The sequence below is a fragment of the Aspergillus tubingensis genome, assembly GCF_013340325.1.
Source record: "Aspergillus tubingensis WU-2223L DNA, scaffold_8, whole genome shotgun sequence".
Classification (NCBI taxonomy): Eukaryota; Fungi; Ascomycota; class Eurotiomycetes; order Eurotiales; family Aspergillaceae; genus Aspergillus; species Aspergillus tubingensis.
The window spans coordinates 3,482,376-3,727,703 of NW_023336282.1; the positions used below are offsets into that span (position 1 = coordinate 3,482,376).

Below are 245,328 nucleotides of genomic sequence, written 5' to 3' on the forward strand. Positions count from 1 at the left end.
GACGCTTAGAATAGTTAGTCTAGGTAGCCACTTCAGTTAAGGATGGGGTTACGAAAGCAACGCATTCTGGATCATCTCTACATGCATGATGATATCTCCATAGTATCATTATCATGTACCCCATGCGGCGATTGTCCATACATTGAAGGAGGAAATAAATTGTTCCTCCAGCTAGGGTCTTGTGTCCATACTCCCGGCGGGATGGGGGATGGTAAGCGGATGTAGTGGACGGGAAGAAGGCGGATAGGCTCCAGCGGCTACCGTGCATTACTCCAGAAGCCTCATAAGGGTCCCTGAAGCGAATAAGTACCAATAATGTAAGCCTCACTTATATTTGGTGGTTTTGTAGTGGAATAGAAAAGATCCCAGTGGTCGAAATTTGCCCGGTCAGTTGCTATTACCTAGGCAACTTGATAGTTACCGAGATTCTGTGCACTTCTTACCAATTGATGATTCCTTACAGAATGTATTGAGTCCACGATCTGCAAAGAACATGTTCAGATAGCTAAGCCTCACTTCGATCGCTCGCCACAAGTCATGTACAAGCTAGACATTCATTACACGAGTGCTATAGAGGGTAATCTACTAATCGCGATCGGCTGGCAGCTTGGCGCCTGGAGGCAATGAAGCAAACATCCTTGTCCGCACTAAAGTGCCCCTTTTACCCCTTATTGTTCATCACGATTGAATGTGCTGACGAGAGCGACCAAATCTGAATGTTTTGGTCATGTAATAATGGATGAATGAAGGAAGTATCTTCGCCAGATACCCCGGTCCCGCAGGTTGCTCCTTTCTCCCGGCATAGTGAGAATGTTCCCTATCCAGCATTCCATCATGATAAGAAAACACCTAGATGCATCGTATCTTGTCCACAGGACCAGGGCGCGTGCATTCCGGAATCGGCAGCATGACCTACTAGGGTAAGAGTTAAAGATTGGAAGAGATCAGTCTGAAGCAAGGACAGCCTGCAATTGTGACCAGAGTTAGCCACCTCAATTATACACCAAGACCAGATGCAAGACACATGAAGCTCGGTGGAGAACGGACAAATGACAAGTGACAATGTCAGCCCGTCTCAGCCACTCCCGTCTTCTGAATAGGCATGGCTTTGGAGGACCAGGGTTCGTAGGAGGATACGGGAATTCGAGGCTCGGGGATTAGAAGCTATCCCTGCGCCGAGTATCGAGAGCGTTCTAGCCACCAGCTCAACCTTGAGTTTCCAACAAAGCTCAGTGTGGATGTATTCAGAGCTTCGTGATGCTTCACTCTTTCATGAAACTAGCTTTTTGGCCGTTGAAGTCTTTTCAGCCAGCCTTGTGATTTAGACTTCCCTTACTCCCTTGAGGGTCTACCATGGGTCATATCTTTAGTTCTCAGTCACAGGTCAAACTTTGAGTAGCTCATAAATCGATACCACAATATCTTCAATTAGCATATTTGCATTCTTTATCGGTGTAGATGATTGAAAGGTACGCTTTCAGGGTTACGTCCCGTTACCTCTCTGTTAGATTTCGACAGGTACGAGGTTGCATGTCACTGATTGCCGGTTCGACCACATGTGCAATGTCCACGGGTCAATTCTGCTCGCCGTAGAATTCGCACCAAATCGCGTCCTTTATCAATCGTCGTGATTCTATACGTAGCATTCATGACACCATCTTAGATCCGCGAACCGCCTACTCCGAGCCATTGGATGAACAGTAAGTTGCGGGAGGTCACCCCCGCAAGGATACCTGCGTCACAGGAACTCAAAGAAAAGCGTTCGTCGGTATGGATTACTCGGGCCATCTCGCGCCAGTGCAGCTGCACTGCATCAATGGCATCCCAGTGTCTAGTAAAGTAATAATGTGTTCTATATGCCGGGGAATCGGAATCGCCAATATTAACGGGTGATGAACATTGGTATATGGCCATCTTCCTACTGTAATACTGAAGGTTGCCTTACTGCGCAGAGACCGTGTAGTACCCGGATAGATACACACTACGGCAGGCCTCATCCAATTTCTCTCACCGTTTCTTTTGTGTTCAGCGATATGTGTGAATCGGGCAACACTACAAGATGCAGTACGAAGCAAATGTGTGTCCGGTTCAGTCAAAGAGCTCTGAAAAAAGGCGAATTGAAACAGTAGAGTCAAGTTGAACTGCGTACCGTGGGCCTGGGCTCTGGCTACCCCTCTCCCGCGGATCATCTTGCATATGATCCAACAGCACAACCTCTCGTCTGATTTTGGTTCGAGGCGAAGAGAGAAAAACCCTTGTTGTGTGCGAAACAAAGAGACCAACGGACTACGAGGAGGGGGTTTTTTCTCTTTCGGAGGAGAGGCCAAAGTCGATGGATCACGAGCTGTACAACAACAAGCCTCAGACGAGGGGCGTAAGAGCAATCATGGTAGCGACTGGTTGTGAATGGTCGCAGAAGGATACGCGATGTACCGTAGCCCAGTGCGGGTCGGGCCAGTCAGCAGTCGATGACGGCTATAGGGAGAGAAGGAGAGAGACGCGACCGCTCTCCCACTACGTACTATGGAACTAACTAGATACTACTTATTATGTAGTAGTAAGGTACGGGGATGTGAGTTCTGGTTTTCTAATACCTACTTACTTACTGTATGTATGAAGACAACTTACATACTTTAGTTACTATACTTACTTACGTACATCTACCTAACAAAGTAAAATGAATGCGAACCATTCGATCGAGCATGATTACGGGCAGTCACCAGCTGAAAAAAAAAAAAAGTCCCAGTCGGCTACTCCGCATTTGTGGGTAGTCCGAGCGAGTCGTCAAATAGCATTTCGTCCTTATGTTATGCTGAAGGATAGGTAAAGTTGCCCGACCCTAGTCGACCTGACGAGTTAAGAGGATAGGATGGATAGATCGAGGGTTTCAGTGAAATGGGAGGGTCAATTGTGTCCATGGAGAGAATGTGTCCAGCATTGTCGCATTAGGGATCACATATTATTATTTCAACTACGACAGATAGATTAAAATTCCTTGATAACGACGAGTTTGGTAGGCTCTCCGTACTAGTTAAGTTAATCGTCACATTGCAGCAGACCGCAGCCCACAATTGAAGTCGGTTTGTCTACAGACTAACTAACTAATTGACTAGAGCGCAACTGACACACTGTTCACCCTAACTAGATAGGTAGTGTGAATTTAGTTACGGAGTAGCAGGGAAAGGCCTAATGCAAGAGAGAATCGCAGCTCCAATAATGATACATACACGGTACGCTACTCTGTCGCATCCTAAGGGCCCAGAGAGACCAGAGGAGAAGAGAAAGAAAAAGAAAGGTCACAGAGCCAAGGACCGGAGGTGTTCCTGGCCTGAATCAGGGAGGCAATGGCTGGTGAGGACTGGCCGGTGACGAGGGAGATCACCCCACCCCGAAGCCCACCGAAGGAGCGCTGGTGCTGGGACTTTGCAGGTTTAGAGGGTCGAGAGGCCGCCATCGAAAAACAGGTGTCTCCCCTACGGGTGAACCGAGACCAGTCGTCTGGTACAGCCCGGAAGCAAAGAAAGTCAATCTCCAGCTAGCATTGCAACTTGCAACGTCAAAAGAAAAAACCCCTCTCTCTCCAGACTTATCGATTCCCTGGTTTGAGAGGGGATCTACCACCTGGAGAGAACAAAAAAGTAGTGGATAATGTTGAAAGGTATGAGAAGAAGTGATGATGCCTGTGCCCCTCCTGGATGAAAGTTGGTCCCAAATGAAGAAAGAATGAATAGGTAACCAAAGGACGAAGGCATACGGCCGACCGTAACTATACGGTGGTATACTAAACTCCTACTAGTAGGTACCCGCCCCAGCCCAGTACCTCCCAGTATCTCCCGTCTCTACCGCTGTACCGCATCCATACCCTTACGTACTTGCCTGTATGTATGTACCTCTAGGGTAATAGACTTTCCCTTTTCACAGTAAGGGCCGCTCCTCCGGGGCTCAGGCCGCGTTAGGTTGAGGGTGTATCCGATGCGAGGTTCTGCAAAAGGAGTTGTCTATTGCTCGATGTGATTTTGGTCTGTGAGGGCTCAGTTTCTACCCATTCTCCTGGTATCTTCCAGTAAGTAAGATACACCAAAGCGCCCCGGCTTTCCTCATGCGCTTCCGCTTGTTCCACAACACAAGTAGAATGGTATTTCTGGCCATGGAGGACATGCTTGAGTTGTAGACCTTTTTAGCATGTTTCACAAGCATCTTATCCGTACCTTTGAACACGAGTTTGATGGATCTGTAGGGCCTAATTATCAAACGTATGGAAGTGGAAGTAAAAGAAAGAAGAGACACCAGCCAGCCAACCGCCCATTTTGGTTGGTCAGATACCGTTGGAAACCGAGATGAAACTAAAACAAAACCATACGCTTACCTTCCAGCCTCGGTACGCGATACCCAATACCACCATTCATACGGGAAAAGCGTCATGGGTTACGATACAGCGTGGGCGAGCTAACCTGCAGCGATCCTCTCGAGACTTCTATCTCCGGCCCTCGTCCCATCTCTTTAATCCTCTTTTTCTCTTCTTTCTACTACACCCGTCTGGAGAGAGAGCAGCTCCTCCTCACTTTCCTCTCCTCCTCATTCTTCTTATCTTCACCTCCTCTCCCTTCCTTCTCTTCCCCTCCTCCCCCTTTCCTTACCACCCGCCAATTCCTTAGGAGAGAACTGAGACTGGTCTACGAGGCAGAAAAGACCGTTGACTGTCCTATAACAGTCGACCACTTCTTCAGCCAGTTGCACCAGCTCTCCAGTCGAGCCGTGTCCGTCAGCTCTCGCTTCGACGTCCTCCCCTTTCGACGTTTGTTAACTCAAACGGCGAATTCCCCCCTATCCGACTACCGGTGCCCTATCCGTGACATCGACGGATAGACTCCCCTGACTTCAGCTCCTGCCGGTTAGAAGAGCGAAAGAGAAGGGTTCTTTTTTTCAACGCTTTCTGTACATTTCTATATCTTGGTTGTGATCCTTTGGGAGGTGAGAACACTTTTTTCTTTGTCCTTCAACCCCCCTTTTTTCCCCCTGCTTGGATGGTCGGGGTTTGAGTGGTGGGTGGGTGGGTGAATGGGTGGAAGTGGAAGACACTCTGGATGATAGTTCGACCTGCCTGGCACCGATGTCAGTGGATGCCAGTGAAGCTTTCTGCCAGCTGAGCGAGTTCCCCATGAGCCCAATTCGAATGAAGTCAGCAATTCCTTATTTCGAACTCCGAGACCTGCCACATTTCCTTCGAGGCGTGGAAACCTGAAGTCTGAGATGACCGCAATTATACGTCGGCAATGTCACAATGGAAGTGCTGGATAAAGGATATTCGGACAGTGGCTGCGTATAGGTCGGGGGTTATGGACAATGGCTCATTGAGTTGGGTGTGGGCAGGGAATGCAGATGTTGCAGGTCGGATGTCCTCTCCCTCAGCCTTGGCCTGTCTCCATTCGACAGTACATGTTGCCAGAGGGAGAGGATCGTCCTTATCTTAAGCAACGAGGTGGATCGGAAGGAGGAGATCCTCATGTGCCCTGAAGAAAGAATGCGTAGCACGGCTCGTGCATATTTGACGGGGTCGACCCGGGCCCTCATACATGGGCAGACCACCAAGAAGCTTTTACCTTTTAGTCACAATTGGCGATTGAAGGAAAGAAGAGTGATGGTTAGATGATGATGGCTAACCTTTCTTTTTGCTCCTTCAACAGACAGGTTTTTCTTGATTAATATCTCAATTTGGCCTCGATTTAGCCTCCCTCCCTTTAATGTGGATTTTGGCTCTCTAAGCGCTTATCCCCTGTCGCAACACCATTCCAGTCCTGTACAGGGACGTTCGAAAGACACTGGATTGCAAACTGTATGTGGTGGTCATTCTTTTCTTTGCACTTTAATCCTTTCCCCCCCTGACGATTTCCCCACCCCTTCATAGGGTTCGTGCCTGTGCTCCTGTTTCCACATTCCGGAGCACACCCAGGCTTGCCAGTTCAAGCATCGGTTCCTAGGGCGAAGGCGTTTACTCGTGCTTCGTCTTTCGGACTGGTATCCTACAGAGTACCATCTCAACGGATCATTCCTGCCTGTTCCTAGCCAGCCTAGATGCCAGACACGCCGTCACGGTAAGGGTTGCATCGTGCCCTCTGCCCGAAGGCTTTCAATCTGGGTTAGTATACTTTATCCCCAGGGAATCCCCTTTTCCGCCCTCGATCTTTGGGCCTTCCTTTCTCACCTTTCAATCCTTCCCTTCACCTCTATATCTACATTACCATCCTTTGGCACTTCACACTCGTTTACAAATTTCCTTAATCTTCTAATTTTAATATTACGATTTACTAATAATTACCTTCCTTTAGCTCCGGCCATCACAAGGCTCCGCTCCAGCTGTCTACCCATCCTTCCCCTTTTCAATACCAGGCTATCGTCTTTTGTGGCCTTTGATTTTAATATTTCCCAACTAATTCCACTCATTAATCCCCTAATCCGACGACTGTCACTCTCTCACCTCCGTCGTTTCCTGATCGACACAGTTATCAGGTCCACTCTTTGAATACTCTTTGGGTCGACGTTATTACCAGACCGACATCATGGCCTACCACAAGCGCCCCACATCGAGCTACCAGCCCTGCGATACTTTCTTCGTCGAGTCCTACGACGAGTTCCCCGCCCCCCGTATGGATCCGAAAGAACACGCCAAGTTGATGGCTCGCGAGCGTCAGTACGCCATGGCGGAAGAGCTGTCAAAGATTACCAGCGAGGAATTCCGTGATGACGTTCTGGCGCACATGCTGGACATGGATGCTGCCACCCTTCCGGACGTCGAGTCAATCGATATCCAGACTGAGATTCAGTGGTTCATGCGTCCATACCTGCTCGACTTCTTGATTGAAGCCCACACAGCATTCCAGCTCTTGCCATCGACCCTCTTCCTCACCATCAACCTTCTTGACCGTTACTGCTCCAAGCGTGTTGTTTACAAGAGACACTATCAACTCGTTGGATGTGCTGCCTTGCTCATCGCAGCCAAGTATGGCGACAAGAAGGACCGCGTGCCTACCATCAAGGAACTCAAGTCCATGTGCTGCTCGCTATACGACGACGACATGTTCATCCAAATGGAGTGGCATGTGCTGCAAACACTGGGGTGGACCATTGGACACCCGACTGTCGATAGCTTCTTGCAGATGGCCGTGATGGATTGCCCGTATGATGCCGAGGTCGAGCATCTAGCATTGTACATCTCGGAGATCTCGCTGTTCCATCGGGAATTCGTGTCCAAGCCATCGTCGGATCTCGCCCGGGCCTCGTTGGCTCTAGCGCGCTGCATCCTCAACCGGACTCAGCCTCGTCACACAGAATGGGCGTCCCAGTACGACTCGATGACGCTCGTGGGTTTGTCGCAGCAGCTTCACCAACCCTCCCAGGTACTTTCCAGGAAGTATTCCTCGGCTCACTACTCCCGTGTGTCCAAGGTGCTGGAACAATTCCTTGCCCGTCAAGCTTCGATCGCAAGCTACACGCCCCCCAGCCCGCAAACGGACGTTGTCCAACCCGAGCCCAAGCCATACGAAGGCGAGATTGGGCTTGCTACACCGCAGAAGGCGACCCAATCATCGGCCATGGCGCACGGTTATATCACACCGCCAATCACGCCGGAGAACGAGGCTTTTGCCAATGGTGGTAATCCCACCTTTGCCAAAGGCACAGCAGGAGCTAGTGCTTGCTCGCCATCGCCGACACCTCCGCCCAGTATGCAGTACGTGAGCTCTCACACGTATTCGCAGGACACCACGTACCAACAACAGTTCCTCCAGCCCAACATGTCATTCAGCACTGGTTACTGAACTCGACACGAGGGTTGAAGAAGCTGCTCATCAATAATATACCAACATATTGCTTGATACCTGAATACGATGTATTTTTGCATCTTGTGCCATAACTGCCGATCTGGTTGGAGCCAGAACCTATACAGACCTGGTTCTACTTCGACACCAATTTCGTTCTTCTCCGTCTTTGTTTCTTTGTCTAAAAATTGCATACCCCATCTCCTTGTCTTCCGCATATCATCTCTCGGGACTACCCCCCGTTGCATTCAGCTTGTTATTTCTCTTCTTCTACAACTAGCATTGCAAGCGCGAGCCGTTCGAGTACATTTGCATTTATGTTTTCGTTTTCCATCGCAGCCCATGGGTAGCGTCACACATTCCTGCGCTTCCTTTAGTGGATTGCGATGACCAAGCTGGGTGTTTCGTTTTAACTTTCCGTTTCTAGTTCTCCCCTTTTGTCCCTATCTACCCCTTTCACAACATTCATCAACCTTGTCCCCTTCACAACACCCCTACGTAAAGAACATTAATGTGGCTTAACCTCTGACCCCATGTTTCCTTCTATACACGCAGGTCGCATACAAGACCCTGCACCGTGTTTTTATCTGAGCACGGCATCTGTTTTCTTCCTGGTGGAATGAGGTCCCCCAAAAAAAGCAGAAAAGAACATTGTCAAAACCGACCAAAAAAATCTGTGTGGTCCGGGGAGGAAAATGCAAATGAGAAAATACCAAACAGATATGAATTTTTGTTATTTAATAGTTGGAGAGAGAGATGCAGATGCAGATGAAGGATCTGTCATCACAACAATTATGGACCGGTGGATGAAAATTGACCATTCCATTTACCTTTACTACTACTATACCTACTTCTTTTCCATCTTCAATTACCTCGTTCATCCGGATGATACCTTGATCGATCGATCTATCTCCTTAGTTTTCATTTTCCCTTATGGTTCAATCTCGCATTTGCTTTCCTTTTCTTATTTATCTCGTGGAAAGTCAGATCTTGAGCGACTACATACACATACCCATACACATACACATACCCCGATTATACCACTACTTTTAGTATCATACCCTTCCAAAGTAAGCTACATGCATAGACTACCCTCTAGACAATCCCACATACCCTGTACACCCCATCCATGAATCAATCATTCAATCAATCAATCGTGCATACGCACGCGCGAGAGTGAGTGCCCGACATGCCCGACTCGGGCCAGTCCGTCTTGGCTACAGCTGCCTGCCACAATGGGATACTTTCCACTTTCCAGATGTGAATAGACAGATAAAATATTCTTTCAGTGGGTATGTAGTTATGACATACTTCTGAGATAATCATCCCTACATTGAAGAGATAAGTTACTAGTATAGTGATCTTTGACATGGTAGAGTATTCTTCATTAGATAGATAGTATGTATACTTAAATCATGTTAGTAGTAAAGACATGCACAGTCAACAATAAGTGCTAAGACGAGACGGAAAGAACTTGGCAGCATATTCGAAACGGAAATGTGTGTTTGCTTGCTTGCTTGCTTGCTTGCCTGCTATTGTTCTGTACTGTATGGTAGACAGGGTGGATGTTGTTTGTCTATTTGTTTGCTTGCTTGCTTGTCTGTCACTTTCCGATCTTGGCTGGCCGTTGATGCCGCTGCTGTGCATGCAGTGCTTCATAGCAGGTAATCAGTCACTACTATTACTACTACCACTCTCGTCTACATACTGTAACCTGTCAACCTGCCTGTCAACCTACCTACCTTCTTAAGTTCCCTAGTTAGGTAAATGCCAGTGAAAGTAGGTAGGTAGTAGGTAGCTCGTCTGCCTATCTGCCTGAGCATCATGCATGGACGATGTCGTGTGCGGTGCAGTGCGTGTGGTCAGGTGATGTGCTGGCTGGTATTACTTCCATTACTAGTCATGGCAATTCATTCAGTTCTAGACTTTGCTCTTCTGTGTCATTTTCTGTGGTATCTGCAGAGGCGGAGAGAATTGAGAGATTCGGGTTGTATGTCTTTCTGTTCATCTGTGTGTGCATGTGGGTATGTGTGTATCTGTGTACGTATGTATGTATGGATAACGACATGCCAGCACATTAACACGGAGCATATGTCAAATGTCAATTGTCGATAGTGTGGGGAGTGTATGGTGTCTGTTGGGATGTGAGTAGAACAATTGGATCAGGACAAGACAAGTGTACAGTACAGTACGTCAAATGTGGGAGGTTATCATGCCACGGGGTAGAAAGTGGGTAATGAATGCAATGGAATTGCGGGGAAGAAAGTGTTGTCAGTGTTGTCAGTGTTACTTTCTTGGTTTACTGTTTTCTGTTTTCTGGTGTATGCAGTAGGTATGCGGTGGGGGATGGATTGGGTTTAGTCGGGTTGGTGCAAAGTCAATGGGAGATAGTAGCTACTGTGTATGGATGCACTTGTAGTGGTAGTAATCATGACAATTAGATTATCTGGTACAACCTCACTTAGAATGTATCCAAGTAAGTTCTGTGAAATAGTATGTGTGACATCAAAATAACGACAACAACAATCCAAACCAGTCAACAGCAGATGGATAGTAATTGGTAACAATAGAGCATCAGTCATGTCGAGCAATAATGATGGTACATCAGGGTGTGTGTTAGTGTGAGTGTGAGTGTATGTAGGAGGCAGGTAGCCCGCGACCAGCGCAGCACCTGCCCACCCGCCCAGACTGGGCCGGTCGGCAACTGTCATGGCCTGAGTATAGGCGATGCAGATGACTCCGCGTCCAAGTCGGACGAGAGAGCGAACGAGCGAATGAAGGAATGACATGACATGACCGTGATATGACATGAAGCACATAATTAGGACAGGAGCCGAAAAAAAAGGTAGTCCTGCAAGATCAAACCCACGCTATGCGGAATGACAAAAGCAGAAAAGGGAGGGCAGAGAAAAAGCATCAGCACGATATGGTACAGCCAGAAAAGAAGAAATAATTAAAAAAAGGGATAGGAGGATGGTGTCGCGGTTGCTGCTGACAAGGGACGGCAGAAGCAAGGGCTGGCCCGGAACTATGCCGTCGCTGTCTCGAGCGTAGATAGACACAACCGGGTTAGAGTTCGTGTCCGTCCTCACTCAGTCTTGCCAGTGGATGGATGGAGGGATGTAACACGTGTGCCTCGTCACAGTGTGAGGGGACACGGAGCAACAGGAACACGAAATCTCCGAAAGGGTGAAAGAAACCAAATAATACAAGGGCATGGCGTCGGAAATCCGAAAAAGGGCGTCAAAAAACAAAAAGAGGCACAATAGTGTACAATGATTGGGAAAGGAAATCAAGTCCAGAAGGTAATCTCGACGGAAGGGCAAGACAAGAATCCGGGGCAACGATTCGCAAGGGAACCGACGGCAACGGAGAGAGTGAGAGACAGACAAGAGACAGCAAAGGATAGCAGCGCTGCAATGCAGCATTGTCAGGGGGGCGGTGACGAGAGTCCAGAGCATGCCATCCCATCCGTCGGTTGCCGGTCGAGAACGAGAGAGACGCCGAAAAGATAGTTGACCAGACCAGCTGTCGATCCGTCGCCTCACTTTTGGACGAAGCCGCGCGGATAATCGGCCCTTCCGGCGACAAATAGTCCCCAGCAACTGCCCAGCAGCGCTTCCGGAAGGGAACTCCCCCCGACTGGAGGGTTGAGGGAACCAGGATGGGTTTACTTCCACCGTTGCTTGTCCCAATCAGAGGGTCTCGTTTCATCGTAGATCTGCCCTCCCCGGTTGTGGACAATCACCGGGGGTTGTGTACGGCGTGGGACAGCATTGGGCCCTAAGGAGAGACAGACGCCGGATTAGCTTCCGTGATCCAGCAAGATGTAGATAGTAGATATGAAGTTGCAGATGGGGAAAAGACATACCTCGTAGATCTGAGACCACAACACGGTCACCACTGCTGCCACTGCTGGACAGGGTAGAATTGGAGTCGTTGACTTTGTGAGGCATATTGATGGTTTGAGAAAAAGAGATGTGAGAGAGTTGAATAGATTGTTTTGTAGTAGTGGTGGTGGTAGCTTGGTAGAAGATAGGAGGTGAGATGATATAGTAATAGACGGTAGGAGATAGAGAGGAAAGTAGTAGATTTATAGTAGTAAGTATAAGGATGGCAGTCGGTGGCGGAGCAAGGCTCAGTACGAGGCCAAAATCCGAAGTGTAAGAGAAGAGGGTGAGAGAAGACGATGGGAGAAGAAGGATAGATGAAGGTAGAGTAGAAGTAGTCAAAGACTAAGTACTAAGTAGTCTTGGGTTGAAGATGTTGTTGATAGTAGAGTTGTAATAGTAGTTAGTAGTCTGTGGTAGATGGAAAAGAAGCGATTTCCAGACGGACGGCAGGAGGCTTTTGTATGTTTTCCCCGGAGGAGGGAAGTATAACGGTATCCAAACGGAAATAGAATAGAAAGCAAAGCAAAGCCAGAATAATGCTCCAATCCAGAAAAGGATCAAGTCGAATCAGATCCCGTTCAGTTTAGCTTCCCCCCCAGGGACTTGGATCTAGACGGTAAACTCACACACTTCACTAAGCCAGCCATGACGGAGAAGCAGATCGATCATCTTGCAGGACTGACTAGTCGGTGGGCTCTGCTGCCTTCCATTCTTTCCCCCCCATTTGCATTACCAGCCTGCGGCGGCCTGCTACATGCTATGCTACAGGCTACATACTAGTTACATGCTACGAAAGCATCGTCGATCCAAAAGTCCGCGACACAGACGTCATGGGGGCCACCTCCAGGCAAAAGGAAATCGAATGTCTGGAATCCTCGTCGAAGCCTCGAACTTCGCCCGGGGTGGTGGTATCCACTGCCCCTGCCAGGGGCGAAATTCAAGGACAAAAAGACGAGGCAGCAAACCAGGTGATTCGTCATTCTAGTGACACTCTCACGATGGGGGATGAGTAAGTGTTTCAATTGGGTTTGGGGGGATGACTCTGATAGGAGAGTCGCTATGCTGATAGCCTGAGCCTGAGCCCTGGAGCCTGAAGGGGAATGAATGGGAGTCAGAGAGCCTGGGAGACAAAGTGCCTGGGAGCAACAGACAGGCAGGCAGGCAGGCTTCCCTCGGCACCGCCCGTCAGTCATCAGGCAATGCCCTCAGGAGACTGTGGCTGGAGAGTTGGACAGACAGGCTGAATCCACTCTCCTTTCTCGTCTGGCCGAAGAGCCTGGGTGATGTGGCGGTACGAGGCTGAGGCAGTCATTTCACCAACTGGCCTTGCCTTTGGGTAACTACTAATTAGTTGGACTAGTTGTCGACAACTCAACTTTTGCCAGTTGCTGATGCTGGCCAAGCTGGAAATCAATGCTGGTAAGCCCCAATACCTTACCGACTCGCCTTGGGTCACGGGAAGCCAGCTCCCCCTGGGAATGTTACACCCTAAAACCAGGGATGCGCCTGATGATTGGGTCAGATCTGTCACAATAATGGTAATTTACAGCCTTATACTACCCCCACAGGTCACCTGACAGTCGCCCAACTATTAATAACGAGCCAATATTACACTTCCCATACCATCCCATAAATAACACACCTAACCCAATTGGTGCTGGCCCCATCCATCCCGAAACAGTAAGAGTGGAAGGGAATCTGAACCTCAGGCACACTTACTCATAGTCTCGACCGATCCGAACATCTCCTCTCTTCCAAGTGGATCAACATCCTCCACACCTAATTGACTTCCTTACTATCTACGGAAACTTCCTGTGTTAGCTGGCAGCAAAGTAAGCTCCAGTTTATTAGAACGACCCGCGAAAAAGTCCAAAATAGCAGTCGTCGTCGTCGTCGTCCTACCCAACTGGTTTACTACTATTCCTGTCACACGGACAAAGTACGGTTTTACCCTACCTTAGCTAGGTAAGGTAATTTGAACATCGCAACCCATCCCCATCACCGACTCGACTAATCACTACAGTATCTACTGTATGCTGTGTATTGTACTCGAGACAGACCTGCCTCTCAGGAGAAGGGGGATGGATCAACCACCCACCCACCCACACTACTCACTCATCACTCACCCCCTTATCTTGGGACTTAGCTTTTCTCTAGTCGCAATAAGAACCATACTTTGATGAAGCCCGATTATTAGGCAAGAAGCGAAGCAGTAAAAAAATAAACAGCTCATTCTCCCAATAATAGTCTTGATGATGACGCTGACGATGAGGAAAATAGCTCAAACGTTTCAGTAAATGATAGATGGATAGATAGCTCCAAGCTTATTATCAGGGTGATTATCATTCCCCAGACTATTACTACCATCAGCAACTATCTACTTCCGGATCTAGTCAGTAAGCTACCTACCCTAGCAGAGTAAGCAAGCTACACTAGAGCTAAATCCAGTAGAACCATACTTGGATCCTTTACCGACTCAAGTCAACTCGCTTCACCTCCCTCCTTTTTCCCATCAAGTAGATTAGATTATTGAGACATACTAAGGCAATATGGAGTAAATAATTTAATCCCCCACCCCCATCACATTATTATTATTATTATTATCCTCGGGTAATCACATCCATCCCATTCCATACCTACTAATAGTATCCGTAACGGAATAATAAATCAGACCATGCACATGGAAGAGAGAAAACTAACTCTACTTACTACCACTTACTCACCGCTACAATCATATAATCCGGAGTAAGAAACAGAGAAATCACTCACCTAGATACTATATTCCCTCTGTCTAGGGAAATAACCTAACTCATCCCAACAATACACCTAACACATGCCTTAGTAAGCACACCGCTACATCCTTCCATCCCACTCAACCGACCGTGCCCATTCAGCCCGTCCGTCCGTCTGTCTGTCAGGTACAAAAGCAAAAGCAAAAGCAACTACTGACGTGACGTGACCCCTTGTGACCCTCCTATGAACTATCGCCAGCTGTGCCTGCATCACCACTTATGTAATATCTTAGTAAGTAATTAATGGGCAGCAGTCCAGTTAACTAGTTAGTAGTGTACTTACTAGACACAATAGGGGTTAGTGCCATACTGCCAGGTCAGCAGGCATTCAAAGAAAGAACTAGACCCTAATCCGGGTTAGTTAGTCCCCCGTAAGTTCGAGACAAGAATAATAATAATAATCACCACAATGACGGAAAGGAACGAAGGCGAAGGAAGGGAAAAGTGAGGCGGTATTGGATTATTGTGGCTGGCTTGCTTGCGTGGGTAATGGAAGGTTCCTGAATGGATGGTTGGTGTTGTTTTATTCATTCAATAATGTTTGCATGTTATTATAGTAGTTAGGTGCATACATACATACAACACTGGTAGGTCATATTGGGTGAATTACTTTACTTTACTGAGGATGGATGGATGGACGGACGGTCGAAGTGATGCTGAGACTGAGGACTGGCTGGTAAGGTGGCTGGCTAGTACGGATGGGGGTTAGTGGGCTGTGCTCTGCTGAGCTGAGTTCGAGTTGGAGTTGGGCTTGGTCGGTGTGAATACTTCCCATACTCATAGATGGCATAGGTATGGTATTCTACGAAGATGGAAGACATGGGGCTGTACTTTGCTAAATGTAAAGATGCTATACTACCATGTAGTTTGATGGTTTGATCATGACTTCGTAATGCGCCCATATTATAACTGACCAGTATATACCCTTGTCTTCGCCTGACGCCACACACCATTCTTCGTACGGCTACGAAGATGGTCCATTGTTCTCCCTCTTCATGCGATCCGCCCATCCATTCATGCTTCGTCGAATCCCTAGCGTCCGTCGCATCGTCGTCGCTGGCCCCGTCTGCACCATCGACATGGTAGTCGTGTGATACGTGGCCACCGGTCTGGCTCCCCCGACGGTTCCTGAAAGACTCTTAATCTCGCTTGTCCGCAAATCTTTCCCTGCTTCGCCTCTTCCTTCGTCAGTCGACTTCGGTCCCTGAGTGGCGCGCGAGAACGGCTTCTGTCCCTCCGAGGGCTTCGAGGATGCTGCCAACCAGGTGTATTGATTCGGGTCGGAAGGTTCGAGAACCGGTCGAGGCGGTTGCAACTTTGGCCCTTGCGGGCGATACGTCCGGAGATTCGATGGGATCACACTTTTAAACTCAGAGTTCGACGATCCACTATGACGCGTTTGCCCTACCGCGTCTCTTCGGTTGCCCTGAGGCTGGTAGCGCCCAGCCGCGCCTGAACCGCTCTTCGGGCCTGACGACGAAGGCTGCCCGAAGAATCCGGAGATTGTTTTCTGTGATAGTCCGTCCGCTTTGCGACCGACGATGCTGGCAGCTACGGCGTTCGATTTGGTCTCGGCTTTGGTGGGGGGTTGTTCTGGGGCTGAGTCGCTGGTCGCTATGTATTCGCGGGCTGTCGAGAAACCTAGGGATAATGTTGTGGGAACAGAAAAGTTGGAGCCATTCATGGTTGGCGTCGTCCACGACATGTACGTTGTCGTCGATGCGCCCGGTTGCTCCTGGTTGAGTCGTTGTCTCTTAGGATTGGGCTCCCCGCCCATGGCTCTTGTGCCATCCCAGCGAATGATCGCATCAGGTGCCTCGAAGCCACCTTCTGTCCACTGATCATCATATGGAATATTACAGGTAGATCGTCCTTCCGATATAGCAGCTGAGTCCGGCATTGGTCGACGTAGGATATCTGCGATATCTTGGATAATCCTGTCGTTGATTTTCGGTCCGAGGAAACGAAAACGCTCCTCTACTAGCTTTGACGGGAGGAAGCTTGACAATGTTGCCTCTTCGCCATCGCGGGACTGTCGGAGAGGATAACTTAGATATAGCAATGCCTGTGCCCTGGTCATGGCTACATAAAGCAGTCTTCGCTCTTCATCCGAGTCCTCGGCGCGTGAATGTGGAATTATACCGTTGAGCACGGCAGGCACAAATACCACAGGCCATTCAAGGCCTTTTGCTGCATGAATCGTGGAGACGGTAACCTTCTCATTGGATTGCTCGCCCTCTTCACCTTCTTGCGGAAGAATCTCTGTGGACAGAGCCACATTCGCCAAAAAGCGAGACAGCGCCTCTTCGCCCGGATGAGCTTGTTGTTGTTCGATGCCCTGTATTTCCGGAAGATTTTCCTCATTTTCAGCCTCATTCTCTGGCCCAGGTGTGTCATCAGCTTGGGTCAAGAGCTCCTCCACGTTGGCCCACCGGTTCTCCTCATTCGAGCCATGCAACGCCTTGAGGTATTCTCGGAACGATAGCTTCTTGATCAAAAAGTCGAGGAGCTTCCTCGGCGACGACCCGTCGGTACATTCACGGAGCTTCTGTCGAGCAGACTCGATGAGGCCAACCAGGGTGCAGAGTCCGTTGTCGGCAGGCTTTGATAGAGACTTCTCTGTAGAACTGCGGCCTTGCGCAACATCCTTCATGAAGTCCCAGAGCGGCTTCTTCGCCTTCTCCGCGCCCTTTGTCAATATATTGACCGATTCATCACCGAGTTTTCTAGATGGCACATTAATAATGCGCAGGAGAGCATCGGTATTACCCGGCTGGCTAATGACTCGAAGATAGTCCAAGAGCAACTTGATCTCCACTCGGTCAAAGAACCTCAAGCCACCAACCATCCGGTACGGAATCCCATGCTTTCCCATTTGGGCTTCTATCTGTCGCGAGAGAGCAGCCGACCTGAGCAGAATCGCAAAGTCCGAATAATTTACAAGCCTCCCCGTCAAGGCGATGCACCTCTTGATCTCTAGAACAATCCAGAGGGCCTCCGACTCCGAGTCAGGCAGCTTGCGCAGGACGGGCATAGTACCCAAGCTATGCGTCGGCTGCAGCTTCTTCGCCGGCCGTGATGAATCTTGTTCGATGACATCTTGAGCCGAACTCAGAATGCACCCAGACGACCGGTAATTGTCCTCCAGCAAGACGACCGACGTATCCTTATATAGCTGCTGCATACGCCCCAAGTTCTTGATCTCAGCAGATCGGAAACCGTAGATACTCTGATCCGGATCTCCAACAACAGTGATCCGCTGATTCTGAGACGCAAACAAATTCATCAACTCATACTGAATATGGTTCGTATCTTGAAACTCATCAACAAGAACAGCTTGCACGTTCGACACACACTGCGGATGCTTCCTGAGCAGTTCCACACACCGCACAAGTAGATCATCGTAGTCCAGCAAACTCGAAGCTGCCAAATTTGCCTCGTACTCACGATATACCTGAACAAATTCTCTCTGCTCCAGAACCTTCGAATTCTTATTCAACTTCGCCGCCAGCTCATCCGGACTAACTCCATGAGCTTTCTGGTGTGAAATCCTTGCCCTCGCTGCATTAGGCTGGATTCCGACCTGCAATCGCTTGATGATCCTCTGTAGGAGTCAGCAACGGACACAGAAACATACACATAGACCATGTAACCTAGACCACCTACCTTGATAATCGCCAAACTGTCTCCTGAATCCGCAATACCAAAACCCTTCTTCAGCCCGATCAAATACCCATACGTTACCAGATATCTCCGACAAATTGAATGGAATGTTCCCAGAATCAGCTTCCTCTGCAATTCGTCACCGATCAGCTTTGCCAGTCGTTCCCTCATCTCCCGACTAGCTTTGATTGTAAACGTGCAGCAGATGACATCTTGTGGTCGGTAGCCATGGTGCGCGAGCAGGTACGCGACGCGCGCGGTCAGGGTCTTGGTCTTTCCTGAGCCGGGTGGAGCGAGGACTTGGAGGATAGGGGATGGAGACGCTACGGCGGCTGTTTGGGCGGAATTGAGCCCATCTAGGATAGGATCCATTGCGGAGTAGCCATGGGGCTTGTGTTGTTGATGCTGAGGGGTCTAGAAGTTGCAGATCGTCGATTCGGGGAGACGCGAGCGAGACGCGGTGTCATGTGACGTCTATACATTCTGCACCCCGGCTGTCGATTTCGGTGTATACTTTGAGATAGAGTTGATGATGATATTTGATTGTTAATTTCATGATATATATAGTTGCAGAGCTTGTTGAGCGTTCAGCAGGTGGGTAATTCAGACATGGTGGGTGGGAATTTGCTGAACTATATATTAGATCCAGATAGACTCTACTTTTTGTATTCACTGCGCTACCTACTTACTACAATCGAGTTTCGAATACCACATTTTGATCAAGTATCTTAGCCACCCAGAAAAACTAGATACCCTGCTTTTTTTATTCCGACTTACACATGATGGTTGGAATTACCATATATCCCAGTCAGCCACCGAAACGTTCTACTTCACACCACATCATACATACTTGGAGCCACTCTACACCAGCACACAATTAGACTACCATGATAGTGTAATTGGCTTTTTCATTCCTTGCTTATATGAGTTAATCAAAACGCAGGTATCCCACTCAATACTTACGACATTAGGCTTTTAAATATAACGAGTGCCAAATAACACCATCCTATGGAAGAATGAATTTAAGTAGACACGCATTCATCACCCTCTTAGCAGAGAGACCTTGTGGATATCATTCTACACCAGAATGAAAGCAAGCTAACGCGGTCTTGGATCTAGACTAGCAATATACAACTCAAATCTGCGCTGACTCTACCTACCATAAAGACACAACCCAGCTAGAATATTGTTAAATCCTTGTCACGATGCTTACCCCTACTTGAGAGCAAAGCAAAACTAGCTGGACATATAGTTTGACACCATAATGGCCAGAATTAAGGTGACTACTTCGCTGCATTGGTTCACCCCCTCTACAATGCCCTCCATCGGCTACGCAGCTTCCACCAGGGAAAAGCACGGAATATCACAAGAGACTGCTATCCCAGTGACCAGCATCGAACCAGAGAAGGCTGAGGACAAAATAAAAAGCCCAGCCACAGCCCCAGAGAGAGAAGTGAGAGAGTTATTACCAATGCATGGACATCCCCTAAATGGGGTATAGGAAAAGACATACAACACCACGCCATAAGTGCTTCCACTTCCATGCTATACATCCAGGTATATGTATGTTCGGACTGAACTATAACTCATCTTGCATGTGTGCTTTGATGTCATTCCCTGGATAACTCCAAAGACATCATCTATCAAATTATTTACAAACAGCCAGAACTTCTTGATGGAGTAGACGAAAGCCAGATATTAATAAAAGCCACCGCAAATAACAATACCAACCACAATAACTATCCATACTCCCATACAAATGTAGTGTAGTAAACGCCATGCAAATATCACCAGATACTTACCCAGCCAATACAACAATCAACCGAATGGCTTTTCGGCCGAAACCTGCGTGTACTTCATCTACTTTATCCACCAGTTGTATAGTAAACTGAGGGATAAATCAACCGAACCAGGTCCAAAGAAATCGTATGATCTCTCATAGAGGTTTGAAGGAACAATTTAATAAAATCAATCTTAATACCCTCAGCACCCCTGCAAGTAGCACAAACCAGCCAAGCCACATCCCTAGATACAAACCGACCAGTGTTGTTCGGAGGCTGCCCATAGTAATTCCGCACCGCACCGCAGCTAACCTAAGCTTGGCGGTCACTGCCCGCAGCGGTAACGTCACTGATTTACACTCACTCACTTACATCCTCCAACATCACAACCACAACAACCACCAAACAAGCCCAACATCAGACCACACCTACTACTTACCATCCCCGCATCCATCACCATCAACAAACCACCACCTCCCCGCTCGATTCCCAACCCAACCACTCACCCACCCGCGCGCACATTCAAGCATGGCGCCCATCCGCCGCTACCTCCGAATCAGCAAATACACGGTCCTCGAAAGTCGAATCTACCTCGAGAACCCCTCCGATATCCGATGGCTCCTGAACGCGCGTGACGCCGTACTCCCACGCGTATTCGCAGCGATCCGACCACTCGTGCTGCCCAAGTTACGCGAGGAGAATGAGCGGTTATTTGCGAAGAAGAAGGGGAAGCCGGTGAAGGATGTTATTTTTGAGGGTGAGTAATCTCTTATTGAAATATACAGGAGATGTATATATATATTTGGATGGACTATGTATGGTGCTTGGAAGGGATGGCTGGCTGATCATGCATGCCTTTCGTGTAGAGGAATTCGAGGTTGCGTTGTTTTTGCGCGAGTCGAGGACGCGCCATTCGCTTCTTACGAGGCATAAGGAGTTTGGTGAGGAGGAGGGAGGTTACGCTGTGGGGAGAGGGGTAGGAGGAGGGTCTGGTTCTGGGGCAGCTGAGGGTGGGATCTTGATTGAGAGTGATGAGGAGGAAGAGGGGTTGGAATTGAGGAATATTCCACAGGCGAGTGGTGATGATGATAATGGTGTGGGAGGGAAGCGTCAGCGGGATGATGCTGATTGGCAGTCTGATGATTCGCCGGAGCGGCGGCGTACATTGAAGAGGAGGAAGGATGACGGTACGCTATCGCGAGATGCTGATGATGGTGATGACAAGAAGATGCGCTTCAGGACCAATTACGAGGGATTTAATATCTACGGCTGGGTGCTGTGTCTGCTTGTCACGCGGAAAGGTGACAAAACAGGGACAAGAGCTGCACCGGCAGAACCTGGTCGTCAGGTCTTGATGGAGGAATGGATATCAAGCCAGGCCCAGGGCGATCTGCCTGAAGAATGATTTCGAAGCTGCCTGCAATACGTTACAGCATTGCAAGACTTGCAAACGCCGCGTGGGACGGGGATGGCGCCTCGTCGTAAGATGCGACCTGATCGTTTGATTTCTGCATAACGCATGGTATGGTCCAACGGTCGCATATCATGAATTGCAGAATGCTCGTGCGCGTGATGCAGATTGAATGTCATCCGGCTGAAAAGGATCGAACAATTGTACTGCGACGTGTTCGCAAATTGCTGTACCACCTGGTGCGATGGCGGCCCGTCTGGACAACATTAGCTGGAGTCGAGACCAGTCCGGCCGAGAATCATCTTTGAGTTCGAGTTTCCAGTGAGGCGACGAAACAGTGGTGTGCGACAGCCTGACTCGGATGCTGGCCGTTATCTGGATTAAGTTCTGTGTAACACCGGTCCCAAGGAACCTGACCGTCTCGCCCCTTTTGCGCCGAAGACCACGTCTACAGTGTCAGGACGCGTCGCAATCGGCCTAGACTGTCATAACTCAGTCGGTCCCTGGGAGCCTCTTGCGGGGCACTCGCCGTTGGAATAGAACACCATGCCGCATGGATGTGCACTGCAGCACATACATATGTGAGGGTCATTTAGACTTTCGGCTTGCTGCATAAGCCATGATCCTGGCGCATAACATACTGATGTACAGGGGTTGTTTCACGTTGACATGCCGATTGACAGCTTGCGACTCCGTGATATATCTGAAAACAGGAGACAGAATGGCGTTTGAGATTGAGCAGACGCGTCCCGAATGGCTTCTGCTTCAGTATCTTGCCAAGAGTCAAAGTACCGAGATATTGCCGTGTCGTCTAATTTTACCCCAACACCAGAGTAAACGAGGACCGGGATTTGGTTCACCGTTTTCTTTCAGAAGCGCCCTGTCCGCCCTTTTGCGGAGATGCCTTCCGAAGCAATTGAACAATGGCCCAGTAATTGGCGTGCAAACATTAATAATCTTGCAAGGCTAAGCAGAACCCTGCACTGGATCCAATGGAGAGTAGCCGAATCTTGACGTCAATCGAGGAAGAAAAGGGCAGGTCCAAACAAAATTTTCTCCGACTAAGGTAGTGGGCGGAGTTCTCCGTACTGTGGAGTAGGATTGACCGACATTGATAAAATTGGGATCCATGTTCCACGGTAAGGACGACTTTTCCATGCGGAAGACGTAGACGAGACCCTCTAGTTAGATACAGCCCTTTTAGGCTTTTAGCCGCTTGAGATGTGCCTAAAGAGGCAAGACACCGCGAGGAAGATGGCCGAAAGAATTGTAACTGAGGTTGAACCTCTGTTGCCTATGTTATTGCCTTGCTTGAGGATTCGAGAAAAACCGTAGCCAGCCGCCCGTGAGATCCGATCCCGCTGCGGGGTTCAACAGGGAGTAGTCGAACCATAAGGGTGCTATTGAAAATCGTGATCAACATGGGTCCTAAGACACGGTATTCAGAGCACCAAGAACTCCGTAGACTCCTACGCCACTACTCAGGACGGCAGTAATTTCCAGTGCTTATCCTGAAGGAGCAAAGGTAATATCATTCAGCCAACCGATAACCAACGAGGTCTGTGTGGTGAAAAAGAGGCTGGGATAGAATTCGATGAGCAGTGGTTTCCCGCAACAGAGTTAGTGGGAGCAAGTGGACCAGCCGTTGTAGTGAAACCGGCGGCGCCAAAGGCGGTGCTGAGACCGGCTGCTCACTAGAACAAAGTAGCAAGTTCGTATCATAATTAGTGGCCTTTTAGTCCGAATTTAGCGACAAAGCGGGAGCGATTGTTGAGAGTTTGAACCGCAACATGTGTGGGACGGACAGTGGACGAGCACTGTGCGACAAGAGGAGCGGTGAACCATGGATTGCGACGGTTTCTGGAAGAGTCAGTACCATTCCACAGAGCGGAGAAATTCCCTGATGTTGATCTTCACTAGATATGTACGCCGCACGGAGTCCTGCCTGGGAAATTCCGATCTTGCCTACATCGGCGTGGGCAACCCCTCCTGCAGTCGGACTATTGAATATTGCAGACTGGGAGGCGTCACGGTGATTGTGATAGTCGAGGATGCAGTCAGATGCATAGTACCTGCATTAACGCAATTGCTGCGTTACATCCAATCCACTAACCCGCAGGGAACCAAAACTTGAGGCGGGAAACTGTCCGGGATATACGACAACATTAGTTGGGGTGAACAAGAGAGAGAGAAGGGCGCGTAAGTATGACAAAGGCTCAATGAGTGTGGTGTATCATGTGTACCCATTCTCCACTTTGTGCACTATTATAGCAATCTGTTCAGGACTGCAGTGGGAGTTTGCCGAGGAGTTTGACGAAATTGGCGTGAATCACCCTGCCTCCGCACTGAGACCGGCCATTGATTGCTGCGATCCAGTTTTCACCACACCAACGGCGCGGAATGAACACCCCCAACAGTGGGGATCTCATTTCGTTCTCTTGGAACTGGGATCCACTCTGTCAACATCCTTCTCCTTCTTGCCATGTGTTTTTCTTTTTGGCCCTCTCTGTCCCCGTCGTCCCAAATGGATAAGAGCCATGTGACCTGACGGGAAATCAGGAAGTGGCAAAGATGATGATATGACCGATCCGGATCATTCAGGGAACCTATACCTACTATGTAATAAGAAAAGGGAAAATGAACCATTCATCCACCGGAAGCGCGCGGGATCTCTTTTGCGTCAGGCGGCCATCACCATTAACCGGATAAAATTAGTAGATACAGTAGGACGCCGTAGCTCACGATACTACTGCTAGGACTGGCAAAAAAACCTGCCTTGTCCGTTCTCAAGTCTCAATCAGTGGTCATGCATGCAGCGGCGCTAACAGCTGCACACTACGCCAAAGAAGTCAATCGTTGAGGACGACTTGACGCAGGCCGGGGTTGTTAGTAACTTAGTATCCTGTTAGGCGCCGGCCTATCTCTCTAGCGGCCGTGGGTAACGAAAATTGTCGGCGGAGAGACCAGCGACCGGGTCAAATCATCGACGCGAGAACGCAACCCGCATCTCGATGGATCGACCGATGAGTCGATGCAGCAATCGATTGACGTGCAGGATCATCGTTTCTCCCTTCCTGTTTACCGTGTCCTTCGCATCCCGGGCCACGTCCTATCTGCAGATGATCCGGCGTGACGCCGCGCATCCTCATTAGATACTTACTCATGAAGCGGGTGGTGCTAGTCCGGTTGCACGCCAGGGCTCCATTGGGCCAAGGGGGGTGAGATTGGTGGATGTCTACTGGTTCAATTAATGAACTCATTCAGAATCAAATCAAATCAAACCGGATTGGACCTGATGAGCGTTGCATTGCATAAGAGAGTACACCCCCAAGTCAGCTGGCGTGGGAGATTAGTTTCAATTAGTTCTCTCAAGCTGCAGGGACGGACGGGAAGCTGGCGAGCCAGTCAGTGACCATTAATTGGGCGTTTGGTACATGTACGGAGCCATAGGATATGTGTAATAAGTAATAAGTAATTATGAAATTGTGAAGTCTAATAGTTATTGATCAGGGATGATAGGAGGGCAGCCTTACAGCAAGCAACAATAGCAAACCGCAACCTAACAGCCAAGACTAGGCAAGGGACATCAGCCACAATGGATGGAATGGATGGTTGTCAGCCGAGATGTCCGTCAAATGGAGGAGCCCGGAATTACCAGATTCCAATCGCTTCCCGAGGCTCCCGTTCCTTGGGAAAAGGATAGATGGATGACAGACAGTTCCTTGAACTCAAACCGTTCAGGGCAGCACCCAAGAGTCTGAGAGCTCGGACAATACGAATGCAGGTACTTTTCCTTTTCCTGACTTTCCTGCAAGGAGAAACGGGGTTTTCGTTGGCGGACGTAAACCCCGAAGATGCGATCCAATTGTGGGTGAGAGCGATGATGATCAACCCCTGAAACATCGCTCCGGCGGCGGCCTGAGGACACGCCATCAAAGCTCTTCTCTTCTCAGTCTGTGTCTGTGTGGGTGTGTAGTATCTTTAGGTTGCGGCTACCCCGTTGGCTGCGACAAACTTGCCGCCCTGTACAGATGAAACGACCTGTCATTCTTCCGTTATGATCGGATCACCACTGCCCTCCTTCCCTCCCTCCTTCTCCCCTGAACAAGGCTGTAAGGGAAGGAAAGAGAAGAATGTTTCTTCCAAACCCAATCATGGATCATGGCTCCTCAGCTGTCTACTGCCTGTCTCACCACTCTCAGCTATCCATGCTCGCAAAAAAGGACCGACTCACGGCTGAAACGGGAAGGCTGAAGGATGCAGGCGTCACTTGGGCTTGAGAACTACGGGATGTGTGGTGGCTTGGACTGGATGGATACAGGAAGAGGATAGGCCCGCAGGTCCCGACAATCTGGCTGGAGCTAGGATCTTCCCTCTTTTGGAGGGTGGGAAGGAAGTAAGTACATACAGGAGAAGGGTGTCTGTGTGGTGGTCGTGAGGAATCAAATCACACGCATCCGAGTTTCAGACGGGCAGCGCAACAGCCGCGCATTTGACTTCGGATCATCCTGGAGGGTTCCTTATCGAACTTGCTAGACCTTGTCCCCTCTGGTGCTCTTCTCACGCTCTTAGCTCTCTTTCCCCCCTCAAAGGATCTACGAACTGGCACGTGTAGGCATGGCTGGACTAGCCCCCAAAGCTCGTAAGCCTATCAAACGCAGCTGCACATACTCAGGGATGAGGTTGCCTGGACACCATCCTGGTCGGGATGCGGAGTAAGCGCATCCTCTAACGGTGGCATTGATCCCTTCGATTGAGTCATAGATAGCAATGTTAACTCACTCACCATTACAAAGTGGTTAACTCATGCTTCTTCGTCAGTGTCCTCGTCCTCCCCCATGGTAATTTACGTAACCAAGCGAAATGGCACTAGCGTTTAGCTACAGTTGTAGTCACATGGGCGGCGTCTCGCCCAGAGGATTTTCCGTTTGCTTTTCTTTGCTGAAAAAGATGGACTGTCTTGCCCAGAAAGCAAAATCGGGAATGGTGAGAAAAGAAGCCGCCAGAACGGGGTGTGTAGAGACGACTCCGTCGAGAGTCAAGATAGAGAGAGCGAAAGAGAGAGAACGATAAACGCTGGAGTGGGTCAGGAATGCTTGCTTGCCTTGTTCAATTTCGTGTTCACTTGTTCCCTCCCATTTTTCGCTTTGTGTCTTTGGTTTGTTCTTGTTCTTTTCTTGTTCTTCTTCTTTCCTTCGATCCTGTTTCTCCTTCACTGCTAACTTAGTAGACTAACTTTTTTTCCCTCCCATTTTCTTCCCGTCCATTTGCTCGGCTGTGACATTTTATCGCCCTTACAGACAACCCTTTGTTTCTGATTGAGACGCCCACCTAGCACCACCATCAGTCCACACCCCATCAAATAAGCTCCGATAATGCGCATGTTAATTAGACCTGCGGAACCCAAGAAAAAAAAAGGGGGAGGCAAAAAGTCTCAGCGGTGAAGGTCAGTCCCCGGCCGGAGTGGGACAACAGGAGCTTCTAGAAAATTTCCCTGGGATTTCCCATTGGGGCCTCAGCAGCAAAGGCATCCATCGAGAATCCATCTGGCAGCCCACCCGTACCGCACTAGTGTAAGGACGCGGTCAGATTCTGACGTAGTTCGTTTCCTCCTGTCCGGCCGGTGGAGCTCAGCTGTTTCCCGACAGGGGAAAGGGAAGTGGGAAAAAAAAAATAATTATGATTTTATAATTTATGATTTAATTTTAATTTTTTCTTTTTCCTTCTGATTATTCTGTCCCCATTATTATTTTTCATTATTATTATTCTACTTCTGGTTCAGCGCCAATCACCCCGGTTGGTCTTTTCTTCAAAAAATAAAAATAAAAATAAGGGCACAGAAAATTGAGGGAAGCTCTCAAGTATATATTAGACGCCCATCTGACCTCGTCTTCTTCAATCCTCTTGGTTTCATTCAACTTCAATCCTCTCAAACAACTCGCGTGCTACACTACACTACACTACATCAACCACCACACTACTATTACTACTACTACTTCCTTCACACAACTACTACCATCACCACGCACACCACCCATTACCATCATCCACAACTACATCATCATGCCTTCCATCGGTGGCTCTACCTCTCAGTTCCCTCCTTGCCCTGGTCCCCCGCCAAAGGGTCCTCTTCCTCCGCTCCCCAAGTAAACACAACGGGCAATTCACTTGATATGAACTTGACGACCGACAGACTCAGCCGGTTCAACCACAGCTCTTCCCACCAACTCCGCCAGGAACAGTGACAATGTGGGCCGGTTCGAGTCTCTCATGACATGGGAGTTGCACCTTTCGGCATATGGTTATCACGATTTCGTTTTTGGGACATCACACTATGGCTCTGCTCCTTTCCACTTATACCTTTTATTCGCATTCCTCAACAACCTTCGATTCGCCATCTTTCGGACTTTTCGACTACCACCGCCACACGGAAGCCTCTCCTGGGCCGGTCTTTAATTCTCCATACTATTCTCCGGGACCACGCGCAGGCGCTCTCTGCTCCCAATCTACAATGACGTTTTGACATTGCGACATCGAATCGTTGCACTGCATCAGCTCACGCGGCTGTCGAGTGATCGGCAGATCCTATCGCACTGCAGGGGGGCCCGATTCGACAAGAGGGACCATGATGCTGTGACTCGCTATTGGTTCCCCACTCTCGGGCCATTTATCTCCAACCAGCCTTGTCAGCAACCGGACCCTGCAACACCAAGTGATGACGACAAGACTCGCGAGCATACGAGTTTCATGTGCAAGTTCGGGTATTGCTCATCGACCAACCCAATTGCAGCATGGATCGCACGATCCCCACCGATGTCAATGCGTTGTTCGGAAACCTTGGATTCCATTCGCACATGGGGTTCAACAATTACTTAATTCCTTTTATTTCCTTTTCCAGTCATGTGTACCATCTTGATTGTTATCATCCACATTTGGGATTTGAGCTTTATCTGAAATCGACGGCATGTATAATAGACTTAATATACCCAGCGGCATTTCGCATTCTTGGCTGCGCTTTGACATTGCTAATGAGACTATCAAATTCTTTGACCATTTACTTCCTATCTTGCAATCTTAAACAACGCATACTGTAGTACTGTAAGCATCTCATGATAACTGCATTGCAGCATTGCAGCATTGCATGGTGCATTGCTTGAGTAACCTGTGTGACCGCGGGGAACTCCCCCTCCCTAAAGAAGATCGACAGGAAGCACACACAGACACACAGGGCAACGTTCAGCAGCGGAGTAACAACAGCGCAGCCCAGCAGGGATTCTGAATCAATAGCGCTGCGATCACCCCTCCCCCTCTTGTAGTACGGAGAACCTCCATTCACCTTTAGCGTCAGTCCCAGTCCCTCTTTTGGCGCATGTACCGCACTGAATTGAGTAATCAGATAGCGGCATTTGACAAGATTATGACTCGATCATACGGTGATCCAAGCGAGGGAAAAAAAGAAACACAAGTCTTCCGCCTCTCCCGCAATTCCTTATCAGTTGTACTGCAATATTGCTTTTTTTCTTACTTGATGCAATAGTTTCTGCGAGGTACGCACCCTGGCCTGCGCGGCCCGGGTGGCGCACCTGATACGACGGGCTCTACCGCAGGACTTAGTACTACTAAACAGGAACCGACTCGACTATCTATCTATGCCAATAAGTGGTTATTGGTTGGATAGTTTGTGTGTCAAAGACCGGGTTCTAAGGACCCCTCTTCCTCCTCTTCACCCTCCCACCCAACTTGTGGAATCTAATCTCGTAACCGCCAAGCAAACCACATGCCACCTGCATTGCATATGTAGGAAGCCAAGCGCATGCCATGGATGAATGGATAAATGGATGCGGGTAGCCTGACGATAAACAGAATGCTGATCAATGATAAGCTGATAATTTATACCCTCTCTCTATAGGTAGATTACTGTGTGTATGTATGTATGAGGTACTTACTATCTACATACCTCATCCAATTCAAGGACCGGCCCACCTGTGTGTGTGTCTGCCTAGTAGGACCGAGGAACCCGTGCCTTGATTGCCCGCTTTTCGATATAACGGGTATACGTGGCGGGGTGGAGGGTAGAGGTACGACCTAAGCTCCATAATCCTGCCCTGTTTCTGTTATTGTCTTCCACGTTCTCTGAACCTTAGATGGGTTTAGCACGAATGTCCGATCGCAGGTCAACTGACCCCGGATGTACCTGGAGCCCGTTATTACTATTTAGTTATTTTTATTTATTTTGCTCACCATTAACCCGTATTGTAAGCAGGGACTGAGCGTTAGTTCATTAGGCCGATGTCAAATCCCGGAATTGAGCATGTCATGCCATGTGCTGGATTGGATGGCAGAGATGGATGTTGGTAAAATTAAATCTTACTTTCTTGTTGTAGTTATGGCGCTAAGTGGGTGTCATTCAACTTCTGCAGACATCTCTTGATTAATTCTGCGGGAGCCGGTAGATACTACTACACCACTAACTACTAACTTAATTGTTGACTACCTCTACTAGTAACGGAGTAAGTAGGTGTGGCTTGAGTATCGCATACACTCCTGTCAGTCAGTTTATTTGGCCGAATAGCTACCAACTAGCTAGCAAGTTAGTTATCTGACTACTTCCCTAGCTTCAAACTCCCAGGCCCTTCTCCTATCATCAATTACGATCGGGACGCGGATGCGAAGAAAATCACTCATACTTAGACCGATTAGTAGACTGATTCCCTCGCCTAAAAGGAGGGGTTTGATGACACAAAGTGAAACCAAAAACCCCATGGATTTAATTTACTCAATGCCATCTCAACATACCCGATGACCCTACTTTGCTGCTTGTACTGTATCTGTTGCACTGGCCAGTCGCACCAACCACTTACTAGATCAGGCAGGATGGTATCTACGTCCTGACATACGTGGGATCGATCCACATCATGCTTCTTTCTTCCCCGCTCCATATCGTGTATACTCCGTAGCAAGTAGATACTCCAAAAGATACGGAGTAGTTAGTTGATGCTGGAATGGTTGCCTGTCAGCCTCAGGCGACCAGTCTCGCCGCCCGGCGACGGAATCTCCACGTGATAGCACCGGTCCAACAACGCAACCTCCATCTGTCTGGCCATCGCCGCAACGACCGAAAAAGATGGTTCTGGAACTTCATATTTGGGGTCCGGCATTTTCATTGCCGTCTATTGATGCGCAATGTCTCGCCGCTATTACGTATCTGTCCCTGACCGTGCCCAAGGATGCCTGGGTGCTCGTCGCAAGCAGTGATCCTTCCGTGTCGCCGACTTGTATGTTTATCTGAGTGGTTTATTCTCTGAATGCTAGTTTCTGGAGGGCCCCTGCTCTACGCTTGTGGGATTAATGACGCATTTGACTAATCTTATACAATTCCATAGGCGAACTACCTGCCCTCAAAAATGGCTCAACATGGGTGAGCCGGTTCCGCAATATCGTCGATTACCTCCGTCAGTATTCGAACGGCGACTGGGACCTGGATCAGGGTCTCGATGGGCTCGAAAAAGCAGATAACATTGCGTATGCTTTGCCACGTCCCAGTACTTTGATATTATAATCGATCAGGAGAAGAGATAATTCTAACTGATCATCAACAGCTTCTCCGCCTTCCTTGAATCCCGCGCTCAATCCCTCCTCGACCTCTCCCTCTACGTCACCAGCCAAAACTACTACAACTGCACCTCTCCCTCCTACGGCGCCATCCTCCAATGGCCCAACCAATGGATCCTCCCTCCGAAACTTCACAGCGCCGCCAAATCTCGCACCGAACATCTCGGCCTCTCCTCCCTGGACATACAAGCCATCGAAGACCAACGGAAACGTGACCACTCCGCCGCCGTCGCAGCAGGCCAGATCCCCAAGAACCTCATTCCTCAGCCGCGCGACACCGTCTCATCCCTAATCGGCAAAACGGCGCAGCAGAACCAGTTCAAGCTGGAGGCGTTGACCGCGGAACTGTTCGAGCCGCTCGAGGAAATCCTCAGCGGGAAGGGATACTTCCTGCACACTCGCGAGGACGGACCTACAAGCCTGGACTGTCTGGCGCTGGGATACCTGAGTCTGGCGCTTGTGCCGGAGCTGCCTAACCCCTGGCTGAGGGATGCGATGCGCAGCAAGGCACCCCAGGTGACGGCGTATACGGAACGAATGGTAAAGGAGATCTTCGGTGTTGTCGAGCTCGAACATGCTCTTCCTTCGGATGATACTAAGAGATCACGAACATCAATCCTGCCATGGCAGGCACCGCAACGGGCCCGGTTGGCTACGATTGGAAGCACCCTTTACAATACCCTTGCGGATGCGACGCCTATCTGGAAGGACATCCGCTTGAATAACCGGATGAAGGAGGCGATCGATGACAACGGGGAGCTGAGTGGGATTGAGCGTAGGACGATGTCGGCGTTTGCCGCCGCACAGTCGAAGGATGTGTGGTTGTCAGTTGGGTATGCGGTTGTGAGTGTCGCGGCTTTTGTTGGGTATCTTACGTTCCAACCGTCGATTCGGAAGGGTTGGACACAGACTGTTCAGCCTGTACACGAGGAGGGTGAGTTCGAGGTGGTAGATGACGAGGAAGGTGAAGGGGAAGGGAAAAAGGAGGAGGAATTAGATCTTGAGATGGACGCGATGAAGGTTTTGCGTGATCTTGATCTATAGTGTATATTAGATATATTGTTTATTAAGTATTTCCCTCCACGGTGGTGTAAGAGTAGCCAACCAGTTTCTATTGAATCTTCAGATCTCAACATTCCCAGCGAGGCGTAGAGTATATTGTGTTAGTAGAAGCTCAATCATTCCTAGTCCTACTCCTGCTCATATATATGATACCTATTCTAATCCTGGTAGTACTAATCTCGATTGAAACAGACCCACAACAGGATCATTGAAAGACAGATTAAGTTCTTGAGTAAGAAGTTGGTATTGATATAGACTATTGCCTCGACTTCGTTAGTACTATAAGGTTACAGAAAGTAGCTCTGCTACTGTTAGGTAATGTAAGGTGTGTGTGTTGTGATCTCTCTCTTCGTTTGATGGGGATGTCGATGTGAGGTTCAATGGCGATAAGCGTATCTATGTGGTGGTGCTGGTGGTGGTGATAGTAGTGGTGATAGTAGTAGGGTGTAGATATATCCACTTACTGCCACTTTGACTTCTCAAGAATATAGACAGTATAAGCTGTACACTTAGCGTTGTTCTCTTATACAACGTGACACTGCGAGCATCTCTTGGATCTATCTCCGTTTTCTAATTCCTGATCATCATATGTAAGATTCGAAGCCCTGCCCGTCTCAAGCGGAATATGTATAAGCGGAGTGCTCCAAACCCACAATCCACGCTACTGCAGAGGAGTGCTTTCTTCTGAGACAGAGATACTGCACTCTTTTGGCTAGAAAAGGAGCCCCCACGAGAGTGGAATATTGAAATGAATAGTTCCTCTTTGGGTACATTCATATCAACATTGGACAGCGCCAATACACACCGAGAGCCTCCTGGTACAAAGCAGACATTTGAAAGAGTCGCCTAGTATAAGACTTAACCATCCCACCCTAGTCTCAACCTTGGAATTTTTGGACTCCTCCACCAGTATATGCCAGACTATCAACTCCAACACCGACACCCACACGCCCTCGGAAGAACGTTAGTATCCACCCATACCACAAGTATCGGCATCGGAAAGACAGCATAAAGAAAGAGAAGGGCTTTGATCTTCCTCAATCGGAGCTGGAATGGCTGATTCAGGATGACGCATTGCATCCGCACAATGAGAGCTGCGACCATCGCCTGGAGAGCGAGGACATACGCCTGGCCAAAGGGAAGGCAGTGGACAGTTTGAGGGATCCGAGTGAGGTGCATTATTATGAGGTATATATTCGAGACGACCACCCCGCTGAACAGGTAGGTGATGGCTTCTGCTGGGGAGATCATGGTGATGGAGGATGATAGAGGAGATTGGGAGGGACTGACTCTTAAGAAATGAGAGAAAAATACCTGTGGGGTCCCTGTTATCCAAATATCTCGACTATCTAACTAGCGCTTGCTCGGGCCTCCAGCCTTACAGGGAATATGTTCCGGGTGCGAGCAGGGTGCATACTCGCGCCACTTGTCAGATGGTGGTATTTGGATGGTGAACATCAAGGTAGACATGTAATATCTACTAATCTATTGGGTGTTGGTTAGTGTCCCATTTCTACTGACAGTTGGATATATTGCGATGGTGAGATATATGCCTTCTTCCACATACGTTACTGAATGTAGTCAAGGATGAAGGATAGATCTGCTGAAGGCTTAAGTTACCGAACCATCCATAAGGCACCATCGCACTGGGATGAAAGCGTTAGACTATTTGAGTTCCAGCTTGCTTCGACAAAGATTTTCTCCTGGTTGCACGCGCAGGCCTCTCAGCCTGCCTGCCTCATGTGAGCCCTGACTAGCGCTTCGGCGAACGGCTTTAGTGTGCAATGCAATACTACGCAGGTGAGACACTGACAGGGTTAGACTCCCTCTGGCATGGATTATAGCCTAAACGACTTGGCTAGTGGGTAGGTGAGGGGCACAGTATCGCTACAGCAGTTTGATGATTGCAATTCATCGTCTCCTCACTAAGAAGTATAATACCCTGTAGGCAGGTCAAGCATCTGTCAAATCTGACTCTACCATTGTGCCTAGTGGTATGGCCCAGTCACAGGCGCAGGGTAAAGGAAAGCACTTCCACAGTTCTCGTATAAGTAAGAGACAAGCAAGCACCATAACCATCTCCAGTCATTCCATCGACTAACCTACAGTGCCAACCCAGCTATAAACACCCTACTTCCTCAACCAGCACTCGTCCGCCGAAATAAAACCCTCGGCACCCATCCCACTCCTCTTGACCATCATATCTTCATACTCATTGAGTGTGAACTCCTATCGAATCTCCGAATACCCGGAGGACCAATATAATAGCCCACAGCTCGATGCGCACCGACTACTAAACGCCGGGACGAACTTCACCGATAATGTGATAAAGTTCTGCTCCCACGACCAGGAATGCTTTGCTGTCGCAGCGTATCTCTATACTCAACGTGAAATGCGCGAAAAAGGGAGTCGCTTGGATCTTTGACTCTGTCATTCGCAACTTGATCTTCAGATGGTTCAATTGCTGGCCGCTGAGTATAGTTACAATCCCTGCTGCGATGTTCAACACATGCAGTATATCTGTGTCGTCTTTTTGTTCCTTGGGTTGTAATACAGTTTATATGTTATTTTGCTCAACTCTGCACATGTTATTCTTCAGCTATGACAAGCTGGTAGAAATGGAGTCATGCCATCTTCCCTGTGAAGGAGATTCGTATGAAGAAAAAATAGTAGTAGATTCGACTCACCGGGAACACCCCAACCCAAAGAGCGTATCAGTCCTAATATTCTTATGCTAGGCTTCCACGCCATACATACGATACTGACGTTAGAATGAAGGAAGTAACTAACCAACCAACCAGTAATCTCAACACCATACCTTGACCTTAAGCTAACCGGCGTTGAACCTGACAAATCGGCAATAACCTCCAAAACGTTGCAACGATTTTATTTGGTAGTCAGTCATTTCAAGTAGTTAGTTGGGTTGTATACTTACTTAGCCAAGGTCAGCGAACTAGCTTATAGCTACTCCAGCTCCTATCGTTTAATGCCAAGGGGTCTTCTATATCCATTGTGGAGTGTTACAATGCAGATTTAGCGCGGTTTAACCTTATACATGAAGAGAGAAGAATGGATATGCTTATCAATCTAGAGAATGGATTTCTTAAGCTGATGAGCGGGTAGAACTACTTAATAGATTGGAAATAACTAGATGCTAGGTGGTTATGTCTCATGTTTAGAGTCCATGTTCGTTAGCTGTGCGGTGAACTCATTGGCTTTGGTTATTGCCATGTTTCCATCTGATTGCAAGCCGGGTCTGAAATACTAGATAGATAGGCATGGGGAAAGGTGTACAGATAAGGGAGATGGCTATTGTTAGCAAGATGCAGCTTACCAATCAGAGTAACAGTTGAGAGAATATGCAGAACTGAGGATACTATGCAAGTTTAGATATAAAGTAAAAATACTAATCATATGGTCACTTATGTAAAAACATGATTAAAGGATTGAAACTTAGAGTATAAAGTTACTCATAACTCAATAATCACGGTGGTATATGGATGTATGTACAATCGAACGTATCAAGCAAGCAGATCCTGGCAGCACGGCAAGGGTCGGACGTGCAATGTAACCCTCACTTCCAGCTGCGAGGGTCAGACCCCGAAGGACCCGGTGCAGGCCTGCACACACACAAAAACACCCTAACCCCAAGCCAAGTTTACCGAAGGGAATATTTGAAAAGAAATAAAGAAATCTGAACAAATCAATGACAAGACACATCTACTCGAAGTCGATGGTGACCTGGAGACGGACGGGGCCGGAGGCCAGGGAGCCACCGATGCCATCGGCAGCAGCAAGGGCAGCCGTGTAGGCATTGATGACGCTGCTGGCCGACTTGGAGATACTGGAGCATCCACTGCCCTGGTGGTCGCAGATCTTCATACCCTGCACCTCCTGCTTGGCGTTCTGGGCCTGGATGGCAGACACGTCCCAGCCGGACCAGCCTTCGTTGCTAGTGTTACCGAAGTCGAATTCACCCCAGGTGCAGGAGTAACCGCCATACTCGTCGGTGGGGAGCTTGTCACCCTTGGCAGCACCCCAGCCACCCTGAGAGTCATCGTCGAAGGCGACGTAGCGAGAGGTACCGGGCTTGATGGTCAGGGTCAGAGCAGAGTTGCCGTACCAGCCGTTCAGACCTCCATCGGGTCCGATCTTGTTCCAGAAGACGACGGTCCAGTCGTCAGTCTCACTGCCGTCAATGCGGACGACGTGCTTGTACTGGCAGGCGTTCGAGGCGTCGACTTCGATGATGTTGCTACCCCAAGGGCTGCCGACATTGCCGGTGTAGTAGATGGCGTTGGTGGTGCGCTTGCTGACTGTGGACTTGCCAAAGCCGGCACGAGAGTAATCGCCGGACGAGAGGGTGTCGGTCCAGCTCGAGCAGGATCCACTAGCAGTGGCTGCGCCGGAAGAGCTGGAAGCAGAAGGAACCGCCGAGACGGAAGCAACGACGGAGGCGGCCACGGAGACAGTAGCGGCAGCTTCGACAGACACCTGAGTAGTGGCAGCCTCAGAGACAGTGGTAGCGGCGACACCGGACCACTCGTTGATCCAGGAGACCTTTTGACCGTCGATAGTAGCGACGACGACATCGCCGACGTCACGCTTGTCGTTGTGGTGGTGACGGCGTTCATGGCCGTGCAGGCGAGCAGTAGCGGAGCCAGCCGTCAGAGCGGCCAGCAGGAGCATGGAGTTCTTGAGCTGCATGATGTTGGGTTGATGAACAATGAACTGAATGGGTATCACAGGTGTTGTATTGGAACAAAGCAACCGGGTTCAGGGTACACGATTGATGAAAGAGAGTGAGTAGATTGGAAGTAATGAATGACGCGAGCAACACCAATAGGGACGCTCAGCCTTGAAACAAACACACACAAAGGAGTGAGATGTGTACCCGAGAAGGAGAGCAAAGCAGTTGCAGAGCAGAGAGGGAGAGAGAGAGGAAGAGGAAGGGAAGAGCCGGGGGGAAAGAGGAGATAATAATAAGAAAAGCCAGAGGGGGGGAGGAGATGGAAAGGCCAGGCCCAGATCGTGGAAGGGGAGTTTCCCATTCAGTTCGTTACCATCGTTCCTTTCTTTCACTCTGCATGGTTTTTTCACTTTTTCCCGCATCAAACGGTCCTCTTCGTATCAAGTTGGACCTGTAATTGGATTTCATTAAATTAAAAGGGGGTCGATCAGGGGAGTCACTTGGCTTTGGGGGCGACTGATTGGTTGAAGACGAGCATCGGTTCCTGAGCTTGCCGTTCGGATGCTGCAAAATGGCGTGTCATTGGTGGGATGGCCCCCACTTGGGGTCTAAACCCAAATCCTTCTTTCGTCTGCAAATACAGAGTACAGCATGGATACCTCGATATAGCATGGTTGAAACTCGATTTATTGACCCAGTAAACACAATAATTACCCACTTATATTCTACGTTCGGATAAGGCCCGACTGTTAGCATACCCATTTAGCAGGTAGTATAATGAATAACATCACCAGTCAATGGTAGATAGGATATGCTTTGTAGGTCGAGACTCGCAATCCCTGGAACCGCCCCGCCGATCGCGCCTGCCGTTGTACAATACCGTACGGTGCCTGGTACCTTACAGATGCACTCAGCACTTTGTGCTGCATCGTGTTCAGGTACACACTCCAACAAGTCTACACCGTCTCTTGACTTACTAGTGATGCTGAGAATCCCAGCATGTCAACAATCCAGAGGAAGTGAATTCCGTGGATCTCATCGCCTAACGATCGATCAGTGGACGCCTCACGATAGGGCGGGGTTTGATTAGATGCATGGAATCCAGCTGGAATGCTGCCCGATCGCAAGAATCCGACAGAGTAAATCGCACTGCTTATTGATACGTCATTTCGAACCAATATTCTACTGTTCAATTTAATTTCACTCATGAACAAGTCACTTCAACTTCAGTCATTGTTGCTTGGTCGAATCCCGGCCTCCCTGCCGGTTACCCAGGAACGAGCCAGCCCATCGCCACGTCAAGACCCACGTTGGACAGTGATTTGATCCGATGGACTGACAGTGGATGAATACAGGCCAGACCGTGAGATTGCACACCGTAAGACTGGAGCCTGCGTTCGGGTGGAAAGGCAAGGCAGGCAGTGACTTTTGCTCTCACTGCATCCACCTTGAATCGTTACGGTAATTTTGGTATTTTGGTATAGCTTCAGGTAAAAAAGGGCTTGCAGGACCCTTAGGGGTCCTGCTGTTTTGCCCACCAAGTGACCCTGAATGCCACGGCTTAAGCCCAATTTGGCCCTGCCGCGGACCCTGATCAGGACCCCCAAAATCCAGGGACGGCGGCAAGCGGAATTCCAAACATCCTGCGCAGCCATGGTCAGCATCCCCAAACAACAACACCAACAATCGAGTTTTGCTGTCTGTATCGAAATCACTGGTCATCCCATGGACCATCTGGTCAGCGGGCCACTAGAGTTTAGCACAGCGACAACTCGGTAATCTTCAGCCCGTGTCCGAGTCCACCCCAAATGTCATTGCCTGTTGTTGGCCCGTGACCGGCAAGTCTGGGTAACGATAGCCGCTTAATCCACCGAGGGGGTGCGACCTGCCAGGTTCTGGCCACCGAAAACTGGCTGGACTATCGAACGTTGTCTTGGATTTTATGGGAACTAGCTCTTGCACTCATAGGAGAGCGTTGTTCTATACCTCTCTATCTATACTACTTTTTTCACATGTAAATAAATAGTGTTTCCCTGGGTCTCTGTCCCATGGATGCCGACGGAACCCTCTTCTCGGTTGGCAGGAATTGCTGACTTTCCAACAGTAAGCCACGTTCGGCCCTCAATATCAGCCGACCACTTCCTGGATGGGCTGAGAATCTCCTTTTCGGTCTGGGGGCCCTCTAAAATTAGAGGCCAGCTGCCCTGTTCGAAACGAGGAGCGGATACTATTCCTGTCGCGGAGAGCGACTCGTCAGCTTCAATTTGGGGCCCGATGATCCGGCGTGACTAAGCGCCTCCTTTCGGATCCCGTGTTGTTGACCTGATTAGGGTTAGACGATTGCCTATTTGGTGCTCAGTCAGCATCATTCAATCAGTGGCAACAGTTAGTACTGAGCTATCTACAATCTCATTTTATCGCTATATCCTCGAGACGAACAGCCTCCATGTCTTACTGCTCTCCGGGATCAGATCAAATGAAACATATTTACATCTATACAATTATGTTCTAAGCCTCAAGTAGGCTCCAAGGTATGTACTGCGCAAATAAATCATCCAACTACTTCAGGTCCACCCCACCGTCGAAAGCAGCACCCCCCGCCTGCGCATCCACCTTCATGCTCTCATCCAATCCACACACACGGAAGAGCATCTGTGGTGTCATCTCCTTGTCCAACCCCGGGATGCCATCCCTCTTCAACTTCTCCATCGCCTCGCGCATCGCTGCAACGGCAGGTCCCAAAGCCGCGAATGGGAAGATGATAATGCGGAAGCCCATCTCCTTGGCCTCGGCCGCTGAGATCGACGGCGTGGCCCCGTGCTCCACCATGTTCAATAGCAACGGCCACCCCGCCAGGTCCTGAATCACTTGCCGGGCCATCTCCCTGGACGTAATCCCCTCGAGGAATCCTACATCCGCGCCTGCATCGCGCGCGGCCCGCAGTCTTGCGACGCTCTCCTCATAACCGTGGGTTTGAAGGGAATCCGTCCGGGCGATCACAACAATATCGCTACCGATCCGCTGGCGAGCCTGCACTGCTGCCCGAATCCGCGTCACGTATGTCTCCCTGTCCACGAGTATCTTGCCAGCAAGATGTCCGCAGCGCTTCGTCTGAACCTGGTCCTCAAGGTGGAAGGCGGCGACTCCAGACCGCGAGTATTGCTCGGTCGTGCGCGCGACCATGATGGGGCCGCCGTAGCCGGTATCTGCGTCGGCAATTACGGGAGTGCTAGGGGAGATGTTGGAGATCATTTCGGCGTTGGCGCGCATGTCGTTGAGAGTGCAGATGCCCAAGTCTGCTTGGCCGTGAACCGAGGCAGCGGTACCAGCACCGGTCTGTAAGGATTGATGAGCCGGTTGACCAGCATTTAAAGATGGTGACATTCGCCACTTACCATGTACAGAGCGTCGAAGCCCGCGGAAAGGGCGACACGAGCCGACAGTCCATCGTAGACTCCGGGGGCGACAATGAAGGAGTCAGGGTTCTCCAAAGCCCGTCGCAGGGTGGTAGCTGCAGTTACCATAGGCATGATGGCGGTTTGTAGAAGAAATGTCGGTCAAAAATGACAACGTTCTATGAAGTTGTAAAGGATGTGCCGATGACGTCGAGACTTGTTGCTGTTGAGACTTGAGAGGACGGCGCTGGTGGCTTTATAAATGTGAACTCGCGTGGGCTGACAGTTATCGCCTCCCGCAATCGCTGCAAGTAGTGATTTATCTGTGATCTAGACGCCTTCTTTCGCCTCCGAGTCTGCGATGGAAGAAGAATTTAAAGGTGAAGCCATGGGAGCCCACCCGACATCGGCGGAGGTTAGGTAATCCCTCGGGGATGATTCGGGATTTGAGCATGACTCGGTAGTAGCCGATCCTGTCAAGTTTGCTGCAGATCGTCGAATCATCTATGCTACATAGTATGCGAATAGTTAATTATCACGAATTGGTGCTATCCTTCTAGATAGCTAATAGTATTCTTCCGAGCCCTGTTACTATATTATATTTTCCCGTACTCCGTAGTGCTGAGCTTATATCGCGGGCTGCAGGGATTCCAATTCGCGGCCAACCAGCGCAGGTGATCGTCGGCTTTTTCTGCCGCGAACTCGAACTCCAAACTGCACTTCCGTTTCTCTTCGGCTCTTCTTCTCCCCGCCACGTCCATTTCGCCTCCACATCCGCTCTCCGCGCATGCCAGCATGATCTGAACTCTGACGCGCCTATTCTTCGTCTCCGATCGGTCCCCCTCGACTCTATTTCCTCACACAGCCCTCCGATATCGATCCTCATGGCCCGCTCCGCCATTGTCCAAGAATACGCCCCTCCGTCCTCCGCACCCACCTTCTCCGTCGACCGCAAAGTCACCCACGAACGCCAACAAAATGGCATCTCTCGCCCCAATGGATATCGCGTCTCCTGGCACGCCAATCCCGCCGTCGAACCACACCACTTCGGCCAGTCTCATCCCATGAAGCCATGGCGTCTGACCCTCACCAAGCAGCTGGTCATGGCCTACGGCATGCACCATGCGATGGACCTCTACCTGGCGCGCGCAGCCACCTACGAAGAGCTGGCCGACTTCCACAAATCAGATTATCTTGATTTCCTCAAGCAAGTTGTCCCCGGCGACATGGAGAACCCTGAACAAAGCGAGAACATCGCGCGCTTCAACTTCGGTGACGACTGCCCCATCTTCGACGGCCTCTACAACTACTGCTCCCTCTACGCCGGCGGCACCATCGACGCAGCCCGCAAGCTCTGCAACAACCAGTCGGAGATCGCAGTCAACTGGTCCGGTGGCCTACATCACGCCAAAAAAGCCGAAGCCAGCGGTTTCTGCTACATCAACGACATCGTCCTCGGTATCCTGCAGCTCCTCCGCCTGCACCCGCGCGTCATGTACATCGACATCGACGTCCACCACGGCGACGGCGTCGAACAAGCCTTTTGGTCCACCGACCGCGTCCTCACCGTTTCCTTCCACAAATACGACAAGGATAACTTCTTCCCCGGCACCGGTGGCCTCGACAGCACGGGGCCCACGCATCCCCTCAACCCAGGCGCCCACCACTCCGTCAACGTCCCCCTCCACGACGGCATCGACGACGAATCCTACATCCAACTCTTCCGCGACGTCGTCGGCTCCTGCGTCGAAGTCTACCGCCCCGGCGCCATCGTCCTTCAATGCGGTGCCGACTCCCTCGGCTGCGACCGTCTCGGCTGCTTCAACCTGAACGTCGCCGCCCACGGCGCCTGCGTCGCCTTCGTCAAAACCTTCAACCTCCCACTCCTCGTCGTTGGCGGTGGCGGTTACACCCCGCGCAACGTCTCCCGCGCCTGGGCCCACGAAACCTCCATCCTCATCGACGCCCAAGATACCATCGACCCTCACATCCCCGAAACCGTCACCTTCCGCAACCACTTCGGCCCCGACTTCTCCCTCTTCCCACCCCTCTCGGAAATGCGCAAGCTCGAGAACAAGAACCCTCGCACTTACCTCGCCGGCTTGCTCCAATCCATCCGCGAACAACTCCGATATATCCAAGGTGCTCCGAGCGTGCAAATGAGCTTCATTCCTCCGGATATCCTCGGTCTTCGCGAAGATACAGAGAAGGAAATCGAAGAAGAAACGGCCATGATGGATGAGGAACGCGAAGAACGATCTGGTGGTGGTAGCTTAGGGAAGTCGAGTCGACGGAGAGATTTGGAGAGAGGTGCTGGACAGCGGGGGGAGCTTTTCTGATACCTACCCTATTCATACCCTCTTTCCTTGCTTCGGGTGTCTGTCTCGCATTTACTTATCTGGTTCGTTTTGGGAGTTGGTGGTTGGAATCTATCGGGCTGGATGATGGCGTTTTATTCTCTTTTAACTCTTGTCTAAAATTCATCTAATCACGTTGTTTATACGTTTCTTTTTTGTGGATGATGGGCTTGGGTTGTGTGCTGCTTATAGAAATCATACTTCTGTATTAGAGGGTAGGAGGAGGGGGTGGTGGTATAATACCGGGCGTGTCTTGTACGCTACAGGTGCTAGAAAGTGTCTTTAAAAGAAAATAAGAAACATCAAGACATATATAATTGACAGTGTTGTGTAGCTAGCTGTTTTTGGATCCTTAGTAGGAAAGAATATTATGGAAGTTTCCTGGGTGGGAGAGATTCAGGGTATTTTCATTGTCTTTGGGACCTCACACCATACATTCGTCGTAGGAAGTAGCAGGGAGGTAGCTATAGGAAGAATGATAATACAAGGTTCATGAGTGGATGAATAAGAGAATGAATAATGATTAGAGGTCATTGATAGTATTCAATTACTTAAAGATGATGAAACATTATCTGCATCTGATATAGATCTAACAGATCTAGGATTCAATCAGATCAAAGCCGACGCCAACTGGATGCATACGTATTGCTTAATCGTAAGCTTAAGCTAAGCTGACTATAGCCAAGCGAGCGTCCACAAAGCCGGCAGATGAGGCCATTTCTCCTGCCACTCAGCAAGAATATCAGGCACGCGAGCATCGAAATTCCGTCTCGCCTCGCCGACTCCATTCTCCCATCCATCGGCACCACTGGCCTTTCTCTCCTGCGAAGCAGCCTCATTTAACCGATTCGCTAGATCCAAGATAGCCTTGCCTCCTACTAACGCCTCTTCGTGATTATCTTTGATATCCACGTTAAAGACATGCACGGGGCGGTTCAAAGGGGACCCCTTATTCATGAGATCGTCTACCACGGCATCCCAGCACCGCTCTTCACAGGTGATGATTACATCGACAACGCCGCCTTCGGTACCTAGGGCGCCCTTATCGCCCTTCGAGACGTGCTCGACGCGCGGCTGTCCCGGCACCCAGTCCTGGAAGCGCTCCGGGCCCCATTTCAGGTTACGGTTGCGCTCGAGCATGTTCAGGAGACCGTTGTTGCGGTACAGACGCTCGTCTTTGGAGAGCAGCTCGTCGTACATTTGAGAGTAGGAGGTTGTGTTGAAGTTGTAGACGTTGGGTTGGGTGATTGAGGGCCCGGGCAGGCGGACTAGAGAGCCCGTCCCGAAGGAGATTACAGGGAAGGGGCTCGACGCTGTGGAGAGCCGGAGGTGGGCTTCCATGGAGCGGTTCTGGTTAGAGGCACATACGGTGCAGAATCGGAGTTTATATGAGGATGATGATAAGGACTCCGATTCTGCGACCGCGTTGTTGTTGGCCTCGTTCGGCGTGGAGGTGGGTTGAGGTTGGGTTGTTGGTGTTGTTGTTCCGCCAATGGCTTCTGGGGGTGGTGGGGGTGGTGGTGGAGGGGAGGGAGCGGTCGCAGTGCCTGCACTGGACAGTCGGGGGTCGTAGGCCATGATGATGAGTGTTATAGCCGCGTTTGGTGTGACCGTAGGTTAGGTTTAGGTGGTGTGTGATGAATTCGGTAAGTGATCGTTGGGGGGTATCAAGGAGGCTGGAAGGTGTGTTGTTCACTAGTTAGGCCCTGTAATGACTACTGACAATTAGAATCCGCGGCAGAAACAAATTCAATGGCAGTGACAAAGAAGTAGAGTGTAAGGGGTGCAGGATTCAGTAAAAAGTTGCGTAATTAAGTTTGTCCGCATAATGTGCTAAGACAGCTCCAATATATAAAAGATTTCATCATGCTGCGGGAGGAATTGGGATTGGACTAGATGGATGCATTGCATATACATACCTTAGAAAAGCCTCGCATCATCTGCAATTCATTTACGCTGGTTCTACTGGGTGTGGGATGGATGTTGTTGATGAAGGGCCGCAGCCCTGAGTTGACAAGGTGAAGAAGTTTGCGTCGGCGGATTTCGCGCGCCTTTTGTGGTCATGTGCGCTGACTAAGCCGCGTGCTGCTCACTATGCCCGATTGGGACAGCTCGAGCATGGATGGCGATGGAGGCTGGGCATTTCTCTTGACTGAGAGTCGGGCTTGGCTTTTGTTACTGCGGAGTAAATTGCATCCTATCTGAATTCTGAGGTTTGCTAGGCTGTTCGAGATGAGTACCAACATGGTATCTATCGACATGATCCTTCCCAGATGAATACTTCGTACCATCGAGCGGGGTCTAAGAACTAGTCCGGCCGTATGATACGATAATAGCTGCCTACAGTTCCTCTCGCTTCCCTTAAAGCGACACTACCCACCTGTCTGCATACATATCGAACAAGACAGACCTAACCATTTCAAACGGTGCTCGAAACTGACAAAGACCACGTTAGCGTTAACAACCACCATCCAAGATGAAAGCAGCCTTGATAGTTGTCGACATGCAAGAGGACTTCTGCCCTCCGGTCCGTACCCTCCCCATCCCTCAACTACACCACTCTATACTAACAACCTCAACCAGAACGGTTCCCTCGCCGTCAACGAAGCCCGCACCCTCGCCCCGACAATCAACACCCTCCTCTCGAACCCAGGCTTCACCCTCCGCATCGCATCCCAAGACAGCCACCCACCGAACCACATCTCCTTCGCCCCGAACCACCCCCCGCCGAACAACCTCCCCTTCGAGCACTTCATCGAGATGAGCAATCCCGCAACAGGCAAAGAAACCGAGACCAAGCCCCAACGGCTCTGGCCCGTCCACTGCGTAGAGGGCACCAAAGGCGCGGAAATCATCCCGGAAATCGACACCAAGAACATCGACCTCTACGTGCGCAAGGGCATGGATGCGCGGGTGGAGATGTACTCGGCGTTTGCGGATGCGTTTGGGAACCTCGATGCGGAGGTGAATCGGTCGTCGGTGGATGTGCATTTGAAGGGGGCGTTGGAGGAAAAGGGCATTACGGATGTGTTTTGTGTGGGTGTCGCTGGGGATTATTGTGTTAAGTGTACGGCGATTGATGCTGCGAGGGCTGGGTTGAGGAGTTATCTTGTTGAGGATGCGGTTAGGTGTGTTGATCCGGGGGTGGGGTGGGAGGAGGCCAAGAGGGAGTTGAGGGAGGCTGGGGTGCTGGTTGTTAGGTCGGATGGGCCGGAGGTTAGGGGGTTGTTAAGTGGGATGGTGTAGGGGTTGTTGTGAGTTGAGGATTATGTGTATATGTGTGTATGGATGTGTTGGTAGTTGTGAGATGGGTGGGATGCTTGACGTGCATAGTGTATGTATGTGGTGTGCTTGTGCAGGTGTATACCTGGTGTGAGCATCGCAGCTCTGTACGGGGTAGGGACTGAGCTATAGATAGATCAAGATATGCCAAGTCGTACTACTATCAATGATCTAGTGGATATAGATACATGGCCTATAATAGTGACTCTAAGACATGTTTCATCTGTAGCTATACGAGACAAGGAATAAGAAAGGACCGTGGATAGCGACAAGTTCAACCCTGGCAGAACAATCTGACAGGTCTCCACAGTGGAGTTGGGGCGGACGTTTGCAACGGCTTCCAAGAGATCACCGGCTGCTCAGAACGCAGAAAAGTGAAAGGGAGTTGATAGATAGCTACGATGAATGGGACATCTGACGATACTCGCGTTGGCTTATATTATTCCATCGCGTTCGATTTGATTAGCTAGATATCCTTCTCCCCCTCTCCTTAATAACATGACCGTCAATCCCTTCTGGAATGGGCAGCGGGGCGTCGCGGCATCCCCATACTTTCAATAATCAATAACTCATCGCCACCGCATCCGGAACCGGTCACCGTTTATAATATCAGCTCTTACAGCTCGATCCGGTCGGTGCTGTTTCTGTTCTTTCTTGCTTGCTTCTTTCTTCCTTTTCACCGATTCGTTTTGTCTTACCTGCTGTCTGCCTTATACATTAGATGCTGTTCGCTTTATAGACTCTCGGACGTTCTTCCTCCTGCCACCGCTCGTCTATCGATAGAGTCAGACCGTCGCTATGTCGTCCGCTGCAACCTACACAACCTTTCACGAGGGAATCCACTCTCCGGATGTGAAAGCCTCGACCAAGATACTCAGTCCGACAGCCAGCCTTGCTCCAAAGACCTTACCGTACTGGCTTGTCAATGTACCCCGCTCACAATGGACAGCAGAATGTCCCAGCTATCTACGCGACATGTCGCAGAAAAACATCGAGGTGCTTTCGACCCCTGACGAGCAGTACCGGAGGCAGGGGTGGGAGCTAGTCAAGGAGATCGTTCGTATGTTTCACCGACCAAATGAAACCGTGCGTCAGGGGGGAAGGACGTGGTCCGTGAGTGAGTGGTCCGCTAATAGATGATGGACAGGGTCCAACCAGATCGATCGGTTTCAGCGTCTTCCTAGCGATTTGAGACGGTATCTTGAGTTCAAGGAGCAGATTGTCGCGGAGTATGGATCGGTCATGCGGTTTGTCGTGAAGGAACGGCTTCGCTGGGGAGAAGGGACGGCGGATGATTTGAAGCCGAAGGGGCGGCCGTTTGAATATGATGGTTCGTATTCAATGTCCTCTTCCTTTTCGTTCCTCGAATGAGTCTTGGGCTGTCTGCGAGATGAGATGAGTGCTAAGCATGGTTGTGGTGGTTAGAGGATATTCGAATTCTTTACAATGACTGGCCATATGGAGTCGAGGAAGGCATTGTTCACTTGGTGGTGTGGACAAAGTTCGAGCTGGAGGATGATCCGGTCACGGATGACCTGACGCCACGCGCACGACAGGAGATTGAGGAGTATGTGCAACGGACGTTTCTCTCACGGATGCCAGCCGATCAGGTATGTATTGGTTAGAATGTTGGAAGGAATGCGCCAGGGGGCGGTGGTGGTGATGGGTGATGCTTCTTTTCAAGATACTAATACGAAGGGTAGGTCATCTGGTTCAAGAACTGGAAGTCACTAAAGTCAGTGCATGCCGTGGAGCACTTCCATGTCATGCTGCACCATCCCGATGCGGAATTCCTACGGGAGATCACAGGAGGGGATGCTCCGCTGAAACGACAGTCGGCATGAGTCGATACTAGATAGAGAGATGGATTGATTGATGGTTAAGGGATAATCCGGTATAGAGATAGACGCGATGGGTAGATGGGTCCCTCAGACTAGGATCTGAAGGAAATTGTAATAATCACCAACTATTATAGGAGGCCAAGGAAGTGATCATCGGCATTGCTTGATGCTTGAAACATGAGAAGAAAAGAAAAAGCAAAGCAAAGCGATGGGCTGTCAACCGTCATCCCCACTGCCAAGCCTGTGTGCCCCTCTTGATCGCGAGTCCAGTGGGAAATTTTGACGGCGATCGGGAGTTGGAAGATGGTTGCGGTCTGTAGCATAAGAACCGGCGAGGAAAGAGTAGATATCATATACTTATAAGCCTTCAGGAAGATGCCGTGTCACCAACCAAGAGTATATTACATATACAATTATACACTGGAGGCGAAAAGAGCCACCGTGGAAAGAAAAGCCCTCAGGAAAATCCGAATCAAGGCAGTTTCCCATCAACGTCATTCAGCTCCAGTTTCAGTAGCAATCATCCATCCGGATTCCCTCACACTCACCGTCTCTTGTGTCCCCTAGAGTTAGAGTTAGTAGTATTTATTAATAGAGAGAACTTCCCGACACTACGGCTTTCCCTCCTAATTTTCTGCAGAATTGATTGTTGGTTTCAGGAACTTGATCCCGACGCTGTCCGTCCATCCCGACATTGAAAGGCATTCTTTGGAGTGATTGATTGTCTCTTCTGCCACTTATCCACATCCATTGTTTTAATTAATTAATTTAAGAACCCCCAAGTGACACCACAATTCAAATTCCTGCCCAAATCCCCTCGAGAATCGAGTCACTTTATTTTGTACGCCGCAGTCTGGTTGCATCGGTGTCTCCTCTTCATCCCCCCGTGTTGTACTTTCTCACACCAGCAAAGTTAAAAGGAAAAACAAGAAGTACAAGAGTCAACCACAATTACCACCACCATCACCACCAGAGAATCATTATTAGATCAAATCAGTACAACAGTACCACGGAACGCCATGCCCATCTCCGTCCCGCACATCCGCCGACGGTCATCGCTTGCCAGTGAGTGAAGTTTGTTGCCGTCATCCGGTCGAGACTCTCCCCTCTTTTTTTTTCTGTTGCTGCTGCTGCTGCTCCTCCCACGTCATTCCTGTCTGGCTGCCTCAGTCACTCTCTAACTACTGCTGCTGGCTGCCTCAACATCCCCCTCTCCGCCGCCCTTTTCTCTCTCTTCCCCTCCTTGGCTCTTTCTCTCTCCTCCGACCGGCTGTCTTTTCACCACTTCCTTTCCACTTCGCGCATTTCTGCTGCCCACCATCATGTCTGCTGACTGGGGCTCTTTTTTCCATGTTTCAGGTAATCGTTCACACGATGAGCCCAAAGCTGAGCCCGTGAGCGGGGACGACGAGATCGTCGAGCCCGACCAGGGAAATGGTACGTAGCTATCCCCCTCACTATGACCAAAAAGAAGAAAAGACAAACAACAAAAGAAAATACCACTGCAAATACCTAGTCTTTTCCCTTTTCCACTGACCTGTTTGTAGTTCTTTCCCACATTATCTCGCAGCTCCGACCGGGAGCTGACCTGAGTCGGGTCGTCCTGCCCACTTTCATTCTCGAACCCCGATCTATGCTGGAGCGCATCACCAAGTATGTCGGAGTATCCGCATCGCATGTGAAGAAGTAGCAGCTAACTGATTTCCTCTGCATCCAGCTTCATGGCGCATCCCGAAACACTGCTTCCTATGCCAACCATAGATGACCCCCTAGAACGATTCGTTTCCGTCGTCAAGTTCTATCTCAGCGGATGGCACATCAAACCTCCGTATGTTGTCGCTCTCCTTGAGATGGTTTTATTCCACCAGTTCCGGTCTTGCTGACACCCGTCCCAGAGGAGTAAAGAAGCCGCTGAATCCGATCCTCGGAGAGACTTACACCTGTTATTGGGACTACCCCGACGGTACCCGTGGGTACTATATCGCCGAGCAGACCTCTCACCACCCGCCCAAATCGAGCTACTTCTTCATGGCACCCGAGCACAACATCCGGATAGATGGCACCTTGAAACCCCGCAGTAAATTCCTCGGAAACTCGGCCGCTAGTATGATGGAGGGTATCGCGATCCTGCGGTTCTTGAACCGCGGACAGGACAAGGAGAAGGGCGAACGATAGTAGGTGGACCTGCCATCCGCGCATAAGGACAGCTCTAATCTGGCCTAGCATCTTGACGCAACCGAACATGTACGCCCGCGGCATTCTTTTCGGGAAGATGAAATACGAGTTGGGCGACCACAGCTACGTGCGGTGCCCCGAGAACAACCTCGTTGCCGACATTGAATTCAAGACCAAGGGCTACTTCTCTGGTACTTACAACGCTATCGGTGGGACAATCAAGAACGAAAAGACCGGCGAGGTATACTATGAACTGTCCGGTCTCTGGAACGGCGAGATGCACATCAAAGATGTTCACGTAAGTTCTCCTCCCTTACACGGAGGACTGTCAATCTAACTCGAACAGACCCACAAGAAGGACTTGCTCTTCAACGCTACGCATGCGAAGCACACCCCTCCCTTGACCAGACCTATTGAACAGCAGGGCGAGCGCGAGTCGCAGCGACTGTGGCAACCCACCGTGAAGGCGATCATTGCTAGGAATCATGAGGCAGCTACGGATGAGAAAACCAAGATTGAGGACCGCCAAAGAGAAGAGGCGGCGAAGCGTGCCGATGATGGCGTCGAATGGCACCCCCGGCTGTTCCGACGGGTGCAGGGCGGGCCCCACGGCCCCGATGAGGGAGAAGAGGACCTAGACTGGATCATCAATGCACACGTGTAAGTTTCTGTGTTTACATCGGAAGTATAACAGGACTAACGACCCCAGCGACTCGCACAACCCCGAGCTCGCTGCCAAACAGATTCTGGCCATTGCCCCGATCCTCGAAGGTCAGACAGAACCCACCCAGTTCCAGATTCCCGCACACAAGGGTAAGGAGTCTGCTGCGACAGCCGATCCAGCCGATGGCGCTGACTCCGCTCAGAGCGAGCCTAAGAAAGAAGCAGAAGAAGCCGTCGAACGCAAGGACTCACGGACATCGGATGTCGATGCCTACGTCGATGCCAAGGAGACATAGGTGTAACTGACTTCCTGGATGGCTCCAGTTGACGATGACAAGTCGTTGAACGAGCTGAATATCCGGAGGGCAAGTGACCTATAAGTGAGGCACAATTCAGAAGAGCGAAAACCATGAAACTTCAAAGAACCGAAAAGCAAGGAAATGGTAGGTCGAGCCGTCATTCAGATCAACATAATTGACCTGCTCGAGGATTCCAACGCGAGAAACAAGGGAAAGAGTCCGGCCAACCACAAACATTCAACACACATCACTCAACACACCCACCATTTCCATCAGAATACTATACTGGATACCCGATTGATTTAATATGCAGAGACTGCGACAAAAGTTGAAAAAAGAACGGACAGGGGAAGGCCTCCAGGACGGACCGGAGCACGGGTGATGGGCAAATTCTTGCTTACTATATGTGGATATACATATCATCATCTGGGACACCATGACGTGGGATGGGCATTGATACAGCTAGCGTTTAGGTGATTGATTTTTAGCATTAATATAGACTATGGTTGTGGATAATGCATAATTTTGACTTTAGTAACTATATCTCTATGCCCAGTTGGCCAGCCTTAAGTTGGGAATCTCCAGTATTCCACACACAATACATGACACGATAGTTCAACAAGCCATACTGTATGCAATCCAAAACCATTACGCACGCCCTAGTCATGGTAAGTAAGTATAATGAACACGAACCTTAAATAACTAATAAACAAATCTCCCCCCAGAACGAGCAGAGCTCCTGAATCCACATGCAACTCCCAACCCGGAGTTTCACCTCCTACCCAGTCAGATCTATCCATCATGAAGAAAGAAGCAAATGAGAGAAAAAAAAAAAAAAAAAAAGGGAAAACTCAAAATTGTAGACATTTAAGCCTTGATGTAACGGTGAAAGGTGGATTGGTTACGTAGTAGTTATGTATGTATGCATGCATGTGATGCTTGTTTGTTTACATTTTCATTGTATTCTAGTCATGGTTATCTTTACATTGACTTTCTTCTTCTTCTTGCTTTTAGGGTATAGAGTAAAGTATGTGTGGGAGGATGGATGGATGGTATCATTATAAAGTATGGTGTAGGTAGAGTGGGGAAGGAATCTAGATCGATTTGTAGGTTGGTCTGTAGGTGAGTGTTATGTACTAGGGGGAGACTTATTACAAGGTAAACAGATAGATACTCGTAGTAATACTGTATATGGTATTAATCGTCACTCATTGCTGATTTTAAACTAACGGATTAGTAGTTAACTTGGGTATATAGGTAGTAGAACTAGACAAAAACCAATCCAGAACCCCGTGTCTCTAGCGACCTTGTAACCAATACTCCAAAAAAAGATAGATAATAATACTGATTATACCAACTGGAAAGTTAAGATGATTGAGTCAGTTTCTCCCGTCGCTCGGTATACCAACGCTCCAAGCATGCGCGTCTCTGCGCCTGTGTCATGCCCTCGACGACAAGGGCGAACTCGGTTGCGTTTGGGAAGCCGTATCGTCTCGCCATGCTGCAGAATTGGCGTTTCATGACACGCTTTGGCGGATGGAATTTGTATTTGATTGGTTGGTTGGTTGTAGATGATGATGTCTTTTTATGAGACTGCGATTGCGACTGCGATCCTGCAAATACTTGCATGTCTAGGTTCTTGGTATTCTCGTCGGCTAGTTCGGCGCGACGGCTGAGTCGTTCCTCGACTTTGGATGACCCGATGACTTCGTTGTTGAGGTGGGTGTATTCGACCCCTGCGCCGGCGAGGATGGCTTGGATGGGGTCATGTTTGGTGTTAATGGGGGTTTTGGGGTCGGTGGATTCTTCGTCGTCCTCGCCACGAATCATGGCTGCTAGCTGGCTCATGACTTCGTTGGTGTCGTCAGACTTGCCGGTGAAGGTTGTGTCGGAGACGTTGGGGTCAAAGTCTACGTCGATGTCCATAACCTGGACGCCGGCTTTGCTTTCAGCGACGTTTGTTTTGTTGACAATGTCGCGGAGAAGGATGTTCTGGTTCTTGTATTCGAATAGATTGTCGAGACCGAAAAGCTCGCCCTTTTGATCTTTCTTCTCCTGAACACCCTTGAAGTAGCGTCGTTCCGAGCTCGCGTTGTAGCCGATGTTGGCTTGCTGTTGTTTGTAGATCTGCCGGGCATAGACGATCTCTTCGATGGTTCCGGCGCTGATGAGCCGGAAGACTTCGACATCGCGAGATTGGCCGATACGGTAAGCGCGATCTTGCGCTTGAAGGTCATGCGAGGGATTCCAGTTAGGATCGACGATAACGACTTTGTTGGCTGAAGTTATGTTGAGTCCGACACCGCCAGAGCGAGTGGAGATGAGAAAGACGAATTGGCGTGGGTTGGAGTTGAAGTCGTCAACAACTTTAGTGCGCTCTTCATAGCTCATAGATCCATCGAGGTAGCTGACGTTGTAGCTGGTGTAGTGAAAGAGCATCTGGAGCATCTTGAGGAGGCGCACACTGTGGCTGAAGACAAGCACTTTGTCGCCATTGGCGTGCCACCACTTCAGCAGTCGGCGAAGGACCTTCCATTTACCGCAAAACTCAGGGTTTGCGTAGTTGACAATTGAGTCCCGGGAACGGTAAAGCTTTTCCCATTGCTCGGGCACAGCCAGTTCCAGCATCTCTTTGTCCTTTTCTTGTTTCTCGTTAGAGTCGACTCCCTGCGGGATGAGGATTGCTAGGTGGTTGCTGAGTTTCTGCAGCACTGCTATCGCGGGAAAGACATAGCTTCGCCAGGTGAGCCCGGATGGTAGAAACTGACGACAGCACCAGCCGGCTTTCTGCCGGGAACCACAGTCACAAGGGTCGCTGGAGTGTTTAATATAGCTGACCATGTCGCTTCCCAGAATGTTCACGTAAGCGTCAGCCTGAGTATCAGTGAGCGGACAGAAGACGACCCGGTCAACCTTCTTGGGGAGCTGGTCTGCAATCAGTGTCTTCATCCGGCGGAGGAAGAACTGCGGCAGGAGGTTCTCCACCAATTTCTTCGCCGTCTTTCGCGCTCTACGCAGCTGATGGACGGTAGCGTCGTGTGACTGACCAATCTTCAAGGGCTCAGAAATGGTCTTCTTCCAGACCGTTACCGGGCCGAGCATCCCTGGATTAGTCCAATTCAAAAGGGTCCAAAGCTCCTCGTATTTGTTCTGGATGGCAGTTCCGGTCAAGCCGATGCGGCAAAGAGCGTTGATCATGTTCATGGCTTTAGTCGTTTCCGACTTGCGCTCCTTGATAACATGACATTCATCCGCTATCACACAATCCCAGTCGACCATGTTGATAGCATCCTTGTTGTGGAGATAGGTACTATAGGTGGTGATCAAGATTTCCAGTCTTCCGGACCGCGCAGCTTGGAGCGCAAGCTCCTTATTCTCTCCATGGTAGGTGTCGAAATGCCACCAGCCCCAACGCGAAAATTCGGCCATCCAGTTCTTGAGAAGTGTCCCAGGGCAGACAATCAGCGTTCGGGGATACCACTGATCATGGCCGCTTCTCCGCATCTTTCTCATTCGCTTGGCGTCTCTCTCATCGCCTGTCTTCCCATACGCCGCTGTGAGGAAAGCAATAACCTGCACCGTCTTTCCCAGACCCATGTCGTCTCCGAGAATCCCACCCTTCTGGTAAACGAATAGCTCATGGAGGAAAGCAGCTCCATCGACCTGATACTGGCGCAACCACTGTGCGATCGGGGCGGGTATGAGTCCCAACGAATAAGGAAGAGTGATGTCCTTGTACTGATTGCATGGCTTCATATTCTCAAAAGTAGGCTTCTCTGCCAAAGATTCCAACCTCTCATCGTCGGAGAATTCAACATCGTCGTAACCTGGAGGCAGTTTCAGTCCGGATTGCTTCAAATACTCTGTCCTCCGGTCAAACTGCGATCGTCGTTTCTGGAGATAATCCGGTAAAGTATATTCCATCAGTTCATCCTCCGATGACACTTCCTCTCCGTAGACTCGTAATGGCCGTCTCGGTCGGGCTTTCCCCTCGGAAGTTGGGAGTCGGCCGACGATGGAATTTGAGCTTGCGACTCTCGTCACCTTAGCAGCTCTATTCTTCAGATTTGCGGTGCTCCGTTTCCGTTTCCTGGCCTTTCGATTCTTGAACTCCTTGTAAGCGGCCTCGCCCTCATTGAAGGAGTCATCTCCGCTGTCGGTGTCGAACACCTCCACGACTGCGTGGCTCTTCTTGTCGAGTGGCGAAGAGGATTGCTTGACCGTAGTTGGGATAGTATTTGTTGGCCGGCGTGGAGTCGTCACTTCAGACTTTGGGGCATTGCCTTTATCTATGATCATCGAGGAGTCAGATATGTCTTGTTACTAGGTATAGATAAGGTGCGGGGACAAACCAGCGACAGAAAGCGAAGTAGGCTGTAAGACCAACGGGCGTGTCCCGTCGAGATCATCGTCATCTGATCCGACCGTAGTCGCATCAGTATCCTCGATCTCCACGTGTGAGCCCATGTCTGCCTGAGCTCCGGCAGAGGCGATCTGGACCGACCGTTGAGGGGAAGGCTGAAGCAAGTGTAAGAGAGATGGAGATGCGGAGACGCGATGGAGTCAAACGGGCTTCCCGATTGGGCAAGCAGCTGACTGAAGAATTCCGCGCCGAAAAGTCAAACTCCGCAACCAATTCCCCTCTTCTCCGCCCATTGCTCGCCCTCGACTTGAAACTGAGCCTGCATACTACGTCGCTTTGTACCTGTGCTCGAACTGAATCCTCCGATCCGGCTTTCTTATTCCTTCGACAAATTTTGACAGCGCATGGTGCGGGGAACCACGCCAAAACTTCCTCCATCTTGATTTCGGCATACCGATTGAAGCACCTCCCAGTTCACAATGCCTCTCGACACATCCACAACATATCCCCTCACCAAGCTTCGCCTTGATGGCCGTCGCTGGAATGAGCTTCGACTGCTCCAGGCCCAGATCTCCACGAACCCCGCCAGTTCGGGCTCATCCTACTTGGCTATGGGCAACACCGCGATCCTGTGCTCCGTCCACGGTCCCGCAGAGGGACGTCGCGGTGATGCCACAGGTGGTGCTGCGGGATCAGCAGGTGCGGTAGTAGAGGTGGATGTCAATGTTGCAGGATTTGCTGGAGTGGATCGCAAGCGCAGAGCCGGCGGAAGTGACAAGTACGTTTCCCACTGTCGTCATGTCCATTGTGTCTGCTCTAACGGGTACTGACTAAATTCTTAAACAGACAATCTTCGCGCGTCGCAACGATACTACGCTCTGCTTTCCAGTCGCATCTTCATACCCACCTCTACCCTCACAGTACGATTAGCATCCACGTCTCGGTTTTGTCGTCAGACGGTTCGCTCCTCGCCGCGGCGGTCAATGCCTGTACGCTGGCGCTTGTGGATGCCGGTATTCCCATGCCAGGTCTCCTCTGTGGGTGTACGTCAGGAATGAGCGGCAGTGCGTCTACGCCGCGGGATCCGAATAATGACACATTGGATCCGCTGCTGGACTTGTCTCTGCCGGAGGAGCAGGAGCTTCCGTTCCTTACGGTGGGAACGACGACGGCTGTACCGGTGGGAGAGGCGGCTATGATTAACGAAGACGAGGACGAGATGAAGGTAGCAATGCTGACGATGGATTCCAAGGTGCATTGCACATACGTTGAGACAATGCTGGCGGTGGGAATTGACGGGTGCAAGCAGATCCGGGAGATCTTGGAAGGCGTGATCAAGAAGTCGGCACGCCGGTGATGACTTGGATTTGAATTCTGTTTCTTTATATCTGCTATCTGGGATCTTCTACAGGGCAGCGCGATAGGGCGAGTTCTGTTTATACCCAGTGATTGCCATGAGGTGTTGGGCGCGGCGGGATGGATCGTTTCAATGTGATATTTGAATATTCCAGCGAATACAGCCAAGTTGCTAATCATGATGTCTGTAGATGCTACCTTAGATGCTACCGTAGATGTCTGCTGTAGATGTCTGCAGTTCACTTGATTCACTGCATCTTCTGGGCCCACTGGTCAGGAGCTCCCTGCATAATGTGCTCAAATTTAGAGACCGTCTCCCTTGACGCGGCAGGGACTCTTCCTACTGATGAGCGCGTTATTACTGATTCATACTGAAATAGATGAGGGAGATTGATGTTTGTACAAGAACACGCTCCTGACATACACGTATCCAAAATCAGAAACCTAGTCCCTAACCTCTGCTATCTCTTCCTCACTGCTGATTCTTCTCTTCTTTAGTTAGTTAATCTGTCTCTATAGTCCTTACCATCTACCCTTCCATCCTTCCATTCATCCACCTCACTCATCAACCCTCAAACATCATAGACAACATGAACATGACCACAGAAACCACCACATCAGCCATAACGAACACCAGCACCACTACCACCATGGCCATGGCCATGACCTCTACCAACTGCAAGATCTCAGTACACCCCCCTCCCCACCACCTCCATCCCAAACCTGTACCTCCCTACTAACCACACGCAGATGCTCTGGAACTGGAACACCATGGACGCTTGTAAGTCATCCAACACTGCCCAAAGCCAAACCACCCACCCAGAACACTAACCCCAAGCAAAAGGCTTCATCTCCTCATCCTGGCACATCACCTCCCCAAACATGTTCGCCGGCTCCTGCATCGGAGTCATCCTCCTCGTCATATGTCTAGAACTTCTCCGTCGAGTTGCCAGCGAATACGATGCGTTTATTATCAACCGCGCCAGACTCAAAGCACAATCTTTAGATACTGATCAACCCAGCATCGCAGTCCCTAATGACCTTTCCACAGACAGACCCGTCAAAAGACCCTTCCCATGGACGCGATCAGGCTCACTTTCAGCTCTACCTCCTGTTCCGGAGTTAGTAGAGGAGGATGAACCAATGCCTAATGCGCCAGTAACTACATCACATCCTAGTATACACCCCGAGAACCAGTCAAGATTCATCTTCAGACCAAGCCACACCGAGCAACTCATCCGAGCCACATTGCATGTGTTGCAATTTGCTGTGGCGTACTTTGTGATGCTGCTGGGGATGTACTACAATGGGTATTTTGTAATTTGTATCTTTGTTGGGGCGTTTGTGGGGTTTTTGCTCTTTTCGTGGGGGGATCTTGGTACTAGGGAGTGAGGGATTACCTTATTACTGGATTGTGCTGTGCTGTCTGCTGGTATTGGTAGCTGACGATGAGTGTGTATGTATGTTCAGGATCAGGAACGACGCCACATCCGTGACTAGATGCTGCGGCTAGGTGGGTGGGTGTTGGAGCTTAGTTTGACGTGATGCTTTGTGGTGATATTGAGATGTTGCGGTGGGTATGTTGGAGGGGTGTGTGGTTTGAGATGTGTTGGGAGAGTGGATGGTAGGGTTAGGAGATGTTGTATGTGTAGGTATGTTGAATTCTTTCTTTCGGGGTGAACTACTTCTCAAGTGTGAGTACTATCAAGGGATAGCACCGGTGGTGATAGATCAATACACCTATCATGCATAAGACACAATGTTACTTAGAGTCTGGATACAATATGCCTGTTATAAAGACTACACGTTTTGACTATTCTCTCATTAGAATGGAGAAAGAAATACTACTGGATAATATGATGATATCATAAACTATCTCTAGATAAGATAATGCCTGAGAATCACCCATATCACAACTTATAGATAGAATACTACATAAACATCATGAGAAGTGTGTTTCTCACTGAATGATTCAAATAAATGGGACTCTTGAAACTAACACCACTACGCCATACTCCCTCCCCGATCACATCATACTTTAGCTCACTTAGCCCAGCTGAGCCCCCAGCCTTGGCCAGCTCTCAACCCCTCACTTTCACCTTACTAACCTCTCTTCCAAGGTAGTTAGTTAACTTACGTATACATACCCATCCATCTAACTATGGAAACACTATGCAGACAGACAAAATACTATATTTAAGTCCCAGTCATATGGCCAGAAAAGAAGGAACAGGATAAATGAATGAACAAAACACAGACCTGCTCACAACTGCCCTATGGTAAAGATAGTAGTCTCATTAAAGCCACCTGCATGCAACACAGCAGCAAGCAGCAGCAAGCAGCAAGCAAGCAAGGAATAGGAATGGGAATGCGAGCCGGCCGTATTCGGAACCGGGAAACCAATCCGAGGTTCGAATTGCACTGCTTTGCCCCCCTCCCCTCCCCACCGGAGAAAAAAGAGGGTTGAAGTGTGTTGGAGCGGGGTTGAGTTGTTAGTAGGACGGGTTTAGTGCTAGTCTAGGTTGCCACGTTCGGTGGGATGTTTGGCTGATTTTAGAGGTAGGTTATGTAGGGATTTCGTCACTGTGTGGTTATTTACGAGGTGGATAACTCTGATCTTTCTATCAATACTGTAAGATGTAGAGAAGTGCATATAGTTACTGCAATACGATGGTACAAGCTTGAAAGGAAACTTATTGACAATTGGTATGGACACTCTAGATTACACCGGGTAGGGAGAAAAAGAATTGTCCACCATTAATCCTCACAATGCTGGGTTTACACCAGCTCGTGGGATGATATCCCAATTTTGCCATCTGTTATCCTTTGAAAACCGCTTACAACTCACCGCAGTTGACGATGGTGGGCTTGACGTTGGAGCGGATGGAGCCGGAGGAGGAGCCGAGAGCCTCGATCTCCTTCACGACCTTCATGGACTCGTCATCGGCAACCTCACCGAAGACAACGTGCTTGCCATCGAGCCAAGAGGTGACAACGGTGGTGATGAAGAACTGGGAGCCGTTGCTGCAGATGCTGTTAGCTGTCTGAAACGTAATTTTTACGAGTGACAGTAGAACTTACGTGTTGGGACCAGCGTTGGCCATGGAGAGGAGACCGGGTTTGTTGTGCTTGTAGATGAAGTTCTCATCGGCGAACTTCTCACCGTAGATGGAGCGACCACCGGTACCCTGGATGATGATATCAGTCAAATCGTTCTCTCCCACACAGCCGCCCACGGAGGCGGATCAAAAAAAGCGGGATTACTCACGTTGTGGCGGGTGAAGTCACCACCCTGGAGCATGAACTGGGGGATGACACGGTGGAAGGTAGAGCCCTTGTAACCCTCACCCTGGGGCTTGGTGCAGAGCTCACGGAAGTTGCGGGCGGTCTTGGGGACGTCCTTCTCGAAGAGGTTGAAGATGATACGGCCCGTCTTGGCTAGAGAGCAGGAAATAGCGCAAAGTCAGCCAAAGGATCCAGCAAGCATTGAGATAAATGCATTCAATCCAAGATGAAAAGAAAATCGCGATTGTGGGAGAGTCCTCGATGGAACGCATCCCAGCATTCCCATTTTCTTCACAAAGAGGGGTAAAACCATCCACGCAGGAAAAAGGGTGACAACAGCAGCGAAGGACGACGAAAAGAAAAAGAGGACAACCTACAGGCACTGGAGCCCACGGGGGCGTACTGAACGTCAAAGAAGGCTTGAGTGTTTGTAGACATGGCTGCGGATGATTGATGGAAAGGACGAAGAGAGAGGAAGGAAGATTGCTTGCAATTGGGGATGGAGAAGAGGGGACGAGAAGCGAAGGGCGAGCAAGGTGGGGTTATTGTTGACCTCAGGCTTCGGGAGAACATTGTTGCTGGAGGGGCACTGGCTGGCTAACCGCTTCCGTCCTGTGCGTCAGCCCATGCGCGCCAATCATGCAACTTGCCAGGCCATCCGCCGTGGGCCTCAGGCCGCTCCGTGGAAGAACATGGAAGTCCTCCGACCGTCCAGTAGTGAAGTGAGTAGCTACCAGCTACTCTAGTAGTAACTTAAGTAGCTTGCTCACTCCAAAGCAACCGGACCAGGGGGGGGGATAACTGCCATTGGTCCCCTTATATCATCGGGGACGGCCAATGGAATCGGGATGCATCACTTACAGTACTATCTAAAGAAAAGAATTGAGGTAGAAAAGAATAATATCTCGTCTCACGAATTGCGGTAGCTGGTTGCTTGCTGCTTTGCTGGCGTGGAGAGCAAAAAGAACTGGAGAAACCGCGTCGGACAGCGGAGGAAAATATTCCTGCTACTGCCCCAACCGGGGATAGCTTATGATTAGCTAAGACCCGGTTCGGTCGGAAGCTTTCCAGAACCAGAAATGGTTCTCACCTCTACAACAGCGCTAAGACAGCTGGTCGGACACGTGATTGACCACTCACCACCTGTTTACTATGTAGTAAGGCGATTCTTATAGTTTCTCTGATATCTACCAGGGAAGCTGTCAACATTTACTACTCCATTCATCGCGGAAAGCTATGGCCGCAGCCAATCGTATACCACCATCACCAAATCTATCTATCGAGCCATCTAAAAGGACTCCAGGAAAACAATAACCACGGCACACAAGAGAAAGAAAGACCCCCGTATGGTCAATATCAGAAATCAGAAAAGAAGAAGTAATTCCGGGGGAGGTTGAACGTGTAAAGAAAATGCCGCAGTATAAATTCTGAAAGAAACACGAAATCAGTCCAGTCCTACAAGGACCATCATGCAGAAAGGAAGAAAAAAGCGCTAATCAAATAGAAGCAGAGAAAAATATCAACCGCAAATCCAAAATAAATCAACAGAAGATAAAGAAAGGGAGAAGCTGAATAAAAGTACATCGCTCCTGAAATCAGGGTGCGTCTGGGAGAAAACAAAATCTGTCGTAAAGCTCCACCAGATTACAACACGTCGTTCCACATGGTTGCTCGTTGTCATGCGTGATAACTGCAAAAGTAAGGAAAGCGAGATTGCAAGGTCCAGCAGTTCGGTTGGTATCATGGTGCCAAATCAGCATGCTAGAAAGAGATAGAAGTGAAAAGAGAATAACGCCACTGCGATTCTCGGGCTGAAGAAGCCTAGAAAGAAACAATATCATGATGACCCTCAGGCGGATAGACTATCGAAAATCGTCCTCCTCCTCAAGGCTCGCGGGGTCCAATTGATGAGCAAGCTCCTTGGTTACCCGGGGAATCTCAAACGCAATGGGTGGAAGCTTGTTGGTTACTTCTCGGAGCCCCTCAGGACTGCTAGAAGCCTCACCCTCGGCCGCGGCGCCTACAAGGCGGTGCTTGTGGTATTCCAGCATCTCGAGGACAGGATCAATGCGTTGCCGAAGAGCCGGGCTAGCCTCTGGTCTCTTGACGAAGTGTTGAACCGACGAGGTAACATTCGTCACCACAGAAGAGATAGCAGAGACATGGGTGCTGATCGTGGTCAAATCACGATCGGCTCGAATGCTGTCGATGAGGGCTTGGATTGACTGAACCAGGCCATTTGTCTGATCCTCAACGTAAAGCTGTCGCCTCAGTTAGCACACATTACCAGTATCTAGAGATATTATAACTTACCTTCATCTCCTGAAGTTCGTGGTTCTCGGCTTGCGCGCTGTAGTCTTGCACTGCCACCGAAATTCCGTGGGGAGCGTCAGGCGGGGGGCTCATGGCACTGTAGACGGAATCATTGCGACTGTGTCGGCTTTGACTAGGAGCCACGCTGAAGTAGTCCGGGGACTTCATCTGACTAAACTGAACCTCGTCGTCGTCCTCATGGGACTCATCAGGTGGAGTGGATCGGATCTTGACGAGGCGTATGAGTTCAATAACAGCAGCCGACAGATGAGAAGCAGCGGCATCCAAAAGGGAGACAGGTGAAAGCCCGTTGGACTTGACGAAATTCTTGGCTGCCGTGATCAGATTGTTCGCGGTGGTAGAAAGCTTGCTTATAGCCTTCGAACGCAGTGCCGATGACCCATCGCTTGGATCTTGGCTTTCTTGCACGTCCTGCAGCATATGCCGTACCGCCATAACAACAGCATTGATCTGGCGTGTCACGACATGGTAATCTTCATGGCGTGCATTATGTAGCAGCTCGTCAATAGATATCTGGAACTTCGCGACATGAACATCCTTGACCAAGCCATTTTCATGGAAGATATCACGATCCCTCGTAAGAGTTGCGGCATCGGAACGGATTTCTGTCCCGATAGATGATGTGCGAAGGTGTCCTGCCTGCGCCTTTGCCTTCTCATAGCGGGTCTTCCATTGTTTGACTTGTTCCTCCAATCTGTGAACCTCGGTCGTAAGTTGCTCCTCGTGTTCCCACCGAGACTGGCTTTGCTCGGACAACTCCCTCATCTCCCTCAGGAAGCCAGCTGCCTCCCGTCTGACCTCTTCTGTCACTGACCGCTGCTCTTGCAGCTCAGTCTGCAGGCTTTGATGCTTGATCTCAAGATCAGCAAAACGGGCCTGCAGCTCTGGATCACCAGTGCTTTGGCGTGATGCTTCTTCCAACTGGCTCCGGAGGTCCTTTTCGATGGCCTCATGCTCGGCCCGAACCTTGTCCAATTCCAGCTGCAGATTGCTGTTCAGATCCTCAGCCTGGGAGATTTTGCTCTCCAGATCCGACTTCAGATCCTCCCATTCTTGCCGTTCGCTGCTAGTGACCTGTGAATCCGGTTAGCAAGCGCAATCAATGGGAGTCGAGAAAAATCGTCTGCCTACATCTGACGTTGTTTGACTCTCTCGGTATTTAATGAGCTCCTCATCCTTGGACTTGACCAAGTCCTCCAAGGTCTCAACCTTGCTCTGATCTTCCTGGTACTTGGATATCTCCTCATCCTTAGACTTCAGCAGATCCTCGAGCTTGTTCACCTTATCCTGCAAAGCAGAAACCTGGGATTGAGTTTCCGCCAAAGCCTTTCTGTCGGCGTCTGCTAGAGTAGCCCCTGTCCCCCGCCGACTTTGCAGAACCACATCTAGAGCAAATGCATCGCTCCGCGCATCATAATCGTCCTCCGTACCTGCTCCATCATCATCGTCCTCGACCATAGTACTCTTGTTCGGGACAATAGTGTTGCTTTGGAATGATTTAGCCATTGGACCATCACCGTTCATGCCTGGCGGCGGCCCACCAAGTGACCCTTGGCGTGGGGGATACATCGGACTTGCTGGAGGTCCACCAGAGGGATAGCCCATTCGAGACGGAGGGCCACGAGACTGCGAACGCGGCCCTCCCGGCGTCGGGGGGTATCCGTTCGGTGGATAGCCATTGGATGGCCGTCCGCGGTAGCTGGGAGCCGGACTCAACCGACGAGATTCCCTAGAAGGGAATTGAGGAAACCGTCGCTCTAACTCGGTATAGACATCCGTCGCGAGATCTCGGAAACGCTGGTGCTGAAGCGAAGCAAGCTTTTGGCGCGCCTGATTGCGCTTTTCATGGAAGTCCTTGCGCGGTGGCAGGAACGGGGGAATATCAGGGCGAGGGGGTCGGTTCGGAGCCGGCATGGCTGCTTGTCGCCGGAGCAGTTCATCATAAACATCGGTACTTAGTTCGTGAAATTGAGTGGCGGAGAGTCGTAGCAGCTTGTCGCGGGCTTTGCTTGACTTGTTTGCTCGATCATCACGATGGGACGCATGAAGGAACCTCCTGAGGGCAACGTAGTGCTGGCCTAGGACCTCCTCCATCCGCTTGTGTCGCTTGCTGCGTTGATCCGACAAAGTACCATCGCTCGATCGCGCTGCCACCGAGCTCGGGGGAGAGGGATTCCCGGCATCGCTGACCGGGCCCGATGAACCGTTTGTCAGTCCTGCGCCATTTGAACCGCTGGGTACGCCGGAGGTAGGGGGTGTGGCAAGGGCGCTGCGAGTCGAGAAGGTCGGGGAGAAAGGCGGATCCGATTTCTGATACTGATTGATGCCGGACCAGTCACTCCCGTCCACGGAGACAGGCGACATAGTCCCGGAGGGAGCGTTCATAGGGGGGTTTGCTGTCGGTAGGCCCGGGGGCTCCGTGCTCGCTAACAGGAAGGGGAGATATGGGTCGGTCCAAAGCCAATATGCTTATGCTTATCACTATGCATCCGAGGTAGGGTGAGGTTGCGACTCCAAGGCCATTGATGAGGACTGAGTATAGGTATCTGAAAATCGGAGGATTTCGCTCGTGGCGGGTGATAAGGAATGGACGGCCGCTGCGACTGGGAGGGGGCTAATGCTTCCTCCGAACAGAATGAAAACAAAGGAAGGAGGAATCCGATGCGGAATGTAGAATAGAACGTGCCGGAGGCACCTGTGTCAACAGAAGTCGGCACGGAGATACGACCGGTCACCAACAGGCATACCAAATTAAATAAATTAAATTGTAGCGACCACGAAAAAAAGACCTAAAGCGGCGGCCTTTGGGGAAGGGGAAAGGAAAATAGATCAGTAGGGATTGGACCCAGGCAGAAACAAGCAGCGGGAGAAGCAGCAGCCACCGCCGAAGTTGACCTGGGTTTGGCGACGCCCCAAGGAGTGGAGTTTGGAAAAAGGGCCGGACTAGGGAGTGGCCGAACTTCTTTGGGGGGAGAAGGACTTGGAACCCAAGGGGGAAAAGGTTGAATGAATGACTGAATGACTGACTGACTGAATGAATGGAGATGGATGAGAGATGGGCTAGGCTAGAAAGATGGAGCCGGGGGGGGGGGAGACGGGCGGACACGATGGTGAGTGAGTGAGCAAGTGAGAGAGCCAACGACCACTTCTTTCTCTTGGAACGGGAAATTATTTGGCGGCTGATGGAAGATACATCCACAATACCTACTCAGGTACCTTACTAGAAACCTTGGAAAGAACTCCGTTCATACCATACATACCTGGAAGGTATGGTACGGTATGTTCGTACGACCTCAACCTCCATGCCAGAAGCGCCTGTCGCGGACAAGTTCTTTTTCAACTTACCTTTACTTTTTCTCCACGGATCTTTGCGATCTTGGATTCGCGATCAGCTGGAGTTATCATTCTTATCCAGGATCCATCCTTACTTATCGCGAGTAAACCTGAGACATTTTCCATCATGACATCGGGCACTAGAACTTTGAGTGGGTTGCTACAACTACATTCTGAGACACAAACAACCACCTTCTTCAACCCTACCTACCAGTAGCCAAAGATCGCCTGGGATAAAGACAGTACCGTGACTGGCTCATCCTGCCCTCAATCTTTGGGTGCTAAAGTAGGTTGTGTATGGTACGGGACCAGACAAGACAAGTTGCAAAATAATACTCCACCGCCCATCCGCCAGGAACCGATCGAGCCTCGCCCGGTGTGGCGGTGATGCTTTGTGCCCCATTTCTCTTTAGTGAGTTGAGTTAGTACCAACTCTCCCTTTTCCCCGACCGCGGAACCGACAGAACTGACACAGACACTCACTCTCCCCTTCCTCCATTCTTCAGCAGCATGCTTCTCCTTCCTTCCCACATGGATTGTGATTCGCTAGAGGGTGTATAAATAAAGTAACATGCAAGTAAAATGAAGTCATCAAGCATGTTTCGATGCTGCATATTACATGCACACAATCGCTGAAATGGCTTTGCTGGATGTACTCTTGAGTCGAATGAGTTTCCCATTCTGGCCCAGCCCCCAACGCTCGCTCCATTTCCTCACCCAGTGCGCGCCTCCACATAGTTCGAGGCTAGTTCAGGAGGTGCTCAAATTACTGCCTGCTTCGGCCATCCTCCAATCCTCTGATCTTTGGGGTCCAGACCTTCCCTTCATCTTCCTTGTCGCTTCTTCTCTGCTTTCTTTCCCGTGCGTTCGAGCTAGATTCGCTCATCTCGTTGCCTGGGCTATAATTATACTTTTTACTTACCCCAGCACTGCCCGGCATCCCGGAGACTAGATGTATTAAGTGTATTGCATGTCTATCAGGGGCAAGGAAGCAATTGAAGCAGCCCAGTCCGGCCAGAAGTGAGTATGTTGGTTACTTTCAGCGGAGATCCCGTGCCTCCGACTCCACATTTCTGGGAAGGTCACGGTCACGCCTTTCTCTCTCTCTCCCCGTCTAGATACTTTTCCTCGCACGGTGGACAAGACAAGAAACATGTAATGTCTGCCGCGGAGGACATTGCTCAATGTTATGGAATGGCTCAGAGTCTAAGAGCGTAGACAATCCCAAGAAGAGAATGAACCCCAAATCGAAAAGAATAAAAGAAAAGAATAGAAGGAAAAGAAAAATAATGAACAGAAAAAATAACTTGAAACAAAACCCCTGGATATCTTACTCCATACATAATCCGATTAACATCATGACCGAATCTTTCAAACAGCGAATCTTCCTGCTCTTGAAGAACTCGGTTTTGATAATCTCCCGGTCTTTTGCGATTTCCCGCCGCCAATCGATCCGCAGTCTGGTCGATTCATATCAAGCACATCAGAGGTTCCATGCTCCACCCACGGTCCAGCATGAGATGCGCAGGCCACATGACAAGCCAAACCACGAAATATGTATATGCTATAAAATGTACAATACAGGTTGCCGCACTGCTAAGACAAACGGCAGATGCCATCCCAAGTAGCGACGGGCCAAAAAATGCCAGAAAAGGTATCTTGGAGGTCAGGAAGAAGTGGGCGGAGAGAGGTTCGGGGAAGGGAATCTGCTAGTAGCAGTATTATCGGTGTACATAATCTCATCACGTAGCGGGTCGGCGAGGCGATTGCAAATGCATTAATCGCCCCGTTCATTTCGAGGAGGTCATAGCAAGGCCACGAGCTGCGCCGACAGCGGCAGACACAGGCGTTGCTGAGCGCGTAGGAGCAGCGCTGCGGTTGTGGGCCATGTGTGCCCGGACAAGGTGGCCTGCCGCAAGAGCAGAGCACAGACTCAGCTCACCTGCAAGGACTGCAGCAGCCACGATCCGTGCAAGCTGACGGGCATTGTCACCAGGGTTGGTGGGGTGAGAGCCGCGCACCCCCAGGAATTCAAGCATGGCAGATTGTCCTTCCAGGATCGTGCCACCGCCGATGGTTCCGACTTCGATGGACGGCATCGACACAGCGATCTGGAGATTGCCGTTAAGGCTAGAAGTAATCGCAATCAGTATATACTTCCCCTGTCATAAGCTTTGTAATGGACAGGAATGACTTACTTTCTCATAGTAGTAATACAACTGCTGCTTTCCACGTTCTGGGCAGGATCTTGACCAGTGGCAAGGAAAACAGCAGTGACAATATTGGACGCATGTGCATTGAAACCACCCAAGCTTCCTGCCATGGCACTACCAATCAGGTTCTTACTGGTGTTCAGCTCAACGAGGGCATTGACATCACTCTTGAGGACGTTGCGAACGATCTCTCCAGGAATGATAGCTTCCGCCACAACTGACTTGCCACGTCCGTCAATCCAGTTCACTGCGGCAGACTTCTTATCAGTACAGAAGTTACCGGAAACCGAGATGGTGGCCATGTCATCAAAGCCGCACTCAGTAGCCATCACGTTGAGCGCCTTTTCGACACCCTTGGAGATCATGTTCATGCCCATAGCATCACCAGTGGTGGTCTTGAATCGGATGTACAAGTAGGTACCAGCAAGTGCGGTCTTCATGTGTTGAAGTCGGGCGAAGCGGCTGGTAGAGTTGAATGCAGCCATCATGATGCTTTGGCCCTCTTCCGAGTCAAGCCAAACCTTGGCAGCAGCAGCTCGTGCAAGCGTAGGGAAGCCGACACAAGGACCACGCGTCATGCCGTCACCAGTCAGAACTGTAATCGCACCACCACCGGCATTGATGGCTTTAGCACCACGGCTGGTACTAGCCACCAAGACACCTTCAGTAGTAGCCATAGGGATGAAATAGCTTTGACCGTCAATCGTGAGGGGACCGGCAACACCAACAGGCAGAGGCAGATAACCAATGACATTCTCGCAGCAGGCACCGTGGACCAGAGTGTAGTTGTAATCCTTGTAAGGAAGCTTGGAAGTTTCCAGGGAGCTCGTGAACTCAGAAGTGGCCGGAGTCCGAGCCACGACAGATCGGCGGATCTTGACGGCGCGCGTGAATGCATCGAGACGGCTCATTAGGTCCTCATTTTCCATGGTCTTCTCGAGAGCATATCCCGGGATCTTGCCTCGCAATGACAGGTCAACCAATTCCTCGTCTGACAAGTAGGCAGCCCGCTTCTCCTTCAAGAACAGTTCGCATTCACCAGCAGACCGCTTGGGGCCATCTTGGTTGTTCAGATCAATTGTGGGATAAACCTTGGGCTCCGGAGGTTCCACCTTAGGGGCGGCGGCCTCAGGCTCCTTGATGCTCCACCTGGCTGCGTTGAAAAGATAACCGTTCAAGACGATGCTCAGGGTCAGAGCTGCGATAATCCATTTGCTGATAATCGGGTCTTCAATACTCTTCAGTAAGCTTTCGATGACACGGCCACCAACAGCGTCCAAGAATTGGTCGCTGTACTCGATGTCAAAGGACTGACCCTCCCCAAAGGCAGCGTAGTGCACAGAGGGGTACTCGAGTTTATACTTGATCGGGGGAATGACGGTCACAATCGTCTCCATCATCTGGCTCTTCGCGGAAACATAGATCGAGTCGAGTCCATTCTCGGCCACCTTAAAAGGATCAATCGGCGTGGGAGCGAGTAGATTAGAGACGCGCGACAACAGGGGAAGACCAGTTGATTTGCGGAAAGGAATCGCGGAGAGATTCACAACGTTGACCAGGATAAAGCCTCCAACCATGAGGATCTTGAAGCGGCGGACATTGCTAGACTTGATCTTCTTTCCGAAAAGGCTGGCGTCGCTTGTTCCATCATTCTCCGAGCCTGCTTGGGGCCAATCATTGTTCGCGGCGACGTTCTCCGCAACACGCTGGGTAATCCCATCCTCCTCGAGGGCTTTGCGAAGTGCGACATGGCGTTTGATGCGAGTAATTTCGAGCTTGATACAGAGGATAGTGGTGTAGAAAGTGAACAGCAAGAGGCAGTCGAAAAACAGAATCCATGCTGCAAGGAAGCAGAACTGCCTCAAACCGCCTTGAACTCCAGAAGCTGCACCGGCCACAAGAATGGCGATCTCGATACAATAGTCCCGAACGATCTCAAAACCTTGCTTCTTGATGGCAGTCTGAATGGAATCCTGGATGGACCGGGGAGTGCTGGGAGCCACCGGGCCACCAGTCTTACCAGCCCGGGGACCTTGGCGCTTATCAACTGAAGCGCTCAGGACAGCTCTGGTGAGAATGATCGGCTTCTCGAACCCAATGGTTACGACCAGGAACGGAAGACCTTCCGACAGAAGCAGCATATTGATGGGAACGCCAAGCTTGGTGGTCACCAGAAGACCAAAGAGGAAGGCAAAGCATCCAGAGAAAAGAACCGTGGTAGCAAGCCAGAAGTTCGAGCCCAAACGCCGCATCGAGAAGAAGAGCGAGACAAAGCTGAGATGCATCGAAAGGTATCCCAGAGTCATGATGACGATGTCGATCGTTTCAGCGTGCTGCATCGGGTTAGCATGGACTAGGCCATATAAGATTTAAAACTAAAGGGCATAAGTACCTTGACCAAATCCACGAAGGAACCCCATGCGTCTGCCAGCCAAAGCTTGAGAGCTCCGCTGGATCCGTAAGCCGGACCGCGAGCAGCCCGCATAATCCATTTCTTCTGCTCTCCTTCATCCTCGTCGACAGAGGGTTCGGGGATCTCCTGAACTGCCTTCAAAAACTGAGGGACCTGTTCGAAAGGAAGTGTGAACACGAGAGACGCGTCATGGGAGAAAGGCGAGAAGAGATTGGGCGTGTGAGGCACCCGTTGTGCGGAGGTATTGGCAGGAATCGGGACACCATCGGCAAGAGGACCGGTGGAAGCTGACTTCGACAGGGAATCCGGGAAAATAAAGGTCGTCAATGCCATATGTTGAGCAGTCTGCTTGAACGGCGTTGTTAGAAAAAGAACATTGATCTGATGTTTAACATTAATAGACCAGTTATTGACTTACATCATAGTCTTGGGCAGTCAGAGTGTCTTCCACCTGCCATTTCCAGGAGGTACTCTCCCCGAGACGCAGGTTTCTGCTACCCTGAAGAAGGGTGTCCACATCCACTTGGCCGGCAACATCTTTAGGATTTCTAAAAGAGTCGAATAAACTACCTTCAAGGAGACCGACGTAGGTAGTGCTGGCAAGAAGAGCGAATACGACGATCGTGTGAATGGGATGAAGACAGGCACGGCGAGAGAGGAATTGCAAGCCACTGGTGACTTGACGCTTGAGCCATCCAGGCTCAGCATCTTCCTCCGCGTCCGTAGACCGGAACTTCCTTGGGATCAAAGTCGCGGCCATGATTGTTGTCGACAGACGAGAAATTCGAAGGAAAGGAGCGGTGTAGACCACGTCTTGGAGGGGGAAAGCGCTCTGGAAGAACGGTGGGTGAACGCGGTGAAACCCTGCGAGGAAAAAAAAAGACTGGCGTGCACCGTCCCACGCTTCACACGGAAGACTCTCCTAGGTATCAGAACCTTATGGGTACCTCCTCCAATGTCAATGGCATGAGGCGAAAGCGATAAACCAGCTGTTGCTTATCGGGACTGTAGGGATGATAGCAGGCGTGCGATCAGTACATCAGACCGTTGGAATGCCGACGGGGGCGAAAGAGGAGGGAAGCGCGGGAAGAAACCTACCTGGCAGCGGAGAAGATGTCGCACGTCTTCTTGCTATGCCTTGGAGCCAAGTTCCCAGCAACGGCTTCTGACTGAATACACCCCTTTAAGGATTTCCAGGTCGATTCCTGCCCCTGAGGAACGAAATGTGGAAGCACTTCCACGGCGTGGCACACAGGCGGTGGGATTATCGTAAATCCGTGAATTTCGCCGCTTGAACCACAAGACCGCCCAAAGAGCGCGACCAATTACAGGCAAGCGCGGATATGCGGTCCGCTGATAGTCCGTGGGTAGTGTCGGTAGCAGGTTCCCAACAATCCTGGTAAGTAAGGCAGATGTTATGCAGGACCCTAGGATCGACTCTTCAAGCCGTCGATCAGACCTTTGGGTGTGAAATAATGGGAGAAGAAAAAGAAGAGGAAGAAGGAAGGAAATGAGTGGAGAGAGAGGAGGGGGGAGCGGCCGACAATAAAGAATTCAAATAGGAAGCAGAGTCGAGGTAGCGAGGACCGGACCAGCCCAAACGGGAATTACTTGGGATGGTTCTAGTAGCCTGGAAACGGTACCATTGTTCTTTTGCCTGGTGGGTATTATTCCCTTACCAGCCAATCCGTACTTTTACCAACCTGACCGTACTCCGCTTATCGGGAAGCTGCCAGCCTCAGGCCACCCATCCACCCACTCCAAATAACCACCTTCATACCACTTGGGATGATGTGAGCTGTATTGAAACCACCGCCGCCACCCTCAGCTCAAACGCAATCAAGTGACACAAAAGTCCGTCGAACCAGATCGCAGATTACGTTGTACACAGGATTCCAAAGGTGTCTAGTGTCACCATTTGCATAATTCCCGGCCCTACCCCCTGAAGCCCGGGCAAACCAAGACGGGCAAACAGAAACTTCAGCCTCCCGGCAAGCAGCGCGATTGGTACATCTACTACATCGTGACAGGGTCTGCCTTACTAGCGTCCCAGGTCATCTAGATGGTTTGCGGACTAACTTAAACGGAGTTTTTCTTCGATGACATGCCAGAGCGTTATCAAAGCACTCTTTCATCTGTCATCGACCTTGCTTCAAATGGATTGGACTGACTCGGCAGTATCATCCAAGTCTTCAGTAGACCGCTTCTTTTGAATAATTGCCCAGGAGTCTGCTCAAAAGCAAGGGATTTGCAGGAAAACCGGCTCTTTAATAGGGTCTCGAAACATGTACTATCCGTCGTAGCATCGTCATTACATCCAAGTTGATGGCATATTTCAGTCATAGTATAGACACATTTAGTCACGCTCCTCGGTGAAGAAGACTGTCTCGTATGGCTGCAGGTCGCAAACAAATCATCAACCAATGACTTTCTATAATCAAAAGAAGATGACCATCAGCGCCCGGAGAGCTGTGAAGAAAGCACATCTTTCGACTTCGTACGCAGCTTGTATTTGACATGCAAGGCGTAATGGCTTTGAATGCGTTAGGTAATCTAAAGTAAGTTACCATCGCCAGTTCTATCGTAGTGTCCAATCTGGGTTGAAGCTGCATCCACATCGGACTCCAACCTGCAGCCCAAGGTCCTGAATATTCCCTCATCCTTTCGGGGATGGGTGGGACGGTGGACACCGGGACAAGGAGACCATGGCCACTGAAGAGTCGTGATTCATCGGAGATAACGCACGATACCCACCTATTTTCATCTAATCAATCTTTTCATCTCTGCCACAAAAGGGCTCCATCCGGGTCGTTGCTGTTTCGCTTCGAAATATGTTTCTGAAATCAGTGTGTATACCGACGGATGAGCGGAAGCTCTGGTGTCCAAACCTTGACAAGTTGCTGGCCCATGAGACCTGAACGTACTTTGTTAACCAGCATCCCTACCGAGCGACCAGCAGATCTCGGAAACCCAAAAGAAAAACCAGATTTCGCTTGCGGGCCAAAGCGCGTACGCAATCCAGTGCGATCAGAGTGATATCACAGAGAGCACACGAAGGTTAACTGCCTCGAATGTGTAAATCGCATTACGGCATCGAATTTGCCTGTCTTATTTTGTTCGATGGCTTCTGCGTAGTCGGACAACGCTCGCGGGATCAGAGGTTGCCAGAGTCTGGATATGATTGGTACTGATGGGACCGTCGACGGTCGGAGACGCTGGATTTTACTTGATTCAGCAATGGGGACGGTGGGGATCGCGTAGTTGCCAAGGAAGTGCAAAATGAGCGTGGAAGAAACATTCAGGTGCGACAGGTTCAGCTCTTTGCTTTGGCTGAGTCTGCTAACGGACAAGGTCGCTGAGAAGCTGCAGTGGCCATTGTGGATGTGTCCCTGGATAATGTGGTTATAATGTGGTACCCGAGAAGACCTGTCACCCATCTCATGCATGGTATGCGACAGGCACTAGAACGACTGACGGAAAGCTTGATAGCTGAGAGATCACATTATAAGTTTCTGCTTTATTCAGATGCAGCTTCATTATTCCAGGACCATCTGAATTACTACTGACCGACCACCTATTTAGCTTGTCTGGGAATTCAGTCTTGTCAGCGCGCTTTGTTTGCTCAGGCTAGAGAGAGCGGGGCGCCCGTGTTTCAGCGATCCCCATCACGGCGCCTCTACACCCAATATCAACAGAAGTCTGCGCGGTAGGCGACAGAGAATTCTGAAGCCTTGATGCAAGTCATAGAGCAAATTTAGACACACATGTCTCTCGTGTGTCACCTGTATTAGTTCTGCACGACGGAGCGCTGCTACTGAGGACACCCAAGCCAATTAGCGCCCTCGATGGTCTTCAACGTCTTCACATCTGCAACACGGGAGATCGTCTATAACACACTTTCTGTCATGAGATCTTGCTTCCAACCAGATTAAGCGCTGTTGCTAATTTCAGATTCTGATGCCCAGGATATCTTGCTATGCACGTTTGACTCAATCAGCTTTGTCGTACGGCTCAATCCAGCAGCTACTACCAATGACTCAAGATCTCTATCTGTGACATATCGGGAACCAGAAAAGCTTGGTAGGACGAGAATGGCGATCGATTGGCTATGAATAGACCATGACGGTGAGTTCCAATCGTTTCTGGCATCATCCTTAGCGCCTGCAAAGAATAATCTCTCTTGGCGCTGGTTTATTCACTTGCCAGGATGGGCGTGTTTCAAATGACCTGATCACATTGGGCATTGTGGTCGATCCCCATATGTTTTCTTTCGGGCTGCGAGCAAACACGGGCTGTAGAAGAGAAGATAAAGATGGAGAGCGGGACATTCAGATGAATACTTATTGTGGGTTGGTCCTATTGTCAACTTGCTGAGTCTACTGCCTTTTGTGACCAGACAATCGCTTTGTTTGCCAAAAACTTCTTTGTCCCTCCTATTGTTGTCGTTCCACCTATTGAGGTATTTCGATAACACAGAGGATCGAATAGGAAAGCTCAGAAGTGTTCTTGGGCATGAGTATATAGTTTGTGCGTATCCTTGCTCACTCAATATATTGCCCCGGTCAACCTTCTTCTAAACACTAATTAATACAAACAGACTGCCACCTTTATAGACACCACTGGCTGGTGCACTATCCGAGTAAAGATACTGTGTATCTTGAATTGCGATTTGATTAAAACATACAGTGGCTATATAAGATGGGGCTCACAAGCCAACCTTGCAGCAGCGCTCTGAGGTTGCTCTTGCTGGTCCTCCTCTTCTCGACGGCAAACGCACATTCGTGGATCGAACAGCTGCTTGCCATCGCAGCGAATGGAACTTTCATCGGATCTCCAGGCTACGCTCGAGGCAACGTTCATCGCACTACTCCCGGGTTCAGCGACACGACCATGACTTACCTGATTCCACCAAATGATCGAGCCAACCAGAGTCTAATTCTTCCCACCGACAAGATGTGCAAAAGCACGCAGCGAACACGAAACCAAACCGAGGGTAGCCCGCGGCTGCAGGCATCTGCCGGCTCCCCCATCGCTCTTCGTTACCAAGAGAACGGCCATGTGACTCTACCTTGGAATCAACCGGGAAAGCCGAAGAATCGAGGGACAATCTACGTTTACGGAACCACCGAGCCGAAGGAGGAGGAGAACTTCCTAGACGTCTTCAATTCCTGGAATCGCGACGGTACGGGAGGGGATCGACGCGGCGTTCTCTTGTCGAAGCAAAACTTTGATGACGGCCGTTGCTATCAGATCAACAATGGCAATATCTCCGAACATCGTCAAGCCGTGTACCCCCACGTGGCGGACCAATTGATGGGCGCAGATTTGTGGTGTCAACAGGACATCGCGCTACCATCGAATGCACCTACAGGCAAGCCGTATACGCTCTACTGGGTCTGGAATTGGCCCACGGCTCCTGGCGTGGACCCGTCACTCCCCAACGGCAAGCAGGAAATCTATACCACTTGCATTGATGTAGATGTGGTCGATAGCCCTACAACTCATACGCACGTCCAGGAGGGATATGTGGAGGGCCAGTCCCTCGACAGCGCAGCCATTCCGTCTGAGTTTGCCGAGGTAATGGGATCTAGCACTGATAGTGGTGCGGAGGCTGGAGGTAGTTCTGCGCCAAGTTCGACGACGCCGGCTCCGACGCCAACACCAACCTCAGTGGCGCCTTTTAGAGTTCTCACATTGACGACAGTCATCACGACACACATACCCTGGACTAGCAGTGCTGCCTTGGCTGGGAGCACTTGATTGAAAAGACCTTGCTTTGGATGTGGATCCCTTGCGTTCCCAATAGCTGGGGATTTGGAATGCATTGTATACCCTCCGAAGAGAGCGGGTTAGCTTTTACATTCTCTTCTACCGCTCGAGCTAGGCGGGCCTAGCCGGGATTGATAACAGTCACACTTTTGACCTTTGTTTGACTAGACCCTTCTGATCAATAGACAATTGAAATGCCGGATCTCATCCCATTGTGCTTTTCCTAGGGTAATACATAGTAGATAGGTTCGTGGAAAATAGACTGAATAGAAATAGATCCACCGCAGGACCACGAGGAGTAGATGCGGATCCTATATCCGGAACAAAAAGATATAATTAGAGTGGCTGGTTATTGTCTAGTGGCTGGGGCGTGGTGGGTAAATAGTAGCTACTATGAGCCATGCAAGGCAGAAAGGCATGTGGAGAGACAGCAGCAGAGCAGGAGCATTGTTATGCCTGACTGCTGAGGCATCAAGTGGCCCGTTCGGCGATGGCCCGAGGCATCCACACCTGAAACACGCTAAGCCACGCGTGGGCAGTCACGTGGAGAGGGTGAATCTTCAAACTTCCCAGACAAAAAAGAAAACGAGCTTGAAGGAGTGGAAGATGTCGGTTTAGAGTCAAGAAAGACCCCCGGATTATTCACCCCGTTCGACTGCGTCTACTCCCCTCCCTTTTTCTGCCCTGGAGAAACCCTCAATTGCCTGAGTGTCCGGCCTCGAAAGACAGTGACCCTGCATGCCAGCGGGTTTCTGAATCCTTGAACTCCACCGCATCGGTGACTGCGCCTCGTTGATCCTTAACGCTTCAGTCGGAGCCTTCACGGCAGGTAAGTTAGCAGTAATCTCCGGCACTGGCAAGCCTCTTGTCGCACCCTCTCGCCCCTACCATTCATTCATTCCCTCTCGCTCTCGCTCTTTCGCTCTCTCTGCCTTTCTCGCTCCACCGTCCCTTATCCTGTGTGTCATCTTTCTCCTGCTTCCTGCAGCTGAGTGTCTTGTCCTCTCCTCTCCTGGCGCTCATCCCCTCTTCCTTATTTCCCCCCCTCAATATTCAATCAATCAATCAATTAATCAATCAATCTTCTCCCTTCCTGCCTCCCCTCTTTTTATCTCCCGTTTGTCATTGGGTTCGGTAGTCGCCGTCCTCTCAGAGTGGCGCTTTTTTGGCCCTGCCCTCGTTGCTAATTTTAGCATCCCCAGTTTTGCCTTCGACCATCCCGAACTCCCAAGCGCGGGACCAAAACGCTCTCGAAACAACCTCCTCTTGTTTTTTCCACCTGCTTCGCTGCAAACCTCTTCTCCCCCGGGCATTGGCTGTCGCTCATCAAATCTTGTCTGCCACCCCTGCAGCCGCCTGGTCGGTGCAGTCAACGTCGTTGTGTTTAATATTTCTTGGCCCGAGAAAGAGAGAGGGGAACAGCTGCCCGTCATCGAAGATCCCCGCGGTGCTTGCTCTTGAGGTCGATAGCCGCGCTGTACCTGTCCGTTCGCTGTCGATTATACCCGGACCTGTCAGACATCCCATTGCGGCCACCTCGCTTCCTTTGGCGTCTAGCCGCAGTCCATTAACTTGTCGCCGGTCGTCTAGTGCCCTCTCCGGTTGATTCAGACTTGTTTCGGCGCGCAGCGTCCTCCCAGTCCCAGATCTGCATCGTGCTGTACGCAAGGAGCTCACGAGACATCCCTCCGATTTGAGTCGCATGCTTTCGCATACATATTCTTGGTGCGAGAGTTTCCTTGAAATAACCTTCGGGCGGGATCTGGCAGTAGAGTTTCGTGGAAGAACGATCGCGATGCGAAACTAGGGCGGACCGGTTCTCCAGCTTTTCTATCCCCTCTCAAGCGACAAACATCCGACCTGACATTACCTCACACGACATCGTCGACACGTAATCATTCTTTCTTCCGCTCTGATCATTACCTTTGAGGACTCATGACCATCATCATGGCTTCCACAACCTCGGCCCCCTCATCGCAGCCCACGGCTTCCTCGAACCTAACGGTTTTGCCTCCTATAATCACAGACTCCCCAGTTAAGCGGCAGGGCCGTCAGCGATCCTCCTCGTACGCAAAGGATCGTCTCTCCACGCACTCTAATGTTTCCTTGGCTTCCCAGAATCGGTCGCGGCCGGGATCCCACGTCTTTCCTGTCTTTCATTCCAGCTTACCGTATGCGCTGGTTCGCGACTTTGCGTATCCTCCTATTCATCCTCTTCACTACGGCCCATTGCCGCCTCGTGCATCAGTGGTGTCCACCCCGGCAAGTGAGCAACGGCGCCTGTCCGATCCTCCGGCCCCGTGGGATAGTTCTCGTGGCCAATGGTCCGTGGGACCGTGGACTACCGATCACAGCTATGGGCACCAGCAACTTCCCGCCATGTCCTTTGGCGATGGACCGCCGTATAGCGAGGATGAAGACTTGCACAGCCCAGTCTTTTCCGCCCCGCGTCACCGGAAAAACAAGTCCACCGGAACTGACCTTAATGGACGGAAAGCCAGGGGCCCTGGCGGCCGCGAGCATCAAGGCATGGGCTATGAGGCAGATACCGATCGGGGTACGCTTGTCAGTATGAACGCGGACGGCAGTGAGACGTACTATGTGAACGATGACGACGCTTTGGAGGATGGACCGGGCGGCGAGTATGTCACGTATCCGGCGAACGAAAGCCGGTATTCTCATGTGGGCTCATATGACTATCAAGCCTATGGACATGAGGCGGACTTTGATTCTGAAGACGACTATGCCGGGGATCATCGGTACTCGCGTGACTTCCAGTTTGCTGTGGGGTGCCCTGATGAGGAGATGCACGGAAAAGCAGTTGCGCTGTTCGATTTCACAAGAGAGCATGAGAATGAGCTGCCCCTTACTGAAGGGCAGGTGATCTTCGTCTCGTACCGGCACGGTCAGGGCTGGCTTGTTGCGGAGGATCCCAAGACTGGAGAGAGCGGGCTGGTACCAGAGGAGTTTGTGCGTCTGCTTCGAGATATCGAGGGAGGGCTGACGTCGTTGAACGGCGAGCCTGATGCGGACGAAGAGAACAACACGTACCTGAGCCCGGAGTCGACAGATTCCCAGCAAGCTATCACACCCACGCAAGACGAACAGCTCCCACTGGAGTCGACCTACGTTAACGTCGAGCATGTCTCCAACGGGGCAAAGAGGGAGTCTTCGCAGCTGGCTAGCGGTGGCAAGACGGCTTCGAACATGTCACATTTCCCGGCAGAAGATCAGGGGCTCGAAGCCCCGCAAGACCTTCCTGAAAAGAAGGCGGCCTAGTTTCATACCTGCAATACTGGGACATTATGTCCTGCTACGGAGGTACATATGATCTCAGCTTCTGATGAATCTGTGACCCAGTATAATAGCTGCTGGCCATGTTACTCTCCTGAGGGCCGATGAACCTCGACCCAAACATGATTGCATCATCCTATTTCTTTTCATTTCTTCTTTTTATATTTCCTTACTGTTCTTGTTGTTCCCCGGCTGGAACTGCTATTGTTGGAATACCACCATTTGAACGGGACGGCTGTTTGTGAATGCATGCATGCATGATATGATCATTTCATGACGAGGGAGAGAGGTAGCAGAGATGTGGAGAGACTGAGTGAGGGTGGGGGTGAGAATGAGGGTGACTGTTTCAAATGTGGGAAAGGGGAGGGCAAATGTGCCTGTATATATGTTTCTGTACTTGAGCGATGGCGTCAATGCATTAGATTATGGTTGTAGGCTGGCTTGCTTGCTTTTCTGTGAAAACAAAAGCATTCCCTAGCATACAGCGTGTGATCGAAGTATTCATATACCTCCAACAGCGTTAGTTATGTTTTATCTATATCATATGTGATTTATGAGCAATGTTGACTACTATTTATTTTCCTGTCTTAAGATATTTCGTAGTATTAATTAGTACAGTACGACCACAGTCAAACTCATCTCAACCAATGTCAGTAATACGTTAGTTGGTAGTAGTGGTATGTCCTCGACACAACTCCACAAATGTGACTAATAGTCCTGGTTGATGAACCAAAAGAGAGGAGGAATACCCTTCAGGTCAAGGATTTAGTTACATATTCCGAAGACTATATTACCATGACAGGGATCTGGAGCCTCTAAGCCGAGCTTTCTTTAGTTCAAACCGGGGTTCTAGTTGATGCCTAGCATTCAAAGAAGGGCTAGATGCTTACTATCAGATCGATCCGGACATCCGTCGGACAAGGATTGGATGATGCCATCTTGCTATGGTGAGATTGACATATAAATACTACTACTACTACTACTACTACTACTACTATTACTACTACTACTACTACTACTACTATTACTACTACTACTACTACTACCACTGTCCAATCTAACGAAACCTGACCCTACAACACCCAATACCCAACACCACAATGACAAGCCCAGTAGTATTCACACCAACAACACCACCAAGAATCCAAAACACAAAGGTAACCCCCTACCCAACCCTTCACCCTACTCTCCCTCAATACACCATCCTCACAACTCCTATAAAAATAGGGCCTCCACCTCCTAACAACCAGCACCCCCAACGGCAAAAAAGTCCAAATCCTCCTCGAAGAACTCTCCGCAAAATACGGCTTACAATGGACCACAAGCCTAATCGACCTCGACACGGACGAGCAGAAGCAGCCGTGGTTTCTGGCGCTGAATCCTAACGGTCAGACCCCAACCCTTCTTTTCTTTGACTTTTGGAACCCACCTGGGCAGGAAAATATGTTACTGAAGTTAAAGGGATTGTAGGCAAAATCCCCCTCCTCATCGACACCAACAACAACAACAACTCCTCCACCCCAATAACGGTAATGGAATCCTCCGCTATACTCCTCTACCTCGTCGAAACATACGATCCAGATCACCACTTCCACTTCCACTTCTCCTCCTCACCGGTGCACAGATTCAAGCTTCTTCAATGGTTATTCTTCTGGTCTGCGTCGGGGCAGCCACAGCAGGCGGGGTTGAATCATTTTAAGAGGTTCGCGGGGGTGGTGGATTCTTGTAAGCTACCCTTTTCCCATTCCCATTCTATAGGAGATATCATATAGGTGAAATGTGCTTATGGTTCTGGGTGACAGATGCCATCGAGAAATTCAGAGCCGAAACGCTTCGGATTTATAACGTGCTGGAATTGCATCTATCTAATAGCTTGGCTGGTGATGGTGAAGCGAGGGAGTACTTGGTGGGCGAGGGACGAGGGAAGTATAGTATTGCTGATATCAATGCGTATGCGTGGATAAGGGCGTGGAAGAGGATGACGATTACGGAGGAGGAGATGGGTAGGTTTCCGCTGCTGAGGAGGTGGATTGAGAGGATTGAGGAGAGGCCGGCGGTGGGGAGGGGGGTGGGGGAGGGGTATGATGAGGAGGTTCATCCGGAGTTGTTGCTTAGTAGTACTGGAAGGGATTGAAGGGACTTAGTTGGGTCTGCGTTAGTATTCGAGGGTATATCATGATTAGGGTAGGATTGCATAGGAGATAGTTATTTAATTGGATCCTACATATATCAAGTTGATAAGTCAATTCTAGATTAAATTGCATCCTATAGAACTTTTCTGCTTTTCGATAGAGAAAGGAGTACAGTATAGGTTCAAGGGTACCCTTGAGGAATCAAGTAACGTGCCATACCATGTCATACCAGGGAATAGGGGAGCCGAGCTATTATGCCACGGGAGAACGAGAATATATCTGGAGTAGTCACACGAAGAATCGGCTAGAGGCAATAGGTAGATAGCAGAATAGATGAAAGAAGAAAAAAGTGAGTTAGGGTAGGCCTGCTATTTTAGATCTTGCACGCAAGCAAATAAAATAAAAGGAAGAAGAAATATTCGTACTACGGTATAGACACACAGTCACTCGAACAGTGCCAAAAAGGAAAAGAGAACATTCAGCTAAGCGGGGTAAAAGAAGGAGACAACGATATAAAGGTCGAGCTGAGATAGTCATCAACCTAACCAAGTAGGTCGTCTAGGCCAGAGCTTCCCGTTGTCTTCGGCGCCCCGCTGCTGCTGCTCTGGTTGAATGCAGGACTGCCTGAAGCAGCGGGAGCGCCCCAGATGCCGGCGCTGGCCTTTTGCTTGGCCATGCTGGCTAGGTTAGGGCCCTTGTTTCCGCCCGTATTGTTCTTCTGAATACCGGCGCTGGCGCTGGCGGTGGACCAGAGAGATCCAAAGACGTCACCGGATGCCTTGGGGGCAGCGGGCTTGTTGGCGGCAGAGGGGGTAGAGGGCGTGGTGGAAGTGAAAGAGGAGGTGGAAGGCATGTTGGGGCGGTGACCCATAGCAGGTTGCTGAGTCGTGTTGGAGAGGGTGGAAACAGAGGTGAAGTAGTTGGGAGTGGCGGCCTGGAAGCCACTAGGCTTGGGCTGCGCGGGTTTCTGGGCCTGTGCCAGGGAGCTCTGAGAGAGTGTGGGAGACGCCATCGTGCTCGAGGTCGGGGTAGGGGTCATCGAGGTGAAGCCTACAATGCCGTTCAGGTTCGAGCCCTGGGTGGCCGAGACTGGCTTGGGGGCAGCGAACTGCGTGCTGGAGGTCGTGCTGACGGTGGAGGCCGGCGGGGGAATGGCAAACTGGGCTGACGATGCCGGCGCAGGCGCAGGCGTGGCGGATTGGAAATCATCAAAGTCGTCGTCGTCAGCAGGCTGGGTGTCGAGGATATCTAGGCCATTGCCTGTGGCAGGCTTCTTGGAAGCGCTGACAGATGTCGCGACAGTCTCCTCCTCTCCAAAGTCGAACAAGTCTTGCTCGGGTTCCTTAGGAGCAGGAGCGGCCGGCTGTTTGGCCTGGCGAGTAGCACTAGCACGGGGAGGACTGGGCCCGCGCCGGCGCGGGGGACTAGCATCACCCTCATCATACTCGTCATATTCCTCGAAGCGATTGGAACGTCTCCCGGAGTCCCCGAAATCGCCTGTGTTGCCTCCGAATCCACCACCGTCACCGTAGACACCTCCACTGTATCCACCAAACGAGAGGCTGTCACTGCCAAAGCCGCCATACCTGCCGGAGCTAGAGCTGGACATGCCACCGCCAATGTGCGAGCCACCCTCGAATCCACCAAACTTGTTGCGGTTGGCCCTGGCCTTCTTCCTCTCCGAGCGGATCAAGTCGACGTCACCGAGCAGCTTAACCAACTCCGATGACCTGTTGCGCACGTTGATACCCTGGTCTTTTCCGTTCTGGTCGATGTAGTGAAATTGGCGAAGCATCCGAATCAAGGACATGTGAGAGCGGGCATCGTCGACAACTCGTTCGGATCCGTTCTTGACAAGGAACTCTAGAAGTTGGAGCGCCTGTCGCGCATCGTAAGCCGTGGTCCACATGTGTCGCGGAGAGAATAGGAGAAAACAGGACTCACCTTGTAGATCTGTCGCCATTCCTCCGATGTCTTGTCTGTGAAGCGCTTGTAAATCATAGGCATGATCTCGTTGAGCAATTGACTGTATGTTGCGACACGTCATTAGTACTCCAGGGGAGTCCTCGCTAGGCCATGCGACGGGGGCGGAAACACTGACTAGCTGTGGGTTCCACTGGCAATCTCATGCATAAGTGTGTTCGAAGCACCCCAAGGTTCATTGTTTGTAGCTTCTCGGACCTGTCTAACGTGAGTGTTGTGCTTCAAGGGATACAACCACACGGGTTGCGGAGGCCCGGGGCTCGTGGCGGGACGGAACTGGCGGGATAGTAGGAACGGACCTTGGCCTCCATCTCGGTATAGTTCATGACCGCTATAAGAGTCAGTTAATCGCCTATAGTAAATAAACAGAATCCGAGGCCATCCAGATTGACAGAAAAGCGTTCTGGGGTCACCGCGGGGACGTACCATTCTGGACCTTGCGGACTCCCGCCTTGAGATCATACAAGGTCAGGTTGCTGACCTGTTCTTTGAGGTTGGAGAAATCCATGGCGCACACAGCACAGATGGAGAATCTAGCACAGAATCAATTGAAACCGTAACAGGAAATACCTGCGGGAACAAGGACAGGAGGGCAAGCAGCAGTGGAGGAAGAGGCGGAAGTTGAGATGCCATCGCCTCCAGCTGGCATCGATCGCCGTTGGGCCCCAAGCCGTCACGTGGCGACCCCTGACCCGACCATGGCTCGGCCTCCCTCCATTGAAACAACTTATTCACAGATGACACTCAATCATGACAGATTGAAGATTATTATTTTCTCTTACTACTGGCTACTACAAAGGCTCTCACTTTAAGGATACGTACACTTATGGTATTCATTCAATCATCGTCGAGGCAGGCTTAGGCCATACATACATAACATGCGGGCGGTTGCGCTCAAGCATCCATAAGACACCTTGCATAGCAAACCAGAGGGGTACAGGAAAACATATTCAGTAGGTATAAGAGTTCGAAGGCTCATCTCCACCATGCCCACTCCAGGCATCTTTCCAGATGAGCTCTTTTTCATCGTCAACATGATAGCAAGAGGAAGGGATATCTCAAAGAAATGCAGACAACAAAAACATAAACAGAAGAAAACATCAACACATGAAACGTAATAGACGGAATAAGATCATGATCCAGCATCAAACCGCTCCATCACTCATTATAGAACTTTCTCATTATCAGGTGCAAGAAAAGATTGACGTTGACTCGTAAGTGCCCATCGAAGAAGTCCAGGAACTGCATGTTATTGAACTGGGCTTGTAGTAGGTCGTCCAACGGAACCTGCGCGTTGGCTCCCGGGATCATCATCGGTCCACTGCTTCCATCAATGGTGAAAACTCCGACTTCGTTACTCGAGATGGTAAGGTCGACCCGATCCCACTGTCGTTCAGTGTATCCCTTCCAGTGAACGAGAACACCCCGGTCCGCCAGATTGCGGGCCGAGTACTTGTAGGATCCAAACTTGAAGACCTTGCCGGACTTCTGTAGTTCTCGTTGGTGATCCCACTGCTTGGTGAAGGGCATAAGGAACCGCTTCTTTCCCTTCTTGTTCTGCAAGGTCACCATGGCCTGCTCGATGTAGTCGTTGTAAGTCTTGAGTTGTTGATCCAGCCAGATAGCTTGGTCGTTGAGGCGAGCAAGCGTCATCCGAGCGCTGTCCAATTCCCGCTCTCGCTGGATTCTCCGGCGATGCTTTGTGCGGATATCGATGGCAATCGCATTCAGAAGATCCTGGTAGTAATTATCGCGCCGGATCTTACCGGTTTGTTCGAGTTGAAGAATGTTTTCCAGAGCCGTTTGCTTCAATTCCGTGTAACTCATAGAGGCAAGGTCTACCATGGTGGTGGCTTCCGAGTAAGGGCTCCGTCGTGTGTTGTTTGCACTCAACTCGTCACGAACCAGCGTCATCCATTTGGCTTCGTCCTCTTCGGTGGGTGGTTTAACCATGATGTCCATCAGATTGGCGCCTGTTTGGACGCGAATAATATAGAGGATGCATCTTTTGGTTTCCATGAACAAAGCCTTCACATCCGCTTCTGGGTCTAGTTCGAAATGTCAGTCTCCAGGCATATTTGTGAGTGGTGAAAGTGCTCGGGCTTACCTTCAACTTGTGCCAGCTTGGGGTTCAAGGTGAGATTGATCTCAGAGGAGTTGACGCTCATTAGCTCACTCTCGTTGGACTTGACGTTACCCAGGTCGCGAATGACCTCCTTCAGGATATCATCCGGGTTCTGGCAGATGTAATGAATTTCGCTGGCGATAAGCTGATGGATAGAGAAGATATCAGACATTTTGATATACAAAGTAGGCTTTGTCTTAGCATAAAGGTCGTTGAATTCATCGATGTCGAAATAGCTTTCAGCGTCCTGAACGGAGACCACTACGAAAAGGTCAGCATCGTCCCAAAGATTACAACTTATGAAATACTCACTGTCACCCCAGATCTGACCAAGCCGCTGGATAGAATCTCCGATATAGCTATTTAGTGGCTGGAGATAGACATTCTCTGCGCCGAAAAGTCGACCGGATGCTACCTGCGCGATCACCTTCGAGATCTCTGAAAGATTGCGCTTTTGCTCCTGGGTCAAGCCACGGTCTATCACACCATACTTCTCGGGCTCGACCATTGCAGGCTGGAAGTAGTTTCTCCACACCCAATGGCCCGCTGTCTGGAGGATGAAGCCGGGGTTCTCCTTGGGGAATCGAGCGAGAAGGCTCTCGTACATCTGTTTCGCGATGTACCGAATACCGAAGGGCATCCTGTACAGTAGTTCCTCAAAAGCAGAAAAGAATTGGTCAGCAATATCGCGGAGGTCTTGAAGATGCTGAATAAACGTCGCTCTCGTCTCTGGATCTCTGATTGCCTCTTCTCTTGGGATATCCAGTCGGCGTCGGCTCCGCTTGCCGGTCCGGAGCTCTTCGTTGTTGATGGCCGAGCGATAGATCTGTATGGGATCGCTCTCCAAGTCCAACTCTGGGTTCTCAACCACATTCTCCCTCACAACAGTTCCAAGAATATCACGCATAAACTTTCGATCCCGTGGGGACTTGATGTAGGATGCGAAAAGTTTACTCCAGAAAGAATTGCACCGCAGATATTCATGGAGCGAGTCGAAGCTTTCGATTTCTTCCCTGGCGGAACGTGCAAGAAGCTTGATGAGGTAGTACTCTTCACGTCTCTTCTGCGAGTATCCAAAGAGACCCATCATCAGATGCCTTATCCGATCATACTCCTTCTCGGGCGTGTTGAGCTCACGCAGGCGTCGGAACAACCGCGCCAAATATTGCGACTGGGTTTGAAGAAGGAAGAACAAAACCTGGTACTGCTCTAGCTTTCTTCTAGATGTCTTATTCAGAGCTTTCAGGTCAAAAGGATCCTTGGAAGAAATCTCCCGGTTTGGAAGAAGGCTTCCAACGTGGCCACCAAAATGCTTCTGGTGTTTTACGACTTCATCAAGCGTGATCTTGTTCCTGACCAGGAGCGCAATCTTGATATCGAGCTGGCCGATGTATTGCTCTGCCAGTTCGTTCTGTCGGACCTGTTGGACAACCAATTTCCGTGTTCGCTCAAACTCAATTTCCTCGTCGAAATCAAACTCGCTATCATTCAACAGATGCACAAAGCCCTTGACAGTCCCTACAGGCGGGTTCTTTCCACTTGTGAGGCTCTTGTAGGCTTGACCCTGAATTCGACCGCGGATGTAGCTTTGCGCCTTAATCACCTTATCCATGTTTTCACGGTAATGGCGGCGTTTCTCTTCGAATCTGGAACGAACAAGATGTCCACGGATGTGTGACTGAAGGTCCATAACGACGTCTTCGGCAGCTGCCAGATCTGCAAGAGTCTGGCCAACGTCAACCCGAACAAGCATGGCTCTTATCTGTGCTTGGAACTGGCTAATTTCATACTCGCAGTCATCGAGCTCCTCCAAGATGCCGCCCACGTCGATGCGGAGAATTGCGGCGCGAATAAGAGCTTGAAGATTGGTTATGACCGGTGCTTCCTGCTGTAGAGCTTGCGCATCTGCTTCGAGCCTTCTCCTGAGTATGACTGCCCGAGCCATAGACTGCAGGGCCAAAATGGACGTCTCCTCTTCCTCAAGAGACTCGCGTTGAGAGTTCAGGAAGGATCGTACAGCATTTGCTCGAGAGATGCTTTGGATGTCGATGACGGATGGCACATGCTCGCTCAGATCTTGTCGAAGACGGTCAAGCTCGGCTCGAAGAGCGTTACCGCGAACAATTGACTGGAGAGAGGAGCACTCATTTGCTGTCTTTGCGAGCGCTTCTGCTTGCTGCGATAGGAATTTTCTGGCTGCAAGGGCCCGCGCGCCTGCTTGAACGGAGGTAATTGAAGGTACTTCCTGCAAGAGCAACGATTTTGTCTCTTCGATACCTTTCCGGGTCAGCATTCCTCGAATGATTCCTTGCAGAGACGTGCTGCTTGCTGTCGTCGCATTCATGGCCTCGTTCTGTGTGCTCATCTGCTGACGGACAGAGGCACCCCGGATCAAAGCTTGAAGCACTGTCACATCTTCCTCTCTCGCTCGTGTTGCTTCATATTGTTCTGCAAGCCGATTGCGCTGAAGGACACCGCGGATTTGGGCCTGGAGCTCGACCACGTCAGGTTCCGCAGACTGCACTGCATCGTACTGCTTTGCCAGCTGACTGCGTTGAAGCGCACCTCGGATAAGGGCTTGGAGCTCAGTTACGTCTGTCTCAGCCGACTGAGTTTCTTCGTATTGCGCTGCGAGTTGCTTGCGCTGCAGAGCACCCCGGATAGCAGCCTGCAGCAGTTGAACATCCTCCTCCGCACCTCTTGTGCCCTCGCAAAGATCGTACACTTTCTGTCGTTGCAATGCGCCTCGTAGTGCTGCCTGAATCAATTTGATGCCCGATTCCTCTTTCCGCATACAACTTCGAACACGGTCCACTTGAGCCCTTGCCTTGGCTCCCCGGATCAGGGTCTGCAGCCGCAGTACATCAATTTCCTGGGCCTGGTAATTTTCCTTATCACCTCTCTGCCGCTGTCGGACCAGAAAAGCTCGGCAGATCGCTTGTAATTGAACAGCGAATTTTCGCATATCCAGTCGGTATTGAACAATTTGGCGAGCCCAGTCTCCGCGTATCCTGGACTGCAGTTCTACCAAAAACGGTTCGAAATCCCATAGATCGTTCATCAAGTTGCCAAGCTTCAGTCGCAGCATCGCTCCTTTAAGCTGAGCTTGGAAATCAACGATCGAGGCTTCGCTTTCATGTAATTCACGGTGAATGCGATCTTCCTCGGATTCCGGCTCAGGCTCCGGTTCTGGCTCTGGTTCCGCTCCAAAGTTGGCAGCCATCCCTGAGAAACTAGGCATGCTGACGCCCGCCTTATCGAGGCCTTTCTGTGTTTGCTCGAGTTCATGGTGTTCGAACTCCAATTGGCCCACCAAATTACCCATCCGGAAATCGACGAGGCCTTTCTTGAACATCAGCCATGACAAGGCGTGGACGCAGTGAATGACCTTCGGGAGGTTTTTCTTTTCGTAAAGATCAATAAGCTCGAACCGGAACAGCTCTGGCAACTCGACTTCATCTAAGAACCGGAAAAACAGTGCGATGTTGTCAGAGTGACGGTACTGAAGTCGCGGGTGTCTGAAGATTCGAAAGGTTCGGTTTGGGTACATAGCTTGTACCACCTCAGCCAGCGTTACTCCGTCACGCAGGCCTTCTTCCAACTGAACAATCGGCGGGATTTGTTTCTGAATAACTTCTTCGATCCATTCCTTTGCTTCTCCGATATGGCAAAGGTACTCGTAAGCCTGGAGGAACTGACGCTGCTTGTCCATCCAGCTCCCAGCCGTCCATGCTGATGCTGCCGGTTTCTTTCGTGCTATGGGGCTATTGTTTCCGGTCACCGTATCAGCGCGCTTTAGGCGTCGTCGTCCCTGTAATCCCACCACAGATGCCCCATAACTGTCAAGCGCAAATTCTTCGGTCTCACCCGATTTCGCAAACTTTGAGAGGGTCCGCAGGTGGCCGGTTGACGATTTTTGGAACGTCTCTAGCTCGGGGGCCGACAAGGTATGGGTGAACGGCGGTGGGTTGGACAAACTATGTGCATGGTGCGCTTTTACTTGTGACTTGGCATGAGGTGAGACAGCATGCGGCGAACCGGTTTTCGTGGGGCTTTGATCGATGTATGAGGGCTTCTCCTTTAATGTGTCAACATCCTGAGGCTGCGCAGGACGTGATTCGGGGGTCTGTGGGCGATTTTCCTTCCAGTATTGGGGATTGTCGACAGTCTGGCTTCGAGAATGACGAAATGCTGCTTGCTTGGCAGCTACAGGAGACGAGTTGGGGGCTTGGGAAAGTGGTCGCAATGAGCGGCGGATGTTCTCATAGGTCGCGCCCGCATTGGCCCAGCTTTTCCCCTCGGAAGCGCCTCCAGCCATTGCTTCGGAGATTGGTGTGTTTACCTCACTCTTGCCCCGTCTATGGCCGGGCAGGGACCCAGATGACGCGGTGGAGGAGACGGTGCTCGTGCGACTGGGAGCAAACGAACTTGATGAGACGGTGTATATCGACGAGCTCGTGGAAGCGGTTGATCCATGGCGCAGTGGATTGGATGTTTGGTCTGGCAAATCCGTCTGTGTGCGTCGGGACGATGCTAAATTGCTTGACATCACGGGTGCCGATTTGAGAGAAAGAATGCGATAACCAATGGAGATGGAAGAGACTCTACTTCAATTGGCCGCATACCTGCCTCCCGGACCGAAGCAGCAAACCGACCAGAGTCGTGCGGTTGCGTGGGATATCACTGGGATGGAATGTTCATCCAAGGGAGAGGCGGCATAACCCTGTGGTAACGGAAAGAATTGGGCCGGGAAGAATCGGTTGATGTAGAAACGGCAGGGCTTGTGCCTGAAATGGCCTGATAAGGCAAGGATCAGAAATGGGAGAGATAAGACAAGACGGGCACGAGGAACACCGAGATTGTCGGAAGAGTCGAGTGAATTGAGGGATCGCAAGCGGCGGGCAGGTTTTCGATAGCCCGAATTGCGTGCAGATGGATTGAAACTTGAACACAGACGATGGATGCTGCAGCAACAGAAATAAACAAGAGAGGGAGAGTGAAAGAGGGCCGTCAGCGCTAAAGCGGGGGGTTCAGCTACCAAGTAAATCGGAGGCAGGAACGATCCCCAGCCCCCCAGCAAGGGCAAAAACAAATCTCCCGATTTGGTATGGCGTGCACGGGCATGTGACTGTTACTCTCCGATACCTGGTTCAGTGACGTCGATCCCTATCTCAGCCACAGATCTCTGTGGCTTGAGTACTGTGGTTACTAACTTGAGAGTGTCTGATCGATCGAGATTGGAGACAGACAAGTTCCTCGTTGCAGAAACATGGCAGAGAATATATATAATCAACTCCGCTGAGTAAGTACATAGAAGATGTCGCAAGTCCACGGAACTAGTACTCTGGAGGCTGCATGTACACCTGAAGATTGTTTAATCTTGTGGAGATTATGTGCGCCCACGATCAGCTTCAATTCTTCATTAGTCTATTCCATGTATGAAGTATGATATCAAGTTATCCATGTGGATATTGAACCAATTTCTTTCTCTCAGACGTAGCCGAACCCCTCAGTCCCGCTAGTACTAACGTTAATATATATTGACCAACATATAGTCCGTCGTACTACTATCTTATCGGAAACGCATGCGGGGACTTGGTCAAAACTCCAGGATCAAAAATATTCTTTTACTCCTTCAGTAAATTTGCAGCAGATGACAAACCATCTACATATTAACACACCAATCATCAAAGAAAAGTAGGCACATTCCGTGTGGTTGAAGAAAGCTCGGATACTACTTACTCACACCCCCGGTCACGGGAGTCTTGGAGGACAAAGAGTCCGACGCGATCGACGAACAACTCATGGAGGGGTCAAGGATGACCAGTCCCACCACCCACTCACTAGCGTCGATATATCGCCTACCTATATGACTAGGATACAGACCTACAACACAAGCAACTACCACTAAATCCTTTATAACCCCTTCTACAAGTCCCAACGGGAAATTACATCATCGAACAAAAGAGAAAATGGCAGACGCCGAGCCCCTCTACGTCTACAAGCTGATTCCCTCGACGTCTCCGGTACGGGAACCCCTCCCCGATCGGCTGCCGGTTAGCGAGCTGGATGAGAAATCGGGATTCGTACACCTCTCGACAGCATTTCAAGTACCGAATACCCTCAAAATGTTCTTTAAAGACGAGCCGCTGGTCTACGTGCTCCGGATTCCCTTTGAGGGCATAGCCGGCCAGGTCCGGTGGGAGAATCCTGACGGGACAGTCTGCGGACCGCGACCGAAAGAGGGCTTGTTTCCGGTATGTTGTCTCAGCCCCATGTATGGTTACAGAGAAGAGGATTTCGAACTAATCGGAACCTCTGGATAGCATCTGTACAATGATCTCAAGTTGGGCAAGGATGAGGTAGAGACTGTTGCTATCTGGAAGAATGATGAGGGCTGGGATAAAGCCCTCCTGCAGGCGAAACCATGGCTGTTGTATTGATCGCATTACAAATTACTCAACTCCTATGAACTATCATAAATGTACATATTTTCACATCAAATGGTTTTAGAGGCACGGGGACGCCCTAGAGCTAACTTTAGAACTGTAACGATTGCCAAGTTGCATTCGTTCATGGAGCTTAACACTGTACTTTTTCCCTCGTGTGGCTTCATAGACACTTCGTCCTCGGCTTCAAACTTGTTTAATCCCCTAGAGGATAGCAGTGCAAAACCTGGCCATCTTTTTCAAAGTCAGAAAACGTCAGAGGTTGGTTGGCAGCCTTTGTCGCCAGGGGTCGAAGATTTACTCACAGAACAGTGCAGCATCTGCACTAGCCAGGAAAATGAAGCTTGTTGCGACTTCGCTTGGTTGACCAGGTCGACCGATGGAAGATTCAGCGCCGAAGTTCTCCATCTGCTCGGGCGCTCGAGTATCGACCTGAATAGGAGTATAAACCGGACCAGGACTACCGAAATAATAGTGAGCATTTGTCTTGACAGTCAACATGAACCCTCGAACTTACGCCACTGCATTAACGCGGATACCCTTCGTCTTCAGCTGTGCTGCCAATGATCTTGTAAAGCTAACAATAGCACCTTTAGTCGCACTATAGTCCACCATACCGCTTGTACCTCGGAATGCCACGGTAGATGTGGTATTGATAATGCTGCAGATCAAATTAGCCAAAGGCAGCTGGTTCCAAAGGAAAATAGAGAAACTGACGAGTCGCCCTTGGATAGATGTGGAAGGGCAAATTTCGTGATAGCAAACATCTGAATGATATTGCTCTCGAAGGTGCTGGTAACATTGTCGAGATCTATTTGCGCGAAATCCTTGCACATGAACTGCTTGGAGGCGTTGTTGACGAGAATGTTCAGTTTTTTATACCTGGGCTTAGTATGAGATAGAGCTTCGTAAGTAGACTGATCATAATAAGGCCACGCACGTGTTCATATGCTCTTCAACAGCCTTGCGACACGTTTCGCGACTTCTCAAATCTCCGCTGAAGAGGTGGCATGATTTGCCCTCGGCTTCAACCATCTTCTTGGTATCCTGAGCATCCTCTTCTTCTTCGGGTAGGTAGACAATGGTGACGTCGGCCCCTTCGCGAGCCATCAAGACCGCGACCGATCGGCCGATTCCGGAACTACAAGGATGTGAGCTTTTTGGTTTTGGCCTTCCTATATCATGCCAGTATAGGAGACATACTCGCCGCCCGTGATGAGAGCTTTCTTGTCCTTCAGTTTTCCAGAACCGACATACTCCACGAAAGTGCCGCTGGATTCCAGCTTGGTCGGTTCACTTGCTGGTGCCATTTTCTTCTCTAACCTGAGATTGTCTCTTAGCTTCGCTGGCTTCTTCTAAGAATACTCAGAGAGAGAGAAAGCTAATTGAAGTAACGAGGAGAAAGACCGCGAAGGGGAACTTACCCTGGCGTATTCTGGGATTGAGCTGCCTGTGGCGGCTGGAAAACGCCTTCTTTCCCCATTGCGGATGCCATTGTGACTATGAGTCGTGCGCTATGATTGCTATGAGAAGATATTGTTCAAACAGTAAGAAATCCATGGCTCTGGCGCTACCTATATAGGTCGGGCGGCTTTCTTTGCCTTCTGTCACCCTGGCGTCATAGTTGTACTACGTAACCAAGTCCGCGAACCACATCTCCGCAGTTCACCCCTCGATCTACTATATCGTAGCACACCAAAGAATTCGCCAAATCGATTCAATTGAAATCTTAATTGTCTTTAGTATATCGCTAAAGCAGTATTTAATATCGCTATCTTGAAGTTAATTCTAAGCTTATGCTCGCCGCTTGGCTGGACTAGTGCTACAGTTCATATACTATGCTCAATCAGAATGCAGGGAGTACTGAGTAGTCTGATAAGCCTTTGCATTCGCATGTTTAATGAAGCCTAATTCAACAGGAAAAGCTAATGCCAACGGAGGATTGGTTAGACATAGAAAGAAGATACCGATCAGCCACATGGGGAGGCGGCAGTGTAACCCTCTCCATAAGTTATATGGAACAGTCACACTGCGCCCTGCAACAACCTCAGAATTATCAGGTGGAAAAATGACATAGCCGTAACACTCCTGGCAACATAAATCAGCACTATCATTTGGACCACCTGGCTATACACATCTGTAATTATTCCTTGCTTCTGAATTGAACCTCATCTGCCCTACAGTATATGTGTTCCGTCTCTAGAGCTCCATGGGCCCGCGGAGGACATCACAAGGAGCAAAGGACAAGTTTAAGATCGTTATTTGAATCCAAGAATGAAAGAGACAGTACTCCTTGCATATCAACTGATTATTTAAGTACACTTGCTAGTACACCTTAAGATGCCTTGACCAGTGCACCTAGATGGTGATTCATATAAATCCGGGGTCCTTGGACTACACTGCGGGGAGAGAATTAATTTGGTCCGAGCATATAGCTATGCAGCACCACTTAAACCAATACGTTAATGTTGAGAAGTACAATGGTGTCTAGACCAAAGAGTCACCATGCAATAACCCAGTTGAATTCAACAACGTCCCCAGCAAGCTCAATGTATCGTTACATGCATTCAAGACAAGACCGTGGGCATCTTAGTTATCTTATCAACGAGACTAGTAGCCGCTAACCCCATCTTGGCGTATGCGCGAAGTGGAAAATAGAAAAAAGACGAAGTTGATAGAGGAGAGAACTTCATATAAAATGTATCGTGAAAAGCAACCCCTCACATGACCAGTCAGTAACAGTGCTGCTAAGTATCTAAGTCATTGCAATTGCCGCAAGCAGCGATCAGGCATCACTCCATGGGAAGTTTAACCCCGAACCCCGCGACGGTTCCTTAAAAAATTGATAAGCGGGACTGCAAAAATTTTCAGAACTATTATTAACCATCAGTCAGGATGGAATAATTTGGTTCTTTCAATGTCACCCCCTCCTCACTCACCGCCTGGCCTGATTTCGTTTAGCAGCCAATCACAGCCTCCAACAGCCAGCGGGAAGGCAAACCATACCCGTTGCGGCATGAATTCTGCAGGGATCGCTAGCGTGTGCGGCAGAAGTCAAAAGCCAATTTTTTTCTCCTCCAATTTTTCTTCCTTTTTCTTTCTTTCTTTTCTTTGGGAAAGGAAGACTTTCTCCATCAACAGAACGTTTCTATCGTCGATCTGTTGATTATTTTTTCTATTCTTGACTCTTATCATTCTTTTTGACGAGTTACGATAGAACCGGTAGAGTCTTCACCATGCCTATCTCCAACGGTGACTCTCTTGGCCGCGCCATGCAGGCTGAGATCCAGGACCACACCAAGGCCCTGGAGGTCCTGAAGACCTACACTACTCAGGATGGTCTGGACGTTGACACTCTGCTTGACTCGGACAAGCACGGAGCGTTGACCTACAACGACTTCCTGATCTTGCCCGGATACATCGGTAAGACGAACACCTTGAGTTTCTGGTGATTCTTGTTCGTGCTCGGTTGCTTATACGCCCCATCACAGGCTTCCCTGCCTCCGATGTCACTCTGGACACTCCCGTCACCAAGCGTGTCTCTCTGAAGGTTCCCCTTCTGTCCTCTCCCATGGATACCGTTACCGAGCACAACATGGCCATCCACATGGCTCTGCTGGGAGGTCTGGGTGTTATCCACCACAACTGCGCTCCTGAGGATCAGGCCGAGATGGTCCGCAAGGTCAAGAGATACGAGAACGGTTTCATCTCCGACCCCGTCGTCCTTTCTCCCAAGGCCACTGTCCGCGAGGCCAAGGAGCTGAAGGCCAAGTGGGGCTTCGGTGGTTTCCCTGTTACTGGTAAGTCTTTACTGTTCTTTTCTTCCAGTTTTCCCATTCACAGTGATGATTATCCTCTTTTCTATTATAACTTTCGTTCCACTGGAGCAGCGAGAGCAGCACTGTAGAGAAACAGATTTTATCTGACCCTTGTGTTTCATCATAACATGTTCTTCTTTTCTGGTTCGAGTCGGACTTGATTCTAACAGCATTTGTTTGAACAGAGAACGGAACCCTCCGCTCCAAGCTTGTTGGTATTGTCACTTCCCGTGACATCCAGTTCCACGGCGACCTTGATGACTCCGTCACCGCCATCATGTCCACTGACCTCATCACTGCCCCCGCTGGCACCACCCTGGCCGAGGCTAACGAGGTCCTCCGTTCCTCCAAGAAGGGCAAGCTCCCCATTGTCGATGAGAACGGCAACCTCGTCTCCCTGCTGTCCCGCAGCGATTTGATGAAGAACCTCCACTACCCCCTCGCCTCCAAGCTCCCCCAGTCCAAGCAGCTCATCGCCGCTGCTGCCATTGGTACCCGTGAGCAGGACAAGACCAGACTCAAGCTCCTTGTTGATGCTGGTCTCGACATTGTTATCCTGGACAGCAGCCAGGGTAACAGCATGTACCAGATTGAGATGATCAAGTGGATCAAGCAGAACTTCCCCGAGATCGACGTTATCGGTGGTAACGTTGTTACTCGTGAGCAAGCCGCAGCCCTGATTGCTGCTGGTGTCGATGGCCTGAGAATTGGCATGGGCAGCGGTAGTGCTTGCATCACCCAGGAGGTCATGGCTGTTGGCCGTCCCCAGGCCATTGCTGTCCGCAGCGTCACCGCTTTCGCCGCTCGCTTCGGTGTTCCTTGCATTGCTGACGGTGGTGTCCAGAACGTTGGTCACATCGTCAAGGGTCTGGCTATGGGTGCCTCCACTGTCATGATGGGAGGTCTCCTTGCCGGTACCACCGAGTCTCCTGGCGAGTACTTCATGAGCAAGGAGGGTCAGCTCGTCAAGTCCTACCGTGGTATGGGCAGTATCGCCGCCATGGAGGACAAGAAGGCTGGCGCTGGCTCCAAGGACAGCAAGGCCAGCAACGCTGGTACTGCCCGTTACTTCTCTGAGAAGGACGGTGTCCTGGTTGCTCAGGGTGTCGCTGGTTCCGTTCTCGACCGTGGCTCCGTCACCAAGTTCGTTCCCTACCTCGTTGCTGGTGTCCAGCACTCCCTGCAGGATATCGGTGTTCCCAGCCTTAAGGCTCTGCACGAGGGTGTGAACAACGGAACTGTCCGCTTCGAGATGAGAAGTGCCAGCGCCATGGCCGAGGGTAACGTCCACGGTCTCCACAGCTACGACAAGAAGCTCTACTCTTAAGCGGTAAAAGCTTGAGTGCCAAAGTTTCTTTGCTTATTTCCTTCTCGTTTAATTGATATCAAGAGCCTTTCTGTTGATACGTTTTGTTACATGATGATATGTGGCTGTTACGAAAACAAAAGCTCGGGCATGGGGAACAGGAGTTCGACTTGCGGTGACGCACCGACTTGGTTAGGGTTATTCAATGCATTATGCCTTTTTCAATGATTCTATACATGATCCTAGACTTCCAATGACAGTCATCAATACCAATCTATCTGTCACAAACATTTTTTTGTTTCCAAAGTTGTAATTCCGTCAACCGTAGATACTGTCAGTAATTAGTGAGAGGCGGTCTGTTGCCGAAAACGCGGGGTCGCAGTAAGCCTTGCCGCAGAACTGCTGCAGCTCGGCTTCCCATCTGCGGCCTGTCCATTCCGTGTACCCTGGGCTCCAATAATCTTTCTCTATCATTGCAATCCCTCACCTATCTCATTAGCACAGGGATCTGCTGACACTAATGTCTGCGCTCCTTTGAAAGGACTATGATGATAGCCTGTGAATTCCTCCTACCCCGGCTGCAAGTTGCCCGAGGTAGCCGGCTGTTAGTTTCAGACCTGCCATATAGACCTACGCAGCCCCGGATACCACTTAGAACCTTCAGTCATCCTATACAACGATTCAATCATTCTGTCTCCATGTCCCAGCAGACATCTACAGATCAGACTATGGCGTCTCGAAAGACCACAAAATCCAAGTCTACGCCCGCCGAGCCTCGGCCCAGTTCCAGGTTCGTCATATGCCAAGCTTCGTCGTCTTTCCCGACATACATCCCTACCATTCTCACTCACTTGCTTTCACTTCTTATATAACGTCAGAACCTAGTAGACTCAATGCTAATTATATCCCAGCGTAATCATCATCTCTCCACATAATGAGGTCCTTCTCCTCCACCGTGTCAAGACATCAACGTCATACCCATCAGCACATGTCTTTCCGGGAGGGAACCTCTCCAGCCAGGACGGGCCATGTCCACCGGTAGATGATATCGCCCGACACGATGACGGACCTTGGTATCGTAATGCCGCCATCCGAGAACTATTCGAGGAAAGCGGCATTCTCCTGGCCAAGGACCGTGACTCAGGCAAGATGATCGCTGTGCCACAGGAGCAGCGCGAAGCCGGTCGTCGCGCGATTCATCAGAATAAGATGACATTCGCAGAATGGTTAAAGGAACAGCATCCCGCAGCTGTGCCAGATATGGAAGGACTGATACCATTTACGCGCTGGCTCACGCCCATCAGACTCCCGAGACGGTATACGACCCAGATGTACCTGTACTTCTTGCCCTTGCCGATGGAGATTGACAAGCCCGTTCTGAATGAGATTCCCCATGAAGGAGAGAAGGAAGAGATTCAGGTGCCGACGAGTGATGGCGGAGTGGAGATTTCCGAGGCGAGGTTCTTGCCTGCATCAGAGTGGGTTCGCATGGCGCAGAAGGGCGAGGCTATTTTGTTTCCGCCTCAGTTCATGCTGCTTCATTTGATGGCGGAGTTTCTGAACCAGGGAACACCAGGTATGGAGTCTGTTGAGGAGTTGAAGAAGCAGCGAGAGGAATTGCTGCAGTTCATTCATTCGGGACAGCCGCCATGGACGGACAAGTGTATTTGTCCGAAGGCGCTGCAGATTGGGTCTGATGGTCTGACTGTGATGAAGTTGGATCATCCTGGACCGGAGCTGGAGGGTACTGATCGGAAGGGAGAAGCAGAGCGGGTTGTACAGCTAAAGTTCGTCAAGGGGGTTCCTCGAGAGGTGGTGGTGAGGTGGAAGAAGGATGTATTTGAGGAGAGTCGTTTATAGCTGAATGTGGGTAGATCAGCTAGTAACCGGCTTATAATGCAGTCGGATATACAGCATCTAGATGCCATACTAAACCACTTCATTTATCAAAAGCCTTCAATAAATCATATCCCTCGTACTCTATCAACACTGGTCTGATCTACTGACGTCGGAGGATGCTTATTATATACGAAAACGCATATGTAAAGACATACACTTTGAGTAAGAGTTATCGTCCAACTAAGCCATCACTCACAATCTTCTCTTCTAGAGCATCACTCTACCTTCCCTACAACCATACTACAACATTCACCTACCATCTCACCAGCCACACCCCATCTACACGGCCACACCGCCACAGGCACACACCCTCACCGCCTACAAAACCAGCCAAGCCCAACCCACCCGGCAAAAAACCTTAGTCATCAGCCCTCGACAAACAATCACATGACCCACAACCCGCGTTCGCCAGAAAGATTCAAGTGGAATTTCACACGCACCGTCCGCCGCCAGTTTAACCCGCCAGCGCAAAACCTCTCACCGTCGTCAACCTCAACCACCCCCCCAAACAACCGTCAAAATGGAGAACGAGAAGGGAGAGATCGTCGATCTGTATGTATCCATTCATTCCCAATTTATTGCTTCGAGTTGTGATGGTTGCGTGAGATGGATATGGAGATATGGATGCGATTCGGTGCTCGATATACGATGATATGATATGGATTGGGCGATCACTATCGCGGATGTGTGCAATGGAGGGGGGACATTATTGTCGATCGACGAGGAAGGACATGATTCAATGGATCTACGATATGGAAAGAGACGGGTCTGAAATTGAAATATACGGAGAAGGGCAAACAAGAGAAAGAGGAGGAAATACCGAACACCGATCGCATCGCATATCTCCATGACCATCACCATCACCTACCAAGCAACACACGCGTAATCGCCAAAAAGACAGAAATGCTAATAATGCAATTACAGCTACGTCCCCCGCAAGTGCAGCGCCACCAACCGCATCATCAAGGCCAACGACCACGCCTCCGTCCAGATCTCCATCGCCAAGGTTGACGAGAACGGCCGCTACACCGGTGAGAACCACACCTACGCTCTGTGCGGTTTCATCCGTGCCCGTGGTGAGAGCGATGACTCCCTGAACCGTCTTGCCCAGCGTGACGGCTACGTCCGCAACGTCTGGACCGCTGCCCGTCAGCGCTAAGCTCTTTTCTCCTCTTGTTTGAGAGAGTGACGTGCGGTGTTGGGATGAATTTGGAAGTGGGTGGTTATTGATGATGGTACGTTCACCACCAATTTATCCCATGTCTTCCACTATGTGGGAGTCTTAAGGGCGCAAGACTAATGATAATGGTGGTATAGGATGAAGATATTTAACTATATCTCCAAACAACAAAAAGGGAATCCTTTTCACAAATGAAATGAAAAAACTTTTCTTAACTTTTCCATCAACAATTCAATTTCCATCCTGCTTTCATTTATTTCCTACACTTGTTTCGGATGGAACATACTTTTTTCCCTTGGTCCCTCTTCTCCCACTTGACGGTCGGGGTACCCTTTTCCTTTCTCGTTTGTAGCAAGCACACACTAGATATCATCCCTTATCATCGGCACATCAAGGCTTCCTCACTCCCCCCAATAAACCCCCGGAGAAGAGAAAGCAGAAGAAGGAAACCGTCATCTGGATTCCTCTTTTGTTCTCTTCTCTAGGTCAGGGGACATCCCATGAGTCAGGAGGTAGACAAGTAAACACGCACATCCACCGCCGAATATTACGCTTTACCGCCTGCTGAAGAGCCACTTTGCTGAGACTTGCATCGGGGCACAGATACGGGTGGGACATATCATCTATCTAGTTAAATCTCCTTAGGTAGTTAGTAGAAGAAGAGAAAAGAAAATGAAGTTTCAAAACTGAATGCTTTTCATTTCTACTCGTAACCGTGGTCCTTCGTTTCGTAGTTCTCTCTTTCTTTTTTTTTTTTTTTCTCTGTTTCGGGGTTCCTGTTTTGTGTGGTTTATATCACGTAGATCTATGTGGGAGTCATGATATCAATAGCGTGGTGGTCTCAACACGAAATAAGTAAAAAGAAAAGGTTCTGCCCATTTTTTCTTCTAGTCATTCATTGCCTTCTAAATCTAGTCCTTCTCAAGTCTGACGGCAGGGTTGGACTCGATGAAGCCGAGATCGACCTTGTGGCCCAGGAGTTCTCGGATGTTGCTGACGCCGTATCTGGTACATTATTAGTATCGAAGATCCATTCTGTATCGTGTTTGTTTCTGACTTACTTGATCATGGTAGGTCTCTCCAGACTCAATCCCCATCCGTAGACCTGCATGCCCTTGGGGATACCCATGGGTTCTAACATCTCCGGACGGAACATACCACTGTTTCCGATCTCCACCCACTTACCAAGGCCAGCGTGGTAACCGAAGATCTCCATACTGGGCTCGGTGTAGGGGTTGTAGGCCGGCTTGAAGCGGAGCTGGTGGATGCCCATCTTGGCGAAGAAGACCTCCATGAAGCCAATCAGACCACCAAGGGTGAGACCAAAGTCGGCAATGACACCCTCGATCTGGTGGAACTCGGCCAAGTGGGTGGCGTCGACCGCCTCGTTACGGAACACTCGGTCGATACTGAAGTATCTCGCCGGACGGGGGTTGGCCGCCAGCTTGTGCAGAACATATGTCGAAACCGAGGTGGTGTGTGTGCGGAGAACCAGCCGCAGCGCCTCGTCGGCATCCCAGGGGTAGCGGTAGCCAATGGATCCGTACTTGCCATTCTCGTGTACCTGGCGGACGTCCTCCCAGTACTGCTTGTAGTCGAGGGGCTTCTCCTGGGCGGCGTTCGAGGCCGGCTGGATGGACTTGATACGGTGAGGGTCGTTCTCTGGGTCCTCGCGGGGCGGGTCGGCCTTGACCGGGTCGGCGATGTAGAAGGTATCTTGAAGGTCACGGGCGGGGTGTTGCTGAGGGACGAAGAGGGCGTCGAAGTTCCAGAAACCCGTCTCGACGAAACGGTTGGTAGGCATCTCCTCGAAACCCATTTCGAAGAAGATGTTGCGGAATTCCTGGCGCACCTTGTTCAGGGGGTGGAAAGCACCAGCGGGCGTGGGGGCACCCTTGGCCTTGAAGTTGTAGGGCTTCAGCTGGGCCGTCTTCCAGGAGCCATTCATGAGCATCTCCGCGGTCAAATCGGTCTCCTCCTTGACGAATTCGCGCGCGAACTTGGGACCCTTGGAGATCTTGAAGGAGATGACCTTCTGCAGGGCGACCAGCTTGCGCCGCTTCAGATCTGTGAGGGCCTTCTGGTCGTTCAGAGTCTGAGTGTTCTTGACCGTCAGCAACAACTCGCGGGTCTCATCCACGATGGAATCGGTCGTCGCCCGCAGAAGATCCTTGTCCTTCTTGATCCAGCCCTTCTTGAAAGCATTGCCCTGACCGATCTTGGCGTTGTCCTTTCCAACGACTCCGGGCAATTCGGCGATCTTCAATCCGTCCATGGCAGCCAACACGGCTTGGAACACTTTGGCTTCGTGACTGCCATTTGTGGCGATTTCATCACCTTCGGGGGTCAAGACAGCGACCTCTTTATCGAAGGTCTCATACTCGACCATCTGTCGGGAGGCTAGACGGTCGAGGGCGGCCTTGACGTTTAGTGAGGGGGTGGAGGGGAAGGCTTCGCTGGAGAGGATGGAGGCGTCGGACGCGGACAGGGCGTCCAGGATGGGGCTCGTCATATCGGTCGCCATGATTGCGAGTCGTGAACCCCGAGGCACGGATCTAAGGGGCGTAAAAGGGTGCTGAGAAGACCGACTGTGCGATTGGGGACTTCAATCAGATACTTGCCCACTTTCCGAAATTGTGACTCTTTCGGGCACCTCGTCGATTACGGCGAACGTCAATGACCAGCTGTGCCGTCCCGTGACCAGCCGGTGGTTTTTACCCCGCCATCCGTTTGGCTGCTTTTCTCTTACTGATAGTTTAGTTGGAATCTAGAATTAAAACACTAATTATCGACATGTCATGACTCTTCAGATCGATCCCTCCGCAGTTTGTATACATGCAGATGTGTATGTATCCTGGACGATCTCAGAATGAGGGGTCACCAGTCTGTCTCTCTTGTGCCAATGCAATACCCCATGGTCTTTGCTGCTTAATTCCTGGCCACACACACCCCGGGGACCGGTTCCGCAGCTGAGCAGAAGATGTTCGCATGATCTTGCTTGAAGATCAAGCGATCAGATCAACTGCAACTACTGAGGTGGTGGTGTCGCTAGTAACACTCGGTTGCCCCCGACTTGCATTGGGAGGAGGGGGGTACTCAGAACCAAGAAGTGCGTGACAGAAACTGGAAAATGCAGCAGTCTGTGCAATGTAAATATAGCACGGGAGGAATTGATGATGCCGCTGGTGGAATAATTAGTACACATCACAGGCCGAAGCCTGAAGAATATATACTACTACCACCAGCGACTTATTCATTTCCTGCCATACTCACGCTGAACATCAGGGCGAGCACTGCATTTATCCTTAATTATTACTCCCAGCCATGCCAATGAGTGCGGATGGTTTCAATACGTGCACACTGCCCAGTAGTGATTGTGTAGTGACTATGCCTCTGCCGTTCGACGAGCTGCAGCCTGCCACAATCCGAGATAGTAGCAAGTCCTAGAGGCTATCTCATGCAGCCACACTACCCAATATGGAGGAGTGTACTCCGCATCGACTATAACTCACCACGAAACACGAGCAAGAGCAAGGTTTTGAGAATATTTACCTGGCTGACGGAGATTGCATCAGCGCTAGTGACCTTTTTTGTCTCCCGTGAGTCCCCAAGCGCAACGGCTCCGACCATAATCCGGGGACTCCGTAACTAAGTGACCTGAACGAAGGTTTGTCTAACCCATGCAGCTTCATTGCTTTCAGTCGTGGTTGTTGGCAGATGGGTTAGATACCGCGCCTTTTAGTCCGATAGCCTTGGCCAATTTAGCTCCCCATCCGACAGTTAGGCGAGGCTTAAGGAGAGTTAGTCGCCCATTTTTAATTGCAGTAATTGGTGGCCAGGGCTATTCCACGTACTCATTAAGCACATCGATGTCACCGGATCATGACTGGCTCGCGTTTCTGGGAAATCTTGCTTTACAGATTTTGAGCGGATCTCGAACAGTCGGTTTTTCCATGAAGTCATTTTTCAAAGCAAGCTTCAGCGATTTGGTACTTTGATGGTCCAGACGTGGCCCGAGACTGCTAATAGGTAGACCAGAATCCTAAGGATGTACTATGTATGTATGTATGCATGGTAGGGCGCAACCCACCTCCGTCACCCGGGGAAGAAATTGTTAGCAACCCCATGATGGATCAAAGTCTGATACATCTCGCATGTCGCTGGACAAGAACAGCAGCACCTCCTCGATGAGTAGAAAAGACGATACACACATACATACAGATAACCTGTATGTATGTATCGGGGCTCCTTACAGTAACAACCTTGAAGCTCGCATGAGAGTCCCAGACGGGCCTAGCTCGTGGGACTAAAGAAGGCCCTCCGAATTTGACTGGGTCTGATTGGCCGTTCCGTGGAACAGATGGGTCTCGCACGCGACCGTTGGGTCTGGACTGGGCGCCGTCGACGCCTCGGGGATCTTGTCGATACACATTCCCCGTATGAAGATTACCTCAGTCTCTCATTCTCGGCCATTCTTCCTGGAAACTCGCTGGCACTGCCCTCTACCATGTGTATTCTCCCATACTTGGAACCTCTCTTGCTTCGCTTTCACCATTCTTCCCCCCCACCATGACGCTGAGGACAGACGCCTCCGGTTCGGAGCGAGAGCCCGACTCAGGTCTCAAACCCGGATGGGAAGTCTAAAATTCAGAGTTGACCGACGAACCTTGGTCTTGGGACCTTGCTACTTCGCATACTAGCATTTAGGGGATCCGTAAGGTATCCGACGACCCGGGAAATTTCCAGACTGAACTTATCCGATGAACGCGAGGGCTGATTCATGCAGTCAAATAGGCAGCAGCTCGGTAGTTAAAAAGCCAAATCCACAGAGGATCTTCACGCAAGGTCAACTATCCGGTTAGGCATTACCACTACTGACTTGCCTATACCGTGTGCCCTTGTCGTTCCTGAATAGACTTGGGTTGGTTGATCTACTCCCTGATCATCCCCGATCAACGGTTAACGAGATTGATGGACCACTTCCCGTGGTATGGAAAGCGGCAGGTTTGTTTCCTGTTCCTGCACCTCCTTGTTCAGTAGTGTTTAGACCAGGGGGGGCTGTGGAATTTTGCTCGCCCTGTCATCCTGTCATGGCCTCTCCCGCGGGCATTTCCCTTCCCAAACCCAGCAAGCCATGAAATTGTCGGGCGTGTGATAGGTAATCTTAACCGGGGCCGACTCAAGCCAGCTAACTTGCTGGAGCCACGGAAAATCGATCGCCACTAGTCTTGGAGCCGATCAGCTGCGTTCCAATCATGACACGCTGGGTATGGAGCATAGCGAAAAGGTCAACCATCAACACGCGCGCATGGCGGACTGACCGTAAAATTGGCGTATTGGGGATGTCTCTTCGATGAATTTTAGCAGGGCGTGTGAGTGAGTGTGGCTTTGCTGATTCTGGCGGAGCCAAATCCCTTTTTATCTTTCCACCCCCAAAAGAACTATCGACTAGCGTTGATTGCCCCGGAAGGTATAAAGTGACTTTGGGCCTTTGATGAAGAGGAAGACGCAGCAAAAGTACATCCGTACCTGCCTGACTTCTTCGAGCCAAAAGCAGGAATGCCCGTGCGTTACAGGGCACCAAGCCTGCAGAGGGTTGTGGAATTTGTGGAGGTAGAACACGGTGTCGACGGGTTCTTTCCCGGAGGTTTCTTATGCCCACGCACCCACGTTTCAAAGGCGCACACACACCCAGGGCACACAGGATATTGAGGTGAGACACCCAAGGGACCACTTGCTATAATTATTCTCTTGAGACATGGTAGTCGCTTTAGTTACTTCCTTTCCTGGTGATAGTGGCAGTTCGATAGGTTCAAAAAAAGCAAAGAAAAGTTGTGGTCAATATCCACCTTGAATAGGCGCCTGTTGAACTTGAGACCGGATCCCAAGGGTCCTATCATATCTCGCTGCGTACCTGCTAGTGCTTCTGTAGTGAGAAGGGAGAGAGATGAGACCCAAGGTCGCACATACAGGCGAAAATTGCAGGCGAAAGAAATCATCAAAGAGAAGGAGAAAAAAAAAAGAAAAAAGTAAGCAAGAATCTGGAATTCTGTGACAGATAGATAAATAGATAGATAGAGCCGATCATCGATCACCGACCAGATAGATTCTTATTATTTTTCTTTTCTTTTCCTAACTTAACTTGCCGTATACATACAGTAGTAGGAATTCTGCGGGGAAATAAACATCACACATTTAAGGCGGCAGGCAGACAGAGGACGTGGCGGATTAGACGGCATCGGGGGACGGTTTCGGAGGGGGGACCCAGGCACGCCTCGCTGAAGGCCGCTAAACTCTACCCAACTAGTGGTCCCTGGTGCCTGCCTGACCAGTCAGTACATAGTATGGTGTCTATGAGTTTAGTACAGTACTCCTAGTAGTTGGTTTGAAATCATGTATTTACCCAAGCAGGAAAAGTTCCGGTCCTGTTCGCTAATAATGATGTTTTTAAGAAAAAAAAAAAAATAAGAAAAAGTTCCTCAGGCATCTATCTTCTGGGTTGGGTTTGCTGCCAGCTTTGCCAGGCCAGTTACTCAAGTAAAAGTAGATTCTTTCCCGACTGAGCGATTCGCCATCGGCTTCTCCTTGGGAATCGCCGCCTTAGGGCGGTATTTCTTTCTGTTATGTGGGTTATTTTATTTGATTTTACTTAGCTCTTTTGTTGATTGATATTTTATTATATTTCAGATTTAATTAATCCTTTCTGTCTAATTGTATTGAATACTCCGTAAATGCGAACGATATGTACTACTACCACTGCTGTGAATTTCTAGTGGAAGTGACAGAAGATCTTAAACTGAGAATTAATTCCTGGGGGGGAAGACAAGAATTAGCGATAGTGGGAAATAAGAACTACTAAATGGCTTAGAAGGTTTAAAATTAAATAAAAAAGTAAAATAGGGGAAAAAGGCCCCAAGAAAAGGTAAGGAAAAAGGGAAGACAGAGCCACCGATGGCAGAGGTTTAACTAGTGTACCTTGAAGTGTAAGTAGCAGCTACCAGCTTCGCAAGTAGCGACCAGCAGCCAGCCAGAAGGCCACAAACCGACTCTTGACTTTAACCAACAAAACCAGACCCAAACCAAAGCGAAGCCAAACCAAACCAGACCAGACCAAACCCCATCCGCGCCATCCATTCATTCCTATTCCTTATTCTCCATCCATCCATCCATCCATCCATTTCATCCCATCCCATCAAATCGGTCCAACCCCTCTCCTCCCCCCATCTCGTTACTGCTGCTGCTGCTACTGCTGCTTGCTTTGCTCTCTTCCCTTTCTCGCCCACATCTCTTCCCGTCCACTGAAAGTTCGCTTTCTGCTTCATGCGAACATAATTATCCTCCCTTATCCTTAACACCCATTATTATTATTTTATTATTTTATTATTATTTTTTATTTATCCTCGCTGTTATTATTATTATTTGCTGCAGTTTAGACTTTCCTGGCTTTTCGCCTCTTTTCCCACCTTTCTCTCTCTCTCTCACCCTCACCCCCCCCTTCTTCCTCAGCAGCAGAGGAAAGAAGCAGCATCGACACAAACAACCAAATCCTGCTTGCTTCTTCATTTTTCCTTTCCTCACACTTTCGTCTTCCTCTTACTCACAACTCCCACTCTTTTCCATTCTCACGCTCTCCCTTCGCCTTCTCGCTGACTGATCGAATCCCTCACTCCGCTTCAGTCCAAACCGAACTTTGCCCCCTTTCGGTGCTCTTTTCGTGTCTTCTCTCTCTCTCTCTCCCTCTCCCTCCTCCCCGCCCGACCTTTCAGCTGCTCACGCACTCTTCCCTCTTTGTCTGCAACTGTCCTGCCCGCTTGAATCTCATCCGTCCGTCTGGTTTCTTGGTCCTGTTCCCAAGGCCTTTCCCGACCACCACCAACAACCACACTTCCCTCCCCCCCCTTGCCCACACCACAAACCCACCGATCTTGAACCTCTTCGACCTCTCGCCCTCTCCACAAGACACCCCATGTCGTCCTAGCAGTGTCGCCCGATCATTCGTGTGTCAGTAACACGGCTTCCCGTCAGGTAAGCTAACTCATAGCCTGCCCGTTCGAATACCATCTTTGCTGCTTTCCCACTTTACTTCCGTTTTCCCTCCCTCTCTCCTCTTCCCCCCCCCCCATCCTCATCCATCCATTTCGATTTTCATCGCCTTTCCCTTCCTCCTCCCCTGCCGTCCTTTTCCCTCCTCTTTCTTCCCTCCTCCCCCCTTCAGCGTTCGACTCCTCCGAACCTCTCTCTTTTTTTCTATCTCCCTTTTCTTTCTTTCCTTTTATTACCCGTCCAATCATTGTCCAACATCCACATTTTTCCTCTTTTCCTTTTTCTCATTCCCATTTATTCTCCATTGATGGCTTTCCCCTCATTCCCCTTCTTCGCCCTTTTTTGACCTCCGCTTCTCGATAATTCTGTTTTACCTTTTGGATTTTTCCCAAAAATCTTTTTTCTTGGATTTTTCCTGGGGGTTTACCGTTTTCCCTTTTCTTACATCTCTCCCCTCTTTTGAGGTGTCTCCAAATCTTATTATTTTCGGAGTCCACTCCCGTCACCTCTCGATAGACTTTCGCCCTTCCTCCTATCTCCCCTCCCATCTCCATCTCCATCTCATGTCCTTCATCCTACGCGCTTTCTGAATTTTTTTTATCTTCCATTTTTTTTGCCACCATTTTTATTATCACCTCTCTATCACCTTGAATATTTCTCACATGCGGTGTGGCAATTTTTAGACGCATCGGGGATCGAACAGAAATTTCTTCACGACCTGCATATGTACTTATGTCCGTTATTTACTGAGACGTCCTAGGGCACAATGGCTGGCGCGGACGAAACGCTCGCGGCCGCTGCTGCCATCCTGAGAGGTCTTGCGAAAGAAACTCCTTCCTCCAGCGCTCCTCCCTTCGACTTCGAATTCTCCCACCCTCCCGCCAATGGCTACGACACAAAACTCGCAAAACTCCCGGGGGAATCGAGTTCGGCAAAGGCAGCTTTTGAACAGGAGTTGGAAGCTTTGGTCCGACGAGTCCGTCATCTGGAATTCCAAAATGTCAGTCACCACCAGTCAACCCCCAAATCCTCCCAGTCCTGTCTCACTCCCGGCGAGGAGGACGCTGATTTCCTCTGGTCCTTTGGTCTCTCTCGTGTTTCGTCCCGTGACGGTTCTGACTCTTGCCTCTCACAGCATCAAAAAACACAACAACCACCCCATGGATCCAGGCGATCGGCCATCGAACCGGAAGACCACGAAGTGGAGGAAGACATCGATGATGAGGAGAGTGATGAAGATGAGGAACTGAACTCAAGGACACGTTTGGTACGCGAGGAGGATATCAGCTACCTACGGAATCATGTCCAGAAACAAGCGGAGGAAATAAGTTTTCAGAAGGATATCATTGCTCAGGTCCGTGACGAATTACAACAACAGGAGGAGCAAACACGACGGGCTTTGACCAAGGTCGAAAACGAAGATGTGGTCTTGCTGGAGCGGGAGCTACGCAAGCACCAGCAGGCCAACGAAGCGTTCCAAAAGGCCCTCCGGGAAATCGGCGGCATCATTACCCAGGTCGCAAATGGTGACCTCTCCATGAAGGTGCAGATTCACCCGTTGGAGATGGACCCCGAAATTGCCACTTTCAAGCGTACAATCAACACCATGATGGACCAACTACAAGTCTTCGGTAGCGAGGTGTCGCGAGTCGCACGAGAGGTCGGAACAGAGGGCATACTCGGTGGTCAGGCTCAGATCACTGGGGTGCATGGTATCTGGAAAGAGTTGACGGAGAACGTCAACATAATGGCCAAGAATCTCACCGATCAGGTCCGTGAAATCGCTGCGGTCACGACAGCGGTCGCCCACGGTGACCTGAGCCAGAAGATCGAAAGCCGGGCCCAGGGTGAAATTTTGGAACTGCAGCAGACGATCAACACCATGGTGGACCAACTAAGAACATTTGCAACGGAGGTCACCCGCGTCGCGCGTGACGTCGGTACGGAAGGTGTGCTTGGTGGACAGGCCCAAATCGAAGGGGTACAAGGCATGTGGAACGAACTCACGGTGAATGTCAACGCCATGGCGAACAATCTTACGACACAAGTGCGAGATATCGCCACGGTTACCAAGGCTGTGGCGAAGGGTGACTTGACGCAGAAGGTTCAGGCGAACTGCAAGGGGGAGATCGCAGAGTTGAAGAATATCATCAATTCCATGGTTGACCAACTACGGCAGTTCGCACAAGAAGTCACCAAGATCGCCAAGGAGGTCGGTACGGATGGTGTCCTGGGTGGTCAAGCCACCGTCAACGATGTGGAGGGCACATGGAAGGATCTAACCGAAAATGTCAACCGTATGGCCAACAACCTGACCACCCAGGTCAGGGAGATCGCCGACGTGACCACCGCCGTCGCCAAGGGTGATTTGACAAAGAAGGTGACGGCGAATGTCCAAGGTGAAATCCTGGATTTGAAGAGCACGATCAACGGCATGGTGGACCGGCTAAATACCTTTGCCTTCGAAGTCAGCAAGGTCGCACGTGAAGTCGGCACGGATGGTACACTGGGCGGTCAAGCCAAGGTTGATAATGTGGAAGGCAAATGGAAGGATCTAACCGACAACGTGAACACCATGGCCCAGAATCTGACCTCCCAAGTGCGGAGTATATCAGACGTTACGCAAGCCATTGCAAAGGGTGACCTTAGCAAGAAGATCGAGGTCCACGCACAAGGAGAAATACTTACGTTGAAGGTCACCATCAACCACATGGTTGACCGACTGGCCAAATTCGCAACTGAACTGAAGAAGGTGGCCCGCGATGTCGGCGTGGATGGCAAGATGGGTGGTCAAGCTAACGTCGAAGGAATCGCTGGAACATGGAAGGAGATTACAGAAGACGTCAATACCATGGCCGAAAACTTGACGTCGCAGGTGCGTGCATTCGGTGAGATTACGGATGCCGCCACGGACGGCGATTTCACCAAGCTCATTACGGTCAACGCATCCGGCGAAATGGATGAGTTGAAGCGGAAGATCAACAAGATGGTTTCCAACCTCCGAGACAGTATTCAACGTAACACGGCTGCCAGGGAAGCTGCAGAATTGGCCAACCGCACCAAATCCGAGTTCCTTGCGAACATGAGTCACGAGATTCGGACGCCCATGAACGGTATCATCGGGATGACGCAGTTGACCTTGGACACTGATGATCTCAAGCCGTATACTCGAGAGATGTTGAATGTCGTGCACAACCTGGCAAACAGCTTGCTCACCATTATTGATGACATACTCGATATCTCCAAGATCGAAGCGAACCGTATGGTGATCGAGAGCATCCCGTTCACCGTGAGGGGAACCGTCTTCAACGCCCTGAAGACGTTAGCCGTCAAGGCCAACGAGAAGTTCCTGAGTTTGACGTACCAGGTGGACAACACCGTTCCTGACTATGTCATCGGTGATCCCTTCCGTCTGCGGCAGATCATCCTTAATCTTGTCGGCAACGCCATCAAGTTCACCGAGCACGGCGAGGTCAAGCTCACCATCTGCAAATCTGATCGAGAGCAGTGCGCTGCAGATGAGTATGCGTTCGAATTCTCCGTCTCCGACACAGGTATCGGTATTGAGGAGGACAAGCTAGACCTCATCTTCGACACCTTCCAGCAGGCCGACGGATCGACTACCAGGAGGTTTGGTGGAACAGGTCTTGGTCTGTCCATCTCCAAGCGCCTAGTGAACCTGATGGGTGGTGATGTTTGGGTCACTTCGGAATATGGCCATGGCAGTACCTTCCACTTCACCTGCGTTGTCAAACTGGCGGACCAGTCTTTGAGCGTCATCGCCTCGCAGCTGATGCCGTACAAGAACCACCGTGTCCTTTTCATCGACAAGGGCGAGAATGGTGGCCAAGCCGAGAATGTGATGAAGATGCTCAAACAGATCGACCTGGAGCCGTTAGTGGTGCGGAACGAGGATCATGTCCCGCCGCCTGAGATCCAGGACCCGTCCGGCAAAGAATCCGGCCATGCCTATGATGTGATAATCGTGGACTCGGTGGCCACTGCTCGGCTGCTGCGGACGTTCGATGACTTCAAGTACGTTCCTATTGTCTTGGTATGCCCGCTGGTCTGCGTCAGTTTGAAGTCTGCCCTCGACCTCGGTATCAGCTCCTATATGACCACGCCCTGTCAGCCGATTGATCTCGGTAATGGTATGCTGCCTGCTCTTGAGGGACGGTCTACACCCATCACTACGGACCACTCCCGGTCGTTCGACATCCTTCTGGCGGAGGACAACGACGTCAATCAGAAGTTGGCTGTGAAGATACTCGAGAAACACAACCACAACGTTTCTGTCGTCAGCAACGGTCTCGAGGCTGTAGAAGCCGTAAAGCAACGGCGCTACGATGTTATTTTGATGGATGTCCAGATGCCAGTCATGGGTGGCTTCGAAGCCACTGGCAAGATCCGGGAGTATGAGAGGGAAAGTGGTCTTAGCCGGACACCGATCATCGCGCTAACTGCACACGCCATGTTGGGTGATCGAGAGAAGTGTATCCAGGCCCAGATGGATGAGTACCTGTCGAAACCTCTGAAGCAGAACCAGATGATGCAGACCATCCTCAAATGTGCTACGTTAGGTGGTTCCCTTTTGGAGAAGAGCAAGGAGTCGCGCATCTCAAGTAGTGGTGAAATGCACCCGGTCCATCACAGTGGGCCTGATGGCAAGAGCCAACAGCGCCCGGGTTTGGAACCTCGATCCGTGACCGCAACCAGTACCATTAATCGTGGTGGTGGCCTCGCAAGCCCAAATGACCGAGTGGATGAGCTTGCCGTCGAAAGGGTGAGTCTTGCACCTGCACAGTTGCGAAAAGGACCTTTGTCATACTAACGGGTTCTACCAGGCACTGCTGCGGTCCAACAGCTCGTGAGACGCTCTCAAGATATCCTTTCGCTTGTTTTCCTTTCATCTTTCCGAATGGCTTCGATGCAAACCTTATACCCTATCTCTTTATGCTGCGCCTGTAAGAAATGTTCTTTGGCCTGGTGACCTATTCTTGGCACCCCATCTCGTTTTATTCCTCTCAGTTTCCCTTCGGGAAAACTTACATCTTATGTCCCACCGCATACGCCTTCCGCTTTCGCTTCGTTTCCCCAGCTTCTCGGTCGATTTTCCTGCTTTTGCATACGTTTGTCGCTGGTAACATTGTCGACAGCCGAGCCATGGCATTTCTCATTTTGCCTCTCTTCTTCCCTTTCTCATCTGCCTATACTATAGTGTGTTTTGATTTCGGTTGTTACTGTTTATGCCAGTAAACCTCTGGTGTAAGGTGTTTGGCGCAAGGAACCACAGGCGGGGTTTCTCCATATAAACCTGCGGCATGGAATGAAGACAAATACGGGCGAGTCAAGCAATGGTCAAGGGAGCCAGCATCCTTCTGCTTTTGCTTGCGGAAATTCTCTTGCACATGTTCCAGTTATTTGCCCGGCAGCTCTTTTTTCTCTTCTCATCTAAACTCGTTCCCCCTTCTAACGCATGCTTTTTGCGACCCGAGTCATCTTCTCCTTCCTATTTGTATTGTATTTAATCTTTTCACACTAGCAGATGAGCCCCTTGGTTGGGGATCAGGAAGACCTGAATCAGCCATAACTTTTCCTTTTCTTCTACATTTTCATTTTCACACTGTCGGCGTATGCCGACACTTTTCCCTTGTAGTAGGGACGTTGGTTTAAGGAAGTTATATCTTATCGTGGTATATATTAGAGCAAAAGCAATGAGGTAGCTAGGTAGCTAAGTAGGTAGAATCAGGCGCAATTCGAGTCATTTCATCTGAAGTAAAACAGCATACATTTTATCTACTCTCTTCACCACCAATTAAATCACACACACACACACACACACACACACACACACACACACACATACTGATAGACAGAGAGAGAGAGAGAGTGTGTGTGTGTGTCTATGTGTATATGTGAGACTCCTACTATTTACCCACCACGAAACCTTCTAAGAACGACTGCCTACGTACCTACCTTCTATACCCACCATGCCTCCCCCAAAAGAACGAAAGAATGAATGAAGTCGAACCAACAAAAGAAAACTAAGATCATTAAGATACAGCTAGTCAGACATAGAAAAGTACGAGAGAGATATCCCAAGCAACCAACAAACAATTTTCGATTTTATCCCCTACTCTCCAAACCTTCAAAAGATGTTACCTAAACTACTAACTTAGCAAAAACTTCACCCCCTTTTCGTCGTCCCCATCTCCCTTCAACTAATTCAAATACCCATTTTCGTCCGCCGCTCAACGCCCACCAGTAGGCTTCGGCTTCAACGGCGGAACCTCAATAATCCCCGTAGCGTTTGCCGCGAATCCGCGCTTGATCTTGGATTTCTTGGTAGTGGTGGTGGGGGTGGGGGTAGTCTTGGATTCGGTTGTGGATGTAGATGTAGAAGTGATGCTTGGGTCCTGAGAAGACTTTGTGGTGGCTTGTTTCTTGGTTTTGGTTTCAGAGGCGGATGTGGAGTCACTAGCTGTAGCTGTAGCTGTAGCTGTAGCTGTAGCTGTAGTTGATGGGTCTTGGGATGGGTTCTCTGTGGTGCTGCTGCTGGTCTTGTCTGCTGCTGAAGAGGAAGACGAAGATGAAGGGGAAGGCAGGGTGAGAAATGTGGATGATGATGGATCAGTGTCGGTCTTTGTCTTGGATGTAGCTTCTGTGGTGGTGGTAGTGCTATCGCTTCCCTTTGAAGAGGTCTCAGTTGGAGAGGGGAGGAGGATGGCAGGGGTAGAAGTAGCAGTTGCAGTTGCAGATGCAGATGGGTCCGCGGAGTCAGTCGTCTTCTGGGTTGTCGTCGAAGTAGCAGTAGGGACTGAAGTCACGGATGTCTTAGTGGAAGTAGTGGTTTGAATGGGCTTTCGGATGAACGAGGGACCATTTCCATTCCCATTGTCAGTATCATCATCGTCGTCGTCGTCATCATCATCATCGTCATCGTCGTCGTCATCAGCACAACCAGACACTACAGCGCCAGTGGAAGAAGGAGAGGCCACGCAGGTAGACAGGGCTCTGATGCTGCTGCTGGTAGGCCTAATCACAGAGGCAGAGGCACTAGAGCTAGGAACTGCGTCTGTGGCGCGAGCCTCGAGGCCCTTGTCGGCGGGGCCGATGGTTGCGGTGACACCGGCGCAGGGCAGCGAGATGGTGATGGTCACGGTGGCTGTGATGCCGGGGAAGCCGGGGATGCTGGCGGCGCTGACGTCCCCGGGTTGCCCAGGGGCTGCGGTGGGAGCGGGCACGCTGGCTGGGGCGTTGCCATTGTCGACGGTATCGACAGGGGCGGAGAGGGCGGCGGACGCGAGGGCCAGGGCTAGGATGGTGGTGCGGAGGTACATGATGGATTGCTTTCTTTTGTATATGGAGCAAATATAGAAGAAAGAAATGAGAGATAGAGAGGCGACTTTGGAAGGGAGAGGATGCAATTGACCTGGCTTGAAGCGTCGCAGCTGAAAGGGAGAGAAAGAGGGTTTATATAGTCATGTGAAAGGTAACGGCATGATGCTCGATAGATGTCATGGGGGTTCTAGACGATGATGTCGCTATCATGGTGACGCCGCACACCAGAGATTTAGGGTCTATGGTCACCTCACAATTGGGTCTTGGTGGTTGTTCTAGTCGGCTTATTTTCTGGGCTAGAAGGTAATATGCTACTCGATTTGATGGGTCCATTGAGTGATTTTGTAAGGATTAGACATTGATGTGCGGCAGATAGCCACAGGCCAGGGCTTAAGCTAAGAGTTTTGACGGTACCATGTTTGGACCGCTCTAGATTCCATGTCTTGAAATGTCATGGGGATCGTTAGGTTCGTGAGTCTATTAGACAATAGTGGGTAAGTTTTTGTTGTTTCTTCCGTCAGTAGCGGCAGGTAAATTGCTCATTTTGTCGCATAGATAGTCATGGATGCCCGAATCGGATGCTATTCCCTCAGTATATCGCTAGTGGGTGACGCCAGCCAACGTGAATTACCTTGACCAAGGTGACGCAGACGAGGCCAAGAGCGTAGCAGCAAGTCGTGAAGGTAATCAAGCCCCAATACTCGCCATTGCATCGCGACAGGATCTCTCCGGCGATTGGAATGCCCGTAAGGGTGCTGTAGAAGGTTAGCTCATACTTGTGGAACCCTGACAGGTACATGATAACCTACCCGAAACTCACAATCGTGTACGCGGTAGCATAGTACCTGCCGTAATTCTCGATCTTACACAGCTGAGAAATGCAAACAGGGGTCAGACTGATGTTGCTGCCGCTTGCAAAGCCAAAAATAACGCAGTACACAACCATGACAGGTACACTGTTGCCGGCCGGAAGCCAGAGACACGCGTTGCAGACGAGACATAACGCAACCGTGGCGATGAGCGTATTGAACCGTCCCAGATAATCGGCCACAAACCCAGGGATCCCTCTACCGAAGAATGAACCCGCATTGAGGATCGCCAGGATCTGGTACGAGAATTTGGAGGAAACGCCATGAGCCAAGGCATAGGAGGAGATGTAACTGATCGGAATGAAGAGGCCCCATTCGATGAAGAAGACACCAGCTGTGGTAAGAGCGAATTTTGGTTCCCGGAAAATACGAAAATCGGGCAGCATGTTCTCCTTTACAGCGGGCTTTTTGGGCAACCGGGACTTGATCAACAAACACGCAATGGCCACTGAGATAAGGCAAAGAAGCGCAACCACCCGGGTTGCCCATGCGAAACCTATCTTGGGGAACAAGGCCTCCAAGGTAAGAGGGAAGACAACCCCTCCTACAGAGCCACCTGTGGCAGCAATGCCAGTTGCAACGCCACGTTTCTCGTTGAAGAAATGGCCGATCGCGGCTATTGCGGGAGTGAATATGAGCGAGGCTCCAATACCTCCAGCGACACCGATGACCAGCATGAAATGCCAATACTGGGTGCAGAAACCCAGAGCTACCATCATGACGATGACCAGTATAGCACCCGACAAGACCAAGAATCGAGGACCTTTGGCGTCGAAGACTGGCCCTATCTGTACACCGCAGAAAAAGGTCAAAAAGGCGTACATGCCAAAAATCCAGCCCGTGGTTCCAGAGCTGTATTCTTTAAGCTGGTGATCCTCAATGTAGGCCTGGAAAGTTCCGATGGTGTTCACCAAGCCAAGGGAGCCAAAGAGGCCCATGAAACTACCAAAGACAACCAGCCAGGCCTCTAATCCGCCTTCAGGATAAGTGTTTCCATCTGCATCCGTGGTGACTCGAGTCATCGGGGCGCTGTGTGTGGAGCTGTCCGAGCCAGACGCTCCAGACGAGGGTCTCTGGAGGCCATCTTCAAGCGTTGTCTCTGCTTGCGGTAGGCTGCAATCGGTTTGGTCCCCTGTATGAGACTGTTCCTCCGTCACGTTGATGGCTGGACTTTCATCATGAGATTCACGATACTCACGAGTGTCGGTTGTACCATCCAGGGCCTTTTCTCCAAACTGGGGAGAATCTGTACCATGAGAACCAGGCAAGGTTGGAATGTTGTTGCTTTCACGGTTTCCGTCCGTCTTTTCTATGTCTAAATCGGCGGAAGACCTCATTTTATCGCCCTTCCGACGATAGAAAAGGTATCGAGCTACCGCAGACCGTTCGGCTATAAGGGGCCTAACCGTATGTGCGTGATATCACCCCTCTATTTGCAATGCAGGATGAGCGGGGTTTTGCCGGCTAATGAGAAACACACAGAAAGAATTTTGGGCCCAAGGTGCCCACAACCAGGATATAATGTAGAGGTCAGACGAGGAAGGAGGAACTAATTTGAGCATACGGCTACCCCCATGAGCCCAAGTCTGACTGGATGCCAAAGTGGCGATGAGGAAGTGCTCTGATATGATCGGGGAAAAAGGTTGAAAAAGCACAATTGGAACCACAGGGTCTTTAGCAGCCCTGTTAGCTCCGCAGTGGAGGCTTTTCCCTTCCGGTGCGTTTCCCTCGGCTGCTCCCAGTAGCGGGAATCTTTCCCATTGGCGAACCGTCGGCCGGCGGGTGGACACTCTGAACAGATTGTATTTAGGGCTGGTGTTTGTTCGTGTAAACCTTGATGAACGTGAAATGTTGCGTAGTCACTGAAAGTCTGGAAAGCCATTTCATAAATATGAACACTTTCATAGACATTATTGCGGCGTCGACAAGTCAGCGTTCGGATGTAAAGGGGAAGTTGCTCTGTGAACCATTTATTCTCTTGCTCACAGCCACTTTGCAAACATGTCCAGGTATGTATCCTTTACAATAGAATCATATAGGGAGTCAGTGCAGGTCAGCCAGAGAATGTCTGTAGGCATTGTTCAATTGAGGGAAAGAGAAATCAACTCGGCAGAGCAATCCGAGGTCGTTTCCTTCAATATCCACTTTTGGAACCCTAACAATTTGCTGCCGTGGGAGAAGACCTGACAGATTCAGTTGCCGTAGGGCACAGGACATCAAAAGCCTGTGGGAAGCGTCAGTTCCTTGTCTAATTGAATGGCCGGTACTATGTGAATAGTCTTTTGTTTCTTTTAATACACTCCATGGCTGCAGACAGACTTTTACGGCATGAGTAGTGTGAAAAGTTTTGCTGAGTGTTCATTTATCTTAGGTTTATCCAATTCGAAATCCCATCATTATTCACTCCTTTTTGGTACTCGAAGCCCTGCATTGTCACTTTATAAATAGATTAAAGTAGAATATCCTATCAGTAACTATGTCGCTGTAGACTTCACGTGTCCGGCTCGGTAGCTCACGAAAATCAGTTAAGCATCCACAACGTGATAAAATTATTGATTGATTAATTTCTTTTTCTTGGTTTTTACATATAAGGCTATAGATGGTCGGCTGATGTCCAGCTATAGAGGGTACTATGTTAAAATAGGTATGCCTTGCGCTGTATCACGTGCGACAACACCTTGCACATCCAGCCTTGTCGCATACCGCTTATACATGTGCCCTGCCTAGACAAAGGTCGGAGCGTTCGGTGATACGGCCCACACTAGGATCCATTGTTTGAATCTAGAATATCTTCATCCGGATACGAGGTATGTGATTGTTGTACAAATTGAAGCTAAAATATTTGTATTCCAGATAAATTCACTGAGTCAAATTCTCCTACTCAGAGGTTTCTCCGCTGTTTTCTTCCAATCTATAGGGAGGCCCTAAGGGTGCACCCCACTTATAGGAATCGCCAATCTCAGCATTATTCCAGCACGCACGTTCCTTGAGATAACAAGGGTCGAGATTCGCAATTTCGGCTGCGTGCATCGCTTTTTCACGATAGTAACGGATTGCTCGTCCACACTCGTCGTACCAGATGATGAGGACAGTCCCTGCGTCAGGGCCTTCGGAGGCCAACGTTTTTTCATCAACAATGTAGATGTGTCCCGCCGCTAAACGGAAGAGGTACTCCGAATAAAAGCAAATCCAAGGGTTGCCATCCTCCTCAGGGTCATAGCCGCTTTCCTCGGCACGCTGGGAATCCGTCTCGTCGGATTCAATTCCCTCTTCTAGGGCCTCCTGGACATTCTCTTCATATTCTTCGAACAAACAAGTATTATCCAGTAGCTGTGGGGCACGAAGAAAAATCTTCTCCCAGTTGGAACCAAAGTTATACAAAGATGAGTCGTTGAAAACTGTAACTGAGCCGCCGACCTTAGTATCGATGTAATCTTGAATCCGGGCCCACGAGCCTTCTGTAGAAGGGTCGTAGCAGGTGCGGAGCCAGCATGGATCGTCGTTCAAGTCACGCTCAGCAGGTTGGCGGATACGATCTAGTAGCTCTTGACTAGGTACTGGAAGGTCTCGAACAGACCTCTTCCCTAGTCTTCGCTGCTGGTTTCGATACGGCTAATCCGATAGGTTAGTCTTCTGGTTGGAGTAATGAGAGGTCAAAATAGAATTACCTCGCGACCGCAGACTCCGAGTGCCACATATTTGGCGAATAGTTCCTCGCGTTGGGCATCATCGCATAGCGGCGAGTCTTCTTGCCAATGCTCCTAGAATATTGTCAAAACATGCATATAGTCGCTGAGTAATAAGTCTTACCAGAAGGAACAGGTCAGCCTGCCAGGCCGTAAAGGTTGACATCTCGCAGACTATTCTGAAGGATGCTGGTGGGACAGTTCGAGAGATTTGTTCAAAATCATCTCGGTACTTAAGCCCTGGAGATGAGATGGCTTTCTTGGCAAGGGCTTATCCAAGGTGAAGTTGGGAATACCTTAGAATTGATAAAGGACTCAGGAAAGCAAAGCGGGGTTTGATATAAATTGGGAAATCGGATATGAGTGGAAAGAAGAGAAAAGAAGTGAGGGTGTGCAAAAAAAAGGAGCTGAAGATGGGATAAGCTTAACCCATAATAAGGGTCCGCCCCATTATAAAATGCGGTCCGCTAACATTAGCTTCATTAGTAACCTACTCCAAGCTTGGTTATGTAGTTAGTATCTAGACTGCCATAACAATTATCTTGTTTATTCATTTTACTGTATACTCTAGATAGCCAATAAAATATACTTTTACTGTATTCTATCACTTTATTTTGCTGTTTTGCTTGCTTTCACTATAGAGCGCGCCTCAACATAATACATTATTCTCTGTGAATAGTTATCGAGAACTGAATTGATCTTCATTGGTTTAGAATGTGATTTCCCTGCAGCGGTTTGAAGACTATCCTTGCTCCCAAGTTACATAGAAATAAATCTTGGCCGGAAATTAAATCCAGTTTGATCTACCTGATGGATCGTGTTTCCTCTGAATCGCTAGCAAATAAGATAAGTCTATCAAACGAACTCTTTAACATCCACACACAAAGTACTACTATATGTGTAAAAACCCTTCTAGGCGCTCTATGTATCGGGACCTGCAGTTCGAACCACCAAGACCTGCCATTGACAAGACTGCATGGCGGAAATGCGGTGTGACATACGGACGCATAAAAGCATGGCACAGGTCGTATTGAGAGCTAAAGTTCGAGAGACACAATCGATCTCTTGTATAAGAAGGGGCGTTTCCCTGCCGGTTTGATCCTCTAGACAATCGTTCTACACCTATATCCGTCTCGCTGACTTGCTTGTTCGCCTACTCATTTCTACACTTGAATTGATTTTGTCTTACAATATGTCGAACCCGTATTATACTTCGAGCTCTGCGAGAAACAACTCGGGCAACACAAATCCATGGGCTTGGACCAACGCGCCTTGGGCCCCGAGCAGTAACGGGAACAGCTTCTCTTGGAGCAATAACTGTGGCAACACGACGTCGAACAATTGTGGAAACACCACCAACACAAACTGCGGAAACACAGTGACCTACAATAATAACGGCACCAAGACCTTTCATACCGGAGACATCACAAGCAACGGCACCGGTGGGAGCGCTACCTCAACAACCACAACTACGGCGGGTCGGAATGATTCATCGACTGTGTCGGGAGGAAATGGGTCGGGAGGATCCATATCTTTGAGCTGAGAGTTTTTGGGGGGATCAGTCGACTGATCGGCCTCTCTGCTGAGGGGATGGGGCGGGAATACGACAGCAGCGCTTGTGCTTAGGGTGGTGCGGCTGAGTTGCTGTTGATTCCCGCAGTGAGACTGGTCCAAAATATGTGATTCTGTAGCCAAATCTGAATATACAATTCCTACTCAGACTTCGGATATTGCCTGTTGTTCATTGGCTGCACGACAGGTCGGCCTGTGAGATAGTGCCTACTAATGTGCCTTATCAGCCAGCTCTGTAAATCATTTCCTAATCATATATAGAGTATACACAAGAGCTGAAGGTACTGCGGGGGTGAATGTGAGAAGGAGGCCATCGCATTGCACATAAATGAGACTGTAGATCACTTGGATTGCATCGGACGTCTATCTCTCCTTTGAGTAATCCGGAAAAGAAATAACGGTTTAAAATTGCCTGGCAACCACCGACAGGTCGGCCTCTGAGACGGTGCCTAGTATGATGCACCTTATTCGCCAGCTCAGCAAATCATTACTGATCACATATACTACACACGAGTCAGGTACTGCTGCGGGGTCGAATCATCTACATAAGCCAAAAAAAAATTGACGGCAGGACGTCGGGATTTCATCGGTCAATTGGATTGTACTTTGCAGTTGATCTTTCTAGCCTGAGATATGGTGATGGTGGGTTGCCATGCGACACATCACCTACAGTAGGGTTAATTTTAGACCCTAATTTCTTTCTTCTTCGGGATTACCGAAAGAGGAAATAGACTCCCAGTGCAGGAGAGCTTTTGTATGCATGATGTATATAAAGTCAGTAATAACAGTGTCACCATGTAGTTTACAGACATGTACCATGTCTATGCAATGTGAAGTCCTTCTTAGGCATCTGCACTCTAACATGTCACACGGGTCAGACTGTTATTGGTGTTTACGCCACCCTCCAACTGCACGTCAGAGACTACTGGAGAGGCATTTCAGGCCGAAATCCAGCCTTAGATGGGGCGCAGATCGCAGATACCGACACGGTGGCTATGGAAAGAGTAAGTATAGTATGTACGTTCTTGGAGGATATGTTGAGCTCCGATAGTAGTTTAGGATAGGGTAGGTAAGGCAATGGAACCATTCTTGGCTATAAAAGCTTACTCTCTCCCCAGCTATGTCCGTGTAATGAAGAAGCAACCCTACCTCAAAGAAAGCAATCGCAACACAACACATCTCACTCATTTCTTCTCTAGATCTGAACCGAGACTCACGGACGCCATTCAACGCTACCTCAGCCAAAATGGGGAAGTACGACGAAGCCAATGAGATCGAATTCAACTGCGTCATCAAAGGCGGCAAGTGCAGATTCCCTATCTAGTTACTCAAGTTCAAATAATAATGGCCCAACAGCCGACGATACCGACAGACACGTTAAGGTGGAGCAAGAGGATGACATGACACTCCGACAGTTGCAGGCCTATATACAGACCACTCAAAAACTCATGGGAGAACTGACTCTTTACTACGGCAACAAAAAGCTCACCAACCTGTTCGTCCCCATTGGAGAGGTTCTGCGACCCGGAGACACTCTGGTCATCCAAAACAACACCAAGGCGATCGTCGCCACTGGCGGCTTTGGTATGGGAGGCGAGGCGACTTCCAACAGCAGAAAGCAGGCCATCGCCCAGGGGGGCCACGCCACCGGCGGCATGTTCTACCCGTCGGGGAGATCCAAGGGAGGCAGTGGAACTGGAGGAGATGCCTGGGGGGATTATGGGGCGGGCGGGGATGGCTTTGGGGGAGGTGCGAACAACGTAGATGGAAAAGCGAGGGCGGGCCTAGCGGTATCGGGCAATTTTCATAAACATGAGGAGAGCCGATCGATGAAGGAGAGGCTCTTTAGGCGTTAGATAGGGCAAGATTTAAGATTTAGTCAAACTCAATTGAGGCTTGGCTTCTATTTAGCCAGTGTAGCCTTTCCTCCCCTTGCATTTCCTCCCCGAGCATTCTTTCCACACGCTGAACCTCCCTCAGCGCCCCCTGCAATGGCGTGGTGGTATCCTTTGGCACTTCCACCGAATCCGTGGCCCCCGAGAGACTCTTCCAGGCTGACCGAAGCCTCCGTAATCTTGCCACCCGTGCTATCCCCGTAGTCTGCGTAGCCTCCGTCTCCAGATCCCGCATTGGCCTCGTAGGCCGAGGGGTCTGGGCCTGGCAAATCACCAGGAACTATATCTATGGAAGAGTTAATTACACATCAGCGTCCACCGCACGGGCATCTCTGGGGGCAAAACATACTCGGTTTTTCGACTGAGATGATTTCAACCAACGCAGCCCATACCTCTCCGTACCGTACATCGTCGTCTCCGCGGAATTTGCAAATCGTACGGTGGTCGGATCCTTGTAGCATCGTTGCAACCTCACTTAGCTGATTCATTTGCGCAGAATATGGCTGAACCACCTGAATGGCGAGTCAGCTACCAGTGGTTTCATCTGACCGGGGGAGGGCGTCTCACAAGTAAACCGTTCAGCCGCCGGTCTTCGTAAAATGTCCTAATCTTCAAGTCTTTGGACGTTTGAACAAAGTCCTCACTGATTTCCTGGCAGGCCGGAGAGTCTTTACGAAGGTCCTCTACGTAACTGGACCTCTTGAGGGGACCCAGAAGCCTGGACCCCCAGCCTGCCACGGATGCTAGACCCGCGCCATGGTGCGGTACGCCTAGGAAGAGGCATCCTCGTACGCTGCTGGAAAGATGCTCATACCGCTTATTGTGAATGGAAGAGGCGATGTTCAATGCCTATGTAGGAGCCGGCATCCAAGTCAGAATATCCATACAGGCCTTTCGTGGATTAATGGGGATTCGGGGGGATTGAAACAAGGAGAGAATACCTTCTTTACAACCAGGCCTCCCAAACTATGAGCGATGAAAACTATACCGATGGATTTGTGCTTCATTTCGTTCAATTTCACGTACAGTCCTTCCAACAAGACCTTTGCCACTTGTCTGATATTCTCGGTCGACTCGGTGGACATCAATTTCGCGGCATACGAAAATGATAGGACTCGTGATTTGATGCCCTTTTCTCGTTGGAGCCTCGGCTCGATCGACGATCGAACCCAGTTCCATCCGTTCGTCTCACACTCCCATGTTTTGAGATAGTCCCCGCCAAGTCCATGTACAGCAACGATGCTTCGACTCTATTAGCCTGATCGGGATGGAGTGGAAATCGAGTGTTTCTCGCAAACCTACACAGTCTCTGCCTCCTTATCTCCACTCATATCATAAAGTCCAGGTGACGACATCTTGCAAATCCCGTCGATTCTCCGGCTAGCTTGTGAGTATGGGCTTGATCAGCGACGCGGCTGAGTTTAAAACGAGAGACATTTTCAAGAGAGAAATTCATCAACCCCGCGAGGTACATAGCATCGGGCAGCCTTGCGTTGAGGTCGACATTTCCGTCGTTGAAAAAAGATACACTTGATCGGAGTCCCCGAGCCAATGATCCCCCGCAGAATACCTTGTCCAACCGGAATATCGCCATGAACAAGGCGCAATATGACCCCCTCCTCCTGAAGCAGACGCTGCGTAAGATTGCATATGAGAAGCATATTTGCTTTTTTTTTCTCTTTTTTCTCTTCTTTTTCTGCACCTACGCTAGGTACGAGGTGCAGATAACGTAGATTAGATGTTGATCAAGCGAGGTATTTTTTTTCCCTCCTACCAAACATGCCTACGATAGCTGGAACCGATAATGGCCCCGAAGCAACATAAATACTCCTTCTTTCCCTGCCTTTACAGAGGCTCTTAAATTCAGACCAACTATCTACTGCTACGCGAACAATCTTAGCTACCATGGCCGCTCCCAACCGCAGACCCATCTACGACACTTCTGGCACCGGTGGTAATGCTGATGCACATTATGGACGCTGGAGAGGAAGCGACGGCCAAACTGTCACTGGCGGTAACGGCACCGGTGGTAACATTCAGATGCCGGCATGCTGTGCGGATGCCAACATCAAGATGACAGGTATAGGGGGCAATGCCAGAGCGAATGCCGGGGGCGCCGCAAGAGGCGGCGATGCAAGGGGTGGCAATCTCACGATTACTTGATTTGTTTTGAAGATGACCGCAGGTAATAGGATATTGTCTGTCTGTCCCTTGGGAGACGCTTATATTAATGACATATAGGGCTATCTCATTTCCACTATTTGAGCCGAACTTCTTGCTTTGTCGCGGCACAAGAGTACACAGGATCATGGGTTTGATTCTATAATCATGTAGGGACAGTGCGCGAGGGAAAAAGTATCGAGATGCTGCGACAATCTCCTTTATTCGAGTAGCATGAAATAAGAAAACCGAAACATTACCTTTGCGCCACTCTGCCTACACAGTACCTGCCTTATTATCTCTACTCTACCGTAAAGTCCAGCTGACGACATTATGAAAATCTGGTCGGTTATTATACCTGTGCCTAAAGATAGGCTTGGTCAGAGATATGACTAAGGCTAAGATGAGACAAATTCACAGCTTCATGCGGGTGTCATCAAGCCCCGCTATATTCTTCGCAATATGTCACATCTCATGCGTCGGGCAGCCTTGCGTTCGGGGACGACTTCCCCCCATTGAAAAGAGATACACGCGGGCAGTTTTCCTAAGTTGATGATATCCCATGAATACCTTGACTCTATGGTAATCTATCTCTGAGCCATGAAGCACCCTGCGGGGCCATGATTGGGATGTAAGACAAAAAGAAAGAAAGGATTTCTCTACCAAAGAAACGTGTTCATGGTTGGATGTAATTGCGCTCTCAATGATATGCGTCAGATGCAACACGCCGCCGCCAGTGCGAGGCAGCCAGCTAGTGCACGCTAGGTAGCTCCGTCACACGCAGTGCAGGATACCCCACTTGATACAGTTGAGTTGGCACGACCTTTAGCCTCTGAATCAAATCCCTAGGAGTGACGGGTGTCTAAATGGGGTATTCCGCGTCCGCCTCTTTAAACCGAATACAATGCAAAAAGCTATTCTTACATGCTATTTGCTATTCATGACACCTTGTGTGGAGAATATCCACGCTTATTTGCGCCAGTACGTATGCATGATCAACAAGTCACTCCTGCATGGCGCTAGATAGGCTAGATACCCACGGGTATTGCCCTCGGGGAATACCCTCAGGGTACAGAGTAGTATTAACAGTGAGTAAGTCTGTACTACGGCCAGAAAGTTTCCTGAGAGGTTGTCTCCATGTCGCCTTTGGGCTTCCCGGAATTCAAGAGCTATCAATTCCAACTGTTGGCGTAGACGCGTTTAATTCACCCATGTAAAATAGTTAGTTATACCCTTGTTTTCATTTACTTTGTAGAGTCTCATTACTTTGTCCATGATGGCGGGCACGTCAGCTGTTAAGTCGGTTTACAGTAAACGCTTCCGCTGGTTCTAGGGTCTATAAGACTGCGATGACTGAAAACATACAATGAATGTTGATGGCGCTAGTGCTTGCTCCAGGGTAAGCTAAAGCGCCAGTCTTCAACCCTCAATCACCGCAAAGACACCTTCTATAAGCCATTTGATCGATGAAAATAGAGATGGCACGCTTAATTACTAAACTGATATTGCTCAAGAGTGTACAAGATAAGAGGTGACGCCTTTGACAAAAGACTTTCGTCGCTGGTACTTTGGGCTTAGTTGTATTACTGGAGCCGCTGAAGCCCTGAAGTCGGGATTGACTGTCGGCCTACAGATGTTAGTTTTGAGATTTTAGGGTGGTGGCATGAAGGCGCTAGTGTTTCGGGCATTCCAAGACGTCAGCGGACAAAATCGCCCCAGCTAGAGCGGCTGATTGTTTTGTTCTTCGCTCGAGTCTAAAGTTCTAACCTAGAATTTCCAGGAAGTCCGAGTAATATTCCGAGCCAATCAGCAGGGTTAGAATGAAGAACACTCGCCTAAACTGCTCTAGCATTGAGTGGTTTACTTATAGAGCTTCGTGGTTCATTGCTTTGCTTTCTCTCTACTGGATCAGTGTACAGAGTGTAGATAGCTACTACCCTCTGCCGCAAATGTGAGTAGGGGTTGACCCACAGGTCTGTGCAATATTGCTTGGGACGAATAAAGGGGCTCTGCCTCCATCAACCCTAATTCCATTGGAGGCTCCTACAAGTTAGATTGTGTTTGATATGTGCGATATGGATACAAAAGAAAGGACCAAATACCCCTGGCTACATCCACTGATCTATCTCGAGAGGCTCTGTGTCGTCCTCGCTGTTTGTAATATCGGCTTCAATTTAGCCGGCGTTAACGGCAGCCTTAAGGGCCTCGCTGTATCCATCAGTGAAAAGCCATACCTTCATTATGCGCGGCTGGGGGGTTTTGTCGTTCCTAGAACTTCCGTGAAGGACTTCAAACAACCTTGGTACCACTGGGACTGTTCCGAACAATCTAAGATTTGGAATCCATCAATGCAGCAGGCCAAGGTCGGTGGTCCCAAGGGAATAAAGTCCGTCAAGAAAACGATTGCGTCGGGCAGCGAGTTAGGATCCGTAGTAAGGCGACGAATTCGAGCGGGCGAGAAATCCGGCAAATCTTCAGAATCATAGACAGACCATAGATTATCTGGAATGAAAGCTAACATTTGAGGTGTCAACGAGTATACCATCTTCAATAGCTCTTCTGGACCGGAGAATGTGTTGTACTGTCTCGAGTCATATTCACAGAAAAATGAAATGATAGGGACGTGAAGCCTTCGGAATGTTTCGACAATGCGCGCTGTTATCAGTATGCTTGGAGTATATTAAGAAGAGACTTATAGTTGTCAATTTATGATCTAGCTAGTTTACTGAATCATCACCTTATCCTCCCTACATCTGTACACGTACTTGCCTCTAATTTGTATTTTTGCTGTGCGCACAATTGCCTCAAACCTCTGAAGTAAAATTATCAATGATTGTAATGAGTTATCACTATCATCCCCACACATTAGAATAGATCTTCGATCATCTTCTTCTACGTCCCTTTTAGCTCTTTCATTAGAACAGTGATCTATCCTGATATGAATAGTAAAGTATCCGGTTACGGAATTCATTAAACAGCCTTCTTTTCTCACTCTCTTCCTTAAGCTCCTACCTGATATATTTATTAAGGCTTTTACCTGTCAGGCCTAGTACTACTATATGACAATAGACTAATCATCATAACTACCTATTCTAATATCCTCGAAGCAACCCACATAAGAGTATCATTTTTGAACACAGATTTTACACTACCAGCCTCTCTCAATCAACCCTTTTTACCCTTTCAATTACCGCAAATTTCACAATCTCGCAACAAGTACAGCCATAGTGGAAAGATTTACCGCAAGAGCTATGGATACCAGCTTATCTTAATACCCGCGTTCTGGCATCTCGCACGGACCATTCCCGTCTAATGTCTAACTACTCCCTAGCTCTCTGCAGTCTGCAACTCCAGCCGGAGTATTTGCACACAGCTTGAGCTTAATGGACAGGCAATCAGTGCTCATAAAAAGCAATCCCGTCCTAATGACAACGGCGCCTCGGTTTATCGGCTAGCTGCGCGCGCTACCATTCTGCAGGACTGCAGTTCTGCCCTCGGGCCCATTGCCGTTCGGACGCCCGACGGCCTCCCGCGAGACCTTGAGACATGGCGGGACCATCCACCGTATCACAGCCATCCAGCAAGACCGAGTGGAGGTGTTCAGGGCTCTGTTCATCACAATATCGGCTGATTAATGCCTCTTATCACTAGCGAATGCCGAAGCTTAGCCTGGTACCCCATCGAGATATCGTCACCGACAATCGTTATCATCACACTACAGGCCCGCAGTTTCCGCCTGTATTCCCGCATTAGGAAATGAGCATCGCATTCATCTTCCCACGAGGCCTCTTCCGAGGACAGCCGCTCCAACTTCCTTGCGATCACGCTTGTTTCTCCTCTCGCATAGCTGTCGCGAGCTTCTTATTGGTACCTTCGTGATCCCTCGTTGCATCCTATTCGTGCAACGCCCCGCAAGAGATGTTTCTGCAAGGTCCCATCACCTTGTTGCGTTGCCTATGCCCCGCCCTCCAGTTTCCGACAAGCTACTTTGTACCAGTGGTTGCGAATCCTGAATCTGTGAGCGTGCTCCGACAATCAGATGGTTTCCTACGTAGGCATTGTCGTCTTAGCGTCGCTGCACTACATCATCGTTAGGCAGCATGGAACTGGCACCCGCATATAAATGCCCCGGCACCCCCATCGACAGGCTCGGTGTTCGTGCACGCCTGTCCCCTGGCCCGTCCCCCAAAGACCTTTCAGTATGCTGTTTCGCAGTCTGCTGTCGACGGCTGTTCTAGCCGTTTCGTTGTGCACGGATAATGCTTTCGCTGCTAAGCATGGTCGATTTGGCCAAAAAGCTCGCGACGCCATGAACATCGGGAAGCGTTCCGCTAACGCTGTGAAACACTCTTTGAAGATTCCCGTCGAGGACTATCAGTTCCTGAATAACAAGACTAAGCGTATGTATCTCAGTTTGACAATGGACGACAGCTGGCTTACTTTTGTCGTTTAGCTTACCGCGTGGAAAGCCTGCCTGATGTTCACTTCGATCTGGGCGAGATGTACTCCGGCTTGGTCCCTATTGAGAAGGGCAACCTGTCACGGTCCCTTTTCTTCGTCTTTCAGCCCACTATTGGCGAGCCTGTGGATGAGATCACCATCTGGCTGAATGGTGGCCCTGGTTGCAGTTCCCTTGAAGCCTTCCTTCAGGAGAATGGTAGATTCGTGTGGCAGCCCGGAACCTACCAGCCTGTAGAGAACCCATACTCGTGGGTGAACCTCACTAACGTTCTGTGGTAAGTTTGTGATATCATTGTATTGCTGGTTGAGTTTGTATGAGGAGCGTCGACCTAATTTGTTTTTATAGGGTTGACCAACCCGTGGGAACGGGATTCTCTCTGGGTGTCCCAACCGCCACGTCCGAGGAGGAGATTGCTGAAGACTTTGTGAAGTTTTTCAAGAACTGGCAACAGATCTTTGGGATCAAGAACTTCAAAATATATGTTACTGGAGAAAGTTATGCGGGCCGCTATGTTCCTTACATCTCCGCGGCCTTCCTGGATCAGAACGATACAGAACACTTCAACCTGAAAGGTGAGTTATCATCTACCTGCCTAAACTTCCAATTCGAGCCCTCGACTGACCATACTACCCAGGTGCACTGGCCTATGATCCCTGCATTGGTCAATTCGACTACGTGCAGGAGGAAGCACCAGTTGTCCCCTTTGTCCAGAAGAACAACGCTCTCTTCAACTTCAACGCAAGCTTCCTAGCAGAGCTAGAAACCCTCCACGAGCAATGCGGATACAAAGATTTCATCGACCAGTATCTAGTCTTCCCCGCATCCGGAGTCCAACCGCCGAAGGCTATGAACTGGAGCGATCCGACCTGCGATGTATACGACATCGTCAACGACGCCGTCCTGGACCCCAACCCCTGCTTCAACCCCTACGGAATCAACGAAATGTGCCCCCTCCTCTGGGACGTTCTCGGCTTCCCCACCGAACTCGACTACCTCCCCGCAGGCGCCACCATCTACTTCGACCGCGCAGACGTCAAGCGTGCCATGCACGCCCCTAACATCACCTGGTCCGAGTGCTCCATGGAGAGCGTCTTCGTCGGAGGTGATGGCGGGCCCGAGCAGGAGGGTGATTTCTCAGCCAACCCTATCGAACACGTCTTGCCGCAGGTCATCGAAGGCACTAACCGGGTTTTGATCGGTAACGGTGACTATGACATGGTGATTCTCACCAATGGAACTCTTCTCTCGATCCAGAACATGACGTGGAATGGAAAGCTTGGGTTTGATACTGCCCCGAGTACCCCTATCAACATCGACATCCCGGACCTCATGTACAATGAAGTATTTGTTGAGAACGGCTATGACCCGCAAGGTGGTCAGGGCGTTATGGGCATCCAGCACTATGAGCGTGGTCTTATGTGGGCTGAGACCTTCCAGAGTGGTCACATGCAGCCTCAGTTTCAGCCGAGAGTGTCCTACCGTCACCTTGAGTGGCTGCTTGGACGGCGGGATACCCTGTAAGGCCGGGTAGGATATGAAGGGGGGATGATGTTGTGATGATAGTAGAGACTTTAAGTTATGATCTGTAGATACGTTGCGCGAATGTACATGAGCAGCTTTAACTGGCATTTACATAAGCAAAAATAGCAGTAGAGTACCGACCTACTTATGCTTTCAACTAGAAGATTGGAAAAGGATAGGGTCTGAAAACACTATGTACCCAAACGATGCGGAATCTACACACTTCTTTCTATTCATGATATTACTTGACAACTGCCTCGAGGTAATCCTGAAGCTGCAGTCCAGTCATACATCGTACTCAATGTGCCTTGCCCTAGAAACGAGACTTGACACAGATGATCTGAAGATGATTCATTGTCAGAAGGAGTGAGTGGTACGTGTCACACAGCATCTCCCACTAATGCCGTAGCACAGGAAGGGGACATGAGTAGTATATCAGATGCACCTTTATGCCAATAATGTTTGTATGTGTGTATGTAAATAAGCAATTGGCACTAAAGCTAGCTAGAAGAGAAGCTATTTACAGTCAAGATAGTAGTAAGTATGATGGCCAAACAAACAGAAAAGCCGCAGAGTCTCTCTAAGTAGTCTAGACCGTGCGCCTTTGTTGCGAAGAGAAATACCCCGTTCCACGAAATGCTTCCTGCAAGGAGAGGAACGGACGCCTTGATGGAACCGGCTCTCTTGAGTCGAATGAAAGATGAAGGGGGAAAAAGGTCAAATACAGCAAGGGATGTGGGTGCCCTGCTCAATAGATGGGGTATGCAAAAATAGAATAATCGACAGGGATGATGCGATGCGTGAAGAAATTGCTCGTCTCCATCTCTGTCTGGGTGGTGGTGGGATAAGGTCGCACTGCGTTGTGCTTTTTGCTTCGCAAGCGCTGCATGTCTGGAATCTGATCCCGACATGACTCTGTGGTGTGTGTGTGTGTGTGTGTGTGTGTGTAACAGGTTCCCTCTCTTAAGACCTCTCCTTCTCCTACTTCAGACATCGTCATGTTATTTCTAGACAACCAACGTGTGTGTATCAGATTCAGCTTCAGTCATAATCTCATTCATCATTTCATCAATCAATTCTTCCTGGTCGGGGGCCGTCATAAGCAGCAGTGTGTTTGTGTTTGTTTGTGTACAGGAAAAAAGGGTTCTGCGGCTGGAGACATCGACCTTGACCTCGATCTCGGAATGTCGGGCCTTGTTTGTTTCTCCTGGGATTGCATTTACATGGATGTGTGTATGTGTCTTGCGGATGGGAGGAGGGAGCTTCATGATCTGAGTCTTCGTATTGGTATTAGTCTTTGAAAAGGTTAGGATATATGCAATCATTTACCTCTGAAACTACGTGAAAATCCGTACACTTGAATCGGCGCTCCCTGTTGCAATGACGCATTGAAACCCAGGCTTGACAGAGTCCGTCTTGGAACTTTTAGTCGATTCAGAAGTCTCCACTGGAACATCGCTCACAGGTACTGGGCCCCAACGAATGCAACTAACAAAATGCCCGTGGGCGTTGATCGTCTTCACCAATCTTCCCCCTTGAGACAGATCCCAGCAACGTATTGTTTTGTCGTCCGCAACACTGATTAAGTACTTTCCGCCAGGATGGAACAATAGGCCTCGTACCCAGTTGTCGTGTCCAACTAAAGTCTTGATCAGGCGGCCCCGGGATTCCCAGAGCTTGATCGTCTTGTCACGGGCTCCCGTCGCAATAAATTCGGAGGAGCTACTTGCAGGTGGTGCTGTCTTTAGTCCCGCAATAGCAGCCAAGTGCTTATAGCTTGAGGGAGGCGCAAAGACGCAGCACTCGATGAAATTCTCGTGACCTATTAATGACGCAACCGATTTGGCTGATGCGACTTCCCAAACCATCGCGGCTTGATCACGGCCTCCCGTCACCAACCACTTTCCATCGAAGGAAGGAGACACGTCGTTGATCCAGGAGCCCTGCGAGTCGATCACCTTAACACAGTATCCGGTCGACACATCCCATATCCGTATCGTTGCATCCCGACTGGCCGAGATAAGGATGTTATCTGTCTGTCGCAAAAAGCGCACAGCCGAAACTGAATGGTCGTGTCCAGAAAGTGTCCGAACATTGGCATAATCCTTATTCGGATCCCACAGTTTGATCTGGAGATCACTCGAACACGATGCTAGTATTGTATGTCCCTTCTGACCGCCAAAATCGAGATCGGAGACCGGCCTCATGTGGCCCTTGAGTGTCCGCTCTAGTTCGCCGAGTTCCCAATCCCATATTTTGATTGTGCAGTCCTCGGATCCGGAGGCGAGAGAGGTGAAGACAGGATGGAATGCGACGCAAGTGACAGCATCTCGGTGCGATTCGAATGTATGTCGGGAAGAAGTGGGAAGCCAGTTTATCGGATCTTTCCCGGTGGAGCGGGCTGTAGGTGATATAGTGTCAAGCTCGGTTTGGAGGCCAGCGAGTTTAGATTCTAAGTCCAAGATCTACACAGTGATTAGTTACCGAGCTCCTCCAGCGACGATGAAAGAAGAACAACTCCAAGCGACCAACCCTGTCAAACACATGCACCTACCTTTTTCTGCAGCCGAGCAATTCCGGTCCATTTCTTCTCTAATAGCCCCTCGTATTTCCGGCACAGCGCATCGTCGAAACTACTGTCCACTTGGAGTTCCTCCCGCAGCACTTCACAACTCCGCGAGGCATTTATTGATGAAAGGTATGCGATAATCGACTTATGCCTGGGTTGCGTATAAGCGCGCAAGCAAGGTACGGCAGGCCATGGCATAAATATACTCACAGTTCCTCAGCTTGGCTGGAGGTCAAGATCTTGGTCATGGTGGTGGTGTATGAACTGTGAGAACCGACACGAGCGACTCTGGTGCCGGACGAGGACCTGAAAGATTGCCAGAGAGACAGAGAAATTCAAAATAAGTGATATCTACCCCCCACATTGGCATGTGGCGCAGTACATAGCCAGGAGGTGATCAGAGTTATGATGCGGAGTATTGTTTTGGCATATTGGCCTTAAAGGGAGCGCGCACCAAAGGCTCAGGCGCGCACTGCGCAGCCCCTCGATGCTCGGTCGCCGATCACGTGTCGCTGGCCGCCGGGGCTATCCATTCTCCGGTTCCGAAGGCCATTCATTACCTCCTCTATCTGTGGCGGTGTCAAAGAGTATCTATCTCCCCAACTACAACACCAGTCGGCTAGAGGGAGCGTTTACCCAGAAGTTGGAGCTGGCCAAAACGACTGCGGACATGCCATCCTTTGTGACAAAATGAGATAATGTACTCTCATGCTCCAAGACCCGGCTAGTGTTCGACTGACGTCAACTAATTCTCCTTTAAGTCCAGAAGCTCATGGCTCTGCGGAGAACGCGCAGCTGCTCGGGGTCATTGTTCTAATCAGTACCTGATTGCTCCAAGTCCGCTAAACTCGTGACAGAACACTAGTCTTCAAAGAAATGGCTCACGGGAGTCCCAACGTTTTGCGTCCGAGTGAAGAAGCGGAGGGGATAAGTCCACGAACAACCATTCGAAGAGCACGTCCTCGCTCGTCTCCTTCCGGATTGCGTTGGAAGTGGCGCCGAGAGATTTCGATATGAAGCTGGATAATATGTCCCGATAGAGAAAAACTGTCCCGACACCGTCTCCGCATTTTGATAGTCTTTCCATAAGCTACTGATACATGAGATTTCTACGAACTGGATCTTCATTAGCGACTCAACTCGTCTGCAGTCCGCTTAGTTTGGAAACTTTCCCGTCTAGTTTTGTCGAACGCAGTGCTCAAGCCATCGTCTGTCGCCGCCGCGTGTGTTGGAGATACATTCATAAGCCGGAGATGGAGGGAAATGAGGGGTTCGATCTCGGCGGCTATCTGTTTAGTGGATATCCTGGTGCAGTCGATATGATTTCATGGTCCAGCCCAGCCATGAAGTGAGGCAACCAGGACTGAAGCATAAGCATGAACTTGGCCTACGGCCTCTCTCTAGTCCTCCAGCTTATGGCGCGAGCGTACCACCGGCGTACCTTCCCGCGGAAAACAAGATGGCCCGAAAACTGACCATGACCAAAAGGGCAATAGTGAGCGGACTTTGACGGCAGAGAAATCGCTTGTAAGTGGACAGCCGTAGGTTGTATTTTACGACATGCTGGTCTTGGCCCCCATTTAGCAGGTCACCCTTTTGTTGAGAGGGAACTGCCTGTGGTTGGCCCGGTAGGTAAATTAGGGAGCCATTTGCATGACTACAAGTACGTACTTAGTAGTATTACAACCACTCTGCCTCTGAGCCAAAGCCATTGGTGGCCCGTGGCCCCATTAGGGATGCCCGTCTGTAGGAAATTAGGACTTGCTTGCTGGGTGATGATTGGACGACCAGGGAAACGGGTACTATCTGAGAAACGGTTGCGGAAGTGGTGACGGACCAGTGTAACGATGATCCCTGCTGGGATTGGACTGGCGACCTCAGGCTCAGGCCTCTGCCGTGCCATTCCCGTCTGGGAAAGGCCGGTCGTCTTGGGACTCTAACCCTACTTCATCATGGTGTCTCGTGTCGGCGACTCCTAGTACGTTCCTACATGCATGCTGGACGGGTAAGTTTTCAGGTGCGGCTGCGCTCGTGGCTTACGGTTACCATCTTCAGGGTGCAGATCGGATGTAAGATACTCGTGTCTGTTGAACATGAACTTCAGGCCTCTATCCTTATGGTACGATGAAGTCCACCAGTCCCTAGTAGTTTCGAATTAGGGAGACCAGGAAGGCGGATTCTCACATACCAAATCAGGTTTCAACTGCGCCAACGGAGTGCCTTCAGGTTAGTGGCCATGGCATCCTAAATTGTAAGATCTCTTTGCCCGGTACCGATGTTGTCAGGTAACTTTGACTAGTCCCAGTTGGTATTAGCGCCATACAGAACTATGGCGATGACGTAGAAGAATATCGGGCAAATCTGGCACGTGGACCGAGTCGTTTGTGCTCATGTGAGGATATTCTAGTGCCGGAAAGACTTGTTCTATTGTGTACACACAGTCCTGAGCCGTTCGAAGGACATGTTTACTGATGACGCCGAGTTAAGCTTCTTCGGATGGCATCATTACCCCAAATGCTGACCATGCGCCTCGGCCGGCACCATGGAGAGCCTCCCTTGCGTTGGGATGAACCAACGCACGTTGCGGAGATGAATGCCAGCCGAGCTGTCTTATTGCTCGGAAGATCTGGCACCTCCCGAGGAATCCTCGATTCTAGCATCCAGTCAACGTTGCTGGCAACCGCCGAGAAGTGGGTTAAGGTAAAAGTGGCTTTCCTAGTGCACCCTTTCCCGGTGGTGAAGAGAAAAAAATGTGCTGTGCAGCATTTATTGCATACCAAGAAGTCAGAGCTATGGGTTTGCCGCTTCAAAACATCCTTTTTCCCGCTCTTCTTTGTGGCAACCGAGTACTCCTATCTCTATGAGTTCTTCGAAAGATAAGCCCTACATATTCCCTATCATATCATCTCTTTTGGTAAGACGTTGCTCCAATCGTCAAGTCGATTGTCGCCGGGGTATCGCTGCAGTCTGCATCTGCCAAGGGCCATGGCGTCCGCCGTCAATGCCAAGACGCCCTACCAAGGTATAGACAGTCCAATCAGCATTGTTGAGATTGGACTTCGGTTTCGGCCGGTGTGGTTCCATCGCCCCGCGCTAGCCTGAGTCCGGCCAAAGTATGGGGCGCCATACGGCATCAGTACGCGTATCACGGTATTTGCATCCTGAGAGTCATGCGAAAGCCTATCTACGCCCCTCCGAAATAATTTTATGCCAGCGTTTCGATATACTCGGAGGAGGGGTGAAGAGAAAATATGCATTGATCTTACAGCTGCCAAGGTATTGAACAAAGTTTTGCCGACCAGTTGCATTACATCTCTTCTAGGAGACTAAGTCGTGGGCACTTGCCACTTCCCGGCGTTTGCAAAAAGCACTAATTTATTTTACAGGGACGGACCCATACCACCCCATGTATCGTAGTAGCAGACAGAAAAAGTAAAAAAGAAAAATAGGAAAGAGGGAAGAAACAGTGATTTGCGATGGGAATTTCTGCGATGCAGTCTTTTTTTCCTTTTTCATGTTAGCTTTCAGTCCAAAGCTGGATGCGTATATAGACCTCAGCTTCCCTCTCCTCATCCCCCAAATCTTGGTTCTTTCCTGTGCTTACCCTCACTCTTCTCTACCACCTCATATACTACCCACCCCCTCCCCGCATCTCTTTCCCCCCTCTACCGTTGCATTTCTTAAAAGAGTCGGCTTGAAGACGACAGCGAGTGCAGTCGATTGATCCTCTACTCCGTGCGCCATCTCATCGCTCTGGGAAGAAGGTTCGATCCATTCGACCTGTCAGTCGGAACCATCACTGTTCCTTGCCCTCTTATACCTCTTCATTCTCCGTCCCTGTCGTCTATAGGTCGACTGAGCTGCAGTTCTCAGCGTCCCTAGCTTTTTACCCCTGGCATTACTTTATATACCATTGACTCCTTTTGGATATATTTCAAACCTGCTCCAGCAAAGGCGAAAACCGTCTGCTCGATTTCAGCTGTACGACGTGCGCTCAATAGCCTCGACATAAGACCCACGAGTATCCGGCCACTGAAATCCCTGAGCACCTTTTATTCGGCCCCCGAGTATCGGTTCCTGTTCAGCCTGTCCCTAGCACCAACCTGTCACGGTTATACAGCCATTGCGCCTACTGTATCTGACCCTAGCGACAATTGCGAAGCCATCGGTGGCCCCTAGCTTTCTGAGCATCCCGGATATCGATAGAGAAATACCCTTGCAGACCATAGCGACAAGTAGTTCGACTCACGTTGAAGCCCGCCAAAGCAGACCATCGATCCTATTCCCCCAATTTGCCCCCGGTGCCACAGCCCATATCGAAAGTTGCCCTCGCATGCGACATCGTCACTAAAGTCCAACAACCATGCCTTTCGGAGTCAACCCTTTCCGGAAAAATGACCACGACTTCCCTGGGGTCGTGGTCCCCCTGTCCGAAGCCCCTCCGCATCACAAGCCGAACCCTGAACTAGAAAAAACCGACCGCCCTGATGAGAAGACTGACAATAGGAGCTTGGATAGGGCTCCCTCCTCGGAAGCCGGCGTAGGGTCTGTCCACAATTACAACACCCTGACCATCGAGGCCCTTCGCGCTGAAGTTGAGGCGGATGTTGCGACATCAGGCAAAGACACTGCGTATGACCGTATGTTCTGATGTTGCCCCATGGGGCGGCTACTGTCCTTTTTCCCTGCTCTGCTTCCTTGCTTTCTTGAAACTTCCAAAGAATGATTAGCCTCGTGCCTGGGCACCTTCGAAAGTCCGAGATCTGATTGTGATTTTCTATATAGGCAAGGCAAAACTCATCAATAGAGCCATCCAGGATATTGGCATGGGCCGTTACCAGTGGCAACTTTTTGCGCTCTGTGGTTTTGGTTGGCTAGCAGACAAGTAAGTGGTTCCCTCGTGCGCATTACTTACACATCAGCTAACGTTGGTCTACTCCAGTCTCTGGTTGCAGGTGAGATAGATACATTTGATTTCGGCGAAGGTATCGTCTTTGGTGGCTGTTTTACTAACCGCTAAAAGGGTGTTGCATTGACACTAACCCCGATTGCCTCGGAGTTTGGGGTTTCTACCACATGGGTCCGATTCACAACATGCTCCTTGTTCTTGGGTCTTTGCATTGGTGCATCGTTCTGGGGTATCGCGTCCGACATCATCGGCCGTCGCCCGGCTTTCAATATGACCCTATTCATTTGCGGTGTCTTTGGCATCGCCGCCGGTGGTGCCCCAACTTGGATCGGGTGCGTCCCCTTGGTAGTCTGCGAAGTCGACGCTTGCTAATGTCTCGTGCTAGAGCCTGTGCCCTGTATGCTTGTTTGGGTCTTGGTGTAGGCGGTAACCTGCCTGTCGACGGGGCTCTATTTTTGGAATTCCTGCCTTTTGCTTCGGGAAATCTTCTGACAATGCTGAGTGTCTGGTGGCCTCTCGGCCAATTAATCTCCAGGTATGTCATCCTCATCTAGCGTCTTGAGTCTGTGGTTAACAAGTAATCAATTAGTCTACTCGCATGGGCGTTTATTCCGAACTACAGCTGCAGCAGCGATCTGCCTGCTTGTGGTAACGTTGCTAGCGGAGAGGCGTGCTGCACTAAGCAAAGCAACATGGGGTGGCGCTACTTGTGCTTCACGCTGGGTGCCCTTACTTTCGTCATGTTCATTTGCCGCTTCTTCCTCTTCCATCTATACGAGTCGCCCAAGTATTTGCTTGCACGCGGCCGTCAGAGCGATGCTGTTGCTTCCGTTCACGGCATTGCCCACAAGAACCGAACCAAGACGTGGCTGACTGAGGAAATTCTTAACGAAATTGGTGGTTATCCTGAGGAGGTGGCAGACGAAAAGCTCAGCTTTGCTGAAATTGTGCGGAGGAATCTGTCCAAATTTTCCTTGGAGCGCATTGGACCCCTCTTTTCCTCCAAAAAGCTTGGTTTCTCCAGTATGTGTTCAACACAACACTCCATTTTCCTGAACCTAGGCTAACTAGTCAACTTTTCAGCCGTTCTCCTCTGGTTCTGCTGGGCCACGATTGGAATGGGATATCCCTTGTTCAATGCCTTCCTCCCCCAGTACCTCGAGCGTGCAGGTGGCTCCAGCTCCAGCTCTACTTACATTGCCTACCGGAACTATGCCATCACTTCGATTGTCGGTGTCCCTGGATCGATCCTGGCCTGCTACACTGTTGAGATCAAGTATGTTGGCCGTAAGGGTACGATGGTTATCTCCACCTTGATTACCGGAGTGCTGCTCTTCTGCTTCACGGCCTCGACCAACTCCAACATCCAACTGCTTTGCTCCTGCCTCGAGGCTTTCTTCCAGAACATCATGTACGGCGTCTTGTACGCCTACACTCCCGAGGTCTTCCCGGCTCCGAACCGTGGCACAGCCACTGGCATTTCCAGCTGCCTTAACCGCATTGCGGGACTGTGCGCGCCTCTCGTGGCCATCTACGGCGGAAGTTCCAACCCAGATGCTCCTATCTACGCATCTGGTGGATTGATCCTGGCCGCATTCGTGGCCATGTGTCTTCTCCCTATTGAAACCCGGGGAAAGCAGACGCTGTAAATGATAACAAAACAAAAGAGGAAAAAGGGAGGCACATATTTATATACTCTTTTCATTATTATCTTCACCATCACGGCTGGTTATGTTTATACGCTCATGTCTCAACTTCTTGGGTAAGCGAGCATATTGGAATGATGCATGATACCCATGTTTTGAATGGCTTGCATGGACGACGGGATTGCACATAGTGCCTGGTGGATATATGTATACATGCCCGCTCGATTGATTAGTTCCGTCTACTGACTTGTTCGGTTGTACTTACTCTTCGTGTGTTGATATACTTATGTTGTATGACGTGGATGCATGACGTTTTTCTTTTGGTTAGCCGTATATAGGATCAAAAGAGACAAAAAAAAAGGAGTACGATAGCATAGGAAGTGAAATAAAAATGCATATGAATTTCATTATTAACCACATATTTATAGTAATCTTGTATTCCTTCCAATCAACCATAAGGAACACTCTTACACAGTATAGCCATCCTCATTCAGCGTAGCACACACTTCAAGCAGTGATCAATAGTACTAAGTATACTACTAATCTTCGTCCCCGACCACTCCTCTCCACTCACTCTCATCATCACACTCATTCCTCATACAAACTATATACTACATACGATATCCATAGACAACATATCAACTAGATAAACTAAATGTCCTTTCCCTCTCCCCAATCGGTAATACAAGTCCTGAGTAAGGGACTAGATAGATAGATAGATAGATAGATAGATAGACAGATACTTGCTAGTTAGTTCAGACTGGAGGTAAGAAATATCCACGCTACATAGATAAGAGTCTTGCTTATATAGATGGTAGGTATGGATGGGGGATATATACCAGATGAGTGGGTGGGTTACAAGAGTGGTGATATTAAATGGGGGGGATATGTAATTTCTTTTTAAAATCTTTTCTCTTTAGACAAAAGGGTGATACTGCATACTGTATGAAAATAAGTTGTATTATCTAGGGCATAGGCAGTCAAGTCTGTATGGATATACATACAGACACCTTGGTTCTTCGGGGTCTTCCAAGGCAGTATGCACTACTATACTTCTGTAAAAGAGCTACGCGGAATGCACCAATCAGGCTCAAGGCATAATTCTACAGACATGAACTATGATCATGTTCATCCGTTTCGGCCATCTAGAGATACTAACATAGATCGACCAGGATTCGCTTTTAGTTACGAAAGAAAGAGAGCAAAACGTACATACGCCGGACTACCCCGAGAAGAAAAAGGAAGCAGTTGCAGTGATATCCATAGATATAGCCCACCACGCATCGTGAAAAATCCATGCCACGAATGTGCTCCTTTCGCAAATGTGTATGTATGTGCATCTGAAGCATCAAAGCATGTAAATGTATAGCCCCGGAGGAAAATGGCACGCGCGTAATGACATTCATCGAACAAAACAGCCCAGCAACAATCAGTACAAATGTGAGAAGAAAAGGGACCATACCATATGCTGTGCCCAGAACCCGAATTCAGCTAAAACATGAGTAGAAAAAAAAATTACCAGCCATGAAAGGAAGAGGTGAAAGAAGAAGAAAATAGCAACGATAAAAAGAAACACCCAGAATAAATGCGACCGATCGAGTTCGTGTGTAGCCACCCGGGATCCTGTCCAACTTTCGAATAAGGGGAAGGGGGAATAAGGGTTAGGTCATCAGATCAAGAAACTCATAAGCAAGGGGAGTTCGTAGCCTGTGGCTCTCGAGTTGTCAAGTAGTGTTGTGGATCTTGGGAGATGGAGAGAGAGAGTTTGGGAAAGGGAGAGGCTTAAGCAACCTGGCCCTGTTGTCGTCGACCTCTCTTTTCTAATAAGGTGGCGTTGTCGAGACTCAGCTCGAAGGGCTCCCGCGCACCCCGCGCAATGCTCTGCTTCGCAGCGGCTGCCACCTTGGCGCTGTGCTGGCCGTATCCTTGCTGCTGTCGGGGCTGGTGCGCTTGGCGCGCTTGCGCGGCGTGGCTGGGCGCGCCCAGGTTCGTCGATCGAAGTTTTGCCTCCATGGCCGCTACGTCACTGGCTTGCTGGGAGGCTTTGGGAATCTTAGCCGGAGGGAAATCTTCCCGAGGAAGAGGTTGGTAGGTGATCTCTTCAGCCTCGTCGTAGTCTTCGTTCAACGGATTAAGCGCAGACTGGAATGCTGTAGACGGGTTCGCACCACGATACCCTTGGCGGAAGTTCTTGCGCCGCTTGCCTTCTTCTTCCTGCCGGTGAACGGCATAACCCACGTCGAAGACCTCGCGCAAGTTGATCGCACCAGGAGAGCGGAAGTCCATGGGACGCTCGAGGCCGGCAGAAGCTGGGTCCAAGAGACGGGCGCTGGCCGGGGCATAGGGCGCTTGATCGGCCGCGAAGGCGTCCAGTTGTTGTGTCTTGCGGGTGGTTAGCGGGGTTGCCAGAGGCGGAGCATCTGCAGCTGCTTCGGTTGCTTCGTCGGTCTGACGAATCCACGGATGCTCCAAAAATTGCTTGATCGTGTACCGCTTCTCCGGGTCGACCGTCAACAGATGGGAGATCAAATCCTGCGCCGACTTGGAGATATCGTCCCACCACGGCGACAAGAAAGTATATTGGCCACGCGCGACCTTCTCGGTGAGAACTTGGATGCTCTCGTCATAGAAAGGCGGGAAGCCACAGAGGAGGGTGTAGAGAACGCAGCCCAGAGCCCACATATCAACACTCTTCGAGTATCTCTCATCCTTGACAATCTCGGGCGCGGTGTAGCCGACAGTTCCACAGGGCGTCATAGTTTGGCTGTCCCAGATGACCTTGGACAGACCAAAATCGGCGATCTTAATCACACCAATGCCGCCGGCGCCTTTTCCGGGAATGAATTCGCCTTCATCGACCTTGTCCTCGTCCCCAGGTTGACGAGGTTTGGGGTTTTTGCTCGGGATGAAGTCGATGGGGTAGAAGAGAAGATTTTCGGGTTTAATGTCACTGTCGCAAAAGTCAGCAAAGCCAGGGGGCGGACAAGAGCACGTAGGAGGTTAGGCCTTACCGATGCACGACACCGGATGTCTCATGAAGATACTCAATGGCCTTGGCAACTTGAAGAATGACGTGGCGACTAAGGTCTTCGCTGAAGTAGGTCAATCGCACGATCTGATGGAACAACTCGCCACCAGGGCAGAGTTCCAGCACGATGTAGTAATATTGGCGCGACTCGGAAAACTGGACCAGTTTGACGATATTCGGGTGATCTAGCTGGCGCATAATCTGGACTTCTTTCAGGATATTGGCACGCTAAGAAAGAAATGAGTCATTAGCACGAGCAAACACTTTTGGGGTCATTGGTAGCAAAGGGAGGCGAAAAGAAGACATTGCAAGGGCAGGGTATCAGGCGACCCATGCGACTTGGATGGGTGACTCATGATAGATCATCCCAGAGGGATTGCGCACCTCTGTAGCTTTGGGTTTCTTCTTCAACCCGGGATGTAGATGGGCGGATGACTATTGACAAGAGATTGGCGAAATGACTCAGAAAGAGAAAAAGAGAGATGTAAAGAGGAAACAAGGCAAACCAGCAAATCAGAAAACACAGAGAGCAGCATAAAGAGGAATAACCAGAATGCGCATATAAACCATGACACAACCAAGGGAAACGAGTGTGTGGTTGCAGTTCCTACCTGATTACTATTCATTTCAAACTTCCGGACGACTTTGATGGCCACGTCGCCATATTCGCCGGTGCTATCCCTGGCGCGATAGACGTTACTGAAAGCGCCATCGCCCATCTTCTCGACGAGGGTATAACGTTCGAGGCCGGGGTATCGGGGCATTTTGTTGCGACTGCTCTTTTCCTCTGCGATAATCTGCTCGAGTTCGGCCTCGCGCGCGCGGCGGGTCTGGTCGGAATTCTTCTGGGACGGCTGAGCCTGGCCGTTGCCCATTCTGCTGTCAATGGCATCCAGGTTGCCAGCAGCGGGAGGGTAGGAGCCCTGGGGTTGACGTTGTTGTTCGGCATGAATGGGAGAGACATTGGTGGTGGGTTCGGCATGCGGCGTCACCAGGCGGGCTTGTTTGCCATGACGTATGAAATTCTTGAGACTTTGTATGGTACTCATAGTGTGTGTGCTGAGTAAGGGGGGGGAGGGAGGGAGGGAAGGGGAAGTGGGGGATTACAATGGAAGAAAAGGGAAAGAAAGGGACAGGGAATGAGGAAAAAGGAAAGTGAAGAGAAGTAAGTAGTAGGGGGGGAGGAAAAAGGGAGGGAAGAAAGAGGCCAGACAGTAGGTAGTAGTAGGAAATAGTAGGAGTCAGGCAAGGTCAGTAGGACGAGGAAGAAGAAATGAAAGCCAGATGATGAAATGTGATTGGGAAGGAACCAAGATTCTCTGTGTCTCTGTTTTTTTCGTTTTTGTCCTTTTTTGGGTTAAACTGTGTCTAATTTAGCTGCTGGTGCTTTTTTACCCCGCCAAGGCCTAAACTGTAATTGTCCGTTAGTGTCAGTTGGGAAATACAGTCACTTAAGGAAAGATGTGCGTGAGTAATGACAGAATAACTTCAAAAAGACAAGACGATGACGTTTCGGGAAGATGATCGATCGGGATTTGTCAAACTAAATTACAAGGTGGCAGGACCGAACAAAGAAAATGGACACACACAAGAAGGGGTGGGAGGAGCAAAGAGGAGAGGGGAGGGTATTTTTGGGATGAGTATTTTATTACCTGTGAGTGAGATCACTGCAGCTTGCTGCACAGTCAAAAAAGACACCCCAGTAAAGAACCACAGTCGAAATTTCTGGATGAAAGGATTGGAGAATGGACGGGACACCAGTCACAAGATAATCGTCGTAGAGTATATTAATTTTAATTTAATCTTCTTTCCCTTTCTCTTTCAGCTGAAATGGAGACGGAGAGAAAGCGAGAGGACGGGATGGTGGGGAAATGCTGGCCGATGGGCAGATCGATGGATGGATGATGGATGGATGAGGGCAGCTGGACAGACTGCAGGCAGCACAACGTGAGGGAGCACCGTGGCAGGAAATCAGAAAAAAAATATGGCGGACGAAGACGGATGAGAGGCTATTAAGATTATAATTTCAAGAACACATGCCGATGCATGAGGAAGTGTAAGATCAAATAAAATAAAATAAATCTAAATCAAAAAAAGAAAAGAGGAGGGGAATCGAATGAACGGCATGGAGCGTCATCGGCCAGCGGAGGTGGAATTGCAAGCAGCCATGACGTCGAAGGGGATCTTCGCCTAGACTGACTTGCCGGTTCAGGTTAGTCTGGTTCCTTCCGTGGGTGATGACTCAGCCAGTCTCGCGTGCCGATTGTCTCTCTCTGTGTCAGTTAGTCTTTCTTTCTGGCATCATCGCCTTTTCGCCTTCTTCATCATCTATCATTGCTCCCACTAACTAACCCCATACTTAATCTCTCCCTCATCTCGTTTCATTACTCTCGAATTTCTCTTCCTTTTGGTGGCTGCTCACTGACCATCTCACACTGCGTCATATCCCGTCATGGCTTCTTCATATCCTCCCCCATGACTGATTTCAAATCGGAAATGACATTAGTACGTAGTAGATTAGATTAACGCGAGATACAAGCTCTGTCCTGATTATTCAACAAAGATCTGGGTCTAGCCCTTTATTCCGGTTCGAGTTATCGTCAGACTCTTCTTCTCACTGGTCGTCATGTCATCATATGCGCAGTTTAATCCCTCGTTTGGGGGGGGCATCCCGTGCCTACTTAAGTGGCTGCTCTGCTCGCCTACCCATTCCGCTTCTCAGCAAAAGTCGGATCCGATTCAGCGCCGGCAAACAACAATCGCGGGTCCTCTGGCTAGTTACTGTGTTCCCGGTCTGGGGGATGGTTCAGCAGTGGTCGACCATGGATTACACACGCCACTCCCGAGATTTCTGCCAAACGTTGCAGGGGGACTCATGTCATCGATGATGCAATTCCTTGTTCAGCGCGATCAGGAACCTACAGTAACCGGCGGTGTCAATATATACTTGGTGGAAGTTACTTAACCGTGTCGACACCGCAACGTCTGGTGTACTGTGTAGCAATAACCTTGATGCCTCGGGTACTTCCCGGTCCTATATGGCATTGTAGTAACCCCGTCTTATAGTAGTGTGAGCCTATAGCATTTCGGAGCATCCCGTGACAACTGCAGGGCGAGTCACTGGATCGTCGCCGATTCTCCGAACAAATCAATCCCTCCATCCATTCCCCCTCATCATCTCTCTCCCACTTCCATTCGGTCGCGCTTCTCCAGACCATCAATTAGCCAGCCCTGCCATACTTGGGCCTCATCCTTCCCCCTCTGCTTTCCTCCATGTAGTTTGCCAAGCCGACCCACGACTTTAATCGCGGTCATTATCCCGGATTGACCTGGGGCGGTCCGCTGAGTGCACCGCGCGCTGGATCCGCAACGTGGAATGTCTTTGCGACTCATCTGTCTTGCCTCGTCGTCGCGCTCCTCGGACCTTTTCTGTGCCAACGGGGTTTCCTCCTGCGTGTCACGCCTTGCCTGGTCCCAATTCTTAACTATATTCTCTATTTTTGGAATCGTCGATGCCCCTGGAGGAGCATAATCGCTGCTGACCGGAAGAATTGGCATCAGTCTGGTTTGTAAGACGCGCTGGGGTGGGCATTAATTCGTTAGTTTACCGTGTTCCTCCCCTTGCGCTGTCCATCCACTTCCCTCCCTTGCTGGCCGCCGCTCAGTCGCTTTTACAACAAACTTTGTCCCAGGGTTGGCAGGAAAGAAAAAAGAAAAGAAAAGATAAAGATCCAGTGAATGTGTCCAAGGTAGCCGTTGTCCAAAACGGTCACCTCTTTTGGGGGTTTCTTATCCATTGTAGTAAACGTTATCTGCTTGTTTGAAACTCAACCTCACACTTCGAACTGCCGCGGTGAGCAGGCGATGCGACGTCGTCAGCTATTAGCTGGGACCAATCTCCATTGAAACAACTCAAGTGTCATGATTCTCCTGCCAATCACCCTCTGTGATCGCTTGTGACAAATATCAGTCCGGATTGCCGCGACCGTCGGGTCCGCCAATTGGGCATCCCAGACAGTTGGGCCATCTCACCATGCCCGGCCTGGAAGTCGTGAACACGTCTCTCGCCTCACCAGGACACCTGGACCCGCCCCAGTTGAGGGCCCACAAGTCTCTACGACGAAGGCCAAATGTCCTCTGGAGCCCTCCAGCCATCGAGGCAACGCCTCAACCTCAGCATGGCCGCCCTTCAAATGCCACCCCGTTGGCAGCCGCTCCCGTCCGTCCTCTAACGCCGCCTGGAGTTGCTCAGAGCGAAGACCTCATGAGCAGCGGAACAAGCACGCCAAAAGCTACTTCATCCTACTCCGTGAACGGGGCGGTGACCTCCAAGCCGTCCCATCCACCCACGCCTGAAACTACTCCCCCGCGTGTCGCTCCTTCCGCCCCGCGTCCGGGACTGTCGCACTTTGGACTGTCTTCTTCCTCCTCATCGCACGCCGAGTCGTTTCGGACAGCCTATGAAATGATCTCGGACGCAGAGACGGAAACTCCTCGTCAGTCTACGCAGTCGTTGTTGCCTACCAGACAGAGGTCGTTGAGGGACGAGCCGGCGGACTATGATGACCGAGGGAGTGGAGAGTCGACACCGGTTCCTGATCCTCGTACTCAACGCCTCCGACCGTCCGTGATGGAGACCCATGTGCAACGAAAGATGGACGATGATGCAGAATTGAAGGTGTCGCCGCCGCGCAGGAAGAAGTCTACGAGGAATGGGGTTCCCAAGGTCCGTACTGCGGACGCAGAACATGGTTACGAGATGAATGGTTGGGAGGCACAGAACAAAGTTCCCCCGGCACGCTCGAATCTACGGGAGTCTGTCCGGGATGCGCAGGAACCAGTGGGTGGCTTGTCCATTGAACAGTTTCGCGAAGAGATTGGCTGGCCACGTGCGGAGGACCAGCCTCACTCTGCGGAGCACGACGACGCTCGCCGGCTGTCAGACGTGTCCATGTCTTCGTCCACTGTCGAGGTAATGATCATCGACGCTCCAAGGTCCACTCGAAGATCCCTGCGTCATACCGATAAAAGAGGCTCGCTGCGTTCGGCTAGTTCGCCTTTCCCCAGCCCAGAACATGGATCAACCGCTTCCAGCGCGGACTCGCAACATCGCCTAGTACACAAAGCTGGTCGGATCACCGAGAGCGACCGCAAGAGCATCGCGTCGGAAATCTCGTTCTCTGGAGCCTCCAGCGTCAACACCCAGCAGCAAACCGTGGATGTGGTGCCGGTGGTTGTGATCCCGGAACGAACCTCCTCTCTCAAGTCGTCCACTTCGACCAGCAGAAATACCTCGCAAAGCCGCTCGCGCCACTCCAGTCGACAAGGCCCGTCCGCATCGGGTAGCCGGCCTGGCTCTCGCGAGCCTCCTCGTCAGAAGCGCACGTCCGACACGACTGCGAGCAGCTCGAGGCGGGCGGAATCTCGTGGTCGCCACTCTGGCCGACCGAGTATCCCGGCCCGCAGCTCCTCGCTCTCTGCACCAACCAGTCGAAATAACTCGCGGACTACGTCTTTGACATCAGAGAGCCTGCGGGACCATGCAATGACTACGGAACATGGAACTCATGATCGTGTTGCTGAGCAGCCACGTCTAGCTAAAGCAGAGACCGCAACCCGCGAGACACATGATGCTGTGGAAGCATCCAAGACGCAGTCCATCATCATCGGAGTGGAGGATATGTCGCATCTGCGCCCACCATCAATGCCGTACACACAAATTTCAATCCCTTCATCTTCGCCCGGCCTGATCGAAGTCTCTGAGGCCAGGACCGTCGTCTTCTTCCCGCACAACAATGAATCACTGCTCCTGGTCGACCCGCAGGCTCAGTCTACACAACGAGGGCAACCCGACTACCCTGAACTGTACCAACACCGAACGGAAGAATCTCCCACTCAACGCTACGAGATGACATCCCCTCTCAAAAACCCCCGCCAGCCGCCAAAGCCGCCCATCTGCCAGGTCGTGCCCCCGACGCCCGTGCCAGACGGCGACCGTCAGCCGGGCGGGGCAGGTTACACCAACGAGCCAAGTAAGCTCCGGGGCCGTCGGTTTGGCCCGGGCCGCCGTCCGTGGCTGGTACGTCCTCGGTCTGACTCTTTCAATTCATTCGTCCGCTCATTGTCACTGACGTCGGTGAAGAACCGCAAGGCCGGCAAGGACATCGATGGGCGACAGCAGCCTTTCTGGCGGCCTCGTCGGTTCTGGGAGGACTCGGAACCAGAGGAGGAGTCGCCTCGCGAGGCTCCTCAGTCGCCCGCTGCAAACCCCGAGGCGTCGGACTTAGTGATCAAGAACTCGTTAGGCATGCCACAGCAGCGCGTTGTGTTTGAGGGTCCTGCGCTTCGCAGCCCGGGTACCAGACGGCGGCCCGAACAAGCCAGTCGACACCTCGCCAACCGCAGCACGCTCGTAGGAAGCCAAGTCTTCAGCCCCGAGGCGTTCTGCTCACAGACATCGCTCCACCACCAGCGGTTCCGATCCCTGTCTTGGTGGCGGCTTCGCTTCCGAACGAATAAGGTCCGCAACATCCGCAAACGCGTGCGACGCACATGGCAGCGGCACGCGGAGCACCGTCGAGAAGCCAAACGCGAGAAACTCAAGCAGAGTATCAGCGGGGCAGTCCTGATGGAGTCGAGCACGCAGCTGAAAATACCAGAATGATCTATCAGCAGAGTTTTGAATGACTGTGATGTCTCTCTTTATCGTTATTTAGAATGTGCTATATGCTATGCTATGATTGATGGCGTCAACGACGATATGATGATGAATTTTGCATATGTTTGGAATTAGTCATGCATTTTGTACTGTCAGCTATTGTTATGTTTTGGATTGTTTTGCTCTTGATTTGAGAACTGGATGGTCCCAGTCCATTCATGATGATGAAGATACCATACCACACCTTACTTACTGATGATTTATGCAACTACATACACGATGCCACCGATCTTACCTACCTAAATCAATAAGGAATATCATACATATCATATAACTAGATCCACAGTAATAATTACCCACAACTCCATACACAATAGTAAACCGATCCACAACGAAAACATAAGAAAAAGAATGTGAGAGAGAGAAATATTAGTCATTTAAGTCTTCCCCGAACAGCCATCCCCCCATACTCCGCCTCCCTCGCCCTCCTCCGTCGTCTCTCTTCCTCTTTCTCCCTCTCATTTAACTGCATGACACTCCCACTCCTACTTCCACTTCCAGCCTCATCACCTAACCTCGAAGAAGAGGAATTGCGAATCCTCTCCCAACACCCCGGATCAAGAAACGGCTGCGGCGGGAGAGAGAAATTGAACTCTGTTGTTGTAGTAGCTCTCGCTCCCTTATCCTTATCCTTATCCGTAGATTTGGATTTAGAGTCTTGTTCTGTAGATGAAGATGAGGATGGCGATATGAAATGCAGGGTTGGTGTGTATTTCTCTGTAGAATAATTCTTGGATATATTTGTGGATGGGGTTTTGAGTGGACGTTTCTTAGGAATGAGGAGGGATTTTGTAGGGCGGGTGGTTGTGTATTCTGTCATTGTTGATATAGTATTATCTCTTGTAGGAGTGAATAAGTTATGAGTATGAATTATAGATATAGTATATAGTTTGAAGGTAGTGGGATAGAAGATATTATGGATAAATACATAGAGGATATCTGATGAAGTAACGGAGTAGTTAAGATGTTGGAATACGCCAGCCACGTGATATCTATCTATCCATGGTTTTAAGAACTTGGTAAGCTAGACTTAGATTTGAGACTAAGATAACCGTAACTATAACCGTATCATTATCTACTTACACTAGACCTTAGATTAATAGATAATATGGTACCTCCAAACTATATCTCACTTTCACAAATCTTATCTTTTTGAGTAGGAAATCACGTAGATACATCTATTGATTGCACTATATGCATCGCATCCACCTATCGATACATGGTATCATCTGAATGAAAGAAAACAAAACAAGATCCAACCCTAGCATATCGAATAAAGCTAGCAAAACAAAGCAAAGCAAATCGCCAACTCCTCGCTCCAGTCCGACTCCATAACGTAAGGGTTGTCGGAGGTGTGTGTGTGGGGGGTGTGCGTGTGTCGGACATCAATCCAATCATCTCGCTGGTATAATAATATGGTACATCAATCAATCAATCGATCAACAATAAACATCAAAAAGTCGTCAAATATATGTAAAAGTAGTGTAGGAAAGTTATGTGCCATGTCAGTCGTCGAACAAACAGAATTATTCTGCTCATGCAATACCCTGAGACTCGATCCCCGATATCGTCGAGTATGAATACGGCAAATCGACCAGTCCGTCCAGAAGCCAGTTCAGCGGATCGAATACTTCGTAGTTAGGTTCCATGAATCCGCTGGGAAGGGCACCCACAGCGCTTGGTGCGGATACGCCCATGTTAGCCTGGGGGAGCATGGGGGCTGGCGCGAGGCTGGGGTCTGCGGCGCCGGCGACTCCGGGTGTCGCGGTCGAGGTGCGCGTCGGTTGAATAGATGACGAGTTGGAGGATTCGGCGTTGGAGTCTGGATTGGTTGGGTTTTTGAGATAAGCTGCAGTTATTGTCAGTCTCCGATACATACGTCGATGTGTTGGCATCCGTGCATACCTTCGAGATTACGCCCCTTGGTCCGCGCGTCTTCCCGCCACCGCCAGACTGAGTCAAAAAGCAAGGACATGCTCATTCGGCAGCGCACCTTGAGCATCAGCGAATCGTCGACCTCTCCGCCGTCTGCCGTCAGTTTCGGTGTGGGCACGTTGTTCAGCCGCCACATCTGCGCTACTACTTCCGCCAGTCGCTCCGGCAGGTCGTTGCTGGAAACGGACACGCGTCTAATCGCCCAGATCGTCCGGTTGAAGAGGTTCTTTGCGTAATCCATGTCGATGTGCGCGGCGAAGAAACTCTTGCATAGCTTCAGCAGAGTACATCCGCCCGCAACCATCATCTGATACACGTAGTACGGGGTGTACGACAGCACCGGGCCGACTTCTGTTTCAAGGTTCATCGCTGCTTCGAGGAACGTCGTGGTAGCAACATAAAGCGAGAGAAGACGCTCTCTATAATCCTTTGCGGTTGTGTCGTCGAAGAACGCAGACAGATGGAGGTGCAGATTCGATGCGCGCAAATAGAGATTGGTGATACCTGAAAAGGTTAGACCGTCTTTATAATACCATAATGTCTAAGAAAGAACGTACTGTCATTGTGCGCCTTCAGCTGATTCTCCAGTTCATCGAAATCCCGCGACAGGAACGAGATCAGTGTTGATCGCTCCTGATCGCTGCAAAGTCCGACGGGGTCCCGCCGGTTGGTGTATAAAGATTTGGTGACCTTGTCGCAAAACTTTTCAATCTCGAGCCTTGACCTAATGTCGTCGGGCAACCTGAAGTTGGGGTCCATCGAATCATTTGAAGACAGTGTCCAGTCGTACACACTAGACGGAGGCTGGCCATAACCAGTAGCAACCCTACATCGCGGTCAGTAAAGGATCGAAATCGATAACGATGAAACCACATACCGTTGGGCGACAATGTTGCAGACTGCCCACGTCCGCACCTTGTCTCGAAGTTCATCTTCAATGAGCTCCACGCGGAATTTGCTAAAGTCCTGCGTGTGCGATGGACGGTGTAGCCCCAGCTGCATTGCCACTTGAATCATCATACCGCAGAGCATAAAGGTCGGATCGGTGGACGTGCTGCTGGTAGGGAAAGGCCAGGTACAGAGCAAGCAGAGAGCCTTCACGACGTGGTAGCTTTGTGGGATGTCCGCCAGCGTACTCCACACCAGTCGCGAAACCGGGCCTGAGAGGGAATTGAGAAGGTGGGTGTCGGCTTGGAAGCGCCGCGCGCCTACGCTGATGATGGTCCAGAACAGCAGTGGCGATGCGCTGTAGTAATCATCAGGCGACTGTTCTCGATCAAGGAACGGTAGAAACGGATGGTAGAAGGTGAAAAACCTAACAGCATTAGCATTGACCTGTGAACAATACAGTCTGGTCAGGCCTTACAGATGAAACAGCTCTGTCACCCTCTCCGGAACGACCGCGACATCTTCAATGCGCTTGAAGTGATGATTGCCGTTCCTCATAAAGTTCGTGCCATCAAAGCCAGAGCGCAAATCCAGAAGCGACGCAACAGCTTCATGAGAACCCATATACTGATCCGTAGACATGGCCGACGGCGTATGGTAGACTCCCGAGCCAACCTGACTGGCCGTTTCTTGCTTGGGAGTCTGAACCGGTGGCAAAGACGCCGACTGTGACGGAGGTATAGCTCCAGCCTGCACAGTAGCAATCTGCTTTCTCAGCTCGATGATCTCGCGTTCCATCTCGGCGTTGCGACTGCGTTTCCCAACCCGTTTGAAGTTGGATTCGATTTTACAGTCGAGCTTTAGACGACGACATCGAGAGCAATCCGTCCAAGGGTCTTGAATTACATCACATCGGAGCTGTATGAAATGAAAGAAGGTTAACATCAATCCAGATAAGCCACATGTCTCGGAGGGAAAGAAACCCTAAGTGGCGTGAGCTTACCTTTTGTTGACGACATTCATTACAGGCCCGTTTCACGGGCTGTCTCTTCTTCTCCTCCTGGTTGTCCTGCCCGTCGATATCATCAATACTGCCCGGGGAGCTGTCCAACCCCGCCATGGTGGTGGTGCGCTTCCTGGCTGGACCCGCAGCATCAGACCCAACAGCAGGGGAGACAGATGGATGGCTGGCACCTCCCATTACGGGACTGGGGGCAGCAGAAGCATTCTCTCCTGCGAGTGGCTCCAGGATGGCACCCTGCAGGCCCCTGCCTCCGATTCCGCTGGGCGATCGTTCGGAAGACTCCAGGCTGATAGTAGGGAAGGTAGTAAGAGGGCCGAAATAGGATGTGGTATTATAACACCAAATAAGAAAAAGAAAAGAATATTCGGGGGTCTGCCGGGGAAATTGGCTGGGCACGAGCCTTTTGCCCACGTGAGGGAAAAAGAACTTCGGAGAGAGAGTCGGAGAAGTGTGAAACAAATAAACACCGAAATGGGTGAAGTTATGTCAAGGCGCGCTGTTTGTGCGTGCAGATCCTTTCGAGGAGGAGACGAATGGAGGGATCCAGACCCTTTCTTACTGAGATTGGGATGGAATCAATGCAGCGCGGGGGAAACGGACTGCGAGCGAGGAGAAGCTGTCCGATCTCGCTCTCACGTGGTCTCGCCCGAAAAAAAAAAGCACGTGATGATAGCAGGGGCGCAACGGTGGCGCCTTAGTCACCACGGGCCATCGGAGGATCCGCCCCACCTGAACCCTTTTTGTTAGGTAATCCCGAGTCCCTGTTTTCAACCCTAACTATACGCCTGTCCTTGACGTTGATATTGTATAGCAGGAACAGTGAAAATACTTGCTCACTTTCATTCGAAAAGGAGAAGTTGAAAGGAACGATGGCATGGCTATCAATTGTCTCCAGAATGCTCATACACTAGAATAATCTAATTGGCCCCACACCTTGGCCCTATCACCATAGCAGCCTATCCGACGCCAGCCGGAAGCTCGGACGTCCGTCGGACCAGGAACTAGGCCGGATAACTGGTATGAATTCGACCACTCATGTCCCACCTAATTATCCCAACATCATGTCCATTGTTTCACCACTTCTTATGGAGGAGTTGGTGGTTTGGAAACAACGGACATGCTTGCGTGTGCTTTCTACGCTGCCGTCGTTGTTCATTCTTTTCATATCCGATGCTTGTATGGGCTTGAGGCTATTCCTCGGCTGTGTTAGTGCTTACTGCTTAGTTCAACGGTAGAGCTGGTTCACTGCTCATGTTTGCGTGATGATTGATCATATTAGGTTGGTGGGAAGTGAAGCAATCTGTCTGCTTTCCGAGGCCCCGTTGAACAGATATGAAACCTCATAAGTACCCAGTGCAGGCCTAATAACACTATAACTATCAGACCAATGATCAACAAGATCTGTCCAAGTGTCTTAACTTCAGTCGCTATAGCTCCACAAGATAATGATAACGGCATTCTGTACACACACGCACATATACACCATCACTGGTTGTACGTCACCACCGAATCAGGGCAGTTCAGTAGAAAAGTCTGCTTCGCGTCGATCTTTGAATGATCGCAACAAGCCTAGCATAACTCTGATGAACTCCTTGCGCTCCTCGCGGTCATAGATATCGTACTCCCCGGTCCGCTGCACCTTGATCCTCCCTGATCGCTTTTTCTTGTCTTGGAAACGGGCAACTTCCTGCTGGGTCATGATACCTTTCACGAACCGAAATCTCCAACCTCGCACGCTGATGATATATGCAGGATATTCCTCGTGATCACTTTCGAACTCGAATGCCATGTTGGCTTGGAATAGAAGTCCCGGGATCTCAGACTGGGAGATGCCACCTCGTCCGAGGTCTAATTTGCACTGCAGGTTGTTTAGCTCCAGGTACCGGCTCACGAGGAGGACTAATCTCACCGTGCAAATAGCGAGGGGAACGCCAATTGCTTGACCACCAGAGATATTGAGAGTTCCTTTTCCAATGTAGTGTCGGAAATAAAGTCCCTGGTGCGTTCCCAAGTCTTCGCGTGCCAACGGAAAATAGCAATGCTGGCGAAATTCACTGGGTAGGGGAACATAATCAGCTTCCTCATGGCTCTACAGTATTCGGAAAGTCAAAAGGTGACACACATTTCTCCTTGGCTGGGCACGTGCTCAAAAAGCGAGGCCATATAGTCAAATAGGATATTTGTTGTTTTATCACCATAGCTGTCGTCATGAACGTCCCTGAAAAAGGGAGCGAACCTGGCTTTCTTTGGATCTACTAGTTTTTCTAACTCAGACCAGTCCGAGATCTCGCGCGCATCTTCGACTGCAGGATCTTGCCATAGATCCACCAGCCTCTGATATTCTATAATCACCGCGCAACCTCAATCAGTGCTCTGTCTTGCCACCGCAGCAGAGTTTACTTACCAGTATCATCATCTGATGGCAGATATTTGGATTCAAATATCTTATCCACCGGCACATCTTCATCTACCTCAACATTGGCAACAAACGAGCGACCGGGCCTGCGAGATCCGGTCCGCTGGTAATAGAAATGTGTGTCAGAGAGAGACTCCCCAGGTATGAGATCCTTCTCGCTCTCAGTGGAGCGATGATTATCAGGATTGTTGGCGGCACCTTCTGCTGAGGCTTCCTCGGGCTGTTGAGCTGATTCTTCTTGGGCGTCTCTGATGAATTTGAGGTGGATCTTGGCTTTAAACCAATTCGTCGTTGATGGCCCTGGCGAGGCTTCTTGATTACCTTTTCGTTTACCTTTCCGTGGCTTCCCTGCTTCTCCACCTGTTTCTGGTTTTTTCACCCGGGGAGTCTTGCGTTGTTTTCTCAAGAACTTATCCAGGCCTCCAAAGACATCTTTTTCGACGGGATTCCTTCCTCGAAGTTTGTAGCGTGGGTGTGGGTCGGGCATGGTGCCTACTGGGTAAGTCTGCCAAATTCAATGATAGTGAGGATAATAGCGCAAAAATAATGTATGCAGGTAGAAGCCATATGCCGGCATATTTAGGATGTCGAGAACAAAGACATTGAGACGAGCAAAACCAGCATAGTTCCTGGAATCGTTGCACGGTTAGGGAAAGAAGATGAGCACAAAGGGGGTCAGTCAACCACGGGACGGAAACTCTTCTTTGACCGTGCGTGGAAGGAGAGACGCAGAAAGGCAACAACCTCCTTTTGGACTAATCTAGCTTTGTGGTATTTATAGAAACCATGATGGGTCGTGGTTCCAATTCTGCTGTCTTTTGGTAGTGTTTTATGAAAAGCCTTTTCACTATTAGTAGAGGACTCAAGCTTCATAGGATTGGGTGCCTTCCCTGGTTGCATTGATGTGGTATCACTGCTCTGGAATAACTGGTTAGACCTAGGTCTAAGAGTCACCGAGATAAAAGGCAGTCATAACCCTTGCCTTAAAGAAAATAAATTTGGATAAAAGAAAATACAAAGAAAGATATAAATGCTTCTTGCCCGCGATCTAGACAGAAAGTAAAAGCTGCGCAAGGTCATGAAGATGTGGTTTAGAAGATTATTATGCACAGCTCTACAAAGCTATATATGTCCACTCGGGTATATGAGCTAAGAAACAACAAGAAAATTCCAGAGCCGAGAGCCTAAACAGTCTAACCCCCATATCCTAAGGCAACTTTCCTACATCACTATACATTTGCTTCTGCGTTTACTTCTCTCGTAGATGGTCTGCTCGTTCCACTCTTCAATGCGCCTCCGCCACAGATCATGTGCAGCCGCTTGTGAGCTGGTAGATAGCGTGGGGTCTGTCGATGCCCGGCGGTTCAGCGGTGGAATTCCCCCAGGCGGCAGTCGGACATTCTGAGATTGAGAGCGCCGATCTGCTCCTCGGTAGTAGGTGGAACGTTGTCGGCTCCCATGCACACCTTCGGGGGCATCATGTTGAAAGGTCGAGACCTGAAGATTAGGCGAGGAGATGGAGTAGGGGTAATGGTCCAGATTGAAAGTCCCATTCTGTGTCGGTGGCATAGCCTCCTGCCAGTCTGTAGTGCCAAGCAAAGACTCCTCAAGCAAAACGTCCTGGTAATTTGCTCGTTGAACGGCTGACGATTGATTCGGCTGTGTAGACTCACTGAGGACAGGGTGCAGTTGGCCCTGGAAGTTGACCGCAGGGTCTTGCTCTGGCACAGGCATGTGCGCTCCATCGAGCCCGTGGAGGTTAGGTTGGGGTCCTGTGGCAGAGCTCCTTCTGCGAAAGAACATGGTATGTCGTCTGTTCGGTTCAGGGGACTCGGAGTCTCTCACGCCCCTTCTCATGCGAGCGGCGAGCCGTGAGCCAGTAATGGTATGCAATCTTTGCAGCGAGCTCCGGGACGGAGATTCGTCAACCATCCGTTCCAGACGGCTTGTCTGAGGTCTCTGAATGCCTTCTGGAACATCACCGACTCTACGGGCCGGTTCCGTATTCGAAGGAAGGAGGGTCCTTCGGAGATAATCTGGTAGCGGTGCGTCGGGGTCCCTAGAATAGGGAGGTGGCGGTGGAACCCAATTGTCTGCGTCGCTCTCATGAGGAACCTGGAAAACCTGGGTGGCTGGCCTTTGGCCTTGAACAGGGCGGGCTTCGTCTTGATAGCGTGGGTTGTTGCGTCCGCGACCATTAGCCGCAGCCGTGGCTGCACGACGCAACGTGTCCCGAGATCGAGGCTGCGTGTTATCGTATGGTGATTCCGGAATGTGTTGGATTTCACTATTCGAGGAGCCCGAGAAGAAGGAGCTGTTTCTGCGGGCATATTGCCGAGGTGCGTGGACGACCGAATTGGCTGAAGGATAGGACTCTCGAGCAAATGCGCGTGCCCGAGGTGAAGCAGCATTCCCACGATGTAACCGCGTCCTTCTCCTCTCCAGCTCGACCTCAGTATCTAGGGTAGAGTTCGGTTCACTTAGAAGCTTCGGCTCCGCATCACCGACTTCGATGTTGACTTCAGTAGAGTCACCGTCCGTGACAGATCGTTCCAGGTCTAACAGCAGCACACGTCCACCATCTACCGGTACGTCTTCTTCGCCAATAGTTGGAGGGCTAATGCCACCAGGAGCAACGGCTACCAATCTACGACGACCAGCCACACAGTTTGGATGGCGTACCCAACGAGCTGCTGTCATTCCCGCCATGTCGGTCATCTTGTGGCCATTGATCAGAACCTTGGGCTTTGTAATGGACTGCTGGAGTCGGGACAGACTATCCCGGGCAGTAGCCGCCTCCTCGATCGAAGGGCCCTGCTCAACATCCATTTCAGCATATGTTCTTGCGTTGGGAGCTACAGGAGCAATATCCAGACGATCAGGTATTCCATATACCCATAAGCCAGAACTCTCAAATCCTATAGCAGCCAGCTCCCCAAGATCGTCAACGGTGGGTAGCATGATGGGAGTTGTCTCTCGAGACCCATCCTCAGACATCGGAGTCACGAAATATGTTGTACCCGAGTTCGTGTTGTGCACCCCAAATGCTCGAAACGTGTTTATTTGTTCATCGAATCCCAGTAGCCAGTTGCCTTCACCTTCTGCGTGCCAGGGCAGCAAACAGGCGTGGCTAAACCCAGTGGTTAGGTCTGGAAACAGAATTTGTGTAGTCCACATACGGATCTGTGCATCCCTCGGTGAATACTCGGTTTCTGATTCTGTGTAAAATGGCACGGTTATAGTGACCAAACCGCCGTTACCGCGCTCAGCCGAAGTCCCTAGGAGCATGACACCATCAGAGGAGAACGACACCGAGTCAACCCCGGAGCAGCGCACTGCTCGTCGTTCGGTAGCCAGTGCCCCTTCACCGATGGCGTAGACTTCAATTCGATCATCGTACGCAATGGCAAGAACTCCTCCTGTCGGAGAGAGCGCTAAGGTCCGAGGAACATCGTTCAATGTCAAGTCTTGAATGTGCTTCGCTTCATCATCGGTAAGGCGGTAGATATTGACCCGGTGAGTGGAGGAAACGACAGCGAGAATGGAGCCATCATCTACAATGGCAGCATTCAAAGGCCGTCGCCAAGTCTTGAGCTCATGTTTCACGACCGCCCGATCCGAGGTTACATCAAGTACCACAATTCTGGAAGAGCTGATGCACAAGATAAGCTGTGCATTAGGAGAGAAAGAAAAGCGGAATGCTTCACCTTGTGGAAAGGCCGTCGAAGAGCTCATAGAAGTCGAGGTAAGCTTGATGAGAGTCCTGCGGGGCCGGAGAAACGCATTGAATGTATTCCGCCTGACCTGCGCGCCGAACTGCCGCTTGAGCAGTGTGAGATCGCTTGATTGAGCGGGCTGCTCAGTAGCCTTCTGCGTCAAGGCAAAGGACGGGCACTGGGAGAGATGATGCGCATACAAAAGGGTTGAGTCCGATATGCGTCGCCATTTCCGGTTCAGCAGAGTTAACGACGCAAATGTGTTGGCATCCGCAAGATATAGAATACTAGGGCGCCAGTTAAATCAAAGATCCTTCCGAGCACAGGCAGCAGATATCATCAATCACATGATTGTCGCTCGCGCGATGCACCGGCTCTGGGACGGAGATGCACTTACTGCTCGATGACGGTACGAGGCAAACGAGCAAACGGCGACGAAGTCTGCTTCTCCAGACGCGGTCGCGTGCTTTTCGGGGGCTCCTGATGCAGCTTAAGGGAGCAGGTGGTCGAGGGACACTGATCGGGATCAAGATGGGGGCCGCCAAGCCGCTCTGAGGTGGGCAACCGGACATCCTCCTCCATGGTCGATGGTAGTAGTAGTTAGTTTTGAATCTCACCCACGCGGGTCTACATTTGATAGAACAAATGCAGACGACACTGGGGGATGTTCAATTATCCAAGACCAGCATGATTTTTCGAGGACATAGGGGGCGAAATAAAGACCGCGGAAGGAAGCACGCTGGTGGGCAAGCGGGAAGCGCCAACGAGCAAGGCCGGTGGCTGTGTCCCTCACCCGCACGCCAATAATGCACCGGGGATCTTCTGCTCCAATGCGTATGGGGTTCTGAAACGGGGCGGTTTCAAATGACCGAGGAAGGGGAACTCGATAGGTCAGAAGCGGGGAAGCATCAAGAGGTTTATAAGAACTTGGGGAAGGAAATCCAAGAAGAGATGAGTTCGGATGGGGAATAGTTAATAGGTGGGATGAGGAGGATGGAGAAAAGAGGAGGAGAGTGGATGAAATGGAATGGGTTCCTGACAATGAAACACAAGAACCAACTAGTGTATGTATGTATGAGATGTATTAAGAGGCATTGTTCACTACTACTACATAGTACTAGTTGTAAGTATGAAACAATGTATGCAATCTTACCGCGCTAAGCCCTGGCAGGAGGGACCTCTCCCCAAAGCGGACTAGTGCTTGCGCGGATGGCCATTACATCAATCTGGGGCACGTGGTTGGTCGCCCTGACTGACTCAGCTGTGACTGAAATGCTCCCCACAAGTTGTTTTGGCAGATTCTACGGACTAAGTAATACCAAGGCTTTTCTCGATCGCGCGCGCTTCCAGAAACTCAAGGAGATCACCGAGCCACCAGCCAGGCATACTTGCTTGGACCTTTCAGCCTTCACTGACGGTGTGGGGTGATTTCTTCAATTCAATGACTGTGCACTTATCGGCGCTTCCTGTCTTTTCCCCTCTCCCCTCCCAGCCCCAAAAATTTCCGATGCTGTCCCTCGGTCTTGTGATCTAGCCAAGTCGGACAAGTAGATAACTTGACTAGTGCGAGTACAAAGTACCATACCAAACTTGACAGTTCATTTAACTAGCCCATAGACCATATGCAATGAGTTAGACTCGCAACGCTACCAGTAATCGTTGAATTACCATTAGTAATTAGATAATTACTTATACTAGTAGTTCTATACTATTGGGTAGCAGCACTATATGCTAATATATATATCTGGTACATCATCATATTGCAGCCAAAGCTTCGATTCTAGACCACAACTATCCAGCAAGGTCAACGATTAGAATGTAAGTTATTGCCAAGCGCATGCTTACTGTTAGTAGACCTGATGACATACTTGGTAAATCCGAGAGGGTGCTGGTAATGGAAAACGTGCTCACTACCACTGCTCTTATAAGATCCCAGGACTCAATGTAACCATATGGCAACAATCAACAAAGATATTATATTTAGTTTCACTAACCATGGAATAGCTACAAATGTCACACGTATTAGTCGCAAACAATCTTTGATAATTATATTGATGATTAATCCCCCAAAAGAAAATTACGATAGCTGTACAACTTTAAAGAAAAGACACAAGTCAAGGATAATGAAGGTTCTTTTGACTTCATTAGTATTTATCAATTTATACACCGCAAAACCAAATACACAACCAAATGCTATTTTACAACGGAGATGAAAACCCGTGATGAATCGCGCAAAAGCCAACGAAATGAAAAGAAGAACAAGAAAAACCCCTCTAATGTGAACCCCACATTCCCGAGACCATCGAGCAGATGGCATCTCGGATATACATTAAATAGCCCAATGAAATTCTTTTTTGGGAAGTAAACAGCGGAAGAGAGAAGAGAAGGTCATTGCGGGCGAGCGCTTCATGCGCCCCGCCGCGTCATCGCTCAAGAAAGCATCTACTGCTGCTTGGGACCAGCACCGAACATGCCGGTGAAAGAGCCCTTCATCATGGCCATCTGCTCCTGGCGGGCCTTCTCCTCCTCCGCGGCCATCTCGGCCAGCCACTTCTCGCCGTTCTCACGGATCTCCTTCTCAATCATCTCGTAGTTCTTCTGGCCACGTTCACGGATCTGGTCCCACAGCATCTTACCTTGGGCCAAGCCCTCCGAGGGGCTCTGCTCACCGTCCAGGGTGCGGGTGGATTTCAGGCCCAGGGCAGAGGCGAAGCTGCCCAGACCGCTGCGGGGGCGCTTCTTCTGCTCCTCGGCGAGCTCCTTCTCGAAGCGCTCGCGCATGGCCTTCTCACGCTTGGCGAATTCCACGGGGATCTGGGTGCCCTCGAAGGACTTGATGACGGGACGAACGTCTTCGACGCCCATACCGGCGAGGTATTCGAGGAAGGGGATCATGCCGACGAGGGTCTTGTCCTTGGAGTCACCAAGCCACTTTTCAAGGATGACGGCGTTTTCGGGCTGCAGGCGGGCGTGCTCCTCCTTGGTGTCGATCAAGATCACCTTGGACAGATCACGGTTGAGGTAGGACAGGTCCTAGTTGTCTGAATTAGTCATGACTGGGAGCTAGGTACAGCCAACAGTGACATACCTTGATGTACTCTCCATCCTTGTACTTGGTGGCTTCACGGAACAAGGGCCAGCGGATGATGCGGTAGGGGTCAAGCTTCCGGAGCACCTGATCGGCCATCATGCTGGGCACGCTGGTGAAAAGGACGAGTTCGTAGTACTGGTTGAGGTAGCGGAGGAAGTAGTCGACACCCGGACGCTTGGCCACACGCCATCCATGCTCACGGCTCCACTCGCTGTGCACCAGGAGGTCCTCCAGACTCAGCACAAGAGTGTAAGGCTGACGCATGTTGGGGTCCTCATCGGGCAGCAGCTTGGGGAAGGCAGGGTCCTTGTAGTAGCTGGTGATATCGCCCAAGCGGGCCTTGGCACGGTTGTACATGAGTCCGAAGCCCCAACCCGATGGCACATCGGGGTGGGCTTTCTCTTCCTCCTCGGTCTCCCAGTTGCGGCCCAAATAGGCCACACCACCAGCACCTGCCAGCAGGAACAGGACATACATCAGGTTGGCCATGCGAGCGCGCTTGCGATCGAGGGAGGATTCGTAGTTGGGAATGTCACGACCACCATCATCGTAATCTTCCGCACGCGACGGGTCCTCTGTGAGGTTCAGCTTGCTTGGTCCGCGGTTCTTCGAGGCGGCTTCCAATTCTGCGGCAAGGGTGGAGGGAATGCCCTGGGTGAGATCGGGCAGGGGTTTTTGAGGAGCATCATTCTGGGGAGCTGTAGAGCCGGTCTGAGACTGGGAATAAAAAGTGTCAGAAGGTGTGTTGAGATTATCAGCGTCGTCATCAAACTCACGGCTTCGGTGGCCGGTTCAGCCTTGGTATCGAATTCGGCCTGCTCCGCGGAGTAGTCGTTCTGAGAGGGAGCCTTGGGCGACTGTTCCGACTTGGCGGACTTGACGGATTCGGGAAGCTTGTAGGGAGTCTTGGGCTTGGTGGACTTCGCATACCAACGCGAGTGGGCGACGGAGATCGTTGAAGCTCGAACGGTCGAGGTGAGGACGTTCGGCCTCGTCAGAGGCAGTACGGCACGACTAAGCATTATGAAAGTGAAAAGGGCATCTATAGATGAGCGGGAGAAGATGAGAAATACACGCGCCGGAATGATATCACCACCGACACCAAGGGAGGTCAAAAGAGCACGGTTGGGGTGAAGTGAAGAACAATCAAGAAACAAGAAGCAAGTGGATGATCGGGGCCCAGCAATGCCGGCGGTCTTCGGCGGAAACAGAAAAGTTCACGCACTGACCGTCGGGCGGGGTCACGCAGACCAACAGTGCAGTACTGGAAATTAGTTTAAATACCGGCGCGGAGATGCCTTCCTTTCCTTCCCTTTCTTCTTTTTTCTCACAATTTGAAAGTTGAAACCCAGCTCATAAATTTGACTCATCAGGCCTTTCTCCTCCATGCGTGCCGGGTTGAATTAGGCTGGGGAGACCAATATTCCCACATCCAAGAGCCGCAGCGAAGGGACCCCATGCAGCTGCAGCCCCGTTGGTGGGATATATCCTTCTTGTCCTTCCTTCATAAGTATTAGTGATGGATGCTATATCGTGTCGTATATGTCGTTAATTCTCGACTTCCAGCTCAATGCAACAATGGGATGATTCAGAAAAGAAAGGAACAGAAAAGTTTCAAATCATCCGAGGAGTTCACTCTAAAAGATCCTCATTCGTATCGTGGCGTATATTTCTTCTCTTCCATCTAGATCCGTTTGAGCGCAGGCTTTTTTTTCCTTCCTCTCTTGCCTCTTCAACCCACCACCCTCTACACAAAAATGACCAACATGAACTCCCTCTCCCAAGCACTGGAAAAAGTCCGCTTGGACAACAAATCCACCACTGGCAAAACCGTGAAAGGCAAGCCCATCAAGAAGCAACGTACGAAAAAACCCCCCATCGAACCCTTCCGCTTCTTCGACCTTCCCTCCGAGATCCGTCTACGCGTCTATCACTTCGTGCTCTTCACCCCGAAACGCGGACGCAACCCGCGCCTAACAGGCAGCGTGGGCGCCTCGTCGAAGAAAAACCCTCCTATCTCCCCCACCTCCCACCGAGTCGCGCTATTCCTGACCTCATGGCGCATGCACGATGAAGCCTCAGACTATTTCTACTCCACCCAAGTATTCCGTCTCTTCCACCTCCAGGACTACTCGCGTATGCCAACCATCCGGGCCATACCCCCGCGGTACCGTCCCTCCATCGCCACAGTCGAGTTGATTCTCGGATCGAGCTGGACAGCGCCACCGAGCGAATGGACCATCACACGCAGTCTGGGACTGGAGGAGATGGAGCGGATGCGCACGTTTAAGGTCTTCGTCGAAGTCGATCCATCGCATCCGGTGTTCGAGGGGTTTCGCATCTCAAAGGACTATTATACGGATTTCGCGGGCGATTTGCTCAAGGGTGTCCTGGAGAGGTTGCCGAATCTGGAATACGTGGAGTTTGATGGCTGGCCATCTGTACGGAAGAGCGGTGCTCTGATGAAGAGACTGATGCATGAGGTCAGGTCGGCCGGGATAAAGATTGCGTGGGGCCCCGAACGGGGGTGGACAGATTTTGATGGGGAGGAGTTTAGTGAAGATGCGTATGGGGTTATCGCGCATGAAAAGAAAATGCAGGAAAAGGCTCGTCGGAAGAAGGAATTAGAGGAGGCGCAGGAATTCGCCAGGTTGCATGGCCTGCCGCCGCCGCCACTTCCGTTGTTCAATCCGTACCTCGATTATTGAGATGTGATCATGATATGATGGGTTTGGGTCTTCATTTGGCATGATATGATATTGCGGCCTTGCGGGAGTTTAGATCGGTTGCTTTCACTGGGATTGCTTATATAGTTAGATGCACATATACCTATACATAGATTTTTTAGACAATAAAGTGCACACTTTTTGTTGTTATTTGGTTCAAATCACTTGGTGTTGTTACTACTGGTGATTATATACCGGGTTGATACATATAACGTCATTCATTGATGTGTCTGCCAAGACCAGATGACCGTCCTGTACATGAAACCTGAGTTCAGGGAGTCTGAAATGGCATTAGGAAATATATGTTATGGTATGGTTGCTCTATAGTTCCTCATCAACCTCCATGCCGGTGCCATTTTCCTTGCCGTTTGATTGCCGTGCCACCGAGGCCTCCTTGTCAATCATCTGCCGCGAGACGGCTACGATGTTGTCCTCAATCAACTGCTGGCTCACATCTTCGATGTCTGCAGAGAATCTGATCAGTAACAAAATAACGAATCGTGCAAGCGATAAACTTACGCTTCTTGGGGTCGACCTTGCCGACGTATCTGGTCTTAAGCTGGTCCTTGGTGAGCGTGGTCTCCTCCTTGACCCGCTTCTCGTAACCCTCGGCGAGGCTGACGAGCTGCTTCATGCGCTCAACGTTGTGCTCTCCCTCCTCGTGGAAGTCCTTCATCTGCAGCGCCTCCGTCCAGACGTGCTTGTGCAGGTTCATCAGCATGTTCTCCTCGAGACCGGTCTTGCGGTAGTCGATGGCAATGCTGTAGTAGTGGCGGTTGAGACCGTGGATGAGGGCCTGAATGGACGGCTTGTTCAGATGACCCAAGTTGGATGTTGTTTGGCGGGGCTCCTGGCCCATGACGACGGTCTGTGGTTGGATGAGACGGAAGGCATCAATGACGACCTTGCCCTTGACGGACTGGATGGGGTCGACGACCACGGCAACGGCGCGGGGAGTGAGCTGTTCAAAGGATTGCTGAGTGTTGATATCGACGGACGAAAGCCAGCAGCCGAAACCAGGATGCGAGTGGTACCAGCCAACAACGGTCTCTGGTCTATAGCATGATGCGTTAGGATGAGCCGGGTAGTTCGCGGGATATTTTTCGAGCTTACCGTCCAGTCTGCCTCAGCATGTCCATCATCTTCGTTTGGAAAACAGGGTCCACAGCTTCGACACTGACACCAGTACCACTTTGAGGCATGGCGAAAACGTCGACTACCCTGACTGTGTACTCGTCCACGAACTCTCCCAGCATCAGACCCATGACTTCCATGGGCACACCAGCCCGACCGTGTCTTAGCATCTTCAGCAGAGCGAGCGATGAGATGTGGACGGTTTCGGAGTTATCGATGAGGTTGGGGATATCCTGTACCTGCATTAGCCCATAGCCCCAAACACTCTGCAGATACGAGTGCCATGTCCGCTGCTCGTCTAAGTGTTACTCACTCCATTATTCCCTCCAACGCCCATGCCCTGGGCTGCTTGGAGCATGCGATGCAAACGATCCATAGTGGAGACGGGGGGTTGGTTGAGTGTTAGTTATGTAGATGAGACCAGGATGACTTCCTACGCGGAAGCTCCAATCGGAAGGTTGAGTGGGGGTATCAGAGCAAATTCGATGATTGGAAAAGCTCAGATGTTATATAGGCAAAGGGGATGCTCGAGCCGGTTCCGATGGAACAGTAAGCGAGGTTAGACAAAAGCTGAAGATGGGAAGCAGGTGGTGATGGAGGCGCAACTGGGGCGTGTGTAAGTAGTGACGGTCGAGCTTCCCAAGAAGCCTGACGAAGGCGGTGGAGCAGCTTGGGGTTCCGCCTTTGCGTCTCCCTTCGCTTCCTTTCGGTCCCCATCACTTATTGTCCGCCCCCGGCCATTGCGAATGTACTCCATTAGTGCCACTCTGTGAGAGTTATTCGACTGACTCACGTATAGGGCGCCTTATCTGTCCTACTCAGTATATCTCTTGTCTATCTGATTGTGCTTTTCCTGTTTCCCTCTCGATTTGACGCTCACATACACCACCCCGAGAATTCACCGCGCTCAAGCGACATTCCTACGCATTGGTCTGAGTGAGGATTCGCCGTGTGCCTCGCACAGTGACCTTCGATATGAGTAACTCACTCGCGCCTTTGGATCCCATTACCAATGGGTCGGCGGATCGCAATAAGAAAGTCGCCTATTTCTACGATTCCGACGTGGGAAACTATGCCTATGTTTCGGGACACCCGATGAAGCCTCATCGCATAAGGATGGCTCACAGTTTGGTCATGAACTATGGCCTTTATAAGAAGATGGAGATATACGTGAGTGATTATGGATGATAACTATTGGATCTTCACAGGGTTTCTGCGACGTCTTTTGGAAGTAGCGCTGACGCAGTCTACAGCGGGCGAAGCCGGCCTCGAAATATGAAATGACCCAGTTCCACACGGATGAGTATATCGACTTCCTTTCGAAGGTTACACCGGACAATATGGACTCCTTCGCGAAGGAGCAGAGCAAGTACAATGTCGGAGACGATTGTCCCGTTTTCGATGGGCTCTTCGAGTTTTGCGGTATCAGCGCGGGTGGTAGTATGGAGGGTGCCGCTCGGCTCAACCGCAACAAGTGTGACATTGCCGTTAACTGGGCCGGTGGTCTTCACCACGCGAAGAAAAGTGAAGCAAGTGGATTCTGTTATGTAAATGGTAAGGTTTGCGGTATCCTATTCTGGGCCTTGGCTGACGAAACACAGACATCGTTCTGGGTATCCTGGAGCTGCTGCGATTCAAGCAACGCGTGCTCTACGTTGATATCGATGTCCACCACGGAGATGGTGTTGAGGAGGCATTCTACACGACTGACCGTGTGATGACGGTGTCCTTCCACAAGTACGGCGAGTACTTCCCAGGTACGGGTGAGCTGCGCGATATCGGAGTGGGTCAGGGCAAGCACTATGCCGTCAACTTCCCTCTCCGCGATGGCATTGATGACATCTCCTACAAGAGTATTTTTGAGCCCGTTATCAAGAGCGTTATGGAATGGTACCGACCCGAAGCGGTGGTCTTGCAGTGTGGTGGCGACAGTCTTTCGGGCGACCGTCTCGGATGCTTCAACCTCAGTATGCGGGGCCACGCGAATTGTGTGAACTTTGTGAAGAGCTTTAACCTGCCCACCATGATTCTCGGCGGTGGTGGTTATACGATGCGAAATGTGGCACGTACTTGGGCCTTCGAAACCGGTATTCTCGTTGGTGACACCCTTGGGGCAGAGCTTCCTTACAACGATTACTACGAGGTAGGTTATAGTTTCTAGGTGATGACCATGCACAGCTAACAGACTTAGTACTTCGCACCTGACTACGAGCTGGATGTACGTCCGTCCAACATGGACAATGCCAACACGAAGGAGTACCTGGACAAGATCCGCACACAGGTCGTGGAGAACCTCAAGCGGACCGCCTTTGCGCCCTCCGTGCAGATGACCGAGGTGCCACGAGAGCCTCTCGTGGAGGGCATGGACGACGAGGCAGATGCCATCTTGGACGATCTGGACGAGGACGAGAACAAGGACAAGCGCTTCACCAAGCGGCGCTTCGATCAGTACATTGAGAAGCCCGGAGAGCTTAGCGACAGTGACGACGAGGAGCTGGCTGGGGCCAACGGTGTCCGGCGGCAACCCAACGCGCTTAAGCGGAGAAACCAGGTCAACTATCGGAATCTCGATGTGAACGATTCGGGGCTGGAGAGCGGCATGGCTACGCCACAGGACGCATCCTCCATCCCTGACGATGACATGGATACGACTGGTGATGCGAAGATGACCGAGGCTCCGGAGCCGGAGACTGAGGCGCAAGCCACCCCCTCTGCGGCCGATGCGCCGTCCCGAGCAGATGAAGCCTCCGCGACAGAGCAGACAGAGATGGCAGTGGATGGACCAGAAACGACGGCAGCATCGGCGCCGATCTCCCGGCAACCGTCTCCCAAGCCCCAGGACGAAGACACCGCGATGGTAGATGCGGGCGAGGCCGCACCGGAAACCGAGAAATCCGAAGCTGCGCCTGAAGGCGCGGCTGAAGAAGAAGAGACGAAGCCCAGCGAGGAGACCCCTGCGGCTGACAAGCCCGCTACGGAAGAGACGCCTGCCGCAAAAGAAGAGTCACCTGCGAAAGAGACAACTGAGGCAGCCGATACGGCAGAAGCGGAGACCAAGCCTGCGGAGGCCAGTGAGCCGAGTGAGACCAAGGACAAGACACCAGAGGCAGCCAAGGACGAGTCGGGTGAGGCTAAATCAAAGGAGCCCAGCGCGGAAGCCGCAGGAGCAACAGAAGCCGAGAAGACCGAGGAAGGAAGCAAGACTGAGGAGTGAAGCTGAGCGAGCAAGATGGGAACAAACGAACGACTGGCGCAAAGGCACGGGCGGATGGTGTTTGGGAACGAATTGATTTCTTACCATATTATTATTACATATTTGAGAGCATGAATGCCTAGTATTTTTAGAGCAGATTCAATAACGTGTATTTACCAATGTATTCAATATTAAGCAACTTGCTACAACTGTCACCCTAGATAAGAAGTACGATAGCTGTTTATCTTTGATAGCCAGTTAGTCTAGACATCCTGACTCATCCCTGACTAATCCAGCCTAGCTGCATCGAGACTAGCTCTAGGGCAACCCTCTATCCGCATAAACCAACCAATGGGAGAGCACTGCCAAGATTTTACCCACGACGCACACTAAGCGAGAAGCAAATCGAAACCCGCGACCAAGTCTCTGAATCCGACGACACCCCCCGTTTCGACCGTCCGTCCGTCCCCCTTCCCTTGTCGCCCAGTTTTAATCCGACAACCCTAGATACACAGCCAAGATGTCTGCGAGAGGGTGAGTTATTCTTTTTCGTTGTTGGGAGATGTGTGGGAAAGAGAGACAGAGAGAGAGGAAGGAATCCGGACCGGAGATATTGAAAAGTTGCGGGAATGAGATGAGATGAGGAGCGATGGGGATAGGATGAATTGCTGGCTGGAGATTTCGACTCGAAATTACACGGTCGGATCATGTTCGATATGCGACACATACGACATTGAAAAGAGGCGGAATGAATGAACGAAAGTCCGGGAAAGAGCTGGAATACATCTATGGAGATGGAGGAGGGATTTGATATACATGGGATACAAGGGGAATAATGAAAGCTAACAAAATATTTTCAACAGACGCGGTGGTGCCTCCGGCAACAAGCTCAAGATGACCCTCGGTCTGCCTTGGTATGTCAACTCCAAATCTCTTTCCGTTCCACAATACACGCACCCATCTTCGAGAGAAATATGCGATTCGATACAAAATCAATCAATCAATCTCGACAACAATCTTTTGATTCGAAACTCGAACAATACACACACACAATACCCCCACTCGATATCCCACCCCAAACCATGATATACAACCTACAGAACCCGACACGAACACAAATGAAAGAAGAATGAACACAGCTAATTTCTGCCTCACAGCGGCGCCGTTCTCAACTGCTGCGACAACTCCGGTGCTCGCAACCTGTACATCATCTCCGTCAAGGGTATCGGTGCTCGCCTGAACCGTCTCCCCGCTGCCGGTGTCGGTGACATGGTCATGGCCACCGTCAAGAAGGGAAAGCCTGAGCTCCGTAAGAAGGTCATGCCCGCTGTTGTTGTCCGTCAGAGCAAGCCCTGGAGACGCCCCGACGGTATCTACCTCTACTTCGAGGACAACGCTGGTGTTGTACGTACCCTTGTCCCATATCTCCGCCATGTGGTGAAGGATTGTGGCATATGGATACTAATGATTGAGTCTAGATCGTCAACGCCAAGGGTGAGATGAAGGGTTCCGCTATCACCGGTCCCGTTGGTAAGGAGGCTGCTGAGCTTTGGCCTGTAAGTCATCCTTCATCTTCATCCCTAGTATATCAGCTAGTGGGGAAAAACATGCTAATTAGTTATCTAGCGTATTGCCTCCAACTCCGGTGTTGTCATGTAAAATGTGTTAAACCTGGAATTTGGAGCAAGAAAGAAAAAAAAAGCGATACCAAGGGCTTCTAGAACAAAGGGGGTGGTACCGGTTTTTTTTTTTTAGTATGACCTAAGAACATTCTAAAAATGAAAAGGATTCATAAAAAATTTAAACCTGTCCACCTTTTTCTTATCTGTTTCATGATGTAATGTATTGTAGACGTATCTGGTTATGAAATGATTGATTGATTGATCGGATGATCTATATAGATTCAGTGTTACTATAACTAGTATGTATGTATGTAAGTTATTGCTTTTTGATCTTCTTATCCGCTCTGGTGGTATCCTTTCCAGCAGAGACACCAGTACCAGCTCCAATGATACTCGATCCGATATACAGTACCACCAATGCGAAAGTAATTACATCGACGACATGCACCGCCCACCAAAGATGCTGCACGCCTGCGGCGCACATCTGGATCTCGTACTTCCATTCCGTACCGGTGAACCACACCGATAGGAGTCCGGCGTAGCCTCCGTATTCTCCCATCATGGAGCGCATAGTCACTTCCCGGATGGCGGGGACGCCCAGGTCCCCTTCTCTTGTGATGCCGTGCTGATAGCGCAGGGCATCCCATTCCCAGCCAGGTGCGTCACCGTCATCCTCGTTCGTGTCATCGCCATCTACTTCAGCAACAGTGCGATTCACGAAATGCACCACATCACAGCCCGTATGATCGTGGCCCGTAAGAATAAGGCCCTTCCTCCCCCAACCGTTTCCGAAGACGGTGTCGTCCCCACTCATCCCGAAAATGCCCTCGAGGACAGCATTAGCGCTGGCGTACTGGCTTAGGTGGTTCTGTTCTTTGAGACCGCCGGCGTAGAAGCGCGGGTTGCCGGCGGCGTCGCCCTTGGAGTCGTCGTCATCGTGGAAGGCGAAGAAGGGGGCATCGGTGCAGATTCCTTCTTTCTTGTGGAGGGGGAGGTGGGTTAAGAGGAGAGTGAAGGTTTGCCCGCGCGGAGATGAAGTGACTGATGGGCTTCGCTCTTCTAGTAGGCTGTTTAGGTATTCGTATGTGGCTGATTGGACTTCAGGGCTCAGGGCGGGGGTATCTAGGACGAGACTGTTGAGGTTGATGAGGTGGATTGTTGGAACGGTTTCCTCTCCCTCTTTGCCTTCTTCAGAAGAAGGTAAGGTGAATTTGATATCCCAATCTCCCCTTCCAAACACCCTCTCGAACCTTTCAATTCGCGATGGACTGGCATCCCCCGCATATCCGACATCGTGGTTCCCCACGACGTTCACAACCCTCCTCTGCCACTCCCCATTATCAGTTTCCAGCGCCTCCGTCCCCATCTCCCCGGTAATCTCATCATCTACCCGCACACCACCGCGGAACACCCGTTCCCAGTATCTCCGACCACGTTCGTCAAACTCCCCGTCACTCACCCATTGGCTCCCCACTAGATCTCCTAGCACGGTGACATGCGACGGCGCACTCCACCAGTGCATCGTGCGGTAGATATGCGCCAGGTAGTAGTCATTTCCGAGAAGGTCAAGGCGTTTGCGCGCGGCGCGAAATGCGCGGGGGAGATCGGTAGAGACGAGGGAGCGGAGGACGGAGCGGAGGGTGTATAGGGTGGCGGATGGGGGTTTTGTGCGGAGTGTGGAGGACAGGTCGGCGTAGTAGTTGGAGAGTTTAGCGGGGAGTTGATCGTGGGGTTTGGGGAGGGAGGTGTCGCCTTCTAGTTGGGGGTCGGCGAGAACGAGGAGGCGGAAGATGGGAGAGGTCGCAGATGAAGGAGGCGACGGGGAGAGGTGGTGGCGGAGGGTGGAGAGGAAGGATGGAGAGAGGTGTGGAATCGAGAGATGAGAGGAGGTAAATTCCTCTGGCAGAGGGAATGCGCAGCCATGGAAGACGGGGTAAAGATAGAGATAGACAGTGCTGGTCAGAGCCAGCGGGAGGAGGATGGCCAGCGCGTGGCGGAGGAGAAGGCGGAGGAGGGACATGGGGATAACCGCATCGATGGAGAAAAGGAGTGACTGGAATAGGAATAAATGAAAGAAATAATAGAATAGAACAGAAATAAACCAAGGAGAGTAAACGGGGTTGAACGCGCTCAATCAAGCCATCATCGTGTGGATTGTGAGAAGTAGAAGAAGAAGCGAGGATGAAACGGCGGTGATCAGTGACGCGGCCCGCCGATCCCCGTCGCTTATACTGCTTAGAGAAATATAATGATAAAGACTTCACATTCAACATTCACATCCATATTACATCCTACATAGTAGACAGACAGACAGGCAAATAGGTAGACTCGTTCACATATGAAAACATTCAAGCGGGGTATATCACATAAAACGCCAACCAGGCTGCGGTAAAAAGCAATACATCACACATATAAGCAAATCAATCAATCAATCAATCCTCCATAAATTACTGCGAGTTCCGCTGCAACCCAGGAACTGACACCTCGTCCATCGCGACCGGACTCGCCGATCGATGCTCCTCCGCATCCACATATACCGGCTCTGTCTCCGGATCCATGGACACCCCCTGGATTAACAGCCCTTGGCGATCTTGCTCCAGATCCGTCAAGCCGTCCTGTGCCTCCGTCTCTGTCTCGGGAGGAGCCACATCCGCTGTATTAGGCGATCCAGTCATCAGCGCTGGAGGACGTTGGTTCATCAGCCGCGCCTCCTTGAGACTGATCGTACGCTGCTTGTTCGTTGTCTCCACCGGCAGCGCCATGTCCCGCTCAATCGTCGCCTTCATCAACGCCGCCATCCACAGTCGACCCTCCTGCACGTTGTCAACTTGGAAGTAATGGATGGCTGGCTTAGTAAACTGAACAGTCCGTGATGTCCCTGACTTTGGCGGCACCAGCTTGAAGAAGAACGGCCCTTCACCAGCTCCCTTGGTCGCCCGAAGGGCCTCTGCTGCAGCCTTATCGGAGGAAGCTCCATCCCCCTGGCTCAACTGACTGGCCGGAGTCGGCGATGCGGTCGATCCCGTGATGGTGGCATGGAGGGCCACAATGGGATCATTGTCTGCGCGCAACACTCGATGAGCAGTTATGTCAATTAAGCCACGCTCCTCCGTGTCCTGTTCCGAATAGTAGTACGACAGACGCCGCCCCCGCAGGACAAACAGACGGGGTTTCCACGTCGTCATCAGGTTGGAAGACCGCTTCTTCATCCACCCGAAGTAATCGCATCCGACCATCTGCTCCTGTGGCGACTTCTTCTCCAGCCCGCGGATATACGCGCTCGTGTCTTTCTTGGACTTGACACCCGCCTTGACGGACGGCCGGGATCGAGGCCACAGGCCACCCTCGGCGGTCTTGTTAGACCCATCGGTGCTGTGTCGCTCCGAGCTCTTGGACGTCGAAGGGGTGGTCGACCCGGTCCGCGCCGACGGATCGTTGTCCCGAACGGGAGAGGCCGGCGGCGGCGTCGACGTATCAATTCCCTTCGGCGCCACGTCAGACGAAGCACGAATTCCCATGGCACGCCGGAATTTCGGTCCCGCACCCTTGAGCTGAGGCAAAGGTACCCCGGACGAGCGCGAGGAATCGCTGTCGGACTTGCCAAACAGCGGACCAAACAAGCCTAACGCACCGCTGGGCCGATCCTCCACTGCGGAAGCGGGCGCTGATTGCTGTCCTCGGCGGTCAACGATGCGAGTGCTCAGACTGCGGAGACGGCCCTTGGGCACCGGGCTGGTGTGCGATTTGGCCGGAGGGTTCATCTGCTTGACAGACTCCCGAATCGAGTCCATGCTGCCGATGCGCGAATGGCGCTTGCCGACGCGGAGCTGGTCATTCGTCATGTTGGATGCCCGAGAGTCCGCACTGCCCGCAGCAGATTGACGTTTCTGTAGGCGCCGGTTCTTGCGCATGTCTCCCTCGGGCCCCGAGAAGTAGCCCCGGTCCAATTCGTCGGTGACGGAGACAGCTGGATCAGACCCATTCGAGTTGGAGGGGCGGTGACTCAACTGGGAAAAGAAACCCATGTCCTGCGGATGAGACGTGCCGGCTGCAGTTCCAGGTCGAGGAGGCAGCCGCTGAGCGCCGCTGGCCAAAGTCCAGCCGCGATCGAACGAACTGCGCTTGCCGATGCCTGGCGACCCTTCCAGAGCACCCGAGTACCGGTTCGTCGTGTCGATGGACGAGTGGCGTCGGGAGTGGTTGATTTCGCGGATGGAAGCAGCCGATGGTCGGCGAGAATGGCTCACGTAGTTGGGTGTCTGCGGTGTGATCGGCGAGCTGGTGTTGCTCTGCATACTGCTGCTGACCAGGCGGGGGTGCTGAGTGCCGCTCGACCCTCGCAGCGTCGGGATCCTGGGCAGGAGCGGGCCGGTATGGCTGGCGCGACTGAGTGTCCGTTCCTCTGGAGGAGCGGGAACAGCAGCCACTGAACCGCGAGGGTGGTGTTGAGACGAGGATTTGACACCCTTGATCTCATCCTGGAATGCTCGAATTTTGTGCCAGGTCTTCAAACGCCGCCCCATGACGCCAAAATCAAACTCCTTCATGAAAATAAAGTCCTGGTTCATGTCAAGTAAGACATCGCCCGTGATCTCCTGATCCTCAAAGATGCCGCAGTGTTTGTCCTCGATACCCCATTGCCGCAACTGCTTGGCCGTTTCTGCAGGCGTCCACTGCCGGACCTGCTCTTCACGCGGCTGGTTCTCTTCTTCCTCATCGGTTTCGTGCCCATTGATATACGACATCCGGTGCTCGAAGTGGCTACTGTACTCGCTGGCCGAGTCGTTCATGTGCTTGGATTCCTGACCAGCCACACTATGGCGCGGCGTGCTCAGATCGGTGATGTGCTCGTCGATCACGCTAAGCGTCTCGTTCATGACGGGACTGTCCTGGCCATTGGCATGGTGGCCGTCCATGGTCTGTCGGATTGACTGTTGGATATCGATGCTCATAGTGGAGGTTGGTAGAGGAGAGGAACTGGAGCGGTTCTGCTGTTTCGGAGAAAGCGCTGGGGCGACAGGACCCCCTTGCAATTCTGGAGCCCGCAGGTCCGAGGCACTGGTATGGCGAGAAACATGCGGGGTGGATTCGCCGCTCTGGGGAAATGAGAAGGAGTCTGTGGCTTCCAACTGGCTCGATTCGGAATTCGTCCCGGCCTCTGAGGCCAGTGCGGTCATGCCATCGGCATCTAGCCGCTGTCTGGTGGGAATCCTCGGGGCAGTAGTGGTGTAAACTGGAACAGAAACAGAAGTTTCCAGTAAGTCACATGCGGTCGTGCGGATTATAAGCGCTCAAGTTTCATACCTCCTGGGAAAAGACCAGTCGAGCCCGTATTCAAATCCTTGCCTAGGTACCACCCATCTCCAAACCCATCATCCAGCTCCACGAGCTCAATTTTCTCTCCGCGGCGCAGGGTGAGTTCATCAGGGCCACGCGCATCGAAATCATCTGGCACAAATGGTTAGCAAACCAGCCGGAATGAAGATAGACAGGGCGGGGGTCGCACACAGCGACCAAGATAGGGAGCAAGAAATTGCTACTTACGAACGACGAGAAGCAGGTCGCCAGGCGTTACCCCACGAGGAGGCGTTGTGAGAGCCATTGTGTACCCTCAGGTAGTTGGTCGAGGATCGCGAGAAAGTGGAAGCGAGGATGTGACGGAAGGGGGGAATGACGAAAGGGAGGCCGGTTAAAGCGCCCAAGTGGGGGGAAGCAAGCAAGAGAGCGACAACACAGATGGGAGGGGAGGAATTGCGCCGGACATGGGGCAAGCCGCCCTCCCGGGTAATTTAATAAAGCAGAATTGGGGACGGAGATGAATGAATGAGAGGCGATCCAAGTCCAGAGAATGGAGGTTGGGTCAGAGGAATGTGACTAGACAAAGTTAAAGATTGACGGGGAGAAGGGCGGAAAGGAATCTGGCACGCGGCGAAGCGAAGATGGAGTAAAGTAAATGAGGAAGAACAGGTAATGGGGTTCCGGATTTTAGCTAATCGATGGAAGTGGAAGGAGAAGTAGATAGTGGGTGGATAGTGGATGATAGTGGATAGTAGGAGGAGGGTTTATGTTGAACAAAGCTTCCGTCGACGAGGGTTTCGAAGGATTAATTAAATGAAGATGGCCAGAGCTTCTTCGGTGAGGATTGATGCAGCGCTGGGAAGCAGGCTTTGGCAGGGCGATTCGCGGTCTGACGTGTAGACGACGACGACGACGAAGACGAAGGCCGAGGAAAGGGAGAGAGGGAGTACAGAAGAGTACTAAGTAGCTGTAGCGAGGATGGACAACCGCAGCAGGTGAAGCCGATAATAAGACAGCGACGATCCCCGCCGGTCTGAACTGCAACCCGCAAAGCAAATCAGATCACGGCCGCAGACTTGCAGGCGCTAACAAAGGCGGCTAGTTTTTGGGGTGGATCGGTTTGGAAAGGTTGATGTATCCGAGAGAGGGAGAAAGAGAGGAAAGGAGATAGATAGATAGAGATGAAATGAAGTAAGAAAAAAGGAAAAAGGGAAAAAAGAGTTCAGAGTATGAGTGAAGGGAAAGGGAGAGAGAGAGAGAAAAGTCTCGATGCAAAGTAAACCATGGAAGCGGGGGATACGGACAACCAAATAAATATCAAATCGTTACCGGTTTGGGCAGAACCAGAACCAGAACATTATTATTATTATATTATGGACTACTAAACGACGACGACGACCACCACCACACTTACTACTATCTACTTACCACTAACAAATCAGCCTGTCTTTTCAAATTTATGAGCAGCATCATCCTTTCCCCCCATCAGGCACCACATTCATTTCACTGGCACTCACTACAGACCAAGAAGTATGAAACAGACTATGAGTGGCATGTGCTGACTTGTTCGCTGTCTTGACTGGAGCCAACGGATTCATTCCGACAACTGGCAGCCCCTTCTTCCGGAGAGAAAGTGAGGCCATTGCCCGGTCAGGTTGAGTTTCGCCTTATTGACAGGCTACTTGCCAGCTACTCCTACTTTCTATGGTGTCTACTATGAAGCCTTGGGTCACTGCTAAGTAGACGCTTCTTGCTTCTTGCTCCTCCCAACTAGTACTGCGTACTGTATACACTACACAGTATGGAGTACTACTACTAGTAGTCTAGTTGGGAGACGATGGGTCCCAAGGACACCAATGCTGTATCTCTCTCACTCTCATTGCCTCTCCCTCTCCCTCTCTTGATTCATCTACTTACTAACTTACTAATTACTACCACTGCCCAGGAATAGAAAAAGAAAAGAAAAGAAAAACACACTACCCACCGAGCGAACATGTTTTAGTTCCCATGGCCTCCCCTGCAGGATCGACATTCCAATGCTCGGATCAGTCACGCATCCGGATGGCCAACGAGTCGATGCATCGCATTCAGCGCCAGTCCATTGCCTATTTATAAACAAACAGGCGGACAGGTCGATCGCAGGAATCCTGTGTTTTCGCGGTCTGATGTATTCCTCTACTACATCTTCGTACGACTTCCCTTTACAATGGAGTACTAGTCAGTACAATAGACTAGTCAATACACTCTCTCCACCTGATTCAGATCAGGAATGACTCTTCTCTTCCAGTTCCATACGTCAATCCTCGATTCGATGGCATGCTGGCCTGCATGGCTGCTGCTGCTGCTGCTGCCCTAACACCAGAGGCCAGATCACGCTCCTACTATCCCCAAAAACCTTGTTCAATCACACTCACTCACAGTCCCTCTTGCCCTCGGCATTCACCCATTCATTCATGTCCATATTCATGCTCATTCGTGCTCATACCTGCATCCGTAAGCCAAGCTGGATTCTGGGATCTCCCATCATCGCATCATCAATCATGCACTGGGATAACCTTGCTTGTTGAATTGTCATTCGCCCTCCCCCCCCCGTACTTTGTGTCGCGATTACTTCCCATCGCTTCCCATTGATCTATATACTTTCTCATCACTATAGCCATAGGTACATCTATCACTACTTTAAATTAAGTGGGAATCTCTCCTCTTCACCCCTCCACCCAGCTCAAAGTATACGGGTAGATCGCGTCGCCGTACTTTTGTCCCGACTAAAATCTCATGCAGTTATTGCAGTAAGTACGGTAGAATTTTATCGTATTCACTGCTTTGTATACATCTATATCTCTATATCTCCACTGTACATCCACATACTTTCTCTCCCCGAGGCATTCTCCCCGAACTCAGCGGCATCTTCTTTCCAAGTCAAGTGGAATCCCTTCCTAGTCGATGCTGGCTGGCGCGCCTATTCGGAGAAGAGGAGGAGGTTCTTCGAGACGCTTCCTTTGCATTATCGGCGCCAGGACATTTCCATTCCTTTTTAGCTTTTCCTCTCTCAACCAGTCCTCCACCCCACAAATTACCTTTCCATCCTGCTCTCTTCCCCGGAAAATGCCAGGATGATTCCGCCCGGTAATCGCCGCGGCGATCCCGCGAATCTTGGCTTCAAGTCAAGCAATTCAACTGCCCATTTATTTCTAGGAGGCGTGCAACGATCCTGGATGCGTGGTGGTGCAGCAGCAGCAGCTGCTGCTGCTACTGCTCCTCAATCTCCCCACCTCTCTTCCACCACCTCGACATCCTCTTCCAGTGCGTCTACGACCGATTCAGCTGCTAGTATTGCGAGTGTTGCGACAAAGGGTACGGCTTCTACGGCAACGTCGGCTGCTTCGGGGCCCCCAGTTGGGAGTCCACGGCAGACGCGTCGGCGGGAAACGCCTCCTCGTGAGCCGCCCGTCGGCCTCACTACTACTACGGCAACCTCCACCTTCACCTCCACCGCCGCCTCATCTTCGCCCTCTTCCTCCACCATCACCTCCTCCGCCGCCGCCGCGAACCCTTCCCCTCTTCCTCCCCTCGGTCCGATGGCTCAACCTGACCCTCTTCAGGCCATCTCGGGGTCAGACGGGAGGAATGAGAAGGAAGCTCAGCCGAATCGCGGTGCCCCAATTCTACCCCCGCTTCGCAGCATCACCACCGTCATCTCCTCTTCGACTCCATTAAACTCAGCGACGCCGACCCCCGTGACTGCTATCCCCCCGCGGACTTTTCAGCCCAACGCGCTTCCGTCCCCCGATCCCACCCTTCCCCGTTCGCATGCCAGCCCGGTCAGTGCCATTGATCGCCATGGAGGAACGATCGGACCGGTTGGACTTGGTTCCTCCCTAGCAACTCTGCCTTCCCCTCCGACGGGAGATACCCCGCCAGTGTCTATAATCAATCGGCCACAGGAACCACTGTCCGGCGGACTACCGACACCTGCAACAGTAGCCAATACCGTCATTCTGCCGGAACCAGTCCAAGGGGGCACCGTCACGCCCAGAGATCAATCGCAAACAGCTGGCAATGCAGAATCGCGACCACAACTGCCTGGACCTGGCGATCCTTTGGCGCGTCCTCAAACGGGCTCCTGGATAGGCATACCAGCATCGCACCTGTCTCAGGATTTCCAGCAACCGCCTGTCATGCGACCGGTTCCTATGTTGCCTATAGACCGGACGCTGTGCAAACAGTGGCTGGAGAAGCTGGAAACTTTTGCGGCTGAAGCGACTCGTAACAAGATAATCTCTGAGGTCATTGAGTCGCCGCGGGTTCGCCTGCTGCAGAGCGCCCTCCTGGACAATGACCCCGTCTACCTGGCTCTGCACCAGATGTATTGCATGGCATCCTACTCTCCCTCAGAACTGCGCACATTGCCAGGCTTCGGTCCGGAGCAGGAGAGAGGATTTGCCGTGGTCAAGCAGCTTCTGGTGGATAACCGCCGACTTTCCGGAGATTTTCTGCTGTTCTGTGTGAATTTCCCGGAACCAATGCAACAGCTGCTAGCCCTTCCCTGGTGGCGGGATGCTTTAACGCAGGTCATGAATTCCTTGGTCCTCCTCTCTCAAAGATGGGACACTTTTGAGCAGATTACGCGCAGGCGTGGTCTGCCGCCATTAATCGAGGAAATCATAATGACTTTCGACATCCGATCACATGTCACGCAGTACAACATCTTCCTGGCACTGTATCGTCGACTTCCTCTGCAGAACGGAGAGCACAAGCTTTTTGACATCTTCAATCGAGACGCCAAATACACAGATGAGCGTTTGGACTCTCCCAAGCCAGTGTCGGCGTTGCGCGCCAAAAAGGAGAGAGACATCATTCTCTCCATGTATCACAAAGAACTCACATCCACTGCAAATCAGCCTCACATTCACTCGCAACCGGTGGGGTCCCCCCGAGGCGCACCCCCTCACCTCCCTCAGCATCCAACATCAGCTGTGCCCGGATATGAGCCAAGGAGGAGCTCTCACGTTCCGATGCCTGGAAACGGACCTGTTCCTGCTCCAATGGCATATCCCTCGCAGACATACAACCCGCATTCGCCTCGCCTGGTTCAGATGCCTCACCACCACCAGCTCTATCACCACCATAATCCTCCTTCGATGAGTTACTCGCCACAAGTGGTGCCTTCGCAAGCGCAAACCATTCACCCGAGCCCCGTAAATACTCGTCCGCAAGGCCCAGTTCCCCCACAAACAATGTTACTTCCCTCGCAAGTAGCGTCGCCACACTCCGCCGGCGCCAGCGTTCCGACAGTAGTAGTCCCCTCAACAGCGGCTACTCCTGGTCTGTCCCCTCTTTCGCATGCCCCTGCTTCCGCTCCTACTCTCGCCTCGCCTCCTACTCCAGCTTCGGCCCCGGCTTCAGCTTCGGCTCCGGCTCCGGCCCCTACACAACGACGGCGTGGCCGCCCCTCACGCTCCACGCAGGCGAACAACCAGACCCCGGCGCAGTACAGGCTGATGCCGCAGGGAAGCATGCCAAATCAGGGGGCCCCTCTTCCCTCTCCTTCGTCAATGGTCACTCCTCTTTTGCCTCCGCCAGGTCCACTTCCGCCGTCAAACCCACGACCTCATTCGCTGCGGGACGGACTGCATCAGGCCCATCTGCGTGGTCCTGTCAATCGACTTGTCACTCACACTCCTGCCGGCCCGCAAGAGACCCCGCTCTATCAATACTTTGACTCCTTCGCTGCCAAACCAACTCTGCTGGGCCAGGGCCAGTGGGATTGCCGCTTCGACTGGACGTTCAATCTGACCAAGTCGGACGTTGAGCGACTTGCGAAGATCGACCAAAATGGTGGTAAGATGCAAGCCACCCGTTTCATGACAAACGGCCAGCGAATTTATCGCCTGCGATGTATTCGAATCAATCCGTCAGCAAAGACTATAGACGACCACATCTGGTGCACTACCGAGACATGCTGGCCCAGCGTGGTTTACATCTTCGTCAACGAGGTGGAACTTTTCGCCCGGCGTCGGCAGCACAATGGCAAAGATATACCCCTCGAAATCACGGAGCAACTACGTGAGGGTCCCAATACGGTCTCCATGCACTTCCTTCGCAGCCCGGCCGAGATGAGGAATCATCTATATGCTGCAGCCGTCGAGATTCTCAATATCTCTGACCTGGTGTCGGCCTTGGACGCGGCGCAGATCCTCCCTGCGTCGGAATCTCTGCAGCAAATTCAAAAGAGGCTCACACCCAATCCCGATGATGAAGTCAGCATTGTGAGTGAAGACCTGGTCATTGATCTCGTCGACCCCTTCACTGCCCGCGTCTTCAACCGGCCTGTCCGCGGTCGCTTGTGCACTCATCAAGAATGCTTCGATCATGAGACCTACATCACCACCCGTGCTTTGAAGTCAGGGCGACGTACCCTCCGAGAGGACTGGAAATGCCCTATCTGCAAACAAGACGCGCGCCCTCAGATGCTCTTGGTTGATGGGTTTCTTTTCAACATTCGCGAAGAACTGTCTCATACGGACCGGTTAGAGAACGCACGCTCGATCCGCGTCAAAAGGGACGGATCTTGGACAGTGAAGTCAGACACTGGTTCATCCACAGACCAGACCACCGCGAGTGCCGCCGCCCCAACGTCTGTGCCCCCCAAGCGTAAATCCAGTGATTCAGCGGCGTCTATGTCTCCTGCGTCGCAAAGGCCCAAATGCGAGCGCACAACATCCGACACTCTCATCCGATTTTCCGAACCAAAGGTGATCGCATTGGATTAGCGTGCGCCTGCATGCTTGTCTTTGTGATTCTATGGAGGAAAACAAAATTGCCTTTTTCTTCGTTCCAAATTGATACCAGCATCATTCCTTTCTTCCTACTTTTTTTTTTTTCCCTTCTTTTTTCTTCTCATGGTTCTTTGCCATTCCCTTAGCCAACTGCTGTTGATTTTCCTTTCTCCACGACGCTACTTCCTAGCGTTGAGTCCTGTATGAGATACCCAATTTTTTCTTTTGCACGATTTGTACCTAGATAGTTGCCTGTCTTCGTCTTCAGAACCTCTTTGCTTGACTTTTCTGATTTCTTTCAACAAGTTGTCATGCCATGGGAGGTTTAATCTAGGGCGTTTGTTTGTACCTAGAGGGCGGGGACCCGGTGTCCTGTTGTTTCTAATTTCCCTTCTTCTTGTGCATACTACTTTTTTCAAAAGCAATTCGGAAACCGATGCTGGTTGTCGATGATTTTAATTTCGGATTTTTAAGCAGTAACAAGTAGTTCTTGTAAATGGTAAGAAGCTGTCTGGACAGAGCTGTATCATACCACCATCCGGTACGACCTGGTAGTATATATATAGCTTACCACTCAGTACCGTACTATCAGCCAAGTCAATAGTCCGATTGTACTACCTAGAACAGTTATACTAGTTCTGCCTTGCTTCATGTTCCGGTAACACCTATAGCAACCATACACACAAAGATGATATATGTTACCAGTAATGAGTACTTATGGTTGTGTCTGCAAAGCGACTGGACCAGTCATAGCACGGCCGTGACAACAACAGAATGAATAAGTATACTAAGTAGAGACTGTATTACTGACTTGACCGCTAATTACCTGCTATCCACAAGTGCGAGCAAACTACTAACACACATGAGGATGCAGTCCATACTTTGATACTGCAGTATAGTTGAGAGATAGATGCTGAATGTAAACATATGTATAATCATTAAATTAATAGTCATATTTATAATCGATCTATCAACATCTCATCACAAGACATCACATCACATCGCATCACATCACACAATCATCACAGTCACAGACAAGGACAACACTCACTTCCGAACTCGTCTAGCATGACTAACCAAATTCTCTATCACGCCTTCAAACGCCTCCTTTTCACTGACGAGTCCGTCCAATCGTTTCAACCAGTACTCTAGTACTGAGCTTGCGCGTAACGTTGCCGACTCGAGTTCCTGTACATGTCCGCGGAGTTCTCCGTCCGTCAAGCCGTCCAGGGCTGCATCGGTCGTTGCGCACAGGCGGTGTACGGCCGGGAGATCCAGTTCAGGTGGCGGGGAGGGTTCTCGTCGGCGAGAGGTACGGGTTCTGGATTGTTGGTTGGGGCCTGGGCTGCCGGGGCCACTTTGTGTGCTGTCGCGCTTGGCTGCTAGGCTTTGGGAGCGGGAGTGTGCGGTTGGTGGGGTGGATGAGCGACGTGTGTCGTCGAGGTTGACGGAGGGGAGGATGAGTTTCTTTTGCTTGGAGGCTGGGAGAATCTCGTCGAGGTCGACGGGCACGCCAAGTGAGACAAGGAAGAGTCGCCGGATGCGGGACTTCACCCAGTTTTGGGGCTGAAGTGGGGGAGGGGCCACTAGCTGAGACCAGAGGGAGAGGGAGCGTTCAGTGCTGAAGATGGCGGTGGGGTTGGGGATCGGGTCGAGGGGCTGCAGGCTGACGGTGTCTTTGGTGCTGGGGAAGAGGCGGTCGAGGGGGTCGGAGAGGGTGGTGTGAAGGTCTGCAAGGGAGGGAATGGCGTCAAGGTCGAGGAGCGGGGGCTGGAAACAAAGTTTAGCATTTCTTGCGTTAAAGGTTTATACTAGAGGGCGTGCGCACGACTGAAGGAGGTGTGGGAGGCTGCGAGGGTTGTATCTCTGCTGGTTCGTCCTCGACAGCCTCCATGGGCTCTTGGAAGCCATCGTCGAAGTCGTCAAAGTCTCCAAAGTCGTCGTCTTCTTGCTCCTCGGCGAAATCGTCAAAATCATCCGCACCGGTCGTGTCAACGGCTGCGGCGTCATTTACTGATGATTCTCGGCGGGTGTGACTTCGATGGCTTGCAGGCGAATCTGAATTGGTCAATCGTCCCTGAAACTTCATGTCGTAATTTAACCGAAATCCGGCTTACCTGGTGCATCGGGGACGGTCTCGGTGTGGTCTGGCTCCGGATCAATCGGCTTTGGCTGGTGAGCAACAGGACCTTCTTCTTCGACATCGTCCTCGTTGGATTCCACGCGGGAGAGTAGCGTCTCCGGAACAGGGGTGTCGGCCGCACTGGCCTCGAAGGACCCCGGTATGGGGGACGGTTCATCTGAATCTGAATCCGACGCCTTCTTCACCACATCGGGCACTGCATCTGCTTTTCTTTTCTCATACGCTGGGGTGCCGGGAATATCGCCATGACTGGGTTGGTCTAAGTCGACTTTCTCAACCACTGTCCGCGGAATTGATGTCGGAGTTACAGGCCGTTCGCCGCTCGCTGAAGCGCTTCTGCTGCGTGAGCCCTCCGGAATAACTTCAATCTGGTCGGGAACGGCATCCTGGTCCCTGATTTCATAGGCAGCGGTTCCAGGCACCTCCCCATGCGAGGGTTCCTCGTCGACCTTCTCCACACGGGTTAAGGGGATAGGGGAAGCGCGGCCGGAGGGCGGGTGGGATTCAGGGCGTTGGTGGCCCTCGCTGGCGTCTGAAAAGTGTTCGTCGTCACTGTTCGTAGCTGTAGATGAGATGTTAATTCCGAGCCATTGGAATCCCAGTGCTAGACTGTGCTGCTTACTGGAATCCTGAGCCCCCGGGTCTTCCAACTCCACGCTCTTCCTCGGGGGCTCCAAGTATGGACTGGACGGACGGGAAATCCGTTCGGACATCAGGAGCAATCAATATTGGAAAATTGTATATCATGCAGACAAGGACGCAGAGGCTCGTGTAAGAGTCTGAGCCCGAAAAGCCAGGGGAGAATGGATATGAAACGGGGGGACGATGCTGTCCTTCTGATCGTCGGGTTCGATGTGAGTCTCGAACGTGGCCTGAGGCACCCAGAGGCTCAGGCGACATCATCCGAGGCAGTAAGGCACCAAGGCGGCAGGTAGTCTGTCATAGTGTATGTTTTAATGCCTCAGGCATAAAGCTAGCCGCCAGCCGCGACAAGCGCGGCCCAGCAAAGAAGATCAATCGACCTCCAATTCATAGTTCAAGACATCCACTGTCGATTGCTTTGCCTGTGTTTGGACGAGCACGGCGCGACCTTTACGCTCAGCCCGAATTGACTTTTCTGTCTCCATAGGGCATCTTATCTCCGGGCGCAGTAAGTGTTGGTTCGCTTTCACCTTCAGCTCATCTCGAAACCCGTCCCGACTGACTGTTTTGTCTTTTTTTCCCACCTCCAGGGCAGCCCTGTTAATCCCCGTTGTTATCCACCCAACACCATGTCCAACCTCTTTTCTTTCGACTCGGCCCCTGGCGGCGCGAACAAGGGAGGTCTTTTTGGATCTGGTGCTACGAACACTGGCTCAAGCGCTGGCTCGGGCACACTCTTTGGAAATGTAGGAGCTCCGACGAGCGGCACTTCTTCGCCTTCTTTGTTCGGAGGCGCAGCTGGCAGTGGAACTGGAGCAGGCACTGGTACTTCGTCGCCTTTCAGTTTTGGAGCTCAGAGCAAGCCGGGAGCCACCGGTCAGACACCGTTGTTCGGCAACGCATCACAGACTCCCAACAAGTCGACCGAAGCTGGTAGCTCGGGGCAGACAGCTACGAGCGGCCTCTTTGGAAATGCCGCAAAGCCTGCAGGGGGTCTCTTTGGCAACGCTACTTCTACGCCCGGCCAGACAGGAGGTTCTTTGTTCGGCAATGCCTCGTCCACAACGCCCGCTGGTCCTCCTCCGCAGGGCGCGACTGGCCAGACGCAGACGCTCTTTGGACAGGCAGCACAAAAGCCTGGCGGTCTCTTCGGAAACGCGACCTCGACTACCTCCACCACCTCATCGGCTGCCCCGTCGTCTACTACCGCTACAGCCCCCGCTACCACTACCCCGTCGCTGTTCGGAAACGCAAACACAAACACCACAACTTCTACCTCCAACACTACGCAACAGCCTTCAACTGGGGGTCTTTTCGGTGGGGCGAACACAGCTCAGAAACCTCTCTTTGGCACAAATCCGGCGCCTTCGACGGGAAACAGCCTCTTCGGAAACGCCAAACCGGCCGCAACAGGCACCAATGACAGCACTCCAAACACCCTCTTTGGAAAGGCACCGGGGGCGCCATCGACGACGACAACCCCCGCCGCAGGAGGAGGAGCTGGTGCGCAGACATCTTCTCTCTTCAAGGCCCCATCCTCTGGAGCTGATGCCACCAAGCCAGTCTTCCCCTCTCTGGGAACTCCATCCTCGACCCCTCAAACCTCCACAACTCCAGCTGCCTCGTCCGCTGCGCCACAGACTTCCTCTCTCTTCCCAGCCCTAGGTGGAGCGTCCTCGTCCGCGACTCCATCATCCACATCCGCTCCCTCTGGAGGCTTGTTTGGCGGTGCTCTCGGTGGCGCTAAGTCCACAGCAACAACCGCACCGGCCACTACAGCTACTGCAGCTCCCGCGACACAACCCGCAGCAGCCACCGGCGGCCTGTTCGGTAAGCCCGCGGAGACCACCCCGTCCACACAGCCAGCCAGCACTGCTGCCGGAGCCACTTCTGCCACGACGGCCGGCGACAAGCCCACCCTGACCGCTACCTCGGGCGCCACTTCTTCAGCGACCACCGGCACAGCAGGCGCAACCGGCACAACCACCGCCGCTGGCGGAATTGGCCTTGGTGCCTCCACCGCTGGCCCTACCCCCCCTGCGCAGTCCCGCCTGAAGAACAAGACCATGGACGAGATCATCACCCGGTGGGCGACAGATCTGACCAAGTACCAGAAGGACTTCCGCGAGCAAGCAGAGAAGGTAGCAGAATGGGATCGGATGCTGGTTGAGAACGGCACCAAGGTGCAGAAACTGTATGGCAGCACGGTTGACGCCGAGCGCGCGACCCAAGAAGTAGAGCGCCAGCTGGCGTCCGTCGAGGGCCAGCAGGAAGAGCTCAGCTCCTGGCTCGACCGGTACGAGCGTGAAGTGGACGAGATGATTTCGAAGCAAGTTGGACCGGGCGAGACTCTCCAGGGACCTGACCAGGAGCGTGAACGGACGTACGTTTTCAATAACCCTTTGTTTAACCTTTGCTATGGTGCTAACAGCATGATAAAACAGATACAAAATGGCCGAGAAGCTCTCCGAGCGCCTGGATGAAATGGGCAAGGATCTGACCAGCATGATTGAAGAAGTCAACGGCGCGTCCTCGACTCTCAGCAAGACGAACAAGGCTGACGAGCCGGTACGTATCATTCTATCCCCTTCTCCCAAAGATCCTTAATGCTTATGCTAATGAATGAACGAATGGATAGATCTCGCAAATCGTCCGCATCCTCAACTCCCACCTCGCGCAACTGCAAGTCATCGACCAAGGCACCAGCGAGCTCCAGGCCAAGGTCGACGCCGCACAGAAGGCCGGCCAGTCCCTCTCATCGCGGTTCGGGTATGGTCTGGGTAGCTCTACCATGGGCGGTAGTGCGGCGGATGATTTCTATCGCTCTTATATGGGACGTCGGTAGTTAATTGACTTGAATGTGAAGAGAGGATGTGGATTGGGTTTCTGTAAACAAACGGTTACGGGATGGTTTTTCTTTATTAACTAGGATTGGTTGTTAGTTTCTATTTTACGTCTTATTCTTTTTCTACTATTGTTGTTGTTCCATGCTGCTGTTGCTGTTGTGCTGGTGGAGTCTTGCGATGCAATGCAATGCAATGCAATCAATACAATGAAATGAAATGGAATGGGAATAATGATAATCGCCATGAATGTGTGTGTTGGTAGATATTCCGGCTATGCTATGTATTATCTTGTACAATGTAGAGAGGAGAGATTACATGTTTTGTGTATGTAGGTAGGTAGGTAGGTAGGTAGACACAATATGTGATATCATATCAAAAAGACATAAGGTTGTGTATCCACGCTGGTAGTGAATCTGTCTGGTTGATCGATTTGATTTGATTCGATTCGATTTCGCTCGGTATTCCGATAATAGTAGAGTAGAGTAGAATAGATAGGTATGTGTAGGTAGGTAAGGTAGGTATGGTAGCAAATCATCACATCATCCATATGATAGGGACACAAAGAAGGGAAAGAAAAAAAGATATTAGGTATCTAGTTCTGCTCGCCGCCCTGGTTCTTGGTGAACTCGTCACTATAAATATAATTGTTAGCTAGCTATACACCCAGGTACATGACCGTATGGTAGAAAGACAGTAAACATACATGTGCTTATCCAGCTCATCAAGGTGCTTGCGCTGCTCGTTGAGCTTGGCCTTCAGGGCACGGAGCCTATACATTACAGATCATTAGCTTTCCTTCCCTTCAGATATAGTATGAGGGGGGTTTGGTCAGGTATACGCACTTCTCCATCTCCTTCTCGTGAACATACAAGTTCTCCTGGGCGGCTTCACGCTTGGTGAACGAGTCACTGTTTCAATCAGTTAGCGTTAGGTACTGGTGATGATGATGATGATGTCATATGCTTCTACTGCATAGGACAGTAGGTATTGATGAGACTATGTAGAGGGTAGTATTAACGCACGCATGCTGAGAACCGCCCGGCCGGGGAGCACCAGTATCGCCAGCACCCATTCTGGGAGCGAGAGCAGAGAAGGAACGAGTAGTGGTGGTGGTGAGGAGGCGGGTAGAGGACTTGGTGATGGATTGGCGGAGCATGGTTATGGTTATGGAGTTGCTTTTGCGGTGATGGATGGATGGAAGATAAGGTAGGTAAGTTATGGATGAAAGGTCAGGTGGTTGTCAGATTCGTTGGATGGATGGATGGGAAGGTTCAATGAGGAGAGAGAGAGAGAGAGTAGTAAGACTGTCAGGTACTTAAGAGTAAGTGTTTAATGCAACCGGGTTGGCAGGCTATGATTACCTAAGGTGTCGAGACCGGGAGCGGATGACGTCGTTGTTGGTTGCCGGGTGGGATCATGGAGGGATCATGTGATGTGGTGAGGTGAGTCAGCGGGTGGTCTGGTCAGGTGAGTGTCAAGTGACGGATGCCTAATTTGGTAGGATTATTATTATTGTTATTATGGGGGCGGTGTTGGGATGTTGAGATGGGAGACGGACTTGGAAGTTACGCGCATTATCATTGATCCTTCCATGGTATGGTTATTTTATTACTTTTTTACTCTGTACTTAGAGTCTAAGTTGTGTATCCAGTTGCAATGAGAGTTGCCTCTTCATTTATCTATCTTCTGAGGATGCTAGGCAAAGGGAGCATTCCTGCGAATCCCTGAATGACGATGATATGCGGATTATAGGATCGCCTCCTAATGAATAGTTCAGCGCCATCATTACACAGTAATATTCCCCGAAGTTCCAGAAGCAATCCCTTGACCCATTTCAATCAAGTCATCAATCAATAATCACTAATTTAGACTCCTCGAACTAGATAGATAATATACTAACTAGATAGAATAGACTGGTCCCGAGCGCCGTCCGACGGTTAGCAACTTATCGTCTTTGATTGACCCTCTTTTCCCCCTTCCAATAATGATCCGCTGCCAATCCATCTGGTTCGGCGACGGTCTGGGATCTCAGTGGTGGGCGGGACGATTGGCGGAGGTGAAATAGGGATGACGCTGGGAGGGCCCACCGAACCACACAAAGCCAGACCCGACAGGATGAGGAGAGATGAGAAGAAGAGATGGGCGTCAAGACTTGGACACTCAGGAGACCAATCTCAGTCTTGGGGTTGGATAGATGGATGGATGGAGCTGATGGTCTACCTCTGATACCATTGTCTGTAACGAAAATCTTCTTTTGCTGTCTATAGTACATTCCCAAAGTATGCCATTGGATGGGGTGGCATCATAGAAGACAGCCATGATGTGCAAGTTTCTGGGATAGGCAGCGTCAGTGTACGTAGCTACTCACAGACAAGGCAGGCCAGAAGAATGACCGGCGGGATTCTTTCGGATTCTCTGCGTCTCTACCCCGTGAAAGGTAGGTCTGTCTCCCTCCAGTGCCTCCACCCCCCGTCACAAGAGGAGGAAACCCACTGGAGAGGGTCAATAATTCCTGTGATTGATTTCTTGGTATTATTAGTAGCAATAATCGTTCAGTAGTAGAATAAGTAAGTCGGGGCCGGGATCGGGGAAAAGGTTGGAGTGTGTAAGACCGACTCCATCATGGGCTGGCCATTTGGGTTACTTGATTTTAGGGGGAAGTAGTGGTGAGTAGTGACAAAAAGTATGGGGAGGCACAGCCCGGAAGCATTCATAGTATGATGATTAGTGTAGGGAGGACTGAATTGGAGAGAGATGATGATGATGCTGCTGCTGCTTGCCATGAGGGATTCCTGGCCAGCAAGTAGTGACCGCCAACTCTGGCTGTCAGTCCTGTCTCCTTTCTGGCCGAGTCTCCCACCCCCTTCCGGCAGGCCAATTCAATTCCCATTTTCCCTCTTCCACTGCCTCTCCCCTCTCCCTCTCCCTTCCCTTTCCTCTTCCTTCTCCTCCTTCTCTCTCTCTTTCTTCCCCTCTTTCCCGCCTAACTAACTTCCCTCTAACTACTACTGCTGCTGCCAATCCTGCAACTTTCTCTCTCCATCCTCTCTCTCTTTCTCCTACTACTTTACTGCCACACACATTCTCTCCTCGGTCATTCTGACTAACTCAACTCTCGTCCTTTCTCTCTCCTCTTGGTCCGTACTTTACCCTTTTCCCTTTCCATCCGCATCCACATCCACACTTCCTTCTCCCCCCCCCCTCCCCCTGCTTAAGTCATACTCCCACCCCCCCATTCCTTAAATTAAAAAAGGAAAACAAAAAGACCAGGACTCGACCAGCCCAAATCTTCCTCCCCCAATTTTGTTCCTCCATTCAACTCTACTTTCCTTCAATTCCCTTCTAACCTCTCTCTCTTTTCTTCCTTGTCAGACTATAGAATACACCTTTTCCTATCTGTTGCTTTATCTCAGGTAAGCCTTTCTCTTCGTTTTCCTTGCCGTGTCCTTTCCCCCTCTCTTCCGCGTACCAGACAATCCCAATGCCCATCCCCCTCCATCATCGTCATCCGCCGCTTTCCCCTCCTTTTCTGGCCGCGATCCCGATCGCAAATGGCGGGGTGTTGGCGGCTGGAGGCTCTGCATGTTCAGGACTTTATTCCGGACATGGGTACGCGCGCTGAATGGCCGAGTCTGGTTGGGAAGGTTGAGAGGGTGTGAGGAGGGATCCTCCTCGTTCCCTCCCACCCCCCCTCCATAACCGCCCGTCTAGACTGCGCTCTGGGAACGCAACGCACGCAGGCAGTCCACGGCTAGCTGAGTGGAGGATCCGGCTGAATCACCACCCGCTGTTACCAAGCCTCCCCCGATCGTCGCAATGCATCCTGGTCTTGGGGGGTGCGTAATGATTAGGGGTCGTGATGGCTGGGAAATTCGACTTGTTTTTTTCTTCCTCCTTCAACGGCCCTCATGATGCTGGGAGACCTGATACGTATGACGGGGATTTCCCGGCAAACCAGGGAAAGGAGGGGAGGCGTTATCGCTTCCGTGTTCCTTGCACCACTTGACTTCACAGCCTCACTTTTGCCCTGTGACTGCCTCCTGCCCCTCGCTTCTCTGCACTATCGATTCTGCTCTACTGTGGCGCTTTCTCCCCAGTCGCCCGCACTCTATATCCGGAAATCTATTTATTCGCATTCTCGCCCACTAACATCTCTTCTCTCATTCAGATAATCTTTCACAATGGGTCACGAAGATGCTGTCTACCTCGCCAAGCTCGCCGAGCAGGCTGAGCGCTACGAAGGTGCGTCGTTGTCCCTCTCTCCGACCGCCCACTTTGCGGCTACGAGTCTCGTCTCATACTAACATGGCCGCCCTGTTCCACAGAGATGGTCGAGAACATGAAGGTCGTTGCCTCCGCCGATGTAGAGCTCACCGTTGAGGAGCGGAATCTCCTGTCTGTCGCCTACAAGAACGTCATCGGTGCCCGTCGTGCGTCCTGGAGAATCGTCACCTCCATCGAACAAAAAGAAGAGTCCAAGGGCAACGAGTCCCAGGTCTCCCTCATCAAGGAGTACCGTCAGAAGATCGAGGCTGAGCTGGCCAAGATCTGCGATGATATCCTCGAGGTTCTCGACAAGCACCTGATCCCCTCTGCCCAGAGCGGCGAGTCCAAGGTCTTCTACCACAAGATGTGCGTTGCGACCCACGCTGTTCCCACTCTCGATGCGATCGCGATCCATGACTGACGTGTTTCTTTCCGTCTATTAGGAAGGGTGACTACCACCGTTACCTCGCTGAGTTCGCCGTCGGCGACCGCCGCAAGGGCGCCGCCGATGCTTCCCTCGAGGCCTACAAGGCCGCCACTGAGGTTGCCCAGACCGACCTTGCTCCCACCCACCCCATCCGTCTCGGTCTCGCCCTGAACTTCTCCGTCTTCTACTACGAGATCCTCAACTCCCCCGACCAGGCTTGCCACTTGGCCAAGCTCGCTTTCGACGATGCCATTGCTGGTACGTGTGGACGCTACTGCTTGACCGTCGAACCGGAGGCTAACAGACATTGCAGAGCTCGATACCCTGAGCGAGGAGAGCTACAAGGACTCCACCCTGATCATGCAGCTCCTCAGAGACAACCTGGTAAGTTGATGCGGTCGCATTCATGTTTTTGGATCATGCTAACACTCGGTAGACTCTGTGGACCTCGTCCGAGGCCGAGCCCGCCGCCGAGGCGAGCGCCCCCGCCGAGAAGAAGGATGAGGCCCCCGCTGAGGGCGAGAAGCCCGCCGAGTAAATTCATTAAAGATGTCAAAGGACTCGCGTCCGGACTTGGATAGGGTCGGCCGGCCGACAATCTGGATCTTAGGCTCAGAAGGCCCGGGGTAGGAAGAGGATGATGAAGCCATTGCGCGCTTTGGGGTTCGTTCTATCCGGCGAGCCCGGAAGGGATGGGGCTTTGTCGGCCATTCACTGGCTGACAGGTCATGAACTTTGGAGTCATGCATTGGATCTCGTCGCCTTCTTCGTCCCTGCTAGTCTTTTGGTGGCGTCGTTTGATGCCGTCAGTGGTCTCGGTCTGGTCTCTATGTCCTCGGATTGTCGCGGGGCTTCCTTTTATATCTTGATGATTTCGATTTTTGCCTATTGTCGCAATTCCCCCCAAAGAATACCTTTCCTTGCCATCCACCCGCACTTCCACCCTAGTCAGTTCCCACCAGGACGTTGACTCTTGCTTCCCGAACTCTCTTGGTTTTACCCACCTTGTGCCACGTACGGCGTTTGTTTGTCGCCTTAGCTGAGTTTAGATCTAAAGCCCGGCAGTGGCTAAAGAAATTTGAAATTTATGATTAAACACGGACATTCGTAGACTTTTCCACCGAACATGATACAGAAAGAAGAGAGGATGAAAGTACGAACCAAAAAGCGAACCAAATCCCGACCAAACCCATTCTATGAATAACCGACATGCATGCATGCATTCATCCAGCCATACTTTCCATCCCTCGCGGATACTCCGGACTCCCCTTCCGGGAGAGTCTGTATGATATTTCTGTATTGCATACAACGCACATGCATACATGCATACCATCCCATCCCCATCCAACCAACTTTTATCCCTCGATCAAAAGTACAATGCAGTATGCAGGCAGCATTGTAGAGTTTTTCCATCCCCCCTTTGTTTGACTTCAATGAGGTTAGTAGTAGGGTTAGTGAGCTATGTATAGATCAGATGTTCCCATTTCCTCTTCTTTTCTTTTTAACTTTTTTTGGGCTAGAAAGTACTTATGTACATGCATGCATGTAAGGACCGACTACTACTTATAACTCAAGTGTACGTACTAATTAGTAAGTATAAATAGTATAAATCTTTTACGTATGCATGCATCTTAGGTGCCTGAGTATGGGTGGGGTACTAGGTAGAGTCACTTGATTGTATGTTTACATTTCAATTGGTGTGTAGGTGAGGTAGAATGAATGGACTACTAACTGAGTATGTTGGTCAGGATCACTGCTGCTGCTTAGTCTAAGTAGTGGGTGATGTGTGATAGTTAGATGTCAGTGACTGACTGACTGACTTTGACTTGAAACCCCCATCAAAACCCATTTATGTACAATTATTTGGCTGGTAGTAGCAGTGGCAAATAGCAGTAAGAGTAGAGCATTTTCATTTTTGCTTTGCATATAAAGATAACTAGTAAAGTAGAATAGAGTCGTCAAAGGTAAGGCTCGATATTCATCCACCTATTTTGATTATACTTAGGTCTAATCTGCAAGCAAGGATGGATGGATTTCTTCCATGACTACTTTACTGAATAACTTACTAGACTCGACCAGACTAAGACTACTTACTTACTACATATAGCTTAATGGAAAAAGTCGGAGAGAGTATTCCATTTCCTCTCTATTCGAAAAGTTGAAATTAATTGTGAAAATAATCCAACTACTTGACTAGCATGTAAACATTCTATTTGATATCACACTTTCTTACCAGTCAACAGCCCAATGATCAGATACCGACTGCACTATGAAGTTAAACCCATGCTGTAGATAGAATATCACGATCAGTACTGACTTGGTGTTGTTATTCCAAGGCAACGAATCCTATATGAACATAAACCACCAAACCAGAAACCATCAATCAATCTCACCTAACGAGCAAAAGACTATACTTCCTCCCAACCCCAAGCTTAATATCACATCATACTATCATCCTAACCCAAGACATCACATCACCTAACATATTCTCAACAGGGACTCAAAAGTACATAAGTACGACAACCCACTCCCCCACCACCGATCCAGTCTATAGTCTAATCCAATATCCTCCGAAGTACTCCGTACTTTCTCCGACTATTCCCAGCAAGGAAATCAGTAAATCAGTAAATAAGAATTCCTTAATGCCGAGTTCAAAAAGACGGGGCGGGGCGGCTACAAACGTACGATCTTCGACCGAATTCGGTATATGTTGACGATGATGGGCGGTGATGGGTGAAGAATTTAGTTGCTAGACTAGTTGACAGGTATGAAACGGGGTAATTCTTGGTCATATTTCTGGGGGGTGTTCTGGTTTGATGAAAGGACTCCCGTGTGGGTTGTTGTTCCTCCATTGACGTGTCGAGCTGTCAACTACTAACTAGACTGGGTCCTGTCGAGGAGGGAAAATGCGGTGTGATGACTTGGTACTTCGTAGGTATGCATGCATTGTACAAAGTACGGAATACTGGTTGTCGCAATACATACACACATCGGTTACAACTACAATCTATTCCGTAGGACTCGGTTTTGTCAATTTGTTTCTCATTTAATGTATCAACCGCTCGCTTCTGGGTATGTAAGCAAATGTCTTCAGAGCCAAACGAAAATCAAACCAAGTCGAATCTGAATCGTCAGTCCGGGACGATTCCAATATACATGTCGATGGGCAAAGGAGGCGGTGGGGGATGGGGTGGGAAGAGATCGGGGGAAAAGGAATAAGGAGGAGAGGCGGCGATGAACAGGATGGGGAGAGGATGAGGATGATGTAAACCACATGAAGATTGGCTGCTCCGTGAAAATGCTTTCCCGCCTTTTTGCAGACCTTTGCAAACAAATGCGCCCAGTGCGGTTCCAAATGTCAGAAAGTGATGAAATGAACACAACAAGTCTAAATAACGGTTCCCAGTCAAAGTGTCCCAACGCCGCGCGTGCTATGCCAATACACAAAGCCTCCGGTATGATATGACAGATAGGAAAGTAAGAATAGAGGGATCAAAAGAAAAAGGAGAAAAAAAAAAGGGTAAAAAACAGAATATGAACAGAAGAAAGGTAAGACCAGAGCACAAAAAGAGTATGTCTGAGTCGTGCACCGGATCGCTGCCAAGACGGTAGGCGTCGATCAAATTCCCTGGTAACCCCCGGCATGTGTGGATGATGTCACGACCGCAGCAGCTTCTGCGAACCCCCAACCACACGCGGAGCGCATTGACGTGGGTGGCCATAGGTGAAGCAAATCCAGCGTCGTCAGCAGATTACGGGTAGCAAGTTGGAGGTGAAGGTATGGGGCTGTTCATCGTGATCAACCGCCATGTCCCAGTTGCACGATCAGGTCCGTCCGGTAGAGAGAAGAAACGAATCGAAGGAAGGGATCTATTTGCGAAAGTTCACACCTCGGGGCTTCAGCGTTGCACAAGGTTCCACCTGATGAAGCCGCAGATGTCATTTCGGAATCCCAGACACGAAGCAGTAAGTCCAAGCGGATCTTCGCGCGCATGTATCGTGTCGTATTGCTGCTCAAGTATGCGCGGCAGCCAAGAGCGTCCCATTCCGACATATGTGAGACACCTGCAGTATGTAGCGAAGAAGTGTGGCATTCACCCAAGTTCGAGAATTCATGGAAGTGAATGAGAGACGTGAAGGTCATCGCATAGAAGGTTGAGGTTTCGTAAATTTGATCTTATCGTTCGCTTTCTCCAGGGCAGCGAATTCCCGACCGCTTATCTGTATCGAATAGCCGGGATGACAATACGGCGTCGGAGCTATTTCTGCGACTTTTTGACCTTGGTGCTACTCCTTGTCATTTCGCTCTTGGTCATGTTGCGGGTTAATCCACCAATGTAGTCTTGAAGAAATCGGTTCTCGCTTTCGAGCTTATCATGGTCGGATTTGACGGCTTCGATACGTTCGGCGAGCGCCTGAAGGGAGGACTGGAGGGCCTTGGCTTGTCTGCCGAGAACACGTAACACATTAGCATCGCTTCTTCCCCCCTTTCTGGTCTCTAGCGTCACTTGGCCGGAGATTTTGGGGAATTGTCATTCGACTACTCACTCTTGTAGTGTCTGCCTGGCTTCCTTGCCCAGTCGCTCCAAATCAGCCGAGTTGCGTCGAGGACTCATAGCGCGCGCGTCGTCAGGGGGGAATTCCTCTTCTTCGATTTCGATTTCAGGATGATCCCGTGGAACTAGTATCGAGGCACTCGGTTTCCGACTGGCCATACGAGGTCTCTCTGAGCGTCCTCTACGTTCTGTTTCGGCGTCGGAGATGGAGGAGGATGATGAGAGAGAAGACATGTGTGAACGACCGTTGTCGTTGGGTTGGGGCAGGGTTGGCACAGGAGAAGAACCGTGCACATCTGATGTTGACGCCATGGTTTTTTCAGACTCTGGTGGTGGCGCCGGTGGTTGATTTTAAGAGTTTCTGTGGTTGACGGTGGCTTGGAAGCGAATGAGAAAAAGTCTCGGGGCGGTCGCTGAGGCAGGCTTTCCACGGTCGAGGGGTAACGGAATAGAACTACTCCCGCAAAGAAACGATTTCAGACACAGCAATTGAATATCTTCTTCACAGCTGGGCTGTGACTACCTCTAGCGATGACTTCAGATGGGAAGATCTGCGTTGTCGCTGGAGGTAGCTGGTGTAAGAGCAAGAGGTGGGTTGTTTCCCAGGGCGGCTGTTTCGTCGAGGATTCTCGGGCCGGAAAAAGTAAAAAAGGGACAACGAAAACAGCTGGGAAGAAGCAAACAGGTTCCGGCTGCCAGGGAGGAAGAGATCTCAAGGGAGAGATCAGATCAGATTTCAAGACGAGAGGGGAGGCAGAGTTGGAGAAATAAAGTCGGTCAAAGGGGAGAGAGAGCGACTTTGAGGGGGTGAGGGAGAAACCAGAGCGACAAGCCGTGGTCCGGGTTAAGCGAACTGGAATTCGGGGGGGCGACGAGAGATGAGAGGGAGAGAGAGAGAGGTGGAGGGAAAAGACAACCACCACTTTCAGGACAAAGCAATTCAAGGATGTACCTGAAGTGATTGCCAGCTATATTCGCCTTTGTTCCTTTTTTGGGGCAAGGCAGTCTATAGGGATTAAGGATTAGGGATTAATCCAAGGTGTCGAACCCGGGTTTGAGGAAAGTTCGTTGGGCAGTCCGAAAACGGGCGGACTAAAAACTTGGACACGGGGGGAAGAGGGAGGTGGGTTTTTGGTGCTGATTTGGGTTGGGTTCGGTGGTGTTTTAGTGCAGTAGTTGCTGCGAGTGGGAAAGGAATAATAACGCTGCTGAGTGATTGATTGATGAGCGACAAGGTCTTGGGGGGGTGAGTGTGGGTGTGTGTGTGTGTGTGTCACAATCACACTTCCTCTCAAGTCACGTAAGATAAATTAAAAGAGGAAAGGAAAAAAAGGGGGGGGTGTTAAATTCTTTGGGTTAAGAGAAAATCCCAGCGAGAGTCGGGGAGGGAGGGAAGTGGAGAGAGAGGAGAGGTTTGGTGAGGAAAGGGAGAAGGACAACGAGAGATCCGACGGACAGACAGGAGAAGAGAGGAGAGGAGAGGAGAAAAGAGGAGCAAAGCCAGTAGCTTAAAAAAAATTGAACAACCAGCAAGATGAGTAAAAAGAGAGAGGTATGAACGCGAAGAGGGAGATTGAGAACGTCGAGGAAGTCGCTGTAAGTAGGAATAGTTCGTCGCAATAATAATCCTTGAAAGAAATAATAATAAATAAAATAATAAATTATCGTGGTCAGTTTCGCAAGCAAAAAAGACCAGCAGCAGCAAGTAGCAGCAAAGCAAGTTAAGCAGCAGTGCAGCAGCAGCAGCAGCAAGCAGATCTGGTATGTAATAGGAATACTCCCGAGTAGGTAATAATGGGGAGAATTTATCGCGAAAAGTCGCAAAAAAGGAACCACTCTTCTGCTGCGGTTGATATCCGTACCGCTTTTACATACTCTATACCACCACTACTAATACTTTGTACACTTACTACTACTAGTAGCTCACGACTGACTTGCCTTACTGACTTTGCTGCTTCTATTCTTACCGCTTCTACTAACTAGATAACTACTGAAGAGTGCCGTGACTGACGATGGACCACGTACCTATAGTAGTAAACACTAACTACGGAGTACTTCCTCCAGCAAGACCAATGGGTTAGTTACTTAGTAGTAGTCATAAGTCGCAGTGGGTAACTATAACAGTCAGATACCAACACACGCAGTATTGTCATGCTGGGAAATGGACACTAATCCACCACAATTTATGCGACAATTAGAGCTGGTCGCGGGGCTAATCACAGCCCTGCCTCGAGTGAATTAGGCAGGTAGCAGGGGGAAGCCGGTAACATACCGATTCCCATAATTACCCAGAGGGTACATGCCTGTTGTACTTTTGGGCAGGAAATTCACCCGGATTTGGTATGGGAGGTACAAACAGAGTACGGAGTGGTACCTCGGTGGGCTCGGTCTTACCCAGTTGGGGATTAGCGGCACCACACTAAAAGTGGGAAGACTCGTGGCCGCCACTGGAATGATTATCACCGTATTCCTGGGTACGGGGGGAGGCAAGAAATGTAAAAAAAGAGAGGCGAAAAAAAACAGAGACACGACAGGCAGGAAAAAGGAAGATGTAGGCTAAGGAAAGAAGAGACATGAGACACATGAATAACTATGTAGAGTGAAAGAAAAGCCCAATCCGATTGAGACAACTAACCCATCTACCAAACAGATACTACATCATAACACCTCACAACTACGTAAACCAGCGACTAAAAAAGAACAAAAAGATATCTGTCTCTCACTCTTACTCTTCTCTCTCTCTCTGGCCATCAAATAAAAGCCGCCAGATGATTGTTTCGGTGAAGGGCCTCCGTTCGGACTGGCGTCCCGTGGTTGGTGGGCGCCGCTGCCCTTTTAGGGGTTCGTCTTGTTCCTTTCTCAGCAGTGGTTCGGTTAGTGACTGTCGGACCCAGCATTTCACGCCCCTTGGTTCGCCGCTGCCCTCCTTAGCGGGAACCCAAATCCCCTGAAGGGGGGGGCCACTCATCACCGCCAACGAGGTGTCGCTCTCGGAGGAATGGCGATGATCCTCATCATCCACCGCTAGTAGTATGACGATGATCCATGGCCGATGATGTAGAGGCATGATGCTGCTGAGGTTGGATGGCCCTTTTACAATGTGATTTTTGGTTCCCCTTCCCTCCTCCCCCTTCCCTTCTTCTGGTTCTTCTTCTTGTTGTTGTTCTTATTGTTGCCACGGATCAATCAACACTCGCCAACATTAACAGGACGGCTCGTCTTTTCCACTTTCCCACCCCCCTCCCCTGGCACAAATGTCACCGAATTTTGCATGGCTCCATAGCGAAGCGAACCTTTCATTTTCTCCATTCCTCCTTAGCTCCTCCTAACAATTGCCGAGGCGGCGGCGGATCATTAAGCCACAAAAAGGGCATAAGAGTGTATCAGTACGTCAAATGGGGCGATAATAGTCAGTCAGTCGGACCTAGTCAAAACGTTCTCATCAAGTCTTCAGGGGAGGTCATGCAACGTCGATCGAGCCATCGGATTCGTGGCTTTGCCTCCATCGCCGCAAGACGGGGTCAGGATCAATATCGGAATGCTTCGCTCGACCTTTCTCTCATCGTGCCTCCCGCTACCCTGACTAGTGCCACTGATAATGCACCTAGACGGTACTACAACCGGAGGTATCTCCCCCCTCAGTTACAACCAAAAGTCTTGTAATTGCCACCACTAGTGGTTTTTGCCTGCCGTAGACGAGATCCCAAAAAAGCACTTCTATCGTCTGCCTGCAGCAATAGGAAAAACGATGCATCTGTATATGGAGGAGTTGTACTTTGCGCTGGATGATCATGTATCGTCCTTTTAGTCCCAACCCCCCCAATCTGGTAGTGGATGTGGGCTGGCGTACTTTTCCTTCTCTGGTCGGATTTTAAGCTCCACCACAAAGGAAGTCAACGGCTTGGGGCAGGACGATCCATTCCCGCGGGTTCGACACACCTTCTGACGGATCATGGCTGGGAGCGAGTGGGAGCGAGTGGGAGTGAGCAGCCAAAGCAGAACCAGGAAAGGATGTGCAGGCTGCCGATCCATCTCTCCCCATCCATCGCGCTTCGGGAACATGTGTCCATCGGAACATCGAATCACAGGGTTGATAATGTGACGAAAGTTGATTCAGATTTTCCCTTTTTCTTTTTTGCCCCTGGACTGTATGGGGTACCCCGTATGGCGCCTTCTTAACATAACACTACTAACTGGCAGGAGCCATGTATGCATTCATTCACCTACCGCGCGACAGGGATAGGATGGCTTCCGCGCATTGCCATTCGTCGGTGCTAAGAAAATTGGTGGGCAAGTGTGAGTTAAATTCTCCAGCCCGGCTAGGAATGGAGAAGGAAGCTTTCCGATGGTCGTGCGATGGAACTAAGAATAATAATGATAATGGTAATAAAATAACACACAGATACGGGACCCGAGATGGTGGGAATTAAACCTCAATAGAAGAAATTGCCCGACCATGGATGAGGCTTCGGGGAAGACGCGCAAAATTTTCTTTCGCAGCTTTAAGGTCTTTGCGCGCGCTGACCGTCGCCGCTCACCGTGGTTCATCCTCGGGGCAACTTCAACTATGACGGGTGAGAACGTCATGAAAGTTCCTCTCATTGGACCTGTCTGTTGCCATTGCTCGTCTTGTTTGATACTTTGATTGAAATTTTGGAGCATGTCTCTTCTTGTCCACCCCCTTTGGCGGATGGTACTTTCACTTCCCCGTGCTGCAATGTACCTGACTGGCTGAATGCAAGGCTCAGCCCCGGAAGCTCTGACAAAGTACGGAGAAGTCGGGCGCTATCAGCACCAAGACACACAGGTCCCATCGATCTGATGGATGCAACTGAAACAAGTCAACGTCACGGGCGGAGCGACTAGTTATCTCGTAGGTTCTATCAAAGAACCACCAGCACCGAACAGATCGCATCTCAGCTCGACCGCTAGTACAATCGTGGCGAATTTGCAGCAAGGCGCTGCAGTTGCATACATGAGCCCCAACGGACGATGTCCGGAACGTTCCCCGGCGGCTACATTAGTTGCGCTGGGTCGGCGAAAACATTGCAAAGGTGATGTTCCGCGTCCTACTGGATGAGAAGCTCATCGCGAAGATTGGTAGCTTGGTACGCTATACCACGGAGCTATTCCTCACTCCTCGCTAGACGCGTTTTTCCCCTATGAATCCGGTTATCAACACGAGGTCGAGCAGACCTGCAGGATGAGCCCCCAACTGCAATTGAGCAGCAAGTGAGCGAGCTCCGTTTTCGATGGAGGGGATGCATTCACCGGGGAGCGTTGAACAACAGAGTGCAAACTAGCCAGTGGAAAGCGTTCCTTGACCCCCGCATCGGTGCATGCAGTCGCGCTCCCCACTCAGCAAAGAGAGCGCGCGCGAAAGAGCTTGTGACCGGATGGGACCACGGCCGAACCCTTTCCTTTCCTTTTTATCCCTTTGGGTCCTGATTTATGACAGTTGTCCACTGCCCGATGAGGATTGGGATCAGTCTTCCGCCGTATGAAGATAGGCAGATGAGGAGGCTTAACATGGAATCGGCAGCCGATTCAGGTAGGTAGGCACGTCAGTCCGACAGTGGCAGTAGAGGGGGGCCACCTAAGCAAGTAAGGCTAAGTCTCAGTCAGTCAGAGTTAGTTACTGTGAATACAGTAGTGTAGTAGTAGCCTAAGAGAGGGGGGAGAAGCCCGTGACCTCATAGTGGACAAGCAGGCACCCAACTTGCAATGAAGCATCCTCTCTGGCAGCTCTTCGAAGCGACGGGTGAAACCGAGAGAAGCGAGGATTCCCCGAAATATTACCATACATACAGAGGAAGAATACCAATGATTACGAGGACGTAAGGGTACCACGACTGGGCGGCCGCGTGACTGCCTTCTTGCTCCACTCGCCCATTCCATGGTTGACGGCCAGCATTATTATTCTTAGTTCCTGCCTACTACCCGCTACTATCGTCTATCTACCCTACCTGTCTATCCATTTGTTCCCTTCTCTCTCTCTCATTCATGACTATGTAAATACCACATACCGCAACCCCACGACATCCCAACGGGAACCACCTTGTCCGAGCTGTCCTCGCAAGTCAGACACTTGGCCCTTACCCCCTCCTCTCTCTTCCGTCCAGTGTCCACTTTCCGGGCAAGCTCCAATGAGCCCAGTGAAGGTCAATGCCACCCTGGCGAGTGACGATAAAGAACTGCCGATCTGGGATCGGCTAGTGGCTGAGGGGATTCTCCGCTAATAAGGACACTGCTGAGTGCTAAGACTCCCAGCAAGCACCAACAGTCATGATGCCAACCCGAATTCGGTTCTACCTGGCTTGATGCCTTTACCCGATCATTTGATGTCGAGGCACGATGATGAAGGATCATCGCGACCCTGACACTTAACCCTCCGTCTCCATACCAGCTCAGATGTTGTTCAATGCTCTCACAGGAAATTAACACTAGGAGACCTGTATGATTATCCCTCGAGTATCCACTCTCCACAGACAGAGCACGGAGGACGACCTGTCCAGCAAAATTACTCTAGTCTACCACATTCCGTCCATCCACCATACACAGTACACCTCGTTCAAGCCACCGATCGTCTTGCACAAAGAGAAAAATGTCTGTGTGGTGTGTGTGTTGCGAGAGGGAGACCTGATAACATAGACTTGAGTTGCTGCCGCCTACCCTCCTCCCAACCCAATTAATAGCCAACGCAGCCATCAGTGCAGAAACGGTCAGCCAGGAAACGCCCCCTTAAACCCATCCGGCAGGTCCATAACGTCCTCCTACTACTGACTGGGGTCATCTTCCCATGGAATATTCTTCCCCTCCTTATCGTATGGTCGGCAAGGCACAGGCACCCTACCCCCGTGGTTAGAGACTTACTATACTGTTATATGTTGTTCCACTTAGTGCTTTCAGAATAAATTAAATGATTCCTCCTAGAACCTTGGGTGTCCACCACCATCAACCAGGGGAGGGATAAAGGGGGGCACAAGGTCAATGCGTCTGCGTAGTGGCTTTCCCTTTTTCTTTTTCCCTTCCACCCATGGTCCCCCTCCTTCATTTCTCGAAAGTAGATGCCCATTTCATTCCAAAACCTATTATGGGGCCTGAGTATCCACGGGCCCTTTAATACAGCTCACTATAGTATGGGTTCGCATACTTCGCTTATGAGTTTAAATAACCATCACTAATAACTATCCAACTATTATATAGATATAGATTACTAATATGTTGAAGGGCTGATGATCTATTTGTTTGATAGTATTGGGAGCTGCAGTGCGTGGTTTCTTCTACCCATTGGACAGGCATCTATATAGTTTCCTTAGACTTTGCTGGGCATTTAGAACAAGTGCGTGGAGAGTAGACATACTCACTGACTACAGATGAGTACATCGTAGATACTTACCCCTACTAGTAGTTATCATATGTTGATAACTGGAGGGCTAATTAATTAGCCTGCTCTGGTTTCAAGCAACAACATCTGATACTGTTAGCACCTGACCTATTACTTGAGTAGTCACGTAGGTAACCAACTGCTAGTTAATTACACTATGTAGGAACTTCATTCCGGCTTACATCATTTTATCCAGTTACACAGCAACCAACTAACTGAGTAGATAGTTGATCTGGATGAGAGACACATGACCCCAGCTCATTTCATCATATCACGTTACTTGCTGCAACTCCTCAAGATACTCCGTCAATAGTCACAATAACTACTACCTACCTACAGAATAGAAAAAGAAAAAAGGAATGAAGAATCGATTAAGCCTGTCCGGTGATATCATCATCCATCCTCCCTACTTACCCAACGAACTAATCACCTTACATTTCCTTCAATAACTAGTTAGTTTACAAATTCATCCATCCAGTAAGTATACACTGCAATGCATCAACTACTGGCTATACACATTTTAGTCAAATCTAAATAAATCAGTAACTAAGATCACATTCCCACAACAAAATAAAATATAATGAATAGAACCCCCAACAAAATAAACCAAAAAAATAAAAATAAAATAAAATATACGCCCCCAAAAAGAATAACCCCCATCTACTACAGTAGTACTCACGGAGTACTCCGTACACCTTTTTACCAACCTCTCCCAAAAGAGAAAAGAATCGAAAAGAAACAATTAATCAACTAACTAATTACCTATGAAGTAAGCAGCAAGTAAGTAAACTACGGCCCGCAAACCATTATATCATATAGTCGGTCAAGAGAAAAAACACCCCCAAATCTCACTCACCCACTCACCAACTAAACAGACAACACATAACAACGACAACAACACAACAACAACACGGCACGGCACAGGACGGCACAACACATTCCAATTCCCTCCGCTCCGCTTACTATGCCCATAAGTAAACTAAGATGGCAATAAAATTTCATTAAAATGAATGACATGGCCGGTCTCATCCCCGGGGAAGATCGGATCGGGGGGCCGAAAAAGCAGCAGCACGCGGGACGGCACGGAGGGATTGATTGAATACTATCTACCAACCAACGTAATAACTGTCTAACTATTTACTGTACTTTGTAGAGTCATACCTGTTAAGTACGTCAAGGAAAAATATTATCCGGAGGGTTTACTCTAATCGGCAGGTAGTAAGACATCCCATCTCATCATCTATTGGGTTGGGTTGGGTAGATTCTGCCCTTTTTGGTTTATTTTTACTTTTTAAGTAAATGCTGGCTGAGCGCGCTTGTCTAGCCGAGCTGGCGGATGGATGGATGGGGTCAATCTGGTGATCCTGCCATGTGCGATGATGTTGATGATGATGTCGATGTCGTGGCTTTTCCCCGGTTTTTCATCTCCCCGGGTCCAACTAACGCAGACTACGGAGGTTTCTTCCACGGCCATACTGCTGGCATCGGCTTATGTGGCAAACTTGTTCTGCTGATCAAGACATCATGCATGTTCTCTGTATGTACGTAGGTGAGTATGGCTGCCGCGCCCTACAGATGACGAAGGTAATCGTGCTTCCAAACGCCTGTTCCGGTCCTAGTGTAGGTATTCCTGAAACTCCTAACATACAATCAAACCAACCAACCCATTTGTACAGCAAGTGCTAGGCCGTCGGCCGAATGACCCGGATCATGCAAGAGACGAGGTCGTCTTCCACTGGTACAATGCCCGCAGCACCGCGACACCTCCTGACTGTGTCTCAACAGTGCGTCCGCGGCCACGATCGTTGTAGTCTTTCGGCGCATAATCGCGCTCTATGAAACCCGACCGCTCGGGTGCAGTTCCCCAGCCCTGCAGCTGTCGTGTGGAATCGAGTCCCAGCGTCTCGTCTTCGCTGGGGCCCTTAGAGCCACGGCTGCGGAGAAGTCCCGTCAGTGCCTCCGAGTCCTCACCCTGCGCCCCATAATTTTGATAGTCGATCGCCCCCTGCGGCAGAGGACTCACGTCGGTGGCGGTGGTGTTTCCCCACCACTGCCCGATCTTGCCGTCGCCATTCTTGGTCAACAGAGCGGCGTTGGCGTTGTGCTCGATCCAGGGGCGGTATGTTCGGCATCGTGCTTGGTGCCACTCGTATACGTACTGCCAGCCATCTTCCCCGTCCCCTGTGCGGTTGGCACTGGCCAGAAAACGCAATTCCTGCGGCCGGATGTCTCGGCAGAACTCGGCCAAATGGTGAAAGAAGATCCCTTTGAAGGTTTGTCCATTTTGGGAGCAGCTCCCGGAGGAGTCGCACGCATCCTCCAACACACCTCCGCGGCCAAGCCCTTCCCACTGCTGACTGCCTTTGTCAGGCCATCCGGTAGCCAAGAGCACATCATTGACCAATCGGTGCCCGTCAGATAGATACTGCTGCAAACCGGTAGCTAACCAAAGTCCCCTTAGCCCGCTAAGGATCACTCCCTGGTTGTATGTATATACCATGGTGTTGAGAACATCACATTTGCGCGTGCCAGGATCATCAGCGCTCTTCCAACCACTGATATGGAAGCCATCGCCATAGAGGCCATTGGCACCCGTCATATTTGAGGCATTTAACCACGAATATCCCTCGATGGCGGCCTGCAGATGGGTTGGGTCGTGAGGGTAACCGTCTGACCAGTTCTCATCGTCCAATGTGGCTCCCATAAAGGGTGAATCAATAAAGTCTCCGGGGAAGTAGAGATACATCCCGATGCTAGCGGCTATGTACAGCTCATTGGTGATGGCATTCTTGTAGGGCGTCAGGTAAGGGCTCCAGATCATCCCGCCATTACACAAGGAAACGTCCCAACCCCCGGATGCAAGACCATAGAACACACGTGCCCGGTGAGCCGCCGGAGACTGAAACTGGGTTCCATGCCAGAGGCGTTTTGTTGTCTCGTTGGGTGAGAAGGGGTCATCGTAATGCAGGTCGCTGTGCAACACTTGGAACTTTATGTTCTCCAGCCAGCCCAGAACAACCCATAGCATGTCATCGAAGGCCTGGTTTCTTACAGCAAAGGCATCCTCACCGAAGTAGAAGGCTGAGGTTTGGTCAAAATAATGGTTAATGAGATTTTCGAATCCCAACGAATACTGTCCAGTTATATCTTCCGGCTGTTTGTGATTCCCGCTAGCATTCTCTGGAAGAAGATCCGACAGTACATCCCCCGCCGTAGAAGTCAGTGAGGAGAGGGTGGCGGAGACATGAGTTCCAAGCACGGCAGCAGTCCAATCGATACTAGTAGGCCAAGTGCCTTGCCAAAGCTGGAAGTAGTCATCCTGCATCACATTGAGAGCATCCAACAAATCGTTGTAAGTGCGGCTTATCGAGCCGATCGGTTCACTGGGCTTCTCTGGAGCAGGAAGGGGGAGCTGCTTTGACGGGGGATCGGTTGAATCCTCCAGCGGAATCTGCGCATTTGGAGACAATGGCGCAAGGACGTCCTGCGACCGCAACGCCAGCGCATTGGTCTCAGAGAAGACTGCAAACAAGCAGAGCAACCTATGAATAGCAAGTAACGCACGCATATTGAAGGCTTTCTAGTTGTAAGTCCCTCAAGCCCGCAGTGAACGACTGGTCTCGTGGTCCTGGACCTGGTTCCTGGTAACCCAGGGCGGAGGTACCGATAAGCAAGTATTCGAGAAATGATTCGAGGTAACAATACGTGAGGATTGACTTTAAGCACGCAGAACTCGAGACAGACGCGGGGAGAAAGAGAGCTCAGAAAACAGCCAGCATCCAACGAGCAGCGAGAATCTAATGAGGCATATTTCAACAGTCAATGGTCCCCAGGGCGGGCCATGAGCGAGGGAAGGAAGTGGCGTTGAGCGATAAGTTTGACGTTCGGCCGTTGCGGGGAAGGAGAGACCCCCGGGCTTAACTAAGCCAGCCATTCGCCGTGCTTTTCAGCCCTCCGGCTGACTCTCCGCAGCTCAGCTGCTGCCCTCTCCCTTCCAGCTTCGTCCTCTCCACGCTTGATCGTCGGGGCCTCGTTCTTGGTATTCAATCACGCGCCTGGGCTGCGGGGATCTCATGCCCAATTCCTGCCCGCCCCCATCGACCTTCTGATTGATCCCTCGCAGAGTCTTATATAGTAGTGTGCATCTCACGCACTATCTGATGACCAATAGCAGTCATTCGGATCTACAGAACTCTATCTGGACTAAGGGTCTTGGGATGATTGATGTGGGGTCGACAGACTTGCCCATGTACTGGACGACGGAAGGAGAGATCAATAGAGCAGGAATGCTACAAGTATAGCCCCATCCACCTGAGCATCATGGGCAGTGGGTTTCATCTGAATTAATCTTGGAACTAGTAGGAATTTTGGGATATCCTGGCTTGATGTATCATGCGAGCGAGGTTCTGCTTTAGCTAGGTCAGCGATGAGCATTCGAGAAAGCCACGAGACAAAACAGCAGCGGGGAGTGATCATAGAGGTCAAGAGACAGAATCGAAAAGAGGGATGGCAAAGAGAAAAGGGTAAACGGGCCGGGATGCCGAAAGAAACAAACTGCACATACCATATCGCTGATTATTTACGACGCCGGCAAATATCTCCTCTGGCTGCAAGCCCATGAGTACCCTCGTTGGAGGAGCATAAAACTGTCGTGAGAGATATTGCCGGCTGTAACCACTGCTGCTCACGGCGCCCATCCAACCGTGACCAACATGTGCGCATCAAACCGACATGATGTCGTCTGAATGGCTCAACAGCCGTGTAGTCCTTGAGGGCGAAAACAAAGGCAAAATCAAAACGCTAGACGCGACGAGGCAAGAGAAAGCAAGATATAAGGTGCCTGCCAAGGTCATAAAGTAGAGTAAACAAAAGTCAACTCCTCAATGCTGCCACAACAATACGCCTAGTCTCTAGCCTCCTCCGCTCCAGGGCTGCGACTCCTATCGCGGCTCCTGCTGCGTCCCCGTCCACCACGGCCACCTCTTTGTCCAGCATTCTTTCCTTTGTTGTTCGATGGGGGTGGCCGCACAAAGGCGAAGTCGACCTGGATTGTCTGGTCCAGCAATTTGGATCCGTTCAAAGCCTTGATGGCTTCTGAGGCTTCGGGGAGGGTGGAGTATTCAATCAACGCGTAACCCTGAAAGAAGCCGATTAGTATTTCATCTCATGTCCGATAACAGTGCAATTAATCCAAATGAACCTGGGATTTATCCAGCAAAGTCCAAGAATGAAGCCTAGGCAGACGAAGAACCAAAGACACCTACCTTCACATAACCCGTCCGGCGATCGAGGTTCAGATTGAAGTTCTTGATCTCTCCATATTCAGCAAACAGATCCGTCACGTCCTCCTCGGAGGCCTCTTCATGAATGTTGGTCGCGATGATAATCCATCCTTCGATACTGCGCACTGCAACAGCTGACGCTTGCGTTCTCGGATCAGAGGTATTGTTGCCCGACTGCGCGGGGACCTCCACCTCTTCCTCCTGCGCCACGGGAGGATCGACTTCCATTTCTGTAGACATGATGGGAGGGAGGTGAGACTGGATTGACCGAAATTAAAGGCTCGAGAAGGGTGGATAAAGGGAGGGATTTTGGTCCAAGGTGGGCTGTTCAATGACCAAACTGTTGCAATGCGATGGATCTTCGCGAAGCTTGCGGTGTGCTTATGTAATCGAATGATATCCAACGACGGTCAATGTTGATGGCCATTTTCTACTACTCTCAATGCCACCAATATTCGTCAAGATTAATTATCGACAGAAGTATGAAATAGGACTTGTGAGGGGAAGGTTTATGTTTGACTAATATGTAGAGGCTTCTCCCGAAAGCCGTTCATAGCACTTTCATATACGCAGTATAGTATATTGCAAAAATGAACTACTAAGACGCAAAGAAGAGCAGATTCGCGATCTACAAATCAGGGGAATTGCAACAATGGATAAAGTTAAAGTATTGGAAATTTATATACAGCTCTAGTGACTGCTCATCAGTTGGATGTATCACAGTGAAAATAAATATATGCTAAACGCAAGCAGATAGGGTCAACTAAAACTACTGAGTAGGTATCTAGATGCTCATAGCTGAAAGATACAAGAATTGCAATAACGAAATGCTCATAAAAATAGATTGGAGATATGTAATACTTCTACAAGGATCTGAGGGGACAAAACAGGCTCATTTCCAGTAGCTTGCTCGGCTGTATCCCATGTACTGGATACCTTTTACCGACCAAGTCCCGCCTGCAAATGTTGTTATCCACATGAAAGTTTCTCCTGGTTACAAATTTCAACCGTCTCTTCACTGAGTGGGCTATCGTTTACCAGTACTTACTAGCGGCATATTATAGCGCTTGGATTTGTTCTCTATGACCACCCTCATCCTTTCGCAGAGAAAGATAACATAATGTCAATGAACGGGGTAGATATGAGGGATTTATGGGACTCTCTGTTAAAGACACAGAGAAATCTAAGCCGTGAGATATCCACTGCCATCAATTATTGTACTGACACCAGTAGTACTTTGTAAACATGTCATGGATTCCTGTGTTCCTGCTGAGGATGGTCTGTTAGATCTAGTCTGAGTAGCTGAGAGCTGATAGAAGAGCTTTCCCTGTGTACTTCTTGCTACTGTAGGAACAGAGATTTGGCTGGATATCAGTGAATCGATGCCAGCCCCTCGATGTGAATGTGATAAAAACAGTGACAACATGAGTCCCGTCCTCAATCTAGCTGCCCCCGTGGCCTTCTTCTCCTTTTTACTTGCTCATTATCATCGATATAGACAAGCTGTTAACCAGATATCGAAAGACACCACCATTCTCCTCTCAATCTCAGGCGAAACTTTCATTTATTGAGCGATAAAGAGAGACTGCGCCGCGATGAGCGGCAAGTCAGTCTCGAATCTACCCTGGTGAGCTCGATTTTCGGCAATTTCCTCTCCATAAAAGCAATAATCAGTCCTCTAACAAATCAATATTCTGACAGCGACGATCCCCAATGCTTCTGCCATTTCCGCTCGCCTAAGCCATATCCTAGGATCGAAGCAGTTCTGACAGGCTCCGCACCCGACCAGGTCCGCGAGCTGCACCAGCCAAACAGCAAGCTCGATATAGCATTCGACGTGGTAGGCTGTGTCATGACATTGAACGAATGCATCCACGATCCTTCTCGACCAAGCATTGGCTACTCAGTCAGTCTGATGATCAAGGCGGCAAACACCCACTTCGTAAACCTCGAAGGCCTTGAAGACCACTCTCTCCTTCTAACCATCCGAATCCGCCATTCAGCATGCGCCGTGAGAGGCAACAAGATGATACTGAAAGAAAAGTTCAACGGATACTACCCTGACCCTCCATATAGTCGACTCTACAATGATCTGTTCGAGTGCCGTTGGCCTGAAAAGACGCTCCAGGTTCATCTACCTGAGGAGAGATGTCGACGCTGGAAGACAGTCGCTTTGATATTGAGGACTTTCGGGCAGATCAATGGAGACAGCTACTGTCATATGGCGAATATGATGTTTACTCCTCGAGTGGGTGGGCTTAATGTGCGTCATATCAAGAAGGATATCAAGATGGAGCTAGCGAAGAGTGATCATAGGCGAAGGGAGAATCCTGTGTCTCCTGAGTACACGGTTACGGTTAACGAACCGGAGAAGATTGAGAGGCTTAATCATGCTTATGAGGTTCATCTTCTTGCGTTTATTCACAGCTCGTCTCGATTTCTTCGGCCACAGTACCTGTAGGCTGTCTACCGAGTACGGAGAGCTTGTGTGGAGAGCTTTGCTATGGCAGAATGCAGTTCTATTTGTCATGATATCGTGGTGAAGTTTGCTGATGGGATTCAAGGTACATAGTTCAGGCGTCTGGCGTCCAGTGTTGCTTTTCTTTCCTAGGGACAGGATGATTGAAGATTTGCCGAGATGAAATGTATCGGGGACTGCGCAAGTTGTTGAAGATTTGCCAGTGGTTTTACTTTTACACGAGGTACGATGTCATGAAAAAGGAAGCTATGTGAATTTGTGTTGGATGATATGTTTCAATAGCCGGAATTTCCACAAGTTTGGCTGCGAGCCTTCTGAATGATATGTGAGTAGGCTGAAGAAGAAAGGAAGTACGTCTAGCCAAATGACATGATACGAATAACCTAATTCAAGTTCATAGAACTATTGAATGTAATGGGGTCAACAATGCCTATTTCATGCTGGGAAGCTTCATCACACGTTCTTCGATCTACTTACTGAGGCACACTGCCAGTGTGAACCCTCTTAGGCAAAATTAGGAGCGACAATGCTTGATATATATCTTATAGGCTACCTCAAATTCGGCCTTGTAATCCGCCTAACAACCCCCCACGAACCCTCACCCTCACCCTCACCTAGCACGACCGCTACACCCGCCTAAAGATCCTCCTCTTCAAGCACGAGCTCGGGCTACCAAGTGTACGAAATAGCAGAGTACCTGCAAGTAACGCCCCGAGTAGTTACCTACACGCTTCAAGCAGGCCAGCCATCCAACGCCCAAGAAGCCGTGCGGAAGACCACTCAAAATCCAAGGGCGTGAGGCACAACACGTCCTGAACTGGCTTCGTAAGTAGTTCAGAGCGCAATTGTTGGTTGACCAGGAGCAGGGACTTGATTGCACGCCGCGAGCGCTGGGGCGTGCGCTGTGCCAGATTGGTTATAAATGTGATGTGGCGCTGAGGGAGGTTCTGCCTGGGGGAGGATTGTTGGGATTATGGTGAAGGAGTGGGCTGGAGAGGTATGATGGGGGAGTGAGGGATTGGGGCTGGGGGATAATATGATGTCATTTGTATATTTCTATTAATAGGTGCAATGGTATGAAGATGTAGGGCTACAATCTAGCTTTACGATGGCAGTATGTACTTCCTACGGATAGCTTTGAATGTGTTCATGTGATGGATTAAGAGTGGAGATTAATTGGTTTCCACCTCTAGGTATCGACAAAAGTAAGTTCCATCGGATTTCTCTGTCGCCACGGTCCCTTGTCACCGGGAACGGCGTGGCTGACCCATGACCTCGTTGGCCAAAGGTGCAGACAGATAGTGTGTGCCCTTCCATATACAGGCTGAATTATTTGGTGGAAACCATGCAGCAAATACTAATACAATCGAATTTTCAGAAAGACAAATGCCACTTAGTTCCGAATCATCGTAGTGTCCGAGACCGTGTATATTAGGGTGCTGAGTGCAATGAGATGCTCATGCATTTGGGCACCCTGGCGTTACACCAGGGCGATCACAGAGTTGCAAATGCGAAATGCGTTTACCTCCGGTTGTTCTGGCGCATGCCCAGGATCTGGACCATACGGACGAAGATGTTGATGAAGTCCAACTCAAGGCTGATACTCTCGTTGACGACATCCTTGCGGACCAGGCCTCTCTGAGCCATGCGAGCGTGGTGGAGGATCTTCTGGACATCATAGAGGGTGAAACCACCGAAGACAGCGAGACCACCGTACAGCCAGATCTTCTCGGACCACATCAGAGCGCGGGTGGCAGTAGCGGGGAGGACAAGAGGAGCAAAACCGGAGAGAGCGACAATGGTCACACCAGCGAGCAGAGGAGCACCAAGGTACATGTACTTCTCCTGCTTGGCAGTGGCACCGACGAAAGCGATGGCACCCATCATTCCAGCGGTGTAAAGACCAGCGCGAGCAAGAATAGCCGGGTGCATGAACATCAGGGGAGACAGGAGCGCGGCCTGGGTGACGTTGAAAGCGGCCCAGAGACCATACTTCTGGACGTAGCTAGTGATTTGTCAGAAAAAGATCACATAGGAAAAAGGATGCGTTGGCGAAGGACTTACTTGTCAGGGTTCGTGTACAGAGTACCATACATGGTTCCGACGCTGGCAACCAGACCAAGACCGATAACAGCCCAGGGGCTGGCAGCCATCAAACGGTAAGACCATCCGTTGGTGTGCAGAGCGCGAGCAGCGATACCAATGATACCAATACCAAGTCCAGTGTGCATAAACGTCTCGTTCAGGTAGCTGCGCTCAAACGGAGGCATGCCACCATCCTCTCTGGTTTCGCGGTTGAAGATGAAGTTCGTGGCCAGGATAGTACCACCGATGATGGTGGCGCCGTAGATCAGCTTCTGGGTGATGTTGCCACCCTGAACATTGTAGGAAGGCTGCATGTAGGTGCGACGGAAAGCATTTTGGAAGGTCTGACGGGACTTTGCGAAGATGGAGATGGGACTGGTAGGCTTAGACTGGGGCTTGAAGGGCGTGTTGTGGATGAAACGGGCGCTATTCGCAGGTTTGGAGATTTGCCGAAGCGCCGTAGGAACGGCGAACGGGCGTCGCAAGAAGAACGCCATGATTGTGACGATGATGTCGAGGTTGTTGGAGATGAGGAGAAGCGATGGAGAGCGGCGGATGGCCGGCTATAAGAATGATATCAGTCATCCGTCGGCCAGCCGCTACGGTCGCCCGAACGTTCGAGAAGTGAAGTCACGTGGGAATGAGCGCGTCGTGACTCAGCATCACCGCCTCGGCGATAAGTTGGCGGGGGAGGGGAATTATCAGGATTTAGGACTTAACGGACTTGCACGGCCACACTGCTATTGTCATCATCTCGGCCCGGAATTCTACAACTGCGTACTCTCTTCGATTCCGTTCTCGATAATTCCCTTTTGGACTTCACCTCTGCGTCACTATTCCCATCATGTCTGCGCCATTATTAGAAACCATCCACCTTTCGCATCTGCCTCCGTCGATGCCCGTGCATGTCGCTCTATATCGGGATGTACAGAATGCTCCATATCTTCGCCAGCAGCTCATGTCCGCCAATGCGGAATTCGAGTACGCTTTCATTGATGCAAGCACGGTACGAAGTCAGTATGTCTCTTGGCGGAGCGACAGCTAAACATACTGCAGGTCCTCTCAAGAACACACCTTCTCTCCGCAGTTTTCAGAGCAGTCAATGATTATATGAACGGCCGCCTCAAGTCTCGGAATGTGCATTCTGAGATGGTCTTTTCGCTAAGCCCCGCGACAAATGTACGTCTACAATCAGCTACCAACCGACTTCATGGGCAATGCTGACCACATCTAGATTGCTGAATCTTTCCGCAAGTTCGGCATTACCGATTCCACAAAAGACCTGCTAGTAGTCAAGCTTTCCGTGACTCCGGAGATTACCCACGACTCGGTCGCAGACCATCTCGGACAAAATGTTGAAGGAACGCCTGTGCCATTCGACGACGAAACTCTGTCAAAGATTTCCGACATTGCAAAGATCAAGAAGGCCTACAAGCTGGGAGCGTTGAACACTACGCCGCCGAACCAAGCAAACGGCACCCAGGATAATGGCATGCGCCGGCTCGAACTGTCCGTCCTGGGAGCGATTGCTCTGCGCGGAGCGACTTGAACATGATCTTGGATATAGGAAGTTTTTATCATACCTGATCTCGCTCGTTTGGGTAACCAGAGCCCTGTAAATCGGGCCAGCCATATGCAGAATGTCTGCACCATCCGACAGTCAGAACTTCTGGCTGATGCCGTTTCGAAATATTTGCGCCCAGGAGCTACCTCTGTGCAGATAGATGTCTGGCAAGAAATATCCATGCAAGATATGTCTATTAGGATCACGACCTGTACATAGAACGCAGGGCCGTCATTCATAGTCGGTGCGGAGCACTGATTACGGCTCTTTTTCTACACAAAAATAATACTTTAGAAGATGCTATATGTTCTATATTCCTTTGATATATAACCAAGTAATACATCACCTTAATAGTTAAAACGAAGAACATACCTCGGTTGCCCTGCCCACCACATCCCCCATCCCAAAGCGGCAATCATGCAACTTTGCCAAGCCCGGCAACTCTCTCCGCATCATCGCGACTGAATCGATCTAGACACCCACCGTCCGGGGCTCACGCATATAGCATAACACCATGCTCACTAGCGCAGGGGAGAATCATTCTTAGCGTACAACACTCACCAACCGAACGCGCGCTAATGTCGACCGAGCGATCGTCCTGATATTTGTTGCGCCTCGCCACCATGTCCGCCACCGCGGAGGTCCTGGTGCTTTCCTCTTCGCCGGAGCGCAATCCAGTCCATACGCCCGCGCCGCCTGCATATGATCCCGAAAGGCTCTTCGGATTGTCTCCAGTAGACGTCGAAACGACTTCGATACCGTCCCCGTCTGAGTTATTCTGTCCTCCGACGCATTCTAAGTTTTTCGAGGTTGGGAACCGAGTCGATGAATCGCGCCGCAAGGGATTCCGCAAGAATTCCAGCAACTTGACGAATGATGAATCGGCTGTTATAACGCTAGAGGAAGAACCGGCAGCAGATAAACCGAAGCGAAGGGGTAGGCCAAAGAAGGAGCAGAAGAAGGCTGCGGAGGAGTCGGGGTCGTCTGTCGTGGGCAACGAGAAGACTACTGCGAAGAAGACTACGACAGGCGCGAGTAAGAAACGCGCCGAACCTGCGACAAAGCGCTCGAAACCGGCAAATAAGACGATTTCTGGGAGGGTTGCGAAGGCAGGCAGTTCACAACCTAAGGAGGCTGGCGAGAAGGCCATTTGTCCGTTGACGCCACCGGCTGTTCTGTCCCAGAAGACTATGAAGGATGTGCTTGATTGGGAAAGGGATGGTTTACAGCTTGAACGAGCGATGGCGAGGAGATTGGACTGGACGCCTACAACAAGTAAGGCTAAGGAAGTCGTTCAGTTGAAAGGGAAGTCAGGGCCAGATGATACTACGAGGGGCTTTGGTAGTCTGCTGTCAGAGTATGGGTTCAATGGGTCTGCTGCTCCTGCAAGCGACTATGCGGCATCGGCCGATGGTGGGCCGACTAAACGAAGGCGGATAGAGCTGGTTGATCCCGGTGTATATCCTGCTTCCAGGCAAAGTGTTGCCGACGATAGTGAGAAGGATAGCACAGAGGGAACCCGCAAGTCAACACCGGCTGCGCGAAAGAAACCCACGCAGCGTGCCAAGAAGTTCACCACGCTCACTGCCCGTGTGACAGCGAAGTATATCAACGAGTCTACAGAGGGTTCAGATGTCGTGGAGGAAGAGACACCGAAAGCGAAGCCTAGAGCTTCACGATCTAAGAAAAAGGGCCAGGAACCCGAGTTTGTGGTGCTCTCCCCTGATAAAGCCGCCAAATCCCTCGATGACCAGGAGCTGGTGTTCGGCACGTGCAGCCAGCTGGAGCGGGAGGACTCGCCCACTACTATAAGAGAGCTGCAGGCAGCTATTAGCGAGTCGGAACGGAGCATGACACTGGAAGCCGGCGGTCGTCCGCACCGAATGCAGAGCAGGGCATCTTCTGCAGTATCGCGTTTCAATGGCTCAGGAAACTTGTGGTCAGTCGCATCTCGAGATGTCGACGGTTCACTAATGCAAGTGGAGGTGGTGGATCTCATCGATTCGCCTGATAGATCTGGGATTACTACTCCGGATGAGCTACCTAGCATTGCCAGGGAAGGAGCTGAAGCCGAATGTAATACCAGCGATTTTAGCCCTACTCAGAAAGATAGTGTCCAGGCGAAAGCCACCTTGGCGAGCGAAGCACAGCCTATTATACCTGCTCCGACCACCCAGACAACGAACAAGAGGGCTCAGAATACCACATCCGTTGCCCGCAAATCTGACCCTAAGATGCCGCAATACGAGAACTTCACAGATGCCCAACTATCGAAACAAGCCGCCTCATTCGGCTTCAAACCACTCAAAAACCGGAAGAAGATGATCGAGCTGCTCGAAAAGTGCTGGAAAGCAAAGAACGGCATACCATCAGAGATGAATGACGAAAACGCACAGCAGGATCTGTCTGCGGACCCTGCACCAGTGCCTGCCCCGGGCAATAAGCCAAAAGGAAAAGGCACGACACGGAAAACCACCACGAAGGCGAAAACCAAATCCCAACCCAGTACATCATCAAAGTCAACAACAGAAGCCATATCAACAATAACAAAATTCACCCACTCAAGTAACCCCAACTTCAACATCATACCCTCAACATCACCTCCCAAACCGCCCCCCTCCTACGCCAACGTCGAAGAAATCGAAGACTCCGAAGACGATTCCGACCCTATCCCTTTCCCATCCCCCAGCCGCCTCCTACCCAAAACCCTCCAAACGAAGCACAAACACGCCCCCTCCCTCCCCACATCCAACATACCATCTAGTCCCAACCGAACAACAACCACATCCATCCCCAAAGACCCAAAACCCCCCGCCATCCTCCTCCCCCTAACCGAGCAAATCTCCAAGGCTGTCCGCGCCCAATCCGCAACCCGGGCTGCATCATCCCACACACAGAATACTCACACGAGGAAACAAACCTGGCACGAGAAAATCCTCATGTACGATCCTATTCCTTTGGAAGAGTTTACCACCTGGTTAAATACAGAGGGATTGGGTCTTGTGAATGAGGACCGGGAGGTCGGGGCTGGGTTCGTGAGGAGGTGGTGTGAGAGTAAGGGGGTGGTTTGTTGTTATAGGCCGAAGAAGAGGGAGTGATGTTATTCTCTTTTTCTTTCAATATAGATTATTTTGGATTTGGAGTGGGGTTCGTGCATCGGAAGCTACACTAGATTATCCTTGTGTCGATTTTGGGAGGGAGTTGGTTTATCGTGGAGTTATGGTTGCATGGCTGCATACTAGAGACCTTGGATTAGGTTAGGGTTGGGTCTGGTCTGGCTTCACTGGTGCCGTGGTTTGATTGGTTCACAGCCTGGAAATACTATACCCTTTTGCTTAATCTCGAATACCATCACTAAAGGTAGAGTATCTACTAATAGCCAGCATACAGAAGACTTCCCAACATTTTCTATATCATGTGATTAGAATAGAGGTAAACGTAGGTATCATTTCAAACAGCATTGCATGTTCCATTCATTCGGAAGCCAAGAAAGGAAAATAAGAATATTAAACAGACGTTATCCCAAAACTAACAACCTAACCATCAAACAACCCGAAAACATTATCAGCTCGTGACCATTTCATATCCATACTCATTCATCATATATCTTCCCAAAGTAAAATTCACTAAGATCTTTCTCACCATATAGTATATACCTCCCCGCATAGGAGGGAGACTTCCCCCCATACCACTCTCATGTCAAATATCTCCAAGCCTAGCTTAGCCTAGAGGGAAAAGCCTAAAGAGGATAGTAGTAGTAACTAAACAAGCAAGTAGTAGATAACTATTTTGGAATAGTATGTCCACAAAAAGAGAAAATCTCAAGCAACTTTACACCTCCTTAGATACCATACCCTCTACCACACAGATCCCAACATCAACGTACCCAGAATCTAACACTATTCCCCACCCAACTATAGTCTACTACTACTGCTGCAGCTGCTTCTTCCTCCTCCCACCCCTCTTCGCCTTCTTCTGAGGCACATTATCAGTAGCAGCAGTAGTAGCAGTAGCAGTAGTAGCAGTAGCCGCAGAAGTCGGGGGCTGCGAAACGCCCGCCGACGAAGAAGGCACACCACCACCAACCAAACTCATACCTTCGTGTGGGTAGCCCGCAGCAGCAGCACCCCCGGGCATGCTCGCCCATGCTAGAGCGGCGGCGGCCTCAGGGCCATAGAGACCGAACTCATTTGAGCCCAAGTACTGAGTGAGAGCATGGTCGGATATTTCGGGGTATGTGGAGCCTGCAGCGAGTTGGGGGTCGTCTTGACCCTGATCGTAGGGGTAGTGGGTTGAGTAGCCGGGGGTGTTGATCTGGGGGAGGGTTTCGTAGTTGGTGTGCTGGCTTTGTTTGGGGGCGGCCATTTGTTGTTGTTGCTGCTGATGCTGATGTTGTTGCTGCTGTTGCTGGTATTGGTACCGGGCGAGGTCTTCGAGGGCGCTGGGGTGGACTTGTCGGGTGGATTGGGTGTACATGTTGTTAAGGTTGTTGTTCTGCATGTTGGTGTTCTCGGGTCGGGGGAACTGGGTGGAGGCGGAGGATTCGGTTGCAGGTGGTGCTGGAATGGTGCTAGAGGTCTGCGCAGCAGCATGGCGTTGCTGTTGCTGTTTTTGCTGCTGCTGCTGCTGCTGCTGCTGCTGCTGGAAACCCGGAGGAGGGGCGAAGAAGGGCTGATTAGGCATGTATGGAGTGCCAGGTGGGAAGTTGGAGAATTGGCTTGCTGCCAGCTGGGCGAGTTGAGCGTTGTAAGTGGGATCTTGTGGCAGGCCAGCCTGCTTCGGAAGCTGGCCCATGTTAACCTGCGCATAGCGACCCTGATAAGCCGCGGCAGGGGGAGTTGTGGGATATTGTATAGTTCCCTGTTGACGGCCCGTCGGGTGTGCGGGCCTGGTGCCATTATCAACATGGCCGGGCATGGCTCCGTTCTGCTGTGGTCCAGAAGGCCCCTGTGCTTGGGCCCTGGAGTTTCTTCCAATATGCTGTTCAAACAGTTGTTTAACCTTAGACCCCGTCGGATCTTCAAATCCTTCCGAGACGTAGGCCTCGAAGCTGGCATCGCCCATAGAGTTGAATTCCGGATGCCGCTCTGGATGGTCCTCGGGATAGGGATCCAATGGAGAGGTTATCAAGTCCTCCAGATCACCGGGTCCGTGGGTATTGAATTCAGAGGGGTATTCATCGCAGTTGTTTGGGTTCTTTCGGCTCTGCTTGAGATAGCGTATAGTTTGTTGCACAACGAGTTTAGTAGGATCCACGGCCAGAGGCTCCTCGGGAACTGGAGTGATATTCTGGATATAGTAATGGTGAGGTCAGCAAGTGATTGATCGAAATGTGTGGATAGAATAATGCTTACCGCATTTTGAAGCTGTTGCAAGAGTGCTTTCACTCTGCTGCTGAGTGATCGTGCTGCCTGTTCAAGGCAGTTGTTCAACCACTCCAGATGTATGATCCTTCGACGCATCAATATTAGGGCTCCGCGACGCTCAGTGCGAAGCCAAATTGGATCAGTAACCCAACAAATTCTGTTCTGATTCCTGCAATTCGAGCAGCCGAAAAGACCCTTATCGCACTTCGCTTTTCGCATCTAATTGACAAAGGAATGGAGTCAGTCTGGGCAACAAGATCACAAGAAAGGGTATCACATACTTTGCAAAGGTCACAGGCAAGGGTGGTCCGGGAGGGATCTTTTTCGTTCGTTAGTTGCCATTGTCACTTTTTCTGGATTCTTCAACCTTACCTCTCTTTGACTTCCTTCTTCTCTTCGTCCTCTTTCCGGTTCTGCTTTCCTCGTCACTTTCTTCGTCAAATTCGCTTAGCTCTGCGTCTGTATCGTCCGGTTCACCCGGCTTGAGGGGCTTGGCCGGAATTTTCATTGCGTAGGTTTGGCGCATTTCAAGTGAAGCGTCTCGCTTATCATCCTTGTCGTCGCCTGCATTATCTGATGAACCTTCCTTATTCTTGTTCTTCTTGGAGGCACGGGTGGTGGCGTTGCGAGAGCCCGGAGGGCGTCCTTTTCTCTTCTTGGGCGGCGCTGGGGCTTCCTCTTGAGGTACCTGTACTTCGGTAGCCGCCGCTGTAACAGGATCATCAGTGGGTGCATTGTTGCTTTCAGCAGGGCCTCCGTTGGCAGAGGTAACCTGACTGGCGGAGACACCTCCATCCAGGGATGTCTGGTCACCATTGCCCCCGGCTACACCTTCGCTCGCAGACAAGGGCTCCTCAAAAAGACCAGAAACGTTGTCTGCCATCGATGCAGATGTTTTCGGCATCATGTCAGTTGTTATGCTTTCCAGGATAACTGGGAGATAAGTAGGGTCCAGATTTTGTTGCAGTTCTGCTTCTTCGAATACACCAGCTTGAGCCCGGTTGGTAGATTCCATAGCGTCGACAAGATATGCATGATCACCATACAGATCTTGAGCATCAGCGTCATCAAGCCCGGCGTTACCAAAAATGTCGTCGGGGCTCTGGAGCTGCTCCTCGCTCGATTGCCGTTTCACGGCCCGATTTTCTTCGTCCCCAAGACCAGCTTGGTCGAACGATCTCTTCGCGGCCATTGTAAGGAATTGACCGGTAAGTTTGCTCACGAAGGGGAAGAGACGTGCAACGTGCAAGCAAAGTATACCTAGTTAAGAGAGTTAGAGGTCTCAAGAGAATGATTATTGGAATAATGCGTGTCAATAGCAAACAGTGTGCTGCTAGGGAGATATTGTATTTCGGCACGACCCAAGAAATAGAACTCCCCTATATAGTCAAAGGTGAGATGCTGTTAGTCCTTTGGTCCCTAAAGATCAATATCATACAACAAGGACAAGGGGTTTGTTGAGATAAGTGACAAAGAGCATCTTTGTTTATCATATAGAGAATGGAGAGGACGGCTGCGTTGGGAAAATGACAAAGACCTTTGAATATGAGAATTACAAATGAAATAAAGATATGAAACTGAATAGAGCAGGAATATACTGACCAGAAAGCACGTCTCACACTTCTGAATGGAAGGATATGTTAACAATGTGATTACAGTCACAAAGCACTTGTTTGTACACAGAGATGTGCACAATGAAATACACCAGCTGTACAAGGACTCCTCCACTTTCCTCCTTGTATCAACTGCTTAGGGGAGAAGGAAGACAAGAGGGCTGTGATTTGGGTATTGAACAATGCTGAACAGTAGGCTTTGGATGCTTCCAGCAGCCTGAACAGGAGCAGCACAGTGATGCTGCCCTCTATTTCAGGTGACAAAGGCAAACGACAGCGTCTTGGAGAACCCCACCAAGGAAGAAGACAAGGGGGAACAACGCGAGAGAGGGAGACTAAATACTCGGAACACAAAGGGGTGAGGCCTTGAGGCCAAATTGGCAGGTTGAAGCTGGATGGATTCTTCCTGGAAATGTATGGGATAAACCGACTCCACAATGCAAATGGGAAATGACAAGCGTGAAACTGAGACAGAAGCTGTAAAGCCTGTTTCTTCTCATGATAGATCTTTTTTTTTTTTAATTTTTTGGTTTATCAAAATATCTGTTTGGGTGTTCTGAAATGGTTTGTAGGTCAGGACAAACGCTCCTATTGTCTGCCTAGATTTGATCACAAGGTGCTCTATACAGATTTCTGCTCAAGAGAAACAAAAGGTATTATGAGCTGAAACCTCGATTATGAGAAATATCATATTTATTCTACGGACAAGCTTAGTACGTTGTAAAAGAATACGTTATCTTTTGATCTTCACATAAGTTGATATAGTCACAGTATTCACAGAATACCCTAAATCCAGACAACTTTCTAACTATATTGAAGAAGCAGAACATGCCTTTTAGCACTCTGATGACCACATATTCATGCTACGAATGATATCGAATCAACTCCTACGAATACTCGAGACACATACCCAAATTAAAAGCTGGTAGAATACAACGAAATCCACGCACAAGATGCCCTATAGTAGCATCTCGTACAGCATTCCTCTCAAACCACAGAGTACTATCCCTCGAGAATCTACCCAAAGCACTTTATTATACACCACAACACCTCCCTTCACCTAGTAGCTATCCCAGATGTACCCAGACCAGAACTATATTAATCGATCAGCCAGATATCACCTAAACCCCAATATGACAGTCCAAACCCTTCCCAAGTAACCCCAATATACAAAGCCATACAGCTCCCTTCACCTTCGAAGAGAAATCCCCAACATCGACACTATAGATCAAGAAATCAACACCCTCCATCCAGCAATATCCGTCTGACCAGTAAGTATTCCCCCAACGAAACGAGACGAGACATGCGTAAAACCCCAAAGCCAAGAATGACTCACATCAGACACGTCATATGACTACTATCATCAACTTCATCAATGGAAGTATCCATATAATATAGAGGAAGATGTTAGGAACCTACCGTTATCACTAATAGATCAATCCCGCATGAGACCCCACTCAAACACCGGGATTTACCAGATAAAGATAAGCCAAGAAAAAAGGTGCAGAAACCTTCTGTATGTCTATTGCAAGGTTGCAGTCATTGGTTACTTTGCTGGCTATATCGCTGATGATTATTATTATTACTATGGGAGTAGAGTATTGTGTTCTCTGATGGGGATTTCGCTTAGCCTGATGGGTGGTGGGATCATGGGAGGAGGAGGGGATTCGGTTTGATTGTCTTGTTTGTGGAACATGAAGTAGCTTGGATGGCTGGGTGTTTGTGTCCTGTAGGATTGGATTGGTGGACCCCCTCGTTGAATAGAAATTGGTTTCTTGAAGAGGTTGCAGTGGTGTGTGATTGTGGTGATACTTCGTGGGAAAGGGACGATTCTGTTCGTGAGAAGAAGGTATATTGTAAATGAATATGATACTTACCTAAGTACTATGCTTCATCTCACTATATGTCGAATCATTCTTAGATCATAAAAGTGTGATGATATACTATAGAAGAAGCTAAAGCCTTAGGGGTCTCTCGTAGTGAGCTTATTCCTTGATTGAGTTAGTAGAGCATCTACCATCGACACTAACCAAACAATCAGACTAACTACAATAGCGCACACTAGTTAGCACCATGCGGCGACTGGCCGGAGAATTATCAACCCCAGATTCTCACTCATCTGATAGTCGAGTAGCTACATACTACAAATACAGACAAACCCCCCATTTTCCCAGCAGCAGCAGCAGCAGCAGCAACAGCCAGTCCTATCCCAGTGCGAGAAACTCATCCAAGAAACGTTCACGTTGGGGTCCAACGAGAAGCCCACTTTTAATCACGAAACAACTGCGCTGGCAGAAACGAGTATAATGATCAAGTAGAGCAATAAATGTGTTGCTTCCCTCAAACGGGGCAATCCCTGCATCAACCCCAGCAGTTAAATTCAGTTATACACTATATAAGCTCCAACATGCAAGATGAGTATTATTTGAAATCGAGCCCAAGGTCCTCGTACATCCTATGCTCTGTTTGTGAGTGTGTGTTTCAGAGCCCAACTCCTCCCATGCCCGAGTCCGTTATAACCTGGAAAGCATCCATAAAAAAAAGAAGAAGAAAAAAAACCATCCCAACCAAGAAAGAGATTAAATCTAAGAAGCCAGCAACCAGCCCGAGGGGTAAATGCGCTCCAGATATCAGTGCAATGCAGCGAGACCCATGACGGTCATCAGTCGTGAGTCCTGGAACGGAGGAAAACACACAACTCCGGGAGAACCAATACCAGGGCAAGTCTAAACGAAAGTAGGAAGGAAGGAAAGTGGCAGAGGGTAGAAGGGGGTGGAATAGGTAAGAGAGTGAGTGTGTGGTAAGGTCAAGATGAGAGTGGGAAGATTTGGATGGTGAGAGTATAGGTGTTTGCAGGTGAGGTAATGGTTAGCGATGCAGAGCCGAGCTATCAGCGAAATACCCTTCCGTTTTGCGCGACGGTCTCAAACGATATCTTCTTCCCGTATTTGCCCGGTCCGTCGCCTTCGATCCACGGGAGGAGGTTCTTGCATTGACTGACATCGAAGGATGTCAGTTGGTTGCAGCCGTCTGCAACTGCTTCAACGCCGGCACCGGTGACCCGGACACAGCCCCGGACGGAAAGACGTTTTAGGTTCAACAGATGTAGGCCGATGCAGCGCAGAGATGGGTCTGATATGGCAGAGCCACAAAAAGACATGTTGAGGTAGGTCAGTTGTGAACATTGCAAAGCGAGTACTTCTGTAGCCGTGTCGGAAAGAGCACAACAGAATGACTTTCAATTGTTAGTTGGACACCAGTTATGCATAATGGATCAGCTTACCAAGTCTAGCTCCCGCAGCTGCTTTGCTGCATTTGTAAGATGCACGATAGCGTTGTCAGTCAAATACGTGCAATCAGCCAAGCAGAGTCTGCGGAGATTGGTGAATCGAGCATTTCCCCAAAATTGGAAGCCCTGGTCGGTAATGGTAGTGCAACGGGTAAGGTCCATCTCCTCGATCCTGGAAGCAGCATGCGATGCGATGTGGTGCATTGACCGGTCCGTAACATGCTTGCAGTAGGATAAGGTCAGTTTCTTGAGTTCGGGGCAGCCGTACACGGTCCCGGCGGCCGTCTGTCTGGTCGGCTTCATAGACGCCTTCCCTGATTTTGACTCGTCGTGTGGCTTGTGCTGGCCAGGAGAGACCCAGCCTACAATCCGAGCGAGCAGCGTATCCCCGACTTTCCGACAATTGCTCAGATCAACTTCCTGTAAGTTGTTCGCCTTGCTCGCCATGTCAAGAATAGACGATGCGGTGACATCCCAAACGCTCTTCATCTTCCAGGTGACAACGTTAGATCCACACGTCGCAACAAGTTTGCTAAAGCCTTCGTCTGTTATGTGGAAGCAATTACTTATGTCCACATATCGCGGTCGGCTACCCACAAAGGGGCAAATGATCTTGACCAGTACGTCATCCGTGACGCACCGGTTATAAGTACTCAGGTCTAGGTGATGGAGCAGCTCCGTTGACTTGCTCAGAATCTCTGACCAGTGCATAGAGACCGCCCTGAGGCGAAGGAGATCATGAAGCTCGAGATGCTGGAAAATGACCAAAAGGACCTGATCCGGAAGATAGCCGTGGTTGTCCCGACGTGGCTCACGGACCGTCTCCGAGGGTGTCGAGAACTCGCCGGCCCCGGGAAGCGTGAGAAAGGACGAGCTAGTAGATCTAGGCTCCGATGAGGGTGAAGATCTCTGTTGCTCCCCGGAAACCTCCTCCGGCGTCAATGGCGCCACGGAGCTGCGCCGGCTTCGCAGCCGGACTTTGTCTAGGCCAACACTGAGGAAAGGATCCGGATCGGAAGGCCGCAGCACACTTGGTTCATCTAGACCATTGGCTGTCGGAGTGCTGTCTAACTCAGTCTCTGTTAGGGTAAGAAGCGGCATGGATTGTCTGCGGCCCGCCCGCATCTTGAAGTTATCATCGACACTCAGAGGTTGCTCGTCAGCTCCCGCTTCTGACATCACAACGTCGCCATCGGACGCTGCTTGAAGCCGCTCCTTGGCGGTACTTTCCACCTGTTCGCGAACTTTTGGAGGACACCTTTCCCAAAATTCTACTAGTACCTCACCGCTGATCATCAAACATTCCACCGCACTTATGGATCGCACGGTGGCGGTCCGGCGTGGTGCTAAGGAGAGGCTCACAACTTCACCAAAGTATTGTCCCTGTTTCAGCCGGGCTTTGACTTCGAAGCTAGGGTGCTCGATCTTATTGGGCAAGGATTGTGCATGATGGTTCGGTGTTTTCTCCGACAAAACCTCGACCTCTCCGCGGACGATGAAATAGATCTCCCGACCCTGGGAGTCCTGCTTGATGATATCGGTGAATGGCGGGTAGGAGCGCGGTTGCGCATTCAGGCCCAGGAAATGGAGGATATCTGGCGGTAGACCGGAGAAGAGGGGCAGCTCCTTGAGAAGTAAACGGACATTGACCAGTCCGTTCGCCAGCGCACTGGAGGATCCATCAGCCAATCCAGGACTCGGGGACTTTCGCTTTTTATTGACGGACTTCAAGCTTCTGCCGTCCTGATCTGCGAGGTTCAGATCACCGGAATATGTGTCCCGCAATCTCTTTGAACCTCTCCGAATCGGACTCACAAGATCAACTGACGGCACCGAGGTCTCCTTCTTCTTCTTCTCCAAGATCATCAGTCGCTCCTGGGCCTCGTCCCGAATTGCTCGTTCTACATCGGGGAACCGAGGGAGAATTTTCCGGAAGTCCTCCTTGGTTAAAACGACCAGTAAGCATCGAGTGCGGGCGATGATGGTAGCTGTCCGCGGGCGATCCATTAGTACACCGATTTCACCAAAAAAGGCTCCCGGTTCAAGCTCCGCATATATACTCTCGCCATCGCGCGAGGTCACGGAGACAGCGCCCCGAACCAGCCAGTAGATGGCCTTGGCCTCATCCCCCTCCGTCAGAATGTAGTCATTGGGCGCATGGAGTTGTGGACGCAGATGTTGGCCGACATCGACCAGGAAGGATTCGGGCGTGGATTGGAACAAGGGAAAGGAACGTAAGCGGTCAACGAGGTCTAGTGGGAGAGCTTGAATATTCGAGGAGGTCAAGGGCGACGGCCGTACGGGGCGGTTCGGATTGGTGATGGAATCGAACGAATGTAATAGCGACGCGGTGTCGGAGATGGGGTGAACAGCTTTTGTTCCACCACTAGCTCTGCCATGGCGCCGCATGATGGGCGGGTGATGAGGTGTGTTCAGGGATAACAATCAAGGACGAAACGGAATTGGAGAAGAAATTCGAAAAGGGAGCATGTAGTTTGTTGGCCGGTATCGAAGCGACCAATGGAGGCGATGACGTCGACGAGAATGAGATCACGGGGAGAGGAGCTCTCAAAAAGGCATCATGGCTGACGATGGATGGATGGAACGGAGACAGTGCGGGGGAGGGCAGATGGGCGAGGAAGGAAGGCGGTGGTAGTAGCAGTTACTAGTAGTAGTGGTAGTGGTAGTGGTGATGGAAGGTGATGATGACGATGTTGGATGATTAGAAAGCAAGTAGCTTAACCAAGAATGAGAAGCTAAGCCTGAGCTGAGCTGAGCTGGGAGAGGAAGAAGACGAGATGAGGAAGGAAAAGAAACAGCTCGCTACTACTCGGTGTTCTAGTTGGCTCTATGCGACAGGCACACAGTAGTGTGCCAGAGAGGGACGGGCAAAAGAGCGGGAATCCTGCAGAAGCAACAACAACAATAAACTGAATAATAATAATTCTGGAGACGGGCGGGAGAGCATGATGGGGGGAGTGACTTTCTGGGTGGAAGCTAAGCTAGTTAGTTAGTAGGAATTAAACCAAACCAACTAACTCGGAGTGGTCAACAGTGGTTCAGTCTAGCCGGCGGACCAGAGAAAAAGAGAAGGTCTAATTCTAAAAGGTCGTGCTGCTGCAACTTCTTTTCGAAGCGGGGATCACCAAACGTCAAATAACGCGCTTGTTGCTCCACCGCCGGTCCGGAAGCTCCTCTGATTGCCCTCCCCAAAGTCAATGACGATTCGATCTCTCTCTTTCTCTCTCTCTCTCTCTCGTTAGGATTGATTCCGATCTGTCTCCTGTCACTACTATTGTCACTACTTTATTATTCAAACTCTAGACATGCATAACAGTGGTGTGATATTCCACAGTGATGTTCTAATCTATCATCTTCGCACTGGAATCCTCGAGACAGCTGTGATGCTCCATATGTCAAACTGGCGGGAATGTGGTCAATTCTGCTGAGTGGGGAGCATCCTCCGAAACGGAAACACCGGTCTGTAACATCGACACCGACTGGAGGAATGGACGGCCAGTGCTTTTTTGGCCTTTCCCTCTATTGGTCTAAGGAATAGCTAGATGGAAGTTGTCAAGCTACTACTGACTATCTACTACTAACACTGAGCGGAGTGGGATATTTGGTCAGGCAGTGAGTGACAGGTGACACTATATTACTTACTGATATTATTTATCTCAAAATTCAGCACTACAAAAGGAAGCAAAGTACGTACCTGCTGTCGGTGGGTCCAAGTCAGAAGTCTAGTCTAGCGCAGGATTCATTCTCACACCTCACAAAAAAAAAATAGTGGAAGCTCGTGAAATTACATGGCTCAAGCAAGAATGAAGATCGCTGCCAGACTGATACTATGTAGAAATCTACAAGGAATGTCCCTGGACAAGGGTCTGTATGCTACATAATACATAGTGTGTGAGTAGGGTCGACCGAAGTTACAAAGTACAAGAATCGATCATGGATCCGATCGTCTCACACCTGCATGGGGAACCATGCATCCCAGTTCGAGTTCGAGTTTCTAGACGAGTACGGTCCCTATTTTAGGCTTCAAGCCTTCTCGGCACTTGCCAGTTGCCAGGCTATGGTTCCCACGTCTACAGCCTACCAGAGCCAATAATCACCGGGTGGTTAGGATCCGTGCGCGCACGAGATCAGACAGCAGGCAGTTGCCGCTGCACATCATCTTTTCTTAATCAACCCGGCTGGTCAGGTGATGGGGACACGCGGATGTGTACTGTTTTCGGATGGTTCCAGCAATATCGTTCCAATCGCAGGGAAAAGGAACGTGACTTGACGTGTCTGATATTATTTTGGTATCAACAATCCTCAACTCCATCACAAGAAATTATGTCAAACCGCGCTTCGTTTCCTGCCCTTCATAGATAACTCCTATATGTGCCCGGATAACTCCTTTTCAGCCGTATTTAGCGCGCTGTTGTTGTGCCTACAGACGGCGCATCCTGTGGTTCTTGGACAGCCCGGGTATCAGGACGCCATTGACTGTCTGGCCAGTCGGTCGGTCCGGGGTATGTGAATTGCTTCATTCGGACAGCGCTGGTCGAGCGCGGGGGTTCGGAAGACTTCTGTTCGTAGAGTGGAGATTTCTAAGGATAGTGAGGCAGGCGTGTGCAACTATTTCCGCAACTCTAGATCTCTGCCGTTAGTGTGTGCCATGGTGCTTCCAGGATTAGATCAGAAACTCACCTATAAAGAGCATCGCGGGATATCTTTGTTGCGCCTGCAGAGAAAGATGACCGGACACAAAGCCGAGAGGCATATAGACATCCAGCGAAAAGTGCTTACGCATATTGCGCAGCTCTCACTCCGTCCTCGACCGACGACTTCCCAGAACGATATCAACATAAGCAGGACGAGTTCCTTGCCAAGTCTCAAGCACGTCCTGCACAATGCCATAAGCCAAGCTCAACTTCAGACCAGTCTTGGCCGAACGAGCAGCTGTATAGATATCTTGTCGCGCTAGAAACCAACAACAATGGCACAACATTAGCCCAAATCCAGAGCCCAGGGAATAGCAAACAGAGAGAATAACCCACCTAACACACTGTAAATTCCTGACATCGACAAACCCGCCGTAACCGTCGACAGAAAATCCCTCTGATCATGCCGGGCGTAATCCACTACCTCCTCCAACAAGCAGAAACACAGAGCACCAGTACCCAACTTAAGCCCCATCTTGAAGCCCTGAGTAGATCCCTGCAAGAAAGCTTGATAATTCTTCGACTTATGGTACTGGTACCACCCCCGCGCCGCGTCGGGAAAGCGATGGGCATTCTCAGCTCGAAACCGGTAAGCTGCGGTCTTGCTGCCGTGCATGTATCCGATACCCAGACCGGCGGAAAAGGCGGAGGTGGACATGTATTGAATACGCTTTCTGAGCTTGATCCCGAGTCTGGGGGGCGCATCTGCTTCGAAGAATCTGTCCCAGTGCCAGATCTTCCATAGGAGACTGTCCTCGTGTCCCTTTAATCTGTCCCAGCTGTTCTCCACCATGGTGAATGACTGCTTGTGATTGCTGTTGGTAAGAGCGGATCGGTGTCGTAAATGGTTTGGATAATGCGAATGTTGACGGAGGAGGTCGGTGGCTGGTTGTGGTGGTGTCAGCTTTCCCCGGGGACATAAAATCACGGGCAGCTGGAAAGCGGGAAGCACCTGAGCGCTTGGTTCGCCGACTTCCGTCCGCGCCGCCTTGTCGAAAAGCTCCGAGGTCCCGCTGAAGATCAGCTCACTGATCACAAAATCCATACTTGACCAGTCTGCATCATGGTAACTACATTATCTATTTCTGTATATGAACTGAGGACATGCTGATGTGCTAACATAATCTATGTAAACAGTCTCAACCCGACCCTCTAAGCTGGACTCTTCTCTTCAAGAAGCACAAGACCACCGTGCTTCTGATGCTCCCGCCATCGGAGACGATCGCCACTACGAAAGAAGCGCTCCTCAAGGCCCTCAAATCCCGCGAGATTCGCGAAATCAACGGTGACTCGGTCCCAGAAGATCCATCTCAGATTGAGTTTGGCGTTGCGGTGGATAAGAATGATCTAGAGAAGGGCTGGACAAGACTGGAGGCTGAGGTGCCTGCGTTCGATGATGACAATGCTCCTAAACGTGGAGCCGCAAAGAAAGGTGCCGGCACTCTCACGCTGCAAACAGCTGAGATTAAGAATGGGCAGCCTATTGCCTTCAGATTCCGGATACCCAGGGAGGACTCGGAGAAGGGTGAGGACATGATTGACCTGGAGCTGGATGATCCTGGTTGGGATGTGATTGTCCCGAGCTTTGATGATGAAGAGGAGGATATTAATTGAGCTCCTTGTCGAAACTGCTTCTCTAGGTGGTATTCAGCAATGCTTTCATGGGTTGGCGCATGGTTTATCGGGGCTCATATCGGCGGCGTTTACGTTCCTTTTAATGTCAATATTTGGGCAGAAATACAATGATGTGGCAGTCAAGAATTTCATGAAATAGAATCTATATATGCTAGGCAGGACTCCCCAAAGCAAACGAAGCTCCAGTACTACCAGAAATAATGGTCCTTGGACATTGATTGTTTGCATGCATATGAAGCTATTGATATTTGGATCCACTGCAATGCAAGTCTTCAGTTGGGCGGCAATTCAAGGGATGTCCGATGAGCCATAGCTCAATCCAGTGGAGGTACAACAGACAAAATGGAAATGCGGGACACACTACAGCCAATAACGTCCTGTCGAGTCTGTCTTACCGAAGCTCTGCATTGGATAGTAAACAAAAAATAGACATGTACCACGGAAAAAGCAACAAAGTAATGATCAATGAATCATTCTCAGCCATTTCCATCATTACAACAAGCCGTGGACCAATCAGGAAACAATGGTGCGTGGTGTTATGAGCTATATGCCGTATTCTAGAAACAAATGGTCATAGTACCAAGCAAGGTTCTAAGCGATAACGTTGTAGCCACAACATATTTGGATTATCAACACGGCAGGTGGTTGCTCGGAGCAACAAGGCGGTGGAAAACAAGCGGGTGTCAACAGTCAGGCCGAAGCTGGAACTAGTGCTCAGCGTTGCTCAACAGGGGAATCTCTGGGGCCGACGGAAAAACAGGTCCACAGTCAACATTCTTCACGGTTGACTCCTCAATCCTTATCTTCTACAGCTCGTTGTTCCTCATCAATTCGCCTTGCCGACGATACAGGGCGTCGCAACGTCCCTGGATAGCCGCCCGCCGCGTTGAATCCTCTTCCGCGATAGCTCTCCTCTAGAGGGACGTGGCGCCTCTGCTGTCACCTACGAAACACCATGGCCGACGCTTCATCGATCACCGTTGCGGTCCGAGTTAGACCGTTTACCATCCGGGAGGCAGCACAGCTCTCCAAATGCGAAGATGGTCCGCTATTCCTTGGTGACGGCTCCTTAGCTGGAGCACCGACACCAAAGCTCAACCAGAAGGGCCTTCGCTCCATCATCAAGGTCATTGATGACCGGTGCCTGTAAGTTTAACGTGTACCATGCTGTCTTCGTACGATCTAATTACATATTCAATAGTGTGTTCGACCCTCCGGAGGACAATCCCGTACAAAAGTTCTCCAAGAGTGTGGTCCCCAACGGAAAACGTGTCAAGGATCAGACCTTCGCCTTCGATCGGATTTTCGACCAGAATGCCTCACAAGGCGAGGTTTACGAATCAACGACCCGGAACCTTCTCGACAGCGTCCTCGACGGCTACAATGCAACGGTGTTTGCATACGGTGCCACAGGTTGTGGAAAGACTCACACCATTACAGGCACAGCCCAGCAGCCCGGTATTATCTTCCTGACAATGCAGGAATTGTTCGAACGCATAGATGAACGATCCGGAGAGAAGGCGACTGAGGTTTCGCTTTCCTACCTCGAGATTTACAACGAGACTATCCGTGATCTTCTTGTGCCTGGAGGTAGCAAAGGGGGGTTGATGCTCCGAGAGGATTCAAACAAGTCCGTGTCGGTGTCAGGATTGTCAAGCCATCACCCGCAAAATGTACAGCAGGTTATGGACATGATCATGAGGGGAAACGAATGCCGTACCATGTCCCCGACCGAGGCAAACGCCACCTCGTCGCGGTCGCACGCAGTCCTTCAGATCAACATTGCACAGAAAGACCGAAACGCCGATGTGAACGAGCCCCATACCATGGCGACTCTGAGTATCATTGACCTTGCGGGTAGTGAGCGTGCCAGCGCAACCAAGAACAGGGGAGAGAGACTGTTTGAAGGTGCAAACATCAACAAGTCCCTTCTCGCCCTTGGAAGCTGCATCAATGCACTCTGCGATCCTCGGAAACAAAGCCACGTCCCCTATCGAAACTCCAAACTGACCCGTCTCCTGAAGTTCGCGCTTGGTGGTAATTGCAAGACCGTGATGATTGTCTGTGTTAGCCCATCGAGTCAGCACTTTGACGAGACGCAAAACACCCTACGCTATGCCAACAGGGCGAAGAATATTCAGACGAAGGTCACGCGCAACGTATTCAATGTCAACCGTCACGTCAAGGACTTCCTGGTGAAGATTGATGAGCAAATGGCCTTGATTAACGAACTCAAAGCAAAGCAAAAGGATTCCGAGAAGGTCGCCTTTGCCAAATTCAAAAAACAAACCGAAAAGAAGGATGCGGTCATTCGTGAAGGATTGTCCCGCATTCGCAATGCATACGATCATTCTTTATCGGAGAGACAGGAGAGAACCAACCACATGATCAAGCAGAAGCAGATCAGTCGCCGGATTGGATTGCTCTCTGCGTGGATCGGCGCTTTCGATCATATATGCGCCAGTTGTGAAGCCGAGGATGCTCTGTCCAATCTCAGGGCAGTACGGAAAACGGCCCAAGGAATCCTTCTCGAACTGGAGAGTAGCAGGCAACATTATCACCAGCGACTGGCAAAGAATGCGTGGGACCGCGGCATGACGTCCGCGGTGGAACACGCCATTCGTCAACTCCAAGACTTTGACATCAGCGACAATGGCGATTTTGTCAGTATGACTCGCGAGGCCGAGCTGCTGAGGGCCAACCATGAGCGTGAGGCTCTGGCGGCAGTCGCTGAGCAGGACAAGGCGGGCGAAGCGGCCACTGTGCAATTGCTTCTCCAGGCACAGTTCGAACTGATTACTGAGATTGAGAATCTTATGCAACTCAGTGAGGAAGAAGCCATTGAGCAGGGACAGAAGATGCTGGCAAAGATGCTCAATTCTTGTTCTACCTCAGTCTCCAACATCGTGAAGCCAGATGGTAACCTGCCATCCATGCCGCCATTGAGCCCAGTCAAGGCTAGTCCCCTCAAGCAGAAGAAGAGGCTGAGCATTGCGACTACCGCCCCCTTGGGCCGACCCTTGGCTGCACCTGTCTTGACTCCTACAGCAGCGCCGCCTTCGCCGCAGAAGGGATCACCCCGACGTCGCAAGTTGAACGTCGGCAGAAAGAGCGTCAGTTTTTCACCGAAGAAACCCGCCGCGAAACCGACGAAGAGAAGTGTACGATGGAAGGACGACGAGCACGAGGGCACATTGACCGAATTTCAAAAGACACCACAGAAGACGCAAATTACCACTATACCAGAGAACAGCCCGGAGCCCCAGCTGCCCCAGCTACCCCGGACATCGCCCATTCCTCGCGGAATTCCAGTGCCCAGTCGCAACTTCAGTCCATCTTCAGGCGGGTCACCCCCAGTGTCCGCAGTTCCCGAACCGACGCTCAACGTGCAAAAGAACAACCGATTCAAGGCGGGATTCTTGACGAAAAAAAACAGCAGCTCCCCAATAGCACCTCCGCCAACGACAACGCTTCCCCTGTCCGACAGCGAAAAGTCACCCCTACGCGACATCGAGGGCAGCAGCTTCCTGAACCGGGCGTCCGTCGAGCGCCCCTCTAGGATTGCGGTCCGGACATCGAGTGGCAGCTACTCGGGCAGCCCGGCATCCGACAAGAACAGCTGGAAGGCAAGCAAGGACGATGCCATCAAGATTACCTCTGCCATGAGACGGATTTCTGGAGGATCGTTCCAGGTGGGCAGCTCTGCCAATGCCCTGCGCATCCACCGACGACGAAGCCCGACCTCGGCCACTTACGGAAGCTCACCAACTGAGAACAACACAATGAACACTATGAACACCATGTTCACGGCCTCGCAGGCCCGGCGGATGGGCAAAGGCGAGAAGGAAATTGAAAGCAAGCCCGGGGTGTTGGGCCCTCGCACCCTGCCTATCATGAAGAACACGCATCGACGCACGACCTTTGGCGGCGACATCCGGCCCCGAGACATCAGCCTGAGCAGCAGAGATGCTATCCGGCTCAGTGCGATGGCGACGCCTAAGCTGGAGAAGCCCCCGGCGAGCTTCTCCAACGGCGGATTCGCCCTGCGGTAACTGAAGTGTTCCGCAATTCCCTTTGTTTTAATTGTTGGGGTCTAGGTAATACGGACGGTGTTCAGGAAGGATACCACATGCTTTGATTTCTGGTGAAGCAGACCTCGCGATCTGGGATCAGACCTGCTCATCTGGTGTGTACGGGATTGATGTGCTTGATATGAACTTGGAAAGATTCATAAACTCGATTACTTTTCTTTTTCTTTTTTTCATGTTGATGGTATTTCTTATTCAGAGGCATATATTAGTTTCGGGAAATGTACCATAGCAGGATGAATTTTCCTATACCTTTCGCCCATAACAGTAAGCACTAAACTAGGCTATACACTACTAGTACTTCTAGAAGTCAATTCTAGAAGCCTTCCTGATGTCATGCACGGAATGACGCCACCGCCCGCCTGCATGACAAATCCACTTCTCCAGTTCCCTACTATCTACTAGTCAATTAACTACTATAATCTCCTAATATCATCTTCGAAAAGTCACCTCCAATCCCATCCACCCTCATTCTATCCAAGAATACACACAAAAACACACAGCATTGCACCGACGGAACCTCCCAACCTTCAACCTCCAACCGACCCCTCATCCCCGCCTCCCGCGGGACCCAACACCACCCACCGCGGTGGAGCTCTCCGAAAAAAGTCCATGGCCTTCGCGACATCCACAACTTTCACACGCACATTACTCCGCCCATTCCTTTCAACCAACTTCGCATCCCTATCTCTAACTCCCACCACAACCACATCAGCAATTACACGCACCATGTCCTCCACCACATCCACCCCCCAAACCGCCACCGTCGCCGCCGGCTGCTTCTGGGGCGTCGAACACCTCTTCCGCAAACACTTCGGCAACGGCAAGGGCCTCCTCTCAGCCAAAGTAGGATATTGCGGTGGTCACAGTGCCTCGCCTTCTTACCGGGCTGTTTGTACGGGTGATACTGGACGTATGCATCCCACCCAAACCCCCAACACACTCATAACCATTTATAACTAACCATTGGATGGGGAATGGGATGGATAGACGCCGAAGCCCTCCAAATGACCTACGACCCCAGCATCGTGAGCTACCGCTCCCTCCTCGAGTTCTTCTACAGAATGCACGACGCCACGACGCTGAACCGCCAGGGTCCGGACGTGGGCACCCAATACCGCAGTGTGATCTTCACGCATAACGACGAGCAGGAGAAGATTGCCAATGAGGTGACGGACAAGGTCGGCAAGGAGTGGTTCAAGCAGCCGGTTTCGACGGTCGTCGTGCCGGCGGGCCAGTGGTGGGATGCGGAGGAGTATCATCAGTTGTATTTGAATAAGAATCCCGAGGGGTATGAGTGTCCGGCTCAGTAAGTTTTTCTTTCTCTTTCTTTTGCTTTGTTGGACCCGTTGGGTAGGGGTGATGCTAATGGGTGGGTATAGTTTTGTGAGGTCGTTTCCTCCGCTTTCTGAGTAGGGTGGATTGGATTGGTGGTTGGTGAGTGATGGGTTGGGAGATTGGGGCATTGTGTATAGTGTATAATTGAATGGCATTTTTTGTTGCTTGTTTCTTGTTAAGCTGGTTTATGGTTACAATGTCTACTACATCTGGTATGAACATACGGCTCATTAACATCCTGATTACAGCCCTAATAGTAGTAACCTGTGCAAAAGCAACTCCATCCTAGAATCCGTGACATTTCCATAAATGAACAGAACCCTTTATTCTGGTCCGTGGCCGGCACGGACCGACTCAGGCACACCCTCCCATATCTCCAGTGTATGGAGGTGGGTCAGGTTTCGCATTTCCAACTTGCAGATGGCCGGCGCCATCCGGACTACATGACACATGGTGCCCATTCACCTTTCTCACTCAACACTACTAATGATGCAATGGATATATTATCCTTTGCTTGGCATGTGCCATCTGCAGGCAAAATGCCTGAGTCAACGCAGGGTTCGTTTGATAAAGTTCCTGGCCATGCCAGGGCGGTTGGTCTCGCGAACCAGCACCAATTCTTTCTCGCAAGGGTCCGAGGAGTAAGTCACCGAAACGCCACTGTAGACGTTTCGGCCATTCTTCCAATCCTCGAAGACCTCGAGCACACGGCGAGCAACGACGGTGCTCGTGAACACGGCAGTCGCTGTAATCATTAGCATTGCTTAGTTGTTTAGAGTAGGTACTTACCGTTACCAGAATTGAACACCCAGAGGAAATCAATGTTTCCTGGTCCAGCCAGAGCACGAATGTCCTGCTTCCATTTATCGGGAGACATGCCTTCGGCAAAGAGTCTCTTCCTCGCAAAAGAGAGGCGGCGACGCTCCCGGATGGGTTGGTTCATCCGACGATGGTCTTCATTCCAGTCGATAATTTCGGCCAGCTCGACGCGGTAGCCTTCTCCAAGACGTCCATAGCCCAGCATGCGCTCCATATCCTGATTAGAGTTCAAGAAGGCAAGCGCCTGGGCTGCGTGCTGGAAGGTCACCTTGGTCCTTCCATTAGTCTCCACGCGGATGTCCTGCAAGGGCCCTTCGTGAATACGGGTAGTGATATACTGGATAAAGTCCCGAGTAATCTTCCCATAGACACGAATGACTCCGGCTTTAGCGTCGGGGATGTCGGGAGAGACAGATGCAGGGAGCGTGACTCCGGCATTTCCTGACTCACGCACTTCAGTGCCATCGTCACTGCTCTGACTTGGCTTGGACACGGAGCCCAACGCCAGAGACATAGGTGACATACACTGCACCTCATTCGGGGCATGGCTACGACCATTAGAGATCGAGCCGGCGACCTGGGCCCAGCTTCCAGTATGTAGATGACGTCCTTCGGGCATCTTTCTGGTCCCATCCACATAGCCATTGTTCTCCTTCTCAGTGTCGCACAAGTAAGTTGAGCCATTTGGCTTCTGGCTATCGATGTGAGAGGAGATCTGGGTGCTTGCAGATTCCTGAGTGGCACTATCCTGCTGTGGTTGTTAGTGTTCATTGCATTGTATTGTCATTAGACTCGTTTGTTCCTGCTTACCTCAGGGGCCAGGACATATTCCTCGGGAGTAAGATGCTCGACTCCCTCAGAGAACTTGTTCACAATCATAATGCTAAGCTTTCCGATCTCGTTGGCGACGTGGTGTTGTCCATGCACGCGGAACTACGTGGTTTAGCTCGCTAGTTTGACAGAAAGGTGAGTTTCATAACCAACATGGCAAGAGATAAGGTTGAGGTGATTAAGAGCCTCAGCCATGGCACCGTCAATCGAATAGGGTCTCATCTTGGAGATGGACGAGGGTTAACGTTGACGATAGTTCTTGCTTGGTCTTCAAGATAATAAGATGCGTAGCCGTGGAGGAGAGGTAAACAAAAGAAAAAGAAGATATGATGTGATGGATGAGATCCTGATGGCAGAGAAGGATAAGAAGAAGTGGATGGGGAGGAAAGAAACAGAAGGAAGAGGAGAAGAGAAGAGAAGAAAGAAGCGAGTAGAGGATTTGGTTTATTCACTCCGAGCTGAAGACGGAGTGAAGGAGAGAGCAAACCAGGCAAATCAAACTCGGGGTTTTGGATGGCAGTTGCGAACTAGTAGTAATCAACAATGGAACTTCCTGAGATATTGCAAGCTATTTAACATTATTCTGAAATGGTTATTCTCTGCACTGGGGGTGATACCATCTCCAGATTCCCGGAAACTGCCTTGACGATTTAGTGAGGCTTCACAGGGTGGTAGCTGATGATGAAGGCAAAATGAGGACTATCAGTCTCTTCTCTGGACAGGAGAAAATCTTTTATATTTCAACCTTCATTAAAGCAAACCAACTAGTAATTCTGTCGGAACAGGCCAGCCATCCCTCTGATGGAAAGATGGACCTTGGCAGCTACAGCTTTTCTGGAAAGCAACAACCGATGATTCATAACTACCAGCCAGAGGACTTTGTATGTTTCAATACTTATACTTCTTCTATCATGTATTTCACATACTTAAAAGTGTTGCCCCACTTCAAGTGTTACATACAACAAGCTCAATCCACTGGCATTTCTCCGAGAGGCCATGGCATTGTAGACTTTATGATTTTAGACACTCGGTTGTTTCATTTTCATTCAGTGATACATCAGACACTTCCGTCTGCACGAACAAGCACCTGCATCTGTGATTTATGCAGCACACCACTACTCGAGCTTGATGCCTTTATAGAGAGCAGTAGTAGTCGCAGTTTGCAAAGGCAAGCATTTATGTTGTCAAACACGTGCCTTATTCTCAAACCCTTAGGAGTCTACTCCCTTACTTTTGTCTTAAATCTCCGTATACTGGATACCTTGTCCATCTACACCAATTTATCACAATCATATCAACATCCCAACAAATGACAGCGTGACAAGTAAACCTAGATCCAACCACACCTTCATTGCTGAGTCGGCAGCATTCGCCATCGAGAAATACATATTGGTAATTTAGACATGGCCATCCTAGTATAGTGCTGCCATTACTACAGAGAAGCAATACGATGATGCCATCTGTGCGTGATACAGCCGCCGAGGATATACTAGTACTTGTATAGTTCGGGGCCGAAGAAAGTTCTACCATGGAAAACCATATATTTGTGAGTGACATATGATGTAACAAGGATTTGCCTCCATCATACTGGGATGCATTGACACTATAACATCAACAGTCAGATTGGCAGCCCGAAACCTATTACTGCTGGACTAGTAAGTGGCGAGGAATTGCAGTTAGGGTAAGACTATATGGTTATGTCCGGGGAAGTATTTTATCTCCATGGACTATATTCCACCCAGTCTGATTGTATATTTTCTGTATTCGGAGCAAACTGACCAAAGCAAACAGTAAATTATGCCATAACCAACACCTGACATCTATTTAAGCTTGTATTGAGAGAAGCGCAATAAAATAGCCTCACTTTCACAAAACCATACACTTCCAACAACCCATAAACAATAAAACAGACTCATCACATAGCCACCCATCAACCGGGGTTCACAATAACCTAAGTAGTCTAAACATCGCAATTATTCTCGGCCGATGATCATCATGCAGCCAATCAAGCCACATAAGAGCCCGACCGGTATCTAGATATCCGCAATCCCAACTGTCCATCGCTGGATCATATCAAGATTAAGACATGTCATGTCATTTTCCAGATAATTAGGTTCTTATCTGTATGTTCCTCCAATCATTTCCTCCACCCCACATGGCCTAATCATTCTTGATTTGCCTTGAGCCACACTCGCTCTCCCCTTGCATACTCATTCAATGGGTATTCGCAATGGGTGATGTAAGCTTGATATTTACTTACTCGCTATGAGTGGGAAAAATGTATACATCATATGAATAAATAAATTGGGGTCTGTTCGTTATGTCTTTGCCTTTTCCGTGTTATGTTATGTGGTAACTGCTCATTAGACGAGGGGGTTTGTAACTATGTACCTGATTTTCCATGTGCGGGGGCATATTACTATCGTTTATACTTTGTATGGATCCGGAATTAGCAAATTAACTAGCTAGCTTGGAAAGGTAGACAGTCAGGAACAGCTGCCGAGTGCTGACAATTGTGTGCGTGTGTGCTCCGAGCTTCAGCTTCTCATCGTAGATTTGAAATTAGAGCTTGGTGCAGCAGCGATTTTAAAGTTTACTGAAAAGAAAACCAAGCAAGTTACCCCTGCATTGGACGAAGGGTTCTGCAAATAGGAGAGAGTGATTTCTGGGGAATAAAGTTCAGTAGATGCGGTGTGTGATTTGGGTTTCCAATGGGGGGGGAGAAGATGCCAATCCTCCCGCTTCAATTTTAGGACCTAGCAGGCTAGCACTGTTCTACTACTAGTCGTCTGTTCAGGAGGTCGCAGCTGATAAGTAAATACGAAACTAGTATCTAGATAATGATAACGATTACTCCCGTCAATATTGCCCTAATAATGAATTAATTTATGATCTAATATAATAAATCGTTTAAATACATCATATGTTTTCAGTAGCGAATTAATTCACGGTTTCAGATGTGTTAGTTTTGCTTATGTCCGCAGTCGGGGTTGGTGGATTCAATTAGCTACTCGGGTCTCGGTTTTAGATTGATGACTGACACATATGGTGTCATTGTGGATAAACGGTGTTATGGAGCCACGAACGGGGAGCAGGGCATGACATTGTATGCAGAAGTCAGATGGGATTGAAATCATTTTTCCTTTTTCTTTTCCCCATTGTAATCCGGCAACCCGTAACCCGCAACCTATTGTTTGCTTGCTTCATCCGACCGATTTCATCATGCAAACATGTTGTCAGAGAAGCCACATTCCATGGCTGTTTTGTGGCAAAGACATCCCCGGCTAAAAATATCCCAAGCTTCCGGGTGCTTTGTTTTCTGGTTTTTCTTTTTATTATTATTTTATTTCCATTTTTTTCTCTTTGTTTACAGTGTATTATTACCTTTTCAGAATTTTGCTCATATCTTCATGCCAATGCTTGGCCCCCTGACAGAGCAGACAATCCACGAGCTAGTTACTTAGTTATTTATCTATGAACCACGGGAGGCTGTCGTGTGCCGCGCGCCGAATTCCTGATCTGATGAAATCCCCTCCGATTCGGGCAGGTCCATAGAAATCAAGGCGATGAGATAATCCGGCATGCGCGCGCACAGCCAACGTGAGGATGCCGCCCCGTTGGTGTAACAACCAGCCCTGCTTCCAAGGACGATTGCGGTAGGTCATTGTTGGTCAAGAGACCTGTTCGCTTCTCCTGTTTTGAACATACTGTGTAAGTGATGTATGTATATGTAC

General features: G+C 50.4%; 69 protein-coding genes across 69 annotated transcripts; 34 read left to right on the forward strand and 35 right to left on the reverse strand.

Annotated features, from left to right (window-relative positions):
• Positions 1 to 6,557: 6,557 nt before the first annotated feature.
• On the forward strand, positions 6,558 to 7,814 carry AtWU_07458 (G1/S-specific cyclin; the record flags this gene model as incomplete). The annotated part of the gene is made up of 1 exon (XM_035502567.1): positions 6,558 to 7,814. One exon carries the CDS (start codon positions 6,558 to 6,560, stop codon positions 7,812 to 7,814), a length of 1,257 nt encoding a protein of 418 aa, XP_035358460.1.
• Positions 7,815 to 15,463: 7,649 nt separating this feature from the next.
• AtWU_07459 (ATP-dependent helicase) lies at positions 15,464 to 18,534 on the reverse strand (the record flags this gene model as incomplete). Its single annotated transcript, XM_035502568.1, has 2 exons — positions 15,464 to 18,103; positions 18,166 to 18,534. 2 exons carry the CDS (start codon positions 18,532 to 18,534, stop codon positions 15,464 to 15,466), a joined length of 3,009 nt encoding a protein of 1,002 aa, XP_035358461.1.
• A 1,937-nt stretch (positions 18,535 to 20,471) lies between these two features.
• Positions 20,472 to 21,348, forward strand: AtWU_07460 (uncharacterized protein; the record flags this gene model as incomplete). The annotated part of the gene is made up of 2 exons (XM_035502569.1): positions 20,472 to 20,700; positions 20,810 to 21,348. The coding sequence occupies 2 exons, from the start codon at positions 20,472 to 20,474 to the stop codon at positions 21,346 to 21,348; spliced, it is 768 nt and encodes a 255-aa protein (XP_035358462.1).
• Positions 21,349 to 30,478: 9,130 nt separating this feature from the next.
• AtWU_07461 (mitochondrial import receptor subunit) lies at positions 30,479 to 32,010 on the forward strand (the record flags this gene model as incomplete). The annotated part of the gene is made up of 3 exons (XM_035502570.1): positions 30,479 to 30,629; positions 30,738 to 30,876; positions 30,954 to 32,010. 3 exons carry the CDS (start codon positions 30,479 to 30,481, stop codon positions 32,008 to 32,010), a joined length of 1,347 nt encoding a protein of 448 aa, XP_035358463.1.
• A 3,738-nt stretch (positions 32,011 to 35,748) lies between these two features.
• aspf4 (allergen Asp F4) lies at positions 35,749 to 36,735 on the reverse strand (the record flags this gene model as incomplete). Its single annotated transcript, XM_035502571.1, has 1 exon — positions 35,749 to 36,735. The coding sequence occupies one exon, from the start codon at positions 36,733 to 36,735 to the stop codon at positions 35,749 to 35,751; it is 987 nt and encodes a 328-aa protein (XP_035358464.1).
• A 2,542-nt stretch (positions 36,736 to 39,277) lies between these two features.
• Positions 39,278 to 40,248, reverse strand: AtWU_07463 (isocitrate lyase/PEP mutase family protein; the record flags this gene model as incomplete). Its single annotated transcript, XM_035502572.1, has 2 exons — positions 39,278 to 40,054; positions 40,114 to 40,248. 2 exons carry the CDS (start codon positions 40,246 to 40,248, stop codon positions 39,278 to 39,280), a joined length of 912 nt encoding a protein of 303 aa, XP_035358465.1.
• Positions 40,249 to 40,997: 749 nt separating this feature from the next.
• On the forward strand, positions 40,998 to 42,452 carry hosA (histone deacetylase HOS2; the record flags this gene model as incomplete). The annotated part of the gene is made up of 1 exon (XM_035502573.1): positions 40,998 to 42,452. One exon carries the CDS (start codon positions 40,998 to 41,000, stop codon positions 42,450 to 42,452), a length of 1,455 nt encoding a protein of 484 aa, XP_035358466.1.
• A 693-nt stretch (positions 42,453 to 43,145) lies between these two features.
• Positions 43,146 to 44,048, reverse strand: ssuA (RNA polymerase II subunit A C-terminal domain phosphatase; the record flags this gene model as incomplete). Its single annotated transcript, XM_035502574.1, has 1 exon — positions 43,146 to 44,048. One exon carries the CDS (start codon positions 44,046 to 44,048, stop codon positions 43,146 to 43,148), a length of 903 nt encoding a protein of 300 aa, XP_035358467.1.
• Positions 44,049 to 44,946: 898 nt separating this feature from the next.
• On the forward strand, positions 44,947 to 45,716 carry AtWU_07466 (nicotinamidase; the record flags this gene model as incomplete). Its single annotated transcript, XM_035502575.1, has 2 exons — positions 44,947 to 44,997; positions 45,054 to 45,716. 2 exons carry the CDS (start codon positions 44,947 to 44,949, stop codon positions 45,714 to 45,716), a joined length of 714 nt encoding a protein of 237 aa, XP_035358468.1.
• Positions 45,717 to 46,550: 834 nt separating this feature from the next.
• On the forward strand, positions 46,551 to 47,596 carry AtWU_07467 (GIG1 family protein; the record flags this gene model as incomplete). Its single annotated transcript, XM_035502576.1, has 4 exons — positions 46,551 to 46,812; positions 46,900 to 47,082; positions 47,178 to 47,362; positions 47,456 to 47,596. 4 exons carry the CDS (start codon positions 46,551 to 46,553, stop codon positions 47,594 to 47,596), a joined length of 771 nt encoding a protein of 256 aa, XP_035358469.1.
• Positions 47,597 to 48,612: 1,016 nt separating this feature from the next.
• Positions 48,613 to 50,727, forward strand: AtWU_07468 (OSBP family protein; the record flags this gene model as incomplete). Its single annotated transcript, XM_035502577.1, has 8 exons — positions 48,613 to 48,658; positions 48,953 to 49,030; positions 49,141 to 49,246; positions 49,311 to 49,421; positions 49,489 to 49,767; positions 49,817 to 50,066; positions 50,115 to 50,428; positions 50,478 to 50,727. The coding sequence occupies 8 exons, from the start codon at positions 48,613 to 48,615 to the stop codon at positions 50,725 to 50,727; spliced, it is 1,434 nt and encodes a 477-aa protein (XP_035358470.1).
• Positions 50,728 to 52,095: 1,368 nt separating this feature from the next.
• Positions 52,096 to 55,197, reverse strand: AtWU_07469 (putative DNA excision repair protein (Rad26L); the record flags this gene model as incomplete). The annotated part of the gene is made up of 2 exons (XM_035502578.1): positions 52,096 to 55,019; positions 55,083 to 55,197. 2 exons carry the CDS (start codon positions 55,195 to 55,197, stop codon positions 52,096 to 52,098), a joined length of 3,039 nt encoding a protein of 1,012 aa, XP_035358471.1.
• Positions 55,198 to 55,572: 375 nt separating this feature from the next.
• Positions 55,573 to 56,450, forward strand: AtWU_07470 (exosome non-catalytic core subunit SKI6; the record flags this gene model as incomplete). Its single annotated transcript, XM_035502579.1, has 2 exons — positions 55,573 to 55,871; positions 55,940 to 56,450. 2 exons carry the CDS (start codon positions 55,573 to 55,575, stop codon positions 56,448 to 56,450), a joined length of 810 nt encoding a protein of 269 aa, XP_035358472.1.
• A 589-nt stretch (positions 56,451 to 57,039) lies between these two features.
• AtWU_07471 (high-affinity Cu transporter CTR3) lies at positions 57,040 to 57,841 on the forward strand (the record flags this gene model as incomplete). The annotated part of the gene is made up of 3 exons (XM_035502580.1): positions 57,040 to 57,138; positions 57,200 to 57,230; positions 57,294 to 57,841. The coding sequence occupies 3 exons, from the start codon at positions 57,040 to 57,042 to the stop codon at positions 57,839 to 57,841; spliced, it is 678 nt and encodes a 225-aa protein (XP_035358473.1).
• A 1,445-nt stretch (positions 57,842 to 59,286) lies between these two features.
• On the reverse strand, positions 59,287 to 60,172 carry cyp4 (peptidyl-prolyl cis-trans isomerase; the record flags this gene model as incomplete). Its single annotated transcript, XM_035502581.1, has 4 exons — positions 59,287 to 59,473; positions 59,531 to 59,637; positions 59,718 to 59,887; positions 60,112 to 60,172. The coding sequence occupies 4 exons, from the start codon at positions 60,170 to 60,172 to the stop codon at positions 59,287 to 59,289; spliced, it is 525 nt and encodes a 174-aa protein (XP_035358474.1).
• Positions 60,173 to 61,596: 1,424 nt separating this feature from the next.
• On the reverse strand, positions 61,597 to 64,453 carry AtWU_07473 (putative cell polarity protein; the record flags this gene model as incomplete). Its single annotated transcript, XM_035502582.1, has 3 exons — positions 61,597 to 61,995; positions 62,048 to 63,142; positions 63,200 to 64,453. The coding sequence occupies 3 exons, from the start codon at positions 64,451 to 64,453 to the stop codon at positions 61,597 to 61,599; spliced, it is 2,748 nt and encodes a 915-aa protein (XP_035358475.1).
• Positions 64,454 to 67,191: 2,738 nt separating this feature from the next.
• Positions 67,192 to 70,787, reverse strand: hmg1 (HMG-CoA reductase; the record flags this gene model as incomplete). Its single annotated transcript, XM_035502583.1, has 4 exons — positions 67,192 to 67,531; positions 67,600 to 69,947; positions 70,007 to 70,372; positions 70,446 to 70,787. The coding sequence occupies 4 exons, from the start codon at positions 70,785 to 70,787 to the stop codon at positions 67,192 to 67,194; spliced, it is 3,396 nt and encodes a 1,131-aa protein (XP_035358476.1).
• A 3,938-nt stretch (positions 70,788 to 74,725) lies between these two features.
• Positions 74,726 to 75,787, forward strand: AtWU_07475 (uncharacterized protein; the record flags this gene model as incomplete). Its single annotated transcript, XM_035502584.1, has 1 exon — positions 74,726 to 75,787. One exon carries the CDS (start codon positions 74,726 to 74,728, stop codon positions 75,785 to 75,787), a length of 1,062 nt encoding a protein of 353 aa, XP_035358477.1.
• A 1,956-nt stretch (positions 75,788 to 77,743) lies between these two features.
• AtWU_07476 (adaptor protein NBP2) lies at positions 77,744 to 79,075 on the forward strand (the record flags this gene model as incomplete). The annotated part of the gene is made up of 1 exon (XM_035502585.1): positions 77,744 to 79,075. The coding sequence occupies one exon, from the start codon at positions 77,744 to 77,746 to the stop codon at positions 79,073 to 79,075; it is 1,332 nt and encodes a 443-aa protein (XP_035358478.1).
• A 1,115-nt stretch (positions 79,076 to 80,190) lies between these two features.
• Positions 80,191 to 81,224, forward strand: AtWU_07477 (glutathione S-transferase family protein; the record flags this gene model as incomplete). Its single annotated transcript, XM_035502586.1, has 4 exons — positions 80,191 to 80,247; positions 80,318 to 80,477; positions 80,561 to 80,815; positions 80,893 to 81,224. The coding sequence occupies 4 exons, from the start codon at positions 80,191 to 80,193 to the stop codon at positions 81,222 to 81,224; spliced, it is 804 nt and encodes a 267-aa protein (XP_035358479.1).
• A 539-nt stretch (positions 81,225 to 81,763) lies between these two features.
• On the reverse strand, positions 81,764 to 83,713 carry AtWU_07478 (ENTH-domain-containing protein; the record flags this gene model as incomplete). Its single annotated transcript, XM_035502587.1, has 5 exons — positions 81,764 to 83,101; positions 83,167 to 83,248; positions 83,324 to 83,403; positions 83,505 to 83,536; positions 83,632 to 83,713. 5 exons carry the CDS (start codon positions 83,711 to 83,713, stop codon positions 81,764 to 81,766), a joined length of 1,614 nt encoding a protein of 537 aa, XP_035358480.1.
• Positions 83,714 to 84,363: 650 nt separating this feature from the next.
• AtWU_07479 (putative Ras GTPase activating protein) lies at positions 84,364 to 89,879 on the reverse strand (the record flags this gene model as incomplete). Its single annotated transcript, XM_035502588.1, has 3 exons — positions 84,364 to 85,253; positions 85,313 to 85,591; positions 85,643 to 89,879. 3 exons carry the CDS (start codon positions 89,877 to 89,879, stop codon positions 84,364 to 84,366), a joined length of 5,406 nt encoding a protein of 1,801 aa, XP_035358481.1.
• Positions 89,880 to 91,302: 1,423 nt separating this feature from the next.
• On the forward strand, positions 91,303 to 91,773 carry AtWU_07480 (DUF952 domain-containing protein; the record flags this gene model as incomplete). Its single annotated transcript, XM_035502589.1, has 2 exons — positions 91,303 to 91,587; positions 91,657 to 91,773. The coding sequence occupies 2 exons, from the start codon at positions 91,303 to 91,305 to the stop codon at positions 91,771 to 91,773; spliced, it is 402 nt and encodes a 133-aa protein (XP_035358482.1).
• Positions 91,774 to 91,975: 202 nt separating this feature from the next.
• Positions 91,976 to 93,274, reverse strand: AtWU_07481 (oxidoreductase, short-chain dehydrogenase/reductase family; the record flags this gene model as incomplete). Its single annotated transcript, XM_035502590.1, has 7 exons — positions 91,976 to 92,013; positions 92,085 to 92,239; positions 92,297 to 92,440; positions 92,497 to 92,661; positions 92,720 to 92,920; positions 92,983 to 93,102; positions 93,204 to 93,274. 7 exons carry the CDS (start codon positions 93,272 to 93,274, stop codon positions 91,976 to 91,978), a joined length of 894 nt encoding a protein of 297 aa, XP_035358483.1.
• Positions 93,275 to 95,015: 1,741 nt separating this feature from the next.
• Positions 95,016 to 96,924, forward strand: AtWU_07482 (putative IMP dehydrogenase; the record flags this gene model as incomplete). The annotated part of the gene is made up of 3 exons (XM_035502591.1): positions 95,016 to 95,202; positions 95,271 to 95,579; positions 95,783 to 96,924. The coding sequence occupies 3 exons, from the start codon at positions 95,016 to 95,018 to the stop codon at positions 96,922 to 96,924; spliced, it is 1,638 nt and encodes a 545-aa protein (XP_035358484.1).
• Positions 96,925 to 97,601: 677 nt separating this feature from the next.
• On the forward strand, positions 97,602 to 98,763 carry AtWU_07483 (NUDIX hydrolase; the record flags this gene model as incomplete). The annotated part of the gene is made up of 2 exons (XM_035502592.1): positions 97,602 to 97,693; positions 97,815 to 98,763. 2 exons carry the CDS (start codon positions 97,602 to 97,604, stop codon positions 98,761 to 98,763), a joined length of 1,041 nt encoding a protein of 346 aa, XP_035358485.1.
• Positions 98,764 to 99,322: 559 nt separating this feature from the next.
• Positions 99,323 to 99,961, forward strand: rps21 (40S ribosomal protein eS21; the record flags this gene model as incomplete). The annotated part of the gene is made up of 2 exons (XM_035502593.1): positions 99,323 to 99,354; positions 99,727 to 99,961. The coding sequence occupies 2 exons, from the start codon at positions 99,323 to 99,325 to the stop codon at positions 99,959 to 99,961; spliced, it is 267 nt and encodes an 88-aa protein (XP_035358486.1).
• Positions 99,962 to 100,893: 932 nt separating this feature from the next.
• AtWU_07485 (phenylalanine--tRNA ligase subunit alpha) lies at positions 100,894 to 102,506 on the reverse strand (the record flags this gene model as incomplete). The annotated part of the gene is made up of 2 exons (XM_035502594.1): positions 100,894 to 100,987; positions 101,044 to 102,506. The coding sequence occupies 2 exons, from the start codon at positions 102,504 to 102,506 to the stop codon at positions 100,894 to 100,896; spliced, it is 1,557 nt and encodes a 518-aa protein (XP_035358487.1).
• A 6,285-nt stretch (positions 102,507 to 108,791) lies between these two features.
• On the forward strand, positions 108,792 to 112,896 carry tcsC (putative two-component osmosensing histidine kinase (Bos1); the record flags this gene model as incomplete). Its single annotated transcript, XM_035502595.1, has 3 exons — positions 108,792 to 109,025; positions 109,161 to 112,808; positions 112,870 to 112,896. The coding sequence occupies 3 exons, from the start codon at positions 108,792 to 108,794 to the stop codon at positions 112,894 to 112,896; spliced, it is 3,909 nt and encodes a 1,302-aa protein (XP_035358488.1).
• Positions 112,897 to 114,276: 1,380 nt separating this feature from the next.
• AtWU_07487 (RasGAP C-terminus family protein) lies at positions 114,277 to 115,365 on the reverse strand (the record flags this gene model as incomplete). The annotated part of the gene is made up of 1 exon (XM_035502596.1): positions 114,277 to 115,365. One exon carries the CDS (start codon positions 115,363 to 115,365, stop codon positions 114,277 to 114,279), a length of 1,089 nt encoding a protein of 362 aa, XP_035358489.1.
• A 590-nt stretch (positions 115,366 to 115,955) lies between these two features.
• Positions 115,956 to 117,572, reverse strand: AtWU_07488 (MCT family MFS transporter; the record flags this gene model as incomplete). Its single annotated transcript, XM_035502597.1, has 2 exons — positions 115,956 to 116,121; positions 116,176 to 117,572. 2 exons carry the CDS (start codon positions 117,570 to 117,572, stop codon positions 115,956 to 115,958), a joined length of 1,563 nt encoding a protein of 520 aa, XP_035358490.1.
• Positions 117,573 to 119,112: 1,540 nt separating this feature from the next.
• On the reverse strand, positions 119,113 to 120,087 carry AtWU_07489 (uncharacterized protein; the record flags this gene model as incomplete). Its single annotated transcript, XM_035502598.1, has 3 exons — positions 119,113 to 119,847; positions 119,904 to 119,996; positions 120,046 to 120,087. The coding sequence occupies 3 exons, from the start codon at positions 120,085 to 120,087 to the stop codon at positions 119,113 to 119,115; spliced, it is 870 nt and encodes a 289-aa protein (XP_035358491.1).
• A 2,652-nt stretch (positions 120,088 to 122,739) lies between these two features.
• AtWU_07490 (uncharacterized protein) lies at positions 122,740 to 123,349 on the forward strand (the record flags this gene model as incomplete). Its single annotated transcript, XM_035502599.1, has 2 exons — positions 122,740 to 122,794; positions 122,850 to 123,349. The coding sequence occupies 2 exons, from the start codon at positions 122,740 to 122,742 to the stop codon at positions 123,347 to 123,349; spliced, it is 555 nt and encodes a 184-aa protein (XP_035358492.1).
• A 47-nt stretch (positions 123,350 to 123,396) lies between these two features.
• Positions 123,397 to 124,743, reverse strand: AtWU_07491 (protein SERAC1; the record flags this gene model as incomplete). Its single annotated transcript, XM_035502600.1, has 5 exons — positions 123,397 to 123,674; positions 123,738 to 123,900; positions 123,956 to 124,237; positions 124,330 to 124,630; positions 124,691 to 124,743. 5 exons carry the CDS (start codon positions 124,741 to 124,743, stop codon positions 123,397 to 123,399), a joined length of 1,077 nt encoding a protein of 358 aa, XP_035358493.1.
• Positions 124,744 to 125,293: 550 nt separating this feature from the next.
• On the forward strand, positions 125,294 to 125,714 carry AtWU_07492 (uncharacterized protein; the record flags this gene model as incomplete). The annotated part of the gene is made up of 3 exons (XM_035502601.1): positions 125,294 to 125,468; positions 125,564 to 125,573; positions 125,630 to 125,714. The coding sequence occupies 3 exons, from the start codon at positions 125,294 to 125,296 to the stop codon at positions 125,712 to 125,714; spliced, it is 270 nt and encodes an 89-aa protein (XP_035358494.1).
• Positions 125,715 to 129,749: 4,035 nt separating this feature from the next.
• On the forward strand, positions 129,750 to 131,531 carry sxa2 (putative pheromone processing carboxypeptidase (Sxa2); the record flags this gene model as incomplete). The annotated part of the gene is made up of 4 exons (XM_035502602.1): positions 129,750 to 129,948; positions 130,002 to 130,284; positions 130,356 to 130,582; positions 130,645 to 131,531. The coding sequence occupies 4 exons, from the start codon at positions 129,750 to 129,752 to the stop codon at positions 131,529 to 131,531; spliced, it is 1,596 nt and encodes a 531-aa protein (XP_035358495.1).
• Positions 131,532 to 132,538: 1,007 nt separating this feature from the next.
• On the reverse strand, positions 132,539 to 134,348 carry AtWU_07494 (WD40 repeat domain-containing protein; the record flags this gene model as incomplete). Its single annotated transcript, XM_035502603.1, has 4 exons — positions 132,539 to 132,826; positions 132,887 to 133,996; positions 134,086 to 134,251; positions 134,311 to 134,348. The coding sequence occupies 4 exons, from the start codon at positions 134,346 to 134,348 to the stop codon at positions 132,539 to 132,541; spliced, it is 1,602 nt and encodes a 533-aa protein (XP_035358496.1).
• Positions 134,349 to 138,463: 4,115 nt separating this feature from the next.
• On the forward strand, positions 138,464 to 140,658 carry AtWU_07495 (putative sugar transporter; the record flags this gene model as incomplete). The annotated part of the gene is made up of 7 exons (XM_035502604.1): positions 138,464 to 138,740; positions 138,886 to 138,985; positions 139,043 to 139,055; positions 139,124 to 139,341; positions 139,395 to 139,544; positions 139,599 to 140,032; positions 140,093 to 140,658. 7 exons carry the CDS (start codon positions 138,464 to 138,466, stop codon positions 140,656 to 140,658), a joined length of 1,758 nt encoding a protein of 585 aa, XP_035358497.1.
• A 1,779-nt stretch (positions 140,659 to 142,437) lies between these two features.
• On the reverse strand, positions 142,438 to 144,732 carry AtWU_07496 (serine/threonine-protein kinase; the record flags this gene model as incomplete). The annotated part of the gene is made up of 4 exons (XM_035502605.1): positions 142,438 to 143,605; positions 143,667 to 143,911; positions 144,068 to 144,118; positions 144,295 to 144,732. The coding sequence occupies 4 exons, from the start codon at positions 144,730 to 144,732 to the stop codon at positions 142,438 to 142,440; spliced, it is 1,902 nt and encodes a 633-aa protein (XP_035358498.1).
• Positions 144,733 to 147,716: 2,984 nt separating this feature from the next.
• AtWU_07497 (uncharacterized protein) lies at positions 147,717 to 150,347 on the forward strand (the record flags this gene model as incomplete). The annotated part of the gene is made up of 1 exon (XM_035502606.1): positions 147,717 to 150,347. One exon carries the CDS (start codon positions 147,717 to 147,719, stop codon positions 150,345 to 150,347), a length of 2,631 nt encoding a protein of 876 aa, XP_035358499.1.
• A 1,589-nt stretch (positions 150,348 to 151,936) lies between these two features.
• AtWU_07498 (putative C6 transcription factor (Leu3)) lies at positions 151,937 to 154,425 on the reverse strand (the record flags this gene model as incomplete). The annotated part of the gene is made up of 6 exons (XM_035502607.1): positions 151,937 to 152,250; positions 152,307 to 152,840; positions 152,894 to 153,162; positions 153,214 to 153,651; positions 153,703 to 154,142; positions 154,228 to 154,425. 6 exons carry the CDS (start codon positions 154,423 to 154,425, stop codon positions 151,937 to 151,939), a joined length of 2,193 nt encoding a protein of 730 aa, XP_035358500.1.
• Positions 154,426 to 155,758: 1,333 nt separating this feature from the next.
• AtWU_07499 (uncharacterized protein) lies at positions 155,759 to 157,151 on the reverse strand (the record flags this gene model as incomplete). The annotated part of the gene is made up of 3 exons (XM_035502608.1): positions 155,759 to 156,302; positions 156,371 to 156,590; positions 156,653 to 157,151. The coding sequence occupies 3 exons, from the start codon at positions 157,149 to 157,151 to the stop codon at positions 155,759 to 155,761; spliced, it is 1,263 nt and encodes a 420-aa protein (XP_035358501.1).
• A 734-nt stretch (positions 157,152 to 157,885) lies between these two features.
• Positions 157,886 to 160,962, reverse strand: AtWU_07500 (F-box domain protein; the record flags this gene model as incomplete). Its single annotated transcript, XM_035502609.1, has 2 exons — positions 157,886 to 160,667; positions 160,778 to 160,962. 2 exons carry the CDS (start codon positions 160,960 to 160,962, stop codon positions 157,886 to 157,888), a joined length of 2,967 nt encoding a protein of 988 aa, XP_035358502.1.
• A 1,860-nt stretch (positions 160,963 to 162,822) lies between these two features.
• Positions 162,823 to 164,493, reverse strand: AtWU_07501 (protein translocase subunit TIM50; the record flags this gene model as incomplete). Its single annotated transcript, XM_035502610.1, has 3 exons — positions 162,823 to 163,413; positions 163,469 to 164,188; positions 164,248 to 164,493. 3 exons carry the CDS (start codon positions 164,491 to 164,493, stop codon positions 162,823 to 162,825), a joined length of 1,557 nt encoding a protein of 518 aa, XP_035358503.1.
• A 735-nt stretch (positions 164,494 to 165,228) lies between these two features.
• Positions 165,229 to 166,179, forward strand: AtWU_07502 (uncharacterized protein; the record flags this gene model as incomplete). Its single annotated transcript, XM_035502611.1, has 1 exon — positions 165,229 to 166,179. One exon carries the CDS (start codon positions 165,229 to 165,231, stop codon positions 166,177 to 166,179), a length of 951 nt encoding a protein of 316 aa, XP_035358504.1.
• A 339-nt stretch (positions 166,180 to 166,518) lies between these two features.
• AtWU_07503 (proteasome regulatory particle lid subunit RPN11) lies at positions 166,519 to 167,707 on the reverse strand (the record flags this gene model as incomplete). Its single annotated transcript, XM_035502612.1, has 4 exons — positions 166,519 to 166,661; positions 166,717 to 167,252; positions 167,311 to 167,564; positions 167,645 to 167,707. 4 exons carry the CDS (start codon positions 167,705 to 167,707, stop codon positions 166,519 to 166,521), a joined length of 996 nt encoding a protein of 331 aa, XP_035358505.1.
• A 599-nt stretch (positions 167,708 to 168,306) lies between these two features.
• Positions 168,307 to 170,545, forward strand: rpdA (histone deacetylase RPD3; the record flags this gene model as incomplete). Its single annotated transcript, XM_035502613.1, has 4 exons — positions 168,307 to 168,501; positions 168,585 to 168,885; positions 168,933 to 169,474; positions 169,523 to 170,545. 4 exons carry the CDS (start codon positions 168,307 to 168,309, stop codon positions 170,543 to 170,545), a joined length of 2,061 nt encoding a protein of 686 aa, XP_035358506.1.
• Positions 170,546 to 171,044: 499 nt separating this feature from the next.
• AtWU_07505 (60S ribosomal protein uL14) lies at positions 171,045 to 172,183 on the forward strand (the record flags this gene model as incomplete). Its single annotated transcript, XM_035502614.1, has 5 exons — positions 171,045 to 171,058; positions 171,388 to 171,438; positions 171,682 to 171,928; positions 172,003 to 172,080; positions 172,151 to 172,183. The coding sequence occupies 5 exons, from the start codon at positions 171,045 to 171,047 to the stop codon at positions 172,181 to 172,183; spliced, it is 423 nt and encodes a 140-aa protein (XP_035358507.1).
• Positions 172,184 to 172,462: 279 nt separating this feature from the next.
• On the reverse strand, positions 172,463 to 174,166 carry AtWU_07506 (uncharacterized protein; the record flags this gene model as incomplete). Its single annotated transcript, XM_035502615.1, has 1 exon — positions 172,463 to 174,166. The coding sequence occupies one exon, from the start codon at positions 174,164 to 174,166 to the stop codon at positions 172,463 to 172,465; it is 1,704 nt and encodes a 567-aa protein (XP_035358508.1).
• Positions 174,167 to 174,593: 427 nt separating this feature from the next.
• AtWU_07507 (putative polarized growth protein (Boi2)) lies at positions 174,594 to 177,748 on the reverse strand (the record flags this gene model as incomplete). Its single annotated transcript, XM_035502616.1, has 3 exons — positions 174,594 to 177,379; positions 177,451 to 177,594; positions 177,691 to 177,748. 3 exons carry the CDS (start codon positions 177,746 to 177,748, stop codon positions 174,594 to 174,596), a joined length of 2,988 nt encoding a protein of 995 aa, XP_035358509.1.
• A 2,809-nt stretch (positions 177,749 to 180,557) lies between these two features.
• AtWU_07508 (MIZ zinc finger domain protein) lies at positions 180,558 to 184,217 on the forward strand (the record flags this gene model as incomplete). The annotated part of the gene is made up of 1 exon (XM_035502617.1): positions 180,558 to 184,217. One exon carries the CDS (start codon positions 180,558 to 180,560, stop codon positions 184,215 to 184,217), a length of 3,660 nt encoding a protein of 1,219 aa, XP_035358510.1.
• A 1,053-nt stretch (positions 184,218 to 185,270) lies between these two features.
• AtWU_07509 (NLI interacting factor-like phosphatase family protein) lies at positions 185,271 to 187,079 on the reverse strand (the record flags this gene model as incomplete). The annotated part of the gene is made up of 4 exons (XM_035502618.1): positions 185,271 to 185,993; positions 186,052 to 186,281; positions 186,341 to 186,928; positions 186,989 to 187,079. 4 exons carry the CDS (start codon positions 187,077 to 187,079, stop codon positions 185,271 to 185,273), a joined length of 1,632 nt encoding a protein of 543 aa, XP_035358511.1.
• Positions 187,080 to 187,637: 558 nt separating this feature from the next.
• On the forward strand, positions 187,638 to 189,853 carry AtWU_07510 (putative nucleoporin Nsp1; the record flags this gene model as incomplete). Its single annotated transcript, XM_035502619.1, has 3 exons — positions 187,638 to 189,391; positions 189,453 to 189,576; positions 189,647 to 189,853. 3 exons carry the CDS (start codon positions 187,638 to 187,640, stop codon positions 189,851 to 189,853), a joined length of 2,085 nt encoding a protein of 694 aa, XP_035358512.1.
• Positions 189,854 to 190,446: 593 nt separating this feature from the next.
• AtWU_07511 (uncharacterized protein) lies at positions 190,447 to 191,010 on the reverse strand (the record flags this gene model as incomplete). The annotated part of the gene is made up of 4 exons (XM_035502620.1): positions 190,447 to 190,486; positions 190,558 to 190,623; positions 190,697 to 190,762; positions 190,877 to 191,010. The coding sequence occupies 4 exons, from the start codon at positions 191,008 to 191,010 to the stop codon at positions 190,447 to 190,449; spliced, it is 306 nt and encodes a 101-aa protein (XP_035358513.1).
• A 3,025-nt stretch (positions 191,011 to 194,035) lies between these two features.
• Positions 194,036 to 195,085, forward strand: artA (14-3-3 adaptor artA; the record flags this gene model as incomplete). The annotated part of the gene is made up of 5 exons (XM_035502621.1): positions 194,036 to 194,096; positions 194,180 to 194,486; positions 194,564 to 194,805; positions 194,861 to 194,931; positions 194,984 to 195,085. 5 exons carry the CDS (start codon positions 194,036 to 194,038, stop codon positions 195,083 to 195,085), a joined length of 783 nt encoding a protein of 260 aa, XP_035358514.1.
• A 3,721-nt stretch (positions 195,086 to 198,806) lies between these two features.
• AtWU_07513 (short coiled-coil protein) lies at positions 198,807 to 199,415 on the reverse strand (the record flags this gene model as incomplete). Its single annotated transcript, XM_035502622.1, has 2 exons — positions 198,807 to 198,993; positions 199,096 to 199,415. 2 exons carry the CDS (start codon positions 199,413 to 199,415, stop codon positions 198,807 to 198,809), a joined length of 507 nt encoding a protein of 168 aa, XP_035358515.1.
• Positions 199,416 to 208,198: 8,783 nt separating this feature from the next.
• On the reverse strand, positions 208,199 to 210,058 carry AtWU_07514 (putative glycosyl hydrolase; the record flags this gene model as incomplete). Its single annotated transcript, XM_035502623.1, has 1 exon — positions 208,199 to 210,058. One exon carries the CDS (start codon positions 210,056 to 210,058, stop codon positions 208,199 to 208,201), a length of 1,860 nt encoding a protein of 619 aa, XP_035358516.1.
• A 1,335-nt stretch (positions 210,059 to 211,393) lies between these two features.
• On the reverse strand, positions 211,394 to 212,012 carry AtWU_07515 (RBM8 family RNA-binding protein; the record flags this gene model as incomplete). The annotated part of the gene is made up of 2 exons (XM_035502624.1): positions 211,394 to 211,627; positions 211,755 to 212,012. The coding sequence occupies 2 exons, from the start codon at positions 212,010 to 212,012 to the stop codon at positions 211,394 to 211,396; spliced, it is 492 nt and encodes a 163-aa protein (XP_035358517.1).
• A 1,355-nt stretch (positions 212,013 to 213,367) lies between these two features.
• On the forward strand, positions 213,368 to 214,233 carry AtWU_07516 (uncharacterized protein; the record flags this gene model as incomplete). Its single annotated transcript, XM_035502625.1, has 2 exons — positions 213,368 to 213,399; positions 213,474 to 214,233. The coding sequence occupies 2 exons, from the start codon at positions 213,368 to 213,370 to the stop codon at positions 214,231 to 214,233; spliced, it is 792 nt and encodes a 263-aa protein (XP_035358518.1).
• Positions 214,234 to 215,772: 1,539 nt separating this feature from the next.
• AtWU_07517 (Bax Inhibitor family protein) lies at positions 215,773 to 216,833 on the reverse strand (the record flags this gene model as incomplete). The annotated part of the gene is made up of 2 exons (XM_035502626.1): positions 215,773 to 216,256; positions 216,316 to 216,833. The coding sequence occupies 2 exons, from the start codon at positions 216,831 to 216,833 to the stop codon at positions 215,773 to 215,775; spliced, it is 1,002 nt and encodes a 333-aa protein (XP_035358519.1).
• Positions 216,834 to 217,180: 347 nt separating this feature from the next.
• Positions 217,181 to 217,885, forward strand: AtWU_07518 (EKC/KEOPS complex subunit CGI121/TPRKB; the record flags this gene model as incomplete). The annotated part of the gene is made up of 3 exons (XM_035502627.1): positions 217,181 to 217,342; positions 217,393 to 217,515; positions 217,571 to 217,885. The coding sequence occupies 3 exons, from the start codon at positions 217,181 to 217,183 to the stop codon at positions 217,883 to 217,885; spliced, it is 600 nt and encodes a 199-aa protein (XP_035358520.1).
• A 638-nt stretch (positions 217,886 to 218,523) lies between these two features.
• Positions 218,524 to 220,998, forward strand: slx4 (the record flags this gene model as incomplete). Its single annotated transcript, XM_035502628.1, has 1 exon — positions 218,524 to 220,998. The coding sequence occupies one exon, from the start codon at positions 218,524 to 218,526 to the stop codon at positions 220,996 to 220,998; it is 2,475 nt and encodes an 824-aa protein (XP_035358521.1).
• Positions 220,999 to 221,827: 829 nt separating this feature from the next.
• On the reverse strand, positions 221,828 to 224,458 carry AtWU_07520 (Zn(II)2Cys6 transcription factor domain-containing protein; the record flags this gene model as incomplete). Its single annotated transcript, XM_035502629.1, has 4 exons — positions 221,828 to 223,189; positions 223,255 to 223,485; positions 223,548 to 223,585; positions 223,639 to 224,458. The coding sequence occupies 4 exons, from the start codon at positions 224,456 to 224,458 to the stop codon at positions 221,828 to 221,830; spliced, it is 2,451 nt and encodes an 816-aa protein (XP_035358522.1).
• A 3,311-nt stretch (positions 224,459 to 227,769) lies between these two features.
• AtWU_07521 (cyclic nucleotide-binding domain protein) lies at positions 227,770 to 230,577 on the reverse strand (the record flags this gene model as incomplete). Its single annotated transcript, XM_035502630.1, has 2 exons — positions 227,770 to 228,114; positions 228,163 to 230,577. The coding sequence occupies 2 exons, from the start codon at positions 230,575 to 230,577 to the stop codon at positions 227,770 to 227,772; spliced, it is 2,760 nt and encodes a 919-aa protein (XP_035358523.1).
• A 2,407-nt stretch (positions 230,578 to 232,984) lies between these two features.
• Positions 232,985 to 233,676, reverse strand: AtWU_07522 (uncharacterized protein; the record flags this gene model as incomplete). Its single annotated transcript, XM_035502631.1, has 2 exons — positions 232,985 to 233,142; positions 233,220 to 233,676. 2 exons carry the CDS (start codon positions 233,674 to 233,676, stop codon positions 232,985 to 232,987), a joined length of 615 nt encoding a protein of 204 aa, XP_035358524.1.
• A 270-nt stretch (positions 233,677 to 233,946) lies between these two features.
• On the forward strand, positions 233,947 to 234,497 carry AtWU_07523 (uncharacterized protein; the record flags this gene model as incomplete). Its single annotated transcript, XM_035502632.1, has 2 exons — positions 233,947 to 233,949; positions 234,021 to 234,497. 2 exons carry the CDS (start codon positions 233,947 to 233,949, stop codon positions 234,495 to 234,497), a joined length of 480 nt encoding a protein of 159 aa, XP_035358525.1.
• Positions 234,498 to 235,473: 976 nt separating this feature from the next.
• Positions 235,474 to 238,570, forward strand: AtWU_07524 (kinesin family protein; the record flags this gene model as incomplete). The annotated part of the gene is made up of 2 exons (XM_035502633.1): positions 235,474 to 235,664; positions 235,720 to 238,570. 2 exons carry the CDS (start codon positions 235,474 to 235,476, stop codon positions 238,568 to 238,570), a joined length of 3,042 nt encoding a protein of 1,013 aa, XP_035358526.1.
• A 765-nt stretch (positions 238,571 to 239,335) lies between these two features.
• On the forward strand, positions 239,336 to 240,022 carry AtWU_07525 (peptide-methionine-S-sulfoxide reductase; the record flags this gene model as incomplete). Its single annotated transcript, XM_035502634.1, has 3 exons — positions 239,336 to 239,519; positions 239,597 to 239,915; positions 239,989 to 240,022. 3 exons carry the CDS (start codon positions 239,336 to 239,338, stop codon positions 240,020 to 240,022), a joined length of 537 nt encoding a protein of 178 aa, XP_035358527.1.
• Positions 240,023 to 240,492: 470 nt separating this feature from the next.
• Positions 240,493 to 241,816, reverse strand: AtWU_07526 (uncharacterized protein; the record flags this gene model as incomplete). Its single annotated transcript, XM_035502635.1, has 4 exons — positions 240,493 to 240,689; positions 240,734 to 241,511; positions 241,574 to 241,696; positions 241,748 to 241,816. The coding sequence occupies 4 exons, from the start codon at positions 241,814 to 241,816 to the stop codon at positions 240,493 to 240,495; spliced, it is 1,167 nt and encodes a 388-aa protein (XP_035358528.1).
• Between the last annotated feature and the right edge of the window lie 3,512 nt (positions 241,817 to 245,328).